Here is a 276,390-nt window from a genome sequence, read left to right on the forward strand (position 1 = left end):
TCTTTCGCTCTCTCCCTCTCTCTCCCGTGCGCTATCTCTCTCCCTTGCGCTCTCTCTCTCTCTCGCGCTCTCTCTCTCTCTCTCTCTACCGTTCCCCACCTCTCTCTCTAACCCTCTCGGCATTCCCGGAATCATTGACGTTTTGCGGTATACAAAAATGTTGGAGAAACTTAGCGGGTGAGGCAGCATCTATGGAGCGAAAGAAATATGCAACGTTTCGGGTCGAAACCCTTCTTCCTTCGCTCCATAGATGCTGCCTCACGCGCTGAGTTTCTCCAGCATTTTTGTCTACCTTCAATTTTCCAGCATCTACAGTTCCATCTTAGATGTTTTGCGGTGATGGCTGCAGTTGCGGTTCCTTTCTGTTGGGGGGAAGAGTCCTGGCCCGTGGCGGCTCCCGATAAGTGATATGTTTCCTCCGCGGGTGCTGCCTTGCCCGCTGAGTTCCTCAAGCACTCTGTGTTTTTTGTTTGGCTCTGAAGTTGAAGGTGGAACCCCCCTGTGTCTACCTTCAACTCCCTGTCTGTGGTGGCTCAGCGGGATGGGCAGGGGCTCTGGGGAGAGGGTTGCGGTTCTGGTCGAGACCCTTCTTCAGACAATCACAAGTACTCTCACCGACGAGAGTTCAGTTCAGTCTGAAGAAGGGTCTTCTCTCCAGAGTCGCTGCGCTGCCTGTCCTGCTGAGCTACTCCAGCTTTTGTCTATCTTCAATTTCAGAGTTAGATAAAATTGCAGACTTGATTTTTGAAATCTCAAAATTTTGTAACATTGCTAGAAAATGTACCTGCTTCTTGGAGGCCGAAGGTTAGATTGTTAGCCAAGAAGGATAGACTTTGTTATCCCTCAGTACAGCAACATCAAGAACGATGTTGCTGTACTGAGATATAGCCAAGTCTATCCCTCATTGCTAGCAGCTGATGGGAAGCGGCTGTAAAGTGGGAAGCGGCTGAAAAAGGACAGCGCTGCTGGGGGGGGGGGGGAGGGAGTTCCTTTCAAAGCGTGTGGGTGGTCTATCCATGGGTAAAGTTGCGGGGAGGGCAGGAGGGTTGAGAAGGAGGGGGTCGGCCGGGGATCATCCAGCTCAAGAGCAGGTCAGGGGGCGATGGGTAACAGGCAAGCGGGCGGTGGAGCTTACTCCATGTGTCAGTGCGATTAACCTCAATTGATCCCTTGTTCGCGCTGAAACAAGAGTAAAGCTCCACCGCCCGCTGTGATGTTATCCATCACCCGCTGACCCACTCCGCTCTATGATCTTTGCTCTTGAGCTGGTCCCCTCTCTGTTCAGACGGAGAGCACTGCCAGATGTGAGCAGGCCGGCAGAAGGCGCTGAGATGGCAGTCGGTTCCGCTGTCCGGCGATGGAGGCCGCTCGTAGCCACACGAGCTGCTTCCCTCCCCGGCCACAATGCGGTGGCGCCCGGAGCGCCGTGGCAGCGGTGAGTGAGTGTTACAGGCATGAACCCGAATCCCTCCTTCTCATCGCTCCTTCCCTCCTCACAACTTTACCCCTGGCTAGATTCCCCACATGCTGTAATAGTAACTCTCCCCCAAATTGTCATAAATTTTTCCCAATTGGGCCCCGCACCTACTAAGGCCGGCCCTGTCCCACAGTCAACTTTAAGGGCATGGAAGGTAAGACCCCGGTTCTTCTCACTGGCCCTTTGTTCTTGCATCCACCATTGCCAACTCTCTCCATCTTCCCCTCACTTGTTCTCTGGTCCTCTGGAATAAGCAGGGTCTGGGCATGGTGGCTTCCTCTGCAGGTGGGTTTCCTGGTTCCGCCGTGGGCAATGCAGGTCTGCTGCCAGGGTGGGGTCCCGGCAGGACAGTCCCTTCTGCCGCACGGCCCGACTATCCCTTTAGAATTAAAAAGCAGTACCACAAATTTTTTTTGCTGTTCCTGTTTCAGTGAAAATGTTACCTTGCATCTTAATCTCCTCATTGTAGATGGGGTGTTAGTGCATTTATAGAGCAGCTTCAGTTCTTTGGAATAATTGACATCTAAAGCTGGGTCTGGAAAAGCTAGAATTGATGTTTTAAGTACATTAATTGTTATTTTTGTTCCCCTTTTCTGTACAGGAACTGTTTTACTCAAACCCACAATACTGGTATTCAATTTACCGCACTTGCACCTGCAGGAATTATGTATATAAAATCCCAAATCTTGCTGCACATGTTGAATTGTCGATGATGAAAATTTGATGTATTTATTTTTGCCACCTCATTAGACAAAAGTTATTGTTTATTTCACAATATATTATTTAGTGCAAGAGTTCACTTTTTTAAAAAAAGAATGGCAGCTGGATCAAATGTCTATTTTTCCAATGATCGGATGCTGCAATTAATGTGAAAATTGGAAATACTGAAATTAAAACAGATGGAAAAAATTAACACCTGCTTTGCAAAATTTCCTTCCTGCAGGTAGAAACTCAGGAGAGTTTCCAGATGGTTCTGCGTTCCCAAAGCTGAACCTGCAGGCACTTCATCAATCTCTCATTGATAGCTGCACCACAGCGCTCATCTTCATCTACAATGAGCATCCTATTCATTGTACAACCGCAATTACACAGTCCACTGCCTGAGCTTGCAAAACCTTGGCAAACATATGAGACCTTTCAAATCCATTTCATTCATCAACAAATTTGTTTGTACTAGTTTTCAGTGTTCTTAAGATCATCTGACTCATTAGTTAGGGTAGAGGCAAGAGATTCTGTGGCAGCAAACGAGACTCCAAGATAGTCGTTGCCTTGCTGGTGCCAGGGTCCAGGATGTCTCAGAGCGGTGTAGAACGTTCTCAAAGGGGAGAGCGAGCAGCCAGAAGTCGTTGTGTGTGTTGGCACAAATGACAAAGGTGAGAAAACAGATGAGGTCCTGTGATGTGAACATAGGGAGTTAGGCAGAAGATTAAAGCGCAGGACCCAAAGGGTAGTCATCTCTGGATTACTACTGGTGCCACGTACTGGTGAGAGTAGAAATAGAAAGATAAGTCAGATGAAAGCATAGCCTCGGAGTTGGTGCAGGGGGCAGGGATTTGGATCTTTAGATCATTGAGATCTCTTCTGAGGCAAAGGTGACCTGTACAAGATGGCAAGTTGCATCTCAAATTGATGGGTAGCAGTATATTTGCAGGGTGATTCTCCAGTGCTCCTTCAGGAGGGTTTAAACTAGAGAAGCAGCAGAGTGGGAAACAAGATTGGTAGATATTGGAAGGAGTGATGGGATGGTTGAGATTAGGACCTAAATCTCAAAGGTAGGACAGGCAGGGAGAGGTGAAGGATTACGGTGACGCTGATAGGTTGAAGTGTGTTTATTTCAATTCAAGGAATATTGCGGAGCAAGCAAATAAACAAAAGGTCTGGGTTGGTGCTTGGGGTTATGATGTTGTGGCCATTGTGGAAATGTTGCAGTTGAACCATAACAGACAGCTCAATGTTCTGGCTGGAGGTCTGACTGGTGGAGTTCCGCAGGGATGCACTGGGAACTCTGCTGTTTGGGATAAGACGTCAATATAGTGGCTGGTGTACATATAGCTGCTACATTTGTGTAAGATAATTACAAGCAGTTGAATAAGGGGTGGGAATTAATAAGTTTTGGCTTCTTCCTGCTCCTTTTTGGACACATATGATTTCATTTATTTAGAGATATTGTTTATGACACTTTATAAATATTTTTGTTTTGCTTTTTGTATGCTGTTTCACACTTGCTTTTTATTCTTTTATTCTGTTTGAAATAAATAATTTAAAAAATAAATAAATAAATATATATATATATGTGTGTGTGTGTGTGTGTATATATATATATATGGGTTGGTGAATAAGTTTGCTGACCATAGCTAACTGGAGGAGTTGCAGACGGTGAGGAATGTTGTAAGAAGATACAGCGGATTATATAAACCAGCTGCAGAAATGGGCAGGGAAATGGTAATTGGAGTGTAACCCGAGCAAGTGTGAGGTGTTGCACTTTGGGAGGTTGAATGTAAGGAAAAGAGGGTATACAGTTAATGGCAACACACACCTCCAGATTCAGGGACAGTTTCTTTCCAGGTGTTTTCTTTACAGCCATTAACCAAACTGTCCTCTGGCCAGCTAGAGAGGGGTCATAACCCCCTATGTAACTCATTGGAGACCTTTGAACTATCTGTAATTGGACTTTATCTTGCACTAAATGCTGTACCCTTTATCTTTTATCTGTTCTCTTTGGACGGCTTGATTGTAATCATGTTGAGTATTATCTTTGACTGTAATGCACACAACAAAAAGCTATTCACCATACCTTAGTACACATGACAATAAAAGACTAAACTAATTACAAGCAAATGAGATCATTTGGTATCATGTTCGGCACCAACATTGTGGGCCAACGGGCCAGTTCCTGTGCTGTAGTGTTCCATGTTCCATGTTCCATGTTCCATGTTCCATGTTCTATGACCATGTGGGACCTTGTTAAAGTCTGAGAGTCTGAAGAGGGGTTTCGGCCCAAAACGTTGCCTACTTCCTTCGCTCCATAGATGCTGCTGCACCTGCTGAGTTTCTCCAGCATTTTTGTGTACCTGGGACCTTGTTAAAGACCTTACTAAAGTCCACATAGACGTCTTTTGCCCAGTTAGAAACATAGAAAACAGGTGCAGGAGTAGGTCATTCGACCCTTGAAAAGCCGGCACCACCATTCAATATGATCATGGCTGATTATCCAGAATTAGTACCCCACCCCATATCCCTTGATTCTGTTATCCCAAAGCTATATCTTTCTCTTGAAAACATCCAGTGAATTGGCCTCCACTGCCTTCTTTGGCAGAGAATTGCATATAAAGAGGTAAAAGTACAATTACCATAAGGCATTAGTTGGATTGTCATGGTTCAATAGAGCTGTGCTGCTGTCATGTCAATGTTGCATGAATATTGACACCAGAAACCACCTACTCCACAAAACCTACAGTGTACACTCTCGGAGCCCGTATTCCCTCCCGAATATGATGCACAGAACTAAGCATGCTAAAAAACTGCATTGGCATTGCATGGAAAATGCGAGGCAAGTTGCCACCTGTGATGCACAGACACCAGGCACTGCAGAACCCAATGAATGTTTTCCTACAGAGTTTGTATGAAATGCAAATTTCTACGAAAACAAGGAATGTGAGGGAATCAGGCAGGTATATGGGCAGTCTTCCTTATCTGCAAACTTGATGATTTGAAACAGTGGCTCAGCGGCTCAGCGATAGAGTTTTTGCCTTACAGCACCAGAGACCCAGGTTCGATCCTGACTATGGGTGCTGTCTGCATGGAGTTTGTGCGTTCTCCCCATGACCGCATGGGTTTTCTCTGGGTGCGCCGGTTTCCTCTCGCATTCCAAAGAAACACAGGTTTGTAGGTTAATTGGCTTCTGTAAATGGTCTCTAGAGGGTAGGATAGAACTAGCGTACAGGTGATTTTTCTTTGGTATGGACTTGTTGGCTTTGCAATTCTCTCTTGTTCCTAGTCTTAGTTCTTAGTCATAAAGTCATAGAAAAATACAGAGCTTGTGTCAGTGCATTAGCTGTCTGAGACAATGCTGACCATTAAGTATCCATTCACATTAGTCCCATGTTTAATTTTTCCCACATTTCATTCCCCCCCCATCCCCCAGATATTACCACTTACCTACAAATTAGGAATAATTTTACTGTGGCCAATTAACCTACCAACATAGACATAGAGTATAGGAGCAGGGAGGTTCTACTGCAGTTGTACAGGGTCTTGGTGAGACCACACCTGCAGTATTGCGTACAGTTTTGGTCTCCAAATCTGAGGAAGGACATTATTGCCATAGAGGGAGTGCAGAGACGGTTCACCAGACTGATTCCTGGGCTGTCAGGACTGTCTTATGAAGAAAGACTGGATAGACTTGGTTTATACTCTCTAGAATTTAGGAGATTGAGAGGGGATCTTATAGAAACTTACAAAATTCTTAAGGGGTTGGACAGGCTAGATGCAGGAAGATTGTTCCCGATGTTAGGGAAGTCCAGGACAAGGGGTCACAGCTTAAGGATAAGGGGGAAATCCTTTAAAACTGAGATGAGAAGAACTTTCTTCACACAGAGAGTGGTGAATCTCTGGAACTCTCTGCCACAGAGGGTAGTTGAGGCCAGTTCTATGGCTATATTTAAGAGGGAGTTAGATGTGGCCCTTGTGGCTAAGGGGATCAGGGGGTATGGAGAGAAGGCAGGTACGGGATACTGAGTTGGATGATCAGCCATGATCATATTGAATGGCGGTGCAGGCTCGAAGGGCCGAATGGCCTACTCCTGCACCTAATTTCTATGTTTCTATGTTTCCTGGGGATGTGAGAGGAAACCAGAGCACCCAGAGGAAGCTCATGTGGTCACATGCAAACTGCATATAGTTAACACCTGAGACAGCAGTTCCACCAGCTATGACATTATGGTCTTTTGGGCACCTGAAACTTCACCCATTCCTTCTCTCCAGAGATGCTGCATGTCTGAGTTACTCCAGCTTATTGTGTCTGGCTTCGGTTTAAACCAGCATCTGCAGTTCCTTCTTACACCTAATGTTCTTATGTTGTCTTAGGTTGCTGGGAAATTGGGGGGATGCTTGTGAGCTTAAAAGGAAAGGAAGGGAGTGTGTTCAATATTATAGATGTGAAGGAGTGCAGATGGGTAAACATGTGGTGCATTTAACTGAGAAATTGATAGTGAACATCAAAAACGGGAAATTAACTAAAGTTTTTTTGCAGCGGAACATGCAAAATGTTTTAAACTTGTATGGGTTTAGAAATGTTTGCTTTGTTTCAGGATCATGGACTAGTTTTCCAAGCAACAGACAAAACAACTCATCAGATACACGGGCAAAGCTGCATTTCTAATAGCATGATCTCACATGGAACGACAGTGTTCAACTCTGGAAAAAAATTGATTTTCAAATGTTGCTTTAAACAAAAACACCATGCAATCATTTTTTTTTTTTTAGCAATTGGATTTAACTTCCGAAATCCCAAAACAAGCTTGAATTTTAACTAACTCTTCAGCTAATAAAGCCAAATGAACATAATTTGTAATATAACAACCCCAGTCTACTGACCTGTTAGTGAAATACACAGAAAATATGTACCACAAAATTCTAATTCTGAAACTTTTTTTTCCAAAAAAAACCCCCCTGCCAAATGGTTAATAACAAGTGATGTCAACATCAGTATCCATCATTCACTGGCAAACAATTAAGGCATGTGGTGAAGCAGACCTTCAGATCTACAGCGAGAAGCTGTCACATATGGAAGGGCAGAAACCAGTAGCTCGGTCTTCCATCATTACTTTTTAACCCCTGCCATCTCCATGATAAACAGCTTAAATAAGGGTTAATGGAACACCTCAGGAATTGCTTGACTGCCTCTGTGGACTCACTTAAATAGCTCAGACAATTTGTGAATTACATCGCCACTTGTTCCACTTTGTCTGTAATGCCCAAACGTACTTAATTAGTCCTAAGTCAATGGCAGTGGTACTAATTTCTGTCGGGCTGGCTTCACCTCTGACGCTAGACGCCACTCGCTCTGCAAGCACAGTCTGGTCCTTCTGAGCAGCAGCATATGGGAAATTTAGAAATCTCAGGCAAAAATGAAATAAGTGAATAGTAGTGACTCATAAACCCTGTAATCAAGGAGACTTAATGATTATGTGCACCATAGCCAGAATAACTGAGAGGTTGGGAGATTGACAGCAAGATCAGGGAAGGTCATATAAGCACTCAGACCAAGAAGCATCTGGCAAAATGCATCAATTTTAAATCAATGAAACTCTCATGATGAACATTATTTTATGCTTCTTTGCACCAGAAAACAATACTTTATTTCACAGTTGGACATCTCGATCCCTCCTGCATATTTATCTGTAACTGCCCAAATGGAAATAAGGTTCATTTAAGGCATTTGTGCAAAAGGCATTTGACTGATTAGCAGTACGCCGGTACACTGACATTATACTAAATTCACTCACTACTGAGTATTCTGTTATTTCAGTGAATGTGTTTCTGCAAATAGAGACAAGTATTTGAACTTGACAATGTCAATTCCATGCATATTCTTAATTTATTTCCATGGTGCATGATCAGTCCCTCTGCATATACCGGTAACTTAATTATTGGCAACTTCATGTTATTTCAAATACCAAAGTAAACAAGCTTTGAAAGTGGATTTGTAAAGATATTTTCAGATGAGTATTATTCATAGAGCATAGAGAGAAGTTTAAATAAAGCTGAATTGTATCAAATGTGTAACATTATTCTTCCAATTGTAACATTTAGTTTTCTCCTACTGCAGCGATCTGTTCCCACCATATCTTTCAATTTTGAATAATCCTGGGTTTCAATCATAAGTCTTTTCATCAAACGTGAAGTGAGATCTATGATCAAAATGAGTGGCAATTTGTGGTGATATGCCAAACATACACTGAGATGTACTATTCTAACAACTATTCTAATTCTAAGAACTCTCATCGTGAGAAACAATAAATGAGTGATCCTGTGAGCGTTAACAACAAGTATAAAATGAAACTGGAAAACAGAAAACATTGTCAAATTGTCATTGTTAATGCACTTCTAGCACAGCTCAGCCTAAATAATCAGGAATGACAGAAGAATTAGTGAGTGGTTCTTGAGAGATCCAAGAGTTCGAGTCTCCCTGCCCAGCAGACCTGGAGTGATACAATCCAAAACATTGGTGAGGGATGGCCACCTGTTCAAGCCACTATTGATACAGTCCATGTAGTGTTAAGAACATAGAACATAGAACAGTACTTCACAGGAATTGGTCCTTCAGACCACAATCCCATGCAGAGCGTAATGCCCAGTTAAACTGATTTCCTCTGCCTACAAATGATCAATATCGCTCCATTCCCTACATTTTCATGTGCCTATCCTAAAGCTTCTCAAATGCCACGATCGTATCTGTACATTAATGCTGTTAAGGGTCTTGCCATTAACTGTATACTTTCCCTTTGCATTAGAACTCTCTAACAGCAATACCTCATGGTTCTCGAATTAAACTGGGGATCAACAGCCACATCAACCACACCTTGCAGCAGCTGCTGAAGAAGGGCTCGCTGATGAAGACCAGCAGTATTGCTGCCTCATTTTAAGGTGAAACGACAAGAAGCGTCGGAGTAATGCAGCGGACTGAATAAGTTTGAAGAAGGGTCCAGACCCGAAACACCACCTATCCATGTTCTCCATATGCAGTGCCTGACCTGCTGAGTTAATCCAACACTGGGTCCTTTTGTGTACTTACCAGCATCTGCAGTTCTTTGTTTCTACTACATAAAATGATAATCCCTTACTTGGTTATAGTGGCCAATCAGCAATAACAGGCACCATTCTCCCCCTATGTTCTGTTCTAACAAGGTTTTACTGTATGTAGAATTATGAGAGGAATAGATTGGGTAGACAGCCAGACCCCTTTTCCCAGGGTGGAAATGTCCAATATTTGAGATGTGAAGGTTTTTTTTACAAAGGGTGTAAATAACCTGGGATAGATCCCATCATGCCCTGGTGATTTATTAATCTTAATGCTCTTTAAGAATTCCAACAGTAGAAATAAAGGCATAAACAATTTTATAAATGGGGAAAGTATTCAGAAATCAGAGATGCAAAGGGACTTGGGCGTGCTGCTGCAAGAATCCCAGAAAGTAAATTTGCAGATTGAACTGGTAGTATGGAAGGCAAATGCAATGTTAGCATTCATTTTGAGAGGACTGGAATATAAAAGCAGGGTTGCAATGCTGAGGCTTAATGGGGTACTGGTAAGACCACATTTGGAGTATATGAATGATTTTAGGCCTCATATCTGAGGAGCGATATGCTGGAGAGGGTCGAGAGAAGGTTTAAGAGAGAGCTAGATAGGGCTCTTAAAAATAGCGGAGTCAGGGGATATGGGGAGAAGGCAGGAACAGGGTACTGATTGGGGATAATCAGCCATGATCACATTGAATGGCGGTGCTGGCTTGAAGGGCCGAATGGCCGACTCCTGTACCTATTGTTTATTGTTTATTGTCTATTGTCTATTGAGAATGATCCCGGGGATGATTGGGTCAATGTATGATGAGTGTTTGACTGCTCAGGGCCTGTACTCACAGGAGTTTAGAAGGGCGAGAGGTGGCCGGCCATACCTTCTCTCTGGTTACCCTCTAGTATTTAATGCACATATAAAATACCTTGGGAATTTCTTTAATTTGTCTCACCAAATATACTGCATTACTGAATTTAACCCTTCTAATTGCCCACTTCTTTCCTGCTCTCTTAATATTGCTCAATGGACCTATCTGATTTCATCTTTCTATACACACTCTTTTTCTTCTTTTCGAACAAATTTACAACCTCTTTGGTCATCCAAAGTTCCCTCACCTTGACGACTTTATCCTTCCTCCATAATGGAACAAGCCACGTCCTGAACTCTGATCAGGTCCGATTCATGGTTGCAAATGATTGTTGTTACTTTAAGATCATCATCCCTTTAATATAAGCCTGTTTCCGCTCTCTCCATTAAACTTAACTAAAGTAAACCTCAAATTACATTAAATGAATCTAATTTTTGTTGTTACATCAAATAAATTAGAAATATAGAGCATTCAAATTTACCCAACCAATATCACAAAGCCAAACATTTGTAATAAAATATTCAGATAATCACAAATTCAATCACGTTCAGTTTTCGGTTTGACTCAAACTGGTGCTGCTGAATAACTAACACATGAGAATATATTTCCACGCATACCCTTATTTTAAACGGCAAGCAAAAATAATTACAAAATATAATTTGGAGTTTCAGATTGATAGGTAATGTTTCTATGGACAGTAACAGATGTTCTAGATTGGTAAATTGTTTCAAGTTTGTCACCACGGGGTTGCCTGCAATAATTGCTAGCCATCTAAATTATTTACACAAACAGCCATGTATGCAAGTACAGCTCAGCATGTACGACCCATTTTGAAGCAAGATCGCATTTAGTGTACTTTACTATGTTCTGGGGAATATAGAATTAGTCATATAACAAAGAGAGAGAGAGGCTCTTCAGCCTACCTTGTCTCACACCGATTCCTACGGTCCTGCAATAACTGCAGCTCGCCAATCTGAAAATGATCCAATTATCTCAACTTCATGTTTACTGCCAGTTTAACTAATCTTCAGACCCCCTACAATGGGACAATGATTTTGTCTATTGATGCAATCATCGCCTCTCATAATTTTATACATTTCCATCGGATTACCCATCAGCTTTCATCACCTTTCCAACCTCTTCCAGTAACTTAAGGCCTCCAATCTTGGCACCACCCTGGTGAATTTTCTCTGCAAACTCTCTAGCATAATCACATCTTTCCAGTTTTGTGACATTAAAGTAATGCACACAGTACTTTAAGTGCACCCAGAACCATGTTTTGTAACATTGTAACATAATGTCACAACACTCATATTCTATGATCCAAGTTTTGAAGGCAAGCATGCTATGTCAAATACTAGAGTACTTCCATTTAAGAGTGGGGAAGGTTTAAAGGAGATTTGTGAGATTCCTCTCTCCTTAAATTTATGTATTCTAGTTCTTGATTCCCCTACTCTGGATAACAAATACTGTGCATTCACCCTGTCTATTCCCCTTATGATTTTTTAAAAATCAAAATATTTTTAATTTAGTTTCCAGGACATAACAAAGTGTCCCCTTGTGATTTTATACACCTCTATATGATTGTCCCTTAGCCTGCTGTGCTCCACACTTATTGAGTATAGAAGTTGGGAGGTCATGTTACAGTTGCTTAAGACGTTGGTGAGCCCACATTTAGAATATTGTGTTCAGTTCTGGGCACCATGTTATAGGAAAAATATTATCAAGCTTGAAAGGGTTCAGCGAAGATTTATGAGGATGTTACCAGGACTAGAGGGTGTGAGCTACAGGGTGAGGTTGAGGAGGCTGAGTTGGAGCACAGGAGGATGAGGTGTATAAAATCATGAGAGGAATAGATCGGGTCGATGCACAGAGTCTCTTGCCAAGACTAGGGGAATCGAGGACCAGAGGGCATAGGTTCAAGGTGAAGGGGAAAAGATTTAATAAGAATCTCTTGGGCAACTTTTTCATACAAATGGTGGTGGGTGTATGGAACAAACTGCCAGAGGAGGTAATTGAGGCTGGGGCTATCCCAATGTTTAAGAAACAGTTAGATAGGTAAATGGATAGGACAGGTTTGGAGGGATATGGACCAAGCATAGGCAGGTGGGACTAGTGCAGCTGTGACATGTTGGCCAGTGTGGGCATGTTGGGCCAAGGGGCCTGTTTCTACACTGTATCACTCTATGACTGACAGTCATAGCCTGTCCAACCTCTCCCTATAGCTCAGGTCCTCAGGAACTTGCAACATCATCATAAATCTTCATTGCGCTCTTTCCAACCTAATGGCATACTTTCTATAGCAAGGTGACCAAAACTGAAAATAATATCCACATAGGGCCTCACCAACATGTTGTACAACTGAAACATAATGTTTCAACTTCTACACACAATACATCAACTCTTGAAGCCCAGTATACCAAAAGCCTTATTGACCATCCTATCTACCTGTATTGCTACTTTCAGGGAACTATGTACCTGTATTCCTTGATCTACAACAAGCCTACCATTCACTGTGAATGGTCTTACCCTGGCTGACATCCCAAAATGCAACACCCCAAATCTATCTGCATTAAACTCCATTAGCCATTCCTCAGCCCACTTGCCCAGCTGATGAAGATCCTGCTGCTATTTTTAATAACCATCTTGACTATGATCCCACCCACTTTAATGTCATCTGCAAACCTACCAATATAGCCTTGTGCATTCTATGTCATTCCAGTTTTGCATGCACTCCCTGTACAGTAGGGGCAGTCTGTGGAGGCCAATTAATTCGCAACCCCGCATAACCTGGGATGTGGGAGGAAACCGGAGCACCCAGAGGAAACCCACCAGGTTACAGGGAGAATGCGCAAACTCCACACAGACAGCACCTGAGGTCAGAATCGAACCCCGGTCACCGGCGCTGTGAGGCAGCAGCTCCACCAGATCCATCACTGTGCCACCTTCAATCAAGGCAGGAGATTTTCAATAGGATCCATGTAGGATCAATTGTTTAATATTTAGTATCAGGTGTGGTAGGTGCATGCCATTTATTAAAATCTTTCCCTACTGAAGGAAACACTGAATTTCTGATCATCAGAATCATTAGAACATAGAAAAGTACTGCACAAGAACAGGCCATTTGCTCCCCAATGGCTATGAAAAACATGATGCCAAGAGCATCTCTTATCTACATGTGCATAATCTGTATCCCTCAATTCGCTGCACATCCATATGCCTACCCAAAAGCCTCTTAAATGCCAGAATTAAATCATATCTGCCTCCACCAGCAACCCCGACATCACATTCCAGAAACTCACCACCCTCTGTGTAAAACACTAACCCCACACATCTTCTTTAAACTTTGCCCCTCTTATGATAAAGTTGTGCCTTTTAATATTTGATTTTTTTTAACCTTAGACAACGGTTCTGAATGTCTACCCTATCGATGGCTCACATACTTTTGTATAATTCTAGCAGGTTTTCCCGTAACCTCCAGAGAAAACAATCCAAGTGTGGCAACCTCCCCCTTTAGCTAATACCTCCAAATCCAGGTAACCTTCCCGTAAACCTCCTTTGCATCCTTTCCAAAACATCCACATCCTTCCTCTAATGGGGCGACCAGAATTGCACTCAATTTTCCAAATGTGGCCTAACGAAGGCCAAACCTTATTAAGGGTAGCACAATGAAGATTCATTATTTTGATTACCCCCAACTACCCATCCCACCTACTCATGCATTTATTTTTTCAAGAGGATAGAAACATAGAAACAGAGAAACATAGAAAATAGGTGCAGGAGTAGGCCATTCGGCCCTTCGAGCCTGCACCGCCATTCGATATGATCATGGCTGATCATCCAACTCAGTATCCCATCCCTGCCTTCTCCCCATACCCCCTGATCTCTTTAGCCACAAGGGCCACATATAACTCCTTCTTAAATATAGCCAATGAACTGGCCTCAACTACCTTCTGTGGCAGAGAATTCCACAGATTCACCACTCTCTGTGTAAAAAATGATTTTCTCATCTCGGTCCTAAAAGACTTCCCTCTTTTCCTTAAACTGTGACCCCTAGTTCTGGACTTCCCCAACATCAGGAATAATCTTTCTGCATCTAGCCTGTCCAACCCCTTAAGAATTTGTAAGTTTCTATAAGAACCCCCCTCAATCTTCTGAATTCTTGTGTGTAACATAGAAACATAGAAACATAGAAATTAGGTGCAGGAGTAGGCCATTCGGCCCTTCGAGCCTGCACCGCCATTTGATATGATCATGGCTGATCATCCAACTCAGTATCCCGTACCTGCCTTTTCTCCATACCCTCTGATCCCCTTGGCCACAAGGGCCACATCTAACTCCCTCTTAAATATAGCCAATGAACTGGCCTCAACTACCCTCTGTGGCAGAGAGTTCCAGAGATTCACCACTCTCTGTGTGAAAAAAGTTCTCCTCATCTCGGTTTTAAAGGATTTCCCCCTTATCCTTAAGCTGTGACCCCTTGTCCTGGACTTCCCCAACATCGGAAACAATCTTCCTGCATCTAGCCTGTCCAACCCCTTAAGAATTTTGTAAGTTTCTATAAGATCCCCTCTCAATCTCCTAAACTCGAGAGAGTATAAACCAAGTCTATCCAGTCTTTCTTCATAAGACAGTCCTGACATCCCAGGAATCAGTCTGGTGAACCTTCTCTGCACTCCCTCTATGGCAATAATGTCCTTCCTCAGATTTGGAGACCAAAACTGCACGCAATACTCCAGGTGTGGTCTCACCAAGACCCTATACAACTGCAGTAGAACCTCCCTGCTCCTATACTCAAATCCTCTTGCTATGAAAGCCAACATGCCATTCGCTTTCTTTACTGCCTGCTGCACCTGCATGCCTACCTTCAATGACTGGTGTACCATGACACCCAGGTCTCGCTGCATCTCCCCCTTTCCCAATCGGCCACCGTTTAGATAATAATCTGCTTTCCCGTTTTTGCCACCAAAATGGATAACCTCACATTTATCCACATTAAACTGCATCTGCCAAACATTTGCCCACTCACCCAGCCTATCCAAGTCACCTTGCAGTCTCCTAGCATCCTCCTCACACCTAACACTGCCCCCCAGCTTAGTGTCATCCGCAAACTTGGAGATATTGCCTTCAATTCCCTCATCCAGATCATTAATATATATTGTAAATAGCTGGGGTCCCAGTACCCCACTAGTCACTGCCTGCCATTGTGAAAAGGACCCGTTTACTCCTACTCTTTGCTTCCTGTTTGCCAGCCAGTTCTCTATCCACATCAATACTGAACCCCCAATGCCATGTGCTTTAAGTTTGTATACTAATCTCTTATGTGGGACCTTGTCGAAAGCCTTCTGGAAGTCCAGATACACCACATCCACTGGTTCTCCCCTATCCACGCTACTAGTTACATCCTCCAAAAATTCTATAAGATTCGTCAGACATGATTTACCTTTCGTAAATCCATGCTGACTTTGTCCAATGATTTCACCACTTTCTAAATGTGCTGCTATCCCATCTTTAATAACTGACTCTAGCAGTTTCCCCACTACCGATGTTAGGCTAACTGGTCTGTAATTCCCCGTTTTCTCTCTCCCTCCCTTCTTAAAAAGTGGGGTTACGTTTGCTACCCGCCAATCCTCTGGAACTACTCCAGAATCTAAGGAGTTTTGAAAGATTATTACTAATGCATCCACTATTTCTGGAGCTACTTCCTTAAGTACTCTGGGATGCAGCCTATCTGGCCCTGGGGATTTATCGGCCTTTAATCCATTCAATTTACCCAACACCACTTCCCGACTAACCTGGATTTCACTCAATTCCTCCACCTCCTTTGACCCGCGGGCCCCTGCTATTTCCGGCAGATCATTTATGTCTTCCTTAGTGAAGACGGAACCAAAGTAGTTATTCAATTGGTCCGCCATATCCTGGTTCCCCATGATCAACTCACCTGTTTCTGACTGCAAGGGACCTACATTTGTTTTAACTAATCTCTTTCTTTTCACATATCTATAAAAACTTTTGCAGTCAGATTTTATGTTCACTGCCAGTTTTCTTTCATAATCCATTTTTCCTTTTCTAATTAAACCCTTCGTCCTCCTCTGCTGGTCTCTGAATTTCTCCCAGTCCTCCGGTATGCTGCTTTTTCTGGCTAGTTTGTACGCATCATCCTTTGCTTTGATACTATCCCTGATTTCCCTTGTTATCCATGGATGCACTACCTTCCCTGATTTATTCTTTTGCCAAACTGGGATGAACAATTTTTGTAGTTCATCCATGCAGTCTTTAAATGCCTTCCATTGCATATCCACCGTCAACCCTTTTAGAATTAATTGCCAGTCAATCTTGGTGTACAAGCCGAATCTATCCAGTCTTTCTTTATGGCTAACTTGTATGCATTACTCATAAAAAAACTGATTGTGGTGGAAGTCATTATTCTGGCTGAAGGTCTGTGAGGTTCTGCAAGCAACTATGTTGTTTGTGACTTGAACATAAATGTAGATCAGTTGGTTAAACATTTTATAGATGATACCAAGACTGCTGGAGTTGCAAACTGTGAGGAAGGCTTTCAAAATATACAGTGGGAAATAGATCAACTACAGAAATGGGTAGAAAAATGGCAGATGGAATTTAATCCAAACAAGTGTGAGGAGTAGCAATGTGGAAGTCGAATGTAAAGGGAAAGTGTACAATTGATGGCAAGACCCATAACAATATTGATGTGCAGTGGAATTTTGGGGTCCAGTTCCATAGCTGCCTCAAATGCCAACCCAAATAGACTGGTAAAGAAGGTTTGGGCTTTGAGTATAAGAGTCCATAATGGTATAGAACAATTTTCCTCTACCTTATTGTAGATATTGGACTTTATCTCGGAAACTGTTGCGCTATAATGCTGAGAACTATATTCTGCACTCTGTATCTTTCCCTTTGCTCTACCTGTCGTACTTGAGTTTGGCTTGATTGTACTATGTATAGTATTATCTGAACTGGTGGGCTAGCATGCAAAACAGAGCTTTTCATTGTACCTCAGTACACATGACAACAACAATCTTAAATCTAAACCAAATCAGAAATTTGTGATGCAGTATTGTAAGAATTATATATTATATAAGTATTATAAGTTAGGCCGCATTTGGAGTATTGTGTGCAGTCTTGGTCGCCCCGTTACAGGAAGGATGTGGCAGGTTTGAACGGGTACAGAAGAGGTTTACCAAAATACTGCCTGGATTAGGGGGGCATTATCTACAATGAGAGGTTGTACAAACTTAGATTGTTTCCCCTCGCCAGAGGTTGAGGGGCAACCTGATACAAATACAATAAAATTATGCGAGGCATAGATAGGGTAGACAGTCGGAACCTTTTTCTCAGTGTGGAAATGTCAAAGATTGGAGGCAATTGCTTTAAGGTGAAAGGGGAAAGGTTTAATGGAGATGTGTGGGCCAAATTATTTTATTCAATCTTCCCACAAATTCTGTATTTATTTCAATCAATACCAATATATCTTCCTAAAAAATGATTCAAAAATCTTGATTCTCTGATTACAAACTTTATTTGGGATTATAAAACACATAGAATTCATAAACTGCATCTATGTAAACCCAAAGAAATGGGCAGATTGGCTCTCCCCAACTTCTTATACTATTACTGGGCAATGAATATTAAAAATGTAATTTACTGGCTGGACAATTCATGCCAACAGATAGACTGGTTAATAATGGAGAGAGAGGATTGCTCGCCTTTTAATATAGGCGCGATTCTTCTTTCTCCAACAAATTTGAAGAACACACTATATGATATAAATCCGATTATTCACAGCACTCTACGAATCTGGAGACAAGTAAAATCAACTTTTAAACTAAGAAATTTATCTCTTCTTTCACCAATAGCCAATAAACCTTTGTTCAAGCCATGTATTATAGATAAAACGTTTACATATTGAGAAAGACTAGGAATCAAAAAACTGGGAGATCTTTACGAGATGGGAACTCTTCTTTCATTTCACGAATTGTAGTCGAATTATCACCTGAAAGGTAATCAATATTTCAGATATCTTCAAATTCGAGACTATCTGAAAACCAAGACTACCAAACTTTGCTGCCAGATATACTAGACGAGTGTATGAATAGAAAGTCAGAGTCAAACAACTTAACATATGTTTGTATAATATCCTTCTAAATATAGAAATCCCATCGCCAGAAGCAATTAGAAGAGATTGGGAAGAGGAACTAGGCATAAAAATTCTAAAAGGCAGATGGGAAGAAAACCTTTTATATCTATACAATTGTTCGATTAACGTTAGACATATGTTAATTGCATTTAAAATACTGCATAGACTCTACTATTCAAAGTCTAAACTTAATAAGATTTTTCCAAATGTATCTCCTATTTGTGACAAATGTCTCCTTCAAGAAGCAACTATAACACATTCCTTCGCCTCTTGCATAAAATTACATCTTTTGGAGAGAAATCTTTGAAATTCTCTCAAAAACATTAAAAACAAAATTGTCTTTAAACGTCTCGACCCGAAACGTCACCTATTCCTTTTCTCCAGACTTGCTGCCTGGTTCCTCCAACATTTTGTGTCTATCCTCGAGAACAGTGCAGAACCGGAACAGGCCCTTCGGTCCACTATGTCCGTGCGAACATGATGTCAAATTAAACTAATCTCATCTGCCTGCACGCGATCCGTATCCGTCCATATCCGTGTGCCGATCTAAAAGCCTCTTAAATGCCACATCATGTCTGCTTCCACCACCAAACGAATGTAAAATGCAATAATTTATTTTAAACGGATCACTTCCACTGGGCAAATTTGCTCTTAATAAGGTCCTTACTCGTCTGCACTACGTTACATTGTGTAACATGACCGATTGCCTTCCACCATTCATCTGATATGTGCGTGCGTGTGTGGTTTGCAAAATACACAGCTGATGGAAGTGATCATTGCAATCACAACCGTTAGTGGAAATGAGAAAGTGGAAGAGATAGGCCCATCCTAACATCTTATCTCAACACTGAATTGTGAATCATACCCCATCTGTTAGATGGGGGTCTTAAAGATTGCGGAGTCAGGGGATATGGCGAGAAGACAGGAACCGGGTACTGATTGTGGATGATCAGCCATGATCATATTGAATGGCGGTGCTGGCTCGAAGGGCCGAATGGCCAACTCCCGCACCTATTGTCTATTGTCTATTGTCTATTGTCTATTGTCTCAGCAAAACAATAAATACATTTTGTGGCACAACAGAATTTAATGAACTGGGTGATTCAAGTGCAATAAACAAAGCAATCAAAATAAAATAAAGGAATTCAGGCTTTTCATATCCCCATTGAAACCTGAAACACAATCAATGAAAAGATTACGTTTTATCTCCCTGAAGGTTGGTGGATTTAAGTTTGTTATCCCTAAATATTGTAACATGCAATTTAAAATGAACGTTTTCCGGATGCTATTTTTTTTTTGATTAATTACATAAAAGCCATCAAAGTAATTAAATCAAACAAACAATAATTACTGTCTGAATAATACAATTGTTATTTATTTAAATATTAAAGGTACAATTAATTTTGAAATGTGGATTCGGAATCTAGTTATGTTGACGTCATTATGTCTAGCATATTGGAATCTACCCGTTAGACATATACTTGTGTCATATGTGTCATTTTCAATAATATTTATGTGTGTTTATATATTTAGAAAGGGAAGGTTATGTTTTTCATCCCATTCAATAAAATCAATGCCACTGAACACCTTTGTATTCTGGCAATGTATTCTTCTTCGTGTCGGCAGATTTAAACTGTACAACTTTACTGAAGATGATGATAGGATAGGTAGTAATGGGCAGAAAGCTATTGTAAATTAACAACAGATTGGTAGATAAGGACAATGTTGACCTTTGTCCAAATACTGATACCGAGGTGGCCCTCCCCCGCAGATGGCCTTCCTTTCTTTGTGTTTCAATAATCCACTCTTTCCACTCTCGGTGTTTAAAAAAAACAACCTATATTAATCACCTTAAAGTGAAAGGTTTGGATGCAGACTGTGGTCCCCATGCGAGTCCGGCCACTTTCCCCCATTGGATTCGAGCTGGAACCGAACTGGTTCCGATTCACTGGCATTTCTAAGGCCGTAACGCTTCAGTAAACCCTTCAATCGCAGCATGGCCGTCCTAACAACCGCCAGCCAGCTGGTCATTATATTTCAGAGTCCAGTGCGTTTTCTATTTTTGCTCTTCAGGACTATAATTTTGGAAGGAAAGATGTGGTGTTCAAATATTACATTGTCCTATTGCCAATGATGAAGCCAATAGTTGGTTGGTTGAGTTCCCGGTCTAGTGTTTCCTTCAGCAGAAATTCTGAAGTTGTATTTGAGCTCCAGTTTCGAGTACACATTGATTGTAATTTTATTGATATTCAAAATAATGACCTCGTCCTCGTACTTCGTTGTGTGAGATTATAGTTTCTGACATTAAAAAAATCCAGAACGACACATTATGGCCAGCGAAATAAATTCAGGTACTTATAATTTGCACATATCAGACAATGTTGTATACCAGGATGACTTGGTTGGGATCATTTCAATTCACAATGTGCTTAAACACGATGCACGGCATGGTTGTAGTCACTGTTCATCTCCTCGTTAGTTTGACAAAAATCATTCGCGATTATTTTTTTTCTGTTAAAATTTTTGGAAGTGTGAAACAATGCTCTCAACTGTTGTCCAGAATTGATGACAGCATTTATCAAGAAAGAATTTAAAAAAATGAGACGATGTCATGAGACTATTCTGAAGATAAAATGAACTAACTGAGAAGGAAATGAAAGCCAACTAAGCGAATCGGAGATTCAAAACTCTGCTGGACTAGAACTGATGCGAATCTCTGCAAATTCACCCAGATACTGCAGGACAGCGTCACTGCCGTTTCATTCTGAACCCATTTCTACTTTGTTGGTACTAAAACGATGTTAAACATACTGGACAGTCATATTTTGCATAAAATAATACAACATGACCATGTTCTCGTGAAGCTACGGGTTGCAATGCACAGATTTATATAAAGGGCATTATTTTCAGTTATTTCAAGCTACATGCTAACGTTTCGTGGCCTTTCTGCAACGTACACATTGACTGTAATACTATTGGCATTACAAGTGATACACTTCCCCGTTATATTTCGTGGCATTTCGCTTTCCTCTGGCCCTTGGGAACCAGGGAAACTCACGTTAAGAATTTATGTTAATCGCCTTTTGGATATTAATCAATGTCCACGTTTTTCACACTCAAGGTACATTTCAACATATGGAAACTACTGGAAAGCGAGTGCTTGCAGCGATGGGGCTCTGGTCCGATCAGATTTTCCCAGGGAGGAATGGTGCTGGGACTCTGGCTGGGGACGCGGTTCCACCTGCTGCCACCTGTTAAAGGCGCAGTCCGGGGCTATAAAACCAGGCACTGACAGGCTGTTCGCCGCACTCCCATTGCACCAGCCATCCCTGAATCAAACCCCGCTACTTCCCTCAACGATCAGCGGCTGGGGTTCGCTTCCAGCGGGGGCGCCGGTCAAGATCAACAGCTTTGCTTGCTGTGCGATCTCCCCCGCTCTGCTCTGCTCTCCCGCAGCAGACAACGGGAGGGCCAGTCTCGAACCGGGATCAAACCTGGAAAAAAAGTATTCTCCTCCACAGTCCGTTACATTAAAACAATCACAACTGTTACAAGCGGATGTGTTATTGTGAGAATCGTCTACAGCCGCCCCACCCCGTCCCCGCAGTTGGAGGCCGGACCCCAGGTCCAGGTAGCGACACCCCGGGGCAGGTGAACAGGTGAGAGGCAGGTGCGAAGCTCAGGCTCCGGAGCGGATGCCGGCCGGTTCCCCCAGCCAGGGCGAGGCAGCCGGGGCAAGACTCCAAGCATCTTCGGACGGACACGGCTCCGGGAGCAGCAGAGATGAAATCTAACGGGTCGGCCTGCGCTCCGCCACCTGCAGCGGAGCTGGACGCTGGCGAGAGTTGCGAGGCGGGTCTGGGCGGTGCTGACAGGGCGGAGAGCTGCGTCCGCCAGAGGATGGCCGCTAACGCCCGCGAAAGGAGACGCATGCAGGGACTCAACACCGCCTTCGACCAGCTCCGCAAAGTGGTGCCACAGTGGGGTCAGGACAAGAAACTTTCCAAATACGAGACACTGCAGATGGCCCTGAGCTACATCATGGCCCTGACCCGAATATTGACCGAGGCCGAGCGCCACGGCGGCGACAGGAGCTGGATTCACATCCAGTACGAGCACGTACAGGGGAGCGAGGACATGCAGACTTACGCGGAACAGCAGGCTTTGGAGAAGAAGAACTGTTATACGGACAGCATCTTCCCCTTCAACCACGACACTTACCCGATAGTCAATTAAATTGCCAGTGGCAGAGGAAGGCTCGTACAAACCTTGAACAGAATCTGGCGATGCTTCAGTTTAAATACACCAGTCCTGCTGGCGATTGTATGAAGTTAGACAAGTTTTGTAGTAGTAAGATTTGATTCGCTGTGATATATGTAAATAGTATACAAAATACGTTGCTGAACTTATCACGCTACAACGTTTCCAATACACTGGTTTCATATGTACATACATTTTACTGAAGCAGTTCCCTGTAAAATTAGGAACACAATTCGACGTTTGCATGCAAATAATGACTTTTAGAGTAGAAATTGTTAAAGGTTTTATAAAAGGCTTTATATGTTTTTTTAAAAAGTTCTGATTGCTATATGTTTGAATGACTGGGTTGAAATTAATCTTTCTGCTTGAGATCAGACTTTGAAATACATTCTATGCAATTCTTGTTGCTTTCTTGGATGTGATTAAATATTTAAACCGATAAATGTGTGGATTTATTTTTGTGGGGTGGGGTGGGCAATATGAAGCGTTATGTGATCTTCTTTTGCAGGCGAGAATGAAGGGGACGGGGTTTCCATGGAGATTTCCTTTAACCTTATCTCGTCCATTCCGATGTCTTCCCTCGAGTCTGTGCACAGCTGGCTGCAACTTTCCCTCACTGGCGGATTTCAAAGACAATCCTCCGTGTCAGAGGATTGCCAAGTTTTACCAGCTTACTGCATTTCTGCAGGTACAGAATGGTCAACTATTGATGCCCTCCACATTGCTTCACCTTAGAGAGCATCTCGGTAACATAGAAACATAGAAAATAGGTGCAGGAGTAGGCCATTCGGCCCTTCGAGCCTGCACCGCCATTCAATATGATCTTGGCTGATCATCCAACTCAGTATCCCGTACCTGCCTTATCTCCATAACCCCCTGCTCCCTTTAGCCACAAGGGCCACATCTACCCCCCTCTTAAATATAGCCAATGAACTGGCCTCAACTGCCAACTAGAGTTCGTTACTCCACTGCTTCTCTGAAAAATGCAAATTTGAACATTGAAGGTGGTGCGTGATTTAGCCATATTCCCTCACGACAGGCTTGACTACATCGAGCACAGTTCAAGTTCTGCACAGGCAACTTCTCCGGAGAGAATGAGTGGATGTCGCTTCGGGTTGAGACCCGAAACGTCACCCATTCATTCTCTGCAGAAATGTTGCCTGTTCCGCTGACAGCATTTTGCGTCTATGGTGTAAACCAGCATCTGCAGTTCCCCCCTCCACCGTTTAAGTTCTTCTGATAGAGTTATTGACCACTCAAAATCTTCAGTCAATTTTCACTGTCAACTCCTTAAACCACTCTCCCCATATTTCAACTTCTCCCCTGCAAGAAACAGTCCCCCCTCCCCATGGAATACGATTGAGCTTATCACTAGTTTCTGCTCATTCCATTCCTTGACACTGGGGCAGAGTCCCAAAATTGTCACCATGCTCAAGCCCTAAACTGAATCTTTTCCATTTCAGGTCACCTAATGTCCTGTGTTCCATGATCGCTCTCCTTCTGATCCTCCTCCACCCTCACATTTTGATTCTTTCCCACATCTCCCGCTCCCTACAGATCCCACCTCACTCGTTTCATTGTTTGGATTGCTCCACTCAATGCAAAGGCCCTTATCAAGGTTAGACATAGCATTTTGTTGTGACTAGGGCCATGCTGAACAGCATCTCAACCTGTCTAGAAACAAGAAACTGCAGATGGTGGTTTACAAAATCACATAGCGCTGGAGTAGTTCAGTGGATCAAGTCACCTTTAGTCAAGTCAAGTCACTTTTATTTCTATAGCACATTTAAAAAACAATTCTCGTTGACCAAAGTGGAGGTAATAATGTTAGACAACAGTGGTTCATAGATTAAGTACATACATAAATACATACATATAGCCTTCCCTCAGAGGACGTCAAGAAAGACTTGAGAGTAAAGATAAGTTTTAAGTCTTGACCCTTTTGAGTCGATGGTGGGGGCAGTTCTGATGGGAGGAGGGACGCTGTTCCACAGTCTAGGAGCTGCAACCGCAAAGGTGCAGTTGCCCCTGAGCTTATGTGTAGACCGTGGATCAAGGAGCATCTCAGAGCACATGTATAGGTGACATTTTGGGTTGGAACCCTTCATCCAAGTCTGTTTCATGGGGAGATAATAGAAGCAAATTAAGGACATGAAAGTGTTGCAAATAGCTTGAAGATTGTTTGCTACACCCTTTCTTAGCTGATTATCAAACCTGTCAAAACACACAAAAAAAACAAGTGCTGGAGGATCTCAGTGAGTCAAGCAGCATTTGTGGAAGAAATTGGACAGACCTTGTTTCAGGTCTTGACCAATCTTCAGACTGATTCTATCCATTTCCCTATCCATTCCAATCAGTCTGAAGAAAGGTCCAATCCTGAGACATTATCTGTCCACTTCCGTGCTCAGATGCTGTCTAACCCGTTGAGTTCCTTCAGCATGTTGTTTTTTTGCTCAAGATTCCAGCATCTGTAGTTCCTTTTGTCTCTGTCAAAATACAGCTCTGAATATTTCTAATACAATTCTAAACTGTTCAAAGACTAATCCACACAATAAAGCAAAATTGTAAATGTAAACAAAACGAAGGGAAGTATGAGGGGCATATCATAGAGTTCCACAGCTCAAAAAGAGGCCCATCGGCCCAACTTGCCTATGCCAACCCATATATAAGCTAGTCCCATTTGCCCACATTTGGCCCGCATCCTTCCAAATCATTCCTATCCATGAACCTGTGCAAATATTGTTTAAATTTTGTTATATGCCCCAACTATTTCCACCGGTAGCTCATTCCATATACCTGTCAACCTCGGTATATAAAGGTTGCCCTTCAGGTTCTTATAAGTCCCCTCTCACCTTAAACCAATGTCTTCTAATTCTTGATTCTTTACCTGCAAAAAAGACTGTACATTCACTCTATCTATTCCCGTCATGATTTTATACGCCTCTATAAAATTACCCACCAGCATACTGCGCTCCAAGGAATAAAATCCTAACCTGCCCAGCTTCTCCCTATAGCTCTGGCCCTCGAGTCCTGGAAATATCTTGTTTTCACTTTCCTCTTTGCAGCTGAATGGGATCTTTCCTGTAGCAGGGTGACCAAATCTGAATCCAATGATCCAAGTGTGGCCTCACCAATGTCTTGTACAACTGTAACATAATGTTCCAACTTCTGTACTCAGTTCGCTGACTGATGAAGGCCAGAGTGCCAAAAGCCCCTTCACCACCCTATCTGTGGTGCCAATTTCAGGGAAGTATGCACTGGTACTTGTAGATACCCTGGTTTTAGCCTTTAACCAAACTCTGTTAGCCTTTCCTCAGCCCATTTGCCCACCTATTGTAATTCTTGAGAACCATCTTCACTGACTACAAAACTGCCTATTGTAGTGTCATTTGCAAACATGCTAATTGTGCCTGACCCTGGACTGACAATAGATTATTTTGAGGAACATAGAACAGTACAATATTAGAAAAACAAAAAAACACAACACTAAATGTTGGAGTAGCTCAACAAGTCAGGCAGCAGCTCTGGAGAATATGGATAGGTGATGTTTCAGGTCGGGACCCTTCTTCAGACTGATTGTGGTGGTGAGGGGGGGGGGGGAGCTGGAAGACAGGAGGGGCAGGACAAAACCTAGCAAGTAATAGTGGGGGGGGGGGGGGGGGGTTGATCAGCAGATGGCTGGACAAAGGCCAGAGATGAAAAGACAAATGTGTCCCCAATGGATGCAAGGGACCTACATATTGATTGGGGATGATCACATTGAATGGCGGTGCTGGCTCGAAGGGCCGAATGGCCTACTCCTGCACCTATTGTCTATTGTCTATTAAAGGTTGAATAATATTGTATATTTAACTATCACAAATTTGTTTAGATCATTGGTATAATTTTTATTATTAATGTTGTGGATGGTTGGTAGTTTTTACTGAAATATGGGTTCTTCAATATGTTAGAGAACTAATCCCCCTGGCCCCGCAATATGTTAAAGAGGACCATCAGCACTGTGGATTATATCCTCATTTGCAAGACTGAATATGCTTAACTAGTACTTTTTTTTAAACAAAGAATGAGTTGTCCCAATTCCGAAGAGTTCAGTGAATCACTAACACTGTCAACAGCTATTCGTAAATAGAAATAGCTGGCACAAAATAATTAATGATCGCTTTTTTTCCAACACAGTATATTTTCTATTCCCTAAGGATACAGCTAACTAAATGTTTTCCAACATATTCCCTAACTTTTACAGAGATTAATTACTTATAAATAGAGCAATATTAGCCATGGTTATATTTCTTGTAACACTCTATCCTGAGGTATAAAACAGAAAGCTATGGCTAGGGCTATAAGTTATTTTAAAAAAAATTGCATACAACTTTGTGATTGTTTATGTATATTAAATAAGGAGTTTCAAATAACTATGAGTAAACTGCAGTTAAAAACTCAGTCAGTCACAAATTATTACAATTATTCTAATTACCATTTCAGATTTCAAAAGGTATATATAAAATTGTTCTGCTTGTATTTTATAGAAAGCTTAAACATTGTAAGTGTTCCCAATGTAAGATGGTTTGCTACTCCTTCAACAGGTGTTATTGTCACATCTAGGGATAAAATCATACCATCATACCACTTGGAAACAGATCATTCAACCATCATGTCTATTCTGACTCATCCACATTAATCCTCTTCCAGCACTTGACTTATAGTCCTCTGTGCCTAATCAATTCAATTCAAGTGCTGTTAATGGGAAGAGTTTTCATAAGTGCATAAATTTATGAATTACAGAAGCAGAATTAGGCCATTCGGCCCATCATGGCTGATCTATCTTTTCCTCTCAACCCCATTCTTCTGTCTTCTCCCCATAACCCCTGACACTGCACTAATCAAGAATCTGTCAACCTCTCCCTTAAAATTATCAATTGACATGGTCTCCACAGCCATCTGTGGCAATGAATTCCACAGATTCACCACCCTCTGACTAATGAAATTCCCCCTAATTACTTTCTAAAGGGCCTGTCCCACTTACGTGTCCTTGGCACGCAAATTACACAACCTCGTGGTCGCGTTGAGCCGCGATGGTCCCGCGAAGGTCGGGCACGATTACATGCGTACGCACAGCCGCTTCGGGTCAAGACCCTTCTTTCAGACTGAAGAAGAGTCTCGACCCGAAAAATCACCCATTCCTTCTCACCAGAGATGCTGCCGGTCCCGCTGAGTTACTCCGGCATTTTGCATCCATCTTCAAATGATGTCACGCGCTCCAGACGTCACGCGCTCTATTCTAGTCCTCTCGATATTGCATTTGCCTTCCTTACGTTTAGGGAATCTTGCACCTAAGATTTCTGAATTCTCTCCCCATTTAATAAAATAGTCTACGCCTTTATTCCTACTACCAAAATGCATACCTGTAACTTCACAATTTGCTACGCTGTATTCCATCAGGCACTTCTTTGCCCACTCTCCCAACCTGTCCAAATCCTTCTGCAGAGTCCCTGCTTTCGAGAAAACTGTTTGCCCTATTGCAGTAACCACAACTGATGGTGGTGATATCAATACCACTCAACTCCACATGTGACTATGGTTCAAAAGAAATTCTGTTCAATTGATCCAAGAAAAAAATCAATTTCTGTGGTGCTAAATATTTGGATAAAATTACAATTTGTGTAATAGAAACATAGAAACATAGAAATTAGGTGCAGGAGTAGGCCATTCGGCCCTTCGAGCCTGCACCGCCATTTAATATGATCATGGCTGATCATCCAACTCAGTATCCCATACCTGCCTTCTCTCCATACCCTCTGATCCCCCCCGGCCACAAGGGCCACATCTAACTCCCTCTTAAATATAGCCAATGAACTGGCCTCAACTACCCTCTGTGGCAGAGAGTTCCAGAGATTCACCACTCTCTGTGTGAAAAAAAGTTCTCCTCATCTCGGTTTTAAAGGATTTCCCCCTTATCCTTAAGCTGTGACCCCTTGTCCTGGACTTCCCCAACATCGGGAACAATCTTCCTGCATCTAGCCTGTCCAACCCCTTAAGAATTTTGTAAGTTTCTATAAGATCCCCTCTCAATCGCCTAAACTCTAGAGAGTATAAACCAAGTCTATCCAGTCTTTCTTCATAAGACAGTCCTGACATCCCAGGAATCAGTCTGGTGAACCTTCTCTGCACTCCCTTTATGGCAATAATGTCCTTCCTCAGATTTGGAGACCAAAACTGCACGCAATACTCCAGGTGTGGTCTCACCAAGACCCTATACAACTGCAGTAGAACCTCCCTGCTCCTATACTCAAATCCTCTTGCTATGAAAGCCAACATGCCATTCGCTTTCTTTACTGCCTGCTGCACCTGCATGCCTACCTTCAATGACTGGTGTACCATGACACCCAGGTCTCGCTGCATCTCCCCCTTTCCCAATCGGCCACCGTTTAGATAATAATCTGCTTTCCCGTTTTTGCCACCAAAATGGATAACCTCACATTTATCCACATTAAACTGCATCTGCCAAACATTTGCCCACTCACCCAGCCTATCCAAGTCACCTTGCAGTCTCCTAGCATCCTCCTCACACCTAACACTGCCCCCCAGCTTAGTGTCATCCGCAAACTTGGAGATATTGCCTTCAATTCCCTCATCCAGATCATTAATATATATTGTAAATAGCTGGGGTCCCAGTACTGAGCCTTGCGGTACCCCACTAGTCACTGCCTGCCATTGTGAAAAGGACCCGTTTACTCCTACTCTTTGCTTCCTGTTTGCCAGCCAGTTTTCTATCCACATCAATACTGAACCCCCAATGCCATGTGCTTTAAGTTTGTATACTAATCTCTTATGTGGGACCTTGTCGAAAGCCTTCTGGAAGTCCAGATACACCACATCCACTGGCTCTCCCCTATCCACGCTATTAGTTACATCCTCGAAAAATTCTATAAGATTCGTCAGACATGATTTACCTTTCGTAAATCCATGCTGACTTTGTCCAATGATTTCACCACTTTCTAAATGTGCTGCTATCCCATCTTTAATAACTGACTCTAGCAGTTTCCCCACTACCGATGTTAGGCTAACTGGTCTGTAATTCCCCGTTTTCTCTCTCCCTCCCTTCTTAGAAAGTGGGGTTACGTTTGCTACCCGCCAATCCTCTGGAACTACTCCAGAATCTAAAGAGTTTTGAAAGATTATTACTAATGCATCCACTATTTCTTTAGCTACTTCCTTAAGTACTCTGGGATGCAGCCTATCTGGCCCTGGGTAATGAGTTTCTGCACAATACCAGCTTCGATTTAAATCAAGGTTTCAAAAGTTGCAAAGGTCTTTTATTGTCACATTTACCAATTATTGTACAGTGAAATGCAAATTACCATACAGGCATACGAAAATAAGCAAGAAGACGCACATCTACTTAAAAGTTAACATAAACATCCACCACAGCAGATTCCCCACATTCCTCACTGTGATGGAAGGCAAAAAAGTCCAATCAGATGAATATATCAGAGAGAAAGAGCACATTTAATGATACACAAAAGATAATATTATACTTTGTCTAGGATAATATTATCGAGGCTGTTCACAATGATCTAGTAGATCTAGAATGTAAAATACGTAGTAGTAAGATTTACTAGATCTTAGTGGATCTAGAACGTAAAATTAAAACAGATTCATTTCAGCATTCATTCATTCAACGGCAGCGATGGCCGAGTGGTTAAGGCGTTGGACTTGAAATCCAATGGGGTCTCCCCGCGCAGGTTCGAACCCTGCTCGCTGCGGTCTTCAATTTTTTTCACTGGAGTTTAAAAGGATGAGGGGGATCTTATAGAAACATATAAAATTATAAAAGGACTGGACAAGCTAGATGCAGGAAAAATGTTCCCAATGTTGGGCGAGTCCAGAACCAGGAACCAATCTTAGAATAAAGGGGAGGTCATTTAAGACAGAGTTGTGTATTTATGGAATTCCCTGCCACAGAGGGCAGTGGAGGCCAAGTCACTGGATGGATTTAAGAGAGAGTTAGATAGAGCTCTAGGGGCTAGTGGAGTCAAGGGATACGGGGAGAAGGCAGGCACGGGTTATTGATAGGTGACGATCAGCCATGATCACAATGAATGGCAGTGCTGGCTCGAAGGTCCGAATGGCCTCCTCCTGCACCTATTTTCTATGTTTATCTATTTTTGGCCAAATGTCAATGATAAAGTTTAATTGTGCTGGATCTGGTACCATCAGATACTGCTTCATGACTTCTGGTAGGTGAGGGGAAATACACGTTTGTCTATTAGACTTGACAAGTGTCCAAAGTGTAACATTGGGAAGGGAACTGCGATGGAAAACATTCTAAAAGGTTGTTAACTTATTTGGATGTATGTGCAGCCATTGAAGCATTAGATTAAATGTTGTAAGATCTTTGGCAGAGTGTTAAATTAGTGAAAGCTGGAGATTTTTGTCAAACACTCGGACCTCGAGTCCTGGCAATATCCTCAGAAATTGCGGCATGTTGGGCAAATGGTAGAGTTGCTGTCTTACATGCTTGCAGCGCCAGAGACCCCGATTACGGCTGCTGTTTGTATGGAGTTTGTACGTTCTCCCCGTGACTTGCCTGGGTTTTCTCCGAGATCTTTGGTTTCCTTCCATAATCCGAAGATGTACAGGCGTGAGGGTTCATTGGTTTAGTATAAGTGTAAATTGTCCCTAGTACGTGTCGGATAGTGTTAGGGTGCGGAGATCGCTGGTCGGTGCGGACTCGGTGGGCCGAAGGGCATGTTTCCGTGCTGTATCACAAAACTAAAACTTATCTTCTAGTAATTCCATGAAGGACTAAAGCAGATGAACTGAAAGCAGGTTTTAAAGCATCATAGATTTGGGAAAATGTTAAATGATTACACTTGAAAACCAATATCCAATCACATGCCATCCATCTGCAAAAGATTTTACATAAAATTTACTCAAATTAGAAAATAAGGAAATTAAATACAATAAGTCAAGAGGAATCATTTTGATTAAGAACTTGGGCTTCATGATCTGATGCTTACTGCTTCCCCAAATATCACATGATACTATTTGAATTACCAATGGCTGTGCGAAAGAGCCATTTTAACACCAAAAACGTGATGCAGCAAAGACTATGACTAGGGATCTTCTTTCAAAATGTTCTTGACAAACTGTAAAATCTAAACTGTACTGACTGTGTGACAGACATTGGCGAGGATGTACATTTTCCAGATGAATTTTTAAACTCTCTGTCACCACCTGGTGTACCAGAGGATAATCTTTAACAAAAAAAAGCTGCAATTATGCTATTCAGGAATTTGGATCCATGAATGCAATGCAACTGCACAAGATTGTCAGTTCAAACATTACCACCACATGTAACTGAGGCTACAATAATGACTGGCAATGCTGTTGGGGAAAGTGTCTTTATCTTTCAGATACCAATTATCCCATCTCACCTAACATTTCCATTCAAGTGACTTCAGGCCCCTCTCAGTTTTGCTGTGAGCATTGATAAGGTACCAGAGCAATTGTTAAAAGTTATTAGCATTAATTTTAAAACTCAGTGCTTTTCACATGATTAGTTATTTGTTCAGTATTGAGATAAAAAAATAATCGATACATTATTCGTGGAGTTAGCTCTTTCATTATTTGTAAATCTTTAGATATTTAAGTTAGATTTTATTTCATTTACAAGGAGTGTTATAAACCCAATTGCATGTAAATCAATGCAAACAACATGATTGCCAGCATTCTACCTGGAGTAATGTCAGGTATAGCATCTGATATATTTATAAAATGTTTTGGGGTTTTCTTTAATCGTGTTCACAAGTGACATTTTATGCCCTTTTGTTGTCATCGAAGTTTTTTTAAAGTATTCCCTATACTCTCCATACACTGACAGGACCTTCCCTGTTTTCACTTCCCAAAATCTTCATTTTTCCCTTGCATCAGTCGAGTCTGAAGAAGGGTTTCGGCCCAAAACGTTGCCCATTTCCTTCACTCCATAGATGCTGCTGCACCCGCTGAGTTTCTCCAGCATTTTTGTGTACCTTCGATTTTCCAGCATCTGCAGCTCCTTCTTAAACCCGATATCCCTTGATTCATTGGACTTGTTGTTCTTACTTTTCTCCATCAAGGAACAGGTTGGATCTGAACTCTCACTACTATTTTCTCCTTTTTAGTGATATTAAAATTGACCGTCCCTCAATTAAGGATCTCAATTTAGAGTTTACTGCACGGAAACAGGCCCTTCAGCCCAACGTGTCCATACCGACCAAGATGCTACCTGACCCACTGAGTTTGTCCAGCAGTTTGTTTTGACACTTTTCATTTTTACACCAGAGTTTACTGAATACAGTGTCCAAGCTGTTGGCATCAAGGTCCTCGATTCATCATACCATCGTTTGGCACAGTGGTTCAGTGGTAGAGTTGCTGCCTTACAGCGCCAGAGACCCATGTTAGATCCTGACTATGAGTATTGTCTGTATGGAGTTTGTACGTTCTCCCTGTGACCACGTGGGGTTTCATCCCACCCTCCAAAGATGTGCAAGTTTGTAGGTTACTTGGTGTCATTAAAAAAATGGTGCCAGTTTATGGGGGGGTGATTGCTGGTCAGCGTAGACCCGTTGGTGCAAAGGTCCTATTTCCATGCTGTATCTCTAAAGTTTAGTCATATGTGATCATCAAGGGTTTCACGTGATTGAAGTAGTCCCCTGGGTAATTAAAGGATGATGTTAAAACAAAATGTTTTTCATAATCCAATGGATCTTTTCCAAATCTGCCCTCGCCATGGGCCAGGGAGTTACAATTCCCCCCCCATGCATTCCCTTTCCGATTTACTGGTTGGCATGGATATAAAATGGAACTACTCAAGTGGTCTAGAATCTGAAATGCCAGAAAGGTATTACGCCGTGTGGAGACAAACATTACCTGTATTCTAACTGTAGTAAGTGTGTTTCATGTTTTTCCTTAATGCCAATCCATGTAAATTCACAACTTGAAAACTTGTTAGAATAAATAAAACTTTATTCGCAAGATAAACAATCCATTAATTCTTTACAAGTGCAAGCTTACATTGAAATATTTGACTCAAGCCAAAGATGTGTTCTTCCTGCACTTAATGTAATATTGAAGCTTGTGTAAATTGATTCGGTGAATCTCTTCGTAACTCCTAAACATCCTGAAAAAAAATCTAAAGTTCTATCTCACTTTCAGCAATGTGAAAAATATTTGAAAACAAAATAAAAGAAACTGCTGTTTTGGAGCAGTTACTATCTTTGGTGGATTAATACTCAGGTATGTGCAATCATTTCTACGGTGATATGTTACCGAGCATAATAGGTAAACATTAAAAAAACTTGTAAAGGTTTACTCTTTAGTTCATTGAAAGTTCTCTTCTGTGTGGATCCATATACATTTTCGGTTTGAGGTAAAATTGTCCCGTGTAAAATGGAGGGGATGTTTCACTCATCACACGAGTAGGTAGCCATGTGGCTAACTTTAACACCAACCAAAGCAGTTAAAGAAAAAGAATGACAGGAATCTCACAATCAATGGACCTCTGTGATTAGCCGTTTCAAACTTAAAAGCGTAAATTACTCACAAAGCAGCTCTGAAGGAAAGTTAACCTTTTTAATAGACAATCAAAAAAACATAGTAATTTAATTGTTATAAAGGAACACAAAAACATGAGTAAATTTGTTCACTGCAGTCAAAGGATTTAACTGGTACATACAACTTAATGCATTGTACCAGCATGTAATATCATAATAAAGAAACACTGGGTAATTATGCGATGATTTGGTGTAGCGTGAATGAGCTTCAGAGAGCCATGTGCATGTGAAAATAATCTGCTTGGCCTGTCAGAACCAAACATTTCATATCGCTCTCTTTAATACGGATCACCTTTTCCTTATCACATTGCTTTTAAAAGCCTCCGTAAAACAGAACATTAACAGACATTCAAAATTGTTGGCGATTGACATCCAATGTGCTTTGATTACGGAACACCTAGTAACATATTTCAACTGTGACATTGTTAACATTTACATTCATGAATAGCATTTTGCCATCATATTAAAAAGGAACTATAGAAATCATCATATTGCTTCTTTGTAGTGTCTACATGCTAATTAAATATAATCATTTCAGCCGTTGCATATTGCATTTGCAAAGGTACTATGCTCTTGAAAAACAACTTATGTAAACCTTGATCATTTGACATCTATTATGTTCACTTTTCAAAGTTTTGCAGAAGCAAATATAATTAAATAACTCCATCAGAAACATCACAGTTCATCACTTTCCATTGCATTTTGTTTGGCTGGAATCTGTGGGGTGTCTACTGATGTGAAAGCAGATTTAGAATCAAGTCCTTGGCTGGTAAGAGCAGCATATCGACTGCTTGGAGATTGTACTTTCCTTATTTGCTGCTTAATGTTCTGGTGCCACTGAGCTGTAACAAAAAAAAAAGAGACTCAATCTGAGCCTTTACATTGTGATGGAGAATTTTAGTGATATTCTAAGTGATTTACTACCTGACCATTAATAATTGATTCTGATCATAAAATAGAAAGCATTTGAAAGTTACTTTGGAAATTGATAAGCAGATAAATAGCAATCTTGGTAAAGAAAGGTCTATGTAAAACTATCCTGCAGGAAATATTCACTTGCCTCTGAAGAACACAATCTGTCAGAAAGTTGTTAATGTTGTCAAGCAATCGCCATCCATAGTCAGGGTCAAACTAGGGTCTCTGGTGCTGTAAGGCAGAAAGTCTGCTCCACCGTACCACCCTACTATGGGCGTATCTACTCTGATAACTGTTAAGCAGTGAGTATTGAGATCAATACTAACCATATAAATCCAGTCTTGCTGTGCAAGATGCAATTCCTGCTTCATTTTTGGCAGACACTGTATACCAACCAGCATCCTCCTTCTTGGTTGGCTGGATCAGAAGACAGACATATCCTGTAGAATCTCGGTGCAAGCTGGGCAAGACAAATGCATGGATTTAGTTAAACACATAAAACAAATTGGATATGTCCATTGAAAAAAATATACCAGGCAAACAACTTACTGACTTCAGGCACCTGAAAGGGATTCATGCCAACAGAGAGCTTATTGGAACAGTAGACATTCTTAAATCAGGTGCTACATTGTACTCACATTGACAATGTACCATTCTGGCAGGTGTAGATCTCAAGGGAAAACAAACTCATATTTTTATCTTCTGTTGCCCTTTAAAAGTTTCCCAATCCTGGGGCGTCCCAAACATCTTTGCTGATATACTTCTTCTCTTTAATTTTCTCTTTGACTACCCTTGTCAGCCACGGTTGCTTCTTACTCCCCTTAGAATCTTTCTTCCCCTTTGGAATTAACTGATCCTGCACCTTCTGTATTATTCCCAGAAATAATTTTACCAAACCATATTTTGCATAAACGGCAGTATACCGTACTGTACGCAGTAGTTCAGGCACACCTTATTCTGTCCCTGTTGGCAACGATCGTCTCATTTTCTTTCTTCCAATAGATAAAGGGAGGTGGCATGCCCATCACTCTGCAGTCCAATCTAACTGGATGGCCCTCTGCAACTCCTGTGTTCTGCAGCTTCTCAATAAACACTGGTTGCCTTGTAATTTCTTTTGCTGCAAAATCAAACCAAACATATAGAAACAGAAGAATAGGAATGTACTTTAGAACATTGCATAAGTTTTATAATACATCTCCTCATCCTATTTATGTTGCAAATAGACTAACTTATTATACCTCCTGTGTCCATTGGTCTTCCTGTCAGGGTAATAATACCATGAATTGTTTCAGTCATGTTAATACATTTATATTTCCACATTTTAATGGTCACTTGGGAGAATTCACAGAAACAAAGCTGTAAAATTATTCTTTCTCTTTTGAAAAAGACTACAACATTGTCAGTATCATGAGTAGAAGTGTAGAATGCCACAAAAATAACACAGACCAAGATTGCACTCACATGAGGTGAGGTCATGATTTGTTTCTGCCTTGTTCCATTGTCCCTTGCTAGGGGTGACATAGAATCAGGAGATGTAGAGTCAGTATGGATAGAACTGAGGAAATATAAGGGTAAAAAGACCCTAATGGGAGTTATCTACTGCCCCCCCCCAAAAAAAAACTGTAACCTGGATATAGGGTGCAAGTTGGATAAAGAGTTAAAATTGGCGTGTAGCAAAGATAATGCTATGGTGGTTATGGGAGCTTTCAACATGCAGGTAGACTGGGAAAATCAGGCTGGTACTGGACCCCAAGAAAGGGAGTTTGTGGAGTCCCTCCAAGATGGATTCTTAGAGGAGCTTAACAGAGAGAAGGCAATTCTAGATATAGTGTTGTGCAATGAACTGATAAGGGAACTCAAGGTAAAGGAGCCATTCGGAGGTAGTGACCATAAAATAATAAGTTTTAATCTACAATTTGAGAGGGAGAAGGGAAAATCGGAAGTGTCAGTATTACAGTTGAGCAAAGGGGACTATGGAGGCATGAGGGAGGAGCTGGCCAATGTTGACAGGAAAGAGACCCTAGCAGGGATGACAGTGGAACAACAATGGCAGGTATTTCTGGGAATAATACAAGGTGCAGGATCAGTTCATTCTAAACAGGAAGCAAGATTCTAAGTGCAGTAAGAAGCATCCGTGGCTGACAAGGGAATTCAAGGACAGTATAAAAATAAAAGAGAAGTATAACATAGCAAAGATGAGCAGGAAGCCAGAGGATTGGGAAACTTTTAAAGAGCAACAGAAGATAACTAAAAAGGCAATACGGGGAGAAAAGATGAGGTATGAAGGTAAGCTAGCCACAAATATAAAGGAGGATAGTAAAATCTTCTTGAGGTATGTGAAGAGGAACAAATTAGTTAAGACAAATGTGGGTCCCTTGAAGACAGAAACAGGTGAATTTATTATGGGGAACAAGGAAATGGCAAACGAGTTGAACAGGTACTTTGGATCGGTCTTCACTAAGGAAGACACAAACGATCTCCCAGATGTACTCATGGCCAGAGGACCAAGAGTGACAGAGGAACTAAAGGAGATTCACATTAGGCAGGAAATGGTGTTGGGTAGACTGATGGGACTGAAGGCTAATAAATCCCCAGGGTACTTAAGGAGGTGGTTCTAGAAATCGTGGATGCATTAGTGATCATTTTCCAATGGTCTATAGATTGTCCTGTGGATAGGAGGGTAGCTAATGTTATCCCACTTTTTAAGAAAGAAGGGAGAGAGAAAACAGGGAATTATAGACCATCAGCCTAACATCGGTGGTGGGAATGATGCTGGAGTCAATTATAAAAGATGAAATAGCGGCACATTTGGATAGCAGTAACAGGATCGGTTTGAGTCAGCATGGATTTACGAAAGGGAAATCATGCTTGACTAATCTTCTGGAATTTTTTGAGGATGTAACTAGGAAAATGGACAAGGGAGAGCCAGTGGATGTGGTGTATCTGTACTTTCAAAAAGCCTTTGATAAGGTCCCACATAGGAGATTAGTGGGCAAAATTAGGGCACATGGTATTGGGGGTAGGGTATTGACATGGACAGAAAATTGGTTGGTAGACAGGAAACAAAGAGTAGGGATTAACGGATCCCTTTCAGAATGGCAGGCAGTGACTAGCAGTGCTCGGTGCTGGGACCGCAGCTATTTACAATATACATTAATGATTTAGATGAAGGGATTAAAAGTTACATTAGCAAATTTGCAGATGACACAAAGCTGGGTGGCAGTGTGAACTATGAGGAGGAAGCTATGAGGATGCAAGGTGACTTGGACAGGTTGGGTGAGTGGGCAGATGCATGGCAGATGCAGTTTAATGCGGATAAATGTGAGGTTATCCATTTTGGTGGCAAGAACAGGAGGGCAGATTATTATCTGAATGGTGTCAAGTTATGAAAAGAGGAAGTACAATGAGATCTGGGTATCCTTGAACATCAGTCATTGAAAGTAAGCATGCAGGTAAAGCAGGCAGTAAAGAAAGCTAATGCCATGTTGGCCATCATAACAAGAGGAGTTGATAATCGGAGCAAAAAGGTCCTTCTGCAGTTGTACAGGGCCCTGGTGAGACCGAACCTGGAATATTGTGTGCAGTTTTGGTCTCCAAATTTGAGGAAGGACATTCTTGCTATCGAGGGAATGCAGTGTAGGTTCACCAGGTCATTTCCCGGGATGGCGGGACTGTCATATGTTGAAAGAATGCTTGTATACGCTGGAATTTAGCAGAATGAGAGGGAATCTTATTGAAACGTATCAGATTTTTAAGGGATTGAACAAGCTAGAGGCAGAATGCAATTTCCCGATTTTGGGGAAGTCCAGAACAAGGGGCCACAGTTTAAGAATAAGGGGTAGGCCTTTTAAAATAGAGATGAGATGACAAAAACGTTTTCACCCAGAGAGTTGTGAGTCTGTGGAATTCTCTGCCACAGAAAGCAGTGGAGGCCGATTCTCTGGATCATTTCAAGAGAGAGTTAGATAGAGCACTTAAAGAGAGCGGAGTCAAGAGATATGAGGAGAAGGCAGGAACGGGGTACTGATTGTGTATGATCAGCCACAGTGAATGGCGATGCTGGCTCGAAGGGCCGAATGGCCTACTCCTGCACCTATTGTCTATTGTTTTACAACAATGTATCTCCTGTAATCTCTGTAAAGAGTAAGATTAAACACTAGATAGACACAAAATGCTGGAGTAACTCAGTGGGACTGGCAGCACGTCTGGAGAGACCTCATCTCCAGAGATGCTGCCTGTCCCGCTGGGTTACTCCATCTGCTGTTCCTTCCTACACAAGACTAAATACTTGACAGTCATTACTACCAGTACTTATGGGAATAGAGAAATAGGCTGGTTGCATTTTCCATGGGATACACAAGTGGTAAAACTCTCAAAGAGCATCAGTGTCCTCCCCAACCTTTATTTCTCTCCATCACTGTAAGGGTAAAGTCTGTTGTAAATGCAGCACAGGAACCATTGGCAGCTGAATGCTCTTTTTCAGAATGCTCCTGTCAGCTCACAGGCAGCTAATGATTTAATACACTGTTTGGGGTATTTTTAGGAGCACTTTTGCACAGCTGTTTGGAGTCAATTTACCTATGCTTGTGAAGCAACCCCATTTTGCACCAGCAACTATCTTTAACTTCAGCAAAAAAGGTGAACTGCAATTTCTACGGATATTTGTAAGTACTTTTTTTTTCATATGGTGTAGAGTGGTGTAAATTCAGAAACATTACATCTAAAAGGTTGTGTTAGTAAAAAGAAGGGGAAATCTAAAGGATGAATAAGTAATACGTTATTTTAGTTAAGCGTAACAATAGATATAAATGAAATATAAGTAAAGGAAGCTGCGGTACAAATCAGCCAGAATTGGCACTGCCCCAATGGAGTTAGAAGTCTGAAATAACATCATACACCACTAGAAGTAGTAATAGAGCCATGCAACACAGAAACAGGCCCTTCGGCCCAACATACCCATGATGCCCCATCTAGGCTAGCCCCATCTGCCCACGTTTGGCCCATATACCTCTAAACCTTTCCTATCCATGTACCTGTCCAAATGTCCTTTGTTGTTATAGTACCTGCCTCAACTACCTCCTCCGGCGGCTCGTTCCATACACTCACCACCCTCTGTGTGAAAAAGTTGCCCCTCGGGTTCCTATTAAATCCTCCCTTCTCACAAATCTATGCCTCTGGTTCTTGATTCCCCTACTTTGGGGAAAAGACTGTGCACCTAACCTCTCTATTCCCCTCATGGTCTTATACATGCCTATAAGATCACTCCTCAGACTCCAATAAAGTCCAAGCCTACCTAACCTCTCCCTATAGCTCAGGCAGTCAAATCTTGGCAACATCCTTGTAATTCTCTGCACTCTTTCCGGCTTAACACCATCCTTCCTATAGTAGAGTGATCAAAACTGAACACAATACTCCAAATGCGGCCTCACCAACATCTTGTACAACTGTAACATAACATTCCAACTTCTATACTCAATATGCTGACAGATGAAGGCCAATATACCAAACGCCTTCTTGGCCACCCTATCTACATGTGATGCTACTTTCAGGGATCTCTGTACCTGCACTCCTACATCCCTCTGCTCTACAATATTCCCAGGGCTTTGCCATTCACTGTGAAGATCCTGCCCTGGTTTGACTTCCCAAAATGCTATACGTCTCACATATCTGTAACAGACTCCTTTAACCATTCCACTGCCCACTTGCCCACATGATCGAGATCCTGCTATAATTTCTTATAACCACCTTCAGTATTTACAATACCACCCATTTTAGTGTAATCAAGCAGACAAAGAAGAGCGACAGGAGAGGAACCAAAGGGGCCAATATTGTGTGACTTTAATGATTTAAATAGCATAATGACTGATTAGCAGATGCATTTCACACAGTCCCTTGATAATTGTTAGAGCTCTGAGAATAGAATAGAGCTTCTCAGTTCTCAGAGGTGCCCACAGCGGCAGAAGACACCCGAGATGCGGGAGGGCCGCCAAGAGCGAGGAGGAACCGGCGCAGTCGACAGCAGCCTGGCGGGGGCGGGGGGGGGGGGGGGGGGGGGTGGGGGGGGGGGTGCCACGTGCGTCCGGGAACCTGCACTGCCAAGAGCAAGGAGGGTCTTCAAGATGGAGGAGGGCCTTCAAGAGGGAGGAGGGCCTTCAAGATGGAGGAGGACCTTCAAGATGGAGGAGGGCCGTCGAAAGTGAGGAGGACCACCAAGAGCAAGGATGGCTGCTTAGAGCAAACTGGCGGGGGGGGGGGGGGGCGCTGAGACGTAAGGGGTCATTGGGAGGGGTGGGGGGGGGGGGGGGGGGGGGGGGCCGGTAGATGGTGGGCGTCAAGATCCAAGGGGGACCTAGTGCTGGGCCGTCTGCTGCCTCGTGCGGTGCCAGGCCTGGTAGCTACTGCAAGGAAATAGAGACTGTTTGATGAGCATTTTGTAACTTTGTTGGTGCCAGAAACATGGCAACGCTTTGTGTGCTGTCTGGGTGAGATTTGCTGTATTTTACCAGGTTGTATACAAAAGCAAAGAATTTTTCGCTCTCCAGGGAGAAGCTAACTGCATTTCGTTGTCTCTGTACTATACACTGACAATGACAATTAAAGTTGAATGTGAATCTGAATTTCACTGTACCTAGGTACAGTACATATGTCAATAAGGATCATTGATAAGACAGAAGAGTGTTGACGCAGCTTGTGGCTATTGGAAAATCTTAGTCAGTCCCATCACAGTTGATATTCACTTCTGGACTATGGGCGCAATACGGAATCCTTGAAAAGTATGTTTGCTGAAGGCTCCAGTCTGTCTGCTGCCATAAAATCAGTCGGCATTGGCATAAGACACCAAGCAAAGGATTGACCAACACTTCCTAGCCAGGCAATCAGAGGATTTCAGAAGGAAGAGGTTGGGGAATGAAAACAAAGAGAGCGAGCACAAACAAGGAAAACCATATAAGCCATCAGACACTTGTTCAACCATGGGTAAGTTGCAAAGTCACCATTAGAGTCCACCAGTTTGCTACCATACCTCCCTCCCTCGTGGACATGGACAAAAGGAGCACGGTTAGAAGTCAAATATATACCACACACTATTATAAACAATGATGGAGCGGCATATATGCAGTGGTGTTTAAGGTATTTCAAAGAAATGTAGGTAGATTACAGGCTGGCCTGCAGAAAGAATCAGAATTTAGGTAAAGCTCAGTCTTGCAACCATATCCACCACCTGAGTAATGAGATGCGTAATAATCTAGAGATTGGGAAAGTATAGGGAGCTACACTTGGTCCAGCACTGGATGGATGTGCCCATCAGCCAGACTGAAAAGAAAGAATATCACTCGCTAAGGCTGAGGCTGTTGGGGCAGGTCTCACTTTAGTTCTGCTGCAAAGGCCCCAGAAGAGATTTTATGCAGGAATTGGGTTAATGTTACAGACTGAATGTTTCCAGTATTTCTGTTTTTATTACAGATGCATGATAATTGGAATGCATAACTAATGCATTGTGCGCTTGAAGCTCAGCAGTCTTTGATCAACAATAACTTGATAAGAACCTCAAGCAGCACTAGGAGGAGCAAAGCTTTGTAAAATGCAATCACAAATGGAATGATTAGTTCATTCTTGTATGGTTATGCCAAATTTTATTTATTAAATATGCATTTCAAGATGTTTGTTAATTTTCAGCTGCCAGTGAACAGGTGATATGATGGTCATTGATAGATAGCAGGTTAGAAGCGCAGGACTACTGTTGGAAAATGAAGTGCAGTTAGGCTGCATTTCAACTCAATTCCCCTTCCTGTTCTTGAGTTTCTGCACCTCAATTCCTCAAGAAGGAGGCCTACCCCCTCATGAAGTAGAACTTCATAGCATGGAGCGTCCTACTAAATATCTTGAGAACCTCACAATTCCTGCAGAAGGCAGCAGAAGTGCGACTTGACTTTTCCAGTGGTGGAGGTTACAATGTTTGTAATGACAGCACATCTCTCAGGGTAAGCTTACTCTGCATGTGTGTGTGAGATTCAGGCTCATGAGTTGCATCGTTGTAACACAAGAAATAGAAGCAGGAGTAAGACTATAAGACTACAAGGCATAGGAGTAGAATGAGGCCATTCAGCCCATCAAGTCTAATTCGCCATGCAATTATGGCTGTACAATTTTGTCCAGCTCAACCCCATTCTCTTGCCTTCTCACCGTACACCTTCCGAATCAAGAACCTATCAATCTCTGCCTTAAAAATACCCAATGTTTTGGCCTCCACAGCCATTCCATAGATTCACCACCCTAGGGCTAAAGAAATTCCTCCTCATCTCCATCTTGAAGGTGCGTCCTTTTATTCTGAGCCTGTGCCCCTTGGTCCTAGACTCTACCACTACTGGAAACATCCTTTCCATGTTCACTCTGTCTAGGCCTTTCATTATCCAGTAAGTTTCAATGAGGTCCCCCCCCCCACCTCCCTGCTTCCTCAACACTACCTGCTCCTCCAATTATCTTTGTTAACTTGGTCACAAAGCTATCAATTCCCTCATCCAGATTATTAACATAAATCGTGAAGTGGACATGAAGCTGACCTAACGCTGCTTCTACCCCAACAGAACACCACTAGTCACTGGCAGCCAATCAAAAAAGCCCTCCTTTATTCCCGCTACTAGGATAGAGAAATGCAAGATTAATTAGCCTCCAGATGAAGAGTCTTCTTCTCACGTCAGATGGCCAGCCTGTGATTTTGAGAATATGACTCATGGCTCATGACTCCCTTGTCAGGGGCAGGCAGTAGCATTTACCCCATGAAGTCTCAACATTACTTCTCATTCTTGTAAACACAGGTCCAGTCTGTGTAATCACATTCTGCATAACCTCTCCTCAACAAAGAAACTTGCAATCCCAGGAATCGTTCTGGTAAACCTTCATTGAACTCACTTTATCACAGGCATGAAAGCATCCTTGGATATGGAAGCCAGATCTGTACTCAACATTCCAGGTGCAGTCCCACAAGGTCCCTAAACATCTGTGGTAAGACATCTGTCCTCTTGTATTTAAATTCACTTGTAATGAAGATCAACATGCCACTATGCTTCGGATTCTCTGCCGTATCGAGATACTAATTTTAAATGTTTGTGGTACGAGGACGTTTGGGTCACTCTGAATCACAACTTTCATTCTATCCCCATTTGAAATATAACCACTTCTTTATTTTCTTCTACCCAAGTAAGTGACATAACATTCTTTCCGCATTATTTTCCATCTACCATGTCCTTGCCCATTCACTTTGTAACTTCTGGAAACGTCTTTTCATCCTCCTTTCAACACACAATGGCATCCAAGTTTATCTGATTAATGAAGTTGGGTAACATAACGTTGGGACTTCTCGTCCAAATCATTTATGACAACTGTGAACAGCGGGGGAGGGGGTTAGAATTTACTTGTGGCATCACACTCGTCACGGCCTCCCATCCTAAACATGATTCTCTCTCTTTCTCTCTCTCTGCTTTTTGTTTATGAACCAATTTTCAGATCATGTCAGGAGATTCCCTTCAATTTTAGCTGTTATCTTTTTGTTTCATTTTTTTTTTAATGTGTGGCACCCATTGAATAGCTGAATATACATGTTCATTGGTTCAAGTCCCATGATTTCTCTTTCATTAATCTGCCCAATCTTATTACTATTTTCTAGGTAACTTTCTACCACTTGTGTTCACTCAGCCAGCCTCCCACTAGTAAGACAAGAACGACTAAAATATATTTTCTTTGTAAAATAGAAGTGCAGAGGTGCCTTGCAAATTGTAAGATTTTGTATATATTACAGTATCAATCTAGACAGTGAGATGCATCGAAGTTAAGACCCTGACTGCCATTAAGAGTGCTTTCCTTGACATATTTTGAAGTTCGCATTGAGGCAAAGATCGCTAATTCATTGACCGCTGGTGAAGTCCAGGTAAGACAAGTCCAGATTCCCTGGAGATCCTTAATCCTCAACAGCGATAAAACAGAATTCCTCCTCATAGGCTCCAAATCCACACTCAGCAAAATCAATAACCCCACTCTCACCATCGACGGCGCCACTGTCTCCCCATCTCCCAGGCCCGCAACCTTGGCGTGATCTTTGATTCCACCCTCTCCCTTGAGCCTCACATCTGCCATGTCATTAAAACCTCCTTCTTTCACCTCCGCATCATCGCCAAAATCAGACCCTCTCTCACACCTCCCGCTGCTGAAAGACTCATCCATGCCTTCATCTCCCGGCTGGACTACCGCAACTCACTTCTCCTTGGCATCAGCTCCACCTACATCAACCGACTCCAACTGGTCCAGAACGCAGCCGCCCGACTCATCACCCACACCAAATCCTGGCATCACATCACTCCAGTACTCAAACAACTTCACTGGCTTCCCATCTCCCACCGGATCACCTACAAAATCCTGGTCCTCACCTACAAAGCCCTCCACCATCTGCCTCCCCCATATCTCACTGACCTCCTCTTCCCCTACCAACCCTCACGGTCTCTCAGATCCACATCAGCCGGTCTTCTCTCCATCCACAAATCCAACCTCTGCAGTTTTGCGGACAGAGCCTTCTCCAGGGCAGCTCCCAGGCTCTGGAACTCCCTCCCCCAACTGATCCACAATTCCGTGTCCCTCACCATCTTCCAGTCCCGCCTCAAGACCCATCTCTTCACCTCTGCCTATCCTTAGCCCCACGTCCCCCTCCCTTTTCATCTGTGCATTCATTGCCTCATATTGTGTTTTGAATTGAATTCTGTCTTTAATTTGTGTACTAGTCATGTCTCTACTATTTATTTCATTCCGCTTACATGTTTTTCCTCTACTTGCTAAATTTTTGTAAGGTGTCCTTGAGACTCTTGAAAGGCGCCCATAAATAAAATATATTATTATTATTATTATTATTAATTGATATAGTATCCTTCTGAGAATACTTTCCCTCTCAATTTCTATGAACTTGTTATCTTGTTGTTCAGGCTCTCTTTATTTTCCCAGCCAATTTGAAGAAAAACAAGCCAACTACATCACCCATGCCTATTTAAGCACAGATTGGCAAAGAATGCGAATTCTTCACCAACTGTTGTATCATTCCATGAAGGCTATCGAGGCAATGTAAAATAAAGTTCTGAAAGGTCTCTAAGTGCATCAGGAAGTAAAATAAATAATTCAGCTATTAACCTGTGAGTGGTTTATGATCCTGTTAAGTGTCTTTTATGCTATTTAGTATTTGTTTAATTTAGCTTAGAGATACAGCGCATAAACAAGCCCTTCGGCCCACCGTGTCTGCACCGACCGCCGATCCAGCACATTAACACTATCCTGCACACACTTGGGACGATTTACACTTATACCAAGCCAATTAATCTACAAACCTGTACGTCTGGAGTGTGGGAGGAAACCAAAGATCTCGGAGAAAACCCACGCGATAAACGTACAAACCCCATATAGACAGTACCCGTAGTCAGGATCGAACCGGGTCTCTGGCACTGCAAGCACTGTAATGCAACAACTGTACCTCTACGCCACATTGTTCAGCCATGGAAATTGAAAGTAGGCATAGACTGAAGCTTGGCATTTGGATAAGGCCAGGACTACTGTCAATTTGTCATTGTGCACCAATTAACATCAATAACTAGCCTGGTCTGTTGCCACCAATCTGTAGGTGCATAGACACAGCAAAAGGTACACTCTTTGTTAAAATCTTGTTCCTAATTTTGAATATTAGGAATCCACTTGGCAACTAAAAAAAAAAGCAGGTCTTTCAGAGCCCAGTATCTCCTGCACAACAAGTAATTGCTAATAGTTCCTTACAAGTTCGGTCAGTTATCCAAATCTCCAGATTTTATTTTAACTATCTTTTCTAAGCTCTATCATTTACGCAATCATTATGCCTTACCTACAATAGAGAGCTCCAAACTGAATGCATTTTGTCCTGCTTTGTTTGTTGCAATGCATGTGTAAGTCCCTGCATCACTTGCTGTAAGAGGATCAATCAATAGGGAGTGAATTCCATTTTCGCGCACCAGCATCTTGTGGGTAAAATTGGGCACAACAGGTATTCCATCCAGCAGCCACATAAGGTCAGGATTCGGCAGACCACTCACCTAAAAAAATGAATCTGTTTTAATATACTGCAAACATCTTAATAGCAGAACTGTTCTGTCTACAGGAATCTGTCACTAAGTCTCTGACTGACTAATTTAACTTTTCAATTTTATCTCCAACAACAAACACTTGCCCTATTTACCTTATAGTTTTATTAATCAGTGTTGCTTCATCTGGAGATTTGTGTAATCACATTGAACAAAATCCTTGTTTTCAAATCCTCATTAAATCCTTATTTTGCAACCTCATTCAAGATTCCAAATTGAAGTATCTGAGTAGATTGGGCTAGAATTAATTTGTCAATTATCTACCAGTTCTCTGAAGAAGGGTCTCGACCCGAAACATCACCTATTCCTTCTCGCCAGAGATGCTGCATGTCTCGCTGAGTTACTCCAGCATTTTGTGTCTATCTTACGTGTAAACCAGCATCTGCGGCTCCTTCCAACACACTTCATATTTATTAATGGCTTCTAATAATCTGCTGTGGTTCTTCTCAGTATTGGCCAACCCTTCAATATGGTATATTTGATTTTTTTTAATTTTGAAGTCTAAATTGTTAATTTAAAACATTTTACACTTTCCACCATTATGAACAACTTTCTTTTGTCCCTACTCACTGCTTTCTTTCACAAAGCCAGATTGCTTTTCATTTTAGCTTCTCTTCTGCATGCTCTCCCTACTCTCCACATCTTTCCTGTAATGGGACAACCAGAACTGCATGCAATACTCCAAATGCAGCCTAACCAAAGTCTTATAGAGCTGCATCATGACTTCCTGACTATTACACTCAATGTCCCTAGCAATGAAGACATATTGCCTTCCCTACCATCTTATCTACTTGTGCTGCCACCTTCAGTGACCTATGAACTTGGACTCCAAGACACCTCTGCGCATCAATGTTGTTAAGGGTCTCGCCATTAACTATATACTGTCCCCTAACATTCAACCTCCCAAATGCAACACCCCACACTTGCTCGGATTAAACTCAATCTGCGATTACTCCACTCATTTCTGCAGTTGATCTAAATCCCATTGTATCTTTTGACAGCATCCCTCACTGTCTGCAACTCCTCCAATTGGGAGGGCATGGCGGGCTGAAGGGCTGTTTCTGTTCTGTGTGATGTTAGTATCTTGGTGTTATTTGGTGTTTCAGGATGCTCATGAGAAAAGCAGAGCCCAAAAGTGCTTTCTGTGTTTCTAATCAGGCCTGAAAATGAATGTCTCAATCCATTCAATGCATTTATCACAGTTGTGCTTGTTGAGTTATGAAAGCTTGGGGGAAATAGCTAGAATGACAGAGTAGTACTGTTATTGGACACCAAGGCACCAAAGATGGAAATGAGAGTGGTGCAACGAATGAAGATTTGCTGCGGTGGATCAGGGGCCGAAGACTCGACAGTTAAGGTTTTGAACGAGGGAAGTGAATAAATTTGGGAATTGAAAAAATCCCCCCCCCCCCCCCCCCCCCCCCCCCCCCCCACAAGAATGACACAAAAGGAATGAGGAAGACATATTCAGATGGAAACGAATGCAAAGAAATAATTAGACACAGTATTTTGAACAGGTGAACACTTAAACAAAAAAAAGAAAGATTAAAGAAAACTATAGGTGAGAAAAAGAAGAATTGAGATGGAGGTTACATATGAAACATTTGTTAGTATAGGGGCTGAGAGGGGACATCAGTAAAGATATATCAGTGAGAATGTATTTATGGTATTGAAGTGTTGCGAGAAAACAAGGGTTATAAATGAAAGGTGAAAAAGATGAGGTGCTCAAAAGGGAAGACAGGGGTAGAGAAATAGGGAGATAGATGAAGGTGATGGTAAGAGGGAGCTGCAGCAGTGCAGGAAACAGACTTGAACCAGCAGGGGAAGATTTAGTGGGAATGTATTAACCATATAACCATATAACAATTACAGCACGGAAACAGGCCATCTCGGCCCTACAAGTCCATGCCGAACAAATTTTTTTCCCCTTAGTCCCACCTGCCTGCACTCATACCATAACCCTCCATTACCTTCTCATCCATATGCCTATCCAATTTATTTTTAAATGATACCAATGAACCTGCCTCCACCACTTGCACTGGGAGCTCATTCTACACCGCTACCACTCTCTGCGTAAAGAAGTTCCCCCTCATATTACCCCAAAACTTCTGTCCCTTAATTCTGAAGTCATGTCCTCTTGTTTGACACAGAGTACTACATGGAGTACTACTCTGTCATGTCTATGTTGATTGTATCATCAACAATAATAATGAATGACAAAGACCACGCTCACGTGAACGAGCATTTTGAAAGAAATATTGAAAGGGACAGTGATCACTTTTGTCAGAGTCCATTGAGCCGTCAGTGGGAGAAGTAAGTTGGACAAAAAAATTATCTTCCATTGAGCACAGGTGACCAGGATGCTTAATATGTGACCAAAACAAGGGAGGTGGAACGAGGCAGTGAAGAGTGACGTAATGAGGCCTTGGATTTGGTTTTAAAAAATGCTACCAAAAATAATATTCAAAATCAAAATACATCCTAATCAAGAATATTTCTATTTTAAATATTTATTATTATTATTATCTGAGCAAGTACCTTGCAGTCTAATCGGCAAACTTGTCCTTCATGAGCTACCATGTTACCAGGTGCCTGAAGAAAATGAGGGCAGAAAAATCGCTCCTGTACGGGTTCTTCACCTTCTGTCACACGAGACCTTGTCCTATCGATCAATACATTACAAACTGCATTACCGTAGAAAATTACGTTGTCAATCTGATTTAACAGCGAAATACAAGCAGTGAAATATGCTGTCCAAAATTCAATAGAGATCATTAGGCTATTTCAATACAAAAAATCCCATAATCATAAAAAGATGTTTCAATTTCCAAATCATTGAGAAGTCCATTGTAATTTGAGTTATTATGAGCATAACCAATATTTATTTCAATGTTTAGGTATCCTATCATTTATTTGGTTTCTTCCTTGCACGTGGCAGATGCAGCAGTAGAATATAGATAAATGTGAGGTTATCCATTTTGATGGCAAAAACAAGGGGGCAGATTATTATCTCAATGGGGTTAGGTTAGGTAAGGGGGAGGTGCAGCAAGACCTGGGCGTCCTTGTACGCCAGTCACTGAAAGCTGGCCTGCAGGTACAGGAGGCAGTGAAGAAAGCTAATGGAATGTTGGCCTTCATAACAAGAGGATTTCAGTATAGGAGTAAAGAGGTTCTTCTGCAGTTGTATAGGGCTCTGGTGAGACCACATCTGGAATATTGTGTACAGTTTTGGTCTCCCTATTTGAGGAAGGACATCCTTGTAATTGAGGCAGTGCAGCGTAGGTTCACGAGATTGATCCCTGGGATGGCGGGACTGTCAAAAGACGAAAGATTGAAAAGACTAGGCTTGTTTAGAAGGATGAGGGGGATCTTATAGAAACATATAAAATTATAAAAGGACTGGACAAGCTAGATGCAGGAAAAATGTTCCCAATGTTGGGCGAGTCCAGAACCAGGGGCCACAGTCTTAGAATAAAGGGGAGGCCATTTAAGACTGAGGTGAGAAAAAACTTTTTCAACCAGAGAGTTGTGAATTTGTGGAATTTGCTGCCACAGAGGGCAGTGGAGGCCAAGTCACTGGATGGATTTAAGAGAGAGTTGGATAGAGCTCTAGGGGCTAGTGGAATCAAGGGATGTGGGGAGAATGCAGGCAAGGGTTATTGATTGGGGACTTTCAGCCATTATAACAATGAATGGCGATGCTGGCTCGATGGGCTGAACGGCCTCCTCCTGCACCTATTTTCTATGTTTCCTTAAATTATGTAGGCACCTTATAATGTTAACCATCAACTTATTACCCATGAATGCACCATGTTCACCCTTTGTTTTTCTTTTAGACTGCATCTATTATGCAGCAGATGGAGTATTTGAAAATGAAGGACATGACTATGAGGAACAGGCAGGTCAGACGAGATACGATTCCACTGAAAAGCGCAGCAAGCTCAAGAGACCAGATGATGTATTGCTGTTTTTATTTCATATGATCTCCCTCTGGATACTGGAAAAGATTTAACCACAAAAGTCACAAAAGTCAATTGGAAGACTAGTTCAAGGCAAGGGGAGTGGGGTGAAGGGGTAGAAATGGAGAGAGTGGTGAGGGCGGGCAATAGATAGGCTGTGGTACTGGGGTTGTCAACCTAGCATAGCCAGTGTTTATTTTGAAAACAATTGCAATGTCTCCTCAGACACTGTCTCACGCCTATATTCATCACATTTCTACAAATACATGGGCAAGGCATATTAGAGGTAATTTTGTTATGATTATCGTGTCACTTGCATGACTGTATAGTATGTCATAAGCCAGTCTTGAAGTGAACTTAAGCCCAACAGCGATCTTATCGACCCCTTGAGCAGAAATAGCAATTGCAATTATAGGACAGATTGCATGGTTCAGGCATGCATTCTCTTGAATGCGGAACAGTAAACCTTGATGAAATTCCGATATTTAAGGCAATTAGATGCAGGAAGATTGCTCCCGATGTTGGGGAAGTCCAGGACAAGGGGTCACAGCTTAAGGATAAGGGGGTTTTAAATCCTTTAAAACCGAGATGAGAAGAACTTTTTTCACACAGAGAGTGGTGAATCTCTGGAACTCTCTGCCGCAGAGGGTAGTCGAGGCCAGTTCATTGGCTATATTTAAGAGGGAGTTAGATGTGGCCCTTGTGGCTAAGGGGATCAGAGGGTATGGAGAGAAGGCAGGTACGGGATACTGAGTTGGATGATCAGCCATGATCATATTGAATGGCGGTGCAGGCTCGAAGGGCCGAATGGCCTACTCCTGCACCTAATTTCTATGTTTCTATGTTTCTAATTAAAGAGTTTGATGAAAGCTGATAAAGGGAAAGAAACTCCCATTTGTGTCACACTGATGCTGATAGACCACTGGCAAATTATTGACACCCAAAATCTCTCTCTTACTTCATACATGAGCAGTGCCCAAAGAATGAAAATGGGAAGCTACTAATATGAATTTTAGATCAAACCTACCTTTGCCTCTGAATAGATGGTATGATACGACTACGGAATGGAGTACTCTGTACCATGAGGTGCCCTGATGAGCTGATTCTTCCCTATGCAATAGAGAACACAGAAAATTCTTATAATAAGCTCTAATCAGAGATGATTTCATAAAAATGGATTAAAACAAATGCATGGCCCAACAATTAATCTGTCCTCTCCCTGACCATCATGTCTAGAATCTCTGCGATCCTCAGGCAGGAGTGTTTCCGTTGGCATGGGCATGTAAACAAGATGGAAAATGGACGCATCCCTAAAGATGGGGAGGTCTTCATTACACAGAGGCCAAGAGGAAGGCCAACACTTTGCTACAAGGATAAGATTAAAAGAGATATGACAATTCTTAACATTGGCACTGACAACTGGGAAGCAGCTGCTGATGACTAGGGATGGCGGAGATAGGACCTCCAGGAGGGTATGAAGCACCATGACAGCATATGGTTCAAGACCCTGGAGACCAGGCACCAACCCCACAAAATCATCAACGGCAACAGCAGTGCACTCCCCAATCCAACGGCCTGAACCAACTTCGCCTGTGGACCTTTTCATCTAGAGAGTTGTGAATTTGTGGAATTCTCTGCCACAGAAGGCAATGGAGGCCAATGCACTGGATGAATTTAAAAGGGAGTTAGATAGAGCTCTTGGGGCTAGCAGAATCAAGGGGTATGGGGAGAAGGCAGGCATGGGTTACTGATTGTGGATGATCAGCCATGATTACAATGAATGGCGGTGCTGGCTCGAAGGTGCAAATGGCCTCCGCCTGCACCTATTTTCCATGTTTCTATGACACTGCAGGAGTATCTGCATGTCAAGGATAGGCCTAGTCGGCCATAGCAAGAAATTCAACCATAGATGATACATTCCCCTCTCTAAACAGGACAACATCAATGTCGCAATATCAACTCTCGCAGATGGATGGTTGTCAACTAACCAGCCCAGCATTCAGTGCAGCTACTTGCCCGCTGTTTTCAAACTCTTGAATAGACCTCTCATATGAGGTCCGAAGAAGGGCCTTGACCCAAAGCTTCACCCATTCCTTCTCTCCAGAGATGCTGCCTGTCCCACTGAGTTACTCCAGCATTTTGTGTTAACCAAGATATGTATTCTTACCTCCGTCAGCAACATGGTGGATTTAAAATGGATTGAGTAAATTTCCCACTTTGATCAGGAAGTCATGATGCAGCTTTATAGGACTTTGGTGAGGTTGCATGTAGCTTTAGAGGACTTTGGTTTGTGCTGCATTTGAAATATTGTGTGCAGTTCTGGTCTCCCATTACAGGAAGGACGTGGAAGCTTTGGCGTAAACGAGCATCTGCAGTTCCTTCCTACACATCCTTCTCTTATCAATGGCCAAATTCCTGATCTTCCAATTTACCTCATTGCGGCCCTTGCACTCTTTTTTAAAATGCTCTTTCTCTGCAGCTGTAGCACTAGATTCTGCTCATACATCATATGATCTTTACTGGATAACACGGTAAATAACATTTTTTTCAATGCATCTCAGTACATGTAACAATAATAAACCAAAATTAAGCCACCATTGATTCACAGGCAAAGAATTTCCAATCAGTAGTATTTTGTACATTCAAGCCGTCTTAATTAGAGCTTTGTTCTCCGTTACACACGAGCAGATGGTTGTTCATCAAGAACAAAAATATCACCCATGGGTATTCGCCAGGACAAGTATCAGATTGCCATTCAGCCAAAGCAAAGGGGTGAATACCAGTAAAACTCAAAATCATTCTGGAAGTATACTGCTGCAGTGTAGGATATGCTATCCACATTAGATTTGGGCCGAGGGCTATAACTGAGACTTTTTAAGTTATAACAGATTGGATGAATCTTAACTGATTGATTTCATTGACAATGTACTTGACAGTGTTTTTCTCACTCATTTCTCCTCTCACTGTATTGTATTCTAGGTCTTCTAGCTTGGACATCTGTAGACCCTCCAAGCATTGTAAAGGATCAGTGCTTTCACAACTTTAATTCTCTAATTCAATCCCAGGAATGGCTGGGTTAATATAAGATGAGCGTTTGAAGGCACTGGGCCTGTACTCGATGGAGATTAGAGAGGATGTTTCCACTAGTGGGAGTGTCTTGGACCAGAGGCCATAGCCTCAGAATAAAAGGGTGTACCTTAGGAAAGGAGATGAGGAGGAATTTCTTTAGTCAGAGGGTGGTATTCATTGTGAAATTCATTGCCACAGACAGCTGAGGTGGCCACGTCAATGGATATTGTTAAGGCAGAGATTGAAAGATTATGGATTAGTAAGGGTGTCAGGGGTTATATGGAGATACACTGAAACCACGGTCATAATGGTGTCTTTTGCTCTCCTTCTGCACTTTGTGATTTGCTCAAGATTTCAGCATTAGGTTCTTGTGTCAATATAATAAATTATGTTGTGTGGCTTTATAAACCTTTGAGGCATATCATTCAAAACTGGCATTTAATTATATCAATTCCAATGAAAATAAAAGGCAAGCAGACACATACCAAACACATTTTGCTGAAGATGTTGGTACTTACCTGTGGATTTGCTGCCATAACTGTGTAATTCCCATCATCATCATTAATGACTGATTCAATGTACAATATGCAAGTACCATCACCTTCTCGCTTCATCTTAAAATGTCCATTCTTTTTGGAAATCTGTTTACCATCTTTAAACCAATATACCTAGGGATGTAAAGTATAGGAGCAGGTTATTGCAACTATCTGTGCTTCAGAAGTTGCACACTGCTAGTTCTGTTATAATATGCGTTTCCATAATATGAATTGGATACAATGTGAGTGATGAATGAAGGAACATGATTATGCTTCCCATGGGCTGAATTGATTACGATTTTGATAGGGAACTGGAGAACCGCTGTTACAGTTATGAGAAATGTTACTTTGGAAATTGGCAAGCAGAATTCATGAGACTATCTCCCGGGCACAAAACCATGCTGACTATCCAAATGCATATAACCCTCAGAATACGCTCCAGTAAGTCGCCTACCACAAATGTTAGGATCACAGGTCTCTCATTCCCAGGCTTTTCCTTGCAGTCCTACTTAAATAAAGGCACTCTATTAGCTTCTGGCACCTATCTCATGATGATTCATATATCTCAGCCAGGCAACTGCAATTTTTCCTCTGGCTTCACACAGTGCCGTCAGATATATCTGATCAGGGAAATTTGTCTAGCTTCATATGCCTTAGGACTTTCATCACCTCAACTGTAATATGGACTGTCCTCAAGCCAATTTTATCAACTGTCCCAAGTTCCCAAGTCTTCATGGATTTAGCCACCGTAAAAACAGAGGAGAAAAACTCATTGAAGACCTTGCCCATCTTCTGCAGATCGCTTTTGTATCCGAGGGGTCCTATTCTCCCTCCTTCCCTTAATGTACACAAAATCACATTGGATTACCATTAACATTATGTCAGAGCTATCGACTGCCCCATTTTTGCCGTCCTGATTTCCATAAGTATGCTCCTCAGTTTTTCGAAGTCCTCCAGGGATACACTTGTTCCCAGCTGTCTATACCTGTCCCAAACCTCTTTCTTTTCTCGAATCATCCAGCTTCCTTATGCCTACCTACCTTGCCTTGAACTCTTGTCATCACACTTTAAAAAACGTCCTACTTTCTAGACATTCATTTGCCTGAAAACAACCTACTCCAATCACTTGAGTAAGTCCCTGTGTGATACCATCAAGGTTGGCCTTGCTCCAAATCAAAATATTAACTCGTGGACCCACTTGTCTTTTTCCATAGCTATCCCAAAGTTAATAGAACAGTGGTTGTTTATCAGTAGAGTGATAGACCATGAAAACAGGCCCCTCAGCAGAACTTGTCCACGCCGACCAACATGCCTCCCCATCCAAACTAGTCCCACCTGCCCATCTTGGCCCATAACCCTCTAAATCTATCCTATCCATGTATCTGTCCAAATGTCTCTTACATATCATGATAGTACCTAAAAGTAGAAGTTATCACGGTCAGTAGATGTTATCATTTCTATTGACACTTATGTAATAATACACTATTAAGCAGTAACAAATACAGCTTTTAGTGTTTTCAACTAACAGTAACAAAAAAAATAATTCCGCTATTGAAGACAGCTTTATTTTTGAAAATCCAGCAGGAAAATAACTTTGTGATTGCGAGTCTCAAAGTCTCTAGCCCCTCATCCCTTTTCTCCCATTGACACAATTGCCATTACAACATGATTTTCTATAATGCGAGGTCTCTCAGAAACACAACTATTACCTTATAGCAGAACGATCTGCATTTCTGTTTTTAGGTAAAAATAATGGCTGTAATAAGCATTGAATATGATGTGGAAGAATAACTTTTAATATGGCAATAGTGTAAAGCTTACTTTTGGTACAGGTATGCCCACAAGTTTGCAACTGAAGGCTACTGCTGATCCCTCAACCACTCGGAAATGTTTGAGTTTTTTGTCAAAAATGGGTGCAATGCACTTCCCTGTCGGAATATCCTCATGTTGGATTTCATCATCAGATTCTTCCACAGGAGTTCTCTCCAGGCGGAATTCAATTTCATTCATAAGTCTTTGTTCAAAACCGGACACCTTGTATTCCTGAAAACAGAGGGTTCCAATTATTCATTAATCCACTGAAGCATTGCATATAAATTACAGTATGAATCTGAATTTTGAGATGAACTGGAGTAAAATCCAAGATATTGGAAGAAAAATATTTGTGTCTAACTCAAGGTTAGCCTCAAGGTATGCTAAACACTCAGGAGGCTTACATTGTAATAAACCGGGCACCATGTTAAAGATACATCATAGAACCTAGAGTGCCAAATAAGATTTTGGAAACAAATAAAATTAACTTTAAAATTAAGAAACCTATCAGTGTTAATGCCAATAGTGAATAATCCTTCATTTAAACCATCTCTTATCGATAAAACATATAACCAATGGGAAAGAATGGGAATTAAAAGGATCGGCGATGTGTATGAAATGGGAAATCTGTTATCATTCCAACAATTACAATTAAAATTTAAGTTGAAAGATAACCAATATTTTAAATATCTTCAGATCTGCGATTTCATGAAGAAATATATACCAAGACATCAAACTATAATTTTAGACCCACTGGAAGAAGCAATTAATATTAAGGCTGACACAGAAATTAATATCATATCTATATAATAATATTTTAAATATAGAACTACCATCGACAGAGGCACTTAGAGAAGATTGGGAACAAGAACTAATGACAAAAATCACGAAAGAAACAGGGGAAAAGTATTTGATATATATACATAAATGTTCGATTAATGTAAGACATAACTTAATTCAATTTAAAATTTTACATAGATTATATTATTCAAAAACTAGACTGAATAAATTTTATCCAAATACTTCTCCCATTTGTGACAAATGTTTATCTCAAAATGCCACTATAACCCATTCTTTTGTTTCCTGCATAAAACTTCATAAATCCTGGTGCGATATTTTTGATATATTTACAAAATTATTCAAGATAAAAATGGAGCCTAACACTGAAATGATTATACTTGGAGTAATGGGAGACAGGAAATAATTGAACACATTTCAAAATAATTTTTTTAATTATGGGTTAATAATAGCAAAAAAATATAATTACATTTTGGAAAAATACACCCATACCAACTCTGAAAATGTGGATTATAAAAATGTTGGACACAGCTCATCTTGAAGAAATGCAATTCCTCCTAACAGATAAACCAGACCAATTCGTAACGAGTTGGTCTACATTTATTGACTTTTTGGAAGCACATGGTGCAACAAAAATCGTAAAAACTAACTGTTTCAGGACCGGGAAAGAGATGGTCAAGAATATAAATACTTATCTCCTATCTCCCACTTCCTACTCTATCTATATATCTCTCTCTCTCTCTGTTCTTTTTTTTTTTTTAACCTCTTTTTTTTTACCTCACTTTCTCTCTCTTCCTTTTTCTTTTCCACACACTATATATCACGTGTTTTTCTATTCTCTATTATCTAGTCTATCTTTCTCTTTTTCATTTAAAAAAAAAATTAAAAAATGAAGCTGTACATAAAATGTGATATGCCAATATATATTTGGCACCTGAAAACAAGTGCCACACTATTGTACTTACTTCTAATAAATTTAAAAAAAACCAAAAAAAACCTAGAGTGCCAGAGAACCTAATGCAGCTAGTGGGGTAAAAATCATTAAGGAGGAATATTGCTTTAACAAATAAGGCAACTTTATTAGAGTAACCTCTTTCATTGGCAGAGTGAAGCCACGTGCAAATTGGTGAAACAGAACCTTATATTTTGCTTGGATAACTTATAACGCAGTGCTACTACCTACACTCCCCTCCCCTCCTCTCCCCGTTGCCCCCATCCACCACCCAGTTCCATAGTTCACCACATTGTATCCCTCTTGAGATCACATCTTCCCTCGCCAACAATTGGCCTACCTGGGTACCAGCCTGCCTAAGACCATTTGTTGCCAACCCTATTTGTCCTGGTCTTTTCTCACTTCCCACCCCAGATATGTATGAACAGATTTTTAATTCTCTAAAATGGGCAGTTATGAGTCTGGTTAGATGTAAAAATGCAAAATAGCGAGCACACAAAAGCAATTCACCTCAAATTGGCCCACTGGACTGGTGTGCAGAGGGAACCTAGTTTAGTAGGGGCTCAGATCTGTTTTCAGGCACTCACTCATTGATATTTCAATGACCCTTCATGTTTCAAATTTCCTTTTCTGGTTTGGGAATCTAATATTTACAATGAAGCTGGGGGCAGCTGTAACTTGACTCTGAACGCAATAAACCCATTAACAATCCCACACTCCGGATGTTCCGGTCTCCACCCACATTTCAAAGACGCGTAGGTTTGTAGGTTAGTTGACTTCTGTAAATGATCCCTTGTATGTACGATAGAACCAATGTATGGGTGATTGCTGGTCGGCGAAGACTCAGTGGACCGAAGGGCCTATTTCCACACTGCACCCCAAAATAAACAAAGCTAAAAGCATCTTAGATATTAAAAAAAAAAATAGTCAAACTAGGTTATAGAGTTTGAGTAGAATCAAAGATAGACACAAAAAGCTGGAGTAACTCAGCAGGTCCGATAGCATCTCTGGAGAAAAGGAATAGGTGACGTTTCGGGTCAAGACCATTCTTCAGACTCAAGTTAGAAGTTAGGCATTGTGAAATAACATGCCGAGAATGTTAAAGCATGCACTGCAATTGTAGGGAGCCTCCATCCATTCCAATTGTTAGTCTTGATGAAACATAACTGAAATGTTGCACTTTTTCAGAATCATAAATGTGGCATCTGATACTTGTTTCTTTGGCGCCCTGGTTCAATCTTTCACACTGACCTACTGGGGACAGATTCCAGGGATCCCCTTCCAATCATTGGAGCCTTTCTACCTACCTAATTCTCAATAAAATTAATCATAAAGTGCAACATCTAAGTGAAATTGAAAGAGTACAGAGGTATAAATTGAAATCATCCAGTACTGCGGAAAATCTGCCTCTTCGTCACCATCCAAGTCTTTAGTGCACTAGGATATCAGGGTTTTACTTGAGGTGGATAGAGGGAGCGGTGTGGGAATGGAAATCAATGCACTGTGCTCGGTAGGAAGAGGGTTTGGAAGGAAAGAAGATGTCCAGGCTTGGTAATTTTCCTTCTTTCACCCCCACCCCCCACCCAAATGTCTCCCTCCTGCTCTGCCAAAGGACCTCTCTCTCACTCCCTCTCTTTTTATCCCAGGGTGGAAATCTCCAACACTAGAGGGCGTAGCTATAAGCTATAAGAGGGGGAACGTTTAACGTGCAGGGCAAGTTTTTTTTTGTGTGGTGGTGAGGACTGGAACGCATTGCCAAAGTTGGTGGTGGAGGCAGTTACAATAATGGTGTTTAAGAGGCTTTTAGATAGGCATATGGAAGTACAAGAAATAGTGGGATAAGGGTCATGTACAAGCAGATGAGATCAGTTTAATTTAGCATCATGTTTGGCACAAACATTGTGGGCAGAAAGGGCATGTTCCTATGCTGTAGTGTTCTAGGTTCAAAATGAAACAGCAAAGAGAACATGCAATGTCTGAATAATGAGTACACAATGGTGTTCATCAACAACTCTGACTGAAACAAGAGCAGAAAGCACTCCGAGGGTATAAAACCAAAAAGACAGTTTTGTTTTTCATGGCCATGAATATGTTTTATATTCTTCATGTAGCTGGTTCAAATATCTAATTCGCACCACATCTAGTAATTAAAAAAAAAATTATGAAATCAGCTCTGAAATGAAGACAAATTTATTAAAGTAAGATTCAAACATATATTCAAAGCCCTCAAAAGCTTAATCAATGCTTGATTCTAAATATAATATTGTGAAATAAGAAAATCCCACACTATGACTACCTTATTTGACACACCAGCAGTCTCTCTGCATATTTGCTCCAATTCCCATTGAATATTTGGGAGAGCCTGTAGTACACTCCCAACAAGGGGATCATCCCCTTTTTATTTCTTAGCTCCAACCATTGGATGAGCCATAAATAATATCCATCAGTCTACCAAACACCATTTCCTGCCTAATGTAAATTTCCTTCACTTCCTCCGTCACTCGAGTTTTTCTGACTTCCCACATCCTGCAGGAGGTGCATTGCACCAACTTACCTGCCATCACCACTGCACTGAACCAAGAAAACAAATCACAAGACTCACACAAGAGCAGATTCTACATTATCCTCCTATCCACCTCTGTATGAGCCTCCTTGCAGAAGACTCCCGAGCCAAAGACATACACTTGCCCTCCACACAGCCTCTCTGCCAACAAGTCCACTCCTAACAGGCCGCTCCGCTATATCTTACCTTATTTTTATTAGCTGCTCAATTAGTCAATTTGGTTGTTCCAATCAATCCACTGCTTAGTTTCTTGACTGTATTGACGATAAGCAAGATGTTTTTGCGGCACCACTTAGCCAGATGTTCTAACTCCCTCCTATAAATGGACTCATCACCCCCATGATTTAGTCAACAACAATGGTACAATCAGCAAATCTGTAGTTGTCACTTAGCCTGTGCTTTGCCGTACAGTCATGGCTAAGAGATTGGAGCAATGTGCGAAGCACGCAGCCCTCAGGTGCACATGTGTTGATGGTTAGTGAGGAGGAGACGATACCAATCCACACTGGATGAAGTCCGTCGGTGAAGAAGTCAAGCATTTGGTGCAAAGGAGGTACGGAGGCCCAAGTCTTGGAGTTTGTTGATGAGTTGGAACAATGCCACCAACTCCAACCATGCACAAGAATATCAGAAGCTCTTTAGGTTTGTTAGCATGTAAATCTCCAGCTAATTTATATAAATAAATCAGGTGGGTGTGCTTTGTGGGTACAATACATTAATTGTGCTTCATTCCACATAGTGTTGATTAGATCTGAATGCAGTGAATAGACACTAACATCCACAAAATCGATAGTTTGCTATTAACTTGGTAAATGTTAATTGTATTTTTAACGGACATGAACTGATAAAGATAGTGAATTTAAAAGTATATACTGTACCTGCGACACTGACATATTCTTTACCTCATCAAAATTAATGACAGAAGGAGAATTTGATCCAAAAAATCTGTGGGCCATTTTATCCTCATAAATTACTTTCTGTTGAAGGGAAGTAGGTGATTAAACAATAAATTTATATGAATAAAGAAGACTTTAGAATCCCCCAATAGAATGAAAGATACACCACATACAGAATTTAACAAACTCAACATGTCCCAGACATTAATGTAAATTAACAATTGTAACCTTGGCAAAAATATTAGTTAACATGTCAGTATATCCCTTGAACATGAATCTTCTCCAGGAGCCATCACTTCGTCACATTGTGTTTTATGCTGCCAGCAGAGAAACAAATATTCCAAAGATAACTTGCAATGCTTGCAGATCAGGGAATTCAAATGTTATTATGTTGATGAGAAAGAACATTTCACAAAATATTCCTGAACTTAACATAGAACGTTCGATAGTACCACACACGAACGGCTTCTTCGGCCCATAATCTTTGTGCTAAACATGATGCCAAATTAAATGGATCACATCTGCCTGCAAATGATCCATATCCCTCTATTCCCTGCACTTCCATGTGCTCATGCAAAAGCCTCTTAAATGCTACTTTTGTATCTGTTTCCGCCACCACCCCAAGTGTTTTAAGCCCCCACCACGCTCTATGTAAAAAAACTTGCACTAGCTATGCCCTCTAGTTTACAGCTTGGAGAAAGGCCCTCTGGCCCACTGAGTCTGCACCAACCAGCGATCACTCATACATGTTGTTTGTCATGTACATCAATGATCTGGATGAAGGTGTGGTAAATTGGATTAGTAAGTATGCAGATGATACCAAGATAGGGGGTGTTGTGGATAATGAAGATGATTTCCAAAGTCTACAGAGTGATTTAGGCCATTTGGAAAAATGGGCTGAAAGATGGCAGAAGGAGTTTAATGCTGATAAATGTGAGGTGCTACACCTTGGCAGGACAAATCAAAATAGGACGTACATGGTAAATGGTAGGGAATTGAAGAATACAGTTGAACAGAGGGATCTGGGTATAACCGTGCATAGTTCCTTGAAGGTGGATAGGGTGGTAAAGAAAGCTTTTGGTATGCTAGCCTTTATAAATCAGAGCATTGAGTATAGAAGCTGGGATGTAATGTTAAAATTGTACAAGGCATTGCTGAGACCAAATCTGGAGTATGGTGTACAATTTTGGTCGCCCAATTATAGGAAGGATGTCAACAAAATAGAGAGAGTACAGAGGAGATTTACTAGAATGTTGCCTGGGTTTCAACAACTAAGTTACAGAGATAGGTTGAATAAGTTAGGTCTTTATTCTCTAGAGCGCAGAAGGTTAAAGGGGGACCTGATAGAGGTCTTTAAAATGATGAGAGGGATAGACAGAGTTGATGTGGACAAGCTTTTCCCTTTGAGAATAGGGAAGATTCAAACAAGAGGACATGACTTCAGAATTAAGGAACAGAAGTTTAGGGGTAATATGAGGGGGAACTTCTTTACTCAGAGAGTGGCAGGGTTGTGGAAGTGGAAGTGGTGGAGGCAGGTTCATTGGTATAATTTAAAAATAAATTGGATAGGCATATGGATGAGAAGGGAATGGAGGGTTATGGTATGAGTGCAGGCAGGTGGGACTAAGGGGAAAAAAAATTTGTTTGGCACGGACTTGTAGGGCCGAGATGGCCTGTTTCCGTGCTGTAATTGTTATATATATGGTTATACACTAGTTCTATCCTATGCACTAGCGACAATTTACAGGAGCTAATTAACCTACAATCCTGCACATCTTTGGAATGTGGGAGGAAACTGGAGCACCCAGAGAAAACCCACGCAGTCACGGAGAATGTACAATCTCTGTACAGACAGCACCCGTAGTCAGGATTGAACCCGATCAGCAACTCTGTGTTGGACATTTTCACCCTGGGAAAAAAAAGTTCTGACTGTCTACCTTATCTATGCTTTTCATAATTTTAGATGCTTCTATCACCCGCCCCCTAAACCTCTGACGCTCCAGAGAAAACAATCCAAATCTATTCACCTCTTCCTGCAGCGGAAACCCTCCAATCCAGGAAACATTCTGATAAACCTCCTCTGCACCCTCGCCAAAGCTTACATATCTTTCCTGTAAAGGGGCGGCCAGAACTGCAAGCAATACTCCAAATGTGGTGGAACCCAAGTCTTATAGAGTGGCCGCATAACTTACTGACTCTTGTATTCAATGCCCTTGGCAATCAGTACAGGCATACAATATGCCTGCTTAACCATGCTTTCAGCCTGTGTTGCCACCATTAGAAAGCTTTGAACTTGGGCTCCAAGATCCCTCTGCACATCAATGTTGTTAAGGCTCTTGTCACTAACTGTATTCTCTCTCCTTACAGTCAACCTCTCAAAGTGGATCACCTTACACTGCTCAGATTACACTCCATCTGCCATTTCGCCACCCATTTCTCCAGCAGGACTATACCCCACTGTATCTTCTGACAGCGTATCTTCTGCAACTACTCCGATTTTGGTGCCATCAGCAAATATACTCACCAACCCATCTACATTTATGTCTGTTTAAGAAGAAACTGCAGGTGCTGGAAAAATTGAAAGTAGAATTAAATGTTGGAGAAACTCAGCAGGTGAGGCAGCATCTATGTAGTAAAGGAGTAGGCGACGTTTTGGATCAGTCTGATCAGTCTGAAGAAGGGTCTCAACCCGAAACGTCGCAAACTACTTTTCTCCATAGATGCTGCCTCACCCGCTGAGTTTCTCTAGCATTTTATGTCTACTTACATTTATGTCTGTGTCATTTATATATAATCACATATTCTAAATGTACTTGTATTTTCAATTCCTTCATTGCAAGAAGAACTCACCTGCTGCCCAGTGAGGAAAAGATCATCTTTGAAGCTTGACATTCTATCTAAATCGCGCATTACAGCATCCTTGCTTTCGCGTTTTTCATCGTTGGAGGACATTCGAGGTGATTTCAACATTTTCTTCATGACACCTTGTACAGGACTGTATTATTATTGAATAAAAATGACACCCAGTTTTAAACTTATGCGTGTTAATAACTATGCTTCAAATTAAAGAACATTGATAGCTTAAACCTATGTGTTCGTCACAATCAACATTCTTTCATTTGAAGCATTATCCACATAATCTTTTGCTAACAACGAACTGCCCAACTGCTGACCACTTGAACCTGGACCACATTATTCTGCCAGTGTGATTCTGTGTGTAGTTCTCCTCTTGAAGACCAGCCGCCTATTAAGGCCCAGTACTGTAGATCCCCAGCTAAGTACATGTGACTGCCTGCCCTCCCAGCTGACTTTGATGGCAAGTGAAACTCGACTCTCAGACACATCAGGCATCAAAGGTATTCTTTAAATAAAATGTTCATAGAACATAGAACAGCACAGGTATGATTCCTTTGGCCTACAATGCCTGTGTTGAACACGATGCCAACTTAAAATAATCCCTTCTGCTGCATGTGTCCTATATCTCTCCATTCTCTGCACATACATGCCACTATCTAACTACCTCTTAAATGCCACTATTGTATCTGCTCCCCCCCCACCACCCCCAGCAGTGTATTCCCTGTATATAAAAACTTGCACTGCGCAGCTCATTTAAACATTTCCACTCTGGCCTTATGCTAAGCTCTCTAGTTTATGATCATCTATTACATTTGTAAAAACACTTTAGAAATATTAAAAGATTAAAAAATAACAAAAATTTATATCATTTAAAAAAGATTAACATACTAAAAAACAGTCGCACACATTTAAAAAAAACCTAATGCATTTAAACCGGCTGAATCGAAACAAATCGTAGATTGTGTTCCTCGGGCTTTGTTTATTTAGAAGGGGCAGCTCTATTTGTGCCATGTTTACTTGTTAAGCTTGGAGCTGGGGGGAATTTTGCAATGTCGTAGTGCAGCATTAGTGTCCTAGTGCTGGCACTTAACTGAAGCAGAGGGCTAAACTTCAGTCTGTAATCTGTAGTAATGTGTTTCTGCCAGAAGTTTAAAATGGTCAAATCCGAGCGCATCTCCCGACTGTATAGAAGATCTGCCCCATTATGTTCCAAGATAATTTATTAAGTTGATACCCTTCAGAATTAAGTTATCCATTAACATACGTTTTCAACTCAGTCACTGTGGCAATCTGTCTCTACCAATGGCAATAATTCTTATGCAATCAGTTTAATCACATAGTTGCCAAAGCATATTTTTTATCATCTCAATCTTAACACGGAAAGATCAAAGTGGTGCGTGGTAACATTCGCAGAAAACTCAACAACTTCCAGGAGAGTACAGTATATTTTGGGAGAAGTACAGAACAGAGGACTTAAATCGGCATCCAACCAGGAAAAACTGGAAATGAATGCTGGAAGATAAAATTGCTAAATTATTTCACTCCTTATCACAGCCTGAACTGAATGAGCAGAGGATTTGCCATTCAGGAAAAGTTACCCCTGTTCTAAAAGATCAGGTCGGGGGGAAGTTCCCCCGCCACGGGTACCATGTAATCCCGTGCTACCTGCTCCATGGTTGGACAGTCGGTGACTAAACCCTCTCCCTCACCTGGTTTGCCAGGTGAGGAGGGGGCTGTGGACCCCCAGCTGTGGACCCCCAAAAACAAGACCTGTCAAAGGGCGGATGAACTTTTAGCGAGTCAACGGCCATCCACACTTCAGTAGATGTTGCGATCACTGTCGTACACAGCATTGTAAGGGATGATGATAAAACACACACACCAAAATTCTATAATTCCAGCGGCGGAAGTCCGCAGGAACTGGAGGACAGAGACGTATGGTGTGTCCGTCACCGTTCCCGATGGAAACCGGCACCACGGCGTCTCTAATGTTTTCAACGATGATGAATAAATTAAAGGATTTGTTCTGTTTATTCAAGGGGAACAAAGTAAAATCACGGTAAAACATGTCACTAAAGGTGAGATTTTCTCTCATCAAAATCATAGTATTATTTATAAATGTGCGTATACAGGCAATATAATTAAGTACTCAAACATAATGGGATTGTTTATGTTTGGATTGTGAGTAATCCTGAAATTTGAGGAACATATCTGGGGACACAAATGAGGAACAGGTCCTTTAGAAAACTCAAGTGCCCTACCTCACCTCTCTGTCACCCTGGAATGTTTAGAAACAGAGTGGTGGGTCTGCCTACCAGATTTGTGGGGGATATAAGAAAAGCTCCCGAGGAAACTGAGCATTTTGCTATTTGCGATTAGTACCCATTGCATTAATTATAAATATAAGGATAGAGTGGGAGGACATAATCAGAATTTGTTTTGTATTTTTGCTTGAGCAAACAGGTTAATCAAAATCCATTGTGAATATCTGCCATTTCCCATTCCCGTTTCCAAGCCTATCACTAAAATACCAGGATTTGAAAATTACTCAACATGTCAGGGACACCAGAAACAGTTCCATTATGTTTGCGCAGTTGACTTTGTTGTCTGAATATAGACATTTATAAATGTGACCAAATAATATTATGGATATCTTTTTACTGTTATTTCGATGAGGGAAAATATAACCTGACATGTCTCACTTTGTTGCGTTGACCATTAACCTTGAATATCCATGTGAAACATATCCCTTCGTTTAGAGCAGGGATAACACAAGCAGAACAGCAAATTCTCTTCTCATTCAGTTCTGCTATTTGTGGCCTCTGCAATGTATGGGTTTTGTGATGGTTTCACTCAACTGAAAAGTCTTCAGACCATTTCTTCAGAATTCTTCAGACAGTTAGTTAAAATCAGGTCATGTCTCGAAGTTCAGAAATGGAGACATGCCACGGCAAGCTTTTAGGGGTGGGAGAAAGCAATAATATTCAACCAACTAAAAAATTAATATTTTAACGTTTTTTGTTCTTTTTGGCAGGCAGATGTCAGTGCACACAATTTGGGCACTGATCATGCCCTTTAGAAAGTAGTACCGGGGGTTATTTGGACAAGGGTAAATCACAGCACATTCTCATTCAACTATGGCTACTGCGATATCTGTCCCCGATTCAGTAAAATTGAGGGTTATGGGGGAAAATCTTGCCTTTGCTATCTCGTCCATTGCATCACCCGCATCCTTCACAGGAAACAGCTTTAATCTCTTATTCTCAAATCTCTTCACAACTAAATTCTACTGCAATGTTACAAGTCTTGTAACTAACACTTACATTACTGGAGCACCCATGGGTAGACCCATTGCATTGGTAGGTGGTGCAGAGGGCAATGATGGTAGCACGGAGCTGAGGAAAGCCACAGAGTTGTGAACTGGTGATGCAATCCGAGGCTGGAAATTTAGAAGAGGTGGAACAAGGGGAGTCGTTTGTCCAATTGCATTTGTTGAATAACCATATGAAACGGGGGTTGGTGAACTGGGATACATGACATGGTGTTGTGTGTGTGAGAATCCAAAGTAATTCTCTTTACCATCGTCCTTCTCTGTTTTTTGTGATATCGTGATCGATGTGGGCAGAGGAGAAAATGATGGTGAATGACTTCTGACATTCTGAGCAGCAATGAACTGTTTCGGACGGGTGTAATTAAATGCCTGGGGCAGAGTGTTGGTTGGCATTGGTGACCTGCTGGCAGAAGGTATCTGAGCAGACACATGAGGAGTAGAAGTGGGAATATTCATGGTGGCTGGAGATGAAGATGGGAAGGAGGTGGACAAGGACGGCGATTGTGTCGTCGACTGTATTTCACTCGGATCTTGCTGTTGTTCAAGTAGAACTTGGTTGTGCAACTGTCGCAACTGGAGAGAATCGCTACACATAGAAAAGAAAAAATAACAAATGTCATTAAGTTAATTGTAAGCGCAGTAAGTTGCAATGGATGTAAACAAGTATATTAAAAAATCTCTAAACAGAATGAATAGATTTACATGCTAGATGTTATGTAAATATTTAATTTAATGTAACATGATCTTATTGAGTGCTTTAAAGATATACTCAACATCAAATTACCAATTTTGTTTAACTTGCTTCATTAATTTACACGTAAACCAATCTTTTATATCAACCTGGGATAAAAGTGATCCTATTTACTGACAAAGAGGTAATAGATTTAAAATTGATACAGCACTTATTGCCTCATTCCATCAATACACCATACAACCCACAAAAATCTTGTACTACAGGCGTCTGATCAACCGATTTGTACTGGGACCTCTTGTAAATGTGAGTGAATGATTAGCACTGAAGCGTTCTGATAAATAGGAGTAAGAATTGATTGGTACAGACGAGTCCTGATAATGAGAGGAAGAAATGTTTAGTTTAGAGATGTGACATGGAAACAGGTCCTTCGGACCATTGATTACCATTCACACCAGTTCTATGTTAGCCCACCTTCTCATCCACTTCCTACAATGCTTCTCTTATCGTCTAACATTTTAAAACAAATCAGGAGAGCTATGGAGATAACTTGAATGGCATGTTGGCCTGCTAATGGCATGCGGGCCTTCACAACAATAGGAGTCGAGTATAGGAGCAAAGAGGTTCTTCTGCAGTTGTACACCTGCGACCACACCTGGAGTATTGTGTGCAGTTTTGGTCTCCAAATTTGAGGAAGGACATCTTCTTGAGGGAATGCAGCGGAGGTTCACAAGGTTAATTCCCGAGATGGCGGGACTATCATATGCTGAGAGAATGGAGCGGGCTGGGCTTGTATACTCTGGAGTTTAGAAGGATGAGAGGGAATCTTATTGAAACATATAAGATTATTAAGAGGATCCCGTATAATATAATATTGAAACATGCGGGGATTGGCAAGGCTAGGGAGGTTCGGCGCCCAACGGGGCGGCCCGGATGGGGGAGAAGCGAGCCCAAGTCGGGGCGGCCCAACAGTTTGAGGTTTAAGTCGGGGTAGCCCAGCCAGGCTGAAGAACGCAGTAGATGAGGAAAAACATGTTTGGCGGCGGTGGCCTGAGTCCGGGGTTCGGACTCTGTGCAATTCTCAGGCCTGGTGAGCGCAGCTGGAACCCAATTCTCTGGGTGCTTTCAGCCGAGAGACTGTTCTTAGATCGAGCTCTGAAAGGGGGGGGGGGTGGAGTCAAGGGATATGGGGAGAAAGCAGACTGCGACCTAAGACTTTTACTGATTGTGAGATGGTGGCCATGATCACTGTGGTGTAATGTGTGTTTATGGCGGTGCTGGCTCAAAGGGTATGTATTATATGTATGACTGTTGCAATTTCGTTCAGACTAAGTCTGAATGACAATAAAAGGCTATCTATCTATGTTGGCCTGCTAATGGCATGTGGGCCTTCACAACAAGAGGAGTTGAGTATAGGAGCAAAGAGGTCCTTCTGCAGTTGTACACCTGAGACCACACCTGGAGTATTGTGTGCAGTTTTGGTCTCCAAAGTTGAGGAAGGACATTCTTGCTATTGAGGGAGTGCAGCGGAGGTTCACAAGGTTAATTCCAGAGATGGCGGGACTATCATATGTTGAAAGAATGGAGCGACTAGGCTTGTATACTCTGGAATTTAAAACGATGAGAGGGTATCTTATTGAAACATATAAGATTATTAAGGGATCAGTTTTATGAATTCAGTGAAGTGCTTCAGCCTCTCATTAAGTCGCCTGATTGAGCTCAATTACAGAACTGCAAATACACACCTGTTATTTGTTTAACTTTTGAGCGAATCAGTCACCGAGCCCGGAATCATTTTGTTCGACAAGTAGAAATGTCAGAAATTTCCCATGAAACATAACCTTGTCTTTATATCGTCACTGTACTCCATATTGTACACTTCCTTTATTATCAGTTGAAATGTAGCACTGTACTCGCAGCCGAGATTTGACAACTTTCGTAATGTCCTTGATAGTGAAACTGCAAGTTCATTAATATTAAAATAATCCAGGAACAAATGCACCCTGCCTGATCATTCGGGGAAGGAGCATAACGTGAACAAGGTTGAATAGTCAAAGTTGTAAATGTCATGACTGTAGCAAAATAAAACCAAGTGACTGAATTGAGTGATTAAGCATAGAGATTTGAGGCACCAGAAGGACGAGCAAAAGTCCCAACACATTAGCTGGAATCTTTACATTCAAATCACAAAATCAAGAGTCCAGAGTGTTTTATTGTCATATGTCCCAGTTTGAACAATGAAATTCTTACTTGCAATAGCGCAACAGAATATGTTAACATAGCACACTGTAAACAATATAATAAATGAGAACAAAAAAATTCAACACACACACGCACGCACACACACACGCACACAGAGACAAACAGTAATCATAGGTAGACAAAAATGCTGGAGAAACTCAGCGGGCGAGGCAGCATCTATGGAGCGAAGGGATAGGAGTCGTTTCGGGTCCTAGACCCTTCTTCAGACCGATGTGGAGGTTGGGGGGGGGGGGGGGGGGGGGGGGGGGGGGGGGGGAAAGAAGAAGGAAAGGAAGAGGCAGAGACAGTAGGCTGTGGGAGAGCTTTGAGGGAGAGGGGAAGGAGGGAGAAAGCAAGGACTACTTGAAATTGGGGAAGTCAATGTTCATACCGTTGTGGTGTAAACATGTTTATCTATCATCATAATCATACTTTATTAGCCAAGTGTGTTTTGCAACATAAGAGGAATTTGACTTGCCATACAGTCACACCAATTAAAAGCAAAAGACACAAAATACATTTTAGCATAAACATCCACCACAGTGACTCCTCCACATTCTTCTGTGATGAAAGGTAAAAAAAAAGTTAAATCTCTTCCCTTCTTTGTCCTCCCGCAGTCGGGGGCCTCAAGCCTACTGTTGACGGGACGATCTTGGCTCCCATAGCCGGCGGTCGGGCCCTCTGCATCGGGGCGATCAAGCATCTGCATCGGGGGGATCTCAGCTCCCCCGCGCCAGGCGATCGGACCCCGGGTCGGGGCTGGTGGAATCTCCTGTGACTTTGCAGCTTCCCAGCATCAGCCTCTCCCTGAGACTGCGGGCTCCTCGTTGTTGAAATCCGAAGGCCGCAGTTAGAGCGTCGATGGCAGGCTCATTATTAGAACAACCCATCCTCCAATCTTCTTCTATTGTCTGCATAATTCTGATTTGAAATTTACAATCTTAAAATATTCACTCCAATAATATTTCACTGCATTACAACCCAAGTGACTTTGATAGCCTAGAAATGTTAAACATTTATGTAATGTAAAACAATGTCTGTTTAATACATCTTACTCATACAAGAGTTAGGAGACTATCTTCACTTAAACATGTGTTTGATAATTCAATAGTAATGCATGCACTGCATCTGCAATTAAAATACTCACAGTTTTGGTTTGGCAAGTACAGGTGGAGGCTCTTTTGTGGGTGAAATTTGCCCTGATGTCCAGGTATTCTGTTTGTTAGTTTTGTCATGTCCCTCCTCAAACGAAGGTTCTCTTCCTGCATCATCTTCAGGTAATTTAAAATGAACTCGCAACCCAGCTTTAGGCTTGTGGTCTTGGTGGTTCACAAGAACACTCTCCAGTTTCGGCTTAAAAGGCACACTGGATTGTAACAGCATTTTATTTGGCTGGATCTGCATATTTGTTGCAGTGGCCTCAACAATCACCGAGCTTGAAGCATTCAGGTTAACAGCATTGTGATCTTCAGTTCCTATGAAAAAGCTATCCATCAGTTTCTTCCAGAGAAGCACAGAATTCAGTTATTTGGAGCATTGGTTTTATGGTGCGCTAAACTTGGAACTTGGTAACTGGGGAACCTTTTAAAATTTAATTGCTGACCCATTTCTAAAACCAGTGGCGTTGGGGGTGGGGCCACAATGGTGCAGCTGGTAGAGCTGCTGTCTCACAGTGCCAGAGACCGTAGTTCAATCCTGACCTTAGGTGCTGACAGTGTGGAGTTTGCACATTCTCCCTGTGACCATGTGGGTTTCTATCGGGTGCTCCGGTTTCCTCCTATATCCCAAAGACGTGCAGGTTTGTAGGTTAATTGGCCTCTAAAATCACCCCTAGTGTGTAGGGAGTAGATAGGAAAGTAGGATAATGTAAAACAAGTGTGAACCAGTGATCAATGGTCAGCCTGGTCTCAGTGGGCCGAAGGTCCTGTTTCCATGCTGTATCCATTGATCAGTTCAATTCAATCAACCTAACTTCAACCATTACTTAAGAGAGTATCAAAGAAAGATTGGTTGACGGCAGATGGACAAAGAAAAGAGGTGCAAGGTAGTTCAGGAGAACAATGAATACCAAAGTTGAAGAAGTTTGAGCAGCGGAGAACGCAATTAGGGCATGGTGTCCAACTGTACAAGAAGGATAGTGAGAAGTGGGTTCAACAAATTGGAGATGTATGGATGAAGTAAAAGAGAAGGAGAGTGCATGGGGATGTTACGAAGGTCCCTGGAAGGAGTAATAGAACAAAAAGTTTGAAAGAGGATAAGAATCTAAGGTCAGGCAAAATGGGGTCCAAAATTGAGAAAAAGGGTGGTAAATACTGAACTAAAGGTGTAGGAAAGAACTGCAGATGCTGGTTTAAATCGAAGGTAGACACAAAATGCTGGAGTAACTCAGCGGGACATGCAGCATTTCTGGAGGGAAGAAATGGGTGACGTTTCGGGTCGAGACCTTTCTTCAGACTGAAGAAGATCTCGATCTGAAACATCACTCATTCCTTCTCTCTCGAGATGCTGCCTGTCCCACTGAACTAAAGGTGTTATATTTCAATGCACACAGTTTAGGGAACAAGGTGGATGAGCTGATGGGTAGGTGTGATGTTGTGGGCATCACAGGCACTTGGCTGAAAGAGGATCAGAGCTGGGAGCTGTACATCTTAGGATGCACATCCTATTGAAAAAACATGCAGGTGGGCAAAGGTCACAGATAGGATGGGTTTAGAGGTATATGGGCCAAAGGTAGCCAGATGGGACTAGTGTAGATGGGGCATGCTAGTCAGCATGGGCAAGTTGGGCTGAAGGGCCTGCTTCCACGCTGTATGCCTAAATTTCAAGGAGGAGTATTGACAATAGAACAATAGTTATGTGTTTCCAGAGTTTTCTCGGCATGCAGGTACTTCTGTTGCTGCAGACCTGGTTCAAGAATGGTGTTATCTCCCTGATACCTGGTTTAAGAACCTTTATGAGTTGCATCATAATATTCTGGACCAGAGGGTAAACAACCAGAGACCGTGGCCAACATTGGTCTCAAAGTTGAGGTATTGCTGGCAGATCTTAAAGAGTTAGGAAAGTCATTAAGAAGCAGAATCTCAAAGAATGTAAATAGACAATAGACAATAGGTGCAGGAGTAGGCCATTCGGCCTTTCGAGCCAGCACCGCCGTTCAATGTGATCATGGCTGATCATCCACAACCAGTACCCCGTTCCTGCCTCATGAAACACTGCAAGACGTCTGGTGCCATACCCCGGTGAGCACAGAAACCAAAGGGTTGTGCAGCTGAAAGTGTGGTTGGGAAGGTAGTACAAAAGTGAGTGGGGGAGATGAGAATACACCTTAGCCTTCTATATCTCTAGTCTCCTTTTCCCCAGAGTCTGAAGAAGGGTCTCAACCCAAAACGTCACTTATTCCCTTTCCCCAGAGATGTTGGCTGACCTGCTGAGTTACTCCACCTTTTTGTGTCAATCCTATAAGGATTTTGCAAACTGTTCATGGACTGTCTATGGCTGATGTCTACAGAATACTGTTTCTTTTAATTATTTGGCCTGCTGTTTGTTACTTTAAAATAGCTACACATCAATTAGGTTATGTTGCTACATCCAAAGAATAGATGCCTAACCTGAATTTGTTAATTCCTTAAAACTACCATTTAACTACTGGAGCTGTTATATGATCCCGTGGAGTTACTATCTAATCTTGTGTGGCTGCTTCATAATCCTTTGGGAATGCAACCTGATCTTGTAAAATGCCGGTTTAATTTTATAGGGTGCTTCTTAGTTCCACGGGATACCTAAACGTGTTTTCTAATCCTGGGGAATTTCTGTTTGATCCCACACTCTGCTGTCTAATCCAGTGCATTTGCCTTTAAATATTTGTCTCTCTTCACTTGTGGAATGGGATGACTGTGGTAACGCCATTAGTTAATGCCTTGATTAGTTAGTAGGTAAAATGTTCAAGAAGGAACTGCAGATGCTGGAAAATCAAAGGTAGGCAAAAGTGCTGGACAGACTCAGCGGGCGAGGCAGCATCTATGGAGTGAAGGAAATAGGCAACATTTCGGCCCGAAACGTTGTCCATTTCCTTCGCTCCATAGATGCTGCATCACCCGCTGAGTGCTTCTCCAGCATTTTTGTCTACCTTAGTTAGTAGGTAGTAGTTAGTAGGCAGGTAGACTACCTGCATACTAAATCACTGAGGATTATGGTGAATGTTCACCCCCTGCATTGTCAGCGAGGTCCAGGATTTTGACACAGCAACTATGAATGGATAGTGAAGTATTTCCAACTGAGGTGGTGCATGGCTTTGAAACGGGTTTGTACACGATGCTATCTCCATGTGTCTGCTACTCTCCCCCAATGTGGTGGAAATGCAATTGAAGAAGCCTGCCTGCATTGCCACATTGAATTTTGCGGATAATACATTGAAGCTATATAGTAGTGATGGTAGACGTAGTGAATGCCTAAACTTTCCATTCAAGAGTGTGGTACGAATTACGTCTTGAATGTGTTTAGTACGTTTTTGTGATGGTATAGAAACATAGAAACATAGAAATTAGGTGCAGGAGTAGGCCATTCGGCCCTTCGAGCCTGCACCGCCATTCAATATGATCATGGCTGATCATCCAACTCAGTATCCCTATGTGCCGATACAGTGTACCGGCACCTCTAAAAAGTTAAAAACTAGTTCTTCAAATGTTAAGAATTTTATTTTGATTTTATACTTTTTAGTTATTAGTTTATTAAATTAGTTGATGGATAAATGCAGTTTAGGTTTTAATTGGTATGTGGACACTGGCACCTTTTTGTGCACAAACAACACTGGCAGCGCTCAGCCAAATGTGTGGGGAAAGTTCCACCATTTATACATTCACTACCTCTACCATCACTACCATATAGCTTGTGTTTTAACTTGTTTTTTTAAATGGTAGACAATGCTTGGGTGTCAGGGTAGGTGTCACTTGGTGCAGGATACCCAGTTTCTGAACCACTGCCCAATCCTACTGCATTTTCCATCTGACCCTATCAAGGTTAATCCCTTGAGCCTACGGCCTTCTGAAGTCTGTGGTTTAATCTTAAATTAGTGCCAGTGAACCTGTATCTAATGTTGATGGGTTGCTGCATCCCACACAGTTTGATTAAAATAATCACTTTTTGAAGATGTTATGTATCTTTTTCATATTCCATTAAAGCAAAACGTCAATAATATAGTAAAGAAAATTTAAAAGGAGGGAAGACGTACCACGGACGTTGAGATGAGCAGAGCTGGACATGGTGCCGTACTTGTTGCTAGCTGTACATGTAAACATCCCAGAGTCTTCAGCAAAAGCTTCAGCAATTACCAGGGTGCAGATCTCCGCTACAAAAATATTCAAATGAATTACAGATGATTTCAAACTAACTTTCAAGTATATATCCATATCATATGTTACAGCGAGTTTCACCGGCCAGCATTTTCTGCTTTGTCTGTACTTTTTCATGTACACATGTTTGATTAAAACATAACATTTTTAACAATGAAATATGATCCAACCTTATCCTGATCATGTGTCTGTCTAAATGTATCCAAGTTATTGCCCTTGTGCCTGCTTTGGAAAGGGTGCAGGGAAGGTTTGCCAAAATGATGCCTGGATTAGGAGGTATTAGCTACAGGGAGAAGTTGGACAGTTTGGATTGTTTTCCTTGGAATGCCAGTGGTTGCAGAGAGACCTGATAGAAGTATATAAAATTATTAAGTGGCTTAGATAGCGTAGGAAGTTATGGATATGCACCTCAAGATCCCTCTGTATGGTCTTAAGAGTCCATCCACTTTCCTCCTAGACCTCCCGGAGTGCACCATCTCACACATAACTGCATTAATCTCCATTTGCCCTTTCTCATTCCATAATTCTAATTGATCATTATCCCACTGTATATTTTGACACCCTATCTACAATTATACCAATTTTTGTGGCGTCAGCGGCATTTTGTGGCATTTGTAGAGCCAGCATTAAGACTCACACCTGTGAACATGCATTGAAAAATATAACATTGAATATAAGATTTCCAACACATTTGGTCTTTGCATATACAATTACTGTTGAATATTAAAAAAGAGAGAAATTTGATCACATAATTTACTTATTTCAGCATTAAGTAATTAAAATGTATCTTTTTTAGAGCAACACGTGATAACAACCACTTCTGGGTCATTGCATTCCATTTTGGGATATCAATCAAGTTCGTCCTGGTGTCATTCTTAAATGTCTAAGTTGATTCCCATACCACTTGTGCATAAAGGTACATTCTCTATGAAAGATTTCTTTGGATGACCTTATGTGAAACATTTAAATTTTCACTGCTCCAGACTTGCATTCAAATAATTCACATTTCTACCTAGTCTTTTCAACTCCTTCCCATATAATCCGCTTCAGATCTTGAGCCATGACATGATATGTTCATGGCCACCATCCAAGAAATAGTCAGGCAAACTGCCTCAGGCACAGCCATAACACTCCCACCAGGTTCTGGTCCTTTGGTGGGCAACCTTGCAATATCCCACCCAATACCCCAATTATAAAATACTTGGTCTCTCTAAATCTGAGTGCAAAAGATCCATTGTTGATAATTTAAGATATGCAAGACGTGCCTTGGCCAATATTTTTTCCTTCAATCAACATCCTCCCGACTCACCAAAACTAATTATCTCGTTATTCCTATATTGCTGTGTACATTTTGGTTGCATTATAACAGTCATTACACTTCCACAAGTCTAATCACAGTTGTAATGCAGCCAAAATGGACACATATAGGAATATCTAGGAATAAAGAGACAATTAATTTTGGTGAGTAGGGAGGATGTTGATTGAAGGAAACATTATTGGCCAAGGCACTTCTTGCACATCTTAAAATAGCAACAATTGATCTTTTGCATCCAGATTTAGAGAGACCAAATATTTTATAATATTTTGGCTGCATTACAACAATGATTACATTTCCACAAGTCCAATTCAAAGCTCCGAGTGTCCTTTTGTGGTAATCTGGTGAAGAATGAAGAATTCCCCAAGTAACTCGGAGTCACCCTGGATCGCACCCTCACCTGTCGTGAACACCTGAAGATGGTGGCTGATAAACTAAAAGCAAGGGTCAACATCATCAGGAAACTTGCAGGCAACAGCTGGGGATCCAATGCACACACCCTAGTACCGCAAGCGTAGCCCTAATCTACTCAACAGTCGAGGTTTGCTCAACAGCTTGGGCTAATAGCTGCCACACCAAACGAGTTGACACTGTCCTTAACTCTGCAATGCGGGTCATCACAGAGAAGCTTAAGTCAACATCTTTGCAGTGGCTCCCTGTCCTCTCTCATACGCTGAAGGGAGAAGATGTTGAAAGATTGGTGCACCATCGAGGCTAACCCTGACCTTCCCATCCATGCTGACTTGAACAATCTGCCCAACATGCGCCTGAAGTCCAGCAAACCTTTTTGGTCTTCAGTCAAATCCCTGGAAGACTTTGACTCCAAGACTGAGTGGTGCGGAGTCTGGAAAGTTGCCAACAACAACGTCACAGACCCCACAGCGAAACCACTGGGATTTGACTTCCATCACAAGCAATGGCTAACCCTGAACAGAATCCGCACCCTCCAAGCAAGAACAGCCCATCACCTGCATGAGTGGGGGATGACAGACAGCCCTGCTTGCGATTACGGACATCCAGACCAGACCATCCCACACATCGTGAATGACTGCCCACTGAGGCTTTTCACTGGTGCCATCCATCCAGTAACTGATGCTGTCCTGGCCTGGATGTCTACCCTTGACCTACAACTTTAGGCTGTGCACGCCATACGCAAGAAGGAGAGGACTCTCACAAGTGCTGTGACACTGGCTAACCTTCAGACAACATGAAATATATTATGGAAATGCATCTCTCTACTTTGACTTCTTTCCCAGTTCCAAAAACGTCGAATTGGAATAATGTTGGGAGGCTCACTTCCATATCACCAAACTAGACTTTAATTGGGATTTAGGCTGCAAATACTGTGTAACTGTAGCATCATTGAGAACCAATTATCATTACCCACCTCTTAAAAGCAACTGCGATTATAGTAGATGGTATCAGTCTTTCAACAGTTCCAGTAAATATTAATATGAATGTCTTATAACATTTTGGTTTTGTTATATTTACTTTTCCTTCCACACTGTTGTAAAACCAAATTACAGAAACTAAATACAAAAAGTTTTGATATCATGTTTCACCTACAAAAATGTTAACTGCTCAAGTCTTGCTAATTTTATCTGGATACCAAACCCATGAAAATGTTCACCAATTGCAAAATGTACAAACACTCACCTGAGTCACTCGTTAATCTTGGCTCTACATAAATAAAAACAAACAGGAAAAGACAAAAAATGTTCATTAGGACAACTATATATTTTTTACTTAAACACTTACATAGAGCACACAACACAAGACCAGATCCTTCGACTCACAATGTCTGTGCCAAGCACGATGCCAAGGCCATCACTTAACTACCTGCACATAACCTATATCCCACCATTCCCTGCATATCCATATGTTTATCCAAAGTCTTTTAAATGTCACTAACGTATCTGCTTCAACCACTACCCCCTGGAATGCGTACCAGTCACTCACCACTCTCTGTGTGAAAGACTTGCCCTGCACATCTCCTTTAACACTTGCCACTCTCACCGCAAAGCTATGCCCTCAAGTATTTGATTTTTTTCTCTATCCTGGAAAAATAGAATCTGACTATTTACCAGTTTAAGAAAGGACTGCAGATGCTGGAAAAATCAAAGGTAGACAAAAATGCTGGAGAAACTCAGCGGACGAGGCAGCATCTATGGAGCGAAGGAATAGATGACGTTTCGGGTCGAGACCCTTCTTCAGACTGATGATTAGTAAACTGACTATTTACCTTATCTCCGTCTCTCATAATTTCACATACTTCTATCAGCTCTACCCGCAACCTTCAGTGTTCCAGAGAAAACAATCCAAGTCTGTCCAACTTCTCTCTCCCTGTACCTAATACAGCTGGCACAGTGGCGCAGAGGTAGAATAGCAGCGTACAGCACCAGAGACCCGGGTTCAATCCTGATCCTGCCTGTACGGAATTATTTATGTTCTCCGTATGACCATGTGGGTGTTCTCTGGGTGCTCCAGTTTCCTCCCACACGCTAAACACATGTAGGTTTGTAGGTTAAATGGCTTCCATAAATTGTCCCTAGTTTGTTTGATAGAACTAGTATATGGTGATTATGGTCATCGCGGACTCAATGAGCCGAAGGGCCTGCTACCATGCGGTATCTCTGAACTAAACTAAAACTCCCAGCATAAATCTGGTAAAACTCCTTTGCACCCTTTACAAAGCCTCCATACCTGTAATGAGGCAAACTGAACTGCACACAATACTCCAATGCGGCCGAACCAAAGTCCAATAAAGCTGCATCATGGCTCACTGACTTTTATACTAAATGCCCCACCCTGTGAAGGCAAGCATATCATATGCCTTCTTTACTACTTTATCTACTGTGTTGCCACTTTTAGGGAGTTATGAACTTGGACCCGATGATTCCTCGGTGCATCAATGCCATTAAAGGTCATGCATTAATTGTATCTTTTCCCCTTTCGTTTGACCACCCTAAGTGCAACACCTCACATTTTCTCGGATTAAACTCCATCTGCCATCTCTACTCCCATTTCTGTAACTGATCTATATCCTACTGTATACTTTGACAGCCTTCCTCACAGTCCACGACCCCAGGAATGTTGGTGTCATCTGCAAACTTACTAACCAATCCGCCTACGTTTACAACCAAGTAATTTATGTACATCACAAGCAGCAGAGGTCCCAGCACAGATCCCTGCAGAACTCCACTGGTCACAGACATCCAGCCTGATGCTTGTCCTTCCACTATAACCCTCTGTCCTCTATCAGGTAACGTGTTCCAAATCCATATGGCCAAGCCACTATTAATCCCATGCATCTTAATCTTCTGGATCAGCCTGCCATGAGTGACTTTATCAAATGGTTTACTGAAATCCATATACACAACATTCACCCCCCTTCCCTCATCGATCACCTTTGGCACCTCTTCAAAACGCTGCCACCTCAACTTAATGAATCGTTATTTAAAGATTAAAACATAAATGCAGTTCAATCTACCCAAGATTTGGGAATAATTTTAACGTTAGTAAACAAAAAAAAAATGTTTTAACTCTTGTGGAGATAACATACTTTCAAATATTTTGAATCAGTGCCCAGGAAACCTCTTTTTGCCTTGTTCACAGCACGTCAGCAGATTTTGTTTACAGTAGTTGTACTGCCCAAAGTTACAATTCTGCAAGCAATCATATTGGAGCAGCAACTCCAATTATAGTAAAGAGCAACTGCCTCAGCTCATCTGGTGATTATTGCAGAATTCAATAATTTGAAATTGGGAATACTTTATTCTTCATTTTCTTTTTTATTTTCATTGTGATTGCCTCAAATTCTTGCAGAAAATAATTTGATTAAAACATAATTTGCTACCATCTTTTTTTGACCAAACTACACTGCCTGCAAATCTGCAGCTGAAGCAAATAATTGTGCAAGGATAGTGTTAACTGTTCTTAGTTATTAAGGCTGAATTCCAAAAACAAACATTGATTTATTGGAGTGGGAATGTTTTCGTAAAGGTCCTTCAAACTCTGAAAAATTGTTAGACACAGTAAGATCATATTTAATGGCCACAGCATCCAGACACATAAATATAATGAATTCTGAGAGTTAGAATCAGCTCCATATACAGATATATTTATATATCTGAAATAGTGACAGAGGCAGATTCAATATTAACTCTCTAAAGGGAATTGGATGTGAAAATATGTTTTTTCAAAGCTATGGGGATAGAGGAGCATGTCATTAATTAAATAGGTAAAACTATCATTGCATGACTGATTATTCGTTGCAATTGTGCACTTGCTTGTACAATTTGGTCATAAAAATAGAAGCAGTTAAATTGCATTAAAAGGTATGATGGGTTGAATGACCTCTTTTAGTGGTGCATCATTCTATGAATGGCATTTATAAACCACTGTTTATTTTGTAAATGACAGCTATTTATTCCATTAGAAGCCCTAACTTTCTGTACAATTTGGAAGCCCCAAGTCTGCTGCTAGTGATTTTTCTAGCTGTGCATTTTCACTGGTGAGTTCCAAATGTTTACACTGGGGAATCTGCTCTTGGACCCTACATCTGTCATTCAGTGAACATTTTCCTTCTTTTCCAGTCAGACCAATTACACAAAAAGCTTTAAACTGCCTCCTGACCAGCATCATTTACTGGTGAACCCAATTACTTGTTCAGGATCAGAAGTGAGAAATCTTACATTGTCAGGTGACATCCCTGCCAATGATCCAAGCTCCACGGAAATCTTTAGGAACACCTTTTATAAGGATGTTGCCAGAACTCGAGGGTCTGAGCTATAGGGAGAGGTCGAGTAGGCTTGGACTCTATTCCTTGGAGCGCAGGAGGATGATGGGTGATCTTATAGAGATGTATAAAATCATGAGAGGAATAGATCAGGTAGATGCCCAGAGTCTCTTGCCAAGAGTAAGGGAATCGAGGATCAGAGGACATAGTTTTTTATGATTTAGGGGAAAAGATTTAATAGGAATCTGAGTAATACCTTTTTTATACAAAGGGTGGTGGGTGTATGGAACAAGCTGCCAGAGAAGGTAGTTAAGGCAGGGACTATTGCAACATTTAATTAACAATTAGACAGGTACATGGATATGACAGGTTCGGAGGGATGTGGGCCAAAAGCAGGCAGTTGGTTCGAGTGTAGATGGGACGTTGGTCAGTGTGGGGAAACTGGGCCAAAGGGCCCGTTTCCACTCTGTGTGACTACTCTATGACGTTATGACTCCATAATTAATGGATCTACAATCCGATCAGTTATGCATGTCAGATTTCTGTCTCTATTCACTGAAGGACAATAGTGAAGAAGATGGACATTCACTACAATCTACTAGTTTCAATTACTGATTCGGAATTATTTTTAATTCTAGTGTATTATAAGTATTTTTATTAAAATCCCGAACTACCATTGGTGGAATTTGAATCTGTGTCGCTGAGTTATTGTTCCAGAATTCTAGCTGCATAACCACATTACCATATTTCCCGACTAATGTCTTGAAACCAGCTGCAAGTTTGCCTCGTTCATTCAACCTGGCTGGTGAGGCAATGACTTTGAATGAAGAATGGAAACAGGCCCTTCAACACAACTCATCCATGTTGACAGAGATGCCTGATCTAAACTTGTACCGAAAGATTGAAGAGTACGGGCTTTGCCTTGACTTCTCTATTCACACTGCTTAAACAACTCTCAGGATCACTCAGCTCTCACACAAAATAAGTCATTGTAATACTAATACTACCTAATACTGATGTTGAAACCATCACTATTCATAAGCTGAAAGACATGCTTGCTCTCAATGTAACCTTGGCACTTAGTTGCCCTTTGGTTTGACTGCAGGATCACCTGTATAGTAATGCCCCCGTCCCACTTAGGAAACCTGAACGGAAACCTCTGGAGACTTTGCGCCCCACCCAAGGTTTCCGTGCGGTTCCCGGAGGTTGCAGGTGGTTGCCGGAGGTTGCAGGTAGTGTAATCGGGTAGGGAGACTGACAAAAACCTCCGGGAACCACACGGAAACCTTGTGTGGGGCGCAAAGTCTCCAGAGGCTTCCGTTCAGGTTTCCTAAGTGGGACAGGGGCATAATGCTCTGCTGAAGTAACTCAGCGGGACCAGGCTCGAGTACTGGATCCATATTGATTTGAGTAATGACTCACGGTGACAGGTGAACTGGCATCTGTCGCTTAGCAGAACTTGAACTAGTAATACATACACGTAAATCTCGGATGTACTTGCAGGGAAGTGCCTAAAAACTTTGGAACTGCCAGTCACATTGGTCTATTGCCATATGCACCCAATACCAGGTCGTTAATATGTATCAAAAGTGTCAGCAGTTCTATTTCTGCTCTCCATGTGACACCATCACATATTTCTCTCCAGTTTGAAAAACATCCATTCAGCCATGTTCTCTGCTTTCTGCCCCTTGGCCAATTTTGTATCCACACAAGCATTCTCCTTTTAACTCCTGGTACTTTGTCAAATGTCTTGTGAAGATTAATTGACACATCACCTACACTGCTTTCATCAGACTTTTTCATTGCTTCATCAAAGAACTTTAGACCAAACAAAATCCACTTCCAACTTATTAGCCAGAATACATCACCAATGTAAACATCAGAACAAAAAACAGTAATCACTTTATAGGTTTGCCACACAGCTTGGAAATTAATTTTAAAATAATCCAGAAAATTTCGATTTGGTACATTGATTAGTTGCTGCTATAATAAATAGCACATACTTTTCTGCAGGATTCGGAAATCAGGAGAATCTTCAATTAACGTTTCCTCTCTGTACCATTCTATTTTCGGGAAAGGTACTCCTTTTATTCTGCATTCCAATACGACCAGTTGTCCCTCTATTGATGTCACATCTTGCAGTGGCTGCAAATCATGTAAATGTTAATTTATCAGTCTAAATATGTTCTTGGCGAGGTACCTAGATTCTTACTTTACCAAGAGTTCTAAATGTGTCCCAGATATCATACTTTATAAAACAGTTAACTGATTGCAATTGCAAGCAGCTGTTAGCATCACATGCATCAACATATTGCAACAACTTAAATGCAGATAAAGTGCATGCAGTTTCTGATAAGGACAAATATAGATTGATGAATGAAAGGGGATGAACCCAGTTGAAGGCAAGATGATAAGCAGTAGCAAGGTGAATAAATACAGTAAAATAAATAACAAAGTATAGAACTCGGGAGGTCATGTTACAGTTGGACATGATATTGGTGAGGCCACATTTGGAGTATGATCTTCAGCTGTGGTCACCCTGTTATAGGAAAGATGTTAAGCTGAAAGGGTGCAGATAAGACATGAGGATGTTGCTAGGACTCGAGTTATAGGATTTTATATATAAAAGCTAGGATTTTAATCCTTGGAGTGCAGGAGGAAGAGGGGTGATCTTATTGAGATATTCTAAAAGATAATGTGAGCAATAGATAGGGTAAATGCTGCCTTTTACCCCGAGTAGGGGAATCAAAAACAATAGGACACAGGTTTAAGGTGAGGTGGAGGAAGATTTAATAGGAACCTGAAGGGTAATGTTTTTTACACAAAGGATGGTGGGTATATGGGAAGAGCTGCCAGAGTTGGTATTTGAGGCAGGTACTATCACAATGTTTAAAATACATTTTGGCAGGTACATGGATAGGATAGGTTGAGAAGGATATGGGCATGTGGGACTCACATAGATGAGGTATGTTGGTTGGCGTGTGCAAGTTGAGCCGAGGGGCCTGTTTCCACACTGTATGACTCTAAATTATATATCTCTAGTTGGACAAATATGCAAATATACAATTATATTACACTGATTTTTTTCCAGCTTTTACCATTTTTAACAATTTTGCTATTTCTGCAATATTTACTTAACATTTCTACTGATCCTTTGATACATCACCTTAGATCTTGAATATCCATATGACAAATTATTTTGCTGCATCCAGTCCAAATGTTAAGATGTTAACCTATATAGGCTATACAGCAACATAGGACTCTCCACCATTCGATAAAATCAGTCATGTATTTATGTATTATTACATTTGCAAATCTGGGTGGGAATGTGGGCTGTGGCAAGAATGCAAAGAGCATAGATGGATATACTAATGGGTGAACACAGTACAAATGGAACGGATGAACATATGCAAGTACATCCGCATATTACAAAAGAATATTTAAAACCATGGAGAATTTTTAAAGAGAGATGGAAAGGAGATGGTGTTCCGATCAAATCAAGTGTTCTCTACTCGAATCTCAAAAAAATAACATGCAAATATAACTTGCAAATTAGAAACTCAGCAGTTAGTGCTGCTACTACACAGTTCCAGCAACTTTGGTTTCATCATGATATTTGATGCTCTGGTTGCTGCTCATATTCCAAAGAAATTCTCATAATTGAATGGGTTATGACAAATTGCCCTGGTTGATAAGCGCATCATATGAATTTGGTGGGTATGAGAGGGAGAACAGGTAAAATGTAAATAAGTGCAGAACTGGAACTGATGTTTATGCTTTGCAAGTTGGCAGTGACACAATAGATAATGGACTCCTACTATGTTATAAATAAATGAGAAATATGAGATGATATTGCAAAAGAATTTAAGTGCAAGAGTGCATGTTGTCCTAGTGAGATTGCATCTGAAATATCATGTAAAGGCCTCGTCTCCTTATGACTGGAGTGGTGTGATAGGAGGGGTATAATGAAGGTTCTTTGGATTGATTCCAGGTTTGAAGTGTTTGTTCTTTGAGAAGGGATTAAACACACTAGACCTGTTCTTCATTGAGTTTAGAAGAGTGAGAGATGATCCCACTGAAACACAAAATACTTAAGGGACTTAACAATGTACTGTAGATGTAGAGACGTTTTCCTTTGGAGAATGTGTTGAGGAACACGAGCCATAGCCTTAATTTGAGGAGTCAGCAATTTAGGACAAAGAGGAGTCATAATTTCTTCTCACAAGGCAGTGAATCTTTCAAACTCACTACCCAACAGGAAGACACAAGGCACTGCAAACGGCAAATTGGTGGAGGAACTCGAAGATAGACACAAAAAGTGGGAGTAACTCAGCGGGTCGGGCAGCATCTCTGGAGAGACGGAATATGTGAGGTTTCGGGTCGAGACCCTTCTGCAGACTGAGAGTCAGGGGAGAGGGAAACGAGATATAATGGTGAAATAGATAGATATAGAACAAATGAATGAAAGATATGCTAAATCAATGATGATCAAGGAAACGGTTCATCATCGGCTGTTGTCGAGGTGATAACAAGTTATGCAGACACTGAAACTCAACAGAATGACAGTGAAACTAGTACAACACCTAGGGCGGGGGAGGGACAGAGAGAGAGGAGATGCAAGGGTCACTTGTAATTAGATAAAACAATATCATACTACTGGATTGTAAGTTGACCAAGTGAAATGTGAGGTGCTGTTTCTCAAATTTGCATTTGGCCTCATTCTGACAATGGAGGAGGCCCAGGACAGAAAGGTCAGTATGGGAATGGGGAAGGGAGTTAAAGTGTTTGGCAACCGGGAGATCACGTAGGTCAAGGCGGATTGAGCGAAGATGTTCAGCGAAACACACCGAGTCCACACCTGGAACAACGGATTCAGTAGATGCGTTTGGACGAGGTGCAAGTGAACCTCTGCCTAACCTGAAAGGACTGTTGGGGTCCCTGGGCAGAGTAGAGGGAGGAGGTATAGTGACTGGTGTTGAAGCTCCCACATAAGGTCACAGACTCTTGCATTAACTGACTTAGAAAATCTTACTTTGCTTCCCAGAGAGTTGTAGAGGTTCCATCAATACCCTTGTGAATTGGGCCCCAGAGACATGAACAATTTTCCTATTTCTAAGAGGTACTCTTAGATCCCCTGCTTTGATCCTCTGTCCCCAAGCCACTGCAGCACACCTAATGGAACCAGCCACAGAGGTATCCCTGGCAAAGAGGTAATAATTGAAGGGCGCATGAGTGTTCATAGCTTTCTGACTGATTAATTAATTCCTAAAAGTTTCAATATATCACACTTCTGAAGGCAGTATAAACAGGAGAGAGTCCTATATCCAGAATGGATCGTGACGTGGTTCCCTGTTCAAGCCATGACATGTAGTATTATATCCAAGCCCTGAATCCAGTGCTTCAAGAAATTCAAAAAAGGGCATGAAAGGATTCAAGATCATTGTCTACAATCCACAAATACTACATTCTATCAACTACACCATTATTTTCAAACACTTTTGTAGATTAGTGGCTCATGTTAGGAGTCATGCATTTAAAGTTACGCCCTCTAGCTTGTTAGCGTCGCAATCTGCTGCATTCCGTTAGTATAAAGTGAACTCTTAAGAGAGAAGTTGTATTGCTTGTCATCAATAAAAAATTATATATCCTGACATGGTGTAAGGCCACTGTTATTATAAGGATTACGTTGATTTGTAATCCTTATAATAACAGTGGCTTTACACCATGTCAGGATATACAGTTTATTATTGGTGACAAGCAATACAACTTTCCTCTTAAGAGTTCACTTTAAACTAACGGAATGCAGCAGATCGCGATGCTAACAAGCTAGTGGGCGTAACTACAAATGCATGACTCATAACATGTCACTAATCTACATCCCCCCTCTTAAAGAATGAATAACAACATATACCCATAACTAAGCATCACATAACAAATATATATATTTAAGAGGGAGCTATATTTAAGAGGGAGTTAGATGTGGCCCTTGTGGCTAAAGGGGTCAGGGGGTATGGAGAGAAGGCAGGTACAGGATGCCGAGTTGGATGATCAGCCATGATCATATTGAATGGCGGTGCAGGCTTGAAGGGCCAAATGGCCTACTCCTGCAGCTATTTTCTATGTTTCTATGAATGCATCACATTCCCTCCCTGCATTTGCCAACAGTTTCTACAAATCAATCTTTGTCACAAACACTCAAAGTTTCACCTCATTTAGCACTGTTGTAAATCACATCTCCTAATCTGCAAAACTACTGTATTGAATACAAAAGGCAAATCATTAAATCATTCTGTGTGGCATAGAGTGACTAATTTCCTTTTTAATGTTGCACACAATTAAAGACAGCAGGAGCAGCTAAGTCAAGGATAGTTAACACCAGAATCTCTGAGCATTGTGGAGCAGACTATGTATTAGCTCATATTAGGAAACTTGTACTGACAATTTTGAAAATGACAGGATTCTTCCAACTACTTATCTTACATCACGATTTTCCCTCATCCCACATTCTTTTGGGTCATTAAAATGTCGATGCCAGGTGCATACACAACTTCCTCACCACAACTTTCCTCAGGTTCTTTTCCACTTTCAGATACCAGGCATCCCAGCCAGGCAATGGCAGAAAGCATTCATAATAAAGAGCCGTTATCACTTAAATTCACACATATACATACTCTTAAGGTCAATGAAACTTATTGCACAAATTTGCCTGTCCTGGTCATAGTTTCATAACCCTATAGGATGTAGGGCTGCATTATAAAGGTCGTAGTTATAATGAAGCTCTATTGACCAACAAAGCCTCCTGAAAAATTGACCTATTTTCCATTGCAAAATTTGCTGCAGAATTCTTCAGCCATATTGGTGCATTCTCACCAGCAAGTTTAACAATCAAATTACCCCAGAAAATTATCTGCACTATATGCCCAGCATTGAACATCACCAGCAATCTCTCTGACAGTGAAAACAGATATAATGGCATCAGTAAGTTTAAGGAGGAACTGCAGATGCTGGAAAAATCAAAGGTAGATAAAAATGCTGGAGAAACTCAGTGAGCTCCTCTTGTTATGCTATCGTTTCAGGAACAGCAGGCGTTATGGTTGAATTTCTTGACTCTGATGTCAGGAAGTAACCATTGTAGGGACTTACAAAGGACAAACTGAAGTTTAGTGGCAAGGATTAGTAAAGAACAAGTACACTCACATTCCAGAACAAGGGGTCACAGTTTAAGGATAAAGGGGAAATCTTTTAGGACCGAGATGAGGAAAACTTTTTTCACACAAGTGGTGAAGTTTCTGTGGCAAGGTAGTTGAGTACACTCACATTCTAGATTGGCCCTTGTGGGGGATCACGGGGTGGGGAGAGAAGGCAAGGATACTGTGATGATCAGCCAGCATATGAATGGCGGTGCAACACAGGCGATAGCTCCTGCACCTATTTTCTATGTTTTTCTATGTTTCTACATGGGGCAAGTGGGGGACAAGGCTTGTGAAGAGCAATGAACACAGGCGATAGCTTCCTTATGCAATGGACCGCATGGTAGACAACTGCTGGACAGATGACTATAAAGGCATGAATGTCCACCATGAACACTTGTATTGTTGAGAGCCTTCCATTGTGAATGACAAAGGAACTGCACGCTGATGTAATACTTTTTTTTACTTCTGCACTGCAGCAATAAACAGTAATCTGTGCTGTGCCTCAGGAGAAAACCTCTGAAGATGAGGGTGACTTTGACTTTGAGAACAATGCATGCACTGGTCTAAGTTTGTATCCAAGATTTTTAGTGGCTATGGATGTGAATGGGATTACGTTGTTGAAGGATATTGAATACACAGAAGGAAATCACAGATATTTCTACTGCAGAAAGTGGTCATAGCACATCGGACAGTTCTACGATCACCAGTTGAGAAACGAGTAGAAACAAAACTCCAACAAGTGTTGTTTTATTGAAGATTTTGTTCATTTCATCGCATTTACAGTAGGTCCACACGACAGTAATAAATGTACACCAACACAAATTCTTTACATGTAAGCCTAATGACCTATATAAAATTATGACGGGCATAAATAGGGTGGACAGTCAGAACCATTTTTGCAGGGTGGAACTGTCCAACAATAGAGGGCATAGCGAAAAGTTGAGAGGGGGAATGTTTAATGGGGATGTGTGGAGCAGGTTTTCTTACATGGAGAGTAGTGTGCCAGGGACTGTAGTGAGGATGGATACGATAGTGGCATTTAAGAGGCTTTGAGATAGTGCCATGGAAATGCAGGGAATAGTGGGATATGGATCACATTAGGCAAGTGAGATCAGTTTAACTTGGCGTCATGTTCAGCACAAATATTGGTGTGGACACTCTCAAAAACGTGCAGAAAATTAAGATTAAATTTAAAGCCATTTTAGCACATTTTTTCTCTGTGCCATGCTAGTTATTCTTGAACCCTACATATGAATTTCTAGGTAATCATCTGCAAACAATAAACTATTTCTATCAGCCTGCAATACCTTTATGAAAACTGGAGCGGCCATAAGGGGAAGCCCATCTAATCCTTGGAGGAATTTTGTCGGGCTTTGTATCTGTGAAATAGAATAATGGTTTTACTTAGTGTCAGGAAAAGAACAATCAGAGGTCAAAACAAAAAAAATAAAAGAATTCCCTCTGGATTTCCAAGACTATGTATCCAAGAACAGAATGGATAGTTTAAGACAATGAAGCCCAATTTTGTAAATACCTGTACTCAGCAGATCCGGAAACATTTATGGAATAAAACACAATGTTCTGGAGGAACTCGGCAGGTCAGGCAAGCATCTTTGGAGAGAATGGATAGGCGACCTTTTGGTTTGGGACCTTTCTTTAGATATGGAATGTCGTCTATCCATTCCTTCCATAGATGCTGCCTGACCAGCGGAATTATTCCAGCACTTTGTGCTTTATACAAGATTCTAGCATCTGCAGTATCACACATTTATGGAAACTGAAGAAAGGTTCATGATTAGGTTGATGACCTCCTATAAATGGTGGAAATAGTTAGAAAAAAAATACATTTTAATATGCAGAGAAGGAGGGTATTAGGGGCAGGGACAGGAGAAAGAGAGAATAAGACAGAATGTCTATAGTAGGGTAGAAGGAAAGAAAGAGCATCCAAGGTACCTCATGTGTGAGTATTTCCAACATTATTCTGTTCTTAATTAGCACTATTTTATTTTTGTGGACTTGTTAGCATTTCAGGGTCATTACAAGCACTTTCCCCTTTTTAACATGCTTCAGCATTCCATCCAATAGATTCGGAAAACTGTATTGATCCATGCTTCTACTGAATGGAGCCAGGCTCTAAGATGATTTTTCTTCCTGAGCTTATTTCAGGGATATTTCAAAATAACTAAATAAAAGACCTGCAGCAGCCCAATCTCGGATTCATTTTTCTGCTGCGTGCATATTCCTGAAGGCAATGGATGCATTGATTAACCCCATTGAATTCCAATAAAGGATAGACACTTTACTGTGTGCTGATGCCAACAGGCCAAACAACAATTATTTTAGTTGTGCTTTAATACCATGTTTTTTTTCATTTCATTATTGCCAATGGCAATTTTACACATACTGCCACAAATGTGCAACCCCAGTTAAAATGAATTCAGTAATAATAAAAATCCATTATGTCAATCATAAAACCGAGGAAGAATTGCCATCCCTCCATTTAGGAACATTTGGGAAATGGCTCTTCAGTGCCATTTGTGAGCAAATTAAATCAAAATTGAATGAGAGGTTTAAAAAATGTCAAAGATCGCAAAGTAGGTGTGATGGAAAAAAATCCAAGATGCATGCTGTGAACTAATTGACTCCAAGTAAATACCAAAAACAAGACAGATCTAATAATACCTGTTGTATTGGTTGTACTTCAGACAGGACACCTGGGCAACGTAACTGATGATGTTCTGAATTAGTATTTAGAGGATTGTGAGGAGGGGATGGATCTACAACTGCAATGGGAGTGTCATCCTGAACCCTAAAAATTAAAACATTGGTTAAATACAAGACAGACCGCCATTTTGATTTTCATATTTTTTTACTTATACAATATGTTGTCTTTCACGATTCAATTATTTAGATCTAGATTACTACCGTTCAATGGCACTTTTTATGTTACTGTGGTACAAGACGTCGGTGAGGCTACATCTGGATACAAGACATCGGTGAGGCCACATCTGGAGGCAAGACATCGGTGAGGCCACATCTGGAGCATTATGTTCAGTTTTGATCACCGTGCAACTGGATCCTCGACTTCCTCATCAACAGACCACAACTTGTAACAATTGGCAGCAACATTTCCCCCTCAATAATCATCAACATCGGAGCAGCCCAAGTCTATATGCTCAGTTCACTGTTCCACTCACTCTATACTAATGACTGTGTAGCTAGACACAGTTCCAACTTATTTTTCAAATTTGCCGATGACACCATCGTTGTTGGATGAATCACAGATGTCGATGAGTAAAAGTATAAGATCATGAGAAGAATAGATAGAGTAAATGCACAGAGCCTTTTACCCAAAGTAGGGGAAATACGAACTAGAGGACATAGTCAAGTTAAGAGTGTTTTTATTGTCATATGTCCCAGATAGAACAATGAAATTCTTACTTGCTACAGACACAAGTTTACAGTATGAATGGGGAAAGATTTAATAGGAATCTGAGAGGCAAGTTTTTTTTACACAAAGGGTGGTGGGTATATGAGACAAGCTGCAAGAAGAAGTAGTTGAGGCAAGTACTTTCACAATGTTTAAAAAACATTTTGGACAGGTACATGAATAGGATTGGTTTCGAAGGATATGGGTCAAACACAAGACTAGTGTCTTGAACCAAAGACTCACTTACCACTCAACGCAGCACTTCCCCTGAAAACAGCTTCTCTTCCAACATGGCCGTCTAACATTTCCTCAGTAATATTTCCTAAAAACATAGTGATCAGTTTCCTCTAAAATGCTGACAAAATCCAGATTAACTTCATTGTTTCTGAAGCATCGGATTGCTTGTTCAACATGTTAAGCAAAGATTGCTCCAATTCAATAGAGAATTGACTTCAAAACCACTGGCTTCAGCCCCTATCACAATCTCCTTCCATTGCCTATCTTCTGTCTGAGGCCAAATCAAACCTTTGGGCAATTTAGTGTCATATTGGTGTATATATGTCGGACCGCAATTTCATGCCAATATTCAAACCAACTATTTCAATATATCTATTATCATTCGACTCCACTCTAGCTTCACTCTTCGGTTGATAAAACCATGTCTTCACCACCTTTACCACCATTCCAATGCTAGCTTCGCTCTCCTACTTCCAAAATGAAGGTCAATCCCAGGGACACTTGAAGACACTAGCTGCTTATCACCTAACTTGCACCGAGTTCCATTCACCAGGCTTTTAGCCATCTACTATCCTAATATCTCCTTTATGTACCTCAATGTTACATTTTCTTTGAAGACATTCCTGTAATATACTTTGTATGATCCAGTGATGCATTGTTTCTAAAATATTTGAAGATCACCAAAATAAGTCAGAAACTGAAAATCGTCAATTGTGACTGTGTTCCTATTGTACTTACTCGCTTATTTCTTCCTTTGCAGAGTCATGTTCAGATTCAGATGAAGTGAGCCCTGTGCAATAGATAAAGAATTGGGTAAATATCTGTGTTGAATAAATATTTCCTAGCGCAGGACCATTCATTAATAAAAAACAGAATATTGCGCAATTAAATAAGAGAGTAGTTGATCAAGCTGCAACAAACTTCCAAAAGAACAAAGGAATAATGATTATTTCAGACCTCTGAGCACCGTGAAGTAGCACAGAGAGGAATTTCGATATGGATGATTAATAGTGATATTCAGGGCTGATTTTAGGGAGTCGATTGAAACGCCTGTCTCCACCACACATCTCCAAACAGCTTATTGGTAATGAGGGGTGATTGCCAGTCACTGTAGTGTTTTCAGTCACCTGCAGATAATTGCAGGGAATTAAAGCAAATACTATGTACTTGTAGTGCCACTCAGAAGAGCTGTGGAGTCCAAAGGAGGTCGAATGTCAGGGGAAGGTATAGAGTTACTGACAAGACCCTGATGTACAGAGGGATCATTGGGTCCAAGTCTATCGTTCCCTGACAGTAGTAACACCAGCAGATAGAGTGGTAAAGGAAGGTAAACACAAAATGCTGCAGTAACTAAGCGGGACAGGCAGCATCTCTGGAGAGAAGGAATGGGTGACGTTTCGGGTCCCTTCAGCAGTGATGGCATCGTCGGGAGCTCGCAGGCCACAGGTTGGTGACCTGTTTTTCTGGAGCTCCCGCAACAGCTTCGTCCGCTGGACTGGAGGGTGGCAGCTTCGGCAGCTTCGACCACCCCGGGCCGCGGAGTTTGAACCGGCCCGTTCACGGAGCACGGTTGAGCCGCGGCACTTACTTACCATCACCCGGTGGGGTCACAACATCGGAGGCCTGGATCGCCTCAGCGCAGCGGGAGAGCAAGGAGGGAAGAGACAAAGACTTTAAGACTTTTGCCTTCCATCACAGTGAGGAGGTGTCTGGTGAACACACTGTAGGGATGTTAAATTTGTGTTTATTGTGTGTTTTGTTATTTTATTATATGTATGACTGCAAGGCAACAACATTTTGTTCAGACCGAAAGGTCTGAATGACAATAAAGGATACTTTGACTTTGATTGAATATAAGCTCAGCTTTGTAGGATTTTGGTGAGGCAGCATTTGGAGTATTATGTACAGTTCTCGTCGCCCCGTTCCAGGATGAATGTGGAGGCTTTGGAGAAGGCACAGAAGAGGTTTACCAGAATGTTGCTTGGATTAGAGGGTATTAGCTGCAAGGGGAGGTTTGACAAAATTGGATTGTTTTCTCTGGAATTTCTGGGATGCGGTTAAGGTGGCAGTTTCAGCCATGATCATATTGAATGGCGGTGCAGGCTCGAAGGGCTGAATGGCCTACTCCTGCACCTATTTTCTATGTTTCTATGTTTCTATTAAGCAGACTATGCTGCAGAAGGTTTAAAACAATGAGAGGCGAGTACATTGAAACATACAAAGTTCTTACAGGGCTTGATAGGTTAGATACAGGAATGATGCTTCCCCAGTCTGGGAATCTTGAATCAGGAAATCTTAATAAGGGAGATAGACAATCAAAAATGAGAGAAGAGATTTCTTCACCCTAAAACTGTAGTCAATCTTTTAATTTCACTCCTCCATTGGACTGTGAAGTTTCATATGCAAGGTGTACTAAAGACAGGGAATGATTGATTGGTGAATAATAAGGAACTCAAGGAATATGTCGATAGTAAAAAGGCAGTGCTGAGATAAAAGATCAGTTATGGTGAAGCAGGCACCAGGAGATGTATATCCCATTATTGATCCTTATGCTCGTTTTCCATCTGCTACAGTGAAAAAAAATCTGAACATTTTCTTTGGTATGATCACATAATAACATAAAATCACGATAAAATGTTGCAATACACAGGTTCTGCGACACTGCATAAAGTTTTTAACCAACTATTTTTTTTACCTTTAATGTACATTGATGTTTTCAAAATGTAGTTATTTCTTTGCAATAAGGAAACTCTCATAAGGTTTGGATGCCATCAATATCTGTTTTCAGCAATGCACCTCAAAGACCATTGAAATAAAAACTGAAAATGTCCATAAAATTCTTCCCAATCCTCCTGTTAGATAGATAGATACTGTTCTAAGCTTCTATCACAGAGTACTACATTAATGAATACAACACCAATGTTGGTGTATCTGAGTCGGGTTACAAGTCAGATACCCATCCTCAGACGCTGTGTGGTTGAAGAATGGATAAGGAAGGAAAAGAGGTAAAAATTGAATCTTTAAAGTTGTGTTTCAGGATACTACAACCAGGTTATTATTATTTTTCTCTGCACTTTTTTTTCCTAAGGACCGTTATTAGAAATAAGAATATGGAAAAAGATTTTGGATTCCTATAACCAGAGAAACATACGTAGGTGTTCAAATGTTGTAATATTTGGACCATACTTTGTTTGCTAGAACTTAATTTTATCACCGTTTATCACCATGTTAATTGCCATTGAACGAATAGAGCAACATTACTGAAACCAGAAGCTACAGGATTCTTCCTACATCTCTTTACCTTCGATATAAAGTTCTGCAGATGTTGTGTCTGATCCATTTATATTTGAAGCCAAGCAAGTGTAACGTCCTGTATCTTCAACAAAGGCCTCAGAAATGATCAGTGAGCAATGATTACCATCATAGGCAATCTGAATGTCAGATGAGTTCTTGAGTTCCTTTCTTTCACAGTACCACCTGCAAGATAAAGTATTAAATAATAGTGTTGTAACAGCCACAAAATAAGATAATAGAAGAATTCAGATTGTTAGCTTTCAATGGTGCACCTTAGATGTGATAAACTTCACACTATCAAATTCCTCTTCTAATTTTGCTGAAATGGTATTGAATGCTTCCAAGTCAGATTTTAGTTGATCTGTTGTGGTTCAAATATTCTTAAACAGACAAATATATAAATAAAATCTGTAATCAAGCAGTAATCTTGATTTCGCCAGGCGGATATGGTAAGAACTCTATAAGTATGTAGATACAGACTATACAGAGCGCTGATCCCCACGCAAAGGGGCAGTGATTAAGTACATGTATTTATACTCCAATAATCAGTGATTCTGCAATACCTTATAGACAGAGCATAGTACAGCCTCTTGCTTCTTAAGATTGACAGCTTCTTCTGACAGAGGAAGGGTTAGCCATATATGGTTATATGAGAAGGGTATTTTTCTGCAGATCAAGCATCGTGTTTTTATTACTAATGATGCACATTATAATCTTATAGAGCAAGGGTGAAAGCCGAGAGTGTCTGAACAGCCGTTTAATGGTTTATTATAGAGGAGACAATCATGAAGTTGTGCTTGTTATCTCGCTTGTTATGGGAAAATGAACATAAACATCTTGTTAGTGTACTAACAGCAAGGGTTAGAGCTTCTGCTGGCTTTGCAATTTAATTAGGAGAGGGTGACAGCTTGTCTTAGTTGCAGCGTTCAGCTTCATGCAAAAGTGAACCACCCTAGTTCACTTTTGCATCTAGTCCTTACACACAATTAACCTACAAACCCACATGTATTTGGGATGTGGAAGAAACCCAGAGCACCTGGAAAAAACCCACGCAGTCACAGGGAGAATATTGCAAAGTCCACGCAGACTCATGGATAGTCTGGTGGTAGTGGGTTATCATTGATATTTTCTGACAAAGTCAGTGGTGGATGGAACAATGATGCAGTGGTACAGCTGCTGCCTTACAGCACCAGAGACCTGGGTACGATCCTGACTATAGGTGCTTTTTGTACGGAGTTTGTAAGTTCTCTCTGTGATCGCATGGGTTTTCTCTGGGTGCTCCAGTTTCCTCCACATTCCAAAGACGTGCAGGTTTGTGGGTTAATGAGCTTCTGTAAATTGTCCCGAGTGTAGGATAAAACTAGTGTATGGGTGATCGCTGGTTGGTGTGGACTCGGTGGGCCAAAGGTACCCGGGGAGGTGGGTCAAAGAAAGTACGTGGGAAGGGGGTGATTTGGGTGGGAAGGGCCGAGTTGACCAGGGAGTTGCGGAGGGAACAGTCTCTGCGGAAAGGGGTGGAGATGGGAAAATGTGGCTAGTGGCGGGATCCCGTTGGAGATGGCGAAAATGTCGGCGGATTATGTGCTGTATGGCGAAAATATTGGAGAACCCCCTCCCCAAGCACTTTCCCCTGCAACCGCAAGAGATGCAACATCGGTCCCTAAACTTCTCCCCCTCGACTCCATCCAAGGACCCCAAATGTCTTTTCAGGCAAGGCAGAGGTTAACTTGCACCTCCTCCAACCTCATCTATTGTATCCGCTGTTCCAGGTATGGATTCCTGTATATCGGCAAGACCAAGCGCAGGCTTCACTGAACACCTCCGCACAAGTCCGCCAAAGCCTACCTGATCTCCCGGTTGCAAAACACTCATATTCCCACACTGACCTTTCTGTCCTTGTCCTCCTCCGTTGCCAGAGTGAGGGCCAATGCAAATTGAAGGAACAGCAACTCCTATTTAGCTTAGGCAGCTTACACCGCAGCGGAATGAACATTGACATCTCCAACTTCAAGTAACCCTTGCTTTTCCTCTCTCTCTATCCCCTTCCCTTCCCAGTTCTCCAACCAGTCTTACTGTCTCCGACCCAGTTTTATCTCTGTTTGCTTTGTTGTTACCTTCTCCCAACTATTCTACACTTTCTTTGATCACAATACCCTTTGTCACGTTTTCACATCTTACATTTACTTACATACACACTTCCACACCTATGTACCTCCCACTCACGACCCGACACATCACCCATTTCCTTCTCTCCAGAGATGCTGCCTGTCCCGCTGAGTTACTCCAGCATTTTGTGTCTATCTTTGATTTAAACCAGCATCTGCAGTTCCTTCCTACACATCCTGTGCATTATTATCTTCTTTGTAACATCCTTACCCCAGGCCTCTTCCGGCAATTTACGTTTGAGGCCGTCAGTGTCCCATTATCTCCGTTTGTATTTCAATTTTTGGGCTGCAGTTGTAAAATAACATTTTTTTTTTGTCTGGCATTTCTTTAACTGTCCCTATTTCTGCCAGCAAGAATAGAATGTCCCTTCACACGACAGATTTCTGCTCTCGTAAGATTGTCTTTCCAACTTGTCTGAACACAGCAACACATTTATAGGAAAGTTACTTAATTAATTCAAATGTGTATCAGGTGATTATTTGCAATAGGAGTGTAAAGGAGAAAATTAAAGTCAGACTAAAATGGCAGATGGGTGTAATATCCAAGATAAATACAGTTAAAAATCAATCATTGCAGACCAATCTGAAATTTCTTTTTTTAAGAATGATGTGAGAATCTATTTAGGTGTTTAGTATCAATAGTTTGTTGAAATTAACAAAAATAGATGAGCCTATCATTGATTTAACTGTGAATCATATCTTAATGTACAATTCCCTCTGTGCATGCTTACTTAACAGGATTATTGCACCTCAAAAAACAAACAAACTAAGGGAACTACTACCAGACGATGTGGCACAACACAAATCAGACTGAGGAAGGGACCCAACCTAAAGGGCCTGTCCCACGGGCGATTTTTCAGCGGACTGCCGGCGACTGTCAAGTTTGCGGCGGCACTCGCTAAAAAACTGGGAACTGGAACGGCGAGTGTCAAGAGTGGAACACACACACACACACACTCACAAATCGCAAAGGCGGGGGCCAAAGAAAGCGGGGGAGCGCTGTCTCAAATTCACACGGTGCAAAGCCAAGGTGATACAGACACACACCATGATGAACAGGAAGGTTAAGACGGCACAGTGTACAGTAAGTCCTTTAAAAGAGGGGGGAGAGGGAGAGGGAGAAGGGGGAGGTGGCCGATTGGGAAAGGGGGAGATGCAGCGAGACCTGGGTGTCATGGTACACCAGTCATTGAAGGTAGGCATGCAGGTGCAGCAGGCAGTAAAGAAAGCGAATGGTATGTTAACTTTCATTGCAAAAGGATTTGAGTATAGGAGCAGGGAGGTTCTACTGCAGTTGTACAGGGTCTTGGTGAGACCACACCTGGAGTATTGCGTACAGTTTTGGTCTCCAAATCTGAGGAAGGACATTATTGCCATAGAGGGAGTGCAGAGCCAGTTCACTAGACTGATTCCTGGGATGTCAGGACTGTCTTATGAAGAAAGACTGGATAGACTTGGTTTATACTCTCTAGAATTTAGGAGATTGAGAGGGGATCTTATAGAAACTTACAAAATTCTTAAGGGGGTTGGACAGGCTAGATGCAGGAAGATTGTTCCCGATGTTGGGGAAGTCCAGGACAAGGGGTCACAGCTTAAGGATAAGGGGGAAATCCTTTAAAACTAGATGAGAAGAACTTTTTTCACACAGAGAGTGGTGAATCTCTGGAACTCTCTGCCACAGAGGGTAGTTGATGCCAGTTCATTGGCTATATTTAAGAGGGAGTTAGATGTGGCCCTTGTGGCTAAGGGGATCAGAGGGTATGGCGAGAAGGCAGGTACGGGATACTGAGTTGGATGCTCAGACATGATCATATTGAAACGTGGTGCAGGCTCAAAGGGCCGAATGGCCTACGCCTGCCACTCCACCTAATTTCTATGTTTCTAAGGGGGGGGCGGGGAGAAAAGGGGGGAGAAAAAGTAGGTAAGAAGGGGGGTGAGAAGAAGTGGAGACATTTTTAAGAAGCCAGACAACTTTTAATAAGCCAGAGATACCCAGCTGTGAAGTTTGGTGGGCATTTAACATTACCGGTCGGTTCTCCCTGGTTCTGAAAACTCGTTCTTATGTTTTTTCCCCCCAATGAGCCAATGAAAATGCCCAGTTAACAAAGGCGATTAACTAAAACTGTCTACGACGAGCTCGATTACCTACAACTACATGGCGACCACATTACAACTGCACCTACGACTACAAAAGCATTGATTTTCTCCATGGAGACCAATTTATGGTCACAGAAAATTTTTCAACATGTTGAACAATTTGTGGGGACCATACTGATGCCGTGACTAGTTCCCAGAATGCGGAACTCCACACGGACATGAAGGAGATTCACCAGAGACCACCAGCGAACATGTGGCGACCATGTGGCGATCATGTGGCGAGCGCAGAGTCTCCTGCACTCGCCTAAAAAGTTGCCTAAGTGGGACAGGCCCTGAAAGCATTGCCTACCCATGTTCTGCAGAGATGCTGCCTGACCTGTTGAGTTACTATAGCACTTTGTGTCTTTGTAGAAATATGTTGGCAGCTAGGGACCATATATATATATTTAGTACTTTATAGCCAAATCTGATACTTGACACTGGTCTTGCATTCAATCAGATCACAGCTTATCAGGCCAATAACTCATTATCTCTTTATACTTTAGTACATTTGGTTATTTTCACAGGATGATTCTAGTCAGCTGTTGATAACCTATTTTTTGTAAACCCCGTTCCGTGCCTTGCCACTCAGCCAATTTCTCGGTTAGATCATTGTCCCAGTTTGGGCAATGTTCTAGTTATTCCAATAATTAGATGTACTGGAGCCAATAGCAAGCACGTGGTAGAGCGAGGAGTCCTACACTTTAGTGGGTGGAGAAGAATGCAGTTGCAAATAAGCCATCAATGAAAGTGATCAGCAGGAGTTTTTGACACAAATGAATCTAGTTCAGGGTCTGCTGAGAACAAAGGGGGACCTGGTGTGGGGGGAGGGGGGTGGGGGGGGGGGAGCACTGAGAACAAAGGGGGCACAGGCTGAAGGGGGGGGGGAGTGGGCCAGCAGTGAGCAAAAACTGTTCGGTACTTTTGTAACTTTGTGGGCATCAAAATGTGGCAACACTTGTGTACTGCCTAGGTTGTATGCAAAACAGCGCTTTTCACGGGACATTGTTCCCCGAGGTATATGTGACCATAAAGTATCATTCATTCATTTGAATAATCGATCCAGATTCGGAAAGGAGTGTGCAGCTGTATACTCAGTTACAGCTTCTCCCTTCACACTGCCAACTCGAGTTTTATCCATCAGATCTTTCATCATTCCCATTTATCTTGCAGGCATATCCATATTTCTCTACAGGCCACCATTCTCACTCACCTATTCTGTGATTTAATGATTCACATTTTACAATCTTTAATAGGCATTTAAAATTATTATCATTTATAATAAATGAAATATCGAGAAACGGTTTCCAATTACAGAAGAGTGGCAAACAAGAGATTTGGAAATTAATGCCCAAAAAGACGGCGGAATCTGATTGAATGTACGTGGCAAATAATTTAACGAACACTAGAAGAGAAAAATGTTAGGCTATGGGAAGGATACAGGAGGTGGGGAAAAATGGGACAGCTGCCTGCAGAGAGAGCTAGCACAGACATCAGTGTTCTCCCTTTCAAAGCGTGTATAACTCACATTGAACTTATTCGGAATCGATGCCTCGCTGAGTTTTGTCTTATAAAAAATGATGGCATGCATTCCCTACCACAGTTGCTGAACATCAGTCTAATGCGCAATTTAAAACGGAAGTGTCTCTTGGCCTTTTTGATGGCCTTATCAAGTTTGTACTGGAGCCATCTGTATGAATCTGCATTGTCAGTCTTGAATGCCTGAGATCTGGTCCTCAAAAGATTGCCAACCTCCTGGTTCATCCAAGGCTTCTGGTTGGAGAACACTCAATTGGTTTTGGTATGAGCACACTCCTCCGCATATTTCTTTCTGAAGTCAGTAACAACCATGGCATATTCGTTCATGTCCATTACCAAGTGCTTGAACATCACCCAGTCGATTGACTCCAAGCAATCCCCGAGTCGTTCCTTTGCCAAGCCTGACCAGCTCTGTGTAGTCCTCACCGCTGGAACCGCACTCTTCAGTCGCAACCTATACAGAGGAGGTAGGTGCACAGCCACGTGGTCTGATTTCCCAATGTGAGGGTGAGGGATGGAGCAATAGGCATCTTTGATGGTGGGAATAACGGTGGTCGAGGGTGTTTGATGGGGTGCTGCAGGACATGTGCTGGTGGTAGTTTGGAAATGACTTCTTCAAACTGGTCTTGTTGAAATCCCCGACTATGATAGAAAACACGTTGGGGTGTGCCATCTGGTGTTTGTTGACCATGACGTGCAGCTCCTCCGGTATTAGACAAACATCTGCCTTGGGTTGGATGTAGACCATGGCCTTGACGATGGAGGGAATTTCCTTCGGGAGGTAGCAGGGATGGCAATTCACTGCCAGGTGATCTTGGTGTGGAGGGTGGAAGTTGTCCAGGACCGAGAAGCCTGAGCACCATGAAGAGTTCACCATGAGGCAGACGCCTCCACCTCTCCTTTTCCCCCAAATCTCCTTTCGGTCCATGCGATGAATGGAGAAGCTTTCAAACTGCTTGGTCAAGTCTGGAAGCTGGAGGCAAGCCATGTCTCTGTGAAACAGAGCATACAGCATTCCCTCATCTCCATTTGGTAAAGCAGTCTTGCCCTTAAATCTTCTACCTTAATCTCGAGAGACCATACATGGGATGGTAGGGAGGAGGGGTGGGGGTCATAGTCCCCTGTGGTTTAGACTTACTTTCGGGCAGCCCCGTTGACCATGTCTCATGGCAAAATGGAAGCCCACTCGGTGTTTCCATGCAACGTATTCCTGGTAAATGGCATTCTCTACAAGGTCAGGATTCCCTTACAGCCTGTAGCATCTTTGCTGTTGGTAGATCACAATAGCACTCGTCCATTGATATGGACTAGCAGTTTGTCAGTTACAGCACTGATTCATGCCGTTTCTTTTATCAATGATCTGTCGTGGACCAACCACATAAATGCGACAACCAAAAAAGCACCCCGACGCTTCTACTTCCTGAGCAGACTGAGGAAATTTGTCTTGTCAGCTACAGTGTCAGATGTGCCTTGTCAGCTACAGTGCACTCACATTGTACTGTAAATGTGTAACACAATGCAAACTTTTGTCAGATTCAGAATATCAATGTAAGTAACATCATTGCAGCTACCTGTATTAAAATTGTAATGAATCACTTGTTATTTTTGATCTTACGAGCTTTAAAACTAGATGTGCTATGAGTTTGGGAGATTCTACTGAGAGGGCCTTCAAGAGAATATCTATTTCTCATCATGAATAATGTTTTTTATATCAACTGTCTCCGAATGGCATATTTCACAAGTTACAACAGTAAGAGGTATGCTGCAATTGACTCATATAATCAAATGTTACCCAATGCTCAAGTGACGATTGACTGGTGTATTATGAATTAATTGATGACATCACATCGTATTGCCATATAGCAGCAAGGCCCTTATCACTTAGTTTCTGATGGCCAGAGACAACAAATCATCTCCAATCTTCAGCATCTCATCCTTTGCAGATATTAGCTGGGAAAACTGTGAAGTACTAACGGTGTTCCAGTCGGCCTAGCCTCCCAGTTCTATATTCATTGGCACTAAGCACTAGGCCCAGCTTCTTAAACATGGGTATATCACACATGAGCATTGTTAGCAATTTTAGTGGCAAGTATTCAGTCATATTTCCATTGGCTACTCATTCAATAGGTGACTAAGGTGGCTCTTGTGCAGGCACTGTACGAAGCTGGACTGGACCAGCATTCTCTGGAAGGAGGAGTCATTTTAATTTTTATTTAAAATCAGGCTTGCCCTCAACATCCACTGGAAATAGAAAGAATGACCAGAAAACAGCTTAGATAGTTCTTGCCCTGGCAACTATTTGCATGTTTTCATGTTGTTTAACTTTTACCCTTTTAACATCTGTTGAATTGTATCTGTATTCAGGTTTGGGTTACATATTGTGACCTGGATCTTACTGGCTTCCCCACATGGAACTACTAGCAACTCTCAGCATAAGTGCCTGCAAGTTTTAAAACTCCTGCCAAAACTACTGAAAAGTCCAGATAGAGTGGACATGGAAAGGATGTTTCCAGTAGTGGGAGGGTCTACAATCAGAGGGCACAGCTTCAGAATGAAAAGAAATACCTTTAGAATGGAGATGGAGGAATTTCATTAGCCAGAATCTATGGAATTTATCGCCACACACTAGCTGTAGAGTACATTGGGTATTTTTAAAGCAGAGATTGATAGGTTCTTGATTAGTAATGGCGTCAGAGGTTATGGGGAGAAGGCAGTGGAATGGGATTGAGAGGGCAAATAGATCACTTTGCGATTGAATGGCAAAGTAGACTCCATGGGACCCAATTCTAAAACCCATGTGAATTATATTAAATGCACCGTGCTGGTGCCCCACTTTATAGTACCATGCAGAATGCTCATTTGTTCCAATGCTCTTGATCCTTAAGTTTGAATACACACAGATAAGTTTCACTGTATTATAAAATACGACGTCCATTCAGGCTGTGCTGTTGCCATGGTGAGAACTTGGTGTAAACCCCTACACTCCACTAAAACAATCACAGCAAAGATGCACAGCTCACGGTAGCAAGAGATTGCCTGTTAGAAATAATGGACATGGATAAGAAAGATTTGGAGGGATATGGGCCAAAAGTGGGACTAACTTAGATCTTAGTTCAACATGGATGTTTGGGCTGAAGGGCCTGTTTCCATGCTGTGTGACTCTAAATATATTCTTCTAATGGCCTTGGACTATTTGGAGGTTTATAGTACACTCCCAACGATATTTCTAGCCTTACTTTTCCTGCTGCAGTTCAATCCAAAAGGCAGCATTTAATTACCCTTGTGACATTATCAAATGTTTTCTTCTTTAAACAATATTGCCATCCAATTTTTCTGTTACTCAATCTCATCAAAAAACCTATATCAATGAAAATTCTTCTCTTTAAATAATTTTTTAACAATGCACAATCTCAAACTTCCACATCAGCTTATGGCTTCAGCTCCTCTGCCTTATTGAAGAAGCTTCACTGGTTATCTTTTACTACAACATAAAATACATTTGATTTCTAATTATTCTTAGTTCTGAAAGATTCACCACATTTATCTATATCACCTGATGTGAAGATTTCCAACAATTTGTTTCAATTTCAGCATCCGGAGATATTTTTGGTGTTCCAGTCAGCCTAGCCTCCCAGTTCTATATTCATTGACATTAAGCACCAGGCCCTGCTTCTTAATGTCTTTCCCATCTCCTTAAAATCTTACAGTGCTCCACCTTTTTGCTAATTAAGCCATCAGTGCCGATACAGACCACGACTTCTGGCTATTCACTCAACCGCTGCAGAAGGTTTTGCAGCTGCTCAGTGACCTTGCCACCAGCAAAGCAACATACCAGCCTGAAATCACAGAAACTTGTTTTGCCTCCTAAACATAGAATAGCCATTGCTCTCTTGACCTTTCTCCTCAATGCCTACTATAATTGTCTTTGCTCTGTTTGCATTCCCCAATTATACCCTGCTCCCCACCAACATATAGAAGTTAGAATGTAATTTGTCGGAAGAAACTGCTTATGCTGGTTTAAACCAAAGATGGACTTAAAAAGCTGGAGTAACTCAACGGGTCAGTGGAATTGGTAAGCGCCAAAGACTCGGGTTTGATCCTGACTATGGGCGCTGTCTGTATGGAGTTTGTACGTTCTCCCAGTGACCGTGTTGGTTTTCTCTGGGTGCTCCGGTTGCTTCACACATTCCAAAGATGGGCTGGTTTGTAAGTTAATTGGCTTTTGTAAATTTTCCCCAGTGTATAGGATAGATCTAGTGTGCGGATGATCATTGGTTGGTGCAAACTCGGTGGACCGAAAGGCCTGTTTCCATGCTGTATTTCTAAACTAAACTAAATTACACAATACAAAGGAAGTGCTTAAGTTGTAGAATCATTCATTAGCTCCCATATAAAGAATTCTTCTTTTAGGTTTACTCTCTTATAAATATAGGAAAGGTGAAAAGCAGAAAATTAATGTTTCATTCAAATTACAGCTATGAAGAATCTGCCTAAATTTCTGTACTGCGTCTCCATAGAGGGGCTTGTGTGCACAAGGCTCCGATTCAAAAGCAATGCTCTACTAATTGAAGCTTGGCTATCATTATATATTAAACAAATAAACAATTTATCATGTATAAAGCTATAATATAGAATTTATTGCCTGGATGAAATCTGAAAAGAGAAATGAAAAATATTAAATCTTCCCCGAGTCAGTATGATTGGGAACCAAAAGAAGATAATAGTTTTATTTTATCCTTCCATCAAAGGCATTAATTCATGGAAGATTTAGTATTCGGCCAACTTTTATTAACATAACACAAAAGAGCCATACGGTATAGAAACAGACCCTTCGGTCCACTAAGCCCACAGCAACTATCATAAACAATCTTACTTGTCTACATTAATTCCACATCCCTTTATGCCCTTCTGAATGAAGTCTCTCTCGAGATGCCTCTTAAATGTTGTTACTGTTCCTACCTCCACCACCTTCTCCTGATTTTCTCCTGAAATCCGATTTTAAATCGCGTTTTAAAAATTACATTTAAACTTCTATAACATTTAGAAGTTACATTAGTACAGCCTTCTTGGTTGTCAAAACAATTAAGTATGTTTTAAATTAAGTAGAATAGCCTTCTTAGAAACATAGAAACGGAAAAATAGGTGCAGAAGTAGGCCATTCGGCCCTTCGAGCCAGCACCGCCATTAAATATGATCATGGCTAATCATCTAAAATCAGTTACCCCGTTTGTGCTTTTTCCCCATTTCCCTTGATTCCTTTAGCCCCAAGAGCTAAATCTCCCTCTGGAAAACATCCAGTAAATTGGCCCCCACTGCCTTATGCAGCCAAGAATTCCACAAATTCACAACACTCTGGGTGAAGAAGTTTTTCCTTATCTCAGTCCTAAATGGCATACCCTTTATTCTTAAACTGTGACCCCTGGCTCTGGACTGCACCAACATCGGGAACATTTTTCTTGCAACTAGCCTGTCCAATCATTTAAGAATTTTATATGTTTCGATAAGATCTCCTCTCATTCTTCTAAATTGCAGTGAATTCAAGCCCAGTCGACCCATTCTTTCATCATAGGTCAGTCCCGCCCTCCCGGGAATTAACCTGGTGAACCTACGCTGCACTCCCTCAATACCAATAATGTCCCTCCTCAAATTAGGAAACTAAAATTATACACAATACTCCAGGTGCGGTCTCACCAGGGCCCTGTACAACTGCAGTAGGACCTCCTTACTCCTAAACTCAAATCCTCTCGCAATGAAGGCTAACATGCCATTAGCTTTCTTCACTGCCTGCTGTACCTGCATGCTTACTTACAAGCACACCCAGGTCTCGTTACACCTCCCTTTTCCTAATCTGACACCATTCAGATAATAACCTGCCTTCCTGTTCTTGGCACCAAAGTGGATAACCTCACATGTATCCACTTTATACTGCATCTGCCATGCATCTTCCCATTCACCCAACCTATCCAAGTTACCCTGCACCATCCTCATCGCAGCTCACACTGCCACCCAGCTTTCTGTCATCCGTAAACATGGAGATGTCACATTTCAATCCCTCGTCTATATCGTTAATATATATTGTAAATAACTAGGGTCCCAGCACCGAGCCTTGCGACACCCCACTAGTCACTGCCTGCCATTCTGAAAAGGACCCGTTAATTCCTACTCTTTGCTTCCTGTCTGCCAACCAGTTCTCTATCCATGTCAATACCCTACTCCAAATACCCTGTGCTCTAAATTTGCACAATAATTGCTTGTGTGGGACCTTGTCAAATGCTTTTTGAAAGTCCAGATACACCACATCCACTGGCTCTCCCTTATCCATTTGTTACATCCTCAAAAAATTCCAGAAGATTACTCAAGCATGATTCCCCCTTCATAAATCCATGCTGACTTTGATCAATCCTGTCACTGCTTTCCAAATGCGCTGTTATAACATCTTTAATAATCGACTCCAGCATCTTCCCCACTACCCATGGAAGGGTAACTGGTCTATAATTCCCCGTTTTCTCTCTCCCTCCTTTCTTAAAAAGTGGAGTTACCCTCCAGTCCACAGAAACTGATCCAGAGTCAAGAGAACATTAGAAAATGTCCACCAACTCACAGGTCACAAAGAAAATCAGCAATAATCACTATTTTCTAATAATTCCACAATGAGCAGTTACAGTAACAATATATCCTGGGCATATGTCATGGTTTGCTCAATTTTTTCTAACTTGCAGTCGGTTTTAAAATAGTTATGTTATGTGCATTTAATTGAACTATTTTGACTCCATAATTTGATTCCACATTAAGACTAATTTGAAAGACAGTTTAAAGTAACTTTTTAATGCACTCTTCAAAATAAAACTTTGGCTTATTTAAGCTACAGAAACAAACTACATGATTTAACTGATAATATACAGTAACTAGATTTAATGAGATAAGCATTCAGTAAAATCAACAAGACAACAGAAATAAACTTTCAAATTCAGAACTAGGTTCTGAATATTTGTGAATTCTACGGTATTTAATTTTTTTTCCTACTTCACTTCACATCAACATAGGGATCAAATAAATGTGATGAAATGATCCCTCTGTGGTGAGGTACTGTTCTGACATTGTTCTGGATTATTTGCCTATTTGATGTGCTCCCTTGCTTCATACATTAAGCATGATTCTAAAGCTACTGTTAAAAGGAAACATCATCTTCCACAGTTTATAGAATATACTTTGAAATATCAGGATATAACTAAATAACAATAGTGTGCAAATGTCAAATAAAATTTCACAGTTACGGTTTGGCATTGGCCTACGAAGTACTACTTTAGCCTACAAAAGTACACAACATTTTTGAATACCCAATTCACATTTTAGTCACACTGCAGACTTACCAATTAAACAATTCCAACTATTGTATTTATCAAAACCTCATCAATCCCCATCATATTTTTCAAATGTTAATAATCACTGCAGAAGAAACACCGTTCAATAACAAAACATACATGTTTCTGATTGAAACTTTTAAGATTTTTTGACAACTATGATTGTGGAACGTGCTCCACTTACTGCCAGCCTCCATACAGTTCCCACTGCTTTTGGCATCTCTCCTGAGACCTGGACTCGCATTGGTAATGAGCCCATGCTGAAGGTCAGATTCACTGACGACGCTGGCTATTTTCCTCTTCGGTTTCAGCTTCAGTGACTCACAACCCTGATGTGCTTCACTGAAAACATTCTAAAACAATGCCAAATGTGTGCCAACAAGTCAGAGCAAAGAGACAATAGACAATAGGTGCAGGAGTAGGCCATTCGGCCCTTCGAGCCAGCACCACCATTCAAAGTGATCATGGCTGATCATCCACAATCAGTACCTCGTTCCTGCCTTCTCCCTATAGCCACTGACTCCTCTATTTTTAAGACCCCTATCTAGCTCTCTCTTGAAAGTATCCAGAGAACCGGTCGCCACCGCCTTCTGAGGCAGAGAGTTCCACAGACTCACAATTCTCTGTGTGAAAAAGTGTTTCCTCATCTCCGTTCTAAATGGCTTACCCCTTATTCTTAAACTGTGGCCCCTGGTTCTGGACTCCCCCAACATCGGGAACATGTTTCCTGTCTCTAGCGTGTCCAAACCCTTAATAATCTTGTATGTTTCAATAAGATACCCTCTCATTCTCCTAAATTCCAGAGTATACAAGCCCAGCCGCTCCATTCCCTCAGCATATGACAGTCCCGCCATCCCGGGAATTAACCTTGAAAACCTACGCTGCATGGCCCCAATAGCAAGAATGTCCCTCCTCAAATTTGGAGACCAAAACTGCAAACAATACTCCAGGTGTGGTCTCATCAGGGCCCTGTACAACTGCAACAAATACAGTACAACTGTACTTTTGCTCCTATACTCAACTCCTCTTGTTATGAAGGCTTTCTTAACTGCCTGCTGTACGTACATGCTTACTTTCATTGACTGATGAACAAGGACCCCCAGATCCCGTTGCAATCCCCCTTTTCCCAACTTGACACCATTTAGATAATAATCTGCCTTCCTGTTCCTGCTACCAAAGTGGATAACCTCACATTTATCCACATTAAACTGCATCTGCCCACCCACTCAACCTGTCCAAGTCACCCTGAACCAATGGTTCGATAACTCTTCGAAAATATAATTATTTTAGCTTTAAAGAGCAATAGTTTACATTCCCAAGGCCTTTCCGAGGTGCTGTGGCCAGGGTGCCTGCCCAGAAGGTTCATCGATCAGCAGGATCTCGCCCGAAGGCTCAGCTGTTGATGGGACCGCGCCCGAGGGTTCGCCGGTCGACAGGCGTAAGAACCCGCCCGAAGGCTCATCTGTCGGCCAGGACCAGTAACCAGCCTGAAAGATCGCCGGGGCCCACCCGCAGGCTCGTCGGATGGCGGAGCCGGGAGGGACTGGAGACATCCGATGTGAGGAGCATGGGCCGGTTGGTGGGTAAATCGGAGGGCAATGCCTCTCGCGTCTTCAAGGTAGGCTGCAGGAGGCATCCCCGGGGCCTGGTGAGGAGAGGAAAGGGGCCGCGGGGTCACGGCAACTGCTCCAGTACATCGAGCTCGTGGGCCAACTGGACTTTGAACTTTGCATAATGGTGCCAAATATGGCGGAGCCCGCATGTGTAATATATGCAAAAAGAATTTCCCTGTGCAGTTGGGTATGTGACAAGTAAAGCACTATTCAACTTTTGAACAATTGAACATTCATCTGATTATATTTTGCCCTCCTCACATGCTGGAATATAAAGACATTGGCTATTGTTTCTATGGATGGCAAACACCTCCTGTATTTGCTGAAATTTAGTTATAAATGCTAGGTGAATTTGCATGTCGATCTGGGGTATGATGTTGTATAGATTGCAAATATCTTCCACTGCTGTACTGGAATATGATGCCCAGGGTAAAATGTGCTTTTTAACACTCACTTGGTTGTTGGTGCCATGTGTTGAGGATAAAGGGATTACTACTTTGAATTTAGTGCTCAAAAATAATTCACAGCAATGAATGATGGATGGATGCCACAGACATTTTAAGCACATTAATTAAACATATATTTAACAGCAACACATGATAAAACATTGCAAATTTAGTTGGAGAATTAAAAACTATCTGTGCTCAGAGATTGGTGGATCAGAACTTATTCGGACTATAGGGAACTAGTTCTGACACCCACTTTTAAAAATGTCATCATATTTTTGTGCCAGTGTTAATTGGTAAACTTGTGGCAAGGTGTTCTCAAAGTTGTTATAAACGTTAAAATAAATAATAAAAGTAATATAAGAAGCTGAGTTTTCAAGATTTGAAAAAGGAAAAACAGTAAAAATAGAAGTAATCTGTTAGAAGCTAAGGCAGGTGAAACCACAACAAAAGAATGGCGTTGGTACAAAGCATTTTGAATTTGTCTCTGGTGAATTAATACATGCAGCAGAACAGGTGGGACCCAATGACAAAATTGTTTTTGGCATGTTCTACAGTTGTACACAGAATCCCAGCTCCTGTGGTGAACCTTTAAAACAAACAGTCGGTTTGTAACATGGTATTGCCACCAGCTGTACCTTGAGAGAGTGGAATTCCTTCCGACTGACAGAAATACCAAGCTGGTTAGAGGGAGCAACCAGAATACTCGAATGAGAGTCCATGTGTCGAAAAGAGAACCACTGGCTAGCTGTAGTGTACGTAATTGTGTGTTTTAGATTTCCATACCTGAATATCGCAGTGTGGACATTGGGAACACACTGGCGGTAGGATCTGACCTCACACTCTGCCCATGGGCTCAACAGGGGTGTTATCTTTATTGGCGAGCTGGGTACATTTTGATTCAGGCCCTTCAGCTTTATGCCAGCCACAGCTGCTGCCTCCAGCACTGCCACATTCATTTGAGTGGGAGTGCCGAGCTTCATTACAAAGTATCGGTAGATTTTTGTTTATTTTTTTTTAGTTGAGTCAAGTATTTTTTTGTTTTAGTTCAATTTAATTATTTTCTAGATAAATGTAACTTTTTTTTAATGACTATTGCTTGTTTAATTCTTTATTTTTTTTCATGTTGTTTCCAAATGTCAGTGATCATCCTGAAAAGGCCTTCTGACATTCACTAGTCAACTTTGCAAAGGCAGCAATGAGCCTTCACAGTTGCTAACACTTAGTGTTGGCTCTGGGGCAACTGTGATGGACAAGCTATGTCATGATAAGACTGTCGGGGTCCCGACAGTCTTTTCAGGTGAGGCAGAGGTTTGCTTGCATCTCCTGCGACCTCATCTACTATATCCACTGTTCCAGTTGTGGACTCCTATAAATCAGCGAGACCAAGCGCAGGCTCGGCGATAATTTCACTGAACACCTCCGCTCTGTCCGCCTAAACCTACCTGATTAGCCGGTTGCTAAACACTTTAACTCCCCCCTCCAATTCCCACACCGATCTTTCTGTCCTGGGCTTCCTCCATTGTCAGAGTAGAGCACAGTGCAAATTGGAGGAACAGCACCTCATATTTCACATGGGCAGTTTACCTCCCAGCGGTGTGAATATTGACTTCTCTAACTTGAAGTAACCCTTGCTTTCCCTCTCTCTCCATCCCTCCCCCTTCCCAGTTCTCTGACAAGTCTGACTGTTCCCGATTACATTTGATCTGTTTGCTTCGTTGTCACCTTTTCCTAGCTAACAATTATCTACTCTACATTTTCCTTGAACCGTATCTCTTTTGATATCTCGTTTTCACATTTTACCGTTCCTTATCTCTGTGTCTTCCTCTCCACTGACTCTCAGTCTGAAGAAGGGCATCGACCCAAAACATCACCCATTCCTTCTAGTCAGAAATGTTGCCCGTCCCGCTGAGTTACTCCATGATTTTGTGTCTTTCATTGGTGTAAACCAGCATCTGCAGTTCCTTTCTACACATATAAATAGTTCCGTTTAGTTCAGCTTAGAGATACAGCATGTAAATAGGCCCTTCTACCCAGCATCTATGATGACCATCAGTGACCCATTCACACTAGTTCTATGTTACCCCCACTTTCTCATCTACTCTTGACATACTAGCGACAATTTACCTAGACAAGCTACAAACTGCACATTTTTGGGATGTGGGAGGAAACCAGAGCACCTGGAGGAAACCCATATGATCACAGGGAACTTGCAAACTCTACACACACAGCCTCAGAATTCAGGATTGAATGCTGGTCTCTGGAGCGGTGAGACAGCAACTCTATTCGCTATGTCGCTGTACCTCCAGTGTGCAACCAATGCGCAGTGCAACTAATTAACATCTGCCTATCGTGATAATTTCAGGAATCCTTGGACATATAAACAAAGGTCTTGTTATTCCTCAGTAGTTACTATGGCTTACACAGCACTGGTCTTAGTGGTACCAATTCCAAAGCCATTGATGAAGTCTATGCAGACCACATCAACAGCACCACCCTCAGACACTTCCTTGAAGAATTCAATCTGATTAGTCAAACAGAAGTGCCTATTAATATTGCCACGTTGTTTATTCCTGATCAATTTCTGCCTCTCCTAGATCATTTCATTCTTTCCCACAGATGCGAGATTTAGTCATGTCATTAACTGGCCGATCCCTGCGGCTCTTCTTGAATAAAGGTATCATATTTTCTGTCCTCCAGTCATCTGGCATCTCTTCTGTGGCCATAAAAGATTTGAAAATCACTGTGAAAACCCCAGCAGTCTTCATCATTGCCCCCAAAAGCAGCCTATGATACATTTCAAAAGGGCCCGCTTTAAGACTGCTGTCTTTGAATATTTCATCTTTTCCACTGGCATTTTGCTCAAGTATTCCACTACCTTCCTCCCTGACATTTCCAACTACAAGACCCTTCTCTAATGTAGAGATAAGAAGCAGCTACTTAAGATCTCACCCACATCCCCATGCTACGACTATAGATTTCTACATTAGTCCCTGATATGGCCAACTCTTTCACTGATTACCCGCTTGCCTGTAATAAACTCATAAAATGCGAATTTCCTTAATCATACCTGCCACTGCCATCTGATACCAATTTTTCAACCTCCTATTTACTCGTTTAAGAATTTCACTGCACAATCAACACTCTTGTCGGCACCAGTTTTGATTTTCCTGGGGGAAATTAGAACTGTGATAATTTATTGTTATACTGAATAAATTCATTTTATTGGTAATATGAAATCTAATTGTTTTCTCATCATCATTCTACTCTCAATTTTTAAGTGAAGATGCAGTCATTTTTATTTATGTATGTTATTTTCGCAGTCAGCAATTTCAAGAGAAAAAAATCCAATTAGAATGAGTAATAGAAAACTTAAATACGGCACCGTAGATTGTGAATAATTATCTTGTAAATCATTTTTGGAAATCACACACGGACTTCTTGATAACTGTTAGTCATTTATGTGTTACCTACAGAATTATTCCTATATTCACAAAATAATCACAGAGGTGCCCATTTCTTCACCCTGAGTGGCTTGACTACTGGTGCCCTAAATAAAGCATCCAGTTAAACTCACTCCCTTGCTCTTTTCGTGTAGCCCTGTGTAATCTTTATCTTTTCAAGTAAACTGCCCTCTCCATTTGAAAACTCACAATTAAATCTGTTTCTACCAGTTTTTCCATATACGGCATTCCAATCCATAACAACACATTGGCTAAAAAGTTACAATTCCTCTGCTTCTTTTCCCAATGCTGTCACTTTGCACATAAGCACCATTGGAAATGTTTTTCCACTAGTGTATCCGAGTAATGCAACATCCTTGGTAGGCTGCTTTGAAAGTAGGAAGGAACTGCAGATGCTAGCTTACACCAAAGATAGACACAAAATGCTGGAGTAACTCAGCGGGCCAGGCAGCATCTTTGGAGAGAAGTATTGGGTGACATTAAAGAATCTCTGTCAAAATGAAGGAATAAACTGTATTCTAAACTGCCAGACGAGAAAGAGAACAATCACTGAAAGCACAATAGTAGATACAATAATCCAGATGATAGCTCAATGATACCAGTAAGAATTGTCTTTGGAAGCAATAGTAGTCAGTAGAAACCTCCCTCCAGAGACTTAAGCACATAGTCCAGAAGAGCTCTTTTAAGGAGGTCTTTTCTTGGACAAAATGTAAACTTGTTCATCAATATAAAAAGCTTATTTATCCTTTTAGATGGGTATAAAATTTGCCATTCCAGTGATATGAAAAAAAAACAAGCAAATTCTCCTTGGTGTCTCAGCTATAATTTATTTCTAAAGTTTATGATAATTGTTGACGCATTGATCAAACTGAATATTGTTCAATTAAGTTAAATAAATTTGTCTCATTACTCATTGCCTTAGCCACCACCTGCCAGTGTGTATTTCTTTGCCTTCCAAAGTTCAGGAGATTGAGTGTCAGCATGTGATACGATTCATAAGCCTGACCACTGTGGCTAGAATTCTGCGCTGAATCACGTACTCTCATTTATCTACATATTTAAAGGTACAACTCGAGTAGTTAAGGGACAGATCAGACAATGAATCTGTGGAGTAGATATGGTTAAAAGCTCCAAAAAATAATTCAATTGTTGACTTGTGTAATAGGTCAAATATCACTCAAACCAAAAATAGAAAGGGAAACACTTTAAACTAGACGTGTAAAGAACAGTTTCAGTAAACATGATGATCAAAGCCTGAATTCCCCTTGTCCAGTCCCGTCTGACCTACTTTGGAAACACCTCACATGGTTTTCAACACTCTTTCAATTACTCAGTCATCATTTTTTCCAACGGACTTCCACTCTTTACATCTCTATTCCCTATCATGATGGTCTCAGGGCCTTCTAGTTCTTTCTTAAACATAGACCCAATCAGTTCCCCTCTACCAACACTCTCCTCCGCTTGGTGGAAAATGTCCTCACCCTCAAAAACATATATTTTGATTCAGAGAGTCATACAGCATGGAAACAGGCCCTTTGGCCCAACTTGGATCTGCCAAGAAAGATGCCCCATCTACACTAGTCCGACCTGGCTGCACTTGGCCCATAATCTTTCTAAACCTTTCCTATCTATGTTCCTGTCCCAATGTATTTTAAATGTGGTTATACTGCAACCCAGCCAAATCTAGACAAAAATGGCAGGGACATTTGTACCATATGAACTCCAGGAAATTACCATTTTCAATGTGGCACTTAACCACTTACTCTTGACGTTTGAGATGGCACAGTGGCACAGCTGGTAGAGCTGTTGCCTCACAGCGTCAGAGACACGAGTTCAATCCTGACCTCGGGTGCTGTCTGTGCAGTGGATCTAAGGGCCTGTTTCCATTATATCTCAAAACTAAACTTAATACATTCCCCATCACCAACATCCTGGGATTATCAATGTATAGAAACTTTACTGTACCAGTTACATAAATACTGAATCCACCAGAGCACATTAGAGTTCGATATCCTCTGACTTACTTGTTGATAACACACTATCTGCAGGGAAAAATCTGGAGTACATAGAACAGTACAGGTCAAGCTCGGGCCCTGCGCCCCACGATGATTGTGCTGAACATGATGTGCAGGAAGGAACTGCAGATGCTGGTTTAAACCAAAGATAGACACACAATCCTGGAGTAACTCAGAAGGACATGCCTGTTGCCTGTCCCGCTGAATTAATTTTCTGTCTATCTTCGTGCTGAACATGTGCCATGTTAAACTGATCTCATCTGCCTGTACGCGATCCATACCCCTCTATTCCCTATGCTTCCAGGTGCCTATCTAAAAGCTTCTTAGATGTCAGTGTCATATCTGCCTCCACCACCCCTGGCAATGCATTACAGGCCCCTACCAGTCTCCGTGTAAAACAAAACTTGCCCTGCACATCTTCATTGAACTTTCCCCCCCTCACCTTATATCTATGCCTTCTGGTGTTGGACATTTCCACTCTGGTGAAGAGTTTAGACTCTCTATCCTATCTATGCCTCTCATAATTTTATATACTTCTATCGTCCCCCCTCAACCTTCAACATTCCAGAAAAAACAATCCAGTCTATCCAACCTCTCTCCCTGTAGTTGAAACCCTCTAATTCAGGCAGCATTCCGGTAAACATGTGCATTGGAATACTCTTCACTAGCCTGAATAAGCTTCAACAAAATTCAAGAAGCTTAATGCTAGGATAAAATAATCTCATTAACCTGCATCCTGATGTAACTCTCTAAACATCCGCCACTTTCACAATGAAGAAATAGAAAATGAATAGAAGAACATTGAAGGGTGATTTTAGAAGGCAACATCTGTGATATAAAAATATAATGAACTTATTTGCAAATAGATTAACGTTCTGCTGCACATAACATAATGGAGCATATGCATCGGGAATAAAGGGTTTATGAATAAGCTTACTGATGAAGAAAATCCAAAAGATATGTTAAATGTTGTGTCACTGTCTGCATTACAGGTATTACCACAATCTAAATTAGATACCCTAAATTCAAAGTAACTAAACTGGAATACAAATGTTTAACATTATCTCAAAACTGACAAGGGAAGCTCTTCTGTTTGTTATCAGAGCTATGGAGACACATAGTGGAGAGAAGTGTTAAATACACTTCATGTAAAATGCCAGGTGAAATTTGTATTTGCTTAAAGGTGCAAAAAGCATCTATATTAGCCACATTATGAGAAATATTTGACCACAGCTCAAATGTGTTGTCCCAAAAAATAATTCTCCCAATAAACAGGCAGTGCACAGTGTGCCAAAAACTGCTTTTGTTAATGACCTGTCACTGCGTAATTCTATTACATTTAAGGCCAAGAGATAATTTGAAATAGCCGAACTCTTATGTGTTTAGTGCACTCAAATTCCTTGCCTCCACTCACACAGTAAGGGAATGAGTGGAAGAAAATAGAGAGAATATGGGCACAATTTGTACATTGCACGAATGGTCATGGGGATGATGCAGTCAGCATCTGCAGTGGTTCACTTGGGAGAGGTGTTGGTAATTTGAGGGTCAGGACACTGGGGGCATCACATTTATCTGCCATAGGTTGGTTGGATGACATTGCCAGGGATGAAACTGGCTGCTTGAGAGTTTAGGATCATCATTACAATGGGAAAGATACATAATATGTGGCAGCACATTCCAGATATATTAAAAAAATATATTCAACATTGTTAAAGTCGTTTCCCCATGGTAGGGTTATCAAAAGCAAAACATTTAGGTGCGAGGAAGGTATTTTAATGGGGATCTGAGTGGATAAGATTAGGAGAGAATCTTACACAGGTGCTGGACTGAAAGATTGCAAAAAAATAAGAACAAATCAACATTGTAGGTAACCAAAAACTAAATGGCAGAAGGAGTTATCTAAACAAGTGTGAGTGAAACACCTTGGGAGGCTGAATGTAGAGAGAGAGTATACAGTCAATGTTAATACCCTTATCAGCATTGATATGCAGAAGGATCTTGGAGTCTAAGTTCATAGCTCACTGAAGGTGGCAGCACATGTAGATAGCAAGGTTTAGAAGGCGTGTGATATGCTTCCCCTCATTGCTAGGGGCATTGAATACAAGAGCCTGGATGTCATGATGCAGCTGTATAGAACTTTGGTTCGGCCACATTTGGAGTATTGCATGCAGTTCTGGAATCCCATTGCAGGAAACATGTGGCTTTGGAGAGGGTGCAGAGGAGGTTCCCCAGAAGGCTGCCTGGATTAGAGGGTTTCAGCTACAGGGAAAGGTTGGAAAGAGACAGTTTTCTCTAGAATGCCAGAGGTTCTGGGGACACAATAGAAGTACATAAAAATATGAGAGGTACATAGATAGGGTAGATTGTCAGAACCATTTCCTCAGGGTGGAAATGTCCAACACTAGAGGGCATAGCTAGAAGGTTAGAGGGGGAAATTTTAATGGAGATGTGTGGGGCAAGATTTTTTACACGGAGAGTAGTGGGAAACTGGAATGGATTGCCTGGTGTGATGGTGGAGGGTGGAGGCAGATATGATAGTGGTGTTTAAGAGACATATGGATAGGCACATGGAAGTACAGGAATAGAGGGTTATGGATCATGTAAGGCAGTTGAGATTAGTTTAATTTGGCATCATGTTCGGCAAAGGGCCTGTTCCTGTGCTGTGCTGTTCAATGTTCTTTGAGTCATGTCATAAAATTATTTCTGACGAACCGACAAACCTGCAATGTGGTCATCCTTAATTTTGGAAATATCATCTGATTTGAAGATGTTTGATGTTTTATTGTGTATTACTGTGAGATGGTGTTCTCTCTCTCTCTTACAAGCAGAGAGATTAAGAATGTTTGCTCTTGAGAAGAAAGTAAAAGCAGCCAGACAGAAATGGAGGCGAGCAGAATCTGCGAAGATGGAGCTATTCACAAAACAAACCATTGGGATCAGGAATGGAACTGGATGGTCACCATTTCATTGGTATTAGGGTCAAGGGAATAGATGGCTGTTTACATTTTCAAGGTGTGGGGGGTAGAATATGTCAGAACATCAAGATGGAATTAGGATAGGATGCCATACCAGATTAGGGATACATGGAATTGAGTGCAGGATTGGCTTGGTAGGCAGAAAGACAGTCGGGCAGAAACAGCTGAATTTTGTGACAAAAATATCCAAGTGTTCCTCATTATTGTCCTTACTCAATTCAGTCAGCCAGACCTATAACACCAAACTCTCAGTCTCTTTTTTGCCCACTTGTTACTTCAAGAATGGCTCACAAAGGAACAATATAATATGAGTAACAATGTTGTAAGAATATATCGAGAGAATGTTACAAAAAGGAGACAAAAGAGATTTACTACTCAACGAGATATTTAAAACGGCTACATTATTATTAGCAGCAGCACCAAAATCCTCAACACCTACAACGAGAATGGTTATAGCTCTCAGATGCATGAAAAATCATCAACCACGGGTCACAGACAAGTTGATTTCTATTTCTATTATTGCTGTGTCCAAATCCTGCTAATTCCAACACTTGAGTGGTGTGATAAGATCTTCACCCAGAAGGCAGCCGCTGCCACCTTTTCAAAGACAGTTAAGAGTTGGGAAATGTATAATGGTCACCCCATATTTCATAAATGAATAACTTAAAAATCTGACAAGGCAAAAGATTGATTTTATAGATTTCAATTGGTTTTGCCTCAAAATATCAAACAATTTAAGATTAATTTACACTTACTGATGATTGTATCTACTGTAATTGTAGTTAATCCAATTGATAGAAATGCAACTCATAGTAAATTCAATTTCCAATTCATTTTTGGTCCTGATAAATCTTTGGTGTGATTTCCCCAATTAGCTTTCTTTGGAAAAGTTATCTTGCATAGGTATTGTTAAATATGAAATTGCAGGCTCACTGAGCCTAACTTTCAAACATTTGAACTGTATTTCTGTCTGAAATTTTAACTCCGATTAATGGTGGCAATTAACTTTACAGTAAGAATTTTTACAAATTAATGCTTAGCTAAAACTAGTGTGAATTTATATATCCACAGAACTATAAAAAATATAACATTTAATTTGCCCCAACAATGAAAATTGATGTTTATTTGTTGATGCCAAAGCCAGGAGTATCAATGAAGGAGTGCATCCAGGCAAAAATAAATTTGTTCATAATAACCTCAACCAAATTAAAGTTCCCAACTATTTTCTTGGGTTAGATTTCAACCTGCATTGGATTTCACGATAATATGCATCTAGTGTCCAGGAAAGTCATATTCCAGTATGTTAACAAGAAGGATGTAATTCAATTCTGGTTTGGCTCCAAAGTGTGCAACATCAGATTGTCTGTAAATGTAATTTGCAAGTAAACAAACCTGAACCCAAACTGGAATAGAAGACTTGCCAAAAATAGATTTTGCCAGTCATGTGAAAAATTGAAATGAATGGATTCCTGTTAATCTTCATCCCATATTTCATCAAATTTGATAAATTCCACCAAAATGTATTTCCTCGATAAGCACCAACATAAAAGCAAATATTAGTCCGAACATGAAACCTGCCATTATAAATAGATGAAGTAAAATCATAAATTCTTTAACAATGTAATTAGATAGATATAATACAAGGCAAAAATAAATTTATATAAAGCACAGAGTTTAAAACGGTGAACAGCCGTGAAGAATTGAAAATGCAGAAGTGAAAGTTAAAGGAAAGCTTCTTAAAGTGAAGAGTGAGTATGTAAACAATTAGCAAGAAAAAGAAAGGAAAATACAAAGATGCCGTCTACAAATGTAAACAAGAGGAAACTGTGGAATGATTAAATTAAATTCCATCAACCATTCCTTAGCCCATCCGATCGGTTAGGCAGGTCGGCTGAGGAATGGTTGATGAAATGTAATACAGAGAAATACGAGGTGTTGTATTTTGGGAAGTCTAACATGGGCAGGCCTACACAGTGAATGGTAGGGCTTTGAGGGGTGTTGTAGAGTAGAGGGATCGAGGAGTGCAGGTACATAGTTCCTTGAAAGTGGTGTCACAGGTAAACAGGATGGTCAAAAAGTCTTTTGGCACATTGGCCTTCATCAGTCTAGAATTTGGGTGGTCATGTTGCAGTCATACAAGATGTTGCTGAGGCCACATCTAGAGTATTGTGTTCAGTTTTGGTCACCATGTTTTATGGGAAAGCTTGTAGTTGTCAAGCTTGAAAGAGAGCAGATAAGATTTATGAGGATGTTGATAGGACTCGAGGGCCTGAGTTTTATGGAGAGGTTGATCAGGCTAGGACTTTATTCCTTGAAGCACTGCCGAATGAAGGGTGATCTTATAGAAGTGTACAAAATCATGAGAGAAATAGATCGGGTAAACACACAGAGTCTTTTGCCCTGTGTTTGGGGAATCGAGAACCAGAGGACATAGGTTTAAGGTGAGGGGAGAAAGATTTAATAGGAGCCTGAGGGGTTGCTTTTTTACACAAAGGGTGGTGGGAATATGGAACGAGCTGCCAGAGGAGACAGTTGGGGCAGGTACGATTGCAACATTGAAAATGTATTTGGAAAGGTACAGAGATATCTTAGATCTGTTTTCACTCTGTATGACTCTATGATTCGTCAATTATGGGCCAAAGGAGGCGGCTGCGAGGTGAAATGTGCAAGATCATGAGTGACATGGATAAATTGAACGCTCACAATATCCCCCCCCCCCCCCCCCCCCATAGATCATATGATTCGCTCCATAGATGCTGCTGCACCCGCTGAGTTTCTTCAGCATTTTTTTGTGTACCTCCAAGTTAGGCTTGTTGCTTTGCTGGAGAGCATAACTACAATCAGAGTCATGGCATAAGAGCAGGTCAATGGAGAGTGCTATTGCGATCCTAAGATGGGACTGTGCTACTGAGAAAGTACTCCGAAGTATTCTCATGTATCATCACCATCTGCATGAAGCAACATGTATCGAATATCTGCAGCCTATCCTCACGGCAGTCCTGTGTCCACCTATCAACTGAACTGATTCTTTAATAGTCGAGTCCACAACACAGAACTTTCCAAGCCACCACTGTGAAAGAAACTATTGCGCATTATCTCTATTCTCTCTCATGTCAACCAACTTCCTAAAATAGGTGGGATCAGTCAATAATTTTTCTTTAATTATCAGAGGTAGAATTTTTGCAAACTAAGAGCTTAGAACATTTTTTCTGTAAACACATATAATAGAATTTGTTGCTCGATCAACTCTTCAAAATTTCAGTCAGATCCATCAGAGATAGTCTTCTCCAAGAAGGAACTGCAGATGTTGGAAAATCGAAGATAGACAAAAATGCTGGAGAAGCTCAGCGGGTGCGGCAGCATCTATGGAGCGAAGGAAATAGGCAACATTTCGGGCCCGAAACGTTGCCTATTTCCTGTGCTCCATAGATGCTGCCGCACCCGTTGAGTTTCTCCAGGATTTTTGTCTACCAGAGATAGTCTTCTTATTTTGTCGATCTTTGCTGGCTTTAATAAATTACTGTCCTTAGTTATCAGCTCCAAAAATAATCTGGTAATAGATCCTGCTAGTTTATTAATATCACTGTTTTTCATCTCTCATATGTCTTAAATAGTGCAATAATAATAATAGTGAAATGACATTCACATAATCCTCATTTTCAATCTAAATGAATTAAATGATTCCCAAATCGAGGAAATTGTGCAATTAGGACATCTGAACATTCTCACCTAATTCCTTCTGAAGCAGAGGATAAACACCATCTAGTTCTGGGAATCTCTCTCTTTCAGTTTTATGTGTTGCCTGTCCCGATTCAAAATTAATTTCTTTCGAACACTGGTGTAAAATAATAATTAATTATCTTTATTGTTTCTTTATTCATATTGAAAAAAATGACAGTTAACATTTTTTATGAGTGTTGGTGATCACAATGTTCCTGACTGGGGTTTTTTCCAAGAAAGATTGTATTAATTTTGATCTTTTTTGCAAATTCCTATCGTATTTGTTCTTCACAGTTCTTATCATATGATTTGTTTTCTTTTGAATTTGTATTTCTCATAGTTACCTGCTATATTTTGCAGACAAAATGCTGGAGGAACTCAGCGGGTGAGGCAGCATCTATCGAGAGAAGGAATAGGCAACGTTTCGGGTGGTGACCCTTCTTCAGACTGATGTCGGGGGGCGGGGTGGGAAAAGGAAAGGAAGAGGCAAAGACATATTTTGCTGTTGCCTATGCTTTATTTGCTGTTTGTTTTATGCTAACCATGTTATTCTGGGGGACATCGGGATTTTGTCCCTTTGGAGTGTGAATCCGGTACACAAACTTTGTGAACCTCCGGTAATCTTTGCTTTTTGTTGTTAACATAAAATATAGAGCAGTACAGCACAGGAACAGGTCCTGTGGGCCACAATATCTGTGCTGAACATGATGCCATGCCCAACTCAAATATGCCTGCACATAATCTGTATGCCACCATTCCCTGCATATCCATGTGCCCATCCAAAAGTCTCTTAAATGTTCTTAAATCATATCTGCCTCCACCACTACCTCTGGCAGCCAATTTGACGCACTGACCACCTGACTGTCTACCCTATCTATGCCTCTCATAATTTTATATACTTCTATCAGGTCTCCCTTAAACCTCCAACATTCTAGAGAAAACTATCCACGTCTGTCCATCCTCTCCCCAGAGCAAATATCACCTAATGCGTGCATCATTCTGGTCAGTGAAGGCAAGCATAAAATATGGATTATTTACCACTCTTGTGTTGCCATTCAGGGAGTTATAGACTTAGAACCCAATAACACTCTGTTCATCAACGCTGTTAAGGATCTTGCTATTCATTATATATTTTCGCTTTACATCCAAAATTCCAAAAGTGCTACACCACACATTTGCTTGGATTAAACTCCGTCTGCTATTTCTCTGATAATTTCTGTTGCTGTTATAGGCACTAGCGTATTAATTCAATTTAACAAATTCTGCACTTAGAGATTTTTAATTTTTCCAAAATTGTGATAGCTCTATAACATATAATGTATATTAGCAATAGCTATTAGATATAATGAATGCTGTTAGTTACAGTATATGTTCATGGCCTATTAAGCAATTAACTAAATTAGGCTAATTCTACTCGTTAATAAAATCAATATGTCCTACCTGTTTATTTTACTGTTCCAGATAAAATTTTACTGCTAAATTTTAACCAGACCAAATAAATTTACCACCCTTTGCTTAAATTAACCTAAACCTTCCTGCAAAAACATGTCAAAATTTCTAAATACTCAGGCAGCACAGTAGTGCAGCTGGTAGAGCTGCTGTCTCATGGTGCCAGAGACCCTGGTTCAATCTCGATCTTGGGCGCTGCCCGTGTAGGATTTGCACACTCTCATTGTGCCCGTGTGGGTTCCTGCAGGTGCTTTAGTTATCTCCCACACTTCAAAAACATGAGGCTTTTCAGGTTAATTACATTGTAAATTGCCCCTAGTGTGTAGGGAGTGGATGAGAAAGTAGGGTAACATAGTGAATGTTTGATTGATGGTCGGCTTGGGCACAGTGGGCTGAAGGGCCTGCTTCTGTGCTATGTGGCTAAAAAAAAAAAAAAAAAAATTGTCTAATCTCAGTATTTATACATTTTGCTATTTTGCAGGTGGTATCGGAAAATCTATGCCCATTCCCTGTAGTCTTTTCACTAAATTCTCCATAAAATGCTCATCTTTGGCAATATTCTCTCTTATGCTATATTTTCTATAAGCGCTCTTGCTATCATTCTTAATCGCAAAGGCACACGTCAATTTTTTTTTGTTTCCTATTGACTTTATAACCTGGGAACATTTAATTGCCAGTCCTTGCAGCTGTCTCGGGAATGATTATGTTGTTCCTGCATTGGCAATTCAACATATTCTTTGTGCTCCATATAAAACTGAAATGCATGGAACTGAAAGCATGTCCGTCTGAAAATAGAAAACAGTGAATAGATATAATAGGTTGACCCAGCAAAATATTTTCCAATGCCGGAGGGTATAGAGTCATAAAATCAGTAAGTTGCACAGCTCAGGAAAGGGCTTTTCAACCCATCACATTTCAGCCGAACATTTTGCCCAGCTGCAATAATCCCATTGGCCCACATTAGGTATGTATCCTTCTATGCCTGGCCTACTTAAGCATCTGTCTAAATGTCTCTTAAAGCATCTCCTCTGAAGGCGAGTTCCAGATATCAACCACTCTCTGTACAAATCTAACTTTCCCCTCAAATCCCTTTGAATCTCCTTCCTCTCACCTTATACTTATGAACACTTCTTTTTGACAGCATGGGAAAAGGTTTCTGACTGACTATCCCATCTCTGCCTCTTATAATTTTATATACCTCTCTCGGATCACCCCTCAACCTTCAGGGAAAGCAAACCTACACTATCCAATCTCTCTCCATATAATGCCCTCCAATCCAGGCAACATGCTGGTGAATCCCCTCTGTACTCTTTAACACATTTATATTCTTCCTACAGCATGGCAACTAGAACTGTACCCAATACTCCAACTTTGGTCTAACCAGCATTCGTTCAGTAGCAACATATTGTCCCAACTCTATATTCTATGCTCTGACATGTGTAGGCAAGCATGTCATTCATGAAAGGTACACAAAAATGCTGGAGAAACTCAGCGGGTGCAGCAGAAGGAAATAGCATGTCATTCATAAATCTTTCTTCATCAACCAATATACTTGTATTGCCACTTTCGGGGTACCATGAACTTGAACCCCAAGCTCCGTCTTTTCTTTAACTTTTCTTAGCTTACTGTCAATATCCTACTGCTATTTAAATTATCAAAATACATCACATCACACCTTTCAAGATTAAATTCCATCTGTCAATTCTCTGAACAACTTTCCATCAAACTGTATCCTGCTGTTGCCTTAGACAACCATCCTTGCTTTCCATAGCACCCATGACTATCATGTCATCCAGAAATATACCCGTCTTACTTCCTACACCTCATATCTCCAAGTTTCTAATAAATATCACAAACAATGGTTAGAGCACCAATCCCCGCAGAATACCTATAGTCATAGACTTCTAATCAAAATAACATCCTTCCACATTCACAGAGGCCTTCCCATCACCAAGCCAATTTTGGATCCAATTAGACAGCTCACCTTGAATCCCACGTGCATTACTCAACCTTATAGACCTGCCCAGCATGCCGAACTTTGTCAATCTATAATAGTGTCTATGATATCTAGACACTTACAAAATAATCTGGCAATAGAGTGGATAGGAAAGGTTTGAAGGGATAAGGGTCAAACGCGGACAAATGGGACTAGCTTAGATGGGGCATCTTGATCGGCGTGAATGAGTTGGGCTGAAGGGCTGTTTCTGTATGACTATTAGGTGGAAACCAATGGCTATGGTGTGTATTTGGATTTTCAGAAGGCTTTCCCTCAGTTCTCATAAAGGAGGTTATCAATGATGTGGCTGAAGGCACCAAATGTAAGGTTTCCAAATTTTCCAAACTAAATAGGACTGTGATGATAAGGATGCAAGGAGGCTTCAAGAGAATATATATTCAAGCTCAGCGAGAGGGCAACAACATAGCAGATGGAGTTCAAAAAGGTAAAAACATAATGTAGAAACAATTTAGACTGGGTTTTGTTTTTAAATGGTGAAATATTGTGATTTATTTTACGTACAAAGGGACAGGCATCCTTGTATGTATGTCACTTAAAGCTAACATATAGATGTAGCATGCATTTAGAAAATAAAATAGTACATTGGCCTTGCTTCCGTGAGGATATGAATTCAAGATTTAAAAAAAATTCAATTTGAGTACAATTTTGATCTTCACACTAAAAAGAATGTACTTGTTTCCAAGGGAGTATAGCAAAGATTCATTATTGCAGGAATGGTGGGTGTGCCATATAATTTAAAAAAATGAGTGGGCTGCTCTTCTATTCTTTGGAAGATTGAGAGACTACCTCACTGAAACTTCTTTGAGATCTCATCAAGTTAGATACAGGAAGCAGGATTCTCATGGTTGAATCTCAAAATAAGAGGTAGATCATTTAAGACAGATGTAACAAGAACATTTCATCAGAGGCTGGTTAATCTTTTGGAATTCTTTACTTGAAGTATTGTGGAGTCACTAGCATTGACTTCATTCAAAACTGAAACCAATCCCTGAAAGGGAGTGTTTAGGAAGAGAAGACACACAGGATGCTTCCCATCATCTGCAGTGATATAAAATGCAAGAGGAGGAAAGCGTTGGTACAACTTTATAAAACATTGGTTGGCCACAACTAGAATATTATGCATAGTTTTGCTCGATACACTACAGGAAGAACCAGAGAGAGTGGAAAGAACATTCACCAAGAAGTTGGCCGAGTCAAATGCTTCAGTTATAAGGAGGGACTGAATGAAGCTACGTTTGTTCAACTTGGAGCACAGGAGGTTGTGCGAAGACAATGGAAGTGCACAAAACTATCAGAGACATAGATAGATAATATTGATAGATAGTAAAGGCATACTTCCCCTTGGCAGAAATGTCTGCGAACAGAGGGTGTAGATTTAAGGTGAGGACTAAGTTACAAAGAACAGACCTCTGGAAGGGTTTTCAGTGATGGCGGTAATAGAGGTAGATTCCCTCACAGACATGCAAGAAGCAACCAAAGAAGCTTATGAATCACCCAGGCTACAGACCAGTCCTGGTAAATGTGATTAATAGAGATAGGTTAGCAAGGTCAGCACAGAAAGAGAAGGCAAACGGGATGCCCACCTTCAATAACTGCACCTTGAAATACAAGAGCAGGGACATTTTTGTACAACTTTATAAAATATTGTCAGTCAGCAAGGACATGGTGGGCCGAAGGGCCTATTTCTGTGCTGAGAGGTCCTGTGATAAACTCTAATTCTACAATAGATTTCTGGGTATCAGAGGAATCAAAGGAAATGGGATTCAGGAAAATGGTGTTGATACAATTGATATTGAAGTTGATCTTATCAAAAGGTGAAGCAGCTTCAAGGCACAACTGGCCTTTTCCTGCACCTATTATGTATAAAGGGGAAACTAAAGGCAGTATTGACAATCCCTCCCGTCTCACATATTGAGACTGTAGTAACAATATCAGCTGTGACTCAAGTGGTTACATTTTCATTACCAGAGTTAGATTGCTTTGAGTTCAAGTCCCACTCCAGAGACTTCAGCACAAATATCCAGATTGACACTTCAGCGGGAGTCTTACAGAGGGACCTGTAATAGTACTTAGTTATGCCATTCCCAGGTTATTATTTTGTAACAAAGCAAATAAATTATCTTTGGTATCATTGCTAATATTATTCCTGCAACCATAATTTCCCAAATATCTTATTGGAGATTATCACACTGCATTTTGTGAAAGATTACTGTGTGTAAAATGGCTACTGATACACTTCAAAATTACTTAATTAGCTAGTGTTTTTAGATTTCTAGAAAGTGCTTCATTAATGCAAATCTTTACACTTATATTTACTGGTTCTTGACTGTTGTGGATTTATCCTGCTTTTAGTGGATAGGATATTGATAATTAGGCTATTTTGCATTTGGTCACTTAGCTTCACAAAGAATATTGTAGTTATATTCTTATGCCCCCCACCCCACCCCCGTCTTGATGATAATAATAGAGCAACAGATATACCAGCTAAAAGATCTTAATGCATGTCCTATTTTCACATACAGCTCTCAGAAAATGAAATAATCTGTGCCTGCATGCAGCAAGACCTAGATAATATGACACCATAGTCTGATAAATGGCAAGATACATTTGCACCACATAAGAATCAGGAAATGATCATCTAAAGCAAGTGAGAGTCTAAACACATATCGTTGACAGTCAATAGCATTACCATGACCAAGTCCCCCACCATTGGCTAGAAATGCAACTGGCTCAGCCACATAAACACTGATGAGCGCAGTTAAGAAGCTGGATTTTCTACTGCAGGTAACTTACCTCTTGACTCCTCAAAGTTTTTCCATAATTTATAGTCCTCTAATTAGGATTGTGATGGAAAAACTGCTAAATATCCAGATGATGCAGCTCCAACAGAATTTTAAGCCGCTTGATACTGTCCAGGTAAATGCCACCCACTTTCTTGTATTCCACCTATGACTCCTAAATATTTAATTTCCCCACCATCAAAATGCCATTGTTGCAGCCACTAAAAATGAACAGTAGCAGGTGATTGGGAAAAAAAAATCACCACAGGTATGTTCCCTTTCAAATCATAAATCATTCTAATCGTAGAGATTCACACAAAATTATGGCATAAGAGGAGTCCATCACTCTGCTATAGAAAAGATGCCATTAAGCTGGAAAGAGTACAGAGAAGATATACGAAGATATTGTCGGGACTCGCGAAAGGGAGAGGCTAGGACTTTATAATTTGTTGCTCAGGAGACTGAGAGGTTATCTTCTAGAGATGTACGAGGGGAGTTTAGATAAGGTGAACGGACAGAGTCTTTTATCTAGCGTAGAGGAATCAGGAACCAGAGGATATAGGTTTAAGGTAAGAAAGGAAAGATTTAATAGGATCCCGAAGTGCAACTTCTTCGCACAGAGAGTTTATGGAACAAGCTGTCAGAGAAAATCATGGAGGCAGGTCCTATAACAGCATTTAAAAGATATTCGGATATGTACATGAACAGAAATGGTTTCAAGGGATTCGGGCCAAAAGGCTCAGTCAATTTCTCTTCATAAATATTAATCTTTAGCCTTAGCAACATCTTTTCACGTACCCACCATGTCATCCCTCTCTGCACATACAATATGCTTAATAAAATATACAATGTATGTGGTGCAGGTTTTAATGTGTTTTGCTATGTAGGACAGGTTCACTTTTCACACAGCTTGCCCAAGGCTTTTCAGTTGCAACCCAAACTTGAATCAAGCGCATAAACACACGTTTCCAAACATTTAATATTATGATCAATAAATTACTCACAGAACACACAGGGATCTTTTAACAAGCAAAAATGTATGCTTTTAAAACAATACAGAAAATATACGGCTGTTACCTCACTTCAGGTTTTGGTAATCCTGTCACAACGCATTCAAGTTGGACTCTGCTTCCCTCTGCTGCTTCCCTGCTCTTCAGTCGCTGGCTGAATCGTGGTGGATCTCCTTTGGTATCTTCAATAGATAAATGCTTTGACTGAACTTCATTGTTTTCAGCTTCTATCGTAATTTTTTCAGTAGAAGCCGGGAGAACTGGAGCCTGTGCTATTTCTTCAGATTCTTGCTTTGGTATGCTTTCATCACACACTTGTGCAGAAAATGGAACGTGTGCCCTTTCCCTCTCATCAACAGACCAATTTGAATGTTGAGTTCGTGAATGAGATTTTGCTTGTGCCCTACTTCGAGAGCTTTTACAGGTTCTAGGTTTAACTCGTTTTGAACTGTTTGTTTTAAAGAGCGAAGATAACTCCTCAATGAAATCTGCAGCTTTACTCAAGTAATCTTTTTTGGACTCACTTTCTGTACTGCAAGGAGTGGTCTTTGGTTGCTTTTTTAATTCTTTGAAAATTTCTTTTGAGCTGCAGGAGCTCTTGCTGAAATTTTCACACTGATAAGAAATGTTATTAGATTTCTCTGAGGAACCTTTCAATTCTGAAACTTTTTTGTTCCCTGTTGGTTTGCAAATGTCAGAAGAATCTTTGTTGGGGATGTTTAAAGTGATCTGCTTTTCATCTTTGTTCACTTCATGTGAGCATAGGCCAATAGCTTGATGAGCCAAATCTACACTTTTGTCCAATTCTTCCTGGCTCAAAAATGCAGATAGGTCAGGAGATTCATCCTGACCATCTAAATCCTGGGAATCCCCGGATTTACTGCCATAGTGAGAATGCTGTGAGAGACCTTCTAATCGGCTTTTCTCGCCATGCTCTTGTTGTATTCGGACTTCAGCTAAATAACTCTCCCTCAGAAGCTGAGTTATGGAGGTGGAGGCATCGCAGTTATCTTCTTGCATTCTATCATGAATAAGAAAAATCCAAGTTATACTTTCAGTTTCTGCTGTAATAATCGAATGTTGTTAAGTGAACCAAAAATCCTTTAAATTTATGCTATCTTTACAAATGCATATGCAACATGTTATCATTAGGCATGTACCAGTCTTTTTATTTGGATCTCTTTAACATTAACCTAATGGAGCATTCACGAACTATCATGAGGTGAGGTGGGATCTAAATACACAGTTTTGCTCTGGACTTCACTGAAAGGGAGAAAGTGAAAACATCAGCAGAGAATTTGTCACAGCCAACAGGTCGCAAACAACAACGTGAATGTTTTGGAGGCTGCAAAAGCCCAGAATCATGAGGATAGTTAAGGGCAGACTGTCAAATGATATGGAATTCAATCATTTAACTATCTGAAGTGGTGTCAGTACCTGGTACCTGTATTTGAATAAATATAGGACTGCCTGTATGGGACACAAATTTCATTTGCAAGCTGGGTGATTGTTGTGAGTCATTATTGTGATTGAGTCAAGCAATCACATCTGAAATGGTGAACCAGAGGTAACATTTGTTACAAGACCTTCAGGCACATGGTATTACTGCATGTGTGAGGCAAGCATGGTGACCCCATGGATCCTTTAATTCATATCTTGAATGGCATATCCACTGGCAAGCTGCTTACTGGGAGGTTTCTGCAACTGGGCTCCTTCTGCCCATCGGGACTTGGTTTCTTATGACATAATAGCTCATCTATGATTTTCTCAAATTGACCTGGGAACCGCAATCTCAGTGCTGCACTTGAAAACAAGCAAATTCATTGCAGTGCCTTTCCTGAAGGATTCCCTTCCATGATCAACTTCATGAAGGACTACAGAAAATGTAAAAGACTTAAGAGCTGGGATGGTACTTAAGATAGTCATGTCATAGTGTTTTTCACACCAGTTTATGACTGGGTAGAAATATTACTCATCACTAAGTGACAAAGCACTGATTTAGATCTGGCAGCCCGATGAAATGGGTGGTTAGATTTTAGTTTTAGTCCTCGTCCCAATACTCTTCGCAGCCCTGAACTGCAATGACAAAAAGCGAATGTTATAAAGGACTGTGCGGATGTGCAGAGCTTCTTTTTATTGTGCTACTACTGAGAAGGGGCAGTAGCAAGTGGCAATCTGTGTGGATAAATATTGAAGCAAAAGTGGTGAAGAGAGAGAGAGAGCTAACCATGCTTACTATCCATGAGAGGTCACCAAAACCATTTCTGCTCAAGATGTGAGTCTGTCAATTTCTCAAAGTTCATGATGGGCATGGTTGTCCAGAATTAGCTTGGTTCTTGGCAGGATATTCCATCTTTGCCTTGATCTTCTATCCGATCTTCTACTCGATCAAATCACGAGGAAAACACGAGACATTTTAGAAATTGTGATCAGACCGGCTATTTACTTCATGCACCAGTCCAGCAGCAAAGTCTGCTCAATCTTACTTAAAGAAGCATATTCCTGCTTCAAATCGGGCTACAGCTGATGGGTGAAATCACTGGTTTCAAAATCGTCAGTTTTTTCACCAGAAAGTATTTGGGCCTTGTTAAAAATAAACAAAGCAATCGCTGATGATATACTTTATGGATTTATGGCTGAGTAATGTATTTTCGATTGAGTCACAGCTTCTGGGAGATACATCCATAGCCCAAAGTTTGTTTTTAGTATTTTGAGGGCTAAAGAAAGCAGGATTGATTCTCCAGATCTCCCAAGGCTGCCTGATCCATCACAGGCACAGTCCTACCCAATGTCCTAAAGTAACTACATAAGACACTGTCTCAAGGTGGCAGCATATATCATCAAAGATCCCCACCATCTTTGTCATGCCTTTCCTACAACCATCAGATTCTTGAACTGACCTGTGCAAACCTAATCATACCACAGCAACAGAACACCAAGGACCACCTCTTGCACGAGCATGGAATTGTTTTCTAATTGAGTTTTACACTTGTGCCTTTCTTTTGCCCACAATCGTCCTTTTTTCATTGTCTTGTGTAATGTATGTTTTGTATGTTGTCTGAGTCTATGTGCCCATGATGCTGTTTAAAGCAAGATTTCCATGTACCTGTACCACATCTTACTTGAGCATATGACAATAAACTCAACTTAACTTGAATTGGCACTTCTCGTTTCAGGCTTCTCCATTAGATTTATCAATGTTTATTCTCATTTCTTATTCACTTACATAACCTAAAACAAGAGGCCATTAGTGAAAATGGGTCAATGTCGACTCCCAGCAGAGCAAATGCCACCAGTCTCATTCTCCCTCTCGTTGCTTGAACTTATCGATCGCAAGGGTATCAATTTCCCTTTGATTTATTTTTTCCACTTACTATACAAAAGGACTGTTTACATTAGCCATTAAACCACCAGCATAGATGCGAGGATTTGTAAGGAAACCAATGCACTTGAGGGAAACTCATAAGGTCACAGGGAGAATGGGCAAATTCCACATAGACAATGTTGAAGGTCAGAATTAAATCTGGGTCCATAGAGCACAGAGTCAGCAGCACTTCTACAAAAGTGGCTCCTAAAAATAGGTTTCTCGGCAAGGTAGGTAGTGTGAACAGCTGGATGCCAGCAGAGGTATATATGGATCATTATGTCCAAACTATAAAAAATATCCAGATGTGAACTGATGGTGGCAGACAATTACGTTGCCATTTTAAGACTTCACTAATTTACCACAAAGTAAAACCAAAGGTCACCTGCTCCAAATGCTACTTGGAGTTACAATTGGGGACATGCTTTCATCTAGTAAAAGCTCCATTATGGTTTTATGTGGGTGTAATACTAATACTGGGAAGCTAAACAAAGGAATTCCCTTCACACCCAGTGGGAGCTTGGGGCAGTAAACAAATATAAACCCAGCACATCTGAGCTGAGGTCTATGTATTGTAGTTGCCCGATTCCCATTCTAATTATTTTGTAATCATTACACAATCAGAACTTATTTCCCAGTGTGGAAATATCAAGTACTAAAGGGCATATTTAAATTGAGAGGGGCAATGCTTAAACGAGATGTGCGGAACAGTTTTTTTTTTTTTTTACACAGAGGGTGGTGATGGACTGGTACGTGCCGTCAGAGATGGTGGTGGAGGCAAATACAATAGTGGCATTTGAGAGACTTTTGGAAAGGCACATGGAAATTCAAAGAATGGAGAGATAAGAATTACGTGCAGGGAGATGAGATTTGGTCTTGGCATCATGTTCGGCACAGACATTGTGAATTGAAGGACCTGTTCCTGTACTGTACTATGCTGTTCTATTGCATTCATTTTCATTTTGTAGTCATTGTGTTTAAATAACTTTGCTTCTGAAAATCACATTAATTTTCATAAGTTTCATTTCTGGTCAGTTGCTTTCAAGTTGTCAAAGAAGTAATTTATTCAGAAAACAATAGGGAGCTGATGAAAAATAGGGTGAAAAATAAAGGAACTAATGTAGCATTTGTGTAAAAGGATGATTGAAGGCCTCACAAACTCGATATGCCAAAGAGCCTGTTTCCTTGCTTTAAGTACTTATCACTCTAATATACATCACCACAATCTGTAACCTCATGGTCCATCAAATTACTCTGCCCATTGTTGTAAGGAACCAGACGATCAACCTTGTTTTGATGAGGGATGCAGAAGAGCAGCACAAGGCATATCTGCTCACCTGGCAAAACTACAACAAAGGATTACTTGCATGCTAAGCAGCAAAAATATCAAGCAAAACATCCCACAACCAATGGGTTAGATCAAACTTCTGCAGTGCTGGATGGTGGTGGACAATTAAATAGCTAATGGAGCTTAGCGGCTCCAAGAACATCTCCATTCTCACTAAAAGGGGAACACAAATGCTGAAGACAAGGCTAAAACATTCACAACCAAATTCAGCTGGAGGTATCATGTCAATGACATACTTCTTGCTCAGATTGTCACCATAACAGAAGATACTTCATCTGATATCAGGAAATGGCTGAGAGCTACAGATATCAAGCCGACAACATGGAAAACTGGTCAGGTATGTCCTTATCACAAAAAAGAACAAATCTATTCCAGCTAATTACCTCCAAACCAGTCAATTCTCAATCATCCACTAAGTTATGAAATATATCATCAACAGTGCTTTCAAGCAATATCTATTCTCCACTAACATGTTTACTGATATCCATTTTGGGCTTTCCCATGTTCACTTAGCTCCAGATCTCACCATAGCCATGACCAAATATGAAACAAGTGGAATTCCAGATTTGAGATGAGAGTGTCTTTGACATCAAGGCGACATTTGACAAATCAAGGCACACTGGCAAAAACAAAGTCGAACTGCATCAAGGGGAAAATGCTCCAATTGTTGCATTGTTTCTTGCACAAAGGAAGATTGTTGGCATTATTGACGGTCAATTATCCCAGCCTGGGTACACTATTGCAGGAGTTCAAGATGACAGTGTCCTAGGCCTCACTATCTCTAGTTGTTTTCATGATTTTCTTTCCATCGTGTCAGAAGTGATTTGCTCTCTGATGATTCCAAAAAGCGCAATTCCATTCACAACTACTCAATGAATGAAGCATTTTATGCTGGCATGAAGCAAAACCCAGAGAACATTCAGGCATGGGTTGGTAAGTGACATGTAATATTCCCATCACAAAAGTGCAGGTGATAAATAACCTCCTCTTGATGTTCAAATACATTACCTTTATTGAGTCCCTTACCAACACATTTTTTAGAAGAGTAGGGATTACTATTGAGCAGGAACACAACATGACTGGACACAGAAAACTGTGGCTCTAAAAGCAGGTTAGGGGTTAAGTATCCCGTTACAAATAACTCGTCTCCTGATACCCCAAAGTCTTTCCACCATCTACAAACCACAGGCCAGGAGAACAATAGCATATTCTCCACTTACCTGGAAGTGTGCAGCTCAAATAACATCCAATAAGCTCAACCTCATCCAGAACATAGCAGCTCTCTAGATTGGCACTTTTAGCGCCATTAATCATCCTAAATATTCATTCTCTTCACCAATGATACATATTAGCATCAGGGTGCATGTACAAAATGCATTGCAGTTATTCTGCTGGACCACTCCGATAGCCACAACTTCTATCACAAAGAAAACATACCATCTGCAAATACTCCCAAAGCCACAACTTCTATCACCAAGAAAACATACCATCTACAAATTTACCTCCAAGTCACTTGCCATCCTATCTTTCAAATATATCTTAACTCCTTAAGACTGCAAAAGTTAATAAATGTAGCTCAATGCCTTCTCAAGGGCAATTAAAGAAATGGGGAAAAATGCTGGCTTTGCCAGTAAAGCCCACATTCCACAAAAATAAATCTATGGGTAATGCAATTTTTGTTTTTAAATTCTATTAGCTTCTCTCTGCCTACTTATTTCAGTATATGTCCATGCTTTCAAGCTGGTAGATTTCCACATTCTAGCCTTAGATATCCTATTTTATACATCTCATTTAAAAATTCAATTGTAATGTTATTAATTATCCAACCTCAATAAAGGAATAATTGGTTGAGATAAATTGTAACATCATAATTTATCATATACTGCACTGGCAGGGTATCTTTTTTGAAACGTTGTTTTCAGATTTAGGTGAGGCTTTTTCCTTCATGATTGAAACTGAACATTCTATGCATAAAATGCAGGCTGAGAGCATAAAATCTGCAGTACTAGTCTATGTTACTGGTACAGATCTCTTTGGGCTGACCACATGTTACTGACACTCAAATCTCAGAGAACAGCAGAGGAAACATTGCCCTTCCAACAGAGCTCTTTCTGCAGCTGTTGTGTATGTAGATTTTGTGAGCAAATACCCTAAGCATTCATCTAATTATAGTCTGTGATATCATTTTACTACACAAAAATCAAAGCAGCATTTGATTCACCTTAAAGTTGCTTCAAATAGTGATCAAGATATAAACTGAATGTTAGAAATGGTTCTCATGATGTACTTGGAAATGAAATCTTTCTATAAAAGCCGTGATGTCACTGATATCTAAGGCATGTGTGACAAATCGCAAAACAGCAAGAGGTTTAGTCTCTTAACAAGATAAAAATATACCCTGTGAAAAGTCGTGAGCTCAAACCCAAATAAAATCCAATGACAAAGTTTAAATAGGAATCCCAGCACTGGAATTTAACAGTTGCATCTGTTAAGCAGAAATACGGTGGTCTGGCAAATATTTTTCGTTCTGCGAGTTACCATTCAAAGAGCAAGTTACTTACATTTCAACATTGATTTCTATTAACACTTTAAGTCATCAATTCTGCATTAAACTATTAAAACAATACCTTCTGACTGGCCCAGTGGATGGTATGACATGAAAATCTAGCGGTGGAAGGTACCCTGTAAAAGTTGTAGATGAAAGGAGGGCAGCACTGCAATCCTGCAGGCCCCCGGGACAAGAGAAACTAACAGTCCGGAGGTTGATACAGAGTTAACCTTGACGTTGATGAGATAGTGGGAAGAAGCACTGGGTAACCTGTCACCACAGTACCAGTTACATTTGTCAGCACACTGAGTCTGAAGATATTTTAGGGAGGTCAAACCACGTGCCTGGCAACTGTCACACCTCATTGGATAGGAGGTTATGAGTAAAGTATAGCAACACCTAAGGCATCGATTCAGTAGCTGAACCTTTAGAAATTCTCTTGTGAACATTCCAGAAATCTTGACTGGCTGGTCAGTGTTGATCCTCAATAAATGGGAAATGGGAGTGCATACTTACTTCCCTGCAAGTTATAAAAATTCTAAAGAGTATACTGTAGATAAAATACAGAAGCATGTTTCGTTATGTTCTCCAATGACTGTTTAACAAGTGGGTTGCTACTAAAAATAGGAATGACATGTCAGTTGTTTCAGAGGCAAAGATTTGAATGCTGATTTAGACATAGACATACACAACAGGATCAAGACCTTCGGCCCTACATGTTCATGTCGACCAACTATACTAATCCCATTTACCAGCATTTGGTCTGTAGCCTTCTACATCTTAGCATTTTAAGTGCCCATACTTCTTAAATGTCATAAAAGTACACGCCTCCACTAGCCACTCAGGCAGTGCGTTTCAAATTCCAATCTTGGTGAAGAAGGGTCTTCCTCACATTCCCTTATCCCTAAACCTTTGCTATCTAATTTCAGACACCTCTGCTTCAGGAGAAAAACCTATCCACCCTACCCATGTCCCTCATAATTTTGTATAGCTCAGCCTCCTCCATTCCAAGGCAAATAAACCCTGCCAACCCACTCTCTCCTCGGAACCCAAAAGCTTCAGCCTTTGCAATACCCTGGTGAATCTCCTCTGCACCCTCTCCAATGTAATTACATATTGTAATAGGGTAGTAACCAGAACTGTACATAATACTGCAACTGAGGCCTAAGCAATGTTTTATAACAGTGGGCTATAATGGGTGGCAACTGCTGCCTCACAGCATCAGAAACTTTGTTCAATCCTAACCTCAGGTGCCGACTGTGTAGAATTTCTACATTCTCCCTGTGACATTGGGAGTTTCCTTCGGGTGCTACGGTTTCCTTCCACACCCCAAAGACGTGCAGATTTGTAGGTTAATTGACCTTTGTAAATTGCCCCAAGTGTGCAGAGTGGATGAGAAAGGGGGATAACGTAGAACCAGTGTGAACAGTTGATTGAAGGTTGGCATGGAGTTGGTGGGCTGAGGGGTCTGTTTCTGCTCCCTGCTCTTATATTTCAAGCCCAAGCTAATATTGGAAGGCATATATGGTCCATACCTCTCCTTTCATCTACATTCCTTTTTCTAGCTTCACAATTTGTAACTTTTCAATCTTCTCATCTTCTCTCTTTTCATTTCTAGTCTTTGTCCACCATTTGCCTATCAAACCTAACCCCCCCTCCCCCCCCCGCCCCGCTCGCCCATCACCTGTACGAACCAACTACCTGTCAAGCTGTGTCCTGCTCCTCATCTCTTCCAGTTTTCCTCACCCCCCCCCCCCCAAACACACAATCAGCCTGAAGAAGGAACCCAATGCAAAATGTCACCTGTCCATGTTCTGTGGAAATGCCACCCGACCTGCTGAGCTGCTCCAGCACTTTGCATCTTTTTTTTTGTAAACCAGCACCTGCAGTTTCTCAATGTTCATGCCATTAGGTTGTAAGCTAACCGCATATTCCAATTTTAGGTGATCAACAAACAGCCCCTCTCCCTCTTTTCCTGTCTTCCCTGTCCCCCGCCCGGATACATGCTAATTCCTCCCATTCCCCTTCCTCCGTCTCCTTCCATCTATATTCTTTCTCATTTCATGCCTCTTCTATCCTTATCTTATCTTGCACTTTTTATCTTTGCAAGTGTAGGTGGTCATGAAGGCTTTAGGTATATTCGCCTTCATCAGTCAGGGTCTTGAGCATAGAAATTGGAACGTTATGTTACTGTTGTAAAATACGTTGCTGATGTCACAGTTGGAGTACTGTGTTCAGTTTTGGTCACCCAGCTATAGGAAGGATGCTGTTAAACTGGAAAGAAGATTTACGAGGATGTTGCCAGGACTTGTGGGCCTGAGTCATAGGGAGAGGTTGAGCTGCCTAGGACTTTATTCCCTGGAGCACAAAATGATGAGGGATAATCATAAAGAGGAGTATGAGATCATGAGGGGAATAGGTAGGGTAAATGCACGGAGTCTTTTGCTCACAACAGGGGAATCAAGAACCTGAGGCCATAGGTTTAAGTGGACAGTAGAGAGATTTAACAGAAACCTGATGGGCAATATTTTCACACAGTGGTGATGGGTATATGGAACAAGATGCCAGTAAAAAGTAATTGAGGCAGGTACTATAACAATATTTAAAAGGCATTTGAACAGGTACATGGATCGGAAAGGTTTGGAGGGAGATGGGCCAAATGCCAGCAGGTGGGACCAGTGTAGACAGGGCATCTTGGTCAACATGTACATATAGGGCTGAAGTGCCCGTTTCAGCGCTGTACGACTCCATGACTCAATGATTCAGCCTCCACATTTATCTGGCGTGATGAATTCCAAATATCACAACTTTCTGGAAGAGGAAATTCTTTCTCATCAATATTTTAAATGGGTGAATCCTTATTTTGAAACAATGTTCCCAGATCTAGATTTGCCTATCAAAGGAAACAAATGTCAGCATATAGTTCGCCAAGCCTAACCGCCCCCACCACCACTTTCACCCCCATATTCCACTTTAACTTTAGATTCTTCATTGCACTGCCATCTCCTCTCATCAACTAAGACAAATTCTAGATCTCCAAATCTGGTTGTGGTTCTTGCATTATTTTTCTACCTGGATTTTGTCTGCAGCTGTAACACTATGTTCTGCACTGTTGTTGGTGCTCTTTTGCTAAGGAGTGCTCAGGTATGTCTGATTTGCCTGGATAGCATGCACGAGAAAGAGGTTCATTGGATCTCAGTACACATAGAACATAGAACAGTACAGCACGGCGTAGTGTAAGGGTTAAAGAGAGAATTCCAGCTAAAATGTGGAATGGAGTTATCAGCTAAATTAGCAGCCCTACATTCCATAGTCTCTTGAAAACAAGATTCAGACGTGTTACGCGGGGCCACCATTAAAACTACCCACGAAGTTGCTACCACCACGGTACTAGTGAGATCTGCAAAATGGGAGCCCTTGTATATTCCTCCACCGTCCTCTTGTGGTCCATATTGCCTAATATTGTTCCCGGGTGGTACCAAGGAAATTGGTGAGACGGTCCGAGGTCCTCTCGTCATGGGTTATTCGTCCCCCGGTTTCCCTCTATAACAGCCATGTTTGGCCCGTGCGGACAATCGATTACCGCCAGTTGAATAAAAAGACCTCTCCCCTGTTTTCCGCTGTGCCGGATGTTGTCACCATTGCTGAGGATATTGTGAGCAGGAAGGGGAGAAATTGGGATGCTGCACTTGAACTTGCCAATGCTTTTTTCTCTATCCCAATTCCCAGGACCAATTTGCCTTTAGCTGGGCTGGACGACATTACACCTCTACTGCAGGGGTATGTCCATAGCCCCACCCTCTGCCACGGCCTTATTGCACATGATCCAGCCAAGGTTACCTTCACCGATGGGGTCACTGTGTCCCACTACATCTATGACATTTTACTGCAGGGCACAAGTGAAGAGGTTGTGGCAGAGGCCCTTGACTCCCTCCTTCTGCATCTTAAATCCTGTGGGTGGGCAGATAACCCAGCTAAGGTCCAGGGCCCAAACCAAAGTGGGGTTTTTTTTGGGGTTATCAGCGGCAAGCCGGCCACATGGACATCCCAGAAAAGGCCCGAAAAAGATTCTCACTGCTGAGGTCCCGCTGCCAAAACAGGAGGCCCAGCGGTTTGTTGGCCTTTTGGGTATTGGCGACAGCACACCCCCCACCTTATTATGCTGCTTTGCCCCCTGTACCATGTGACCCAGAAAAAAAGCCACCTTTGAATGGGCGCTGACCAGCAGGCATCCTTTGAGATGGCTAAGAGAGTGGTGGAACAAGCGCTCCTGCTTGCTTTACGGAGGGAGAATGCCCCTTTTGAATTGCAGGTTTCGGCTACTGCTCGTGAGACAGTGGAGTCTGTGGCCCCAGCATGACGAACGGCAGCCGTGTCTCGGCTTTTGGAGAAAGATATTTCCTGATCCCACCGCGCGATATTTGCCCTTTGAACGACAGTTGGTTGCATTTTACTTGGCACTCCTTTCTACCGAGCACCTTACGGCGGGTGCGATAGTGGTTATGTGCCCTCACTTACCTATTATGACCTAGGTTAAGTCCGCCAATGTCTCCCAGAAGGAGGAACGTGCACAGTGCTCCTCAATTGTAAAATGAAAATAGTACATCTCTGATAGGACTGAGAAAGGCCGCAACAGTGTTAGCCGTTTGCATGAGGAGGTCATGGCCCTTCCCTTGGGAGGTGACCCAGTACCCGGGTCTGAAACACCCCTGCCTCCCCCATTGCTTGGGAGGTCCCATTTTCTGACCTCTCCCCTGACAAACAACAGGCATGGTTTACCGATGGCTCTAGTCATTGGGTTGCAGGTAAGGCCGTCTGGCAGGCAGCCGCCTTCTCTTTGTCCAATGACAACACTCCAGTCCGACTTTACACCGACTCCTGGGCGGTTGCCAATGGTATGGCTGTATGGATAACACAGTGGCATTCCCAGGGGTGGGAGTTACGAGGCCTGCACCAGCTAATGGCTGTGTATGGCACCCCATAGGAGATTCAGTCTGAAAACGGGTCCCACTTTACCGGTAACAGAGTACAACAGCGGGTATCTGATAATGGGGTGCAGTGGACCCTCCACATCCCGTATGGACCATATGAATGGTCTACTAAAAGAGCAGATACATACACTAACCTCCTCCCACATGCTCAAGGTGCCCTTGTGTTACAGGAAGCAGTAAACAACTTGAACCAATGACCTGTTGCAGGGGGGACACCCATGAGCCAACATCTGGCTGTTGCAGTCGAGCCAGGTGACTCACACCAACGAAGGAACATCAGGAAGACGCCCAGAAGGTGTGGGTTTCGGTCCCCGGCCAGGGACACCCTCATTAGGCGGAAGTTATTTGCGCAGCGCAATACGCAGTGGCTTATGGTGACCGGGGAGGATAAACCTATTGTATACGTCTACCTTTACAGCGCTTAACCAGGCGAGAGTGAGCCTGCTCCGCCCTCTCTCTACAGAACAACCGCGAGGCGCATCATGTATACCAGACGATGGGGTGGGCTGTTACTTCTGGCAGTGCTGGTTGCTGCACCGCCTGTCTGCACGGAATCAAACGCCTATCTCTCGCTCCTGCATGCGTACCGACGTAAACTGAGTTTGTGCACATGTCCCACATCAGCCAATAGGATCACTCTGGGGCTAGCAGAGTCAAGGCAGGCTATCCCAGCCCTGAGTGCCAAAATGGTGGCAATACGAACTGTCACCTTGTAGAATCGCATGGCCCTGAACTTCCTACTAGCCGAGAAAGGGGGGATTTGTGCCATCATAGGGAGAGAATGCTACACTTACATACCGGATGCCAGTGAAAACATTACAAACCTGGTGGCCCACATGCGACAACAGGTTGAGGCCTTGAATAACGTTGGTAAACAGCTGCACGACAAGGCCAGGGAGAGTGCATGGTGGAATTGGTGGTCTTGGGTATTCAGAGGTTGGGGGCATATTATTATGCAATCGCTGGTGACTGGGCTTGTTTTAGTTGTAGTTAGCATAATATTCTGCAATTGTGTGTTTCCCTACTGCTTTGTGAGGAATGCCAAGAGGGTGGATGGGTGGTATTGAACTTGTGGGCTGAATGCAGCGGGATTTGGGGTGTATGGGATTAATGCGAGGTGAAATTGTGTTCAAAACACCACTTTGCATGCTTGGGCTGATTAAAAAGAGCCAGTACATGGGGATGCTTGCAAGGCCATTGAGATAAGCTTTGCTTTCACAGAGACATCCGAGACTAGCTCGGTGTCTGAAAGAACACATAACACATGCCATTACGGCATGGATAGTTAGTTTGACACATAATCACCTCATATTCATAGAGATATAATTATTATACTGTACTTTTGATTTATATTTGTATAGTAACATGTAGTTAGATGGGCGCTAATGTAGGCTGAATACTCCAAGGCGTGGAGTGTAGTGTAAGGGTTAAACAAACAATTTCAGCTAAAATGTGGAATGGAGTTATCATCTAAATTAGCAGCCCTATATTCCATAGACTCTTGAAAACAAGATTGTATTATCTCCTAGAATTGACCTTACACCTGTCCAAGTGTGGGGACTCGCATTGTCTGGGAACGCAGCCTTTCCCAGGCCATTCTATGGGAAAGCTTAGCGTTGGTGAACAAAACACAACAGCAATAGTTGGGTAGACCATCCACGCTCTCTGCCGCCAGTAACGCTGAAACGTTGCAGACAGAGGGCCTTATGATTGGCTCGGGGAGGGGCAGTGGCACGGTCTGCTCTGATAAGAAATGCCATAAAGGATGGTGTTGGGCGCTCTTTCGGTGAGAGAACCTCAGCCTTGAACCATGTCGCGAACGATGCCAGGTGATCAACAACGAAACATCCTGGGGCATGCTCTGATGAGTTTGCGAGTGAGTTTGGGGATATTCGGGGATACTTGAGTTACGTGCCTTATTTAGTAGTGTAATAAATTACTGAGTGAATCAAACTGTTGTCTGAATCTGGTGATTTATTGAACAACACTTGAAAACAGGCCCTTCAGTAGCAATGTTACAAAATTTTGAGATTTAAAAAATCAAGTCTGCAATTTATCCCATCAGATAAAGCATAAAAAGAAGTTTAATTTGACACCTAATTCACTTTCATATCTCAAGTAATAAAAAAGTTATGGCCATTTTCATACTCGGAAATTAGCATCTTGTTCCCTATTGATTTTCTATGGACATAACAAAAAAGCTGTGATCGTGGACAGTCAAAAGCCCATAACCTTCTTAAAAATTAAGAGAACTGAATGAAATTTTCAGTTATCATAGATTGAAGCATTCTGAAACAAATATAAAATAATCTTACTTGGATGACCTGAAATTAAAGCATATAATTAGTTAGTTACCCAATTGTAGCTAATTTCAAACTTCAATTACTGAATCTAAACATCTATCCATTTCTTAATAAATGATTAACATTTTTAAATAGCCCAAGTGTCCAAATAATATTCACAAATAATTCACAATAAAACATGATTTTTAAATTTCATTTACATCAATTATAGGCCAAATGGAAGGAATTTAGTGTTCAATTGCTGTAAATTAAAGTCAATTTAAATCGGCTTTCTAGTGGGTTCCTGTGAACGCGCTGGTTTAGAACGTTCACATTGCGCTGGATTTGTGCCCTCAAATGCCCAGAAAAATACTGCGGGATATAAAGAGCCCAAAATGAGCTACTCGCTATAGAAAACTTTATACACAGGGTTATATACAAGCCCCATTTAATGTAAAAATAAGGTACATACCTTTAATTGTTTGCTTTATAAAACCCTGGGGCTGCGAGAGGTTGCGGAGTGAGAGAGTGATTTTTAAACTACTATAAATATTATACAAGGCCATAAAAACTAATAATACCTTTTGCGACGGGGTCTTTCAGCGATTTTCCGTTAATGATTTACTAGGCTGAACATTTTCGATTGGAACAGCCTAGTAAAAATCGCGTTTTAAACCCGCCCCCTCTAAACAGCGCCAAAATCGCGCACACGGGGTAGGGCAGATGCTTAGACACGATTCAGGTAGGTTTTGTAACATACCTACCTTCAGCCCACGATGTTTGTGCCGATGATGTCAAGTTAAACTGATCTCATCTGCCTGTACATGATCCATATCTCTCAATTCCTTTAACTTACATTTACCTATCAAAAAGCCCATTCAACGCCTGTATCGCATCTGCCTCCCTCACCACCCTTGGCAATGTGATCCAGGCCCCCACCACTCTCTCTGTAAAAAACTTGCCCGCACATCAACATTAAACCTTCCCCCTCTCACCTCGTAGCTATGCCCTCTAATGTTGAGCATTTCCACCCTAGGAAAAAGGTTCTGACTGTCTACCCTGTCTATGCCTCTCATAATTTTGTATACTTCTATCAAGTATCTCCTCAACCAGAATGCTGCCTGGTTTAGAGTGTCTCCAGCTACAATGAGAGATTGGATAAACTTAGATTGCTTTCCCTTGTAGCCGAAGACCCTCTAATCCAGGCAGCATTCAGGTAAACCTCTTCTGCAAAGCCTCCATCCTTCCTGGAATAGGGCGACTAAAACTGCAGGCAATACTCCAAATCTGCACAAAATACACCAAATAATGACAATGACAGAATGACATTAATAAACCAATACCAATCCCAGCATTCACCGCCATGCACTGAGTATTTGAGCTTTTTCTATATTGTTTCTCATTGGCAGTATTTTGATAATTCAGTGAGAAATATAAACTTGCAGAAAGTAGCAATATATTAGTCTGTACAGGTTCACCATCTTGGTTCTCGAGACTCCAACATAGGTCACATAATAATTATTCAAAACAATAATAATGTGGGTTGTTGTTCGCACTCAACAAATTGATTTATCCAGAGAACAAGAAGGGAGAAGACGAGGGACACGAGAGCACAGTCACATCAACAAACAATTAAAATTGCACATATCTCTGTGAAAAAGATATATGTTTGGATAGGGTCAAATTAATAGACCATAAAGAAACTTCAGACTTGTACACTGTGGACCTGAACAATGCCAGGGAGGATACTCAGGATATGCACAATACACCACATGTTGAATCAATTGAGCAATGCAAATATTAGTTCAGAAATTCTGCCGATCTCCTCCCTGCCACACAGTCCCCCTCCCCTCACACCACCATCTCCACCCTCCTACACCTTGCCTCCCTCCCCACCCCCGCCTGCCACACACCCCACTTCCCTCCCCTCCCACACATGAAGAGGAGGGGGAGGAAGTGCTCATGGATGAGGGGAAATGAGCTATGCTTGCACAGTTAGGGGCTATGGGTGAGTGATGGTGATGGAATATTGCGTTGGGGGAACGGTTTGCATTGGGGGAATGGGTGAGTGGTGGAAAATTGCGTTGAGGAATGGGTTGCGTTGGGGGACCAGGCCTCCTATATGACTGGGAACCAACGGGTCCCACTTAGTCTAGTCATTGATATCTGATCATCTCAGAAGATTTCATGAAATCATATGAAAAAGTTGCTTTTAATTCTTTAAAAAATATATTCTCTTCTTTCTACTACAATGTCTAAGAAGGCAAGCTGCGCATTTATTTTTGAAGTTTGAACTGTATTATTTACAATCCAGACACGAGCCGTGAGTACTAACCTTACACCTGATTTTTCAATGCATGTAGAAAATCATTTGGTTCTTCAACCTGGGAATAAATCAGATCAAACAGTCCGAATATGCACAGCACAGTTCCCAGAAGGTCAACATGATTGAATAACTAGGTTTTATAACATCCCTATAAAAGTCCAGCAAGTAGGACATTTTTAAGGGATGATAGCTGGAGCTCAAGGTATGCATGTTCCTGTTAAAGTGAATGACAAGGCAGGCTGGAGTAAGAAATCCTGGATGATGAGAGAAATCGAGGCTCTGTTCTGGAGAGAAGGAATGGGTGACGTTTCGGGTCGAGACCCTTCTTCAGACAATAAAATCGCAATAAAATCTAAATGTACTGTATTGGAGTTAGAAAGTCTATGGTACCATTTAGAAATGTGGCCACACCAGGTGATTATTGATATTTCTAATTTTTAATTTTGATTTGCCTCCAACATTGTCTCAGCAAACATCAGAATTGTGCAGCAGTTCACCATACTTGAGGTATTGTCTTTAAATAAATATAACTATAAAATACTAAGAAATGCCTCTTCTAAACAAAACTCTTCGCTTTTCTTTTGTACATAAGGACTCCAACACCGTAATATTCATCATAACCTATTAAAATTTGGTCAATAGGATAACCATAATATATTTAATACATAAATAATGTCTTCACATAGATTTCATAAGTAATTTTTCATTCAAGTACTTCTGAATCAAATGTAACAATGAACATTATCCTATTGCATAGATTCACACTGTCAGGATAACTTACCTGTCACATTGCAACATAAATATTCTTTCTATGTTACCAGTTTCTGCTCATCTCTCAGTAATCACACAAAATTTGCACTCTAAATACCACAAATTTCTAAAGTGCTCAGCTTTTGAAAAACAGTATCAGCTGTGTTTCTCCAGTAACTCTCATCTGTAACTGACAATACTCAGAAATCCACCACCCTTAGTATTTAAAACTATAGAAAGTATGTCAGTGAGCAACACCAAAAACTCAAACAGATGAGGCATTGATCACTCAACATAATCAAAGACTAAAAATGATTTATATTTAGGTTACACTATCAATAGTAACAGAAGATACTATCAAGCTTCGTCTTTTTTAAACCGTTCTCTAGGAATGAGCAGATAAATTATATTAACGTACAAAGGTTAAGTTGTTTCGAAGCAACATACATTTTTTATCAATAGGTGTGTTCTAACTTATTAAACAAAACATATTGGAATCTCACAGCACTCAGTTTGGTTGCCAATTAATAGTTTGAATTAAAGTTGATGTAAAACAGATATTTATTTATAATCTGGCTGTAGCATGACTATTTAGGTTCCAAGCAATCCAAGTACAATGTACATTTGAATATTGGCTTACCACAAGCACTGAACAGCAATTAATACAAATATTCTATTTAGTGACTAAATGCAGTGAGAAATGTATACCATTACATATATTAACTCAATCACTGAAGCGGAGAAACTGCCAAGCTACATACATCCACAATTGTATTTCTAATTTTTTCTTCACTGAAAAAATTTCTAAATTGCTTCGGTCTTTCCTTGATGATGATTCATAAATAAATAAAACCGACAAATCAGATGAAAGCTTACCATAAAGAAGATTTATTTTGCTGGTTAAGTAACACACGGCTTGCTTTCAATCACTTTATTCCTTTCTCTCAGAACGTGCCATTCTGAGAGAATGGGAGAATGGGTCTTTTATTGCTACTGAGTCAAGTCAGCAGGAAAGCTAATTTTAGGCAGCGTCATCATCAAGCAGCGGAAGGCTAATACCAGGTCTTGAAATACAGCACCACTCGGAGTTGCAATGTCCTGAACAACTGTTGCTTATCGTATACAAATTGTCTACAAGCAAAGTAGCCAATGAGCAGAGTAACATAATGCAGGTGTGAAGTCACAGCTTAAAAACAAGAAACCACTCACTTGAACAATTTTAAAGGGCAGCCTGGCTACGTTCCTAATTATATGAACCTTTCATACCTATTTGAACAAAGCACAAATATTACAAAGCACAAATTGTACAATTTTGATATAAATATGAGGCGGCTAGTTAGATCTACTTGCTTTTCAGCAGTGCTAGTTGACAACCTTACACCAATCACAAAACAATTCTATACCTCATGGCCCAAAATCGTATATCACACCTACCCCACAATCGTACAGCACTTCCCACAACTGAATTCCCGCCCTCCAGCATCGAATTTATATTTTGCCATGATATGAATTTCCCCTTGTTACAGTCTACTTATTATAGTCAGCAGAACTTTGGTGGCACAGCTGCTGCACCTAATTTTCACACTCTCCCTGTAAACATCATTGAGAACCATACAGCATGAGAACAGGCCCTTCGATCATAATGGCAAAGCCATTACATGTTTACTGCCACATAACCCATAACCCTCCTTTCCCTGCATATCTATATGCCTATCCAAAAGTTTTTTAAATGCCATCATCGTAACTAAAGTAATTCAGAAAGGAAAACATGTAATTAGTAACCAACCAGATAAATAAAGAGCATAAAAAATGAGCACAAAGGTCACCCTGGCAATAAATTGTTTCTTCTCACAAAAAAACTGATCTGTGGACGAATTATGGACTCATTTGCACATCAAGGGGCTTCAAAAGGACAACAGTAATCATAAAATCACTTTCTTGCTACAAAACTTCATCAGATTCACCAATGTCCTTTAGGGATGGAAACTCTGGTTATACATATGGCCCGTGTAAGACCACATACTCACTAACATTATTGACACTTAACTGCTGAAGTGGACGGGCAATGAGGGATTGAAAATAACTGCCAGCATTATCTGTGGCATCTATTAGGAATTAAATAAATCATCTGGCACTACAATCAGAAAAGTATCAGAATGCTTTGTATGGAGTGGGAGCATCCAGCAGAAAATAATACATACATTCAGCGATCTAGTGTTTTGTTTACTCAGTTTAAAAGTCATATCATGCAAAACACAAAATATTCCAGTGACCGACTCATGTCGAAGCATCCGGGGTTTTATGGTCCCCCCACCCCCCCACTGCCCAGAAGGGGCGTTATTTCCATTGTGGTGATTGACAGGTGAGAGGACCAATCAGCTGATCTCAACATTTTTTAAACAATCATAACCTTATTTTCACCGATCACATACACTCACACACACCATATATATGACAGTAAACTTTCTTGAATCTACTCATATGGCTGAGCGTGGCCTCGCCATTGTGGCGCGACCGCAGTCAGCGGCACTTCCGCAATCAGTGTAACCCCTGCATTTACCATAAATTACACAATCAGCGCAACTTCTGCACTCACCGGAAATTACGCAATCAGCGTGACCTATCCATTAAGCAAAAGTCACGAAATGGGCGGGACTTTTGGACCAAACACAGTCGGACCTAATAAAGCATTTATTCCTTCCTTACACAGTTGGACCTTACAAATCATTTATTGCAAGTACATTGCAGACTCACAGTTCAGCTGATTCACAGCTTAGAATGACAGTCATGGCCTCTCCCTCGCGATCTTGCAGAATGATTGACTCATGGCCAGGCATCCAGGGTTTTATACTCCAGCCCCCACCCCACCCCAGGAAGGGGTGTACCTTCATTGCGGTGATTGACAGGACCAATCAGCTGATCTCAAGGTTTTGCCTAATTCTGCTCCTATATCTTATGTTCTTATGTAGTACAATAAGCAGGGCAAAGGGAAAGGTACAGACTGCAAAACATGGTTGTCAGCCTAGTTTCAAAAACATGTTGTCGTTTGTAGATGAGAGAAGTGCAGGCTTAATAAGTACATGCTGTGAGTGAGCCTCACTGAAATGCTACTTGGATCACGATCCAGAATACTGCTAGGATCCCTAATTGAGTATATAATCTCATTCTGCAAGTGAACATCATTGAACTTCCAATTGGACAAAGATCCAGAACAGTGACAGTCCCAAGTTCTCTGAACCAAGCCATTGTAAGCAGGATTTCTCAACTGGTAGAAGAAGGAGATGTGATTCATTGCTTTATTATCGTTTAATTGTCAAACTGCCGGGTTATAAATATGAGGTGCTGTTCCTCCCAATTTGCATTTAACCTCACTCACTCCGTGTTTGGCAGCTGGGAGATCACAAACTGCAAATTATTAGAGATTCCTTTATTGTCATTCAGACCTTTCGGTCTGAACAAAATTTCGTTGCCTGCAGTCATACATATACTAATAAATAACAAAACATACAATAAACACAAATTAACATCCACCACAGTGAGTTCACCAGGCACCTCCTCATTGTGATGGAGGCAAAAGTCTTAAAGTCTCCGTCTCTTCCTTCCTTGTTCTCCCTCTGCACTGAGGCGATCCAGGCTTCAGTTGTTGTGACCCCGCCGGGTGATGGTAAATCAGGTTCAAGCGAACAGGCCGGTTCAAGCTCCATGGCCCGGGGTGGTCGAAGCTGCCGCCCTCCAGTCCAGCGGACGCAGCTGTTGGAAAAATAGGTCACGAACCTGGGACCTGCGAGCTCCCGACGATGTCGTCCGCTGGGCCCGCAGCCGAGCCCCGAATTCAGGTCGCCGCCGCCGAAACGCCAGCGCAGCCCCGAAGCCGGGCCACCGCCACCGGAATGCCGCCACAGCCCGAAGTCGGCCAGCCTCGTGTTGGTATGTCCTGGCTGGCTCTGCCTCCGGAGCCTCAAGGTCGGTCGCAGTTGGAGGCCGCCAGTTCCGCCATTAGGCCTCAGCTCAGACGGAGGCAGAGAAGGGGGATACGACAAGAAGAGTCGCATTCCCCCGAAGGAAGAGACAAAAAACATGTTTCACCACCCACCCCCACCCCCACCCATATACGCAAGCTAATAAACTAAAATTTAACTAAAACAAGACAAAAGAAAACAACAAAAAAAAGTAAAAACAGACGGACTGCAGGCGAGCCGCAGCTCTTAACAGCACCGCCACTTCCAGAAGCTGGTTTACACCAAAGATGGACATAAAGTGCTGGAGTAACTCAGTGGTCAGGCAGCATTGCTGAAGAAAAAAGATGAGTGACATTTCGGCTCAGGACCCTTCTTCATACCACCAGCCATTGGGTATAGTCACCGCAGATAGATACTAAAAGATGGAGTAACTCAGCAGGTCAGGAAGCATCTCTGGAGAAAAAGAATGGGTGAAGTTTTGGATGGAGACCCTTCTTCAGACTGAAAGTCAGGGGAGAGGGCGATGAGAAATATAGGTAAAATAGAGGGATATAAAACAAATGAATGAAAGATATGCAAAAAGCAACGATGATCAAGGAAAGCTGGAGCCCACACTGGTCCATTGTTGGCCCTGGGGTAGGTGATGAGATATATAGTGAAACTCAACAAGACGACAGGGTTTGAGACCCTTCTTACAATACAATACAACTTTATTTATCCCAGGAGGGAAATTGGTCAGCCAACAGTCATAACAAGCAAGATACACGAATTGAAAGTTACGTGGAAAGTCCAGGATCGGGGATGTGCAAAGATTGGGGAGTGTGAAGGGGAGTCAGTCTACCCATGACAGAAGGGGAATTGTACAGTTTGATAGCCACAGGGGGGAAATAATCCCCTGTGGCTTTCTGTGCAGCATCTTGGTGAAACCAGTCTGTTGCTGAATCTTGTGCTCCTCAGGTGGACCAGTGTGTCATAGAGGGGGTGAGCTGTATAGTCCAAGATGCTCCGCAGTTTGGGGACTGAGAGTCAGGGGAAATAGATATATAGACGGTACTTAGGACAAATGAATGGAAGATATCCAAAAAATCAACGATAATCAAAGAATTGTGGCCCACAATGGTCGATTGTTGGCAGCGGGTTATACAGTCAAGTGCAGCTCAACAGGACGAGTGAAACTAGAAGGAAGACTAGGATGGGGGAGGGAAAGAGGGAGAGAGGAGATGCGAGGTTTACTTGAAGTTAGAGAAAGCCCTTGTCACTAGTAGGACGACAAGAAAGAGGGAACTTGAAGTTGGAGAAAGCTCTTCGAGTGGCGCGCATGCCCACTGGGTTCAGCGATGGGAGCGAGCGAGCCAGCCATCGCGTGCTGTCACCGGTGAATTGTGGCGTCACATCCGGTGGTTGGAGTCGGTGGGAGAAGGTGCTTCTTGAGCTTTCTGGAAGCTTTTCAGTGACGGTGCCGGCGGCGCGACTCGGCTCGGGCGGGGCGGGGCGGGTCAGTGCAGCGCAGCTCAGCTCAGCTCAGCTCAGGATGAGCCGGGCGTTGAACCAAGTGATTATAGACGTGCAAGGTGACAGAGCGGAGACAGCTTGCGCTTGATGCTCCTCGCTCTCGGTGTCTCTCGTTGTCCCTCGCTCTCCAAAGGCCCCGCCCGTTGGGCCTTTTTATTGGGAAAGTTGTGCGGAACAGGTCCTTTAAAAACGCCCCCCCTCCGGCTCGGCTACTGAAGTAAAGGTCGAGTCGGCGGCTAATCTCCGCGACGGCGGGGTTTTTATTGGGCACCTCGTTACACCGTGTTGATTAATACAATTGTTTATGTGTGTGTGTTGACAAACTCAGTGTAGGTGTCAGCTCGACTGCCGAAGTGGCTCCCGAAGAAAAGCTGCAGAACGCGCATCCTTCCAGAACTGACCATGTTGTGTTGGGGAAACACATCGTTCGGGCAGCTTGGACTAGGTGGCATAGACGAGGAGATAGTTGTAGAACCGAGGACCTGCGAATTCTTTCAAAGCAGAAGGGTTCAAGAAGTGGGTTGTGGCCGGAGGCATACGGTTTTTGTGCTGGATGATGGTACTGTTTATACCTGCGGATGCAACGATCAGGGGCAGTTGGGACACGAAAAAGGAACAAAACGACCTGGTAAGTAATTTTCAGTAAATACCAGTCTGATGAAGAGTCCTGACTTGAAACGTCTATTGATTTCTCCACAGATATTGCCTGACGAGCTGAGTTCCTCCAGCAATTTGTGTTTTGCTCTGCATACTATTTGTTCTTCTTGATAGCTCCAAGCAGCAGATTATTTTTTCAGTCGTCATTTTAAACATACTACGAGAATCCAAACTTGCATAACGATTGTGAAGAGTTGGCAGAAGCTAATTGGGCATGTGCAACATGGTTAGCTGTGTCTGGAGGAAAATAAAACAGACCATTACATGTCTCGTGCAGCAAAAAATTGTTGCTGTTAGTAGAACCAAAGAACTGTATATGCTACCAAAGATATACAGGAAAAGGGTGGGTGATGTTCCAGATCGGGTCCTTTCTTCAGACTCAAACCTTCAGTCCTTTTTCTCCAGAGATGCTGCCTGACCCGCTGAGTTACTCCAGCACTTTGTTGTTGTTAACATGTCTAGATGGTGATAAGTCACCAAGTCTATACAGTCACCATTTTTAATGGGGGGGGGGGGGAGAATCTAGATCTAGAAGACAGGTTAAAGGTGAGAGAAGAGAAATTTAATGGCGATCTGTGAATATGGTTGTGAATGTCTGGATAGGTCTGCCAGAGAAGGTCGTGGAGGCAGATACCACTACGACGTTTAAACGCCACTTAGATAGGAAAGGCGTAGAATGATGCAGGCCGAATGTGGGACGATAAGATTAATGTAGATGGGCATCACGGTCAGCACAAACAAAGCACTGTTTTGTTGAAGTGCACAAGAAGGAGAGAGTTAACCCATATTTCTTTTGCTGTATAGAGCAAGTTGGCGCTCTGGATGCTCAGAATATCATTGCTGTTTCATGTGGAGATATGCATACACTGGCATTAAATGACAATGGTCAAGTGTTTGCGTGGGGTTTTGCCAAAGATGGTCAATTGGGTTTGGTTACCGCAGAAGAATTTGTCAGAGTTCCTAGGTGAGTGGTCTAATGTATTAATGTAATTTTTTTAATTTATTAAAGTTCATAGTATATGATGCAGAAATGTTTGAATGAATATGTTAATTGCATGAAGATATCAATTTAAGATTAAGTCCATTTTCAAAATTACCAATCAGTTTTGAGCTTCCTGCCGCCTTTCTTGAAGTTAGCAATTGACTTGGATGTACAGCTCACTGTTGTGTCCATTTAGCAATACTTTGCGATAAACATCACAAGATATACTTCACAAATCTAGGCTGACTTTCCTTGACCACTTTTCATTAGTTAGATATTTGCTGCAAATACCAGGTCAGTATATTTCTGGTTTATCCCATCAATATGAAATGATAATTTAATTGCAAGTACTCAGTCCTCAGATATAATTGTAATTTTGCCTTTTTAGATATATTCATTTTGTATGTTACCAAATGCTTTTGAATATTTTCTGTTTATAGATGTACTCATTGACAGCTTATCAGTTCATTTCACACTCATTTAAAGTAGTTATTTAAGCAGTATTATTGTTGCTGTAGTTTAAATAATATTTAATTGAATTATTTTATAAATTGGTCATGTTATTGGTTTGTTACTCATGAGCAAATCTTGCCTTCTCTATTGCTTCTGATGAATATCATTCCAAAAAATACCCTGAATATAGTTAAGACATTTGTTGCCTTTTCTGCTGCTTATGCGCCTGTCCCAATCAGTACTTCAGGCGCTGTCTGAGTGAAATTCAAACAGAGCAAAGCCAATGTGATACAGACACACACCACGATGAACAGGAAGGTTGGCACTGTAATTAAGGTGGTGAAAGCACAGTGCACAGGAAGGGTCACTCCTTTAAAAGAGCAAAGCCACAGTGCTACAAAACCAGCAGGATGGGCCACACTAAGCCACTGTGCACAGGAAGGGGCTTTAGCAGTGTTAAAATAATTTTTTAACTGAATGGACACGGGTGAGCAAACGTTTTTTTTGTTTCTGGGGTATGGGCAGGGGGGGAGACGGGGGGGGGAGACGGAGTGGAGACAACTTTTACGACCTCCTGGCGACCCACTACCACTGCTCCTACGGCATGAGAATTCTCGCTACTCTCCATGGCAGCTTTACTGGTCGCCGCTAATTTTTCAACATGTTGAAAATTTGTGGCAACCAGAATGAAGCCACGACTAGTTCCGAGAATGCGGGAACTACTCATGACCATGAAGGCGACTCCCCGGCAACCACCCGCGAACATGTGGCGACTGCATAGTCTCCTGTAGTCGCCTTAAAAAGTCGCCTAGGTGGGACAGGCCCATTATTGTCTTGAAATGATTCTCCATGTTCCCTCCTCACTAAATATCAGTACTTCATGCAAATCTGTAGCTAATTCCCACCAGAATTATGTAACTATTATTGTATTGTGTGTTTCTTGTTTGTTTTCCTGAATTATTTCCTCTGCTATAATTATTTCTTAATATTTGTTTGTCATTAATATTATCTCTTCTCCTAACTATTTTGTTTTTCTTCATCTCCTGGCCATACTTGAAATGTCACCTATCCATGTTCTTCAGGGATGCTGCCTAACCTGCTGAGTTACTCCGGCACTTTTTTTGTAAACGAGCATCTGAAATTCGTTCTACTTTTTTGACTGAGCATTTTGTTTCAAATCCTTTGCTTCATTACTTAAATTGAGTGTTTATGAACAAAACAATAATTTGAGCAACTGTTCCCCATTATAGTGCTCTGAAAAGCTAGAACTTTAATTTATATGTTACTTTTTCTTTTAGGAATCTAAAGGCTTTGGTAGACGTACAGATAGCACAAGTGGCCTGTGGTTACCATCATTCCCTTGCTTTGTCAAAAGGTAGGGAAATATGTTGGCAGTACAGAATCTGGCAATTGCTATTTGCTGATTACTCCAAGTCACAGAGGCTACTTTAATTACCTTGTCTTCCTCTGTAGCAGATGTAACTGAGAATAAATACTCTCCTTTCACTGGGTTGCATCAAAACTTATCTGAGTTCATTAGAATCTGTGGAAGAGTGCATCCATGATCCATTATGTCATGCATTACAGCTTAATTTGGGAACAGGTCTGCCCAAGACCACAAGAAATTGTAGATAATTGTGGATGTAGCCCAGTCCATCACACCGACCAAACTTCCCAACATTGACACCATCTACTCTTAATGCTGCCTCATGACAGCAGCCAACAGACAATTCCCACCCCAATCATTCTTCCTTCTCCTCCCTCCTGTCGGGCAGAAGATTCAGAAACTTGAAAGCTCACACCACCAGACTCGGGAACACCTTCTTCCCATCATTATCAGTCCTTCCATGATTCTCCAACCTATTTCATTGCAGACAATAGACTTTTCATGAACTATTTTTCATTGTACCTCGTTAGACATGACAATAATAAATCTAAACCTAATATGTCAACTTGTCCCTTTATGCAGGTCACCTGCTCGGTTTTCATGGGTTTTAGAGCTTTAATACTATATCTAAAACATAAGCATAACACTGAGGAAACCAGAGATCTAGTATAAAAGTCCAGAAAGGAAAACATTTGAGTGTTCATGAACATCTGTAGAGGGAAATAACTGCCTGAATGTTGAGTTATGTTCATAACTCTGCAAAGGGAATAGTTTCCCTGAGCTCATGGTAAATTAAGAATTATTGTTGATTTTATTTTTTGTGATAGTATTTCCTAAGTATTTCCTGACTAAATGAGAAAATTCTGATTTCATAATAAATAATATATGATGAGGTGGTGTAAAATGTAGTTAATGAGTTATGTAGGTGAGTTAATGTAGATGTCTGCATGGATTTTGGCAAGGCATTTGTGAATGTCCCCCATGTTAAGCTGATCCAGAAGATTATGAAGGCGGGTCCCGACCTGAAACGTCGCCTATCCATTTTCTCCAGAGATGCTGCCTAACTCGCTGAGTTACTCCAGCATTTTGTGCCTATCAGAAGGTTAAGTGGCAAGGAATTATTAGTGACTTGGGTGTATGGATTCTGAACTGGATTACTCATAGAAAGCAGATGGTTTTGGTGATAGGACAATATTCAGTCTGGAGATCTTTAACCAGTGGCGTTCCGCAGGGATCTGCTTGGGACCGTTGCTGTTTGTGGTGTATATATATAAATGACTTGGACGTAAACGTGCACGAGCTGGTTAGTAAGTTTGCAGATGACCCAAGATTGCTGGAGCACGGACTGTGTAGAAGGCTGTCAAAGGTATACAGTGGGTTTTGGATTAGTTACAGAAAGAGGTGGAGAAATGACAGCAAGTGTGAGCTGTTGCATTTTAGGACCAAATGAAAGGGGAAAATATACACTTTATGACATTGATGTGCAGTAGGATCTTGGTATCCCAGTCAATAACTCCCTAAAAGTGGCAACACAAGTAGACAGAGTGGTTAAAAAAAGGCATTTGGTGCCCTTTCTTTTGTAGGTCAGGACATTTGTGTTTCTGAGTCGGGAAATCTTGGTGAAGCTTCATAAGACTTTGATTGGGCTGCTTCTGGAATATTGTGTGCAGCTCTGGTCGCCCCATTACAGAAAGTATGCTGAGGCTTTGGAAAGGTACATGGGAGATTTACCAGATTGATAACTGGATTAGGGTGTATTGGCTATAGGGAAAGGCTGGACAGACTTGTATTCTTTTCTCTGTAAAATTATCACAGACATCGATAGGGTAGATAGTATTTTTCCTAGGATGGAAAAAAAAGCAATTACTAGAGGGCATAGCTTTAAAGTGAGAGCGGCAAATTTTAAGGAGATAGATGGGGCGCTGTTTTGCACAGAGGGTAGTGAGCACCTGGAATGTGTTGCCAGGGGTAGTGGTTGAAGCAGCAATGTTAGTTTAATTTAAAAAGATCTTTAGATAGGCATATGAAGAGATACCCATGGGTTATGTGGAAGTAGATATGTGATGGTTTGACACAAACATTATGAGCTGAAGGGCCCGGTCTTGTGCCTGACTCTTCAATGTTTACTGTGTGCATAAAGGTGGAAGTATATAGAGAGTAGTTCAATAATACAGTTTTGTTTTAGTGTCTGCTCATTGCAAAAAGTTATGATTTAAATATATGATTCTTGAGGCAAGAATGGCAATGTAAAGCATTTTGGAGGCAGTTAAGCCCATGCTTTCAGCTAATTTGCACGATGCTATATTGGCAACTTTCATTGGATTTGTATGTTCTTGTCATCTGGATCTTTTCTCAGCTCAACTTTATGTCATTCTGTGTTGGAGATTTGGTGTCTAGCATGTGGTAGCTATTTTATGCATGTTAAGATAATGCATTTTTTCCCCTTTACACCTATTTTAAACTGTCTTTCAGGAAGTCAAGTTTACTCATGGGGACAGAATAAGAATGGGCAGCTGGGATTAAGTCGAGATATTGGAAACCAGCCATCACCGCAGCCAATTAGATCTTTAAATGGTGTTCCTTTTGTTCAGCTTGCGGCAGGTGGAGCACACAGTTTTGCACTTTCACTCTCAGGAGCTGTTTTTGGTTGGGGATCCAACAAATTCGGCCAACTTGGTCTGAATGATGAAATTGGTGAGTGTTACAAAATTTATAAAACATTTCTTAAATCTGTCAAGAACAAACAATGAAGCAGCGAGAAGCAAATGCATTATTTTTAATGGAGTATTTGTTACAATATATTGAGAAAGGACAAGTTAAGGAAGAGGTGGCTGACTAGATCTTGTTTTAGATTTTAATTGTCAAATTTTCTGTTGAATAAGTTAGTAATACAGGTTATTAATACAGATATTAGTAAATACCGATATTTCGGCACCCTTGGGTCCAGAGCCTTGCCGGATTATCAGTTTTTCTAGGCCAACAGAGGTCATGGCCTCGGGAGACTCAATGAGGTTGAGATTGGTTGCCTTAGCCTGGGCTGCACAAAGTAGTAAACTTGGCTGGGCCGCCCGAGGTAAAGTTGTGGGGAGGGCAGGAGCGTTGAGCAGGAGGGGGTCGGGGATCATGCCAGCAACTCACTTGGTAGCTTGGCTGGCTGTGAGCAGCCGCAGGGACTGGACAGCGGAACCAGCCGCCATCTCGGCACCTTCTGCCGGCCGGCCCGGCAGCTAGCCACGGTGCCCTTTGGCATGGTGCAACCGGTGGAGGTAGTGGTTGGCGGGTAGCTACTGTGCGGAAGGCTGGCTGCTCCGTCCCGGGCGCTCTCTCTCTCTCTCTTGCTCTTTCTCGCGCGTGCTCTCTCTTATCTGATCACCCTGAGCCAAGAAGTCCCCGTCCCTCAGACCTGAACCGCACAGTGCATTGTGGGACAGGCGAAGATGGAGGCTCCCCGGTCCTCATTGCCTCCTTAAACCTAACCCATGATCCTATCCCGCCAACCTTTTTACAAAATTTAGCAACTCAAAATGGGGGTGCGTCTTCGCTGGGAAATACAGTACTTGCAAAGCTGAGATCAGCTACATTTCACTAATGGGTTAATGCTCAAGTGTGTGTGTGAGACTTTTCTGTTTTAACATACTTTCATTTAAAAATGTTTAATTAATATTACTAGTAACAGAAACTTCTAAACTGTGTTCAAACAATTTTATTAACGTTTTAATCCCAGACAGACATGTTCCTGCACTGCTGAAATCCCTGCGAACACAGAAAATTGTCTACATTTGCTGTGGTGAAGATCATACAGCTACTCTTACAAAGGTAATGATTATATTTTTGATTTTATATTGTGCAAGTGAAAGAGTTTGCTAATGCTTCAACAGATAGGATAATGACCTACTATCTGTGTTTTTCTGCTTCATGCCCATCCTCCAAACTTGCCATTCGATTTCTAAAAGATTATTAAATTTGCCTATTACTATCAGTGTGGGAAACGTCTGTTAAAATAATCAATAGATGTTACAGAACAAAAGAAAAGGAACCTTATTGTTGTCGGTTTTTTTGCCATCTCCTCTGATATCTTTAATATATATAGTGCATCCATTATAGACATTTCTTTTAATAAAGTATTTTTTAACCTAAAGACAGCCATTTTATTTCCACTCCTATGTGATTCCCAACATCTGTGGTTTGTTTGTCCCCCCCCCCCCCCCCCCCCCCCCCCAACCCAGTCACCATAATACTCCATATTAATAAAATAAGTTTGAAAATGTCAGCAAGTACAAGCCATTTACAGTGCCCTGCATAATGTTTGGGACAAAGACACATTTATTTATTTGCCTCTATACTTCACAATTTGAGATTTGTAATAGAAAAAATCACATGTGGTTAAAGTGCACGTAATCAGATTTTAATAAAGGCCATTTTTATACATTTTGGTTTCACCATGTAGAAATTACAGCAGTGTTTGTACATAGTCTCCCATTTCAGGGCACCATAATGTTTGGGACACAGCAGTGTCATGTCAATGAAAGCAGTCTTGTTTAGTATTTTGTTGCATATCCTTTGCATGCAATGACTGCTTGAAGTCTGCGATTCATCGACATCACCAGTTGCTGGGGGTCTTCTCTGGTGATGCTCTGCCAAGCCTGTATTGCAGCCATCTTTAGATTATGCTTGTTCTGGGGGCTAGGATGTGTCTATACCATCAGCTGTTGTATTATCAATGAAAATAAGTGAGCCAGTACCTTCAACAGCCATATATGCCCAGGCCATAACACCCCCACCACGTGTTTCACAGATGAGGTGGTATGCTTTGGATCTTGGGCGGTTCCTTCTGTCCTCCATACTTTGCTCTTGCCATCACCCTGATATAAGTTAATCTTTGTCTCGTCTGTCCACAAAACCTTTTTCCAGAACTGTGGTTGCTCTTTTAAGTACTTCTTGGCAAACTGTAACCTGGCCATCCTATTTTTTGTGGCAAACCAGTGGTTTGTATCTTGCAGTGTAGCCTCTGTATTTCTGTTCATGAATCTAGTGCGGACAGTAGTCATTGACAAATCCACACCTGACTCCTGAAGAGTGTTTCTGATCTGTCAGACAGGTGTTTGTTTGTTTTTCTTTATTATAGAGAGAATTCTTCTGTCATTAGTTATGGAGGTCTTCCTTGGCCGGCCAATCCCTTTGCGATTAGTAAGCTCACCATTGCTCTCTTTCTTCTTAATGAAGTTCCGGGATCAAGGAAAGTGTTCATCTCGCGGCCCTGTTTTCTCCAATCTTTCCACCTCCATGCACAAGAACCACAAGACAGTCACCATTGTATGCAGATGCTGAGAAGTGTGTTCGGCTCTGGCTGAACAACTTCTAATCTTGTGTGTGGACTTGATAAGAAGAATGATGTTCCAAACAGTTGATTTTGTTAAGCCTAAGGTTTGGCTGATGTCTCTAACAGTTTTACTCTTGTTTCTCAGTCTCATAATAATAATATAATAATAAACTTTATTACGTACTCAAGGTCCAGACAAGGGTCAACATTACATTAAAAATGCATTGCATATTAAATATCATAAAATACATATAAAATCTCAGTATATCAGATAAAAACATCATAATTTATATATTTTTTTAAAACACAATACATAAGTTAAAAATCCAGATTAAAAGAATGATCAATGTCCTACAACGAGACAACGATACCAGTGTCTCCACAGCTGGGATTCGTAGCGTGTAGTGCTAACCCTTATGTTTGACAAGGCCACGATAAGCACATTTTTAGAGTCATTTATTCTGCAAATGAATTTATACATGTGATGTCTTAGGATAGCTTCTAAAGTACTGACTCCTGCAGCCACAAACATATTACTGGCACTACACCATCTAGGTTGCCTTAGCAGTGTTCTCATGGCATTGTTATATGCCACCTTTAGTCTCTGCATACTTGTCTTTCCATAGTTCGACCACAGGTACGCAGTGTAGAGTGGTGTGCAGTATGCTCTAAATAGCGACATCTTCACCACATCTGCACATGCACCAAATTTACGCAAGGGAATATTCGCCTGTACATACAGCATGTGTCATTGTCTATAAATATCCTCATCTCATTTGTGCTGTAATAATATGCCCTAGATATTTTACCTTATTACAGACACTAAGATTATTGTCAGACAATTAAAAATCAGGAAATTTTAGACATTTATCCTCTTTGGTTCTACAGATCATAACAGCACTCTTACTAGCATTATATTTAATGTCATTTTCCACACCATACACAGAACATATAGCAAGGAGCTGCTGGAGACCAGTGCTAGATGGACTAAAGACCACAAGATCATCTGCATACATAATATGGTTCACTAAAATATTACCAATCACGCACCCAGTGTTACAGGCTTTCAATTGTTTAGACAGATCATCATTATATAGATTAAAAAGGACTGGGGACAAAATTCTCCCTTGTCTAACACCATTGCTAACCCCAAATGGGGCTGAGACCCTATTGCCCCATTTTATTTGCATAGTCTGGTGGGCATACCAGTAGGCCAGAATTCTAACAATGTATTCAGGCACCCCTCTTTGACTCATTTTACCAAACAGCTTTCTGTGATTAAGACGGTCAAAGGCTTTGGAAGCATCAATAAAGCACATAAGGATTGAAGAGTTTTTGCCTCTATATTTGTTTACAATCTCCTTTAGGGCATATATGCATAAGTCAGTGCCATGTTTAGCTTTAAAGCCAAACTGGTTATCTGTGTAGTTAACAAACTCATTTATTCTATCCAGAAGAACTCTTTCTAGAACTTTTGACAATATGCTGGCTAAAGCTATGGGCCTGTCATAAAGGCTTCTTTGACTTTCATTGACACAGCTTTGGTCCTCATGTTAATAAACAATAATAAAAGTGTGGAAGATGATGGAAAGACTAGGTGCTGAGAGCTCTCTTATACCTGCATTAATGAGGCATTTGCAAAATATGGTTATAATATGTAAATTTCTTTCCAGGAAGGTGGTGTATTTACATTTGGTGCTGGTGGCTACGGCCAGTTGGGCCACAACAGTACAAACCATGAAATAAATCCGAGGAAAGTCTTTGAATTAATGGGATATGTAATTACACAGATTTCATGTGGAAGGTTAGTATTCTCTTTTTTGTTAAAAAGACAGTGTTATCAAAGGTCAATGTCTTGCCATCAGTGATTTGTGGTCTGCGCTTGCATGAATGCAAGGCAACATGTATTGCCTGAAAAGATGGTGAAGAGCCATTTTATATACCACTGCAGTCCTTTTGGGGGCATTCCCACTATGCTGTTGGCAGGAAGATCCAGGAATTAGACTAAATGATGATGGTGGAATTATAATATATTTCCAAAATCAGGCTGGTGTGTGACTCCTTCAGGCTGTGGTGTTCCATGCACCTGCCGTCTTTGACCTACTTGGTTGAGAGAGCTGGCAGAATTGGAAGGAGCATTGGAGTTATTTTTATAGATGGTAATATATGTACCCTTTGATGGAAGGGAGGTCTCTGAAGCGGCTGAAGTTGGTTAAATCTAGAAAGTCTGGTGGAACTTGTGCAGTGCTGTCCTGCAACTGAAATGATTGACCTTCAATCACCTAATAGCTCAGTTAGCTGAGCTGCTGCCTCGCTGCTCCAGCAGCAGGGGTTCATTAATAACCTCCAGTGCTCTGGTTTCTTGCATCCCCAAAATGTGCCATTTGAAAAATTAGTTGACCATCATAAGTTGTCCCTAGAATGTCGAAGAGTGGTAGAATCTGGGGAAGTGATGGGAATGTAGGGGATAGTAAAATGCATTCTGATGGGATTATTGTGAAAATGGATAGTCAGTGGGATGAATGCTTTTCTCTGTGCTCAATCGCTCTGTGACATTGTGACCCGTTTTGTGCAAGATATGACCAAATCTATTGGTGGGTAGATCCCAGGTTGTAACTGTACTGGAACGTTTGGTAATAGATGCAGTTGGTTCTGGAGCACAGGTCTCAGTTGCTCCAGTAGAGACATTGTCTGGTCTTTGCTGTACATAGGCATTTCTTGATATGAACTCTAGTGTTCCTGTCTGTGGAATTCTCTGCCTCAGAGGGCAGTGGAGGCAGGTTGTCTGGATGCTTTCAAGAGAGAGCTAGATAGGGCTCTTAAAAATAGCGGAGTCGGGAGATATGGGGAGAAGGCAGGAACGGGGTACTGATTGGGGATGTCAGCCATGACCATATTGAATGGCGGTGCTAGCTCGAAGAGCCAAATGGCCTACTCCTGCACCTATTGTCTATTGTCTATTGCTTCCATTTGGCTGAAGGCCAACATCTATGATGGTGGGAAACTGGAAGGAGCTGCTATGCATTGTATTCTAACAAGGGATGGTTGTCACATCTCTAATACTTGCATGTCAGGCCCCACCTTCAGAGAGGGTGGAGATGTTTTTGAATCTTCTGCTGCTTGTTAGATATTGAATCTACTATCATTCTTGTCTGAATGTGTTATGAAAGCACAGGTTTGTTCTAATCCATTATTATTTTTGCCGTTTAGTTCTGTGCGGCCGCTTCACAAGACTCTCATCTTATCCTATGTAGGTGTGTCTGGTAGTATTTGGCTCCATTTAAATGTTGCTTTCAAGAGATGTTTGAACTAATGATGCACTAATCAACCAACTAGGAACGACAATTGATGGCAACCAGGAGGAGCTTCCCTTGCTCTGATGTGCACATTCTCAGATTTTAATAAAGGCCACTTTTATACATTTTGGTTTCACCATGTAGAAATTACAGCAGTGTTTATACATAGTCTCCCCCATTTCAGGGCACCATAATGTTTGGGACACAGCAATGTCATATAAATGAAAGTAGTCGTGTTTAGTATTTTGTTGCATATCCTTTGCATGCAATGACTTCTTGAAGTCTGCGATTCATGGACATCATCAGTTACTGGGTGACTTCTCTGGTGATGCTCTGCCAAGCCTGTAATGCAGCCATCTTTAGCTTGTGCTTGGTAGACACAAAAGTCTGGAGTAACTCAACGGGTGAGGCTGCATCTATGGAGAGAAGGAATTGGCGACGATTTGGGTCGAGACCCTTCTTCAGACTGATGTTGGGACGGGACAAGGAAAGAATATAGGCGGAGACAGTAAGACTAGTGTGAGAACGAGGGGTGGGTGGAGGGGGGGGGGAGGGGGGTTAGGGGGGTGGGAAAGCAAGGGCTACCTGAAGTTAATGAAGTCAATGTTCATACCGTTGGGGTGCAAACTACCTAAGTGAAATATGAGGTGCTGTTCCTCCAATTTGCACTGGGCCTCACTGACAATGGAGGAGGCCCAGGACAGAAAGCTCAGATTGGGAATTGAAGTGCTGGGCCACTGGGAAATTAGCTTGGTTAAGATGGACTGAGCAGAGGTGTTCAGCAAAATGGTCGCCGATGCCTGTGCTCAGTCTTGCCGATGTAGAGAAATTGACACCTGGAACAGCGGGTGCAGTAGATGAAGTTGCAGGAGGTGCAAGTGAGCCTCTGCCTCACCTGGAAAGACTGTCAGGGTCCTTGGATGGAGTCGAGGGGGGAGGTAAAGGGACAGGTGTTACATCTGCTGCGGTTGCAGGGGAAAGTATCTGGTGGTTTGGGTGGGAAGGAACAAGTTGACCAGGGAGTTACGGAGGGAATGGTCTCTGCGGAAAGCAGAAAGTGGTGGAGATGGGAAGATGTGGCCAGAAGTGGGATCCCTTTGGAGGCGGCTTCTTCTTCTTGCACAGCCTAAAGTTGTAGGCCAACTTGTTTTATTTGATTGTGCACACCAGGTCGATTGCATTCGTTGAAACGGTGGACCACGTGAAGGTTGCAATCTCCCACCCCTTGGAGGTGGCGAAAATGTTAGAGGATTATATGTTGTATGCGACGGCTGATGGGCTGGAAGGTGAGGACAAGGGGGATTCTGTCCTTGTTACGAGTGGGGGGGAGGAGGAGTAAGAATGGAGCTGCGGTATATCGAAGAGACCCTAGTGAGAGCCTCATCTATAATGGAAGAGGGGAACCCCCGTTCCCTAAGGAATGAGGACATCTCTGGTGCCCTGGTATGGAAAAACCTTATCCTGAGCACAGCTGCGGTGTAGACGGAAGAATTCGGAGTAGGGGATAGAGTCCTTGCAAGAAGTGGGGTGCTAGACCCCTTCAGTTTTCTCTTCAGCATATAAAAGGCATGCTCGATTGGGTTCAGATCGGCTGATTAACTTGGCCACTCAAGAATTTACCATTTCTTTTAGCTTTGAAAAACTCCTTTGTTGCTTTAGCGGTATGTTTGGGATCATTGTCTTGCTGTAGAATGAACCGGCAGACAATGAGTTTTGAGGCATTGGTTTAAACTTGAGCAGATAGGATGTGTCTATACACTTCAGAATTCATTATGCTGCTACCATCAGCAGTTGTATCATCACTGAAGATAAGTGGGCCAGTACCTGCAGCAGCCAGACATGCCCAGGCCATAACACCCCCACCACTGTGTTTCACAGGTGGTATGCTTTGGATCTTGGGCAGTTCCTTCTCTCCTCCATAGGTTGCTCTTGCCATCACTCTGATATGTTAATATTCGTCCCATCTATCTCCAATACCTTTTTCTAGATCTGCTTGCTCTTTTAAGCACTTCTTGGCAATCTGTAACCTGGCCATCCTATTTTTGCAGCTAAGCAGTGGCTTGTATCTTACAGCCTCTGTATTTCTGTTCATGAAGTCTTCTGCGGACAGTGGTCATTGACAAATCCACACCTGACTCCTGAAGAGTGTTTCTGATCTGTCGGACAGGTGTTTGGGGATTTTTCTTTATTATAGAGAGAATTCCGAGGTTTGGCTGATGTCTCTAACAGTTTTATTCTTGTTTCTCAGCCTCATAATGGCTTGTTTGACTTTCATTGGCACAACTTTGGTCCTCATGTTGATAAATGGCAATAAAAGTTTCCAAAGGTGATGTAAAGAGAGTTGATGAAAGGAAAGTTTATTCACTAAAAACTAGATTTCTGTATAACAAATGAAAATTAACTTTGTTCAGTTTTTTGTGAATTAATGACCCTCATTAAGATTTAATTTTATATTCTAAAGTCTGTAACCAAAAGGTAATTGATTTTTAATTTGTCTATTTTGTTTTTAAACAAAAGACAGCACACACTAGCATTTGTTCCATCCTCTGGAAAGATATACTCATTTGGTCTTGGCGGAAATGGTCAACTAGGAACTGGTTCTACAAGTAACAGAAAAAGCCCCTCCACTGCGAGAGGAGCCTGGGTACCTTATGGTTCCAGTAGGTATATACTTGAATGAAAACATTCATAAATGTTTCAATGTACCACGCTTCCAAATATTTTGTTGTCTTTCTTTTGTACCAGCCATCTCGGCAAAGTGCAGAATGGTGGTCTGTATTTTTTTACTAAATGTGATTATCTTGATATTTTTATTTGCAAAAGCTGTACACTGCAGATGCTGGAGAACTAAAAGATAAATTGAACTGATGAAATGTTAACTCCTTTTGTCTCTCCATGAAGGTTGACTTGCTGAGCCTTTTCAGCATTTTCCCTTTTTAGTTATTTTTATTTTATACTTTCTGAAATTAAATTTCAGTTAATATTCACGTTCTCAGTTGCCTCAGTCCAGGCTCGAGCTGGCTGTCAATATAGAAATCTTTTCAAATTTTAAGCAAATTTGTTAGCTAGTATTTCTATGCATGAAAAAAATAATTACAGCCTATTCGTACATCAGATCATTTCAGAACAAGTTGCATTTGTTCTGTTCAAACACACAATTATTCTGGGTTTAACCAAGAAATTATGAACTGTTTTTTAAAATGTGCTCCTGAATAAACTATGATGGGGGGGGAATTTCCATTTAAATATTGGAAGTGTTAATATTTGAACCAGATGTTATAGAAAATATGACTTTTTTATATTTTTTTACGATTTTATTCAACACTGCAGCTACACCAAAATCTTTCTGTGTGATAAAAATTTTCTCGGGAGGGGACCAAAGTTTTGCACATTATTACAGTAAGCAGGTAACGCTATTCTAATTGAATTATTTATTTAAATACTGTGATCAACATCTATTTTGTTCGTTATGAACATTTTCTTAGCTTCACATGGAGACCAAATATTTCATAGCAACCTGTTGCAACTATGGTTGGTACTTTTCTCATTTTCAACAGTATAACTTTTTTTTTAAAACATACTGTTTCTGTATACGGACAAACCCCAACTTAAGTAAGAGTTACGACCCACAGAACCGAAGCACGTTAGATGTTATTTAAGTCAGAAACTAATGTGTTGCTGTGCACACGTAATCTTACTATTCGATGCGGAGACGGGGGGGGGGGGGGGGGAGCTCCTTTGCGGTGACCACAAGGCTGTCAATGGGCTTAAATAATGCTTATGTACAGCACAACAACATGCCCATCATCCCACAATGTCTGTGCTGAACATGATGCCAAGACCATCTACCTGCACATAACCCTGCATATCCATATGTCTATTCAAAAGTCTTTTAAATGCCACTAACATGTCTGCTTCACAACTACCACCCCCACATTCCAGGCACTCGCCACCCTTTGTGCAAAAGCTTGCCACATACATCTCATTTAGACTTGCCCCCTCACATCTTGAAGCTGTGCCCTCTGGTATTTGATTTTCCCATCCTGGTTAAAGATTCAACTGTCTACCCTATCTATGCCCCTCATAATTTTATGTACTTCTATCAAGACTCCCCGCAACCATCGACGTTCAAGAGAAAACAATAGACAATAGGTGCAGGAGTAGGCCATTCGGCCCTTCGAGCCAGCACTGCTCAAAGGGCCGAAAACATTCCAAATCTATCCACCTCTCCCGGTACCTAATACCTCTTAATCCGAGCATTATTCTGGTAAACCACCTCTAAACCCTTTCCAAAGCCTTTACATCCTTTCCGTAATGGGGGGGACAAGAAATGCACACAATATTCCAAATCATGCCTACTTACTTACTTACTGCCTATTATGCCTCCTGAAATGTAGGGCAGCAACAAAGGTCCTCCACTCCTCTCTGTTCTGGACACTACCCCATGTCATGTCGAAAGCCCTGGAAGTCCATCACGCCCAGTAGTGTTAATTCCTTCAGTTGCTGTTTCCGCAACATCTTTGTTTTACGAGACAGGGTTGTTAGCCCTGTGATCAACCTTCAACCTGGAGGACCAGTGGATTGCTCTTCTTCTCACCTCTACCCTTCGACCTGTCCAGCATGGGAGACCCTAACAGGAGACAAATCTCCCGCAGGCATAGCTCTAGGGGTCACTGAGACACACAAGCTCCCCAACCACGACAAGGTTGCAATCCAACGGGGAGAAATCATGTCTAACCAAAGTGTTATTTTAATCCAGTTCATTTTAAGAAATAATGTCCAGAAATATACACTTTTTGTTAATGAATCAAAACTACAAAAGTGGGTTGGAGCAGACGGCATTCTGTGGATGTCCCAGGTTAATGTGGGGAGTTGTCCCCACATTTGCTTGCTAATAAAGATTTTGGGGGGCATTTTGAGGACAGGGCCTTCATTGCCAAAGGCCATGCTGCTACGCTAATGATGGTGCTGAAGTCCAGAAAGTAGAGTGCCAGTGCAATTGTTAATCTACAAGCATCTTCACAAGCTAATTGTGGGCATGAGGGATTGAGCCACAGGAGCTGCTCAAATGAAAACTGGATGGCAAGCCAGTTGCTAAGTATGGCCATCACCAGCACAAACAGTTTAATTTGTTCAAATGTTCATTTCTGCGTATCCAGCTGCTGAGTTTCAAGAATCAGAGCTATAGCACAAGTTTACTTAATATTTTTTTGTACCTTGTTTCAGAGTTCTTTTTCACCAGTTAATTTTGCTGCTTCTTCTTTCAAGACTTCCATACCACCAGATGACTTTAGATTTCCTAACCCATCAAAACAAATTCTCACAGTAAATGAAGCAGCCGTCCAGAAATGGATGAGTTATCCTCCTGGACGAATTCCTTCCGATGCAGCCAAGTAAGTAACCAGTGGCTCGATTTGTTGTGCCTTTTCAAAATTCTTGGCATGTATTTGCTATTCAAGTTTATTCACTGTATTTATTACTGTATTTATACAATAGTCTGAATGTTATGAGACATGGAATGAATGAAAAAATTACGACGCACACATAGTTATGCAATTTAAAGGTAGCACTTCATGGTTAGAGGAGTTAACGGATTAAATTGTGTGGTGTTACAATTGTGTTTTCTTGAATACTGACAAAGATAATTCATTATGAGGGGAACAATATCTACATCATGTAAATATACATTATTTCTTTACCACACTTATGCCTTAATGTGCAACAGCACAAAAGTGTGTAAATGTTGGAAATCAGAAATAAAGATCATGAAAGTACTGTCTTCAGCATCTATGAGAAAGAAACACTTCATGTTTGTGGTATATCATTTATCAGAAAACCTCTCCTCCTCACGAGATGAGTGATGTTCATCTTCTGAAAATGGATTGGAATTTTATTTTTGTCCAATTCCTTGGGATGTGCCTTCCGATGACTTTTATTTTGTTCAGGATAACTTGAGTCAAGATTGCTTAAACCTACATGTTTCTGTGCACTTTACACAGTGTTCTGCTCACAATGCAGTGACAGTTTGTTGAGATTTATTTTTGCCTGTCAGACAACACACCAATCTTCAAACAAAAGCCTATATTCTCATATTCTGAAAAGACTATAGAAATATATCATTCTGTACGTTAAAGTTCAGTTGGAGAACAGAGATAAAACTTTTCTTTTAGGTGTGGGTACATTAACCATATAACAATTACAGCACGGAAACAGGCCATCTCGGCCCTACAAGTCCGTGCCAAACAATTATTTTCCCTTAGTCCCACCTGCCTGCACTCATACCATAACCCTCCATCCCTTCTCATCCATATGCCTATCCAATTTATTTTTAAATGATACCATCGAACCTGCCTCCACCACTTCCACTGGAAGCTCATTCCACACCGCTACCACTCTCTGAGTAAAGAAGTTCCCCCTCATGTTACCCCTAAACTTCTGTCCCTTAATTCTGAAGTCATGTCCTCTTGTTTGAATCTTCCCTATTCTCAAAGGGAAAAGCTTGTCCACATCAACTCTGTCTATCCCTCTCATCATTTTAAAGACCTCTATCAAGTCCCCCCCCCCCCCTTAACCTTCTGCGCTCCAGAGAATAAAGACCTAACTTATTCAACCTTTCTCTGTAACTTAGTAGTTGAAACCCAGGCAACATTCTAGTAATTCTCCTCTGTACTCTCTCTCTATTTTGTTGACATCCTTCCTATAATTGGGCGACCAAAATTGTACCCCATACTCCAGATTTGGTCTCACCAATGCCTTGTACAATTTTAACATTACATCCCAGCTTCTATATTCAATGCTCTGATTTATAAAGGATAGCATCCCAAAAGCTTTCTTTACCACCCTATCTATATGAGATTCCACCTTCAAGGAACTATGCACGGTTATACCCAGATCCCTCTGTTCAACTGCATTCTTCAATTCCCTACCATTTACCATGTACGTCCTATTTTGATTTGTCCTGCCAAGGTGTAGCACCTCACATTTATCAGCATTAAACTCCATCTGCCATCTTTCAGCCCATTCTTCCAAATGGCCTAAATCACTCTGTGGACTTTGGAAATCCTCTTCATTATCCACATCACCCCCTATCTTGGTATCATCTGCATACTTACTAATCCATTTTACCACACCTTCATCCAGATCATTGATGTACATGACAAACAACAAAGGACCCAACACAGATCCCTGAGGCACCCCACTAGTCACCTGCCTCCAACCCGACAAACAGCCATCCACCATTACCCTCTGGCGTCTCCCATTCAGCCACTGTTGAATCCATCTTGCTACTCCTGCATTTATACCCAACAGTTGAACCTTCTTAACCAACCTTCCATGACGAACCTTGTCAAAGGCCTTACTAAAGTCCATATAGACAACATCCACTGCTTTACCCTCATCAATTTCCCTAATAACCTCTTCAAAAAATTCAAGAAGATTAGTCAAACATGACCTTCCAGGCACAAATCCATGTTTGACTGTTCCTAATCAGACCCTGTTTATCCAGATGCTTATATATATTATCTCTAAGTATCTTTTCCATTAATTTGCCCACCACTGAAGTCAAACTAACAGGTCTATAATTGCTAGGTTTACTCTTAGAACCCTTTTTAAACATTGAAACATTAAGTTATTTAATGTGGTCTCTTTTTTTTTTCTAGTGAAGTTGATATTGTGTTCTCATCAGCAGCATGCCTAAATGGAAGCTTTCTTGCCTTAAGGTAATGCAAATTTAAAAATCCTGAGTTTGTTATATTTTTCTGAATACACTGCAACTTTAGTATAACCTGTGTTAAACCCCATTAACATCGATATTTATGCTATCTGTGATATAAGTAAAACTCACTTGTGTGGTTCTATCTTGAGCTACATGATAACTGCTACACAATAAGGTGTGTTACTTTGTGCTTGTAATGGACATCCTTAATAATCTACATTATAAAATAAAATCAGTAAAAATATATGAATATCTACAACATTACAGAAACCCGTGGCAAATCTTTGCATCAAGTATTAAGAGACGTGTATTTTTCATTTATTTAAATGATGCTGGAGTTGGCAACAAATTATTTTATGTTTATAAAAAAAACACGATTAGAAAGGAATTTAGGGGTGCAGTCGTGCAGCAGTACAGCTGCTGCCTTACAGCGCTAGTCCCGGGTTCAATCCTGACAATGGGTGCTGTGTGTACGGAGTTTGTACGTTCTCCCTGTGACCAAGTGGGTTTCTCTGGGTACACCGGCTTCCTCCCGCATTGCGAAGACATGTAGATTTGTAGGTTAATCTGACACCCTTTTGTCCCCTTTTACCTCCAGCTTTTGTCATTTACTCTACCCATCTGCTATTCAAATACTCCCTCACCTTTATCCTCCTATCACTATCTAGGCCAGGGGTGGGGAACCTTTTCATGTTGGAATGCCACATTAAGTTAGTTGTATTTTAATAAGGCTGCATCCAAGAAACTTCAATTAGATATACTTCAAAATGTACATTATTTTGTAAAAATCTAACTACTATGTACTAACTTCAAGAAAATGAAAAAAATGTGTTCATTCTAAAGGTAACTAACCTTTTAATGACTTTGTTGTGACTGCTTTTTATGGGAAACCATTTGAATATTTTGTTGCAAATTGGAGTTACGCAGTTTCAGCTGTTCTTCTAGATGGGTATCCGTCATTTGTGACCTTAAGGGTGTCTTGATTTGGGTTGGGTTGGAGAATGTAGATTTGCAGCAATAAGTGGTTGAAAGGCAAAAAAGCATTTTTCGTGGGGTGTGGATTATTTCGTTGAATCTTCTTTTACTCTTTGGTATTTTAAAATCATTCATTTTAAGTTTAAAATTAAAATAATAAAAGTCGAACAAAACATATTAATAAAAATAAAAGGATTTGTTCTACAAAAGTTGGATTCATTAAAAAGGCCGCACTTTATGGCCTAGAAGGCCGCAGGTTCCCCACCCCTGATCTAGGCTTTGCCCTGCACCACCTCCCTTTTCCAGTTTTCTCCTACTCCTGTCAGACTGAAGAAGGGTTCTAAACCCAAAGTGGCACCTGTCTATTCCATCCACACATGCTGCCTACCCTGCCAAGTTCCTCTAGCACTTTTTTTTTAACATCTTTTTTTAACATCTTTTAATGCATCCAGTTCTATAGATTAAGCACTTTGTGCCTGTAAATCCATAAAGACTTCATGCCACCAAGTAGTTCAACAGCACCCTCTTTCTCTGGCAGATTGGCTTTCAAACTGAAAACACTTTTTAATTAATATTTATACTTGGTCTTATCAAGTTTAATTTTAATAGATGCAAAGATGAAGCACCAAGTAAGCATCGCAATAATATATATCAATCCAGTTTTGAAATTTGTATTTCCATTTTTTATTTTCAAATTAATTTTTCAACAAAGGGAAATTGACTTGGCTCGGACTCTGCCTGCAATCAGAAGTCTTAGTTGTAACTTTTAATAGGAGCTGAGACAAACTTTGAGGTTGTAAAACAATTTCCACAATTTCAGATTTCAGATTTTGGATACTTCCATCTAATGACTTGTTCAAACAGCACAGGTTAGAATTTACAATGCCCTCTATAATGTTTGGGACAAAGACCCACCATTTATTTATTTGCCTCTGTACTCCACAATTTGAGATTTGTAATAGAAAAAAATCACATGTTGTTAAAGTGCACATTGTCGGATAAAGGACATTTTTATACATATTGGTTTCACCATGAAGAAATTACGTAGTCCCCCCCCCATTTCAGGGCACCGTAATGTTTGGGACATATGGCTTCACGGGTGTTTGTAATTGCTCAGGTGACTTTAATTGCCTCCTTAAAACAGGATTAAGAGAGCGCTCAGTACCTAGTCTTTCCTCCAGTCTTTCCATCATCTTTGGAAACTTTTATTGTTATTTATCAACATGAGGACCATAGTTGTGCCAATGAAAGTCAAAGAAGCCATTATGAGGCTGAGAAACAAGAATAAAACTTGTTAGAGTCATCAGCCAAACTTTAGGCTTACTAAAATTAACTATTTTGAACATCTTTAAGAAGAAAGAGAGCACTGGTGAGCTTACTAATCGCAAAGGCACTGGCAGGCCAAAGAAGACCTTCACAGCTAATGACAGAAGAATTATCTCTATAATAAAGAAAAAACCCAAACACCTGTCTGACAGATCAGAAACGCTCTTCAGGAGTCAGGTGAGGATTTGTCAATGACCACTGCCCGCAGAAGACTTCATGAACAGAAATACAGAGGCTACACTGCAAGATGCAAACCACTGGTTAGTCACAAAAGTAGGATGACCTGGTAACAGTTTGCCAAGAAGTACTTAAAAGAGCAACCACAGTTCTGGAAAAGGGTCTTGTGGACAGATGAGATGAAGTTTCTTGTATCTGAGTGATGGCAAGAGCAAAGTATGGAGGAGAGAAGGAACTGCCCAAGATCCAAAGCATACCACCTCATCTGTGAAACCCAGTGGTGGGGGTGTTATGGCCTGGGCATGTATGGCTGCTGAAGGTACTGGCTCACTTATCTTCATTGATGATACAACTGCTGATGGTAGTAGCATAATGAATTGTGAAGTGTATGGACATATCCTATCTGCTCAAGTTCAAACAAATGCCTCAAAACCTATTGGGCCGGCAGTTCGTTCTACAGCAAGCCAATGATCCCAAACATACTGCTAGAGTTTTTCGAAGCTAAAAAATGGTAAATTCTTGAGTGGCCAAGTCAATCTCCCGATCTGAACCCAATTGAGCATGCCTTTTATATGCTGAAGAGGAAACTGAAGGGGACTAACCCCCAAAACAAGCATAAGCTAAAGATGGCTGCAATACAGGCCTGGCAGAGCATCATCAGAGAAGACACCCAGCAACTGGTGATCTCCATGAATCGCAGACTTCAAGCAGTCATTGCATGCAAAGGATATGCAACAAAATACTAAACACGACTACTTTCATTTACATGTCTTTGCAGTGTCCCAAAACATTATGGTGTCCTGAAATGGGTGGGGGGGGGGGGGGGGGGGGGGGGGGAACTTGGAACTATATAAACGCTGCTGTATAAAATGGCTTTTGGTGAAATAAAAATATGTATTAACCAAATGGATTTTTTTTTCAAATCTGACAAATATGCACAGAGGCAAATGTGATTTTTTTTCTATTGCAAATCTCTCAAATTGTGGAGTCTTGGTCAGACATTTGTTGATCGTCCTTTTTTTGCCTCTCTCAGTATCTTCGAGGTTAATCCTTTCACAAATAACGTTAGACCTAATTTTACAAACTGACGTAAAACAACAAAACATGACTTTTATAGGACTTTTCAGCTCTTACCGAAACTCACATTGACTATGCTTGAACATAATCAAGTCCTTATGCTTCTGAAAGTATCTAATTCTTGTTGGTGAGTCTGCATTTAGAAACAACCCAAAGAAAATGAACAATGCATTTTACCTATCAATTATTTTAGCGATAAAGTGCAATAATTATTTTGGGAATCATAATTATTATGTGCTTCATCGAATTTTTGTGCTTCAAGTTTTATAGGCAATAAATTCAACCTGCAATATTTATTTTGAATCGTATTTGACATCTGGTTTATTTTATCTTAAATAGTGACTTCATTCTTCTTTAGTTTTCTCTACAAAATTAAACTAGAATAGGTTCATTTTCTGGAATATTTGAAACATAAAATATGGTGGATACTGAAATTATATAAAAACAAATATTTGGTTCAAAATTCAGTTGTCAAACCAATGATAAAAGACTCAAAGGTAGTAGTTTACTGCACCACGGTGCATCATTTTTGTGACCAAATTAAGATTCAGTATTCAAATTCATCTAATTTATTAAGTATATATGCTGTGGAATTTTGATATTTTATCAATTAATTTACAGCATTTTTGTTTCAGCAATGATGATCACTATAAAACAAGTTCCAAGTTCTCAGGGATTGACATGAATGCAGCTAGATTATTATTCCACAGACTCGTACAGATTGATCATCCTCGAATTTGTCAACAGGTATTGTGTTTAGCTGTCTTTGTACCAAGGAAACTTGTATTCTGTCAGCATGTTTGTTGAGATCCTGACTTTAAAAGGAAGCAGTATATATTCTTATTGCCTATCTGTCTTGTTTGAGCATTTGGAAATGATGCGATATACATTCCATCAGATTTGTATTAGATGGCAGGCAGTATAAAATGTAATAAAGGTGTGTCTAATCTGGGAGGAGACACCTTTTTGTTGATTTAACAGCTGATAAATACGCTATATGTAGATGAATGGACTACATGATTGCATTGTTGAACGCTGCAATTACCAAGCTGAAAATGCCTTGGAAAGCACTGAAGCAGAAGTACAAGAAAATTAGTTTGTATTCGCATTTCAAGAGTGTAAATAATGTTGCAGTTTTATATTTTAATTATTTGCTGTCTATCATAGCAAGTGATTGCTTATCATAAATAGTTTAATTTGTTGCATATTCTCCTTTTGTATTAAACGAATACATACTTGTACTACTTTATGATGATATCAATTCTGGCCATACGTTTGGTTAGCTGTTTTGCCATTGTACCTGCTGTAAATACTACTTTTAGTTATGGCATTTGCAAATGAAAGCTAATGTTTGCCTTACTCGAACTTGGCATCTTGAGTCCACAATTAGACAATAGACAATAGGTGCAGGAGTAAACCATGCGGCCCTTCGAGCCAGCACCGCCTTTCAACATGATCATGGCTGATCATCCCCAATCAGTACCCCGTTCCTGCCTTCTCCCCATATCCCCTGACACGGCTATTTTTAAGAGCCCTATCGAGCTCTCTCTTGAAAGCATCCAGAGAACCTGCCTCCACTGGTTATGGCAGAGAATTCCACAGACTCACCACTCTCTGTGAGGAAAAAGTGTTTCCTTGTCTCTGTTCTAAATGGCTTACTCCTTATTCTTAAACTGTGGCCCCTGGTTCTGGACTCCCTCAACATCGGGAACATGTTTCCTGCCTCTAGTGTGTCCAAACCCTTAACAATCTTACATGTTTCAATGAGATATCCCTCTCATCCTTCTAAACTCCAGAGTGCACAAGCCCAGCTGCTCCATTCTCTCAGCATATGACAGTCCCACCACCCCGGGAATTAACCTTGTAAACCGACGCTGCACTTCCTCAATAGCAAGCATGTCTTTCCTCAAATTAGGACACAATACTCCAGGTGTGGTCTCACTAGGGCTCTGTACAACTGCAGAAGGACCTATTTGCTCTTATATTCGATTCCTCTTGGTGTAAAAGCCAACATGCCATTCGTTTTCTTCACTGCCTGCTGTAAGCTGCCACACGCTGCTTGTAATAATGAACAGACCTACCACTGATCTTCTCAATATGGTCATGTTTTCAACTAGAATATAACAAATGAAATGGAGGGTGGCATTTAGGAATCATTTTGAGATTAATGAAAATGATGTGGAGCATTTTGCTCTTCAATTCATTTCCCTACCACTCTTTTTACTTCCAACCCACTCCATTCTGCTTATCTCACTGCCCACACCCTTTATCTGAACCAATTCTCCTTACTTAGTAAAAACAGCACTCCACCCATTTCTCCATGCCTAACCACTCACTGGTCTGTGTACTGGATGCTCAGGCTCAAGTGTTGGAGAGTTGAGAACTAACAATATGAAAACTGCCACATGAACTTGGTAACATTAGCTCACCAGACCTTAATTCAAACAGTTTATGCTGAAACTCTGCTCATTATCTGTTCAATTACAGACCAACATAGCAGCACCAGGCAAGTCGTTTAATCTTAGTTAATTTCTTTCTTTTAAGCGTTAATAAACTCAATTTGCGTGAATTTAGTCGATGGCCCTTAACACAACTGATTCTTTCCTAACCAGGCAGAGTTGAGCTGCATTTAGCGCTGGATTGAGCCTCCGAAACCGTGAGTGTGCGCATGCGCGCACGGTCACCAAGAAATTCTGTCCTCCCCCCTGTCCCCCGGTCCCCTCCATATTTTGATAGCGAATTCCGTGCCTGATTCTCATCTGTGCAACAAACCTTAAATTTGCCATGAGCCTGATAGTTCTGTTTCATTTCAATCTCTATTTTACATCATCCAAGAGATCTTATCATGTGTAGGAAGGAATTGCAGATGCTGGCTATACACCGTCGACACACAATGCTGGAGGAACTTGGCGGGACAGGCAGCATCCTTATCTGCTTTGATCTGTCATTTTTACATCTTGCCCTTGCATATCTGTAGACTCCCCTCCCCTAAGACTGAAGAAGGGTCGCGACCCGAAACGACACCCATTTCTTCTCCCCAGAGATACTGCGTGTCCCTCTGAGTTACTCCAGCATTTTGTGTCTCTTCGATTTGAGAATCAGAAAGCGTAGGTTTAAGATGAGATGAGAAAGATTTAATGCAAACTTGAGGGGCAACCTTTTCACACACAGGTGGGTATATGGAATGAGCTGCCATAATGGCAGATACAATAACAATATTTCATTGAAATTTGGACAGGTACATGGTAGGACATGTTTAGAGGGATGTGGGGAAAATGCTGCCAAATTGGACTAGCTTGGATGGGGCATCTTGGCCGGCATGGAGGAATTGGGCCAAAGGGATTTTTCCGTGCTGTATAACTGTTTTGGGTCGGGGCCTTTTCTTCAGACTGACTGAGTATGGGGTAGAGATCTGTGAAAAGAGTGGGTGGAGTAAAGCCTGGCAAGATAGGTGGATATAGGTTAGGGGGGGGGAACGGAGGGTGGCAGATGGGTGGGGTTACAGACAAAAGCTAAAAGTAAAGTGGAAGGCAATGGGATGAAGGAAAGATTATGTATCAACCAATTGAGAATTCGATGTTGGTGCTGTTGGGTTGGAAGCCATCCATGCGGAATATGTGGTGCTGTTACTCCAATTTGCATCTGGCCTCACTGACAATGGAGGAGGTTCAGCATCTTCTCTTCCCCACCCCTGGTCCACTCTCCATATATTCCTTTCTCTGGGTTCAAGGTGCCTAGCCAACAACCTCTTCCTCAATGTCAACAAGACAAAGGAGGTTGTGATTGCATTTAAGAAACAAAGCAAAACACGTACATCCATGGTGCCGAAGTAGAGATGGTCGCAAGTTTTAATTTCTTAGGAATAAATATGACCAGCTACTTGTACTGGAAAAACCACATCTAAAGATGCAATGGCCAAAAATGCACACCAACTCGTCTGCTTCCTTAGAAGGCTTGGGAAGCCCGCAAGAAATTGCGGAGATTTGTGGACGTGGCCCAGACCGTCATGCAAACCAACCTCCCTGCCATGGAATCGCTCTGCATTTCACACTGCCTCAAATGCCACTAGAATAATGGAGGACAAGTCTTGCCCTAGCTCCCTCTTCTCCACTCACCCATTAGGCAAGAGTTATAGGTTTAAAAAAAGCTTGCCTCCAGATTCGGGGTTTCTTCCCAGCTGTTATCAGACAACTGAAGCGTCCTCTCACTAGCTGGAGTGCGGTCATGACCTCCCATCTACCTCATTGGAGATATTTGAACTATATTCAATTGACTTTGTTGCACTAAATGTTATACCCTTTATCCTGTATCTGTGCACTAGATGGCTTGATTGTTATCATGTAAAGCCTATTCGTTGACTGGATAGTATGCCACAAATAGCATTTTCCTGTACCTCGTAACATGACAATAATTAACTAAACTAAGTTAGTTACTTCCAACAATGGCCTACGTTCCTTGTGCCGGCTAGGGTTTTTTTTCATTCTTTCTAAGGATGAGGACTACGCAGGATGGGCAATTGGTGTTTAATTGCCCATCCTTAATTACTCTTGAAATGGTGGTGAGCTGCTTTTTTTTAACTGCTGCGGAGCTTGAGGTGTGGGTATACCCACAGTGCTCAGGAGAGGGTTTCAGGATTTGGACGCAGCAAGAGTCGAGAGTGTTTTATTGTCATATGTCCCGGACGGGACAATGAAATTCTTACTTGCTGCAGCACAACAGAAAATGTGAATATGTAAAAATTGTATATAATGGGGGGAAAAAAAGAGAAAAGTTCAATAAATAAAAAATAGTGCAAATAACAAATAATAATATCGTTTTTTGCAGTTCAGAGCTTATACGTTGTGTTTAATGGCTGTGGGGAAGAAGCTGTTCCTGAACCTGGACGTTACAGTCTTCAGGCTCCTGTACCTTCTTCCTGATGGAAGTGGTGAGATATGTGTGTGGCCAGGATGGTGTGGGTCCTTGATGATTTTGGCTGCCTTTTTGAGGCAGCGACTGCAATAGATCCCTTCGACGGTGGGTAGGTCGTGATGGACTGGGCAGTGGTCACAACTTTTTGTAGTCTTTTTCGCTCCTGGACGTTCAAGTTGCCGAACCAGGCCACAATGCAACCAGTCAGAATGCTCTCACCCATGCACCTGTAGAAGTTTAGGAGAATCCTGTTTGACATGCCTAATCTCCGTAATCTTCTCAGGAAGTAGAGTCGCTGATGTGCCTTCTTTACAATGGCCAAGGGACATTTTTATATTTCCAAGTCAGGATGGTTGATTACTTGGAAGGTACTTCCAGTTGGTGGTGATCACATCCTTTTAAGTGGCAGAGGTCCTGGGTTTGAAACTTGCTATTGAAGGAATTTTGGCGAGTTGCTGCAGTGCATCCTGTAGACAGCGCAAATTGATGTTGTTGTAAGTCGGTGGTGGAGTGAAATAATAATTATGAGTGGGGTGCCTATTGACTAGTCATTATGTCCTGTATGGTGTCAAGCTGCTTTAGTTTTGTTGAGGCTGCACTCATCCAGGCAGATGGCGAATATTTTATTCAGAGAAAGGGTCTCCACTCAAAACATCGACTGTCCATTTCTCCTGCACAGATGCTGCCTGACCCGCTGAGTTCCTCCAGCAGGAAGAATATTTAATCACCCTCCTGACTTGAGTCTTGCAGATGGCAGACAGGCTTTAACGAGTTACGGGCCTGTCCTACTTAGATGACGGCAGGAGACTATGCAGTCACCACAGGTTCGCGGGTGGTTGCCGGGGAGTCGCCTTCATGGTCGTGAGAAGTTCCCGCATTCTGGGAACTAGTGGCGGCTTCATTATGGTTCGCCGTGAATTTTTCAACATGTTTAAAATTTAGCAGCGACTAGAACGAAGCCGCCATGGAGCATATCGAGAATTCTCGAGCCGTAGATGGGTCGACAGGGGGTCCTTTGGTCATGTAGCCATTTTGTGTTTATGGCTAGTCCGGTTCAGTTTCTAGTAAATGATTACCACCCCAGGATATTGTTAGTGAGAGTTTCGGTGATGTTAGTGCCATTAATGGTCAGGGACTGATGGATGGAGTTTCATCATTGCCTGAGTACACGAAAATGCTGGAGAAACTCAGTGGGTGCAGCAGCATCTATGGAGCGAAGGAGATAGGCAACGTTTCAGGCCGAAACCCTTCTTCAGACCTAGTACTTTATTGGCATAAATGTTGCTTGTGTCCTACCAGGCCTGGCTGTTGTCCATGTGTTGCTGCATTTGATTGTGAACTGCTTAATTACCAGAGAAGTTAAATTGTGCTGAACATTGTTATCATCAATAAATATCCCAACGTCTGACCTTGCGATTGAAAGAAAGTCATTAATGCAGCAGCTGAAGATGGATGGGCCAAGGACTCTACCCCAAGGAACTCCTGCAGAGATGTGCAGATCCAAATTGCACAGTTCAGTGCTGAGTGACCACATTGCTGTCTCTGACTTGCCCAATGTCAATCCTCACAGGCAGTCCCAGTCAGAGCCAAAGGCAATTCTTTGAGAATGGAGATCGATACTAGATTCTCAGCACAGTGGCAGGGAGAGCAGCATCATGTTCCGAGAATAACAACAGCCAAAATGGATGCAATTTATATAATAAATAGGTGGAGGAGTTGTACGTGTGAGTATTTTGACTGACGGGACAAGTATGCTAAAACAAATCATCATACAGGGGATAACACTAATCGAGGTACCCTGTACTAGTGTTTTGCTAAATGAGATTAGAAGACAGGCAGGTGCAGATAGCTTGTTGGTCACCAAAGCAGATGAGGTGGAACTCTATTGTGGCCTGAGATGGTTTTGATATATTTACATCTAGCAGAGCTGCCAAGTAGTACGGATTTTCCGTATTTTGTACAGAAATGCGATAAGAATATGGATGTACGGATTTGCTTTGTAAAATACGGATTTTTAAAAAATAGGCCCGACTTCCTGTTTCATCTTGCTGCTTAAAAAAATGCAAGGATATAAAAGTCATACTGTAACTCTAAAAATTATAGCAGATTAAATCTATTAGTATTTTAAATTTCAAGATCTGGATGATTATTTTTGTAAGCTTTGATCTGTCTGTCCCGCTATAGGTTTAAATAGCGTTTTCAGTTTAGCGCGTGGGAATGTAAACGGACAGTGCTATGGGTTCTAATTATAGTGGTACCAGCTGGAGCGCTATTGGCTTTACACATACCACTATGGCCACAGCGCTATGGGTCACAGACTGTTCGGGGAGGGAGAAGGAGTGAGAGGGAGAATAAGAGAGGGAGGGAGAAAAAAAGGAAGGAGAGAGGGAGAGGGAGAGGGAGGGAGGAGCAAGGAAAGAGGGAGGGAGGGAGACAGTGCGAGGGAGGGAGAGGGCGGCTTCCAAAATGGCTTCTACATCATCAGTAGCTGTTCAAACAGAAGTATACAAAGAGATGGCAATGAATGCACTGTCAAGTAAGGTGCGTAGAAGACATGTCAATTGGTAGCAAAGTGATGCATTCTTGTACTCTTACATGGGTATGACCGCACATTAAAAAAAAAACATTTTTTTCAGCAAAATGGAACCGTGTAAAAATACTGATTTCCTCATCAAAATACTGATTTTCAGGTACTAAAATACTGAAATGCTCTGACAAAACTTGGCAGCTCTGATCTAGTCTCTTCTACATCTATTCTTAACTGCAAATAACTGCCAGGCATATTAAATATTTAATTGTGGAATTACTTGAAATTAGGTTTTATTTGAAACAGACTATGAAGTTGTATTTCTCATTGTGAAATGTAGAAGATACTAAATTTAAAATTTAGTATAACTTTTATTTATAAAATTAATGTTCCATTTTGAGAGAAAGCATTTGGTTAAATTGTCAATGTTTCTTCTCTAATGTAAGATTTTTTTCCTCCTGTTGGTGTAATTGATTTATGTGAACTTTTAATTTGAATTAACATAAAGATAAAATAATAGATTTCTGAGTGCCTAAAATAAGTAGGAATTATTTTTGTTTCCAATTGTTAATTTGTATTTCTTATGTTATCTCCAGATAGCAGCGAGTATGGAGAAAAATTTAATTCCAAGGCTTTCTAATTCCCCACCTGATATCGAGGCTTTGAGAATCTACATTACTCTTCCAGAATGCCCTCCCATGAATGATGCCAACAATTATGTGACATTAGCTATTCCACTGGCAATGGCTATAGTAAAATTAGAAAAAATGCCACTGAAAGTACTTGGTAAATATGTTTTATTAATTATTGGAAATTGAGGGAATAAATATCTGGGAAAGTATTATATAGGAAGGAACTGCAAGTACCTCAGCGGGACACGCAGCATCTCTGGAGACAAGGAATGGGTGACGTTTCAGGTCGAGACTCTTCAGACTGACGTGGGGGGAGATATAGACGAGAGATATAGACAGTGATGCAGAGATAGAACAAATGAATGAAAGATTGCAAAAAAAAAAGTAACAATGGTAAAGGAAATGCCATTGTTAGCTGTTTGCGAGTGCAATTTGGGTGGAGGAGGGATAGAGAGAGAGAGTGCAGAGGTTAGTTGGAGAAATCAATATAGAAACCTGAGTATTTCCAGCATTTTCTGATTATTATTTGTATGTTGTATTCTTAATTTTTTTTGTGTCATTTACGCATTCTAATTCAAACATCCTAGAAAATTGGTGGGCTGCACTGGAACCTGCTTTCTTTCAGAAAGTTGTGGAACTTTATAAGGATGTTGTCGTATTTCTTCTGAAATTGGCTGAGAGTGGGATGCCTAATTCTGAGCAAATTACTTGGAATAATTTCCTAAAATGTGCCCTGGAAGTATTGGCAGTTCTTCATGGAGTAAGTTGAAAATTGCATTCATATATTCTTGGTAATGCAAGTTGTGCTTTTTGGCTTTGTCCAACTTTTAATGGTTATCTGTTACTTTAACTGCTGTGCTCTCAAAACTTCTATTTTTGGGTGTTTCAATTCTGTTCATTCAGGTAAATGAGAGAGCTGGACAAATAATTCAGTATGACAAATTCTATATTCATGAAGTACAAGACTTGACAGACATCAGAAATGATTATGTAAACTGGCTTCAACGCAAAATATATGGAGTAGTAAGTGAAAGATTTTTACTTATATTTATGGTTAGAATAATTCTTCACTGCACTTCATGTACTAAAGTGGAACTGAAAGTTATCATTTATTTTAATTATCCAATTGCTATTGAACATTTTTTTTAAATAGGTGAATTGTACTGTATAATAGCCTTGTCTGATATGCAACCATCCATTGTTTTACACCTAAAATAATAGTTGCTACTCTGGGATGTCAGAACCCTATTGGATTTGGATTTAATAAAGGTAGTTTAACAAATAGGTGGTTACTATTCAGCCACTGGATACTACCAAATAAGTACCGTATTTGCCGGCAATGAAGATGCTATTTTTTTACCCAAAAATAAGGCACGAAAATGTACCTATGTCTTGGAGGCCGAAGGTTAGGTTGTTGGCCAAGCCTCTCTCTCTCCCCCTCCCCCTCCCCCTTTCTCTCCTTCTCCCAAAGTTACAAAGTATCACCGCCAGTTTGTCCTTTGTTCTCCCCCTCACGGCAGACCATGCTGGGTCCTCCATTGTTCATTATTCATTTATCGTGTTATCGTTGCAGTTTGAGTCGTAGTCATAGAATATGGAAACAGGCCCTTCAGCCCAACCCGTCCATGCTGACCAAGAAGCCCCATTTAAGCTACTAATTTGCCTGCATTTGGTCCATGTCCCACTAAACCTTTCCTAACCATGTACTCGTTCATGTCTTTTAAATGTTGTTATTGTACCTGCCTCAACTAACCCCTCTAGCATCTCATTACATATACCCACTGAATAATAAATGTATCTCGGGTTTCCCTTAAATCTTTCCCCTCTCACCATAAATCTATGCCCTTTGGTTCATTATCCACCTGCCCTGGGTGAATTCACCCAATCAATTCCCCTTATGATTTTATACACCTCTATAAGATCACCTCTTGGCTTCCTGTGCTCCAAGGAATAAAGTCCTAGCATGCCTGAACTATATTACTAAAAGTCTGTTCTTGACTAGTTTTGGCCATCCGTGCTGCGATTTCTGAGAGAACGTCGCCACCTACGGCCATCATTTTTGGCCACCTTGCTCAGAACCCCCCTCCGCCGTATGTGTGCCGAGGATTTTTCCCGTCGATGAAAAAGGACAGAGATATGAATGTTTTTACAAAATTCCCCATTCTCTCTGCTGCCCCTGCTGGCGGCAGGGGAGGAACTGTAAAACCAGGAAGTGGTGTGCCTCGCATTCTCTTCATGATGGATGAAGGCAGAGGGTCACGTTTCTCTGAGCTGAATAACACTGAACACATGTCTACTCAAATGCAAGTGGCCTTAGTGGTTCTAAAACACTTGCAAAATGTGTCTATTGGTTCTAAAATGTTTGCAAAAAGTGTATTGGTTCTAAAATGTTCGCAAAAAGTGACTCTTTTGGTTCTACAATGCTTGCAGAATGTGTATTTTTTTTGGTTCTAAAATATTTTTTAGGTTCCCCCCCCCCCTTCTCCCTCTTCTCCTCCTCCTCTCCCTCTTGCCCCTCTCTCTGTGTCTCTGTCTCTCTCTCTGTCTCTGCCCCTTCTCTCTCTGCCCTCAGCCTCTACCTCCTCTCTCTGGGTGTGACTGCAAGTTGGGGGCTATGCATCAGTAGATAGGGTGTTTATGGGGTAAAAGGAGCAAATTAATAATATTAATATAATATCAAGGGGAGTACTTAGCGTGAGTGCAGGGGGGGGGGGGGGGGGGGGATAGTTAGTGTGTGTGTGCCACTGCATGCCGCCTTCCCCCCCCCCCCCCTCACAACCGCACGTTGGGGGAACAGACCCAACGGGTCTGCACTTGGTCTAGTCTCTCCCTATAGCTCAAGCCTCTGAATCCTGGCAACATTCTTGTAAATGGTCCCATGGTTTATGTTCCATTCCACTGATTTGAATACAATATCCAAGTATTAAAGGAGTACCAAAGGAGTGTTACATTAGCAAGTGATGTTTCTCCAGCATTTTTGTCTACCTTATCTTTCAGATAGCTTGTTTTAGCAGCTGATTTGTTCTGTTTTGAAGGTAAGTTAATTAGATCTCTTTGGATTCTTGGCCACTGTTTATCCTTAAATTAACACAGGTCCGCTTCTGATTCATGTTTAAGAGAATTAGCTGCCCGCAGTTAGTTGCTGTTTAAAATGTTTCATGTACAGCATCATCTGAAATATCTTTTTGGTCCAGCACAATTTGTTTGAATGTATCAGTTCTTAAATAAAAATAAATCTTCAATTAATGTGATGCAAGTTTTATTCATTTATATTATTTTAGTTGCCGGATATGCCAATTACAATTTGTACTTATCCATTTGTATTTGATGCTCAAGCAAAAACAACACTGTTGCAGACCGATGCCATCTTACAAATGCAGGCGAGTACATATTCTGTCAATCATTAAAATCATTCCAGTGGATTGAAACAATGTTAACCATATAATATAACTCCATACAACAATTACAGCGCGGAAACAGGCCCTCGGCCCTTCTAGTCCGTGCCGAACATGTATTCTCCCCTAGTCCCATCTATCTGCACTCAGACCATAACCTTCCATTCCTTTCCTGTCCATATAACTATCCAATTTATTTTTTAATGATAAAATCGAACCTATCTCCACCACCTTCACTGGAAGCTCATTCCACACAGCTACCACTCTCTGAGTAAAGAAGTTCCCCCTCGTGTTACCCCTAAACTTCTGCCCCTTCATTCTCAAATCATGTCCTCTTGTTTGAATCTTCCCTACCCTCAGTGGGAAAAGCTTATCCACGTCAACTCTGTCTATCCCTCTCATCATTTTAAAGACCTCTATCAAGCCCCCCCCCCCTTAACCTTCTGCGCTCCAAAGAATAAAGACCTAACTTGTTCAACTTTTCTCTGTAACTTAGTTGCTGAAACCCAGGCAACATTCTAATAAATCTCCTCTGTACTCTCTATTTTGTTGACATTCTTCCTATAATTAGGCGACCAAAATTGTACACCATACTCCAGAATTGGCCTCCCCAATGCCTTGTACAATTTTAACATTACATCCCAACTTCTATACTCAATGCTCTGATTTATAAAGGCCAGCACACCAAAAGTTTTCTTTACCACACTATCTACATGAGATTCCACCTTCAGGGATCTGTGCACAGTTATTCCCAGATCCCTCTGTTCAGCTGCATTCTTCAATTCCCTACGATTTACCATGTACGTCCTAATGTAACATGTAGATGTAGCACCTCACACTTATCAGCATTAAACTCCATCTGCCATCTTTCAGCCCACTCTTCCAACTGGCATAAATCTCTCTGTAGACTTTGAAAATCTACTTCATTATCCACAACACCACCTATCTTAGTATCATCTGCATACTTACTAATCCAATTTACCACACCATCATCCAGATCATTGATGTACATGACAAACAACAGTGGACCCAACACCGATCCCTGTGGCACCCCACTAGTCACTGGCCTCCAACCCGACAAACAGCCATCCACCATTACTCTCTGGCATCTCCCATTCAGCCACTGTTTAATTCATCTTGTTACTCCACCATTAATACCCAACAATTGAACCTTCTTAACCAACCTTCCATGAGGAACCTTGTCAAAGGCCTTTCTGAAGTCCATATACAGTGGCTTGCAAAAGTTTTCATACCCCTTGAACTTTTCCACATTTTGTCACGTTACAACCACAAACATAAATGTATTTTATTGGGATTTTATGTGATAGACCAACACAAAGTGGCGCATAATTGTGAAGTGGAAGGAAAATAATACATGGTTTTCAAATTTTTTTTTATAAATAAAAAACTGAAAAGTGTGGCGTGCAAAAGTATTCAGCCCCCTTTACTCTGATACCCCTAAATAAAATCCAGTGCAACCAATTGCCTTCAGAAGTCACCTAATTAGTAAATAGAGTCCACTTGTGTGTAATCTAATCTCAGTATAAATACAGATGTTCTGTGAAGGCCTCAGAGGTTTGTTAGAGAACATTAGTGAACAAACAGCATCATGAAGCCCAAGGAACACACCAGACAGGTCAGGGATAAAGTTGTGGAGAAGTTTAAAGCAGGATTAGGTTATAAAAAAAATCCCAAGCTTTGAACATCTCACGGAGCACTGTTCAATCCATCATCCGAAAATGGAAAGAGTATGGCACAACTGCAAACCTACCAAGACATGGCCGTCCACCTAAACTGACAGGCCGGGCAAGGAGAGCATTGATCAGAGAAGCAGCCAAGAGGCCCATGGTAACTCTGGAGGAGCTGCAGAGATCCACAGCTCGGGTGGGAGAATCTGTCCATGGGACAACTATTAGTCGTGCACTCCACAAATCAGGCCTTTATGGAAGAGTGGCAAGAAGAAAGCCATTGTTGGGGGAAAAAAGCCATAAGAAGTCCCGTTTGCAGTTTGCCACAAGCCATGTGGGGGACACAGCAAACATGTGGAGGAAGGTGCTCTGGTCGATGAGACCAAAATTGAAGTTTTTGGCCTAAATGCAAAACGCTATGTGTGACGGAAAACTAATACTGCACATCACCCTGAACACACCATCCCCACTGTGAAACATGGTGGTGGCAGCATCATGCTGTGGGGATGCTTTTCTTCAGCAGGGACAGGGAAGCTGGTCAGAGTTGATGGGAAGATGGATGGAGCCAAATACAGGGCAATCTTGGAAGAAAACCTGTTAGAGTCTGCATAAGACGAGACTGGGGCGGAGGTTCACCTTCCAGCAGGACAACAACCCTAAACATACAGCCAGAGCTACAATGGAATGGTTTAGATCAAAGCATATTCATGTGTTAGAATGGCCCAGTCAAAGTCCAGATCTAAATCCAATTGAGAATCTCTGGCAAGACTTGAAAATTGCTGTTCACAGACGCTCTCCATCCAATCTGACTGAGCTCGAGTTATTTTGCAAAGAAGAATGGGCAAACATTTCAGTCTCTAGATGTGCAAAGCTGGTAGAGACATACCCCAAAAGACTTGCAGCTGTAATTGCAACGAAAGGTGGTTCTACAAAGTATTGACTCGGGGGGGCTGAATACTTTTGCAAACCACACTTTTCATTTTTTTATTTGTAAAAAAATTTGAAAACCATGTATCATTTTCCTTCCACTTCACAATTATGCACCACTTTGTGTTGGTCTATCACATAAAATCCCAATAAAATACATTTACATTTGTGGTTGTAACGTGACAAAATGTGGAAAAGTTCAAGGGGTATGAAAACTTTTGCAAGCCACTGTATACAACATCCACTGCTTTACCCTCATCAATTTCCCGAGTAACCTTTTCAAAAAATTCAAGAAGATTAGTCAAACATGACCTTCCAGGCACAAATCCATGTTGACTGTTCCTAATCAGACTCTGTTTATCCAGATGCTTATATATTATCTCTAAGTATCCTTTCCATTAATTTGCCCACCACTGACGTCAAACTAACAGGTCTATAATTGCTAGGTTTACTCTTAGTTTTTAAACAATGGAACAACATGCGCAATGTTGTTATGTGAAGTTTGAGAAAGAAAAAAGTTCCTGCCATATATGATGTCAGTTTAATCAGTGCAAGGAACAGCAAATGTTGGAAATTTGGTGGGGGGAAACTGAATGGGAGACAGCAGTTAGCACCTAGAACAATACAGCATAAGAATAAACCCTCCTACCCACAATTTGTGTGTCGCACATGATGCCGTCCAACTCTCATCTGCCTGCATATAATCCATATTCCTCCATTCCCTGCATATCCATGTCCCTATCTAAAAGACGATTGTATCTTCGTAATAAGATAAATGAATTTTCGTAATAAGATAAATGAATTAACGGTGCAATTAAGTATATATAGTTATGATATCGTGGCCATTACGGAGACATGGCTGCAAGGGGATCAGGACTGGGAGTTAAATATAGAGGGGTACTCGACAATTAGGAAAGATAGACAGGAAAGAAAGGGAGGAGGGGTGGCCCTTTTAATAAGGGAGGGAATAACGGCAATAGAGAGGAAGGATATTGCGTTGAAGGATCAGGATAGTGAAACAGCTTGGGTACAGATAGAGAATAATAAGGGGAAAAAAACACTAGTGGGTGTAATTTATAGACCTCCAAATAGCTGTGACGCTGTTAGTCAGAACATAAATCTGCAAATAGTTGACGCATGTAAAAAGGGAACTGCTGTAATCATGGGGGACTTCAATTTTCATATTAATTGGGCAAACCAAACTGGGCAGGGTAGACTAGAGGAAGAGTTTATAGAAAGTATTAGAGACGGGTTCCTAGAACAGTATGTCACAGAACCGACAAGGGGGGAGGCAATCTTGGATCTGGTCCTGTGTAATGAAGCAGGATTAATTAAAAATGTCATAGTTAGGGACTCGTTGGGAACAAGTGACCACAATATGGTCGAATTCCATATTCAAATAGAAGGGGAGCAGGTTGAAACTCAGGCTAGGGTGCTTAGTCTAAATAAGGGGGATTATGAAGGTATGAGGACTGAGCTGATCAAAGTTGACTGGGATAGCAGACTCAAGAATAAGACGGTACATGAGCAGTGGTGTACGTTTAAGGGTATACTGTATAACCTTCAAGAAAAATTTATTCCTATGAAGAAAAAAAGGGGTAAGGGTAAGAACAGTCAGCCATGGCTCAGTAAAACTATAAAGGATAGTATTCGGCTGAAGGCAAGGGCATATAAGGTAGCCAGAGATAGTGGGAGGGTAGAGGATTGGGAAGCATTTAAAGGTCAGCAAAAAATAACTAAGAGATTAATTAAGACGGGGAAAATAGACTATGAAAGGAATTTAGCGAACAACATAAAAACTAATAGTAAGAGTTTTTATAGCTATATAAAAAGAAAAAGGGTGGCTAAGGTGAACGTTGGTCCATTGGAGGGTGAGACTGGAGAGTTGTTGGTGGGGAACATGGAAATGGCAAAGGCATTAAACGAGTATTTTGTATCAGTCTTCACCATAGAAGACACAAAAAATATTCCAACGCTGGATAAACAGGGGGCGGTAGGAATGGAGGAGCTTAATACTATTAAGATCACCAAGGAGGTGGTATTAGGGAAATTGATGAGACTGAAGGAGGATAAATCCCCTGGGCCTGATGGATTACATCCAAGGGTCTTGAGGGAGATAGCGGTGGGGATTGTGGATGCATTGGTGATAATTTTCCAAAACTCCCTGGAGGCAGGAACGGTCCCAGTGGATTGGAAAATGGCCAATGTAACACCTATATTTAAAAAAGGAAGTAAACAGAAGGCGGGTAACTATAGACCGGTTAGTCTAACATCGGTGGTGGGTAAAATGTTAGAGACAATTATTAAAGAAACACTTACGGGGGCACTTGGATAAACATGACTTCATCGGACAGAACCAACATGGTTTTGTGAAGGGGAAGTCCTGTTTAACGAATCTGCTCGAATTCTTTGAGGAAGTAACAACCCGGGTGGATAAAGGGGAACCGGTGGATGTGGTATACTTGGACTTCCAAAAGGCTTTTGACAAGGTGCCACATAAGAGACTATTGCTAAAAATAAAAAATTATGGGATTGGGGGGTATATATTAGCATGGGGTAGAGGATTGGCTAACAAATAGGAAGCAGAGAGTGGGGATAAATGGTTCATACTCGGGATGGCAACCGGTAACTAGCGGGGTTCAGCAAGGGTCGGTGCTGGGACCCCAGTTGTTCACAATTTATATAAATGATTTGGAGGAGGGAACCAAGTGTAATATATCAAAATTTGCGGACGATACAAAAATGGGAGCAAAAGTAGGGGATGAGGAGGATAGGAAGAGTCTGCAAAAGGATATAGATAAGCTAGGTGAGTGGGCAACAACTTGGCAGATGAAATTTAATACTAATAAATGTGAAGTCATTCACTTTGGGAAAAAAAATGATAGGGCAAGTTATTTTCTAAATGAAGAGGAGCTGCGTTGTAATGCAACGCAAAGGGATCTAGGGGTATTAGTACATGAATCACTGAAAGTTAGTATGCAGGTGCAGCAAGCAATCAGGAAGGCCAATGGAGTTTTGGCCTTTATTGCTAGGGGGATTGAGTATAAAAACACGGAGGTCTTGCTGCAGCTGTACACAGTATTAGTGAGACCACATTTGGAATACTGTGTACAGTTCTGGGGTCCATACTTAAGAAAGGATGTACTAGCCCTGGAGGCAGTGCAGCGAAGGTTTACAAGATTAATTCCTGCAATGAGGGGATTGACATATGAGGAAAGGTTAAGTAGGCTGGAACTCTACTCTTTGGAGTTTAGAAGAATGAGAGGCGATCTCATTGAAACATATAAGATCGTGAGGGGCCTTGATCGGGTGGATGCACCCGAGGATGTCCCCAATGATCGGGGAAACTAGAACTAGGGGACATAGTTGCAGAATAAGGGGGGGCTCTTTTAAAACTGAGATGAGGAAGAACTTCTTCACCCAGAGGGTGGTTAATTTATGGAATTCACTGCCCCAGGGAGCAGTGGAAGCAGAAACTTTAAATATATTTAAGACTAAAATAGATGTTTTTTTAGCTGCCAAGGGGATAAGGGGCTACGGGGAGAGGGCAGGGATATGGACCTAGGTATGGTTAGTATAGTAAGACCTGAGTGATCTCCTGGACAAGTGTCGATCGCCTAGATTGGGGTCGGAGAGGAATTTCCCGGTTTTTTTTTCCCGAATTGGACCTGGGTTTTTATCCGGTTTTTTGCCTCCCCCAGGAGATCACGAGGTTCTTGGGGAGGGTAGTGTCTTGTGTTCTGTGTCTTGTGTCTACTGTTTGTGGGTAAGTGTGTCTGTTTAGTGTTCAGCCATGAGCGAATGGCGGTGCGGGCTCGATGGACCTGGTGGTCTGCTCTCGCACCTACTTTCTATGTCTATGTTTCTATCTGCCTTCAACACCACCCCAGGATTCCAGGAACTCTGTGCCCCACAAATCTCCTTTAAACTTTGCCCCTCACATCTTAAACCTATACCCTTGAGTATTTGTTATTTCCATCCTGGGGGAAAAAAGCTTCTGACTGTTTACCCTATCTATGCCTCTAATAATTTTACATATCTCTCGTACTTCTATCAGCATCCACATTCTCCCTGTAATGGAGCGATCAGAACTACATGCAAGTTTCAAGAGCAGATTTTAACATTGCAACCTTACGGTGGCAATGCGTAGTGATTCTTTGCTACTTTTGACTATGGCCTAATTATATTTTTTATTTTGGATATAAATTCTTTGGAAAATGTTAAAAGATAGACTGATCACTGTGCAAAAAAAAAGTGACTATCCCAAGATGGAATTTCTCATAGTAGCCAATATCTTGGCATCTTTGAAAGGCCAAGAATTATTTTGAGTGATTATATTTTATTCAGGATGCCTGAAAACAAAGCAAGCTGTACACAAATATTTGGAGATTTTTCTTACTACTTGATTTTAATACTCAAATTAAATATGGTGGCAAATTGGTAATAGCATTGGCATTTCTCTTACTGTGAAAAAGGATATGCCATCCCAGATGAGACGGAGGTTCATGTGCACCTCCTATAACCTCATCTTCTGCATCCGGTGTTCCCATTCTGACCTCCTTTACAAAAGCGAAACCAAGCATGGACTCGGAGATCAATTTGCCAAACACATGTGCTCAGTTCGCCAGGGCCTACTGGATCTCTCATTTGCTAACCATCTTGACTCTTCTCCTCGTTTCCATACTGACCTTTCTATCCTGGGCCTCCTCCATTGCCAGATTGGAGGCATGCGTAAACTGGAAGAATAGCACTTCATATTCACTTGGGTAGCTTATAGCCCCAATGGTATGAACATTGAATTCTCCAATTTTATGTAACTTACCAAACCATCCACCTTCTTCCCTGTGGCCCATCTGGACTCGCACCCTTTTCTCCTCCTCCTGGGTTCACAATTTTCAACTCTTCTATCCTTATCTTTAATCTTTTTATCTCTAGCCTTTGTCCAGCAATCTTTCTATGCAAAACCTCCTCCCGTGTATCCACTTATCCCTTGCTAGGCGTGCACTTCCTGCCCCTCCTCTTCTCCAGCTTTCGCACGCCCCCTAACCACAATTAGCCTGAAGAAGGCTCTAGATCCAAAGTGCCACCTATGTAAGTTCTCCAGTGATGAGTTACTCCAGCACTTTTTTGTTATAAATTTTGTACTATGTGAAATTAAAATATACTTGAAATGCATTTTCTTTCAGGTGCTTCTACAGTCCTGGTTATTATTTATTGTTGCATAATTATTTATTGATCTTCATTATTGATTATTGTATAATTTGTGTTACTGTGTTAATAGGCCTGCAAAGATACAGCAAGTAAGAATTTTGTTCCGTTACTGGTGCATATGACATTTAAACATTTGTGATTTGAATTTCAGTTAAATATTCATAGAACAATCCTCCAGCTCAAAATGTTGGTGCCACACATTTCTCCTCAACCTCAGTGTTTTGCATTTCTAAAATACATTTAACATTAAATTAATTACTAACTTTTTCCACATTGCAGATGGCAGTTGACCAGGCACACAGACAAAATTTTTCATCGTTTTTCTTGCCTGTGGTTGATACAGTTAATCCCTGTCTTGTGTTGATTGTACGAAGGGATCATATTGTTGAAGATGCTATCCAGGTGTTGAGGAAAAGCAAGAATGTTGACTTCAAAAAACCATTAAAGGTATTTTTTTCAATTATAGCCTGGAAGCATCTTGTCTAATTTTATTAATTTCAGGTATGACTCTTTGAATTGTATAATTTGAGCAATGTAGTAGGAACCTGAAACTAGTCACTTCCATGGTCTCCGTTTCCTGTTGAGTCACATTGCAGTTTGCTAAATGAAAATAGTAATTTATTACAAGAATGGGCACAATTATTCCCTCAACAGCTTATTCCTAACTACAACATTCATTGAGATTCATAGTATTGGGACCAAATGGGCAACATTCATTGGATCATCACTGATCAGAAACTACACTGGACAGGTCACATATGCCATGGCTGCTAGGTATGGGTTGGGTATTCTCTGGCAGGCCCCTTGCCATCTAACTTCCAGTGTATATTCAGTATCAAAAGTCACCATTCACTTGACTGTGTGATTGCAGCTTCCACATCAACGTGTATTTACTTGGCAACATTAACATTTAGAAACATCCCGAGCTCTTCTATTGTGTGATAGCAAACAAAAAGTGAAAAATTTGGGATGATGAATTAACAAAAAAAGTTTGACATTGTCCAGAAAAATGAATGCAGAGTGGGTGCAGGTGTAGTCCAGATAACAGTAGGAGTCAGTATGTTTGTACATAAAAGTACAACTTGGGAACGGACCATTGACCCACAATGTTTGTCGGAAATGATGCCGACTTCAACTGATCTCATCTATCTGCACATGATCCATATCGCTCAATTCCCTGCACTTCATGTATCCATCTAAAAGCCACAATCGTATCTGCCTCCACCACAGTCCCTGGTAATGCGTTCCTGGCTCCCACCAATCTCTGTGTAAAAAAACAACTTGCCCTGCACATCTCCATTGAATTTTCCCCCTCTCAATTTATAGCTATACCCTCCAGTATTGGATTTCTCCCCTGAGGAAAATGGTTCTGATTGTCTACTCCATATATGCCTCTCGTAATTTTATATACTTCTAACAAGTCTCTCAACGTCTGTTCCAGAGAAAATAATCCAAGTCTATCCAACTTCTCCCTGTAACTGAAAGCCTCTAATCCAGGCAGCATTCTAGTAAAACCCCTCTGCACGCCTCTAATCGGGCAGTCAGAATTGCACGCAATATTCCAAATGAGGCTTAATCAAAGTCCTATACAGCTGCATCATGACTTTCTGACTCTTGCTTTCAATGCCCCTAGCAATAAAGGCAAACATACCATACTTCTTCTTTACTACTCTATTCACTTGTGTTGCTACCTTTAGTGCATTATCAAGTAGGACTACAAGATCCCTCTGCACTTCAATGCTGTGAAAGGTCTTGTTATTCACTTTATGCTCTTTCCTTACATTCAAACTCACAAAGTGCAACACCTCACACTTGCTTGGGTTAAACGCCATCTACCATTCTCTGCCAATTTCTGCAGCTGATCTATATCCCGTTGTATCTCTAAAGTATTCCTCACTGTCTGCAACTCCTTTTTTGTTGTCAGTAAACGTATTCACCAACCCATCTACATTTATATCTAGTTGTTTGAGAAAGAACTGCAGATGCTGAAAAAATTGAAGGTAGACAAAAATGCTGGAAAAACTCAGCGGGTGCGGCAGCATCTATGGAGTGAAGGAATAGAAGATAACAACCTCTCCCTCAATGTCAGCAACACAAAGGAATTGTGATTGACTTCAAGAAGCAAACTAGCGCGCGCACACACACCATAATATACATTGATGGTGCTGAAGTCGAGATTCAGCTAATCTTCCAGTTCAAAAACTTCAAGTTCTAAAGAATAAATATCGGCAGCAATTTGTACTGGACCAGCTACATCGAAGGAATGGCCAAGAAAGCACACTAGAGCCTCTTAAGAAGGCGCACAAAGTTTGGCATGTCTCCAACAAATTTGAAAAAGCATACCTCCAGACAAGGGACAGTTTCTTACCAACTTAACAGGCAACTGAATTGTCCTCTCAACAGCCAGAATGCGGTCTTGACCTCTGAACTATCTTTAATCGATAGACACAAGGTGCTGTAGTAACTTAGCAGATTCGGCAGCATCTCTGGAGAAAAAGGATGGGTGACATTTTGGGTCAGAACCCTTCTTCAGATTGAGAGTAGAGGGGAGGGAACTGGAGGTACGAAAAGGCCGGAACAAATTGTGGTCAACAGAATGAACGTTGATTTATTTAATTTCAAGTAACTCCTGCATTCCTCTTTCCCCACCTGAGTCATCCTACTAGTTCCACTGTTCTCATCCTTGCATCCTTTCATCACCTCTTCCCAGGCCAATAATGTGCCATTATGGATTCCACCCTTGGTCATATGTTACTGGCCCTGATGTTGAGGCAATCTTTTTCCCTTTGCAAACAATTCCCAATATATTTTATGTGGCTCCCATGGGTTTGCATTGAATTGATGAATGTCTCTTTTCATTCATAGGTTATTTTTGTTGGAGAAGAAGCTGTAGATGCTGGAGGTGTCCGTAAGGAATTTTTCCTCTTAATTATGAGAGACTTGCTGGATCCTAAATATGGCATGTTTCAATATTATGAGGAGTCTAGGCTCATCTGGTTTTCATTTCAGGTATGAAAATTATAATATTCCCTCTCTACTAGTAACTGTTCTGTAAATATCTGTGTACAGCCGAACCTCTGTGTTGCATGAAGCAGCTGACTCAATGCAAAGATGAGTCTTTATAAAAAAAATAAAAAATAAATATGCACTGAGATTTCCAGAAGGCATTTGATAATGTGCTGCATCAAAGGTTATTGCAGAAAATGTATGCCTTTAGTGCAGAAATGAAGACTAGGGTAAATGGAAGAGAGTCTGTCTAACAGATAAAAGGGAGTAACATAAATGAGACATTTTTCTGGTTAGTATGATGAAATAAGTCGTGCGTCAAATGGATCAGTGCTGGGCAATTATTTACAATTTATTGACAAGCCTTAATGAGGCACCAGAGTTGTAATAACTACATTTGCTGGGGACACAAAGATAGGAAAGAAAATGTGGAGCACAGAGAAGTTGTAAAGGGATATTCATGGGTGAATTGAATGGATAATGATCTGCCAAATGGAGTATCGTGGGCAAATGTTACCTTGTCCATTTTGGCTGGAATGTAAAAAGAAGCATATTACCTAAGTGATGAGAGATTGCAGAGCTCTCGGGGGCAGATAACTCTGCATGTCCTGGCGCAAGAGTTGCAAAATATCCTGTTACAGTGCCTACTGGTAATTAGAAAAACTAACAATATTGTTTATTATAAAAGAAATAACTAGAAATTATTCTTCAATTGTACGGTCATGAGACCCAGCAGACAATTAGAAGCGTCAAAAGGGGCCATGCAATATCTTTGGGAAGTCGGGATTACAGAGGGTTATTGTGTCCAAGTAATTAGCTCCATGAAAGTGGCAAAACAAGTAGATAGTGGTAAAGAAGGCATCTGGTATGCTTGCCTTCATCGTATGTAGCATCGAGTATAAGAATCAGAACATCATGTTGCAGTTTTATAGGACTTTGGTTTGGCCGCCTTTTGAGTGTAGTTGAGTTCTGGTCAACCTCATTACGAGAAGGATGTGGTGGCTTTGGACACGGTATAGGTTTACCAGAATGCTGCCTGGATTAGAGATATTTACTATAAGGAGGTGATGGACATACTTGGATTGTTTTCTCTGCAGCACTGGGGACTGAGGGGAAGCCTGAAAGAAGTGTATTGAAGAGGGATTGGTTGGGTGGACAGACAAATCCTTTTTCCCAGGGTGGGAATTACAAAGACTAGAGGGCATAGCTTTAAGGTGAGTGGGACAAAATTTAAAGGAGATGTGTGTGGCAAGTTTATTTACACAGTGTGGTGGGAGCCTGCAATGATCTGCCAGAGGTGGGGAAAGAGGCAGACACAATGTGGCATTTAAGAGTTTTTATAGGTACATGAGTATGCAGGGAAAAGAGGAATATGGGTAGGCAGAGGAAATTAGTGTATCTCTGCATCATGTTTGGCACGGACATTGTGAGCCAAAGGGCCTGTTCCTGTGCTGTGCAGTTATATATTCTATGTACCACCACATTTGGAGTACTGTGTTTCACTATTGGTTAGATATTAAGGTATAGGAAGCATTTCATGGAAAGTTTACATGATTAACACTTGGAATGTGCAGGTTGTCTTCTAAGGGAAGGGTGGACAATCATACGTTGTATCAGCGTAGAGGAGGGAGCAGAGACCTATTAGAAACATCCGTGATCAAATAGGCTCACCCATATAAAACTGAGGCCAAATATTTTTATCTGACTGTCTTTGGAACTTGCTTTTTCATAGGATGGTAGTAGATTCTTGTTAATCAGGAATTGAAGATTACCACACTAGAAGGGAATGCAGAGCTGATGATTCAGTCAGATCAACCTTTGTATTGAATGGCTGATCATGCATGTGAGGGCCAAGTGTCCTTCCCCTCGTTTACATCACATGATATCCGATACTGGTCTTGCAAATTTTTTTTTTTTTACCTTGCTCCTCTCTTTCTCTGGCAATCCAGTAAATTAGCATTTTTTTTCTGTATGTTATATCCTAATTTGAGCCATCAACCTTAAATAATACAATTGAGATTAAAGTCCAACAAATACATTTAGAACAGCAAATAATAACTCCTGGACACCTGTGTAACACTACAATAACTATATAGTTATCTGCTGAAAATCAGCTATTTGCTGAACTTTTTTTTAGCATTAGATTGATGTAATCACATTTTTGTTATCTTGTTTAGACCTTTGAAGAAATTGACTTATTTCATTTGATTGGTGTCGTTTGTGGTCTTGCCATCTACAACTTCACAATTGTTGATCTGCATTTTCCATTGGCCTTGTATAAGAAACTCTTAAATCAGAAACCGACTTTAGATGATCTGAAGGAATTGATGCCTATCGTTGGCAGGTTGGTTAATAGGATGCATTTTATTCATCCTTCATGTTAAGAAATATTTCTAATATATAAGAAAATTACAATGTTGGGGATACTTCTAAAATCTATTTCACATTATTACCACCAACTCTCATGCCATAAACAGGTTGTTAGAATCTCCACACATGTGTAAATTGTTACCACCTTTATTCCACATCCCATTAATTTTGCATCAGCTCTGTTTCTAACATTTAAAATGCATTTGGAGAGGTACATGTATTAGAAAGGTCCTGGGGGTTATGGGCCAAATGGGACTTTCTCCCTGTCATACTCTGGTTCTCTCAGACGCATCCTTCTTCACCCAATAACACCCAGCCCCCTATCATTATGTTGTAACGGTCAGGTGTACTTGCAACCAATGTAATAAATGTTAAACCACTGCTCGAGTTGAGCTGTTTCTGATAATGTGTTCATGATGAATGACCATTTTAAAGACAAAGAAAATGGCATATCAGGAAAAAGCAAATTATTTGTTTCTTTATTCACGTGATTTGTTTTATGTAGGAGTATGCAGCAACTACTAGATTACCCAGAAGATGATGTGGAAGCCATCTTCTCCCTCAACTTTATAGTAAGTCATTACCAATTTAGGTTACTTTCAATGCACATTCAAAGCACATTAGTGATATATCTGTGGGTTTCATAAAAGTAATGGAGAGGAAGTAAGGGTAAGTTTGATAAATGCAGTTTGATACTTGGTCTCAATGATGTACAATGAAAGTAAGAGTTTTCTTCTCTTGAGGAGTAATGGATAATGTAGTGGTTTATGTAAAATATTTATTATTTAGGACAAGGATCAGTACAGCACAGGAATAAGCAATTTCCTCTCCCCACCCCTTTCCTCACAATGTTCATTAAATAAGATGTCAACAAATAAATGTTCTCTGCCTGCATGTGATCCATAAACCTCCATTCCCTGCATGTCCATGTATCTGTCCAAAAATATCTTGAATGCCAATACCATATCTGCCTCCACCATACCTGACAGCGCATTTCAGGCACCCACCACTCTGTTATAATTTTTTTTTAAAACCTGTCCTGCACATCTCGTTTAACTTTGCCCCTCGCAACTTAAAACTATGGCCTGTAGCCTTTGACATTTCCATCCTAGGGGAAAAGGTTCTGACTGTCAAATTTGGACCGCAATTAATTTTAAAACATTTTCATTTCCATTAGTGCTAATTATAAACTTTCTCTTCTGTGTTTTAATGTGATAAGGTATCAATCTTGTATTGGTGTTATGTGACGTGCACGGATTTTCCGGCCTTTCAACAAACAATGCTTACTTTGTATATGTTCAATCTTCAGAATGTTTAATATTGAACTAGTCACTTCTGCTGGTTTTGTGGAATTATTTGATCCTTGATTTCAGGGAGGTTGACATTTTGTGAGAGATAATATTCCACTTTCTACATTAAGTACTGAAAACAATGTTCTTTTGTGAGTATTTGTATATTCATAATCTTGTATGGGACAAAAGACCTGAAAAGATTAAATACAACAAAGATGCAGTAAATTTAATGATAATTATAACTCGATCTCCCCTTACACTATTATATCGTCTATGGTAAATGTTTCTTGACAATGGTTTCTGACAAAACTTAAGTAATGGTTTGGTTTCTTGTGATTTTAATATTTCTCATTTCTTATTCAGATCACAGTAGAAAAGATTGGTCTAACGGAAATTAAGGAGTTGATTCCAGGTGGCACCAATATTCCTGTCACTAAAGATAACAGGTGAGAAACATTTTCCAAATGCCATGCAGGAAGGTGTTAGTAAAACAGTCATGTTATTCACAAATAATCTATAGATTAAGAAAATGTTTTTAGGTAATACATGTGAGTTTTAATGCAGTCACTGAGCTTTAGTTTGGTTTAGAGATAGTGTGGAAACAGGCCCTTCAGCCGACCGAGTCCGCACTGACCAACAATCACCCAGGATACAGTAGTTCCATCCTACACACTAGGCACTATTTACAGATGTCAATGAACCTACAAACCTGCACATCTTTGGAGTGTGGTAGGAAACCAGAGCACACGGTAACAGGGAGAACGCGCAAACTCCATACAGACGAGGTCAGGATCAAACCTGGGTCACTGGCGCTGTAAAGCAGCAACGGTGCTGCCCTACACTAACTGTTCTCACACTAATATTTAATTCTACCATAGTATGATAGTGATCAACTGTAAAAGGATTAAAAAGACAGCAGAATATGAAAATATCATCTTTTTGTTATGATAATTTGTTGACTTGATCAGACACAGGTCAGACAATCAGTGTAGAGGGAGGATTGAGAGAAGTGCCTTCATTAATTATTGAAAGAAAATGCATCGAAACAGAAACAATTCAGACCTCTCTGGCAGCTGTTGTCTACTTTAGCCATTATTCTTGTCTAGTCCATTGCAGAAGTGATCCGACCTAACATCTTTCATAATTCTTTGATCTCCATTTATGGACCATGACATACTTTCATTTTGCTTTCATTTTATACTTTCTAGAAATGAATGCTAACATTGCATTTGCCTTCCTTACTACTGATTCAACCTACAAATTAACCTTTGGGAATCCTGCTCCTGATTAGTCATGCATGATTTCCCCTTCGTAAATCCATGCTGACTCGGACCGATCCTGTTACAGCTATCCAAATGTTTGGCTATCTAATTTTATAATTAACTCAGCATCTTCCCCACCACCGATGTCAGGCTAACTGGTCCATAATTCCCTGTTTTCTCTCTCCCGTCTTTCTTAAAAAGTGGGATAACATTAGCTACCCTCCAATCCACCGGAACTGATCCTGAGTCTATAGAACATTGGAAAATTATCACCAATGCATCCACGATTTCTAGAGCCACTTCCTTAAGTATCCTGGGATGCAGACCATCAGGCCCTGGGGATTTATCAGCCTTCAATCCCATCAGTCTATCCAACACCATTTCCTGCCTAATGTGGATTTCCATACCCATCGCTATCACAGGAATAGATTAAAATTTGACATTACATACTGTTTATAAATACTGCTCTTCCACAGTCCCGACTGGGCCAAAAACGCCACTCCTCGGAACTAAAGGGTCTCTCATTCAGTCTGAGACCTCCTGCTGACCTGATGGGCATAAGACTAATTCATCCCAGGAGTGAGTGAGAGACTGGTGGTGTGGCATTTGAAAGGTTACATGGTGACAAATGACTCTCACCAGTCCAACCATCTTCTAATCTGACATTTGTTGCAGTAAATGTTAAACTTTAAAAAAATATTAAATGACTTTATGGCTGTATGTTAACTCTTGTGTTAATATTTCCTTGAGTAAATAAGAAATCTTCTTTGTATTTTTCCAGACATGAATTTGTGGATGCATATGTTGACTACGTGTTCAACCAGTCAATTGCTCCTTTATTTGATGCTTTCAATGAAAGCTTTCACAAAGTGTGTGGAGGGAAAGTACTTCAACTTTTCCAGCCAAATGAATTGCAGGCAATGGTGACTGGGAATACAAATTATGATTGGAAAGAGTGGGAAAAGGTTAGTATGGCCACTGGAAGTGAAGAAAAGTTTTTTTTTTTCATTTTATAGCATGGTGGAAGTGAGAAGAAAACAAGTTTTACAGTTGCATACCATATTACTTTTGTTGAACTTCTAACTTTCACAAATTTGTACAGCCTACCAAATAGCACTGATAGGCACAAAGTATTGGAGTAACTCAGTGGGCCAGGCAGCATCTCCATAGAAAAAGGGTAGTTGAAGTTTTGGGTTGGGATCCTCCTTCAGATTGAAGAAGGGCTCCGACCAGAAACGTCACCTATCCTTTTTCCCTGGAGATGCTGCCTGGCCCATTGAGCTATACCAGCACTTTGTGTCTATCTTTGGTATAAACCAGCATCATCAGTCTGAAGAAGGGCCTCGACCCGAAACGCCACCTATTCCTTTTCTCCAGAGATGCTGACCCACTGAGCTAGTCAGCTTTTTGTGTCTATCTTCGGTTTAAACCAGCATCTGCAATTCCTTCTTCCACATTTCTTCTGTAGTTCTTTGTTCTACCAATAACATTGCTTCTTTTCACAGTGGTCTTGTACACTCAATGCAGAACACTTACTAACATCCATAATGTATGTCTGAAATCTGTTTCAGTGGGTTATAATACAAAATAATGTCAAATGTAACAGGTGTTTGGTATTGCATCGCAATAAGTTGTCAAGTTTGCTGTGGTGTAGATTTCCTGGTGTCAGTTGGTGTCAAGTATCAATTTTTGTGGATCTCTAAAATTGAGATGTCATCAAGCAGGCTGAGCAGCTAATCATAGAACATAGTACAGTACTCGACACAAACGGGCCCTTCAGCCCACAATGACCATGCCAAACTTGACCCCAAGAGTGAGCAATCCCTTCATCCAGTGATCCATATCCCTCCATTCCCAGCAAATCTGTATGCCTATATAAAAGCTAACTAATCATGTATTCTATCATATCTGCTTCCACCACCATTCCTGGCAGAACCTTCCAGGCACTGACCACCCTCTTTATAAAAAAAACAAAAAAAAACACACAAAAAAATTGCCCAACGCATCTCCGTTAAAATTTGCCGCTCTCGTCTTAAATGTATGCCCTCTCGTCTTTGTCATTGCCATCCTGGAAAAAGATTCAAGCTGTCTACCCTATCTATGCCTCTCATAATGTTAATGTACTTCGAGTCATAAGCTATGGAAACAGGTGCTTTCGCCCAACTTGCTCCAGCCAATCAACATGTCCCATTTACACTAGTTCTATGTGCCTGCATTTGATCCATATTCCTCTAAAGCAATCCTATCCATGTACCTGTCCAAATGCTTTTTAAACATTGTGATAGTACTGCCTCAACTATTTCCTCCGGCAGCTTGTTCCACATACCTACCACACAGCGTAAATATAAATGTTGCCCCTCTGGTTCCGATTTACCTTAAACCTATATCCTCTGGTTCTTGATTCCCTACTCTGGGGGGGGGGGGGGGGGGTATGAAAGGACTGTGCATTTACCCTATCTATTCCTCTCGCGATCTTGTACACCTTTATAAGATCACCCCTCATCCTCCTGTACACCAAGGGAAAAAGTCCTAGCCTGCTCAACCTCTTCCTACAGGCCCTCAATTCCTGGCAACGTTTTTGTGAACTGCATCATTTCCAGCATAACATCTTTCCTGTAACAGGGTGACCAAAACTAAAAGCCTCTAAATGTGGCCTCACCAATGTCCTGTACACCTGAAACATGCCAATGTGTTGAAAGCCTTCTTGACCACCCTATCTACCTGTGATGCCACATTCAAGGAATTATGTACCTGCAGTGCTAGATCCTTCTGCTCAATAACACACTCCAGAGCCCTGCAATTTACTGTGTAGGTCTTGCCCTGTGTAGACTTCCCAAAATACAACACCTCGCACTTTTCTGTATTAAATGCTAATATCAGCCATTCCTCAGCCCACCTGCGCAACCGATCAAGATCCTGCTGTAATTTTTGACAATCATCTCCACTACCTACAATACTACCCACTTTAGTGTCATCTGCAAAATTAATAATCATGTCTTGTATCTCATCCAAATCATTTGATGTAGATGACAAACAGCAATGGGTCCTACACTGTACCCTGACACACGCTACTAGTCACAGGCTTGCAGTCTGAAAAACAACCTTCCACCATCACCCTCTGTTTTCTTTCACGAAGCCAATTTTCTATCCACTCAGCTCTTTGTATCCATCTCTTTGGATGCCATGCGATCCAAAGCAGCCTACCATGCAGAACCTTGTCAAATGCCTTGTTGAAATCCAAAGTCTACAGCTCTGCCCTCATCAACCTTCTTGGTCACATCTTCAAAAAAATCTCAGATTCAATAAGACTCCAATGCCCTCCACATCCTTCCCTCAATGGAATGACCAGAGCTGCATACAGTCCTCTGCGGCCTAACCAAAGTCTTACAGAGCTGCATTGTGTCTTCCTGACTCTTGTACACGCTGCCCAGCCCACTATCTACTTGTTTTGCCAAGTGATGATATGCCATTTATTGTCACTATACATGTACAGTGAAACTGAAAGCTGCTCGTACTCAGTGCATACATACAATTTTACACAAAAAACAAGAAACAGAAAAACAAAACAGAAGGGAGATGGGGGGGGGGGGGGGAATAGGTGCACAAATTTCTACGGCGCTACATACATATATACATATATACAGATGGAAGTCCGTGTTGGGCGGTGTAGTCAGTGCATGTGTGGATTTGAATTTATGGTAGATATAATTCTCGGGAAGCAGCTATTCCTGAGTCTGTTTGTCCTGGATTTGATGCACCTATAGCGCCTTCCAGAGGGCAGCAGGTCGAACAGTCCAAACGCAGGATGGGAGCTGTCTTTGGTGATCTTCTTTGCCCTGCTAAGGCAGCGGGAGGTGTAGATGTCCATCAGGGAGTGGAGAGGGCAACCAATGATCCTCTGCGCTGTCCTGGTTACCCTCTGAAGCCTCTCCCTGTCTGCCATGGTGCAGCTGCCATACCATGCTGTAATGCAGTATGTCAGCAGGCTCTCGATGGACGAGCGGTAGAAGGTAGAAGGTCAGCAGCAGGTTAGAGTCCAGGTTGTGCTTCCTGAGGGGAGGGGAGCTATGGATGTGCACCTGCAAAATACCTCTGTACATCAGTGCTGACGAGAATATTGCCATCAACTGTACACCTTCCCCAATATTTTACTACCCAAAGTGTAGCCGCTCGCGAAAGTGTAGCCGCTCGCGCTTCCTCAGATTAAACTTCATCTGCCATTTCACCTCTAGTTGATCTGTAATTCGTTGTATTTTTAAACACAAAAAGCTGGAGTAACTCAGTGGGTCATACAACATCTCGATCCGAAATGTTACGTATTCCTTTTCTCCTGAGTTGCTGTCTGACCTGCTGAGTTGCTCCAGCTTTGTCTATCTTCAGTTTAAACCAGAATCTGCAGTTCCTTCCTACTGTTGGATATTTTGACAGTCTTCCTCACTCCCAGCAATCTTGGTGCACTCTACAAACATACTAACCAACTCACCTATATTTATGTCTTTTGTATACACCACAAACACCTGATGTCCTAGCCTAAATTCCTGTGGAACCCCACGGGTCACAGATTCCCAGCTAGCTTTACGCCTTTCCACCACATCCCTCTGTTTCCCATGTCTAAGCCAGTTCTGAATCCATACATCCAATTCACCATGAGTCCTGTGTGCATTAATCTTCTGGATTAACCTTCTCTCCGGTTACTCTCTTGCTTTTAATATATGTATAAAAAGCCTAGGGATTTTCTTTGGTCAGACTCGCCAAAGACGTTTCATGGTCCCTTTTGGGCCTTTTAATTGCCCCCACTTGAGATTTTTCCTACTTGCTCTATATTTTTCAATGGCACTATCTGATTTCACCTTGTATTGGCTTCATATTTCTTTGACCAAATTTACATCCCCTTCGGTCATCCAAGGTTTCCTTGCCTAGTCATCCTCAACCCTCCTCCTTACTGGAACATGTCAGTCTGATCAGCTTGCCGTTAAACTACACCCACACGTCAGATGTGAACTTAGCCAATAACAACTGCTCCTTACTCCAATTTAGTATCTTCCCTCAAGCTCTAGACTTGTCCTTATTCAAAATACTTATGCTCATGATACTTATGCACATCTACTGATACGCCAGTCTCTTTCCCAGTACTTTGTTTAGTATCATCCCTCCACGAATTGAACTATCCAAATTCTGTTTTCGGGAAACCTTCTTGGATACACCTAACAAATTCCCCCCTTGTGTAAGACTGACCAAGTCTGTCCAGATTCTCCTAGATAATTGCAGGTAGCTGACATTATTGGTCGTTACAGCTGAAATATTGAGGTTGGCTTGAAAAATATTCTGCACAATTAAGGTTGTTTTAAACAGCAATCAGTCTAAAATTTGCAGGTAACCTGTATGTCCTGGACACAGAAAATTCAGCCTACATGTCAAAACATCTTTCTAATGTATAGCCAGATTGTTTTTCAATTTTTTTTCATATAGAATACTGAATACAAAGGAGAATACTGGGCAGAACATCCTACCATCAAATTCTTCTGGGAGGTGTTCCATGAACTACCTTTGGAAAATAAAAAACGTTTTCTGTGTAAGTTTAGATGAATTCAACATTCTGGTACTTAACTATTTATGATTTTATCTTTCAAGTATTTACATACATGGTATTCCAGTTGACTCAGAAAATGATTACACTTTGCATTTACTCAACAGTGTTTCTAACGGGCAGTGACCGTATCCCAATCCTTGGAATGAAGAGCCTAAAATTTATCATTCAGCCAACTGGAGGGGGTGATAATTATCTTCCTGTGGCACACACTTGTTTTAATCTTCTGGATCTGCCAAAATACACAAATAAGGATATCCTCAAAACCAAAATAGTTCAAGCCATAGATCATTATGAAGGTTTCAGTCTAGTGTAAAGAAGAAACGTTACTACAATTTCTGACTTTTGAATTGAATAAAATAACCCTTGTAAAGTACACATTTTAGCAAGAAATGCTGTGTGGGGAGAAAGTGAACTGAACAAAATCCAGTAAAGAACTTAGAATGTTAAATTTGAAATTTGTATAGAATCATGTATACTGTTAATCCTAAATATTAAAAGTACCTTTTAAAAAAATATGCATATTGATGCTCTATATTGATAACATCAGAAGCCATGCTTTTATCTTTAGATCGACAGTCAGCACTAATTCTGGGAGAGTGCAGTTGCATGAAAACTTCACCTTTTAATTTTTTTTAAATTGTGTGTTTGTGGAAAAATGAAGTTTCCTATAAGGTTACTTGTTTTACAAATTAGTTGGGGTCATTAGTAATAAGAATTTTAAGAAACAATTTCTTTATGGTGTATGGTAAAAGATTTGCAAAAAATATACATGTAACAGCACTGGCATGCTGTAAATAGGAACTTGTGTTTATAAAGTCTATGTCTAAACTTCAATTTGTTGCATAAATTATTTTGGAACATTGACAATTATTTAAACTAAGGGCCTATATGTTCTTCTCAAGTTGTTTCTCAGTGGAATCTTGGCACGCCCTGAGCCAAAAATGATGCAGAGATATGACCAGACATCAAGGGTGAGTTTGATCCCAAAATTTGAAATGAGGTTCTGTTGGAGCAGAGAACACAATCACAGTAAAGGATCTTATTGTTCTTACCCTAAAAATGCATTTTAAATCGACAAAACTAATTTTTCTAGGACTGCTTTAACAGAAGGATAACTTTGACAAAAGACAACTGTGATAGATAGGCAAGAATATATATATTATTTTTGTAATATATGAGCAAATAAGATAAAATAACTTGAAACTTCTAAACTAGAGTGTTTTAGGATTCACTTGTTTGATTTACGTGCTCAATGCCAATAATAACTGTATTGACAGGATAACTTTTTTTTACCAAATAATTTATTCATTGGGTGTTTTCAGCTTGCTTTTGAAATGTCAATATTCTGTAAGTTATTTTCTAATACATTTGGAGAGTTGTTGGATTTTATCTTAGTTGAAAATGTGTAGTATATTACAAGCTTGAATTAAAATGTTCATTTTTGATTAAATAAGTATCTGCCTTAATTATGATCGTCATATTTTGTGTTGTAATGCTGTCACATCAGTAAACAAAAACGTATGATCAGAGCTGAGTGGGCATAAAATATGAGTGGAGGGTACAATGTGCCTGCTCCCCAAGACCAAAATAGTGAGTCTGGTGGATCCCTCAGACATGCACACATACATGTGGACAGGAAACACATGCATTGAGATCACAAAAGGAAAATAACAATTCCACATATGAAGATGAAGCACCTTTGGCATCCCTTTTGGGATTATCTTTCGCCTTAAAGGCAAAGAATCTTGAATGGCTTGTGATTTCAACAGAGTGGAAGCCTGACGCATCAGCTGGTTCGATGGCATCCAACAATAATACCTTTACATTGAAGTGCATATCACCTCTGGGATAGAAATGATTCTGTCTTGGCTCCATGTTATCTCATGCAAAATGCAGCTCTCAGCTTTGAATCATCTATACGTTAGCTGACAATTTAGCAATCATGCTTGGTTTCTGAGGCAGAGGTTGTGCAAACCCTCTACATATTAATTTAGAGATATAACGTGGAAACAGGCCCTTCGGCCCACCAAATCCACACTGACCAACGATCACATGTACACTAGTTCTATCCTACACACCAGGGACAATTTACAGAAGAACATTAACCTACAAACTTGCATGTTAGAATATGGGCGCAGGTGGAGAAAAGTACAATCACAGGGATGAAAGTACAAACTCCATACAGACACCACCAAGGTCGGGATCGAACCCGGGTCTTTGGCACTGTAATGCAACAACTCTGCCGCTGCTTCATCGTGCCACGCTGAATTGCATCAGGAAACTTTCCTGAACACATTTGACAATCTCCAGCTCGTCTTAGCTCTTGACTATGATTATCCCAGTCTACATTGGGAAAGTTAAGATCTCTTGGTATGACAACTTTGTTAGTCTCACAGCTGCCTGTAATTTCTTGGCATATTTGTTATTCAAATCGTGTTGATTATTTGGGAGCCCTCACCTTCCAACAAGGTGATCATCCCCTTTTTGTTTCTCAGCTCCTCATCTAGCCTCGCTGGACAAACTATCAGTACAGTAACTCTCATAGTGGTATTAAGATACGAGGGATCCAGTGACTTGGTTGGATGGATGTGGTGGGGGGGGGTGGGTTGTGGGGACAGTGAGTGTGGGGGGAGGAGCTATGGGAAGAGTGGGGAGGAGCCAGTGAGGGGGACTAGAGGAGTAGTGGGTGGAATTGGCGATGCGATGGGGACTCACAGCGGGCGCTGGTCATTCTCCACCGGGATCAGAGTCTCCGCTTTCTGTTTGGCAACATCTCCGACTCTGGGCTGGGTTTGCCACGCTGGGCCGGGTCAGGTCTCCCACACTAGGTGCTGCTTGGGGGCGGGGCTGGGCTGCTTTGGGTCCCTCCAAAAGTTCGATTGGAAACCTCCGCCGCCCACCCTCAGCTCCAGTAAAGATGTGATGGCGCAGGAAAGGGCGGACCGTCCCGGCGAGTGTCGGGTAAAGAGACTAATCCGCACGGCACCGCCTGGCAGGAGAAGAGATCGATCTACACACACGCAGTTTTTAAGATTTTTAAAACTCGCTAACTTTTACGACATTCAACCGATCGGAACAAAACTTGGCACACTCGCAGCACAGGAGGAAGGCAAGTGGACTGGCGAAAAATCGTAGCGCTGTCACAAACTGTTTTTGCACAAATAGAAAGACCACCAAACCGGAAGATAACAAGATCAGAGTTTAGTTATGTATAGATAGATGATGTTTGTGATACATTTAGACAGATATACATGGATAGGGTAAGTTCAAAAGGATCTGGGCCGGGCCTAGATGGAGCATGTTAGTCGGCATGAACAAGTTGGGCCAAAGGGCCTGATTTGTATACGCTGTATGACTATAAACAAAGCGACTAACTGTAATGCCACTTTGCCAAAAACTAAACACACACTTCCACCGTTCACCCAGTATTCAACAAAATAATAACTCAATGACACAAATAATTAGCAGTATTTATTTTGTAAAGTGCAAATTATTGACTTCTGCAACAAAAAAGGTAGCCCAAGCTACCTGATCAATTACAAGATTAATGAGGAAGCTCATGATGCTCCAGTTTATAGTGTGATCCACAGGACGGACACCGCTGGGGGTTTCCCGAATGTAGCCAGAACCAAACTATTGATGTGTTGTCCTCTTCACCTGCAATTAAGACATACTAAATAAATCTCATCTCTAGCAACTGTTACAGCATTCATTTAGCATGCAATCATATATATTTTTAGATGAACAAATCTATAAACAGCATGAGATTAGAGGAGATAGTTCCAGGTGGGATGTTGATATTAGTTCTATGAACGGTGATCGTTCTTCAGATGGAGTCAATACTGTATTTATTACATCCCTCAATACCTCTAGATCTTCTTACTATCACTGAACCTCCTGGTACCAACCCAAGCATAACTCTCGGATGATAATTGACATTATAACTGCTTAGACATTCATGACAATCCTTAAGGACTAAAACAGGCAGTTCATGGAAGACTCGTGTTTTATTCATGGCAATGCCAATAGGAAAGTTGGTGCACAATGCTCATTGTTCTAACTGCTAAACATGCAACACAAATCATAACCTTTGTGGACTGCACAAACAAAGGATGGCAACAGGTGAGTTCCAGACTTATGTTGAGGATCAGAGTTTGGGATAGGACCAGAGAGGGAAAATAAAATCAATGAAAGGAGAAGGGAGCTGCCACATTATAAGAGACAACTGTTTGTTTGAAAGCTGTTTGTGCATGAATGGCTGTAGACAGCACAAATACAAATTGTGGAAGGAAGGCATCCAATTGTGCACATCCATGTTTTACCCTCGAAGATGCTCTAAAAAAAGGGGACTTTTTGCAACATTGCATCTTGTGAAGCTGGATCACACAGCTTCGCACATTCAATCCCGAGTATATTTTGTAGGATTCAATTTCACAAATTACCAAGGCAGAAAATAAATCCTAAACTGAGTCATTGGGGTAATATTATTGTAGTTCCAGAATCCCAGCTATAAAATCTCCAACTTACAAATGCAGCCAACAAGCCTCTTCTCAGTGATTGAAGGAACAATGTGAGGATCCGCCTTAGTACCTGCGTACACTTTAGGTTTTAAAATACTGTAGGGATCCTGTTAAAAAAAAATGCAATCATTAACATTGGGGGAAATAAAATTTAAAAAAATAACTTCCTACAGGTTCTACTTGGTACTTTCTATGCTTTCAGTTGAAATTGCAAAAACAGCAGTATCATATCTCTGTTATGCTTTGCACAAATGGCAGATCATGCTTTGCACAAATTATGTTGTTGCTTTTTCAAGCATAGGTGCAGACCTGTGTCTCGTCCCTATCCAGCCGCCGCTGGGCTGTCCCCGTCCCCTCCAAAGTGTCCTGTCTGGGGGTGGTCTCGGGCCAGCGGGAGCTGCGGAGGGAGGGGCTCCGGCTCCAGGTCGGCTCTCCCTGAGCCGGCAGGGCGCTGGCCCGTCGCAGCAGCGGTCCAGGCCCGCAGGCGGCGCTGTGAAGAAGCACCAACTCCGGCTCAACCCCGCCCGTCCCGCCGGTGGGACAGGCAGAGTCGAGCTGGGGCCAGCGCCTCCCCTCCGCACTGCCTATAGGCCTGGGCCAACATTCCCGTCCGCGGACCGCTGGATAGGCGACCATCCTTCAGACTTCCTACACATTAGACTTTTGTGCCGTGGTTGGAATGGATAGGAGCAGGGATTTCCACGGGCGCAAGGAACAAATGACCTAAAGTTTGCGTTGAGTGAACTGAGTGTTCTTAATATCCTGGCATTTTGTGAGTGGTTGGATCCCAGCTTCAGCCCAACCAACATCGGTCACATTATCCGGACAGGCTGCGGGGGATCGGGAGTTGTTGCGAGGCATCGGCGATGCTCTGGAATCCTAGTTGGCCCCTGCCGAGCAGCGGGATCGAGGAGGCAGCGCTCGACCTGGGAGATGAGAAAATCATTTTTTACACAGAGAGTGGTGAATCTGTGGAATTCTCTGCCGCAGAAGGTAGTTGAGGCCAGTTCATTGGCTATATTTAAGAGGGAGTTAGATGTGACCCTTCTGGCTAAAGGGATCAGGGGGTATGGAGAGAAGGCAGGGATGGGATACTGAGTTGGATGATCAGCCATGATCATATCGAATGGAGGTGCAGGCTCGAAGGGCCGAATGGCCTACTCCTGCACCTATTTTCTATGTTTCTAGATGTGTCAATTCTTCCAGCGACGTGCAGAGAGACATCAGCTACCGTGGGCCGCGCACCTGTTGGGCGCTGACTCCTCGATCCCAGGATCCAACCTCTCACAAAACTCCGGTGTACGATGAGGACAGTAAGAACACTCAGTTCACTCAATGCAAACTTTAGGTCATTTGTTCCTTGCGCCAGCGGAAATCTCCAGCGCGATTGAGACGAGGGGGTTCTGAAGTTGCATTCTCTCGATTGAGGACATTTTCTCGACTCTCATAGAAGCAACGAGCCATGGCTTTAATAGTGGTTGTCTGTCTAACTGAAACCTCTCTATCCCCATCTCTCACCGTCCCTCCCTGTCTCCCACTCGCATCTACCCCCTCTCTCGCTGTTACACCACCACTTTCACCGCTACCAGGCACCCGTTTACTTTTTTTTATTCTCGAATGACCTTTGAAAAATCCCATGATTCCTTGCATTTTTCGGAATACCGAACTGGCTTATTCTTTCTCTTAAAACACCTGATAAATTGAAATGCTTGACATTACAACATTGGATTTTTTTAACCTTTAAAAGTACTGGAAACCAAAACAAATAAACATACCATCCCTTTTTTCATCGCTTGCAAAGTCTTTCGTTCAAGGCCAGTGGACTGTTCTTCATCTGTTGGAACACCTAAAGGAGGGAAACTGAGGTAATTTGCCGTAATAAATTACTTCCAATCAAAACAAACTCTTAAGACTGGTTTGCAGACATGAACCGCTATATTTCAGCTCCGCCTCCACACTTCAATGAAAACAATGCAAATTTCTATTGGCACTAGGAACAATTTTGCCACAATCATGGAACAAGTTATAACGTTGTTACAAAACCTACCTTCAGCGGTGCTCCGGATCTGCCACTGCCTGTGATTCCGGAGGCTGGGGGGGGGGGATTAAAATTCAGGTTTGTATTGTTTGTCGGGGAGGTATTTGCTCGGACTTACAAATTGATAAAGAAAATTCGTTCTGCTGTTCCGTTTTTTAAAAGTTGCTGGTCGATTGCATTGCTGGATTGAAGTTAAACACGACTTCTAACGCCTTCAACATCACGGATCAAAATCAGCATAAAGGACTTCCACATCAGGACAAAAGTTATATTGTTTATTTAACATTTTACCTTGCTTTTTGGTGTGGTTTGATTTTACTCTGATGATTCAAAATATATTATTAGGCCCTGAGATCGGCAGTGTCTTGCCTGCCGATATCGCAGGGCTTAAATCATGGCAGCAGCCACATTCCGATCTATCACAATACACTCTCAAGAGAATCAAATTTTTTTTTTTTTTTGCACAGTCAAGAACATCTAACATCTATATTTTGTGTTATTGGCTATTTAAAAAAATATCTTTAGCCTTTTAAGAATGGGATAGATGTTTAGATGTTTTTGTTGGGTATTTACTATATTTTAACGTTACAATAATATTAAAGTTCTGATCTTGAGAATATCACATTTTTGAATTTTTAAGGCAGTCTGGGTGTTCATTACTATTTCGGTCACAATGGTTAATTTTGTAATTATTTACAATTAGGTAACTAATTATATGCTTTAATTTCATGTCATCCAAGTAAGATGTATCATATTTGTTTCAGACTGTTTCAATCTAATAACTGGAAATTTCTTTCAGTTCTCTTATTTTTTGAGAAAGTTATGGGCTTTTATGTCAATTGACCGTCCTCGATCACAGCATTTGTGTTAAGTTAATGGAAAAGCAACAGGGAACAAGATGCCAATTTCCGTGTATGAAAATGACCATAACTTTTTTAAATATTGAAGGTATAAAAGTGAATTAGGTATCAAATTAAAGTTATTTTTATGCTTTATCTGATGGGATAAATTACAGGCTTGTTTTTCAAAATATCAAAATTTGGTAACATTCCTACAAGGTAGCTTTTAGTTTCCTCTCAGCAGACCTTATTGATGATGCTCATGCCGGAAGGCTATATATTGAGCAGCGACTTTCCTTTTTAATATGCGAATGTTACAATGAGAGTAGAGGTCAAAGCCTGCCAGCAAAAATCAGTTGTGTGGAAGCGTTATATGACCACTAACTACTTCAACCAGAGCAGGAATAACGTGGCCTATATCGACTTCAGTTAAAGTTGTAATTAAAATGCAAATCTTTACTGAGGCAAATAAACAATATACTGCAAGCAGATGCGCCGTCAATGTGAATGCCAAAAGTTTGCATTTTCAAGCGTTAGCAGAGTTCTTGACCCAACTTTCCAAAGTCTTCCCAGTTCAATGTTACTGCAAAGCTTTGACCATACAGTTACCGCGTACAGTGGGGCCGCTGATCGGTCACACAAGGCATCGTTCCCCGACTTCCCGCCTGCACAGGCAGCTGTGACCTTGCCGAACTGGCCCCGGGTTTGGCCTTCAGTTTCGGGCGCCTGGAGCAGAAAGCGGGTCCAGCGATAGCTCCGCCGCGGCAAGGCCCGAGCAGCCCTTCCCCGGCGCGGGCAAGGTCACCAGGAAACGACGCTGCCGCCGGGTCGGGCCGAACCGAACCGAACCGCAGCAGCAGACCCGGTGCCGATTCGCCGCTCTCGTCTTACCCGTGGATGCCATGGATCTGACCAGCAGCCTGGTGGACGGTCGTCCTGCAGCCGCCAGGCGCCCGAGGCCGTAGCCGCTCCGCACAACCAGTCGCGCCGCCATCCCGCCACCGACTGCACAAGCCCCGGCTGGCAGCGATCAATCTGGAGCAGGAGGCGGTGCTCTGACCAGTCCCGACTCCGGCGCCGACATATATTAGGCACAAAATGCTGGAGTAACTCAACGGGACTCACTCCATCTCTGGAGTGAAGGAAAGGGGGACGTTTCAGGTCGAGACCACCCTTCTTCAGACTGAGTTTCAGGGGAGAGAGAGCGAGACTAGAACTATGGACGGGTAAGGTGTGAAAACGTCAGATCAAAGCAGCCGGCACTCAGGAAAATGTAGAATTGAATGGACGAATGATTAAGTTTATTGTCCAAGTATTCACATACAAGGAATTTGCCTTGGTGCTCCGCCCGCAAGTGACAACATGACATAAAACATTAAGCATTAAATTGTTCCCAATCAGCTGAGGGGAAAGTGACAAGGAGGCATACAATCAGCAAAATTAATCAGGACAGTCCCCGAACTAGGGTAGGAATGGGATGGAATGAAGAAAATAGGGTGATTTAGAGGCCAATCGGGTATACATGAGAAAACAAAACAACCACTGTTTTGAGATAGAAAAGCAGAACAGAAACAGGAATTCAAAGCTTAAATTGTTAAACTGCAGATGAAATGTTTGTGTTTCAGTTTTAAATTAGTATTTTTCTGTTAGTAATTTTCTGTATTTCAATGCAGACTGCAGTCAGTCCGTGTTAGCAAGAACACCTCGGGCTCGATCACGTGTGTGCTCAGCCCGCTGTTGTTCACATTGCTCACACATGACTGTGCTGCCAGATTCAAGGACAATAAGATCATAAAATTTGCAGATGGCACAACAGTGGTGGGACTCATCAGCGGAGATGAGGAATCAATGTACAGGGAGGAAGTGAAACAACTAGTGGACTGGTGCAGCAACAACAATTTAGCATTAAATGTGGACAAAACAAAGGAGATGATTTTCGACTTCAGGAGGTCACAGCCAAAACACACACCCCTCAACATCAGTGGCACCAAGTTGGAGAGAGTGGAGAGCATGAAGTTCCTCGGAGTGCAAATTACAGACAGTGTCACCAGGTCCAGGAACAACACTGGGATTGTCAAATGGGCTCATCAGCGACTGCACTTCCTGAGGAAACTCAAACAGGCCTCACTCCCCACCACCACAGGAAGGCTCTGCAGAGGGTAGTGAGGGGAGCAGAGAGGATCATTGGCGTCTCCCTACCCTCGGTACAAGAACTGTTCCAGAACCGCTGTCTGAAAAAGGCTCTGAGAATAGCTAAGGACACACTGCACCCCCTCCACACACACCTGGATCTTCTGCCATCAGGCAAGAGATATCGTAGCATCAAAGCCCGGACTACCAGACTGCTAAACAGCTTCCTGCCTCAGGCTGTGAGGCTGCTAAACAGTCACTCCACCTGATTCTGCAGCTTTCCACTGACATTTTAATAATTCTGGCACTGGCCACTCAAATCAGCTGCCCTGGACATTAAAATACAGTTAAAACAATCATTAAAATGTTGCTGTTTTACCTGCTTTTAACTATACCGTTTCATCAGGGACTGGATTGTTTTTACTGTTATTATGTGTGAAATGTTTAAGTTTCATGTGCGATGCTCTGGTATTCCCTAGGAAACGTCTTCTCATTTTGCACTGTACAACTGTTGCTTTGCAAGATGACAATAAAGATTGATTGATTGAGACTTAAAAAACCGTTAAAAGATCAAAACCCAAATAATTTAACCAAGAAGATTTATTGCAATATATTATCCATTCAAACACATTTTCACTTTAAAAGCAAATAGAACAGAGACTGTGGTACATGGAACAGGAAGAAATCACAATTTCAGGCAACTCAGTTTAAATTAACAGAACATTTCCTTGAATCACAATGTTCCAACAATAATTGCAAAAAACATCTTTTCTGTAAAAGCTTGCAAATTCAAATTGTAAGATGTTAAAAGTATAAATTAAAAAGTCTGACTAAAAACTGCAGATATGAAATTTATATCAGAAAACAAGTCACCTTTTAATAACTGTTCTTTATAAAACATTTGATTACATTAATGGTTCAATATATACAACAGACAGAAATAATTTGAACACCATACAAGAAAATAATACCTATATAGTAGATTTAACCTATATTCAATACACTATTTAGTTGACCACATCATAGAAGATTTTAGAAAGCATATTTGGGAAGATGAACATACTAATATAAGAACATCTTTGAATTTAAAAGTCAAGTCACAAACATCAAGGCCACAAAGGTAGGGCTCAAAATTTGAGACGCTATTAATCTAGGCATATGCAATTTATCTCTGATATTTTGTACGATTCCCAATTTCAATATCGATGCAAGAAATGTTAATATAACAATGTTGGATAACACTATTACACAGTAAACTGATCAGACATTTTCTATCATTTCACAGGAGCAGAACAAACTGTTCTGGATACTCAAATACAGGGTCGATCCTTGCATATTTCAAAGACAGGGTTACGTGTCGAAATTGAAGTGTTGTTATCACAATAACAGGGCGATTTATACAGGAACAAAAATAAGATATAGCAAAAAATTGCAGATTGTGCAAACTAGTTAATGGAGAAGGTAACTTTGTCCAAATCAAATTCATAAAGGTGCTTTGAATGGTCACATTTAATTCAGACTAGACCAATATGCCAGTAAACTTACTGTAGTTATCCCATTTGTTCTGCATGTAGTCAGTCTCATTTATTTTCAAATAAAATTTTACAAAGGTTTATTTTAAAAAATAAAACAGATACGTATGTGAAATCGTGCAACTTGGATTGGGCAGTTCAAATTTTTTAAATTGGCATGCAAGCAACAATACATTAAACATTTAAAATAAATAATTTAGATTTCCAATACAATGGGAAATTCAAATGTGGGCACATAAAAAGGAACTGGAGCTCAATGCTGAATAAAAATCAGAATTTTAAAAAAAGATGCTGAAAATCAAATATAAATAGAAAATGCTGGAGACACGCAGGAGCTCAGCAGGTATCTGTGGAAAGCAAAGGAGTGTTAATGTTTCAAGTCCTTCATCAGAACTCAAATAAAGGAATTTAGTTAGTTTTAACATAGTAGAAGGGGTGGAAAGATGAATAGGTCAAATGGAACATCTCTAATAGAGCCAGTTACCTGAAGACGCCATTCAACAGTTTGGTTAACGAGAGTGGTTCGAGAGAGAAATCAATGCAATATATAAAAGGTGTTAAATGTAGGTCAGAGCTTGGGAAAATATTATTTGTGTTATCCCTCTAATCAGCCTCATTAACATGGCAATCCTCACCTCACCCTACCAGTTAACCCTTTTGATCGATCCATTCTCCTACAACATAAAACGTTTATTTCTCACGGTGCTGACAAAGGGTCTTTGACCCGAAATATTAAACCTATCTTTTTAGACAAAAGCTGCTTAAGCTATTGAGTGTGCCCTGCATTTTCAGTTTAGAGCTAAATATTCTATAGCATTACTTATTTAATCCTGCAATGGTGTCCAAACATTCGTCTTATTTTTTAAAACATAAATTTTTCACATATTTCTATAAAAACAAAATGTAAGGAACATAAATCTGATATGTACCAAAACTGGACCCAAGCTCCGCAAGGAAACCCTACCAATCGCTATATAAGGCAGCAAATAACTACTAGAGCTATACCTTGTAAAAAAGTTATTTTCACAATTAGAATAGCCCCATTGGGTTCTAATATACAGCTTAAGCTTCATGAAAAATAGTAACCTTGGTGTACAAATTAGCTGCCAGCTCATATCATAGAAAATATTACAGACCGTGTTTATGAGAGAAAATACAAACTGGAAGGAAAATATGCAAAATGCTTAAACAAATTACCCACCATTCCAAAATAAAATCTGCCACATACGATTTAAACTTCCGTTGCAGCTCTAGTCATTGAGATCTCCCATTGCTCTTTGGTCTTTTTACCTGTTCCCTTTTCACCCTTTCCAGCAATTAAATGGCTTTTGAATAGCATACACAAAGTATGTACAGGACATTCATTTCAGCTGGAGGAACTGTATTTAAATAGCTGTACAACTCAACGTAGGTAGACATTAAAATAGTAAACAAATCAACCATTTTGACAGAGAAGAGATTCTCTGACCTGCTCGTTAAAAAAAAGCTTATAGTAAATGCAACATCAATGAACTCAGTGTGTTCAATGGTTGACTTAATATGCAGAATTTTTATTTGGTAAAAGTACCCAATTTAGAGAAAGGTACTTATTGGAGGCCTAGTGTTCTCGCTGTACAAAACAGGCTGAACTAGAAGTTTCAGACTGAGGTTGTGCATGATCATTACAGCCAATGTTCAGGACAGCTCACAGACTATAAAAAGTGTCCTAAAGATAGGCTAATGCTGGTGGATAACTTAATATAATAGTATCATGCAAATGAGCCTCTTATTCCAACAAATTATCATCTTCACATTCACCTTGAATGGAGTTTTCAGTCAACACTTCACTTCCAAAATGCTCACTCTCACCCCCAAAGTACACCCCATCAGCATCATAAGCTTCCTCGTCTATGCCATTATAAAATTCCTCAATATCACTCTCCTCTTCCCCGTCGCCAATACTTCTGCTGCTACAGGACTCATTGTCACTAACACTGTTGCCAGAAGATGAACCTTCATCTCCTTCAGAGTCCGAGTAGACTTCAGCACCATGGAAAATGTAACGATTGGGTGCCAAGAATAGGTATTGGGAATCTGAAAATTAAAATAGATACATATTGTAAAATCACAATGTTAGGAATATACAATATTCATGTGGACCCCGCCCCAACAAATCTCCATGCACAATGTACATAATTTAAATCTTACATGTGTGATCTCCATCATGCACATCTGGGTTACGAAGATAAGCAAGAAAGGTTTAGCTTAGAGATGCAGCACGGAAACAAGCCCTTCAGCCCACAGTTTGCGCTGACCAGTGATTATCCCGTACACTAGCACTATCCTGCATATTAGGGACAATTTACAATTTAAAAAAAATGTTTTTAAACAAAGCCAATGCACCTACAAACCTGTACATCTTCGGAGTATGGAAGGAAACACGCGGTCATGGGGAGAACTTACAAATTCAGTGCAGATAGCAGGATTGAACCCGAGTCTCTGGCGCTGCAAGGCAGCAACTCTACCGCTGTGTCACGCAGGTGGAAACATATATTTATTAATCCACACATGGGAAACCCCAAAGTACAGAAATCAAATCAACAGAAGCAAGCGGTTTGTCCAGTTTTTGTCCCAGCACTATTTATGCAAGCAGAATGTGTATATTCAGGCATTCCCCTACATGCCCAAATTTATTTGCTTATAAAATGCTACTTTGACACACGACAAACAATATAACATGCAAAAAAATGTGTGCAATTCTCTCAACAAACTGAAAGGTTAGAAAGGAAGATTCAAAATAGAAACAGTCATCCTCCGTGAATAAGGATGAAGGCAGCCACATAACTGACCATGAGAAGCAGGATGCGTCCAGTGGGCGGAAGAGGGAAGCATTGTGCATCAATTACAGAAATTATATAATTATGGAAACAGAAATTATCTTATGCAACCAGGAACCCATATGACAAAATGCATCTCTGCAACTACGGTAGGGAACGTTTAAACTCGAATGGACATTGGGAAGGGAGGGAAACATGCAGTGTTCATTGTCCATGTTGGGATCAACAATATATGCAAGAGTAACCAAGTTCAATGCTGCATCATATGCTTGCAAGAATGAGACTGGGATTTCAAGTAAAACTGACAAAGTTCTCCTCACTAACTTCAGAAGATGCCAAAAATCTAAGAGCAATATAGAACAGCACAGCACAAAAACAAGCCCTGCGGCCAACAATGTCTATGAAGATGCTAAGACCATTCTTATCTGCCTGTAAATAATCCATATCCCTCCATATCCAGATGCCCATCCACAAGTCTCTTAAATGCCATGGTCATATTTGCATCAACCACCAATCTAGCAGTGCATTGCAGGCACTCACTTACCTGTGTGAAACAAAAAATTGTCTTGCACATTCCTTTAAATGTTGCTTCTCTCACCTGAAGGCTATGCGCTCCAGTGGCCGACTTTTCCATCCTAGGATAAAGGTTCTGAGTGTCTACCATATCTACGCCTCTCAATTTTAAATACTTCTACCATGTCTCCCCACAATCTCGGGCTATAGACCGGCTGCTGAAGCGGGTGGAGAAATAGCAGATGGCATTTAGCCCGAGCAAGTTTAAGGTGATGCAGTTGAGAGGTTGAATGCAAGAGTATACAGTGAATGACAAGACCCTTAACAGCACTGATGTGCAGGGGGATCATACAATCCATGTTCATAGCCCACCAAAGGTAGATAGGTGGATAAGAAGGTAAATGGTATGCTTGCCTTTATTGGTAGGGGCATCAAATCCAAGAGCCAGGATGCAGCTCTATAAGAGTTAGGTTAGGCAGCATTTGAAGTACTGTGTGCAGTTCAGTGTAGAGGAGATTTATTAGAATGCTGCCTGGATTAGAGGGTTTCAACTATAGTGAGAGATTGGAATTACTTGTATTGTTTTCTGAAACATCAGAGGTTGAGGAGACTTGATAAAAGTATATAAAATTATGCATAATAGGGAAGAGAGTCAGAATCTTTTTCCCCCAGGGTGAAAATGTTTAACACTAGAGGACATAGCTACAAGATGAGAGGGATAAAGTTTAATGGAGATGTGTGGGATTGTTTTTTTTTTTTTTTTTTTTTTTTTTTTTTAAAGTGGTGGGGGCCCGGAACATACCGCCAGGGGTGGTGGTGGAGGCAGATACCAAATTGGCATTTAAGAGACTTTTAGATAGGCATACGGAAGTACAGGGAATAAAGGGACATGGATCATGAGCAATCAGACGGAGCAGCACAGCAGTAGAATTTTGCTAGATATTGTTCTTAGGGCGATCCGAATCAAGGGATATGGGGAGAAAGCAGGAAAGGGGAACTGATTTTGGATGATCAGCCTTGATCATATTCAATGGCGGTGCTGGCTCGAAGGGCCGAATGGCCAACTCCTGTACCTTGTTTCTATTTTTCTAACCGCGTCAGAGACCCAAGTTCGATCCTGACTGTGGGTGCTGTCTGTACGAGTTTGTACATGTCCGTGTGCCCCAGGTCCTCCGGTTTCCTCCCACACTCCAAAGATGTACAAGTTTGTAAGTTAATTGTATTCAATAAAGTTGTAAATTGTCCCTAGTGTATAGGATAGTGCTAGTGTACGAGGCAATTGCTGGTCAGCATAGACAGTAGGCCAAAGGGCCTGTTTCTGCACTGTATCTCTAAAGTCTAAAGATGAGACCAGTTCAGCTGGGCATCATGTTCGGCACAAATATTGTGGGCTGAAGGGCCTATACCCGTACTATGTTCTATGAGTTACACAATCTCAAATTGGCCTCTGCTTCTCCGTTAAAGGTTAGACAGGAGAGGCAAGAGATTAATTAATGATCACCCCCTCCTTAATTCCGACTACTACCAGAAACAGGTATGTGCAAATTAAATTACTAAACACAGCTGTCAATACTCATACATTGGGCCATGTCAACCAAGCTACTTTAGCAGTTATGACCATTTCACTCTTGAAAGTTGGTCACTGATTTCCAGCCTTTGATATTCCCAGATGTCGAGCCCTGAACTCCTCTTGAAAATGAATCTTAGTCTTTGCTTTTGTAACCGGCAAACTATGCAACAACGATGAAGGGTCTCCGACTTGGTGAAATCCTGTGACGGAACACAGACTTTGCCAAGAGGATGGTGTGATGCAGAAACATGTTCATAGTAGAAAAGCCATGTGTTCATCAGCATCATGACCAGGTAAAGTGTTTAAGTAATTTAAAACCCTTAGATTAGTGAGCCTTGGTTCTCTACACACCCTCCCAGCTTCTCTACACAAGAAACTCAATGCTTAGATCAGCTCATTAAACCAATTCTCTATAGCTGGACTAAATTAACACAAATCTTTGTTCTATATTCACTATGGCATTTCGGACATTGGTTGAATATAGAACAAAGCCATATGACCTCTAGTAGAATTGGGTTACAATAAATCAACCGTTCATCACAACTAACAATGGATAAAACACTCAGCTAAAGTCAAGCCAGTGATCAGAACAGGTAAGCAGAACAGCATGCAAGACAGGCATGGTTGGTGAAAGGAGAAACCTGATGATTGGTTCTGATTTCCCTTAAACCCAATTGATTTCTCAAAGCAGGAAGGTATCCTGGCTGCATATCAGATTCCCTGTGGGAATTTCACCTACCAAGAATGAGCTTCAATTGTACAAGAACAGGATAATGCTAGCATCCAAAGATGCAGCAGGTGGCTCAAGTGCCAATGAAGATTTTGACTGAGGAATCAACCGAGAGCAAGGCATTCATCAGATAAATAATGTGCCAACTAGAGAGAGAAAAAAGACTAACAATGCCTTCTCTCCACTATAGAGGGATCTCACTTTCTTTATTGTCACTCTCCTGACCTCCAGATCTGTGAAATGTTTTCTGTACCCTTGCTATCAAGCAGTGGACATGGTTGTTAAGTGTGAACCGGATGGAAGCATGGGGATGAGAAATGAAACAATACGTTGAAAACACACATGTAGACATACCAAGATTTCCATAACAGGTTTTCATTTCACAGGACTACATACACCCAATTTGTTGAGCCATACACCAACCCAACTACATGGAAACGCTGTTACCGGTCCCAAGTGTGTTTCTTTGCTAGGGAATCAAGAGTCTGAGTTTTGCCACGGTCCTTCCCAACAGCCTCATACATATCAACATTGCTCACTAAAAAGTGGTAAAATCCATTAGCGTGTATGAAGATCAATCACATGGTCTTTGACATGCGTTGACGTAGTCTTGACTGCAAATACCACGCATGCTGGCTGCTGCTCTCAATAGGGACAAAGAATAGCATCTATTGGCACTATATTACTAGAAAATAGCTGGTAAGCAGCAGGTTGAATGACCCATTCAATTACCCTTCCAACTAACATTTGCACGTGTACGTACGAGTCATGGCTTTTAGTCAAGCATTCAGAAAATAATTGGTGATTGATCACAAAATGGGGTTGGTATTAAAAAGGTGAATTCTGCTTCAAATTTATATATCAGCCAACAAAGATTTATTTGACTACTTAACTGGGAAGTCATTGGGTATCTGAGCCTTAGTATCCGCCCATTGTTGGTCTGTTATTTACACTCTATGTCCACTTAAAAAAGTACAAAATGTGAATTTGGAGTTACATATACAATGAGACTTACCAGACAATCGCCTACTGATTTGTTCTTTTGGAAATTTAATGCTCCAGCCTTTTTTGAAAGTTTCTTTAGCATATCTTATGTCACTTGGAACATGATGTTCATTATCTGGGCAATTTTCCTCAATGGGATGAGTAATATTTGCATCTGTGCCATGATCCCCTGTGGTTTCTGCCACAGGAGATGTACTTTCCTTCTTCTGTATAGTTTCTGGCTCGGGTTCCTCTGAATTTTCCTTAGTACAACTTGTAGTAGATTCCACAGAAGGTTCATAACTTGTAGCTGCAGAATCTTTACTTGCTGCCAACTTGCAGTTCTCTACTTCTTGCTCATATGAACTAGAATCTTCTGTTAAAACTGGAGGAGTAGGAGGGATATCCAACTGCTGATGCTTTAAATCTTTTTGCAATCGTGGGGGTTTTTCTGTGATTTCTGTCAGTTTAACTGGATTACCACAAAGTTCTTCAAATTCGCCACCCAAACGATGAAACAGCTCATTAATGACAACATCACAATCACCCAAAAGCTCAACATCAAAGTTAAGATGATTCAAAGGCTCCCTATTAATTAGCACCTGAGGCACATGATGGGGTATAGAACCTGCAAATATATCAATTAAAAATAAAATAGTACTGATTAATAAAATGTAAAAATATAGAATTATGCAACTAATTTAAATGTTTCCAGCATGCATTAAAAAAGGTCAATATTTCAAACTGCGCCAGTTTTGATTCACAGGAATTTCTGTGAAAGAAAACATTGATTTCACTCGATTCCTTTTTTTCTTGTTCCTGCTTCATAGCCCGTGTGCTGATTTAAGAGCAAAAAAGTATAATTCTTAGAATGTGACAAATTCCGATTATACCACCCTCACAGGAAACTGTCGTCACAGGAAACTGTCGTTTTTAAAATTTTTCTGCCAAGCCTTTTTTTTTTTTTGTATAAATCGATTTTAGCTTGATTTTGTAAAAAGCCTATACTTCAAATTTCAACTTGGCTTAACTTGCAGATTGATCCTCTAGATGTCCAGCCATTTTCCTCCGAGGAGTTCCAGCATCTATTATTTGTTATATATACTGTTTACAGATAATATTTAGAATTTTTTATATTTTTTATATTTTTAATTAACTAAAAACAGGATAGTAAAAAAAATTATGCACCAACTTAATACCAAAATAAATGTGCAAGACAGTTTCTCCTTATTCAACTTATGAACATCTGTAAGAATGGAACCCGTTCTGAACTAGGGACAGCCTGTATACTATTTTGCACTCAAAGTGCAAGAAAGGAGAGATTACTGAATAATAAGCCACACATTATTGACTTGCGACTGTCAATATTTGAACATATTTTACGATTTTAGTTTTTTTGAGAACTCTGCTAATCATGATGAAGGGTCACTTATTTTGATAGCTATGTGTAGCATTTTGTTTGGAATGTTCGTTGACACCAACATTTATTAAAACACTATTATACCCGACATGTCCCAAGAATCCCATGAGCTTAATTAATAGGTTATGATTCTTACTTGGTATGAGGGCCACTGGCCGGACTTTTAGTGAAGATCCAATTACAATTAGAAGGTCGACCTCATCCTTGTCGTACTTCATGCTCCTGTGAAATTGCTCGGGTAGGTTTTCACCAAAAAACACAATATCTGGCTTCATAATGGCAAGAGGAATTTCAGGAGGGCACTTTGGACAGTGGGGAACAACCTAAAAAGAGCACAACAAACAATCTGCTGGAAGAAGTGGATTTTGCAGCATCAATTCCAGCCAAAATCCTGCATCAGGACAGAATGTAGATTGCAGACGTGGTGGGGAAAGGGGGAGAAAGCAATCACATTCTTATGAGACAGGGTGGGAAGAGGTATAAATGATGTCACTGTAAATAATGGATAGTTCCCCCCCACCCGCGAGATGGAGAAATCGAGTAAAGGGAGAGAAGTGTCAATGATCCCCGATTCAACATACCAGAAATTGGTGCTTTCAATTACATGACTTGGAAAACATTACCTGATTGAATACTTCTTCTCTAATTGCTTCACAATCAACCTTGTATTTGCACATCAGACAAGAGGCCATTGCAAATGAACCTAAGTAAAACATTCAGAAAACATTAAAACTGCAAGGTTCATAATTCAGAATTAAATTATTTTGAAAAAATTAGGGAAAGGAGCAGAAAGGAAGCAAATCTAAAGCCATGAATAAACTAGATGGCACCCCAACAACACTTGTCAATATTTCATTTATAGAATTTGTACCAACACGCCCCGAAATATGGAAAATCCATCCCCAAATAAAACATTGTTTTTTTGTTTTTTTAAAAAATCAAATCCTGAATGCTGGTTCTCCTTTATTAAGCTATGACTGTCCTAAGCTTAACTTGATGGCGCAGGGCACATCAGACAATATTGTGTCCCATTCTCTAAAGCCAAAAATGTTTGCAATAAAACAAACTATTTTGGCAAAATCAAGAAAAAAAGATATTTAACCATTCATCGGGATACAATATGGATCCACAATGATCATACCTTCCAATTCACTTGAAAAGCACTGGAAATAGATTACATGCTTGCCCAACATCTACCAGCCTATAAACCCAGCACAATAAATGAAGCCATGCAACAACAAAAAGATCTTTGAGCCTTTGCGAGGATTGAGAGTTAGATACATAGAAAATAGGTGCAGGAGTAGGCTATTCGGCCCTTCGAGCCTGCACCGCCATTCAATATGATCATGGCTGATCATCCAACTCAGTATCCCGTACCTGCCTTCTTTCCATACCCCCTGATCCCTTTAGCCACAAGGGCCACAATGAGTTTGTGCTTAAGAGGTCAATGCACTCCCAACTAGAATTTTCGGGTTAATATTTAAGGTTTTTTTTGTTTTTTAAAGATCTGCCGAACACGACTGGAAACTGATGTTAAAATAAGAGGAAAAACTCATTCAGCTACTTAGCTGCAGACATTTTCTTCTACTAACCATGGCACTCAACAATCCTACGAATGCCAGCAACTTGTTCCAGGGTATCTATGTTCTGGGTGTAGTTCCGAAGTAGTTTCTCCTGTTTATCCAGCAAGGCAATAAATTTGTGACAAAGTGATGGCTGGAATTGACCAGGATAAATCTCCTGCAAAATAAAAACAGGTGGAATTACCCTCTCGCACACATTCTAGCAATATCAATTTGAACAAACAGACTTCTGAAAAGTCTCATTTTAATGGGCATAAAAATTCAAAAATGTGGAATAAGTACATTCCTCTTCAATAATGTTAGCAATCAATCATTTCCATTAATATTATTACAGATTGAGAGAATTGGCAGATGGAATACAGTATAGCAAAGTGTTGAAATGTGCATTTTCATAGTAGAAATAAAGGCGTGGACTGTTTTCTAAATGGGGAGAAAATTCAGAAAATGAGAAATGTTGGGCCCCATATCTTAGGAACAATGTTCTGGACAGCTGGTTTTGGAAATGAAACAAAGAAGACATGGGAAAAGCAGGTGCTCTAGGGAAGAAGGGAAGTTGTGCTCAATATTATGCAACAGTTCTGCATTAGTGGATAGCAAAACTGGACAAAGTAGTTGTGCTAGCATCAAGTTGGGGGGTGGGGGGGGGAGGGATTAATTATTTCATTTATTAATATCACTAAGAAAATTAGAGAAGGAAACAACTGCAGATGGATTAATTGATATGATAGTAGAGTTTGATATCCATATCCTCCATGTGCGTACAGTAGAGTAATAATGCTGCAGTATGCACAGCTGAGCAATTAAACATAAGAAATCTATTTGAGGGAAGGCTAAAGTCAATACTGACGTAAATTTAAATCAGAATAGAACAGTTCCACACAAAGAAAGTGAAATTGTCAATAGTATTGATGGAAACGGCATTGGAGGAACTATGGAGGAAGAATCGTACGGCATAATATTTCAATATTTATATTAATAATGTGCAATTCGATGACGTGCTTTATAAACATTGTTTCCTCGATTTCTCATCTCTGCCTCTCACCTTAAATTAATGGTGCCCGATTTCTCAACATTTTCAAACAAAGCATAATTATTTACCTTGGCAAACTTAAAAAATGGTCTGGGGTCTTTTCTGAAGTACTCAATGTCAAACATGGCGTGAGGATCTGGTAGGTCTGGAAAGTCAACTGCCAATCTAGCATAAATCCCATCTCTTGATCTGAAGTCTGGTATTCCACATGAAACAGAAACCTAGAAAAGTGCATCAAGCCCAATTTATTGATCAATTGAAGTCAAAATAATGTTCATTTTATTTATTCCTCCATTACAATAAAGTTACAATTTTGCCAAAGAAAATGGAACTTGAATTCAAGCGCCCAAGCTAAGTTTCCAACCATCAGAACGGTAAAAGCCAGGGAAATTGTGTCTTATAACACAACCATACAAGTTGAAGTGATTAAAATGGTAATGGTCATACTAATGGCATTAAATGTACACATACTACAAAATAAAATACAAAGCTATCAAAGTGGCAAATGTTATAAGTATGTATAAGTTTCCTTTATTGGCATTCAGACCTTTTTACGGTCTGAATGAAATTTTGTGCCTTGCAGTCATAACATAGAATAAAATACCAAAAACACACAATAAACACAGATTTAACATCCACCACAGTGAGTCCACCAGGCACCTCCTCACTGTGATGGAAGGCAAAAGTCTTAAAGTTCTTGTCCCTTCCCTTCTTTTTCTCCCTCTGCGCTGAGGCGATCCAGGCTTCCGATGTTGTGACCCCGCCAGGTGATGGTAAGTAAGTCAGTCCCGCGGCTGAATCCGAGCCCCGCGAACGGGCCGGTTCAAACTCCGCGGCCTGGGGCGGTCGAAGCTGCCGCCATCCAGTCCAGCGGATGAAGCTGTTGTTACGGGAGCTCCGGAAAAACCTGTGACCGGCGAGCTCCCGATGATGTCGTCCACTGGGCCCGCAGCCGAGCCTCCAAAGTGGGGTCGCCGCCGCCGCAACAGGCCCAAAGTCAGGTCGCTGCCGCCGGATGGCCGACACAGCGTCGAAGTCTGCCAGCCTTGCTTTGGTAAGTCCTGGCTGGCTCTTCCTCCGAAGCCTCGAGGTTGGTCTCAGTTGGAGGCCGTCAGCTCCGCTATTAGGCCTCAACGGAGACGGGGGATACGACAAGAAAAGGTCGCATCCCCCCCCCCCCCCCCGAAGGAAGACACCAAAAACATGTACACGCACGCACACACACACGCACTAAATTAACTAAAACAGGACAAAAGAAAACAACAACAAAAAAAGAAAAAAAGAGACGGACTGCAGGCGAGCCGCAGCTGCTAGGTCAGCGCCGTCACTTCCGGAGTTTTGCTTTGATCCAATTTTTCAAATCTTTTTCGCAACCATAATTTGAATGTTGTGATTTTATACTTTTCTTCCTTGTTTCTCCCATCACCATTTAATGGCTCAGTTATGAAGCCAGGAACTCGAGCAATTTAATACAGCAAAATCCTTAGCTCCTCCTTAGGAACAATTAATCAATTGATTTAAAAAAGACAAAGTGCTGGAGTAATTCAGCAGGTCAGGTAGCATCTCTGGAGATCACGAATAGGTGATGTTTTGGATTATGACCCTTGTTCAGACCAGCATCTGCAGTTTCTTGCATCTTGCATCAATTGTTTTTGTCCATTTCAGTAGCACCTCTGCTGATTATGGTGTTAGTAAAGGTACTATAAATAAGCTATTGGAAATCGAGTTCAGACGCACATGCACTTCACACTTGGGATGCACTAATACTCCTCCTTTTTGTCTTATTGACTAATGCAGAATCTAGAGAAGTGTTGAAACCACCAGATCCTTCCAAGTTGTCAACATAATGTTAATAGAATGGCCGATAACCAGAAACGTTTTTGGCAAACCAACACAAAACAAACCTTGTGTAGGAAGGAACTGCAGATGCTGGTTCAAACCAAAGATAGACAAAAAATGCTGGAGTAACTCATCAGGACAGGCAATAATGTCACGTCAACCACGTGTACCGAAAAGACACCCATTCCTTCTTTCCCGAGATGCTGTATTAATCCAGCATCTTGTGTCTATAAAACAAATCTTAATTTATTGTTCATTAATGTTCACAACTTTAATAGGATCACTAAACCCCATCATTTAACACATACCCCAGCTCCAGTGAGGATCATGATTTTCTTGCTTTCCTTCAAGATTCTCACCACATCCTCCAAGGAATTAATATCTTTGCGCTTTTTTCCGCTTTGGTGGCTCTGACAAAATATTGAGAACAATCTGCCAGAGTGTCATGTCGTCCAGATCTGATGGAGGACTGTTCCCTCGCAATAGATCCTTCAGGATAGACCGTGGGTCTGTACCCAACATAAGATGTTGCTGGACAAAACTATATGGACCTAGTTGGAAAGTTAAAAATGAAAAAATTAAAACTTTAATAATTTAAGCATAAAAGAGTGTGAATATAAGCAACATTTCCATTCAACTCACCACAGATGTTCCATCTTATCATTACCCCATGATTCCTTTTGAAAAAATAAACCCATGGACACGTTAAAGCTTACACTCCTGCCATTAATGCCTCTGGGTAAACATAGCAAATGGGGTTTATTGAAATCAGTTTCCGTAGGGAATAAATGATTTTATAATCTAGGAAATTAACAATGAAGAGGTTGCCTTTGACCATAATTCTTCCCAACAAAATGCTGGAAAAACAGAAACTTGCATACAACAATTCAAGAAATATGCCATGACATTTCCTAGGAGTGCAACCAAGCCAAGAAGAATAGACACACTAGGAACTACAGATGTTGCAATCTTGAACTAAGTACAAAGCGCTGGAGGAACTCAGCGAGTGAGGGAGCCTTTGTCAACTTTTCAGGTTGGGACCATTCTTCCATGCAGAAGGAGGGAGAAATCTGGAAAAGGGTGGTAGGAAAAAGCCTGATAAGTGATAAGTAGATATGGGGTTGGGGGAAGGTTAGCAGATGTGTGCAGTTGGTGACAAAAGCAAGAGTTGAAAAAGACACAAAAGGGCATCAGATAAGAAGCGAAGAGGCATGAAACTTAAAGTTAGGAGGAGGGTTATAGGTGGAAAGAGACATCTCCCGACTGGGCATGTCATCATATTGTGGAGAAAAGTTTTGTTACATTGAGATAACTCCAATTTCAAAGTAAAAATTATGAATCTATGATGAGGAAAATCTGAAATCTCAAAAATGGTCTGTGCTTATATAATGCCCATCATCTTATTAATAGTGATCATACTTAAAAAAATGGTTGATGACAGGGCTGTGCGTAACATTGGGTACAATCAGATTGAGATACATAAACAAATTAACAACAGACATAATTAGGGTAGCAAAATAACCTGGCTTGCAAGCACTATATTTTTCTACCAGTCAATGAAATTTAAATAATTGAGCAAGAAATAATCTCCAATTACATATTAAACATTACCTATCCGAGCATGAGGGGTCCAGTCACTTGAGCTGGCGTGAGAGGTTTTGTCATCTTCATCACTTTCCCACGAGCGAATCCCATTTGGAATAACTTCCTCAGGAGCAGCATTTCCTGAATACACAGATACACCATCTGAAATTTGAAAATGCAACTACTATGAAACAATATCTTGGGTAATAACAAACAAGAGATTTATCGTGTTCACAGCAACCATTCACAGTGGCAAGAGAATCTTAAATCTTTAACAGATTCATAGCTCCAGGTTTATCTAGAATTTCCCGTCCATTTCTGGACAGTGAGGATTCCTGTGAGAAACATTTTGCTGGTTCCCACCCTCTACACAGCATCCGACATGGCCAAGTACCCTCCAATTGAGACGTGAAGAAAATTGATCAGCAGAGTATACTGACATGTATGCCCTGGCAACATGGTGACAGGGGTTCACTGTAGTCAGAGCAATCAAGATGTTAAACCAAGGCTGGTTGATTGTACGAGTTCTTACGCAGGACAATTTGACCCGGTGTCATAGAAGCACAGAAACAGTCCCTACGGCTCAACTTGTCTATGCCAACCAAGATGCCCCATTGATGCTAGTCCGACTTGCTCCCATTTGGCCCATACGCCACTAAACCTTTACTTTTGATGTAGCTGTCCAAATGTCTTTCAAATATAAAATCGAACCGGTCACATCTACCTCCTCTGGCCGCCAGTTCCATATACCCACAATCCTCCCTGTGAAAATGTTGCCCCTCTCACCTTAAGACTATGTCCTCTTTCTTTGGCTCTTGATTCCCCCAATTTGGACAGAGTAAGTACATTTACTCTATCTATTCCCCATAATCTTATATACCTCTGTAGGATCACGCTTCCACCTCCTGCGCTCCAAAGAATAAACCCCTAGCCTGCCTAACCTCTACTTAGAACAATACATCGCAGGGATGGGCCCCTTTGCACACAATGTTTGTGCAAAACATGACTCCACGTTAAACTGATCTCTTTTGCCTGTACATGATCCATATCTCTCTATTCATTGCATTTCCATGCGTCAATTTCAAATCTTTAAGTGCACCACTATCATATCTGCCTCCTCCACCAACCACAACAGTGCATTCCAGGCCCTCACCACTCCGTGTAAAAAAAAAAAAATGTTTTCCCTTTAAAACTTGCCCCGCACATCTCCTCCTTTCCTAAACTACCTCCCCCTCCTCATTTCCCTCCAACCCCAACCCATCCACTCCTGCCAACCCAATCACTCCCATCTCCTGACCCTTCCCTTCACCTCCTCCTCCTCTGCCGACTAGCCCCTTCCTCCTCCAACTGACCCCTCCTCCCCTTGCCCCTCTTCTCCCGACGTCCCCCCCCCCCCCCCCTCCTCCTCTCCCACCCCCCCCCCCCCCCCCCCCCCCTAAATCCCAACAGCGCCCTCCGCTCCCAACCCCCCACTTCTCTCACCCACCCCTTTCTCCTCTCCCAACCCATAACCTTACACCTCCCCTTTTGCCACCCCACCCGGCTGCTCTCCCAGCGCCGCCCGGGAAACCGCTACCTCTGGCAGCAGAGGGCGAGGAGCCGCTCTCGGGGCCCTCGCTCCGGGGATCATTGTTTCCCGGAGCCGACCCGGAGGCCTGGCGCTCGTCGTCCGCCGCTATCCACCCCAGTCCTTCCTCCGGCGGCTCTTCAGCGGAGGCGGAGGCGGCGACGGCGACGGCGACCGTGGCGTCTCCACCGTCCAGGCGGGACTTTTTGGCGAGCTGGCCGAGATCCAGGTCGTAGTTGTCGGCCGCACGATCCCGTCGCCCGCCCGCCTCCGCCATCTTCGCAGATATTTAAACGGAATCACGTGACGGCGCCGGCGAGGGTCAGGGGTCAACCGGGGTGAACAACAACAAACAAACAAACACCCGAGATAGACACAACATTGCTGGAGTAACTCAGCGTCCCCGGAGAGAAGCCCTTCTTCAGTCAGGGGAGAGGGAGACGAGAGATATGGAAGGGTAAGAGGTGTAAAAACGACAGATCAAAGGAGGGGGTTCACTGCTGATGCAGGACACCGCTCAGGGAAACGAAATTTCGGTCAGACCGAAAGGTCTGAATGACAAATCAATTCAATTCAATACATGACCCGCAGGTTCTCAGTATCATCCCGATTGCAGCTTCTCCAACATCAGCAGTCTCTTATCAAAATCATTTAGCATGAAACGGGTAATTCTGCCCACAACGTTCACACACACCAGCAAGCACCCATCCGCATTGATCTCGTTTTCCTGCACATGCAAATACTTGTCTCATCACTTAAATGCTGCTCTCTGCTTTCATCACCTGGTGGGTGAAAATAGTCCCTCTCAGATCCCCTAACCTTTTATCTATATCCTCTATTTGTATTTATCTCAAATATGGGAAAGTGTCCTGAAGAGTTAGCATTTCCTCAAGAAAACTTTGAGCGTAATCTTTGAATTTTTTTTCAGTCTCTTCTCATGATAGGACTCCAATTCTGTCATGAGAGTATGATGTTGAGCATGCAAACTACAAGGGTTGCCCAACTTAGTCAACCAAATTTATCTAACAACCCTAGAGCTGGGCCTAAAGGACATCACTAACAATGATTCGCTTGTCCTTCCAATGAATTTCATAATCATAATCATACTTTGTTAGCCACGTTTGTTTTGCAACATACGAGGAATTTCATTTGCCATACAGTCATACCAATAAAAAGCAACATAGCACACAAAATATATTTGCCTATACAGGTGCACAACCTTTTATCCGAAAACCTTGGGACCAGACACTTGTCGGATTTCGGACATTTTCGGATTTCCGAATTGCAGATTTTTAGCGTAGATTAGGTAGGTAGTGCGGGCGGCTTGAAAAGTCTGGAGCGACTGCCTCCTCCCCGGAGACCGGGGAATCATTGTAAATCATTGCATAAATGTTAGTCGGTTAGTTTGGAGGGATTTTATGTGGTGGTGGTGGGGTGGGTGGGTGAAGGGGTAAACTTTAATTCTTAGTCCCCTGCCTGGTCGGCGACTCCCAACATCGCGGAGCTGGGGGCTCCGCCCGGCCGCGGGTGGCGCCGGTTGTAGCTCCGACCCCGGCAACACGACCCCTGGCTGCGAGGCGCTCCAAATCCAGCGCCGCCCGTGGCCGGACGCCCGCAGCCCCAGCTCCGCGAACGTTGGGAGAAGGCGGCCTCAGCGCCCTGGAGCTTACCGCACAGCGACCCGGTAAGGCATTGCCTGCTTCCTGCTGGTATCCCAGCGCTGCGACGCCGCCGACTCCCAACATTTGCGGAGCTGGGGCTGCGGGCGTCCGGCCGCGGGCGGCGCTGGATTTGGAGCGCTTCGCAGCCAGGGGTAGAGTTGCCGGGGTCGGAGCTACAACCGGCGCCGCCCGCAGCCCCAGCTGGGAGTTGGGGGCCACAGCGCTGCGGAGCTTACTGCACGGCGACCCGGTAAGGCATTGACCGCTCCCCGTCTCTCTCCGACCAGGTAGGGGACTAAGAATTAAAGTTTACCCCTTCAACCCCCCCCCCCCCCCTTCACATAAAAGCCCTCCAAACTAACAGACTAACATTTAAGCAATGATTTACAGATGTTTAAGTGTCTCCCCGGTCTCCGGGGAGGAGGCAGCCGCTACAGTAGTACAGACTTGGGTTGACCGTGGGTCGTTTCGGGTCAAGTTTGGCGCCAAACGCGAGCTTTGGTGTGCAGACGACATCCTGGAAAAAATGGCCGGTTTTCTGAGTTTTTTTCGGTTTCCGGAACACCGGATAAAAGGTTGTGCACCTGTACAATATCTCCAAATCACACAACTCCAGGAAAATACAGCGAGCAGTACTCTCCCAATGAACAGGGTCAAAGGGTCAACAGGTCATAGATCTATTAGTGAGGATCACAAATTGCATGCAATCATAGAGAAAAATGATTTTTTGGCATCCGCTAAATTTGAGATTGTCTTATAATTGCTTTGTAATCCAGTGGCTTGTGTTGCTATCTTCAATTGCCTTTTACATGCAATTTGCCTCCCAATCTGCCTTACAACTCCAGAGGTGCTCTTTGGGCACTGGGCAGAGGATTTTGATGACATGGATGCCCTCTGTGATCACTTCAGTCCCGAGTATGCTATTCTCTTCCCCACAGAAGGAGATTATGAAGTTTTGCATCTGGAATACATTCCCATAATCTAATTTATTCATCAGGAATGTTATTATTAATATATTCAAATCCTGCATCAGCATTTATCACATTTCACAAGTTTACCAAAAAATATATTCCTGTATTTGGTATCCTATATTCATTATGAAATTCATTTATAAATATATTAATTTTCTGTGATAACCTTTGTCACATATCACAGGTTTACCAGAAAACGTCATCACAGTTGCAGCTAAAAGCATTCACGTCAAAGACCTAATCTTGGCTGAGGCGATCTTTGAATCACATCCTCTATAAGACTCCTACTGCCACACTATTCTTGATGAGGTCTCAATTTTGTTGATGGAAACATACACTTTGCGCATAAATGTCGTTTTTAAACAAGCCCCTTACGGCATACTCCATACTAAAGTATAAACGCTCATGATGATGTAAAATCCTCAAGCATACCGTGACTGATACAGTTTTTAAAATGAGCATTTATCACCTTTAACAACAACTCTTTCAATCTTCTCGAGCCACCGATGATGTGCCAGATGACTGGAAGACAGGAAATGCAGTACGTTTCTTTAAGAAAGCCAGCTGGGATGTTAGATAATTACAGGCCACTGAGTCAAATGTAAAGAGTAGAAGAATTATTCAAACATCCCGAGTGATAATTTGAATCTACACTTCAAAAGGCAGGGATTGATTTGAGATATTCAGCACAGATTTGTTGGAAGGAGATCCTGTCTGATTTATTTAATTGAGGTTTTAATATTGGAAGTATTAAGAGAATGGCGTGGTATTTATGAACTTTAGTAAGGCCTTTGACAAGGTCTCGCATAGAAGGCTGGACCAACATATTAGACCCAATATAATACAATGTGCCAAATTGCACCCAAAATTTGTTTGTTAATGGGAGACAGAAGTTGATGAGGAAGCCTGTAACCACTGGTATATCACATGGATCAGCATTGGGCCCACTGCTGTCTGTTATATACATTAACTATTTGGATGTGAATGTAGGAGATATGATTAGTAAGTTTGCTGATGACACAAAAAATTATGTTGTTGTTGATAGCGATAGATTTGCATGTTGGACAGGGCAATGACAAATGATTTTTAATTCTGATCAGTGTGAGATCAATGCCTTTTAGGGTGAGGGATGGGGGAAATTTAATAAGGGCACAATATATTCCATGAATGGTAGAGCTCCAAGGAGTTTTGAAGAACAAAATATGAGAGGTAGCGATAGGGTCAGATCCTTTTTCCCCAGGATGGGAATGTTCAACAATAGAGAACATCACAATGGAAAGAAGTTGAATTCAAAGGCTAGTTGTTACAAGCGGGCGCAAATCTCAATCAGAATAAACTTTCACCTTCAATGTACCACCGGAACCCATCGCACTCGTGTTATCGATCCTGCCTGATTTTCACATCTATCGATTTCCGGGAAAATGTAAAGTGCTCCATGTTAATTGAGCTCGCCAATTTTACTATAACTAAATAAATGAATACATAGTGAGCAAAGGCACAAGCAATTGGTTTATAAAGAAATATATACACCTAGAATCACACGCAGTAGGAATTATATGAATGAATACGTTTATTGGCCAAGTATGCACATACAAGGAATTTGCCTTGGTGCTCCGCCCGCATGTGACAACATGACATAGTGACAGTTAAGGATGATACATAAAACATTAAACATTAATAATAAAACATTATTGATTAAACATTTGAATTAAATAAAATACCAGAGCAAAAGGAGGCTACAGATTTTTGGTTATTGAGTAGAGCTACTACTCGTGGAAAAAAAGCTGTTTTTATGTCTGGCTGTGGCAGTTTTGACAGTCCGGAGTCGTCTTCCAGAGGGAAGTGATTCAAAGAGTTTGTGGCCAGGGTGAGAGGGGTCAGAGATTACCTAGCCCGCTCGCTTCCTGGCCCTTGCAGTGTACAGTTCGTCAATGGAGGGAAGGTTGCAGCCAATAACCTTCTCTGCTGATCGGACGATTCGCTGCAACCTCCAGGTGTCGTGCTTGGTGGCGGAGCCAAAATCAGACCATGATGGAGAAGATGAGGACAAACTCTACGATGGCCCTATAAAATTGGACCATTGTTGCCTGTGGTAGATTATGCTTCCTCAGCTGCAGCAGGATGAACATCCTCTGTTGTGCCTTTTTGACTGTGGAGTCAATGGTAGCCCCCCCCCACCCCCCACTTAAGGTCCTTGGAGATAATGGTTCCCAGGAACTTAAAATAATCCACAGATGTGACTGTGGTGTTGTTTTTGGCGAGTGGGGTGAGGGGAGGGGGAGTTCTCCTAAAGTCTACAATCAACACCACCGTCTTAAGAGCATTGAGCTCCATTGAGCATATGAACCATGCAGAGGACAGCAGTGTAGACCTAATTGGTTTTTCCGGTGCAATTTATTTTCTACATAGAAATGATGCAAGAAAATGTAATGTCCGCAAAAATAAACGGTGTGGAAATTGGAAACGAAAACATATCGGGAGGCACAAAGAAACAGATGTATCACACGTGCGTCAAGAATGAATAAATAAACCAGATCTGGGTGCATCGGCAAATAATTATATAAACACACGTGTCCAAAAACACGGTGGAATTTCAGACATTTTTTTCATTCCTAAAAATCAAAGGAGATCAACGGTCTACTGCTCGTTCCCAAACAGATAAACTCTAAACATCAAATCCCTCCGGACATCATATCCCTTCATGGCTTCGCCTGCCTGTCAAACCTACTCTAGCTCCACAACGCAATATTTGTGTTGCAAATTTCACCTCTCGTGCATTTTACCCCTGGAAGGAAACCTACCTTCCCGAAACCCACCTCCGGTTTCAGTACCTGGCCGAGCAAACGTTGGGTATCGTCGAGGCGCACCCGTGAAGTTTCTTGGGCCATTTCACCCCTTTAAAACGGCCTTCAACGCATGTTAGAATACAGCGTTTCCTCTTGAGATGCACATCTTATTAAGACTGGCAAGAAAACCTTACAAAATGCTGGCGGAACTCTGCGGTCGGGCAGCATCTCTGAAGGGAATTGGATAGACGAGTTTTTGGGTCGCAACCCATCTTCAGACCCGTCTCTGCTCAGGGCTGGCGGCAGCCCCTGAGAGCGGGGTGCATTGCATTCCATGGCTGGGGAACCGGAGCGCTGACGACCGCTTGTTGTTGACCAGTTGCCCCAAGCTCCAGGATACTCCCCCGAGACGAAATTCCCAAGAGGTGGAGACTGGCCGTGTGGTGTCATCGTCCGGCACAGGGCGAGTGGGCGGTATATCCGCTCGGCAGTTCTTTATAAGGTGCCGCTCTGTAGCTCAGCAGCGTTGAGCCAGCGCGATTAGGACTACACAGATGGATGCGGTGCTGAATTTCGCAGCCGAAGGCGGAGACGATTATTACCAGCTGCTAGGCTGTGATGAACTATCCACGGTGAGAAAGTTCCGCTCTAACAGACCTCCGCGTCACGTTATTTAATGGGGCCAAAGTCCTTCAGATGGCCAGTGTGCCTCCTAGTGGGGATTGTTATGGTAGTGAACGAGACCGGCTGTATCCTAGTGTCGTCTCTTTAGTCTCTCAGTACCTGCCAGTGAGCACCACAGCTCGACCAATGCAGATACGTATGTATTTTAAAATCGGCTTCTAACTATCTCCGGTTAGTTTCATGTTACAGAAAGCCAATCCATATCTCAGTGGATAGGGGTAAACTTGCATCATAAATGTGGACCAGCAAACAAGAAGATGTTTCTCGACTTGAAACGTCACCTATCCATGTTCTCATGAGTTTCTGTATGACCTGCTGTGTTACTCCAGCTCTTTGAGTCCTTTAGTGTATTAACCAACATCTGCTCCGCTCTATGATCTTTGATCTGCAGTTCTTTGTTTCAGTGTATTCTTAACTTTAGTTTGGGCTGTGAAGACACTGTCAAAGCCAGCATTTATTGCCCAACAATAATTATTTCAGAAACTGTTGGTTGGCCAACTTCTTGAATTGTTTAAATCATTTTGGTGAAGATACCTTCCACGGTCTTGTTGGTAAAGAATGCCTGGATTTAGACTTGCTGATAATGAAGGATTGTCAATATATTTCCAAATTGGGATCTTGTGTGACTTGGAAGGGACACTGCAGGTGAATGTGTTTCCAAGCACCTGCTGCCCTTATCTTTCTTGGTTGTGGAGATCATAGATTAGGGCGATTGCGTTGGAACTGTCTAAGTAACTGCATTGCATTTTATAGCTGGTAGTGGAGCAAATGAATGTTTAGAGTGGTGGATGAGGTGTGAATCACACAAGCTGCTTGGTGCTGAATGTTGTTGAGTTTCTTTGTTGGCGTTTCATTCATCTAGGCAGCTAGGGTAGTATTTTCTCATGCCTCTGACTTGTGCTTTGTAGATTGTGGTAAGATCTTGTGTTTGTTAGGAGATCAGAATACTGAGCCATTGAACCAAGCCTGTAGTCACAGAATGTAGTTTCCTCATTCACGTGAAATGGTGGTCCATTAAGACCCATTCATAAAAATAACATCAAATAAAAATATGAGATCATTTGACTCTCTTGTTGGAAATGGGCATTGCTGGGCACATTTTTGGTGCATATGTTACTTGCCATTGACCAGCAGATGCTTGAGTGTTATTGAGGTCTTGCTGCATGCTGGCATAGGTTGCTTCATTTGCTAAAGTGTTGTGATAAGAAGTGAACTTTGCACAATCTTCAGTGAATATCCCTACTTCTGCCAAAAGGTAGTAATTGATGACTGGCATGCAGCATGTATGATTAAACCATTATGAAGAATAAACTAACTCCACTTTGTCCTCAACAATCTACCTGTGGCAGATGCATTTGTCCTTAAAAGGGTTGGTAGAAGTGAACACTGCACAGTCCTTGTGGAGACAAACTTAAGTCTTCACACATGGACATTCTCTATCATGTTGAATGCCATTACAGACATGTTCAATTGGGTAGAATAGAGGGCAGCTCAAAGCTGTGCTTCATTAAAGCACCCTGGGCCAGTTCAGACACTAGTGGTATTACAAAGCATCTCATGATGATGCTTATTTAAGCCCCCTCACTTGTAGTACATGCTGTGCACTTGTTACTGTCAGCACTTACTAGGGCACGGCAACCGGCAACAGCCTAACTCATCCGTGCTGCCCAAGATTCCCCATCAAAGCTAGTGTTTGGTCCCTATCCCTCTAATCCTTTCCTATCCAAGTACCTGTCCAAGTGTCTTTTAAATGGTGTTCTAGAACCTACCTCTTCTGGCAGCGTTCCATATACCTACCAGCTTTTGAGTGAAAGAGTTGCCCCTTAAATTACTATTAAATCTTAAAAGGAAGGAACTGCAGATGCTGGTTAATACAGGTGCTGGAGTAACTCAGCAGCATCTCTGGAGAACATGGATGGGTGATGTTTTGGGTCGAATCGGAAGAAGGTAGCAATTGACAAAAGATTTTTCGACATCACATTCTAAACCTGTAACCTTCACTGCCTTTGAGGATGAGGCCAGTGGTGAGTTTTAGAGATACAGCGTGGAAATAGGCCCTTAGGCCCACCGAGTCCACACTGGCCAACGATCCCTGCACATTAATGCCATCCTGCACACACTAAGGACAATTTTATACTTATACCAATCCAACTAACCTACAAAACTGGACGTCTTTGGAGTGTGGGAGGAAACCGAAGTTATCGGGGAAAACCCATGTGGTCACAGGGAAACATACAACCTCCGTACAGACAGCGCCCATAGTCGGGATCGAACCAGAGTGTCCAGCGCTGAAAGCAGTGTAAGGCAGGGACTCTAACACTACGCCACCGTGCTGCCCTTTGATAAAAAGGTACATGTCAAAAAGTTGGACAACATCCTGGCTTTGACAAATATCAATATCCATTTTTCCTTTTTCGATTTGACTGGCTGCTTTCACCTGACAAGCTGCAGTATTGTGAGAAGGCAGCTCAAACTATCTATTTGAATAATTGGGGATGTACAATAATACTGGGTTCGGCAATAATGTCCACAATCCAAGACTTTATTAAATTATATATTGAAATGTCCCTGAAAAAAAATGTTCTCCTTCTGCCTCAATCGAAGCACCCTCTTGATGATATATGTTTGGCTAATTCACTACAGTAGAGTATGTTTTCCCCGGCAGCAGCTGAAGCTAAGACACTGGAGCAGTAATGAGGAAGGATTGAGACAAAGTCTAGCTAGGGGATTATCTGTGGACTTTATCATAATGTATTAGATCCTGTAGTGGTGTTAACTGAATTGGTGTTGTGTGTTCCTGGGGTCTCAAACCCCAGGCACCTGCCAGGTATTACAATATACAATCTTTGCTTTCATTTGGCACTTTTAAAGTTGCAGATTCCAATAAATTTGTGCTAAAGATGATGGTGTGTGGGAAGTGTGCATTGTGTTTTCAAACAGATTCAGGCAGAAATATTTAAATTTCTTTCTTTCTTCCTCTGTTATATTGCAATGAATCAGAGCAGTGTCATTAAAATACAAATTAAAATCTTATTCTGAGAATGTGACGCAGTTCCCAATATTTACTGCTGTACCTGCAAAGGCCAAGTACTCACTGTTGCCTTGGAGCATGTAATTACATCAAGGAAAGCATACACTTCCTGAATACAAAAATAAACTAACCAGAAGAAGAATAAATATGAAAAAGGAAATGCTGCCTGATAAGTTCAGCAATATTTTTCGGATGACATTGGTGACTTAATGTTTGGCTTCAGAGCTGAAGTTATGTAATAATGAATGTTTAAGAAGGAACTGCAGATGCTGGAAAATCAAAGGTAGACAAAAATGCTGGAGAAACTCAGCGGGTGAGGCAGCATCTACGGAGCAAAGGAAATAGTGTGAAGAAGGGTTTCGGCCAGAAACATTGCCTATTTCCTTCGCTCCATAGATGCTGCCTCACCCGCTGAGTTTCTCCAGCATTTTTGGCTACATGTAATAATTAATGTTTGATTTGTTAGACAGAACAAATTGTGGCAGAATTTAAAGTCAAGGCTCTGACCTGCCATCCTGACAAACATCCACAGAATCCAAAAGCAGGTATGTTTTTTGTCTTAAAATTAAAATAGTCTCACTGAATGGCTGAAGGCCCTGGCAAAGCTGTAACAAAGTAATCAACTTGGCAAGATACAAGATACAATTTATTTGTCATTTGGACCCCTTGAGGTCCTGCAGCCATACATTACAAACAAATAGACCCAAGACACAACATAATTTACATAAACACCCATCACATTGTTGTGATGGAAGGCCAAAAAACGTATCTCTCCACTGCACTTAAAGCCACATTAAAGCCACGCCAGGTGATGCAAGGTCGCACACCGGGTTCTTGATGTTAGAGCCCCCGGCGTGCGCTTGCAGAGTCCCGCAGCCATTCCAAGCCGCGTGGGCCGGTGCTGTAAGGCCCCGCTCCAGGAGCTCTTCGACCCCGCAACTCGGGCGGGAGAAGTCGCAGTTGCGGGAGCCCTGAAATGCGGTCTCCCAGCAGGGACCCGCGGGCTCCCGGTGCCGCCGTCCGCCAGACCCGCAGTTGCAGCCTCCGAATCTCCGGAGGTCGGGCCGCAGCAGCGCTCCTCCACCCGCTCTGGACTCGGCCAGCTCCGCGACGGTGAGGTAAGTAGTCGGCACCAGAGCCCCCGGTCTTCCTGTTGGAGGCCGCTCCTCGTTGCAGCCCCAACGACAACGGAGACCCGACAAAGAAAAGGTTGGGTCTCCCGTGCAGGGAGAGATTAAAAGTTGCCCCCTCCCTCCCACCCCACCCCCCCACACACACACCCCAACAAAAAATAACAAAAACTACGTAAAAACATAGAGAAAAAATAATAAAAACGCAGACGGGCGGCAGAGGCCGCTGCTGACGAGAGTCGCGCCGGCTGGACACATTGTGGCGATGTGCTGGCTCAATTTGAAGCTGAAGTGTAGTCTGGATGCCTCCTAAATCAGCAGTTCCTTGGAATAACTATTCTGTTATTCAAGCACATATCTTGTACCTCTACCCTTCAACATCCCCTTCTGTTTAAAATCTGGTATCAGAGTCACTATTTTCTGCCTCCCATCACATCACTCAAGCTCGGGGTTGGGACGAATTGGTGAGCTGGGAACAGTCAAGGGTTTAGAGTTCAGAGATGTTCAGTTTCAAGGTTGGAGACCATAAGAATTGTTGTGGACCTGAAGTGTCTGTGTAGCGTTGATATGCTCACTATGAGCGTGTGGCTTTTGTCCAGATGTTCTGGTTTCCTCCTACTTCCCAGAGTTACATGGGTTGTTGGGTTAATTTCCCGTTATTAATTGAACAGGGTATAGAGGTGAGTGATAGAATCTGAGGTGTGTGTGGGGGGGGGGGGCTTAAGTATAATGTCATAAAAATGGATGAATGGAGTATTTATGACTTTAAACATATGATTCAGACCACTTTGTTCCCTCACCTGTTCCAGTTAAGTGTAAAATGGGTGGTTGATTATCAGTGTGGACTTGATGGACCAAAGGACCAGATTCCATGCTGTATCGCTGACTAGCAGAGTGGGTAGAATTGAAGTGATTTATCTGATCCTTCAATCCATTTGATATGGTACCACACAAGTAATTGCTAAATTATTCTTAAACTTAGAACTACAGGGTAGGAAGCCATTTGGCCCATGGAGTCCCAGCTACTTAATAAGGTCGCAATCCATTGGTTTTACTTTGTCTCTTTCCTTATTTCCCTGTACCCCTGCAACCTGTTCTCGCAGCAACATGTCCATTAACTCTTTTTTGATTATTTTCTCCATTAACCTATAATGAGAGTTCATTTACAGTCAATTGTTAACTCAGCTGCATGTGTTTGTAATATGGGAGGAAGCTGGACAAAGCCTACTTTGTCATGGAGAGAACATGCAAATTGCACACCGGCAACAGTCGATGTCAATTTTAGTACAGGTATAGCATTGCTAAATTATATATTGGCTCACAGACATTTACAGCGTGGAATTGGGCCCTTTGGCCTACCATGTCCATGCCAACCATTGGCCCACTGGGCTAGTCCCATTTACCTGCATTTAGCCCATTGCCCTCTAAACCCTTTCTATCCATATATCTGCCCAAATATCTTTTAAATGTCGTAATTGTACCCGCTTCTATCACTTCCTCTGGCAGATCATTCCAGATCCAACAACATGTCGGCCGTGACCTTTCTTCAGACTGATGGAGTAGTTGGGGAGAAACCTGGAAATGTGTGGTGAGGGTGGGCCAAAGCCTGGAAAGTGATAGGTGGATAGAGATGAGGGGGGTGCATGGCGGATAGATTAAATGACAAAGACTAGAGGTGAAAAGGAGACAAAATTATGTCAGATTGGATAAGTGGTGTTTTTTGGAGCAGGTGAGGGAACAAAGTGGTCTGAATCGTATGTTTAAAGTCATAAAGGACATAGCCAGAGTAATTAGAGAGTGTCTGTTCAAATTGGCAGAAGGGTTAAGAACGAGAAAACATTGAATGAAGGTAAATTACAAAATGGAAAGCTTTTTATACATAGCAAGTGGTTAGCAGTAGAGATAAATTCAATTGCAGCACTCAAAAGGAATAAATATATGAAGGAAATAATTTGCAGGGTTTATGGCAAGTGGTACAGGATCGTTCTTGGACCTGGTACTAACTAGACGGGCCAAATTGCTCCTTTTAGTACTATAATCATTGTATAATTCTGTAGCAAGAAATGCTTGAAAAAATATAAAATGAGCATAGGCTAAATCTAGGTGCAAAGAACAGATGCTGATTTATCTTTGCGAAAAAGATACGAAATAAGCTGTTCAGACGCCTGCATTAAGAGACACCAAAGATTGTCATCATGCACGTAGATCAGTCTGTCCACAATCTCAGATGCATGAGTCAGAACTTACTATATTGTCTGTTATTTTAAACTAAGGTACAATATTTCAAATTTTCCATTAATACATTTTCTTTGTCTCCACCCCACAATAAACTTCAATAGGAAGGAAAATAGTCTAGATAAACAGCTTTTCATCAGCATTTAAGCTTTGTAGTGATAGATGACGCAGTGGTATATTTATTAAGCAAATATCTATCCAGCCAGTGATGCCATTCTACTGCCGCTGGTAATATATGTATTTCCATTTTGTTTTGTTAGCTTTGATAAAAACTACGGGACTTGAATGATTTAATTCCTTTCACAGATATACATATTCATCCTGGAAGATAAAACAAGTTTATCCACTGGTATAATGGTGGTCAGATCAAAATAATGGCCAGGATCCTTTCTTCAGACATACGAGCTCCATTGGACTGAAACTTTCTTAGTTCATCAATTGGGCATTTCGTTGTCTCTGTACTGTACACTGACAATGACAATTAAAATTGAATCTGAATCTGAATCTGAATCAATTCTTGAAGATGTAAAGTGGTTGTAACTTTATTCAACTGAACATTTGATAAATCTACCTGCAACATGTGCAGCATCAATAATATTTCTAATTCATTCATTGCATTTGTAGGTATTTAGGTTTTTGAAATAATCACACGAGAGTCACTTCCAATATAGGTCCAAGCTCATGTTTTACCTGAATAGCTACAAATTTTGAAGTTATAAATATTCCAGCTGGGCAATGATTCAGCTGGTCATCATAGTTCTTAATTCTGAGGCTGCTCTGGCAGCACTCTGAGCTGAGCTTGGACAACAGAATTCAGAGCTTTCAATCCACTGTCATGGCTTCTGCTGTGGTGAAAGGAATGTTCTGCACCATGGTTGAGTACTCAAATGTTGATGTGGAATCAGTCACCTCTTGCACGTCCATGCTGTTAAGGACTAAGTGGACATTTTGTGCTGGAGATTTCCATCCTCCCGTTTACCTCGAGCAAGCTTTTACAGCCAATCCCTTTGAAATGTACAACATTTTGAATAAGGGTCTCGACCCAAAACGCACCCATTCCTTCTCTCCAGAGATGCTGCCTGTCCCGCTGAGTTACTCCAGCTTTTTGTGTCTAAAATTCTTAAAGGGCTTGACAGGGTAGATGCTGAGTGCTTTTTTTTCCATGCCTGGTGTCCAGAAGCAGGGTCGGTCACAACATACGGAGTCGGCCATTCAGGACAGGTGAGAAATTCCTTCATCCAAAGTGTTGCAAATTTTTTGGAATTCTCTACCCAAGAAGGATACGAGGTCAGTCACTGACGCCACCGAGGATGTCAGGGTGACACATCCGGGACAGATTCACTATTTAGTTCTCCTTCACATGAAGCTCATTTCCAATTAAATATCGTCCAGACATTTTGAAATTGTATTTGTGATTTCCAAGCCTGAAGCTTATGGAACCTAAAAATTATAAGTAGTACTAGTGAGTGGTATAGAGTAGAGTATTATCTTGGGGTATCCTGGAGTTTCAGGCTGTGGAATGATTAGGGGATTTGGAGGTGTGGAATGTCAGAGAGGGTCAGAAAGTCTATAATGGGTATGTTAGAGGATTGAAGGTAAACACAAAACGCTGGAGTTACTCAGCGGGACAGACAGCTGGTGAGAAGAAATGGGTGACGTTTCGGGTCAAGATACTTCTTCAGACTGATGTCAGGGGAATGAGCGGTACAGAAATAAAATATAGTCAGAGACAGTAAGACTGGTCGGAGAACTGGGAAGGGGAGGGAGAGAAGGGTTACTTGAAGTTAGAAAAGTCAATGTTCATACCGCTGGGGTGTAAGCTACCCAAGCAAAATATGAAGGGCTGTTCCTCCAATTTGTACTGGGCCTCACTCCGACAATGGAGGAGGCCCAAGATTTAGGGGATTGGGTGGGTTGGGGGTTTGATGTATACTGGAGAGAGCAGGAGATTGTCAGAATAACTAATCAAGCTCTGTTTTATTTCTATAATCTAGTGGAGCAATTTCAGAAACTGCAGCAGGCTAAAGAAACCCTAACCAATGAAGAACGACGCGCCCGCTATGACCACTGGTATCGTAGTAGGATTGCAATTCCATTTCATCAGTGGGAGGCTCTAAGTGATGCTGTCAAAATGGTACGTCAATTCTGAGATAAAACACTCAACTTTCACTGCAGTTCAGATGCCCACTTGAAAAGGAAAAATTGTTTGGAACATAGAACAGCACTTGAACAGGCTTTTCAGCCCATGATGTTCATGCCAGCCTGATGCCAATTTAAACTAGCCTCTGTCTACACGTGATCCATACCGCTCCATTTGCTGCATATCCATATGCCTATCTAAAAGCCTCTTTAATTTCCCTATAGTATGTGCTGCCATCTCCAACCTTCGCAGAGGGTTCTAGGCATCCACCAGTCTCTTTCTGTAAAATAAAATGCCCCGCACATCTCTAAACAGCCCATCTCACCTTAAAGCATTTTCCACACTGGGAAATTTCCACACTGGGGTTCTGACTGTCTACCCTATCTATGCCACTCAATGTTATCATCTCCCCTCAACCTCCAATGCTTCAGAGGAAACTATCCATGTTAGCCAAATCTCTTCTTATTGCTAAGACCTTCTAATCCAGGCAGCATTCTGGTAAACATTTTCTGCACCCTCTCCAAAGCCTCCACAACCTTTCTTAATGGTGCAAGATTTTACAAGATATGCAGAATTGCACGCAACGTTCCAAATGTGGCCTAACCATGCAATTATTTGCCAAAAGCACCAGCTAACATGGGCACACAACTAATGGATAGCAGAAATGTTTTCTAGCTATTGTTCCCATCTAGATAATTGACAGGAAGCCCCTGGAAATGTTTATCAGCTTTTTGTGGCATGGTGGAAGATTGTAAAGCCTGGCAAAGAATGGATACAACTAAGAGAGACATCTACAAGCTTTTTCATGTTGATCACCTGTAAAAAGAAAGTGACCACATCTCTGTGTGAAGTTGAGCGATGTTGCAGTATTTGTCTTTTAGGAGTTCAGCATATTTAATGTGGTGCACATTTTGACTGCAAACATTTGGGGAGAAATTGGCATTTTGGCCTTAACCCATTGCCTACACCACTCCTGTAGAGTGTTAAAATCTGTTTTTCCAAAGTAACATGGAGCCTCTCTTGATAAAAGATAGGAGCCCTGAATGGGGGTAAAAAAATGCTTTGTGGTCTTTGATGTCAAATCAAAGAGCTTTTAAACTTGAGGATCAATCATTTTTAAATGCTACTTCACCAGCTCGTACATACCTACATTTCCTCTTACTGTGTGAGTGAGTTACTTTAATCATCTAATGCAGCCACAGATCAATCGCACTGAATATATTTTCACGGGAAAGTTGTAAGATCGGAGCTTGTGATGGTAATTGGGAATGTAGAACAAAATGCAGACAAAATGGCCTCTGCTCTTTTGAACTAGTCAAGAACATTAGATTTTTTCATTAATGACGCCCTGATTTACGGCTGGCTGCCAGGGTAGTAATATCACCTGACGTGCAGAACAACGGAAGCTATAGTGCTGCAATGGGATGACTGAATATATTGCAAATGGAAAATCATGAACCCTTTTGCTGGCTAATATGAAAATATACAAGCTCCTCTCTCCAGCATGGATGGCCATACTTCCGTCAATATGCAGACTGTCACCACATATTTAAACATACAATGTAAAACACTTGTGATGAAGAAGTAGCCTGCATCATATGCAGATTATTATATTCAAAGATATCCTCAAGATGTTGTATCTCAATACCCCAAGGAGTGTATTTAAAATAAATAATGGTGAATTTGTAATCTCAAATCACCTGCTTCTCATTGAATAGTAGGTTAGTGACAATGAGAATAACTATCTTCAGCTTCAGACTACTTTGCCATTGAAATCATGGGCAGAAGTAAACACCATGCTATATTGACATTTGGGGTGGGTGCCTTGGAGGTTCCAATGGATCTGCATCAGGTGAATTTAATAATTACTAGTGCTAATATTGTGGAGTTACAGGTGGCGTTATGTGTCCAGTTGGCTCTGCACAAGAGGTTTTGAAAGGTCCCTAACAGGTGAATTCCTTAACCGGTCCCGTCCTTAATTAATGAGTCCTGTATGATGGGGTTTCCTTCACTGGCGGGTTCTACATACAAATTGTTAAAGGTACTATCACACAGATACATATACCACACATTGCCAGGTCAAAACATATCAACTGAAGTGTATGTGTCTTTGGTAGTAGTCAATAAATAGTAAATATTTTCAAACAATATCTTGCATCTTGCAGACAATGCACTGGGCAGTAAGAAGTAAGAAAGAGCCAATGCTGGAAGCACCTGCTGCGGATCCTGATGATTTTACCAAGAAGCAGGAAGAAAGAGAGTCTGCAAAAGAAGGGAATGATGGCTCAATTGCCCACATGCACCAAGCTGACAGGGATGGATGTGGAATAAAAGAGACGAGAGCAACAAATGATGGTCAGCATTCTGCAGAAAATCCCATCTTTCCACGTAAGCACAGAAAATATAATTTTAGAAAGTAATCAAGTTGAAGATTCAGTCAATGATAAATGATCATGAATTGGAGAAGTAACCAAAGTCAAAATGTGTTTATTCTCATATGCACAAGGACAGAGGTATAAGGACGAAGAAAATCCTGCTTGCAGCAGCATCATGGGCACATAGACCATGTCTATAGATTCACCATATCCATTCCCCTCATAATCTTATACACCACTTTAAGATCACCCGTCATCCTCCTGTGCTCCAAGGAATAAAGTCCCAACCTGCTCAACCTCTCTTTATAGCTCAGGCCTTCGATTCCTGGCAACATCCTCATAAATCTTCACTGCACCCTTTCCAACTTAACAACATCTCTCCTAAAACAGGGTGACCAAAACTGGACACAATACTCCAAATGTGGCCTCGCCAATGTCATGCACAACTGTAACATAATCTCCTAACTTCTATATTCAATGTACTGACTGATGATGGCCAATGTGCCAAAAACTTTCTTGATGACCATATCTATCTGAAATGCCACTTTCAAGAAATTATGTTTGTGTACTCCCAGATCCATCTGCTCTGCAACTCTCCCTGGGTTCTTACCATACACTATGAAGGTCCTTCCCTGGTTTGACTTCCCAAAATGCAACACCTTGCACATATCTGTATTAAACTCCATTAACCATTCCTCGGCCCATTTGCCCAACTGATCAAGATCCTGCTGCAATTTTTGATAACCATCTTCTCTATCTACGATGGCACGCATTTAAGTTTCATCTGCAAACTTACTAACCATGCCTTCTACATTCTCACCCAAATCGTTGATATAGATGACAAACAGCAAAGGGCCAAGCACTAATCTTTGAGGCACACCATAGTCACAGGTTTCCAGCCTGAAAAATGGCCTTCCACAATCATTCTCTGTCTCCTTCCATGAACCCAATTCACTATCCTTTTGGCTAGCTCTCCCTGTCCCATGCAATCTTACCTTCCTGAACAGCCTACCATGCAGAACCTTGTCGAATGCCTTGCTGGTCTGTATAGACAATGTTCCCTTTGTTCTGGCTTTTTGAGTTACTTTTCAAAAAACTCAATCTGAATCCTGACAGGATCACCCAGGTAAAAAACAATGCTGATTATCCCTAATTGGCACGTCTATCCAAATACATTTATATCTTATCCCTCAGAATACTCATTAGTAACTTACCTACCGCAGACATTTGACTCGCTCGTCTATAATTCCTAGGTTTTTCCCTCTACTGGTGTAGATCACCAATTCTTGCTGGAGTCGCATATATCAACCACTCTTATTATCTGAAGATATTATGCTTTACTTAATATACAAGACTGAGGATATGGTCCTATTGCAGGCAGGTGGATTTGATGTAGATGAGCAAAGTGGTTAGAAACATAGAAAATAGGTGCAGGAGTAGAGAATTCCAGAGATTCACCACTCTCTGTGTGAAAAATGTTTTCCTCATCTCAGTCCTAAAAGATTTCCCCCTTATCCTTAAACTGTGACCCCTTGTTCTGGACTTCCCCAACATCGGGAACAATCTTCCTGCATCTAGCCTGTCCAACCCCTTAAGAATTTTGTACGTTTCTATAAGATCCCCCCTCAATCTTCTAAATTCTAGCAAGTACAAACTGAGTCTATCCAGTATTTCTTCATATGAAAGTCCTGACATCCCAGGAATCAGTCTGGTGAACCTTCTCTGTACTGGTTGGAATGGGTGTGAAAGATTGAAGAGCCTCTGTGCATTGTACAGCTCTATGATTCTGACTTGTTCAAATTCTTTCTTCCTTCAGGAAGTATCAACTTGGATGACTGCCATTACCATTTCCGCTGGTCGGCAGACTCACCTTCAGAATTGCTAAGGAAATTCAGGAACTATGAAATTTGATGCAGGCTTGTCAGGGATTCTCAATTTTACTCGGATGTCTCTTGCCAGATCAGTTTGTTCTTTGTACGTTGAATGTCCAGTGGAAAGCTTTATTTGTGATATATTGTGTATTTCCTTAACTCACGAGAAGGTTAGAGATGTTACCGCAATTTCCTCTTGTACCTGTAATTAAATGTTCACTGTTCAGATTACTAATTTGTGTTGGTGTAATGTTACTTTTGCTGATGACGCCACTTGTACCAGAAGCAACCTTAACTGTTTTGAGTCTTATTGTGTTGTGTTTCATTGAGATTATTACGTTTTATTCTCCAAATTCTGTATTTATGTAATTTGTTTCTACAAATTGTTGCTTGAAGGCATTGCTTGCTTGATTCAACCATTGCATAAAATCTTTTAATGATATTGTTGTGTTCACCCACCACTGCCTCTAGCCATCCAACTATTTGAAGTCTGGAACTCCCTCTATAAATCTCCTTTTTAAAATGCTATTTGAAAGTCTTGCAACCAGCCATTTGTTCACCTGTTCTAACGTCTCCTTTTGGAGGAAGAATGGTGGTGTTTTATGTAGGTTCAGAATTTCTGCCTGTAAGTTTGGGGCATGAACTGGTTCCAGTCCTGGAAGTCAAGTGGGGGAATGTGAACCACATCCAGTGGTTGCAGTCTCAGCTGTTTTGGGAAAAGGAGGGGAACTGTGTGATTCTAACCAGAGCAGCGTGTTTGTAAGTGGTTGGTCTGATGGGAGAGACAACGCCATATATTTCACCAACCACAGTTCTTCGTACTTGGGGAAAACAAATGAGCCAGGATTAAAACTACGCAAATAGGTTAGGAGGTAGGAGGAGAGCTGGATCAATCAGGGCCGACCACAACTGACCTCAGGATGGAAGGGGAGTATAAATAGAAGTTACTTAAAATTAGAGAGTTCAACGTTCATACTACTGGATTGTAAGCTACAAAATATGAGGTGCTGCGCCTCCAATTTGCCTGTGGAAGCGGAGACCCAGGACAGAAAGATCAGTGTGTGAATAGGAAGGGGAGTTGCAATGATTGGCAAATAGGAGATCCCATTGGACTAGGGGGACTGAGCGCAACTGTTAGGCAAAATGGTTGCCGAGTCTGTGTTTGGTTCTTTCTGCATATGGTTATGGGTTGGTTTTAAATTTGTAACATCTAGATAATCCCAAACCAACACTTTTAAAATCCATTCCTTTATCTGATCTCAGCTTTTGTCAGACAATGTCTAATGAGCCTCCTTTAAGTACAAATAAGAGGTATTGCAGATCTTTTCCAGTTAACAAACATCTACTTAAGGAAGGTACACAAAAAAAAAACTGGAGAAACTCAGCGGGTGCAGCAGCATCTATGGAGCGAAGGAAATGGGCAACGTTTCGGGCCGAAACCCTTCTTCAGACTGAGGAATCTGCTTAAGGAATCTTTGCTATAAAAAAAGATTTCATTTATTTTCCATTTGATGACTAGACTGAGAGAAGCGTATTTAATTTCCTGTACTTTATGAATATGTTGTTCACTGCAGCTAGTTTTGTCAAAACAGTTATTAAAAATTGTAATAGATGTTGACTCACTAGAATCTAGTGTTGATCTATAATGTATCTCTCCAGTGGCCATGGTGATAGAATAATGTATGTAATTAATTCTGGTGTATAGAAATATTTGCATACAATTTCTTTAAAAAAAAAGAAAATTTGAAAATTTGTCGAGATATCACCCACCTCATTTGTATTTAGAGCTATGAATGTGATGACTGGCTCAAATGAAGATCCTGGTAGGACAATTAGATTCAATGGCAAGAAGTGCTTGAGTAATTTAGTGGGTCAGGCAACATCTCTGAAGAAGATGGATAGGTGGCGTTTTGGGTCAAGACCAGCAACCATACACTCGCACCGTTCTACACACTATCTTCTGAATTTTGTAGTCGGCAACTTAGGACAATTTAACATTTTTATCAAGCCAATTAACCTACAAACCTGTACGTCTTTGGAGTGTGGGCAGAAACCGGGACACCCGGGGAAAACCCACGTGGTCACGGGGAGAACATACAAACTCCGTACAGATAGAATGGGCAATAGATACTGGCCTCTGCCATCAACACCCAGATCCTAAAAAGTAAATTGAAAAGAAAAACTGCCATGTTTTGCCATTGAAAAGAAAAACTGCCATAATTTAAACTCTAAAATAGGAAAAAGCATACTTGATTTGTCTTTGAGTGCTAGGGTTTTCAATAGGTACAAACATTGGGCCAGAAGCCTGAACGTGAAACGAGCACCACACCCCTGCATTCAGCAAGAAAGTCAAGACCCAACACCCATCACTCATGCATGCAAGAGGCGCCAGGTTTTGGTGCCGTTTTCAAAATCCGGTCAGTCCATGCTCTAGTACTTATGAGCTGTGTCTGATTCAGGCAAGCCCCAGGCTGCTGCGGGCCTCCAGCAGCTGCCTTCCTTGGACACAACGTCTCACTGCATCCCTCAGCATGCGTATGGAACTCACTGTCTTGGGCACGGGAGAGGCAGACAGTTTCTTCAATGCCACTTTTTAATAAATCGGCATTGAAAATCGATGACATCTATTCATGCTCTTTCTTGTAAGAGGAGAAAGGTTTTGTGTTCTGAGAGTTGCTTATGAGGTAGAACGATTAGTTTAATGTAGCTATACAGCTCAAAAATAGGCACTTTGGCCCACCGAGTTCGCACCAACCAGCAATCCCAGCGCACTAACACTATCCTACACACTAGGATCAATTTACAATTATACCGAGCCAATTAACCTAAAGACCCATACATCTTTGGAGTGTGTAAGGAAACCGGTGCACCCAGAGAAAACCCACGCAGGTCATGGGGAGAATGTACAAACTTCGTACAGACAAGCATACCCATGGTCAGGTTCGAACCTGGTCTCTGGCTGTGTAAGGCAGCAACTCTACCACAGTGCCACCCTATTCCCTTTTCTATGAGGGAAGTGTTGATAACTAAAATTGAGCCAATTTCAGTAGCTTTACAGGATTATGTTGCTCCTCTTCTCTCTTCATGCTTGTTATCTTGCAAACAGCATCCTTTCAGCAGGTGGAAAGATCTAGAATCTTGAGCAACATTTTCTTATCTGAAAGTGAAACATTAAAAGTAAAGCAAAATAAATATTCTGTCCCCGACTTCGTGGCATAGCACCAAGTGTATGCTGCTTCAGAGATTACATTTTGTACAACAATTTAAAAAAATGGAAACTACACATTTCTTGCTGAATCCTCCCAGTGGAACCAGAGATATACAAGCTGCTGCAATTAACCTTTACATAACTTTAATGAATTATAAACTGCCACAATTAACCTGCACTAACCCCAGACATTTACAAGGAGCCATTTAAAGCACTTCCTTGTCAATTGCATCTGAGCAATGTCTTTAAAGGAGACTAAGCCACAACTTAGACACAATATTTGCAGTACCAACCATGCTCTCAATTATAGATAATTTGAACAACACAAACAGTGCCCTCCATAATGTTTGGGACAAATACCCATCATTTATTTATTTGCCTCTGTACTCCACAATTTGAGATTTGTAATAGAAAAAAATACATGTGGTTAAAGTGCACATTGTCAGATTTTAATAAAGGCTGTTTTTATACATTTTGGGTTTCGCCATGTAGAAATTACAGCAGTGTTTATACATTGTCCCCCCCATTTCAAGGCACCATAATGTTTGCGACACATGGCTTCACAGGTGTTTGTAATTGCTCAGCTGGGTTTAATTGCCTCCTTAATGCAGGTATAAGAGAGCGCTCAGCACCAAGTCTTTCCATCATCTTTGGAAACTTTCATTGCTGTAGCTATAGGATCTTTGGTCAAGAAGGCAGAGGAACAGTTATAGGGCTGTTTCGAGTTTCATTGGGCCATGTCCATGAATTCATTAGCGGACCTGAATAAACATGCCACAGTCATCACCGACTTGATTATGAATTGAATGTGTATTCACAAAGACATTCAGAATCTTCCCCAATCAGTGCCTGGAAATTCATTATCTGCTGAAAAATAGAAATGTGGTGTTTGGGACTGGCAATCCAGATTCATACAAGAAGTTCACGATTGCATGAAGGCCAACGCAAATGCGAAGAGACGATTCTGGCCTAAGCTGGAGTCACAGTCTGAGCCTCAACAGCTGTGGCAAGAAGTGCACAGTATCACCTCCTACAAGTGAATCCAGGTAACATAACTGGCAACGAACCATCACTTCCATAGGAGCTCAATGCCTTTCATTCACGCTTTGAAAGACAGAACCTACCCGAGTCCCTACAGCCCCTGAGAACCCCATGTGGTTTCAGTCTCTGAGGCCGATGTCAGAGCACCCTTCAAGAGGGTGAATCCACGCCAGGCACCCAGATCTGTGGTAGACACAAAATGCTGGAGCAACTCAGCGAGTCAGGCAGCATCTCTGGAGAGAAGGAATGGGTGACGTTTTGGATAGAGACCTTTCTTCAGACTGGAACATCACCCATTCATTCTCTCCATAGATGCTGCGTGACACGCCGAGTTACTCCAGCATGTTGTGTCTACTTTTGATTTAAACCAGCATCTGCAGTTCTTTTCTATACTAAATATATGTAACTGGCTGGAGTATTCAAACTCTGGCTTTCGTAGTCTGAGGTTCTCACCTGCTTCAAAAAAATGGGCCAGTAGTACTTACTATGTGTCTATCTTTAGTTTAAGCCAGCATCTAAAGTTATTTCCTATACTAAAGATATGTAAATGGCTGGAGTATTCAAACTCTGGCGTTTGTAGTCTGAGGTTCTCATCTGCTTCAAAAAAAGGTCCAGTACGATGCGATTCTTTAGTATAAACGAGCATCTGCAGTTATTGGTTTCTACCGAATATGTAATGATGTTGGAGAGGTGAAGGGCGTATCCGCCTGGATATGAAGATGAATACATCGTCAATTATGTATTTACGGCAGTGGGAAAGAATTTGCTACTTGCATTTTAAATCTGAAAATGTTGTCGAATTAGGAAAAATTGAAGACCGCAGCGAGCAGGGTTCGAACCTGCGCGGGGAGACCCCATTGGATTTCAAGTCCAACGCCTTAACCACTCGGCCATCGCTGCCGTGGAGAATACGTGGCAGATCAGCGCTCTTCACAACTCCGCCCGCTTCCGTAACCAGCCAGTTAGACTGTGTTGTCCTGAGGCGGCCCTGCTCCAGCTAGAGTGCGCCGCCTGTCAGCCAAAGCAGCAGACAGACACAAAAATGCTGGAGACGTAGAAAATAGGTGCAGAAGTAGGCCATTCGGCCCTTCGAACTTGCACCGCGGGCACCGCACCGCGAGAAACTCAGCGGGACAGGCAGCATCTCTGGAGAGAAGGAATGTTCTGGAAGGAACTGCAGGTGCTGGTTTGCACCGAAGATAGCCACAAAATGCCGGAGTAACTCGGGCTCTGCAGCTACTGCCGGCGCTGCCGATTACACCTGACTCCTGCATTTAAAACGGCGCGGGGTGGACGGCTGCTCCCTTCGCCAGTTGGCAACAGTTCGCCTCTAACACCAAGTTTAAGTTTAAAAATCTAATTCCAAAGTTTTATAAACAACAGCAAGTGATGAGTCCAGTGCAGTAACAAGGTTTGAAGGAGGGTCCCGACCCGGAATGTCATCTATCCATGGATTCCAGTGCGTGGACTAATGATTTTCGTTGTAAAAAACACACACACACATGTTGGAGTAACTCAGTGGGACAGGCAGCATCTGGGGAGGGAATGTTCAGGCGATATCTCGCTATGGGGGCCCTTCCATTGACTCAATTTATCTCTAATGATAGACATAAAATGCCGGATTAACTCAGCTGGCCAGGCAACATCTGTGGAGAAAGTGGATAGGTGGTTTCAGGTCGGGAGGCTTTAATTATCATCGTTTGCTGTCGTCGTTTTCCTTCCAGTTATTTTGGATAAATATATTGTACTAATTGAGGTTTTAGATCCCTTGGCTGAACGGTAGGGTTTGAAATGTCAAAAGCTTGTGATTAACTTCAGTCGTCTAACTGTTTGGATCAATAACTTTCACCTAATTATCAGTACCGAAGATATTTAAATGATAAAGACAATAGACAATAGGTGCAGGAGTAGGCCATTTGGCCCATCGAGCCAGCACCGCCATTCATCGTGATCATGGCTGATCATCCCCAATCAGTACCCCATTCCTGCCTTCTCCCCATATCCCCCTGACTCCACTATTTTTAAGAGCCCTATCTAGCTCTTGAAAGCATCCAGATAACCTGCCTCCATCGCCCTCTGAGGCAGAGAATTCCACAGACAGGTGACGCTTTTTGTTTAATGTACATGTTTTAACGTCAAGGATTTGAAACATAGACTGCACTGCCGGCCCATCATGCCTGTACTGCCTCTTTGGAAAAACAGCCAGTGTATGCAGAGTGTAGAAAGGAACTGCAGATGCTGGTTTACACCGAAGACAGACACAAAATGCTGCAGTAACTCAGCGGGACAGGCAACATCTCTAATCAGAAGAAATGGGCGACGATTCAGGTCTGACTAAGAGTCAGTCTGACTGACACGATAGTGGGATTTTTTTTCTTCATGTATTAACTACTTGTGCCTCCATTTGGAGTTTACTTTGATTATTTCTCATTTTCACCTCCATGTCATCTTATTACTGGACCATCTCCCTGCTCCCCTTTTCTGAGTTTGCATACATTGCTAAGAATGCTAGTGTAACATTTTCTAATTCGGATGAAGTTCATGTAATGTTATTGAATAATACATGCAAGGGAAATTGCAGCACAAAGAAGGAATTCCGCTTTTTCTTTCCTGCACTTCCCAACACTTATCAGTACACTCTGTGACCCCCAAGTCACAAGCAAATCCTTAAATATTATGAAGATTTCTGCCAGATGCACACTTCCAATCATGAGCTCCAGAACCCCAAATCCCCACGATGGTCAAAATCAATGTTCACATCTCCTTCTCAACATTAGCTTCGTTCTCTGCCCCTGGTTGTAGGAGCTCACTAAAAGGAAATATATTATTTCTATTCACTCTGTTTCAGGCTCTTAATTAAATTGTTAGTCTTTTTATTTTTAGAGTTCACCTTTCTGGTCCATATTTTTCATAGGACTTTTAAAAGAGACTAGCTAATTATTAAGGCCACACAGTTAACAAGCTGAGGTGATTGCAGTTCGACAAGTTGAAAGCAGTTGCATAAGTGGGACTTTTAAAAGAGGCCAACCAATTACTGAGGCCCGACAGTTAACGAGCTGGGCTGACTTTTAGTTGGACAAGCTGAATGCAGTGGGCATCACTGAATGTCTGCTCCTTTAAGGGTGGATAAAAGGAAGGTAGATACAAGCAGAGTGGCCCTGTTGGGAGTGGTCATGTTGAGGCTCTGGAAAGAAAGTGTGAGTCTTTGGTGTAAAGTGTGACACTGATATAAGGTACAGTCTGTGTTTTTGTTCTTCTCTAAACCTTTCATAGTCTAGTGGGGTAAAGAAGGCAATTGGACGTTGTTGCCTTCCTGGTGCCAGGGTCCAGAATGTCTCAGAGTGGTTCCATGATATTCTCAAGTGGAAGGGGGAGCAGTCAGAAGTTATTGTGCATTTCGGCACAAATGACATAGACAGGAAAAGGGCTGCGGTACTGCAAAATAATGCAGGGAATTGGGCGAAGAGATTAAAAACAAGACCTCTAGTGATTTCTGGATGACTCCTGGTGCCATGTGCTAATGGGAGGAGGAACGGGAAAATAGGACTGAGAACTTAGTGCAGGGGGCAGGGATTCTGTTTCTTTGACCAGTGGGATCTCTTCTAAGGCAGAGGTGACCTGTGTAAGAAATATGGGTTGTATCTGAACTGGTAGGGGGTTAGTATACTGACAGGCAGGTTGGTTAGTGCTGGAAAGGGTGGATTTATAGGTGGTAGGTGAGGCTGGAAGTTTGTATGGAAGGTGATGAAAAAAAGTTCACTAGGCAGGAGCATGGCAGGAAGTGAGGAAGGCAAGACAGCGCCTTTACCACCTCAGGCAATTGGGGAAATTCAGAGTGTCTTGCGGATCCGCCAGTGCTTCTACCCAGCGGCTTTGGAAAGCATTTTGTCTGGAAATATCACGATTTGGTTTGGGAACTGCTCTGCCCAGGGTACGAAGGCTCTGCAGAGAGTAGTGCGTTTGGCTGAACGCACTATGGGAACTTCACTCGCCCCTTTGCAGGAGCTATACATCAGAAGGTGCAACTCCAGAGCCAACAAGATCGTGGGCGACCTCTTCCACCCCAGCAGCGGACTGTTCCAGCTGCTATGGTCAGGCAAACGCTTCCGTAGCTATGCTGTGAGAACGGAGAGGATGTGAAGGAGTTTCTTCCCAGAGGCCATTAGGACTGTAAACTCCTGTCTCTCCAGGGACTAACTTTACTGTACCATTTTACTGGTGTGTGGTGTCTTTTTAATATTGCTGTTTTTTTTTCCTTTTCTTCCCTCCCTCCCACAAATATGTGAATATTCTGTTTTTTGTTTGTTTGTTTTTTGCACAATTCGCGAGCATTGCCACTTTTCATTTCGCTGCACATCTCGTATGTGTATGTGACGAATAAACTTGACTTGACTTAAGGAAGGACAGTTGGATTGAATTTATTTTGATGTGAGAGGTTTGATGGGCAAGGCAAATGAACTCTCGGTGTGGAGAGATGTTAATGACTGGGATGTTGTAGCCATTGTAGAAACCTGGGTAAGAGAGGGACAGGATTGGCAACTTAATGTTCCTGAGTACAGGTGCTACAAGAGAGATAGAGATTGAGGTGGGAATAAACGAGGAGGGGGTGGTGCTTTATTGATTAAAGTGAATGTCACAGCAATAGTCCAAGCTACTACCAATAGTAGATATTACTGATGGTTCACCCAGTGAGTCTATATAGGGAGGTGAGAAATAAAAAGGTGATGATCACCTTGTTGGGAGTGTACAATAGGCCCCCAAATAAACAATGAGAATTAGAAGAACAAATATACCAAGAGATTGGATCCAGTTGCAAAGCTACTAATACTATTAGTAGGGGATTTTAACTTTCCCAAAATAGTCTGGGACTGTCAAAGTGCCAAGGGCTTAGATGGGGTGCAATTTGTTAAATGTGTCTGGAAAGTTTCGTCAGGCAATATGTAGAGGGCCTTGCATGAGAGATGTGAAGCTTGATCTACTCTTAGGAATTTGGGAAGGACATGCGACTGAAGTGTCGGTGGGTGAGGCCTTTGGAACCAGTGACCACTGTTCTAATAGTTTTTAAAATAGTTGTGGATAAAGACAGGGCAGACCCATAAGTTAAAATCCTAAAATTGGGCAAGGCCAACTTTGATGATATGAAACAGGAATTTGCTAATGTTGATTGGAATAAGTTATTTGCAAGCAAAGGAACATGTGGAAAGAAGGATGGTTTTCAGGGCATACGTGTTCCAGTTAGGGTGAAGGGCAAAGCAGGTGAGAGAAAGGAAGCTTGGGTGATGAGAGGAATTGAGGCTCTGATCAGGAAAAAGGTTGTAAGGGACAGGTAAAAGCAGCTGGATCAAGCTGGAGGAGTTTTGGAAACCGAGGAGCATACTTGAGAAATAAACCAGGAGGACACAAAGAGGTGGGAGATGGCTATGGCAAATAATGTTAAGGAAAATCTTTAAAAAATGTATGTACATTAAGTGAAATAGGATAACTATAGAGAGAATAGTGCCTCACAGAAACCAAAGTAGTCCCTTCTGTGTGGAACTGCATGAGATGGGCAAAGTCCTCAATTAATGTCTCTTCTGTTTTTACCATGGAAAAGGACATGAAGACTGGGTAAATTGGGACAGTTTATGGAGATACATGGAGGACAGCCCATATTACAGTTGACAAGGTGAAGGATAAGGTATGTAAATATAGATAAATCTGGGCCTGGTCAGATGTATCTGAGGACACTGGGAAGTGAGAGAAGCCAAGGCAGGGGCCCTAGCTAGGATATATGAATCATCATTAGATATGGGTGAGGTGCCAGAAGAATGGAGTGTGGCTAATGTTGTGCCTATATATAAAAGATATATAAAAGACTGCAAGGGAAGGCTAGGGAACTATAGACTAATGAGCCCAATGTATGGTAGGTAAGTTACTGGAGAGTATTCTGAGGGATAAGATGTTTGCATTTGGATGGGTATGGGGTAATTGGGGGTAGTCAGCATGGTATTGTATGTGGTAGATCCTGTCTTGTGAACCGGAGAAAGAAGTAACCAAAAAGGTTGACAAGGGCAAAGCTGTAGATGTTGTCCATTGGACGTCAGCAAGGGATTTGATGAGGTTCTGCATGGTAGATTACTCTGGAAGATTAGATTACATATGAGATCCAGGGAGAGCAAACTGACTGGATATAGAATTGGCTTCATGGATGGAAGCAGAGGGTGACAGTGGAAGGGTGTTTACTGAACTGGAAGCCTGTGACTTGTGGTGTTCCTCTGGCATCGGTGTTGGGGCCCATTGCTGTTTGTGGTTTATACGTTTTAGGATTAGTATAGACAGTGCATGATTAGTAAGTTTGCAGATGACACTAAAGTGAGTGGTATCGTAGTCAGCAAAGATGGTTTTCAAAAATTACAGCAGGATCTTGAAGTGCTGGGTAAGTGGGTGGTGGAATGATTGATGGCGTTTAATGCAGATCAATGCAAGGTTTTGCATTTTACAAAGTCAAGCCAGGGCAGGACTTTCACAGTGAATGACAAGACACCGGAGAGTGTCCAAGAGCAGAGAGATCTAGGAGTGAAAACGCATAGTTCCCTGAAAATGGGATCATGGGTAGATGGGGTGGTCAATATATCTTTGCATACATTGGCCTTCATCAGTTAAGGTATTGAGTATAGACGTTGGGATGTTACGTTACAGTTGTACAAGATATTGGTGAAGCCACACTTGGGAGTATTGTGCTGTGTTTTGGTCACCCTGGTATGGGAAGGATTTGTAAAGCTGTAAAGAGTGCATAGAATATTTAAGAGGGTTTTGCCAGGTTGAGGGATGATCTTCTAGAGATGTATGAGATCATGAGGGGAATACATGGGGTGAATGCACAATCTGTTACCTAGATTAGGGGAATCAAGAAACTGGGTATAGGTTTAAGGTGAGAGGGGAAGGATTAAATGGGAATCTGAGGGACAACTTTTTCCACACAGGGCGATAGGCATAAGGTATGAGCTGTAGGTAGTTGACGCAGGTACTATAATAATACTTAAAATGCATTTGGACAGGTACATGGATAATAAGGATTGGCAGGATATGTGCCAAAGATGGCAGGTGGGACTAGTGTTGATGGGATATCTTGCTCAGCATGGGCAAATTGGGCAGAAGGACCTCTTTCCATGCTTTATGACTCTATAGCCAAGGTTATCCAGTTCTGGCATTGTCCTCTTAAATCTCCTATGTACCATTTTTAGTAATGTTGCATTCTCTCCATGATATATAACTAGAAAGGTACAGCGCTCTCTTGCTATCAAATACTTTATACTAATAGCTTGGTATAAGACATTCAGTGCTTTGGCTAATAAATGAAACTATTTTATGTGCTTTTGTAACCACCTTATCTGTCTCCCAGGGATCTTTGGCCATAAGATCTGTCTCTTTACATTCCTTAACGTCCTACCATTTATCACTTGCCATACTTGCTCACCCCAAATGAATCGCCTCTCATTTTCCCAGACTGAATTCCATTTATCACTTTTGTTTCTACCTGGCCAGTCAATTTTATTTCTCGCCTTCAATCTGCTGCATTTAAATTTAAACTGTTCATCTCTACCCCAGTGAGTACATTGGACTTAATCTACTGAACTGATGCTAAGGACTGTCTGTAGTCTGCACTCTGTCTTCCCTTTTGCTCTATCTATTTTATTTGCATTTGATTTGATTGCATTTATGCATAGTATATCTGATCTGTTTGGATAGTAATAATAAACCTAAACCCAAAGTCATGAAAAATGAGCCAGTTACAGTGGAAGTACGGCAGGACATGAACTTTACATTATACTTTTCCTTAGTTAAAGCTTTTATGTATGATTGGTGAAAATGTGAACATTTCAGGTTTATATCTATATCTAATTAATTATTTTCCCTCAAAATATTATTTTAAAATAAATTACTAATTGATTATGTCACTGTAAAACCAACATTAAGATCATATGTGCATTTTAAGAAAAACTTGCCTTCTAGTACCATTTCTCATGCTTTATCTAAATTACAATTTAACAAAAAAATGCTTATTCTCCAAAAATCACCCCAGGGGGATGAGCGATTCCACACACCGTTTCCCTTTCTCTGTCTGTCTTGATGTGCGTTTCCAAAGAGAAAAATTAATCATTTAGAGACAAAAGAAAAGGTAACAGGAAGAAACATTCAATGGAATTGGGCTGATGTTTTACCTCAGCACTCCTACTTAATGCTCAAATTCTGATGTCCTTGTATTCCCTTAATAACCAAAACATTATCAATCACTCTTGTATATTCTGCAATCTTTTTGGTAAAAATTGAGAGATTCATAATTCTCTGGGTGAGGGATTTTATTTTTTATTGCACTGAATGTCTGAACCTAGTTCTCCAAGACCCTGCCATAAAAGACACATGCCTGCATCTATTTAATCAATCTCCCTGATTGGTAATTCAACTTCCTTTCCTCTTTTGCATCCCCCTCTATCAAGTCTGAAACATCCAAAGTCTGGAATGCTGAGCTGTCAACCCAGCCTGTCTCTCAACCAAATTTTGCAGCACCAAGTAAATTGGCAGCTGTCCACCCACTCCCCAGTGTTGGCAGAGGTGTTGCCATCAATTTAACAGGGTTTTATTTATCTCTTATCCAAAGTGCAGTTCCCCTCATGATGCGTTTCAAAACAGTTTGCAGTGCACAAATTAATCCACAGGCTCTATATATTGTCTCCAGTTGGCGTATCTATCTTGAATGTATATGCAGGTTCAATTACTTGTAAGAATATTTAAAATTTCAGTCTAAATAACCTCGCATATTAAAAGTCACATCTTTATCATTGAATTGCTACATTGTTATGTAGTTGAAATTTGGTGTTGGTTTTGGAAGCTGAGCTTCTGAGGAAAATCAATAACTGCAACTTGACATGTTGACTTTGTGAAAAGGATTTGTAAATAGCTGAAGGCCCACGGGCATCAATCAAATTGTAAAGGCATAACAGGGAATTGGGAGAACTAGGATTGAAGTAATGAACTCGCAAATCTTGTCTGTCCTGTGGAGCCTTTGGGCCTGTATTTATCTGAAAGGTTCAGGGCAGCTGCTCAGCCCTTGTCACTTATTTAAGAGTCAGTACTCGGTTCACAATCTTTGAAAGGATTTGAACTCCTCTTGGACAACCTACATTCATAATGCTTACCAGTCTGATTTGCCTCTGCACATTCACTTCAGCCTTCTTGGGCCCCCTTCGGTCATGGCTGACCATGGGTGGCTCCATGGTTGGAGGACGCCAGTGTGTGACTTTGTTTAATGTGGGGAGACTGGTGCACAGACAGCCACCACACGGCCCTTGACAGATCTGGGTCAGGATCCAGTGGCATGGACTCTGAGACGACCAGAGACCCTTTTCTACTGCAGCCTTCATCCGCCTTCCCAGTCGTTGTGACGCTCCATTAAGGTCAGCCATCTTCCTCTGCCTGTTCCACTGTTGAGGTCTTGGTTGGATTGCTCTTTGCCAGAGTCCTCCCCCTTGACCTTACCGCCATGGGTGGCCCTACCAGGAGCATAGCTTCAGCATCGCTCTCAGGATCTCGGGACCACCCAAGCTTCAATAGTTGTGATATAGGGGGGGGGGTTTAAATTTCCCAAATATTAACTGTGATTGTCATTAGTGTCAGAGGGGTGGTAGCGGAATTTAAGAAATGTGGCTGGGAGAGCTTTTTGATAAAGTATCTTGATAGACCAGTGAGGGAAGGAGCAGAACCCTCATGGGGAATGTAGCTGTTCAGGTGGAGGGAGTGTGGGAGCATTTTTGAGATAGTAACTCTGCATATTTTAAAATTATGCATAAGGATGGATCAGGAATAAAAGCCTTGCATTGGGGAAGGTCAATTTAATTAGCATATGAGAGGACCCGGTAAGGGTAAATAGGGAGCATGTACCTGAAGGTAAATCTATAATTTGCACAGTGGGCAGCATTCAAAGATAAATGAATGGGAGTTCATGGGCAATATTGGCAATCTTCCAGTCATCTTGTATCTCTCACTTGTATCAAGCAGTGATTTAAAACCCTCTGCCAGAGCTCCAGCAATCTTTTCCCTTGCCTACAAGGGATGAGAATCCAAGAATAAATCAGTTTCTTTCCCTTCTACTCACTCCATCTGTCCAATGCCCCACATTTCTTGCCGTGTGTGGCAACCCACCACTGTTTCCAACCACTCGCCCACCTCCCTTATTTAGTTCCATATTTCACCTTTTCCCATCAGGTTTGATAATCTAAAGCCCTTTGCTACCTCCATCTATCATCTCCCGGCCTCTGTCACTATTTCCATCCTTCCCTCACCCACCCCGATGAAGAATCCTGATCCTAAACGTTGGTTATCCATTTCCCTCCACAGTTGCAGCCTGACCCTTTGAGTTCCTCCAGCAGATTGTTAGATAGTGAAAGTACACAAAAATGCTGGAGAAACTCAGCGGGTGCAGCAGCATCTATGGTGCGAAGGAAATAGGTAAAGTTTCGGGCCGAAACCCTTCTTAAGACCTTGTTAGATAGTGAAGATCTTTAATTATTCTATTAAAATTTGCAAAAATCTAGCAGAATTAGACAATAGATACAGGAGTAGGCCATTTGCCCTTTGAGCCAGCATCGCCATTCACTGTGATCATGGCTGATCATCCACAATCAGTACCCCGTTCCTGCCTTCTCCCCATATCCCTCACTCCACTATCTTTAAGAGCTCTATCTAACTCCCAAGAGAGTTAGATGAAGCTCTCAGAGAATTGGTCTCCAATGCCTTCTGAAGCAGAGAATTCCACAGATTCACAACTCTCTGGGTGAAAAAGTTTTTCCTCATCTCCATTCTAAATGACCTACCTCTTATTCTTAAACTGTGGCCCCTGGTTCTGGACTCCACCAACATCGGGAACATGTTTCCTGCCTCTAGCATGTCCAATCTCTTAATCTTATGTTTCAATAAGATACCCTCTCATCCTTCTAAATTCCAGTGTATACAAGCCCATCTTGTATATTTTCCATTGTGTATATTCTGGCCAACATTATTTTGGTAGAGACATTGCAGATTAGGTTTTTCCAGAATTAATCGCTCAATGTATTAAAAAAAAGTCTTGACCCAAAACTTCACCTATCCATGTTCTCCAGAGATGCTGCCTGACCTGTTGAGTTACTTCAACACTTTGTGTCTTTTTGTGCATTCGCCATCATCTTGTTTCTTGATTAAATTAAAACTATTATTGGTGAAACATTTAACTGTCTTTCAACCAGGATTGGGGAATCAAAAACAAGAGGAGTAGTTTAAAGGTGTGAAGGGCAAGATTTAATAGGAACCTGAGATGCAACTTTTTCACTCAAGATGGTGGGTATATGGAATGAGCTGCCAGAAGAGATACAATAACAACAATTAAAAGCCACTTGGACTGGTATATGGATAGGAAAGTTTTATGGGTGAAACAGACAAATGGGATTATTTGGGCTGATGGATGTGTTTCCATGCTGTATGTATGGCTTTATGACTATTTTGTGAACCACATAACATTAACAGGACTTCTCAAGAACCTAGTAGGTACAAGCCCTTAGGACATACCAAGATTATGAATGGAGGCTTTTAAATGCAAATCTTCTTATAAACTGCTCAATACATGTCAGATTGTCAACTGGGAATTAAAGTTCTAACTTTAACAACATGATCAGAGGCACTCCCTTCTGGCAGTGGTGTTTAAGACGCCTAGACTAACACAAAATTGAGAATAAATCATTGCAACTTCTTGTTTAACTATTAGCTAATTAGTAAAGGGAATCCACTGCAGGGAAACCTGACCCCAGTCTCCAAATACAAAACATATCCTTGCATGAAAGTAGCAGGCAGAAGAAACAATGTTTTGACAAAAAAAATGCCAGAAGAACTCGGCAAGGGAGGAAACATCTGTTTTTATTTCAGATTTCCAGCATCTGCAGTTTTTGTGATTTTCATTTACACTTGATTCAACATGCCTTTCTCGACAATCATGCTTACCATAATCTTTTCTGGGATGTGAATGCAGGAGGAAAAGCCATTCCTGATTCTCCTTGAAGAAGAGGTGATGAGCTGCTGTAGAGAACCACTTTGGTTGTACTTTTGCAATGTTGTTGGGTAGGGATTTGCAGAACTTGGACCCAGTAATATTGAAGGAATAGCAATGTAAAGTCCTTACCAACCAGGAAAAAGTGTGACCAAGAAAGGAACGTGAAGGGGGTGCTACCTTCATCCTCGATGGTAAAACCTGCAGGTTTGAGCACACTACAACAATTCTGCAGCAGTGGTGGTTGGAATGCATCCTTGGGGCAGTGGATAGGCTACCAATCAAGGACGATACTATTCCTTAGGTGACAATGTTTTTGGCGCTGCTCCCATTCAGATAAATGGAAATTATGTTAATGATAGAAATGCTGTTGGAATGGAGAATTCCTTCAGAATTCCTACCTAATGTGTGTATCTTGCAGTCACGTTACTTTGCTGGATGGCCTAGTAATTTTTCTGGTTCATTGGTGACAAGGATATAAATAAAGATCTAATGAGATCATCACTGACAATTATCTCATTAGACTGTCAAGAGAAGTTCCTTAAATTCTCTTTTAATGATAAATATTAATTTCTGGGCAACAATAATATGGCCCCTCGTTGACCCAATAATGACTGAGAGCTTACAATACATGAAGCGTTCCTGGAAAATTCTTCTCCAGTCATCAGGTATTGAAAATTATCCTGGAAAATCACATTGGATCATCTGGTCATAATCTGTCCATTCACTTGCCGCGCACTTGCGTCTGGCCCAGGACTTTACCGAGGGGTTGCCAACAATCAGCTTGCATGGAGGAGGTGGGACTGGCATATGCTAACTGACTCGAGTACATTTTCAACGTTCACAAATATGAACAAGACAAATTACTCAACATTTAGTCCATTCTTGCTTTTACACATTTGAAACAATAGAAAAATACGAAAAACATGCTACTTCTGAGGACCACATGAAATATTTTTGACTGCTTAAAAAGTTAAATTACTCTGGATATCTGTGTTCATTCTTTCTCCTAGTGGGTGGTCAGTTGCAATTCCTCATACCAAGGTATTGGTTTATTGATATTATGTGTACCAAGATACAGTAAAAAGCTTTTGCTTTCATGCTATCCAGTCAAATAAATTAGATTAGATCAAACTATGCATGACTACAATCAAGCTGTACACTAATACAACAAGTAGTGCAAAAAGAAAAATACCAGAGTGCAGAGTAAATTGTTATAACGTTATGGTATTACATTTGTAGAGAAAAGTCGTTGGTCCACAATAAGGGAGGCTGGGATCAAACCCTAGCATCTGGGAGGACTGTCCAGTAGTCTGATAACAGCTGGGAAGAAGCTGTTCCTGAATCTGGTGGTCTGCCTGCTCCAAAGAGGTGTATTGTTCTATTGTGCGAGGCAACCTAAAAAGCCCCTTATGCCTCTATTATTGCTTTGAGATTTCTGTCTAAAGCTCAGTTGACACACTCTTCTGCCTATATCATGAGGGATAAATGTCCGTGCCTGTCTTGGAGAATTGGCTGATCAAGCACTGCTCCAATGTTTGAGTCTGTTCTTTCAGTCAATCTTAAAACATCCCAATAGTTGATGTTCCCACCAATATTTTAATTCCTCAATTGATATCGCCACAACCTATTAATTGGTCACGATCACATTGCTGTTTCAAAATAGATTGCCTCCACGTTTATGACAGTCCAACTGCAAATAAAAATCACGGTCTTCATCGTCTGTAAAGCTCTTCAGGATGCCCTGATAATGTAAATTCAATTTATTTCACGTTAGTATGAACCCGATTCTGGACTTTCTTTTTATTTAGAGCCTCATGAATTTTCAAGGTGCTTCAATACACTTTAAAATGAATGTACCCCAATAGTTGGTCAGCAGTATTGTGTGTGCAGATGTAGCAGCTAGTTTGTTCAATGTAATAGCCCACAGGTATTCAATTGTTGAAATGCCAAGTTATCCTAAATCTCAAGGGACCAGCTAAGAAGAGAGTTACTAATCAGGTGACCCTTCTTGAGTGTGTCCAACACAAAAAAACTTCCTTCTCTTCCTGAAATACTGCAGTGGGAAAACTCCAAATGGGAATACCGAGGAGAGTTGATACAGCAACTGCCACACATCTCCAGGGACTTATGGGGCTGTCTTTGCAGAGTTTGCAAGTTCTCTGACCACATCCTCAAGGCATGGTGTTAGGCTGCTGTAAATTACCTATTGTGTCGGTTAATGGCAAAAAGAGTCGATGACAAGTTGATGGGCAAGTTGCAGGAGAACAGGGAAATAAGGAGTGGGGGAATGGGATTGCTCACCTCAGAACTGACATGGACCCAAGGGCAGAATGGCCTCCTTATGTTATAACATAAATGTTTAATAGATGGAGATAGACATTCCTGATGGGCACTCACGGTGTGCCAAGGAAAACTGAAAATTCAGTTAATTGATTCATTTAAAAGGAAATGGAATTGAAAGGGAAGAATGGGTCAAGAGCTGGGAGATTTAAAAAAATGGTAAAACTCAATTTCTAGACGAGGTATCAACAAGTGCAGGTCTACTGGGGAGAAATAGCTTCCTTCTGCACTGCAGCTTCTACAGATAAGAGTTGCAATAATTGACACTTGATCTGAAAAATCTGCATTTTGAACCGTAAATAGATGTGCACTTGTGCTCCCACACACGAGCAAGACTCGATTACAGCGGTCACTGAAATTGCTCTGTGCTGACCTCTGTGCATCTCACCACAATATGGGATCAGATTACAGAGGTCAGGCCACAGTGTATAAATACAATCCACATAAAAGATTTAGATAATGTCATTTCCAGCTGTCAAATGCAATAACCACATTGATGGCAATAAAAAGTGATTTGTTTTATTGCCTTTTGCGAATTTGGTAATAGGATACATGCAACGGATTTTCAAACTCTCCTTTACTCTCAGCTGCTTGTCCTTTATTAGATGTTCTCTAACTGCAGCCACTGATGTCTGATGATGTACTTTGTCATAACCAATTCCTCCTGCCAATAAATATTGAATTCAGTAACTTATCTCTACTTACACTGAATAACCTTTATTTGGTACACACAAGAAACTGCAGATGCTGGAATCTTGGGCAAAACACAAAGTGCTGGAGGAACTCAGCAGGTCAGGCAGCATCTGTAGAGAGAATGGATAGATAACGTTTTGGCTTTGGACTCTTCTTCAGACTGAAGATCATAAGGGTTATGACGGGTTCTTCCCCATAGTTATCAATCTGAAGAAGGGACCAGACCCGAAACATCGTCTGTTTAATTGAGGTGTGCGGGGGAAGTTTTTTTTACAGAGTGGCGGGGGCCTGGAATACATTGCCAGGGTTGGAGATGGTGGCAGGTATTGTAGTGGCATTTAAGAGACTTTTGAATATGCACAAGGAAGTGTAGGGAATGGAGAGATATGGATCAGGTACTGGCAGAAGAAATCAGTTTGACTTGGCATTATATTCGGCATAAACATTGTGTGTGGAAAGGCACCTTCCTTAGCTTTATTGTTCCATGTCTTTTGAACTCTCGTCCTCGGGCAAAAGAACCTTTGAATCTTTTTAAGGCAGATGCAGACTGATTCTTGAAAAGCAGGCAAAAGATTTCTCTGCATTGACGATCTTGTGGAGATGACAATGATCAAATCAGCCACAACGTTATTAAGTAGCGAGGTTGGATTGAGGGTTGAGTGAACTGCGGCTTTTCAAATGTTTATTAAATTCATTTAAAAATTATTTATTGTGAATTTTAAATGACCTCCCCCATTTCCCATCGCATCAACTTTTCAACTATTTTGTGCAAGCAAGAGGGCTTAAATTAAAAATATATATTTTAAGTCCATTATTACATTAAATTACATTAAGTACATCATTTTAAAAGTATGTTTTGTTCTCCTGGTGCACAGTTTATTGACTGACCACAGAATTAGAGCAGTAATTTAACTTGCCAATGGCAAGAATTTCCAGGCTCGAATCATTTTGCATGTTGATCCCCAATGCAACCAAACCACATGCCTGCTAACAGTGCAGACCAATTTCAGACCCTTCCTCAATGTAACCTTACACTTTACTTCTCCGCAGCATAGCTCAAATCCCA

The 276,390-nt window shown here is 41.4% G+C and overlaps 6 protein-coding genes and 2 non-coding genes across 12 annotated transcripts; 4 read left to right on the forward strand and 4 right to left on the reverse strand.

Moving 5' to 3' along the window:
• The first annotated feature begins 20,833 nt into the window (after positions 1–20,833).
• On the forward strand, positions 20,834–22,882 carry LOC129704396 (transcription factor ATOH7-like). The gene has a single exon (XM_055647476.1). It carries the CDS (start codon positions 22,079–22,081, stop codon positions 22,529–22,531), a length of 453 nt encoding a protein of 150 aa, XP_055503451.1. The 5' UTR covers positions 20,834–22,078; the 3' UTR covers positions 22,532–22,882.
• A 7,354-nt stretch (positions 22,883–30,236) lies between these two features.
• Positions 30,237–30,318, forward strand: trnas-uga (transfer RNA serine (anticodon UGA)). Its single transcript has one exon. It is a non-coding gene; the product is annotated as a tRNA-Ser (tRNA).
• Positions 30,319–33,565: 3,247 nt separating this feature from the next.
• mypn (myopalladin) lies at positions 33,566–138,699 on the reverse strand. Its single transcript, XM_055647172.1, has 21 exons — positions 138,493–138,699; positions 131,221–132,174; positions 96,471–96,646; positions 93,908–93,959; positions 92,185–92,311; positions 90,810–90,881; positions 84,313–84,454; positions 79,228–79,251; positions 76,136–76,252; positions 72,056–72,383; positions 67,969–68,562; positions 64,640–64,784; positions 61,772–61,870; positions 56,590–56,811; positions 54,751–54,900; positions 52,191–52,273; positions 49,743–49,866; positions 46,949–47,156; positions 36,016–36,181; positions 35,391–35,524; positions 33,566–34,991 (listed from the first exon to the last, which is right to left on the reverse strand). Exons 2-21 carry the CDS (start codon positions 132,171–132,173, stop codon positions 34,825–34,827), a joined length of 4,083 nt encoding a protein of 1,360 aa, XP_055503147.1. The 5' UTR covers position 132,174; positions 138,493–138,699; the 3' UTR covers positions 33,566–34,824.
• A 15,222-nt stretch (positions 138,700–153,921) lies between these two features.
• On the forward strand, positions 153,922–211,874 carry herc4 (HECT and RLD domain containing E3 ubiquitin protein ligase 4). Of its 4 annotated transcripts, none has more exons than XM_055647173.1 (24): positions 153,922–154,141; positions 154,562–154,861; positions 155,695–155,854; positions 157,624–157,700; positions 160,185–160,406; positions 161,437–161,528; positions 164,706–164,836; positions 168,846–168,988; positions 169,659–169,735; positions 171,555–171,721; positions 173,987–174,046; positions 178,233–178,344; positions 185,632–185,821; positions 186,255–186,427; positions 186,571–186,690; positions 188,949–189,047; positions 197,168–197,335; positions 199,754–199,897; positions 202,072–202,238; positions 202,770–202,836; positions 203,920–204,002; positions 205,600–205,783; positions 210,288–210,390; positions 210,513–211,874. In XM_055647173.1, exons 2-24 carry the CDS (start codon positions 154,636–154,638, stop codon positions 210,719–210,721), a joined length of 3,174 nt encoding a protein of 1,057 aa, XP_055503148.1. In that variant the 5' UTR covers positions 153,922–154,141; positions 154,562–154,635; the 3' UTR covers positions 210,722–211,874. The 4 variants fall into 4 exon arrangements, with proteins under 4 accessions (XP_055503148.1, XP_055503149.1, XP_055503150.1 ...); XM_055647174.1 differs by lacking the exon at positions 153,922–154,141 and adding an exon at positions 154,162–154,292; XM_055647175.1 differs by lacking the exon at positions 153,922–154,141 and adding an exon at positions 154,198–154,292 and having other exon boundaries at positions 154,567–154,861.
• A 1,992-nt stretch (positions 211,875–213,866) lies between these two features.
• On the reverse strand, positions 213,867–218,918 carry LOC129704218 (cytochrome c oxidase subunit 5B, mitochondrial). The gene is given in 5 exon segments (XM_055647184.1): positions 213,867–214,017; positions 214,019–214,065; positions 214,936–215,035; positions 216,704–216,774; positions 218,697–218,918. Coding segments are annotated over 5 exon segments (459 nt in total). The 5' UTR covers positions 218,800–218,918; the 3' UTR covers positions 213,867–213,879.
• A 1,599-nt stretch (positions 218,919–220,517) lies between these two features.
• Positions 220,518–237,444, reverse strand: sirt1 (sirtuin 1). The gene is given in 10 exon segments (XM_055647179.1): positions 220,518–223,540; positions 228,112–228,708; positions 229,637–229,823; positions 230,124–230,203; positions 231,093–231,240; positions 232,182–232,334; positions 234,261–234,347; positions 234,349–234,503; positions 235,564–235,698; positions 237,113–237,444. Coding segments are annotated over 10 exon segments (2,118 nt in total). The 5' UTR covers positions 237,381–237,444; the 3' UTR covers positions 220,518–223,232.
• A 5,525-nt stretch (positions 237,445–242,969) lies between these two features.
• dnajc12 (DnaJ (Hsp40) homolog, subfamily C, member 12) lies at positions 242,970–257,710 on the forward strand. Of its 2 annotated transcripts, XM_055647183.1 has the most exons (6): positions 242,970–243,153; positions 246,703–246,781; positions 251,596–251,735; positions 253,907–254,017; positions 254,090–254,129; positions 255,933–257,710. In XM_055647183.1, the coding sequence occupies exons 1-6, from the start codon at positions 243,076–243,078 to the stop codon at positions 256,025–256,027; spliced, it is 543 nt and encodes a 180-aa protein (XP_055503158.1). In that variant the 5' UTR covers positions 242,970–243,075; the 3' UTR covers positions 256,028–257,710. The 2 variants fall into 2 exon arrangements, with proteins under 2 accessions (XP_055503158.1, XP_055503157.1); XM_055647182.1 differs by having other exon boundaries at positions 242,974–243,153; positions 253,907–254,129; positions 255,933–257,707.
• Positions 257,711–261,054: 3,344 nt separating this feature from the next.
• Positions 261,055–261,136, reverse strand: trnas-uga (transfer RNA serine (anticodon UGA)). Its single transcript has one exon. It is a non-coding gene; the product is annotated as a tRNA-Ser (tRNA).
• Positions 261,137–276,390: the final 15,254 nt, after the last annotated feature.

The sequence above is a fragment of the Leucoraja erinacea genome, chromosome 15 (assembly GCF_028641065.1).
Source record: "Leucoraja erinacea ecotype New England chromosome 15, Leri_hhj_1, whole genome shotgun sequence".
Taxonomy (NCBI): Eukaryota; Metazoa; Chordata; class Chondrichthyes; order Rajiformes; family Rajidae; genus Leucoraja; species Leucoraja erinaceus.

What these genes read in the sequence shown, in the direction of transcription:
- LOC129704396 (XM_055647476.1), top strand. Translation starts at nt 22,079, where the DNA reads ATGAAATCTAACGGGTCGGCCTGCGCTCCGCCACCTGCAGCGGAGCTG.
- mypn (XM_055647172.1), bottom strand. Translation starts at nt 132,173, where the DNA reads ATGCAAGAAGATAACTGCGATGCCTCCACCTCCATAACTCAGCTTCTG. An exon ending in TTACCAAAACCTGAAGTGAG is followed by an intron (nt 96,647 to 131,220) that starts GTAACAGCCGTA and finishes TTTATCTTGCAG; the next exon opens with GTGGTACTGTGAAAGAAAGG. An exon ending in GCCAACAGGGACAGAATAAG is followed by an intron (nt 35,525 to 36,015) that starts GTGTGCCTGAAC and finishes TGTCTTGCCCAG; the next exon opens with CTTGCACCGAGATTCTACAG.
- herc4 (XM_055647173.1), top strand. Translation starts at nt 154,636, where the DNA reads ATGTTGTGTTGGGGAAACACATCGTTCGGGCAGCTTGGACTAGGTGGC. An exon ending in ACACAGATTTCATGTGGAAG is followed by an intron (nt 164,837 to 168,845) that starts GTTAGTATTCTC and finishes TTTAAACAAAAG; the next exon opens with ACAGCACACACTAGCATTTG. An exon ending in AATGCCACTGAAAGTACTTG is followed by an intron (nt 185,822 to 186,254) that starts GTAAATATGTTT and finishes CAAACATCCTAG; the next exon opens with AAAATTGGTGGGCTGCACTG.
- dnajc12 (XM_055647182.1), top strand. Translation starts at nt 243,076, where the DNA reads ATGGATGCGGTGCTGAATTTCGCAGCCGAAGGCGGAGACGATTATTAC. An exon ending in TCCACAGAATCCAAAAGCAG is followed by an intron (nt 246,782 to 251,595) that starts GTATGTTTTTTG and finishes TCTATAATCTAG; the next exon opens with TGGAGCAATTTCAGAAACTG. An exon ending in TAAGTGATGCTGTCAAAATG is followed by an intron (nt 251,736 to 253,906) that starts GTACGTCAATTC and finishes TGCATCTTGCAG; the next exon opens with ACAATGCACTGGGCAGTAAG.